Source organism: Chionomys nivalis, chromosome 7, assembly GCF_950005125.1.
Source record: "Chionomys nivalis chromosome 7, mChiNiv1.1, whole genome shotgun sequence".
In the NCBI taxonomy this organism is placed as follows: domain Eukaryota; kingdom Metazoa; phylum Chordata; class Mammalia; order Rodentia; family Cricetidae; genus Chionomys; species Chionomys nivalis.
In genome coordinates, this window is record NC_080092.1 from 87,461,865 (window position 1) to 87,705,657 (window position 243,793).

The 243,793-nt window shown below is 44.8% G+C and overlaps 4 protein-coding genes and 1 non-coding gene across 18 annotated transcripts in view; 2 read left to right on the forward strand and 3 right to left on the reverse strand.

The window, feature by feature from the left end:
* The window catches only part of Smurf2 (SMAD specific E3 ubiquitin protein ligase 2), a 104,715-nt gene extending 97,475 nt beyond the window's left edge, over window positions 1-7,240 (reverse strand). Inside the window, exon 1 of the mRNA XM_057775267.1 lies at window positions 7,113-7,240. Within this exon, the coding sequence (XP_057631250.1) occupies window positions 7,113-7,164 (52 nt within the window). The 5' untranslated portion in view covers window positions 7,165-7,240. The remainder of the gene's footprint in view (window positions 1-7,112) is intronic.
* Window positions 7,241-77,524: 70,284 nt separating this feature from the next.
* Kpna2 (karyopherin subunit alpha 2) lies at window positions 77,525-87,944 on the reverse strand. Its single transcript, XM_057775194.1, has 11 exons — window positions 87,811-87,944; window positions 86,285-86,400; window positions 85,596-85,733; window positions 81,463-81,551; window positions 80,759-81,027; window positions 80,311-80,405; window positions 79,952-80,215; window positions 79,543-79,776; window positions 79,047-79,229; window positions 78,321-78,470; window positions 77,525-77,844 (listed from the first exon to the last, which is right to left on the reverse strand). The coding sequence occupies exons 2-11, from the start codon at window positions 86,357-86,359 to the stop codon at window positions 77,752-77,754; spliced, it is 1,590 nt and encodes a 529-aa protein (XP_057631177.1). The 5' UTR covers window positions 86,360-86,400; window positions 87,811-87,944; the 3' UTR covers window positions 77,525-77,751.
* Window positions 87,945-105,441: 17,497 nt separating this feature from the next.
* Window positions 105,442-105,514, forward strand: Trnar-ccg (transfer RNA arginine (anticodon CCG)). Its single transcript has one exon. It is a non-coding gene; the product is annotated as a tRNA-Arg (tRNA).
* Window positions 105,515-122,277: 16,763 nt separating this feature from the next.
* On the forward strand, window positions 122,278-127,893 carry C7H17orf58 (chromosome 7 C17orf58 homolog). Of its 2 annotated transcripts, XM_057776543.1 has the most exons (6): window positions 122,278-122,297; window positions 122,712-122,847; window positions 122,975-123,073; window positions 124,925-125,383; window positions 125,475-125,669; window positions 126,998-127,893. In XM_057776543.1, the coding sequence occupies exons 3-6, from the start codon at window positions 122,998-123,000 to the stop codon at window positions 127,186-127,188; spliced, it is 921 nt and encodes a 306-aa protein (XP_057632526.1). In that variant the 5' UTR covers window positions 122,278-122,297; window positions 122,712-122,847; window positions 122,975-122,997; the 3' UTR covers window positions 127,189-127,893. The 2 variants fall into 2 exon arrangements, with proteins under 2 accessions (XP_057632526.1, XP_057632527.1); XM_057776544.1 differs by lacking the exon at window positions 122,278-122,297 and having other exon boundaries at window positions 122,648-122,847; window positions 125,478-125,669.
* A 1,783-nt stretch (window positions 127,894-129,676) lies between these two features.
* Bptf (bromodomain PHD finger transcription factor) lies at window positions 129,677-243,272 on the reverse strand. 13 transcript variants are annotated; one of them, XM_057776735.1, is made up of 33 exons: window positions 242,423-243,272; window positions 220,660-221,482; window positions 202,255-202,478; window positions 198,585-198,794; window positions 197,869-198,057; window positions 192,098-192,274; window positions 187,876-188,063; window positions 185,819-186,174; window positions 185,361-185,492; window positions 179,124-179,253; window positions 178,515-178,653; window positions 176,904-177,083; window positions 172,130-174,419; window positions 168,087-168,211; window positions 166,867-166,995; window positions 162,927-163,077; window positions 162,582-162,624; window positions 159,419-159,665; window positions 158,946-159,107; window positions 158,605-158,756; window positions 156,650-156,758; window positions 154,804-155,021; window positions 150,296-150,536; window positions 149,660-149,745; window positions 148,865-149,443; window positions 147,626-147,708; window positions 147,190-147,415; window positions 144,035-144,366; window positions 141,715-141,888; window positions 140,819-141,011; window positions 139,747-139,831; window positions 137,328-137,514; window positions 129,677-132,680 (listed from the first exon to the last, which is right to left on the reverse strand). In XM_057776735.1, the coding sequence occupies exons 1-33, from the start codon at window positions 243,075-243,077 to the stop codon at window positions 132,644-132,646; spliced, it is 9,252 nt and encodes a 3,083-aa protein (XP_057632718.1). In that variant the 5' UTR covers window positions 243,078-243,272; the 3' UTR covers window positions 129,677-132,643. The 13 variants fall into 13 exon arrangements, with proteins under 13 accessions (XP_057632718.1, XP_057632712.1, XP_057632711.1 ...); XM_057776729.1 differs by having other exon boundaries at window positions 148,865-149,745; window positions 192,098-192,271; XM_057776728.1 differs by having other exon boundaries at window positions 148,865-149,745.
* Window positions 243,273-243,793: the final 521 nt, after the last annotated feature.

The following is a 243,793-nucleotide window of genomic DNA, read 5'->3' on the forward strand; positions in this document are numbered from 1 at the left end:
CTACATAAAGAATTCACAAGGCCAGCTTGGGTAATGACTTTCAAAACCATAAACAAATAAATAAGGGGGGTCAAATTTATCTATACCAAGATGCTTACAGCAATTATTTGTGGTAATAAAATTTGGAAATAAGTGTTCAAATAGCATAAAGAAACCTGAAAATGAATGCTATCAAATTTTCCAAACTGGTTCTCCTAAAAACCAGTCTTTATAGCTTCAATTACAGTCTAATTACAGTCTATCTTCCATATTACTGCTAGGCTACTTTTTTTTTTTTTTGGATTTTTGAGAATAGCAAATGTAATAAAGTTTAAAATATTTCAATGGCTCCCATCACCTTAAAACAATATCAAACTTTCTGGCAAATATAGCAAGGTCCTAAATGGAGCAGTCTCTGTCTCTTGTCAATTCATACCCAATGCCTGTGGGACTATATAGAACTATGTATAAGTCTCCAGCATTCATTTAGTAAAGTGTCCAAGCTCCCAATTTATGTTGACACAGGGACCTTGTCTTCAGGGAATTTACAGCACAGAAACAAGTCCCAATCAGAGTTAGATCCTATACTAGACTAGAGAAAGGGTCTCTTAGCAGCATAAAGGAAAGACCAATTCAGGTCAGGGAAAGTTCTACAGATAACAGTAATCTCTGACTGAACAGTAATCTGACTGAGCCTTAAAAAAACAAATAAACAAACTAGGATTACAAAGTGTAAGAATAACTCCAAATGACTATCTTTCCACAGAACACTCATAAGACTTTAACATCTCTAGATAGGTAACTTGCGTTCTGAAATGTACTTAACTTCCTACTTCATGTAGCTGTTGTACAAACAAAAAATGACAACAGCTGAAAACTTGACAGTGTCTATTTTTTAATTTATCTGTGTCTGTGTGTGTGCACACCATGTATACAATACGTCAGGTCATAAAGTGTGGAATCAGAGAATAACTTTCTACAGGTAGTCCCTACTTCTATCATATGAGTCTCAGTGACCGAACTCAGGCCATCAGGTTTAGAGACAATCTTTACTTGCTGAGTCACCTCGTTAGCTCCAGTGTTCAGTACTTAATACATGTCAATTATACAAAACACGTAATGATGCTGATTACCATAAGGATTAGCGTCAGACACCTATAATCCAGAACAGAAGAGGTAAAAGCAAGAGAATCACTACAAATTCAAGGTCAGTATGATCTCCAGAGAAAGACTCTTCTGTCCCACAAACAAAACATAACAAAAAAAGCTGATTATGAGGTTGGAGAGATGGCTCAGCTGTTAAGAGCATTTGTTGATCTTGTAAAGGGCCCAGAATTGGTTTCAAGCACCAACATGGTTATTCACAATGATCTATAACCCAGTTCCAAGAAATCTGATGTTCTCTTCTGACCTCAGAGGGCACCATAAACACACATTCAGGCAAAACGTAACACACAAAATAAATATTTTAAAATGCTAATTAGAATAGTATATTTCAAGGATTCGGGTTTTTTTTTCCCCTTAATAAGGTCTCAATGTATAGCCCTTGCTGGCCTGAAACTCACTATATAGACCAGGCACACTTCAAACTCAAGAGACCCACCTGTCTGTGCCTCCCAAGTGCTGTGATTAAAGGTATTCACCACCAGGCCTACTGGTATTAGCATTCTTAAATATGAAAGTAACAGTGGCCAAAAATGAGGGTCAATGGAAAAAAATACAAGAACAAAGTCAACAATCCATAATTTATCCAGGGACAAACAGTTCTCTCTACAGACCATGTCATTTTAAACCCTACACATTACAATACAGTAACTGACATTCAAAATTATAATAAATCATAAACAGACTTTACGTTCTGTTAAATATGATCTATTTTAAAAGAATAAGACATATTAAGGCCAGACACATAGCTCAATGGTAGAGTGCTTGCTTGGCATGTACAAGGCGCTAGGTTCAATCCACACAAAATTAATTAATTAAAAACATTGCCTGATCCTTTGCTTTACCTTGAAAATTGAATTATTCCAGGAATAGCAGCACACACTGTGATTCCAGGAGTAGGGAAATGGAGGCAAAAAGATCTGAATTTCAAGGTCATCCTCAAATACACAATGAGCTTGAAATCAGTAAACTACATAATCTGCCTAAAAAGAAAACTATGAGCCAAGTGTGGTAGAGCCGTTACACAAATAACAGCTCAAAAGACAAAGGAAAAAAATTGAGTTATATGCTAAATGTGCTAAATTACATGCTAAATAATGTTATGTTGTCTTAATCAGGGTTACTCTGGCTATGATAAAACACCATGATCAAAAGCAAGCTGGGAAGGGAAGGATTTATTTGGCTTACATTTCCACACCACTACAGTCCACCATAGAAGTAAGTCAAGACAGGAACTCAAGCAGGCCAGGAACTCCAACAAGACAGAAACCTAAGGGCAGGAGCTGCTGCAAAGGCCATGGAGAGGAGCTGCTCATTGGCTTGCTCCTCATGGTTTCCTCACCATGCTTTCTTGTAGAACCCAGGACCACCAACCAGCCCAGGAGTGGCACCACCCACAACAGGCTGGGCCCTCAAACATTAATCATTAAGAAAAATGCCCTACAGGTTGGCCTACAGCCAGATTGTACAGCAGCATTTTCTCAATTGAGGCTTCCTCCTCTCTGATAACTCTAGCTTGTGTTGAGTTGACATAAACTAGGCAGCACACATTATTATAAAAATAGATAAAACAACATGAAAAAGGCAGAAACCATGATTAAACACACATTCCTCAAGAAAACCAAACTACTACCTGTCTGAAGAAAATCAGCATACAAGAGAGCATTTAAGAAAAGGAGCTATGGGCTGGAGAGATGGCTCAGTGGTTAAGAGCATTGCCTGCTCCTCCAAAGGTCCTGAGTTCAATTCCCAGCATCCACATGGTGGCTCACAACCATCTGTAATGATGTATGGTGCCCTCTTCTGGCCTGTAGGCATACATGCAGAAAGAATATTGTATACATAATAAATAAATAAATATTAAAAAAAAAAAAAAAAAGAAAAGGAGCTATGACATTTTGGTTTCCTTCTCAGAAACCAATAAAATGAATTAGCTGCATTCAAATAGCAATAGACCTCAAGAAGTCATTACATACAAAGGCACATTCATGCTTAGAAACCCAAAAAATACAATGAAGCTTAAAGTTTTAAATAAAGCATACAGTGAAATAACATTAAAATACAAATATATTTAAAGTGAGATTTTAAAATTAATTTTCCTTACATATAGGTCAACTTAACATCTCTACTGTCAAGTTTTTTTGTTTTTTGTTTTTTTTTTTGGTTTTTCGAGACAGGGTTTCTTGTGGTTTTGGAGCCTGTCCTGGAACTAGCTCTTGTAGACCAGGCTGGTCTCGAACTCACAGAGATTCGCCTGCCTCTACCTTCCAAGTGCTGGGATTAAAGGCGTGTGCCACCACCACCCGGCTGTCAAGGATTTTTAAAATAAGAAACAGCATACAAAAACACTGTATTTACAAAAGGTCTAAAATAAAGGTTCTGGATAAGTAATCTATTGCTCCATACCAAAGAATTTAAAATATTAGAAACTACACTAAACTGCTTTTTCCAACCTTTGATTTTCAAAAACAATATGGGTATAAGAACTTACCACATTTTTTTAACTATAACCAAATATATAGAATATTTTCAACCCAAACCATTTCTTTCTTTCTTTTTTTTTTTCTTTTTCGAGACAGAGTTTCTCTGTGTAGCCCTGGCCGTCCTGGAATTCACTCTGTAGACCAGGCTGGTCTCACACTCAGAGATTTGTCTGCCTCTGCCTCCCAATGTGTGTTACCACTGCAGGGCTGGCCAAACCGTTTCTTACTGTTATAAGGAAAGCCTGTATTAGATATGTGTCACACTACAAACTACACAATAAATAATCAATCCATTCTCCACTCTACAAATACAAACTGAAACTGATAGTGTTCTGAGACAGCCCATTTTAATGATCAACTGTCAATGTGTCATAAAAACTAGAAGTAACTTGATAGAACATTCCATATATTCATCAATGGCCTAAGGAATCTCAAATTTGAGACTGAATTAGGTCCACTTCTTAGCAGCAACAATATCTCAGTTAACTAATGGATGGATTTTAGGAACAGTCTGTAGAAAATATCCACTGTGGGCAGAGATTTCATAGAGCGGGGTCTGAGAGACAAACAGGCAGAGACTGGCTATGAAAGAACTGTTAACACCCTTTCAGCAATGGGCAATTCTCCATTAAGAATATAATTAACTACAGTTCATAAAGTACCTTGGAATCAAAGGTACTCCATAAATGTAAATTTTTAAATGGCTTTAACTTAGAGCAAAGAACAGTAATCTTAAAACATCCTACAACCCAAGTGTATTATAAACCAAATAAAAGTTCACTGTGGAATTTTTTTTAAGTGAGTTTTTTCCTCTATTAGGGAACCCAGACCTAAATGAACTGTTAAACACTTAATCTAAAGGTATGCCAAACATTTCTTAAGGTCTTAACAAAGAATCAACTTTTTTTTAAACAAAAAGAGGCCTAGGTTAAATATTTTATTTGGCTTCTCAAGATGGACTGAGAAGTTGGGCACCAGCTCCAGACCAATTCCTGGACACACATCAAACACAGCCCTGTCATTTATCCAGTCAGTCAAAACAATCTTTTCCATCTAACCCTTTTATGTTTGTGTCCTAAAAAGCTGCTAATTGAATCCAGCTCTTGAGATCTATTTGTTAAAATCTATAGTATTTAATTTGTAAATGATGAACAAAAATGAAAAAATATAAGTTAATGCTCCTTGCAAAACAGAGATTTCACCACATGTAATCAAATGGAAAACAATGTTTTTAATATTTGTCAGACTTTGAGAAAACTATTCACAGGCAAATTCCCAATGGCTTTAAGAAACTGAGAGCAGTTCAACTGTTCAAACTGTTTTTACAATTAAGAGGAAAGGACAGTATTTAAAATTCTTCAGAAAAAACTAAGTATACAAAATCACTCTATAAATTTAGTCTAATGTATCCTCTTGCTCAAAAACTAAGTGTGATCTTTTCCCTCTCATGGGAGGTTTCTGTAGAGCGGTAGTTATCACATTAGCCGAACACACTTCAGTCGTGAATTTTTGGAAAATATCATATGCAGCAAAGAAATGATGGATAAATATAAGATCTCCTAAATCACAGTAGCCCTCAAAACACTGAGATGGCTAAAGGGGCGAAGGCAGTTTCTCTGAAGCCTGACAACCTAAGTTTGATTGGCAGGACTCACAAGGTAGGAGGAGAGTGACCTCCACATGTGCTCCATGGTCATGATACCCCCCCCACAGACAGACACAGACACACACACACAAGTAATGAAAAGCTAAAACTCATTTTATTCAAAAAAAATCAAAATCCCTCTTTCCTCTCCCATGTATATATCCTAGAAGGAAATAAATAACAGCCTATTTCTGACCGTTTGCACACCCACACTCACTATTTCTTTCTATAATTATTGACACAGCCCTGCCTAATAAGAACAGTAATAGATAAACTAAAGCAACAAAGATCCTTTATAACTGTGTTCCACTGACTCCCCCCAGATAAAGACAAAAAGATGGAAAGAAAAGCATTCCCAAATATAGCTTTTCCATTAAGAAACAGTTAATTTTCCCTAGAGGGAAGAACACTTTCAGTGTCAGCAATATGAATATATTTTTAATTACTGGGGGTAGGGGTGGTATGTGTACATGAGTGAAGGTGCCTGTGGGAGGTCAGGTGCATCAAATCCCTCGGGAGTTACAGGTGGTAGTGAGCAAAGGACTGGGATGGAGGTGCTGGGAATAGAACTCAGGTCCTCTTCAAGAACAGGATACACTCTTAACCACCGGGCCATCTCTCCAGCCCCAAAAGTAAAGTATTTTTAAGCTGTAGCCAACAGACATTCAAGCTAAATTCTCAAACACCAAATCCACTGCAAGTTATCCAGAAAGCACAGCCCATGGACTGGCATTTAACACACAAGCACCCAACTACAAAATTCGTCCATACAAATTTCAAAGTTTAGTGTGGGCACAAATGCATACGAAGCCCCTGCGAAATGCGCGCTCTCTCATCACCCCTCTGAATATAATAAATGTGGACAGTTTACTTCCGATAATAACGAGACTAGCATAGGGGCAGTAGCTTCAATTACACTCTTCAAACTAAAAACAATTTTTCCTGAAAATGAGGGTGCTGCAGCCACGGAAGACGATCAGAAGTGGCAGCGTAAGCAAATTACACCTGTAGCGTGTTAACAAGTCGATGCACCGGGGAACATCGACAGCTTTGCCTCCTCTTTAACAAATCCCTGGGAGCATTCTTTCCCGGTTAGAAAAGGGTGCGGAGCGTGGCGAGAACCGGAGAAAGTTCGCGTCGAAGTTTGCATGAGCCCAGGCTTTCAGATGCATCCCAAGCCCAGCGTTTCGAAACCAGGTCTGGAGTTACAGACGTGAGCCACCAGTCCTGCGGCCTACAAGGAACAACCCCAAACACGCTACCCTGCAATCAAACAACTTCCAAAACACAGAGGGTACAATGAGCCGGGAGTCGTGGGATCAGGCAGACACACCGGAAAAGCCAACCACAGTCTCAGTCCCTCCCAGAGACGTGCGTTGAAGGTGTGTGGCGCTGGCCACAGAGGCTGGCAGCTGGAGAGTAAAGGTTTCACACCCGGGCATAGGTGGGGGTCACGTTAACAACCGGGGAACACACACACACACACACACACACATTCTCTCGCTCCCCCGGTAAGCACTCCATATTTAAGGAGTGTTTACTGCCCGCAGCCAGCGACCGGATTTGGTAATCCCCTTCCCTACCCCACCTGGGCAGAAGCCCAGACGCTGCGCCTGTGACCCGGGGAAACAAGACGTCGGGACCTCAAACCCGCCCTCCCCGGGAGCCCCACGGGCCCCACTCGGCGTTCTGAAGAATTTCCCGAGCCCGCTTAAGTGCTTCTCCAATGCCTCCCCGAACTAGGCCTTCCCACGCCCGCATTCCCCTCCAACGCACCACCGAGAGCGACCCCGGCCCTCGGCCCGGCCACGGGCGCCTCCGCAGCCGCCCGCCCTGCTCACCTGTCAGGCGCAGCTTGACGGGCCCGTTCCTCCGGCCTCCGGGGTTAGACATGTCCCCGGCGGCGGGGGAGGCGGCGGCGGCGGTGGTGGTGGCGGCGAGCGAGCGGGCTGGGCTGGGACGACGGCGAGACGCGGAGGAGTCACCACAGCGGCCGGGGCCGGGGCCCGAACAGCCCGCGCCGCGGCCGCCAGGGCCGGAGAGTCCCGGATGTGCCGAGCGCCGTCGCCATGAGCCGCGGAGGGAGCGGGACGCAGAGCTCCCCCCTCCTCCCACTTCTGCTTCCTCGGCCCGGGCCGCGCACAACAAAGCGGCAGCCGCGGCCGGCCGCGCCGCCTCCGCCCCGCGCCCCCGCCGCCTCCTCTCCTCGCGGCCCGCCTTGGCTTTTCCTTCTCGGTGCCGCAAGGCCCGGGAGCCGACGGCGCGAAGTCTGCTGAGGCGGGCGGGTGCTCGGTCGCTTCCTCCTCCACCCGCCCTCTTGTCTGAGGGAACCGGGTCCTGGGGCCGCAGCCGCCGCCACTCGTCGGCTCCTGGGGGCGGGGAGGAGACGGGGGCGGGGCCGCCGGCGGGGCGGGGCCAAGGTGGGCGGGGCGATGGCGGGGGCGGGGTTGTGGGCGAGGTCTCCTGCGCCCGGGGCTCCGGAGGAAGGCCGGACTGGGCACGGGCCGCAGGGAGCGCGTGCGCCGCGGCCCAGACCCAGCTCCGAACTCCACCGCCCCGGCGCCAGCTCTGTGGCACCAGGAGGGGTCTGCTGACCAGCTCACTAAAAGAGAGCCTGTGTCCCTACAGGGCAGACTGCCCATATTAGACGCCCACTGCGCGTCTTGAGAGGCTGGCGAGAGTAAAGTTAGACCCGAGTTAGAAGAATTAATTCGACGCTACCCCCCCCCACACACACACACCGAACGTTCCAGCAAATTCCCGGGAGTGCTTAGCTCTCAGTATTGTAATTGCCACCTCCACAGACTCACCTGGTGGACCAGATCTGGTTACCTACCTGCCCGGGCTCTTCTCTTTCCAGCAGCAGGCCAAGCATAGGGAGATGATACGAACACCATCAAGGATTGTGAACAAGATAGGTGGGCACTGTGAAAAGCACATGCAATACTGTATTTTGCTATCCCAGGAGGAAAAAAGAAAATAAGTGTGAACAACACACTGACTCTGTAACTATACTAATATGAACTTATTCTTGACAAATAATACAAGTATTTTTAATTTTTTTCCAAGGTTGATACAGCCTAATAGTGAATCCCACACTTATTTTATTTTATTTTATTTTTGGAGACGGGATTTCTCTGTGAAAGTCCTGGCTGTCCTAGAACTCACTCTGTAGACCATGCTAGCCTCAAACTCACAGAGATACACCTGCCTCTGCCTACCAAGTGCTGGGATTAAAGACATATGCCACCACCACCCAGCTGCCACACATTTTTTTAAAAAGATGTATTTATGTGCATTTGTGTTTTGCCTGTGTGTATGTCTATATGAGGGTGTCAGACCTTCTGGAACTGGAGTTACAGACAGGTGTGAGCTGTTATGTGGATGCTGGGAATTGAATCGGGGTTCTATGTAAGAACAGCCATTGCTCTTAATCGTTGACTCATCTCTCTAGCCCCGGGTACATATTTTTTGCAACCATCTAAATGGCAATTGTGGTTACATGTAACATGGGAGACTTTAAATGTAACGCAGGGTTTAAACTGAGAATACAAATCACATGTGCACACAAGAGTAACAATGAAAACTCAAGATAAGAACATGGATTTGTATCCATGTTAGTTTTGCTTAAGGCTGTTATAACATTAAAACAGTTTAAACTGTTCATTGAAGTCTAATACATTTTAAATCCTAAACTTTGTAAATGGTTGCTTTCAATCTATCAGTTAAGTCATTTCATTCTCCAGATGAAATCCGAAAGCGTTTCCTAGGTCTGAATACACTCCTACGGATTAAAGTGATCCCAAAATCATAAGTTCTAGCAGTAAGACTTAAAATACAAGGGACAGCTGTAGAAATTCAATCAAGAGATGAAGAGTGCTTATTATTCACAAAGCAATGAACAGGGCCCTAAGAAATACTTCTTTGTGCTATGTAAGATCTGAAGGCCCAGGAAACAATCCCCGCAGTAGTTACTATAGCAAGAGAACAATAGCTACATCACTATTTCAGAAGCTGGGTTGTGACAATAACTGAGCAAGCTGAGGTATTCATTCACATTTGTCTGCTTCTTGCGACACACACTTTGTTCCCAACCACCCACTGGCATAATCTCTAGCTTTGTATTGGGAGATGGAAGTTAAGATATCAAAAAATGGTGGGGAACCCGGCAGGGGATTGGGGGGTGGAGGGGGCAGCCTGACTTGTGAATTTGAAGCAATACCTCCAAATACGTGGCAGCTCAGGAGAATTGGTATAGGCATAATGTTCCAATCATTTTGTTTCGACTTCCCTAAATATAATGCTTTAAAGCCATTTGGTGTGGGCTGGAGAGATGACTTGGTGGTTATGAGAATTTGCTCTTGCAGATGATCTTAGTTCCCAGCACCCACATGGTAGCTCACAACCATCTGTAACTCCAGTTCCAGGGGATACGACCCCATCTTCTAATCTCCATGGGCATCAAGCACAGAGCATCTGATGCACACAGGCACATGAAGGCAAAACACAAATATACATCAATAAATTGTTTTCAAGAGCACTCGGATCCACCTCGTCTATCAGCCACAGGTCTTGAACGTGAGCAGCATCACCTGGATAACTTGTTAAACACAGACCGCTGCATCCTCCACCTGGAGGTGGGGCTGAGGGGGGCAATCTAAAGCGGAACTCTGGTATTTATTTATTCTTTCATTGTTAGTGTGTAGGGGGGAGGCAGGAGAGTGCGTGCGTGTGTGCATGCTCGTGCACGAGCATGCATGTGCGTGAAGGGATAACTTTGTAGAGTCAGTTCTCTCCTTCCACCTGTACATCAAACTCAGTTCAGCAGGCTTACAAGGCCTGTCTCCAGAGGCCCTGTCATTTCCTCCCTTCTCCCTTGCCCACCCCCACTAGAGATGGAACCCAGGGCCCTTGTCTGCCAGGCAGGCACTCTGCCACTGAATTATACACAGCCGTGGTTTGGGGTTTCCTTGAGACAGGCTTCACTATGTACTAGGAACTCACAGCAGCCCAGGCCGACTTCAAACTCACTGCAATCCTCCTGCCCCAGCCACCAGACTGCTGGGTTTGCGGATGTGAGCCACCTCACGCAGGTAATACAGTTGCCCGGGTGATGCAGTTCTGCCCAACAGGGTGTCATGCTTTGAGAACACCTGCCCCATCTAAATTATACTGCTAGGAGAAACTTGAGTCTCATCAGATTCAAGGTCAACGTTAGATGCGCCCCATGCTTCATTGCAGCAACAATTTAGACACCGTTTTGAGGGCGAACAAAGGAAGAAGAATAATTTTTGAGGAAATCATGCTTTGCTTTCTCCCTGAAGTTGAAACCCATTTCCAATGTAAATTGTGCGAGCACATGCCTTTGATACGTATGGGAATTGCAGAAAGCTTTTCAAAGCCATTTTGTTCCCTTGTGGCTTCTAATATGCTCTCTGCAGGATTGTATTGTGAACCTTCTATGGAATCATTGGTTTAAGCATTCATCTCAAGTATACTAACACCGCCAATTTCATACCAATAAAATCAGAGGCAAGGAGACGGCTCAGAGGCTAAAGTTCATAGCACCCAAGTGTGAGGACCAGAATTTGAATTCCCAGAGCCCATATAAAAGCCAGGAAGGAATAGTGCAAACCTGTAGGCACAGAGCGCAGGTGGCAGAGACAGGGAATCCCCAGGGCAAACTGGCTAACTAGACTACCAAATCCAGCAAGCTCTGGGTTCATCAGAAAGACAGCCACCATCCATTTCTGCTTCCACAACACACGCATGCACACCTGCGTATATACACATGTACATACATATACACACGCATGCATACCATAGATAGACATATGGAAAAATACTTTTCCCATAAGTACCACTTAACAAAAATTCCAATAAAAATGCTGTAACTTGGATGAGAGAGTGAGATTAGCAGGTAATAGCACTTGTTCGTACACCTTGGGACCTGAGTTTGCACCCTGGGCCCTAACCAACAGAAAGAGGAGCAGAAAGTTATCCTCTGGCATGCACCTACCCACACATATACAAAAATACACAGTGAATAAATAAAATTTTAAATATGAATATACTATAACAGCATATGCAAAACCATTTTAACCAAAAGATTTATACATTTTGTTACGTATTTTACTAATCGCTTAGCATCCTTTATTATCCTTTATAATGATATCCTAGACCAGTGGGTGAAAATCTACACACAAGTTATAAGAATTTTTAAATCCTTTTTTTTAAAAAAAAAAAAAAGTGTTTCGGGCCGGGCGGTGGTGGCGCACGCCTTTAATCCCAGCACTTGGGAGGCAGAGGCAGGCGGATCTCTGTGAGTTCGAGGCCAGTCTGGTCTACAAGAGCTAGTTCCAGGACAGGCTCCAAAACCACAGAGAAACCCTGTCTTGAAAAAACCAAAAAAAAAAAAACAAACAAACAAACAAAAAAAAACATGTTTCAGTTTTCCTGGGCTAATGTTAAATTTAATGTGACGCGATGGTGGCGCACGCCTTTAATCCCAGCACTTGGGAGGCAGAGGCAGGCGGATCTCTGTGAGTTCAAGACCAGCCTGGTCTACAGAGCTAGTTCCAGGACAGGCTCCAAAGCCACAGAGAAACCCTGTCTCTAAAAACCAAAAAAAAAAAAAAAAAAAAAAAAAGTGACTTTTGCAAGAAAATGCTTGCTCTCTGGACTTGGTATTTCTTTTGTTCCAGCCATAAATATATTCTTAGATGGAAGTAGTGTCTTTATCCCTAAAAAAAATGTGTCTGAAGGAAGGTTATGTTAATAATGGCACTCCTGAAAAGCTATTTTGATAGCGTGAATTTCTAATTTCATACAGCGTATGTCCCATGGAAAAAGAAAGCATCAGGTACTCAGTTTAAACCACCTTCTAAAAGTCAACCTTTTTATTTCTTAAATGTTGTGAATTCAACTTAACACTATGTTGTCACCGAACGAGATAATGCCTGCCAACGTAGAGGATTACCTCAAGTTCAAGACCAACCTGGATCGTTTAGTGAATTCCAGGCTGGTCTAGCTGCTTCCAGATTCACTCCTCACTGATAAAACAGCCCCCAGGAAGTTACTGTTGTCGGTGTGAGCCTCCCTCTCCCACCACCGGTCATTCTTCTGCCTTTGTCCTCATAGGAGCATGACTGACTAGTCCTGTTCCAACAGGGATTATGGGTAAGCCACATTCTGAGATGTTCTGTGGCCTCTGTTCACAGAGGATCCGGGCTCCAAGATGGAAACTAGAGTCCCGTCTCCTTCCCCTGTCTCTCCAGATCTGTGTGCCTCCAACCCCCAGGCATTTGTTTCTTTTTGTTTTGTTTTTTTTTTTGTTTTTGTTTTTTCGAGACAGGGTTTCTCTGTGGTTTTGGAGCCTGTCCTGGAACTAGCTCTTGTAGACCAGGGCTGGTCTCGAACTCACAGAGATCCACCTGCCTCTGCCTCCCAAGTGCTGGGATTAAAGGCGTGCGCCACCACCGCCCGGCCAGGCATTTGTTTCTTATTCTCTATCTTGGTATGCTAAACTGACGTTCCTGGTTCATGGCTCTAAGATGGTACCTTGAGCTCCACTCTAGAGGTAATAATTAGTCATTGGTCTGGGACCATGGATTTGCATGGAAAAATCCTGGGTAGCCATATTTACAGTCAGTGGGTGTGGCGGCAGCTGATTTGGAGATGGCTAACCAAGAAGCCAATCCGATTTTCTGCACTCGGAATGTTAGCTGGGGATACTGGTAGACTGGCTGTGGGGAGCTGAGCTGAAAGATCATAGGGTTGGTAGCAGAAGCCTGTTGTAAAACCATCCACCTTTCTGTAGAAGCAGACCGGCCGGGCAGACAGGGAGGAGCCGTCGGACTTCTAAACTCTCATTGAAGGAAATGGAGATAGTGACAGATTCCCTGCCAGTACGTCTAACCAGGTGTGTGTGCTTGTATTTCATCCCCAGAAGCTCTGACTTGGTTAGTTTTTGTCAGCTTGACATGACATAGAGCCACCTGGGAAGGGAGAACGGCAATTAAAGAATTGCCGCCACCAGAGGGGTCTGTAGGAAAGCCTGTGAATTCATCTTGGTTGATGAATCCTGTGGGCGGCTCAGACCGCTGTGGGCGGGCTTAGACCACCGTGGGCGGGGTCAGACCACTGTGGGCAGCACTATCCCTAGACAGGCAGGAGGAGGATGTATAAAGCCTAGGTGGGGGGCTCAAGAGATGGCTTGGATGGTGAAAAGTGGTTACTGCTCTTGCAGAGAACCTGGGTTCCTGGAATCCAATGGGCTCACGACTGCATTTGACTCCAGTGGATCCAATAGCCTCTTTTGACCTCTGATGCGTGTGCTACATATAATACATAGTCTCTCTCTCTCTCTCTCTCTCTCTCTCTCTCTCTCTCTCTCTCTCTCTCACACACACACACACACACACACACACAATCATACATATAAATAGTAAAGGAAGAAAGGAGGGGGGAAGGAAGGAAGAAGTAAAAAAAGAAGGAAGAAAGGGAGGGAGGCAGGGAGGGAGGGAGGAAAGAAGAGAAAACGAAACGAAGAAAGAGAAAAAAGCAAGCTAGCTGAGCATGAGCCAGGAAGCAGTTCCTCTGTGGTTTTTGCTTCGAATCCTGTCCTGACTTTCCTCAATAATGGACTATGACCTGGACATGTAAACTGAAATAAACCCTTTGCTCCCTGTGTTGCTTTTGCCCACGTTTATCAAAGCCACAGAAAAACAAACTAGAACAGGATCTACCAAAGGAACAAACATCCTCCCCTTCCCTTAGGAAGGTTTAAATGGACTACCTCACTGTCTATCTGGAAGCCCTTTTCCTCTTGAGATATGACCTAAGCTCATTCCCAAAGACTATTTTTATTTTATTTTTTATTTTCTATGTAGTCTGAACTGGCCTCAAACTCTCAGTCCTTCTGCTTCGGCCTCTGGAGTCCCAAAGGCCTCTAATTGTCCCCAGAACTGGCAGCCCATGGCTTGGACCCTCCCAAGCACAGGTGCTCCAGCCAGACTCTGCAGCAACCGCTTGCCCGTGGATGCTGTGCCCATGGCTTGTGTGATGCTGCAGTGCGTGTTGGACTCAGCAAAGGAGGACAAGTCAAAATATTTTACTTAATATTTCTATAACTATAACTTTAAATAATATTTTGGATATGCTGAGTTAAAATATAGAATTCAAGTTCTTTTATTAACTTTTTTATTTGCTTATTTGGGATGGTTTTTTGGTGGGGGGGGTGGTTTTTTTTCAAGCTAGGGTTTCTCTGTAGCTTTGGAGCCTATCCTGGAACTAGCTCTTGTAGACCAGGCTGTTATTTTTTTTTTAAATATTTATTTATTATGTATACAATATTCTGTCTGTGTGTATGTCTTCAGGCCAGAAGAGGACACCAGACCTCATTACAGATGGTTGTGAGCCACCATGTGGTTGCCGGGAATTGAACTCAGGACCTTTGGAAGAGCAGGCAGTGCTCTAAACCACTGAGCCATTTCTCCAGCCCCGACCAGGCTGTTATTAAATTTTTAAAATGTTTACTAAATTTTGAAAAAGAGACCAACAAGATGGGTCAGTGAGTAAGGGCACCTGTCCCAAAGTCTGACGGCCTAAAATTGATCTCCAGCACTCACGTGGTGAAGGGAGAAAACGGCTCCTGCAAGTTGTTCTCTGACATCCACTTCCCTGTATGCACACACACGCGCACGCGTGCACACACGCACACACACACATACACGCGCGCACACGCGTGCGCACACACACACACATGCACGCACACACTGAAAAAATACCTCAAAAGTCTCTAAAATAACAAAAGTCGCTTGCGTTATGCGCATGTTGGACTGAGGGATCAGGGGTGATAACCAGGTACCATTGACTTCCAAAATGTTCCTCATCCTCTAGCTTCTGCCCAACATCCAATTTTGCCTGTATAACCTTTTAGAAGACTGGGCCTGATTCAACCAGTTCTCCAACCTCTTTCTGCAGCTGGGTTAATTCAGCTCTAACTACATCACCTTAGAACAGAAGAAACTTGCACAAGAACCCACTACCAATCCCATCGTGCCTACATCGTTTTGCCTTAAATTGACCATCATACTCTCCAACAAAGTGTTAAAACTGAGATTTCAAAGTTGTGTCCAAGAGACAGCTCTGTGAGTTCAAGGCCAGGCTGATCTACAAGAGCTAGTTCCAGGACATGCACCAAAAAAAAGACATTAATTGGAAATTTAATTCATTAATGATTAAATTAAATAATTAAATATTAAATTAAATGTTAATTAATGATTAAAAACAATAAATAAAACAATAATTGTCCAAGACTAAATGGGGGAGGAAAATATTTATTTGAGCTTACACTTCCAAGTCAAAGTTCATCACTGAGGAGAGTCAGGACAGGGTTTGAAGTAGAAACAACAGAGAAACACTGCTTAGTAGCAACTTGCTTTCAGGCCCGTGTTTGTGTTTTATTACCATCATTCTACCTCCAGGTCCACTGGCCTACGGATGATCGCATCTGTAGCGTGCTGGCCCACCTGCAGTAATTGGCTCCCCAGCCATTGCCAATCTGATGTAGGCAAATGCCTCAATGGAGGGCTCTCTTAGGTGTGTAACAACCAAGCTTAGCCATCAAAGAACTCCTTGACTTTGTGCTTTCTGCCTTCAGAACTGTGGGAGTTGACTCATGTGCTCAGGCCCTGGGGGACTGGGGGGCAGCGGGAGACAGAACTGTGGGGGAATAAATTCCAGTTATTTTGGGGTCATCCAATTTGGAATACTTTTTCGTGGACGCTCTGAGAAACACCAAGTTCCAAGTCCTTTCTGTACCGTCTCAGATACAGGTGACAAGGCACAGGGGCACATCGCACAGCTGATTGCCGTGATTCCTGGCTTTCGCACTACGACACTTGCATGTGTGCGGTGTATGCGCGTGTGGTGTATGCGTGTGTGGTGTACATGTGTGCACTCGCCTGTGCATGTGCCGGTAGAAGTTAGATGTCAAATCGGCTGTCTTCCTCTGCGGCTCTCTCTTTTGAGATAAGGCCTCTCGCTGGGTGCTGGGCGTAGACCTCACCTTCTCAGATAGCCCAGCTTTCCAGCTAGCTGCTGAGATCTGCCTGTTTTCACCTCCGTAGTGAGGAGTTTACAGCCCAGCAAGTGCTACCTGGATGTGAGTGTTCAAGAGCACTGGGGATCTGAACTCGCGTCCTCATGCTTGCGTAGCGAGCACTTTACCCACGGAGCCATCTCCCCAGTCCCAATAATGTGCCTTTCCGTTTTGTTTTGCTTTGTTTCCCAAACAGAGATTCATGAAACCCAAGGTCATTTTGGGTACCCATTTTTCAAATGTCTAAAGTACAAACTAGCTCGTTAGACTGAGTTCTGAAGCTGAAAGAAAATGTAATTTGAAGAGATTGCATATTTTCCAAAGCCAATTCGGTGATTTCAGCATGGAAGTATTACAATGAAATGTTTGCAGACTTATCTGTGCGTGCTGTGCTGTAAGCCGATACCGTGAAGCAACACATCTTTTGGAGATGAGGTAGCAGTCTCCGCCCCCAGGGAAAGGGAGCGAGGCATCAGTCCGAGGCAACTACTTTGGACAACCGCGCTACATGAGCAGACCAAAAGGAAGTCGTTTCCAATCAGCTTCAAAATCCACCCTGTAGTAGCAACAACATGATTCTCCAAGGGCAGGGGAGGAGATGGGGAAATATTTGTGTCATGCAGTCTTTATGGGTAGTGCAGAGACTATGGGCCAGAATGAGATCAACGTGACTCCTAAGCCATGTGTCAATGTCAAACCCCTGCTTTAATTACAACAAAAAATTCTCAATGGCTGTTCTTGCCTTTTGGATCCAACCCAAACTGCTCTGAGTGGCGTTCCTGGCATTACCTTGCCTCTGGCTGCCTCTTCAGCTTCGCTTCCTTCTCCTCAGCTCCACCCAAAGACTCCCATCTTCCAGATTCCTGGTTCATTTCTCTCCCCACCTTCAGGGATAAGTCTTCCAGTCTGCCTGCCATGCCAAAGCAGAAGACAGGCAAATCTTGGGCATCTTTTACATAATGTAATTGACAACATGATAGATGACAATATTTCAGTGTGAATTCATCTGCTGTTGTATTTCTTAGAGGTATGTCGTTTTGGTTAATCGTAGGTAGTTGAGATAACTGGAGTTCATCTTCTAACTTCATTCCTCTAGATTTAAAAAATAGGCAGATGGTATCTGTGTATGTGTGTGCACGCACACACATGCACGCGTGCCCTCATGCCTCTGTGTGTGCGTGTCTATGTGTGCATGTCTGTGTCCTGTATATGTAGGCTGGAAGTCAGTCTCAGGTGTATTCCTCAATTACTTTTCACCTTATTTTGAGACACGTTTTCTCACTGAACCTGGAGCCAGATTGCTAGCCCAGGCCTCAGACGCACAGACATTCACCTGCCTTTGTCTCCTGAGAGTTGGAATTAAAGGTGTGAACCACCATACCCAGGCTTCCTGCCTGACTTTTTTACACACCTTCTGGGGAGACTGAACTTGGGTCTTCATGCTTGTTCCGCAGGCGCTTTCACTGAGTCATAGCCCGGCACTTGTCATCTTAAAAGACAGTCCTAGCTTGGTGTCACGATGCGTCCTTGCAACCCCAACATTCGGAAGACTGAGACAATAGGATGGTGAGTTCCAGGTCAGCATGTGCTACATACTGAAACCTCGTTCTTCAAGGCAGCACCCTTAAGATGTCCAAGCCGCACTCAAGAGGCACAGATTAGCAATCTCTGAGTTAGAGGCCAGCCTGGTCTACAGAGCAAGTTCCAGGACATCCAGGGTTACACAGAGAAACCCTGTCTCAAAAAAACAAAGGAAAAAAAAAACCACACACAATTAATAGAACGTAATTTTAAAAAATGTCTGACCAGAAGTTTAGGCTTCTCTTTAAGGTAGGGCTCCATTACAGCCATACGTCCACCACGGAAGGTTGTCCTAGCAAGACAGACAACAGGGAAAATCTACCCAGAGGGCAGATGTCCTGAAGGCCTCTGGAAGCCAGGGAAGCAAAATTCCTTAGTGGGGGACATCAAACACACTGACAGCCATTGAATTTGAATCAAAGAGCCGTATTGAAAACAGATTGAATGACTTTTAATATCATTACAAAACAATATCATCTTGTCTTTTCCTAAGGATGACAGAGGAAAATGCTAGAATGTATCCACTTCTTGAAACAGTGGACAGTGTGGCTATGGAACTATTTCCTTACCTCAGAGAGACATTAAGACCCTAGAACATGCCAACTACAGTGGCATGTGCCTGCAGCCGCACTGCTGGGGAGGTTGAGGCAGGAATTCAAGGCTAGCACAGTAAGGGTACACCTCAGGGAGGAGGGAGGAGAGAGACTAGAACTAAGATGTCTCCCTTTGGTTGGTCTGTTGGTTTTTGGTTTGGGCTTGTTTGTTTGGGTTTTGTTTTTGTTTGTTTGGTCCAGGCGCTTTGTGGGGAGGGGTGTTTTGCCTGTTTATTTTAGAGACAGGGTCTCATGTTGTAGCCCAGGCTGGCTCACTGCTCACTACATACCCATGTACATACATACACGGTGGCCTGAACAGTCCTCCTGCTTTAGCCTCCCTTGCCGGGACTCCAGGCATGACGCACCACACCCAGTTTCGAATTTTTCAAGAATAGTTTTCAGTATTAGAGGCTCAGTGGCTGTTCCTTTTTTATGGCTTGTTCTTGTGGCTTTAAAATCCTACCCACTGAATTGGTTTGGACCTTATTGAAAAAGGAATCTACAAATAGATATCAAAACACACGTTCTACCTTGTAATTCCACTCTAGGAACCTAAGTCTAGGAAACAATAGGGAGATGTATGAAACCTACCCGAGATTATTCAGCCCGATGCTACATAGGAGAATGAGTTGAAAAAAAATCATAAAAATGTACAAAAAGAGATTGGTTTAAAAATAATTGGTATAGTCATATGATAAACTGTTATGCAACCATGGAAAATCGTGTTCCCAAAGCTTTTATTTTTTTTTCTTCAGATGTTTTTATATTTAAAAAACATGAAAATTCCCCCTCCCTCCTTCTCATCTTTCCCTGGGGGAAAACAGCCACTGTGAACTTGGCTTGCAATCTTCCCGTGCAGGTTTTCATGTTTCATGTTATTCAGTGACAGAAAAAGGAATGCATTCATAATATGAATATGTGAAAAAAAATGTTAAGGAAGAATAGAATGTGTGAGGAATAATCCCAAGCCCCACCATAGAGCAAATACACTTTTCTGTTCGTGCATTCAAAACGCTATTTACAAAGAATGCGAGATTCTCACCGCTATTCCCAGAGCGTGTAATCAGTCGAGGAGGTAAAAATAACCAAAAAGGATGCCAAGGAAGCACATTGTTTGTATCGCTCAATGATCTTGTGTGAGACTACGCACATGAGCCCAGGTGCTTGCGAAGGCCAAAGGCATCAGATCCCCCTTCAGCTGGAGTGATAAGCAGTGTGAGCCACCTGAGTCCTCTGGGAGAGCAGTATGTGCTCTTCCACTGAGCCATCTCTCTGGGCCTTTATGCATCTTTTATAAACAGTGTACAAAGGACCAGATGGAGTGAGGCCCGCTTGTGATCTCTGAGTTCTGGAAGTAGAGGCAGGAGGAGCAGAAGTTCAAGGCCATCCTTAGCTAGCAAGTCAGAGGCTTGCCTAGGCTGCCTAAGATCCTGTCTCAAGACCAAAGCAAACATGGCGCAACACGGGGGTAAGGGTAAGAAGAGAGCTGCCTATCGATTCTTAGAATGACCGTTTAATGCCTCAGGTACCTTTCAAAATGATTCTCCGGCTTCACCGAAAATGGTCAAACAGAGATCTTTCTTGAAGTTCTTTCCCACTGGATACAAACTAGGACATCGGGCCTTGTTGGGTCCTGTGTGTTAGGGTCCTCAGTGGCAGATGTCTGAGGTGAGCGTCGACAATACAAAGTGTGATGGTTCGAATGGGAACTTTCCACCATAGTCTAGGGCGTTTGAGTACTTGGCCCCTGATTCATGGCACGGTTTGGGGTGTTTAGGAGGCGTGGTCTTGTTGGAGAAAATGTGTCCCTGGAGGTAGGCTTTGAGAGTTAAAAGACTTGAGATAGTTTGTTCTCTCTGTTTCACGCTTGCTGTTCAAAATGTGAGGGGCACCTTCTGCCCCAGCCACCATGCCTGCTGTCTATACCATCTGCTCCACCATCACGGATTCTAACCCTCTGGAGCCGTAACTACAAGTAAACTCTCTCTTCTCGAAGTTGTCTTGGTCATGGTGCTTTATCACAGCAATAGGAAATTAGCTAACATGGGCTTGAGAGATGGCTCAGGGGGTTAGAGCACTTGATGCTGCTGCAGAGGACTCAAATCCAAGTTCCTGAACCCACATGGTGGCTCACAGTCATCCATAGCTCCAGTTCCAGGGCATCTGGAGTCCTAATCTGGCCTCTAACGGGCACCAGGCACACACACGGTACATAGACATACATATAAAGCAAAACACCCATACATATAAAATGTTAAAAAAAAATTAAAGTAGGGGCTGGAGAGATGGCTCAGAGGTTAAGAGCATTGACTGTTCTTCCAAAGGTCCTGAGTTCAATTCCCAGCAACCACATGGTGGCTCACAACCATCTGTAATGGGGTCTGGTGCACTCTTCTGGCCTGCAGTCATACACACAGACAGAATATTGTATACATAATAAATAAATAAATATTAAAAAGTTTTTAAAAAATTATATTAAAAAGTTAAAGTAATTTTAAAAAGAAGAAAATCCAAAAGATGGAGAGAGTAAAAACTGGCCCCCATTATCCCATGTAAGGCCCTACACTGGGCCATTCTTAAACCTACCACAAGGTATGGGTCAGGTTTTAAGTCACCTACTCACAGCATCCTGATTGTATCCAGGAAAGCGCAGTCTACCTGGTAGACACTGCCATCTGCACCAGTCAGTAGGTCCCAGATGAATCATCATTGAGGAGGTGAAGTGTTGGCTCCGGAGCAAGCAAGGTTTGTAAACTCTTGCTGCAAAAAGCCAGGTGATAAACGTTTTATTGTGAGAGCCATAAACATCTCTATAGAACTTGCTCAATGCAAAATGCGGGCCATGAGATGACTCAGTAGCAAAAAGAAACAACCCGAGTTCAACCTCCAGACATAAAAAAAAAAACAGAAGCAATGGTGTGCACCTGTAATCCCTGTGTGTCTACGGCAAAATGGGAGGTAGGTTGAGACAGGAGAATCACCTAGAATCTTGCTGGCTGGCGAGTTTGGAGTACACAGCATGGCAGAAACAAGGGCGGTGGTGGCGCAGGCCTTTAATCCCAGCACTTGGGAGGCAGAGGCAGGCAGGCGGATCTCTGGGAGTTCGAGACCAGCCTGGTCTACAAGAGCTAGTTCCAGGACAGGCTCCAAAACCACAGAGAAACCCTGTCTCGAAAAACCAAAAAAAAAAAAAAAAAAAAAAAAAAAAGAGAGAGACCCTGCCCTAAAACAAGGAGTAAGAAAACTAATCTCCCCAAAATGTCCCTTGACCGCTACGCACATATTGTGATCCACAAACACAGAAAAATAATAAATTTAAATTTTTTTAAATGCTAAAGTAGTTGTATGAATGGGTGTTGTTGTATGCTAATGAGGTTTTTTTTTTTTCTTTTTTCTTTTTTTAAGAGACAAGGGATAGGGCTGGAGAGATGGCTCAGAGGTTAAGAGCATTGGCTGCTCTTCCCAGAGGTCCTGGGTTCAATTCCCAGCAACTACATGATTGCTTGCAACCATCTATAATGAGACTTGGTACCCTACCACTAAAATACATCCGTAGCCCACTGATAAAACTGTTCACACAAGCAAACAATAGACAATTGGCTCCCTGGGTATCATGTCAGCCCTGCACAAGGAAAACACAGGCACCAATACAGAGAGGATCAATAAGGTTTGGTTAATCATTTTCCCTCAACACCTGCAAAATCAGAAACCAGTTAATAGTTGAAGAAAAGAATTCAATATAATTATTAAAGAAACCAGTATTTATTGAGGGCTTACTGTGCTAGATACTATTATCTAAGAGATAGATAATTTAGTGCTGGGCATATAGCCAGGGAGTAGAGAACCCACCTAGCACAGCTGAAGTTCTAGCTTCCATCCCCAGCAGCACATAAAGAAGGCATGGTGGTGCACACCTACACTCTCAGCATTTGGGATATGGAAGCAAGAGGATCAGAAATCAAAGGTCATTCTTGACTATAGCAAAGCCCAGGATAGAAAAGACCTAAGGAGACAGCAGTCAGGGGAGGGAGAAGGGAAAAGAAGAGAAGGGAGCCAAGGTGTGGAAGACGAAATAGATTTATCATCTTATACAACTCAATGGTTTTAGACAGGGGTTTCCCATGACTGGCATTTCAGTAGTTCAGAAGTTCATTCAAGCACTTGGGTTCACAGGTTTGTTCATTCTTAAGCTTCTATCTCCCTTTGGGGCTTTGCTCGCCCGCCTGCTCCCCCAAACTCTCTCCATGACCACAGGCTTGTGGCTCAAGCGCCAAACCTCACATCCCAACCACCATTCTCAGAAGGAACATAGCCCCATCTCTGCTGTCTATTTTTTATTGTTTTGTTTTGCAGGGGGTTATTCAGCCTTGTTTGGGGACAGGGACTCATTGCAGGCTAGCCTTAAACAAACTTGCTATGTACCAGGGATGGCCTTGAAATTCCGACCCCTACCAGAAGCATCTTCCCATCAGCAAGTTTCCTTTCACTAGTACTTGATATGTCCTGTCTTAAACTAAGCACTAGAAAGGGTGAGGGAGGGCGTGGAGAAGTGTCTCCATTGGGATTCTGCTTGCCTAGCATGCAAGAGGCGCCAGGTTCCATAACCAGGGTTGACTGATACAGATATGGATAATTTACATTGGTATGAGTTTTGCTTTGTTGATATAAATTTAAGGTAAATTTTGTTATATGTATATATATGTATGTATGTATTTCTGATCTTGATTAAGGTATTGTGATTGTGTAGTTCATGTAAAAATGTAATGTATATAGGTTGTTAATGGATAATTATCAATAATAGTCAAGCTTGTAGTCATGTTAGTTAGATTTTCTAGATGTACATAGATATATTTTAGATAGGCATTCTTCATATCTTTCAAAGATTATAAAATATGGCATTTTAAGTGTTTTAATAACTTAGGGTTTTTCTGACAATGAGACACATCTGCTCCTGGCAGCACCAATCTACTTCAAGAAGAAGATGGGCATCGAAGAGGATCCTTATGGAGTTTGATAGCCATTTGGGCAAGAAACTGTTCTTGCCTGGACTATTGCATAAACTGGACACAGAGAACCCTCAGAGAGAGGACTACTGAACTTTCCTAAAGGTGAGATGATATTTCGGGGTTCCTGATTCATGAAGGAGTCTGCGAGACATTCTGCAGGACACAACAGATAGTGACTGAACTGACTTTGAAATTTCCTGCTTCATGGAAATGTCTCTGGATACTATGGGCCTGTAAGCCTAAGATGGATGCCCCAACGGTACAGAGAAACTTTGGGTGACTGTCCAGGCAGCGAGATGTCTCTGTCATTTCTAGAGTTTGGAAATTGCTTATTTCTTGTTTGCTTAGGTAATATTATATCCTTCTGGAGTCTTTGATGGAGTTGAAGAATGGTTAGTTATAATTATAGTTTTCCTTTGTTATAGTAAAAGATAAAGTAGATATAAATATTGTAACTGTAATTTTTACTTGATAACTGTTTTGTTATATGTAATTTTGCTATGTTAAAGTTAAAGCCTTCCTTTTTTTGTTTAAACAGAAAAAGGGGAAATGATGGAGGAAGGTCATTGGTTAAAAAATAAAGAAACTGCTTGGCCCTCATAGGTTAGAACATAGGTGAGTGGAGTAAACAGAACAGAATGCTGGGAGGAAGAGGAAGTGAGCTCAGACTTGATAGCTCTCCTCTCTGGGGCAGATACAATGAAGCTCTGACCCAGGATGGATGTAGGCTAGAATCTTCCCGGTAAGCGCACCTTGGGGTGCTACACACATTATTAGAAATGGGCTAGTCCAGGTGCGAGAGTTAGCCGAGAAGAGGCTAAATATAATGGGCCAAGCAGTGTTTAAAAGAATACAGTTTGTGTGTTGTTATTTCGGGGCATAAGCTAGCCAGGCAACCAGGAGCTGGGGCAGCAGGAACACAGCCCGTAGCTCCTACTACAGTTGACAGTGGGCTTGACAGTGACGTAGCACTTGGAGACAGAGGCAGGACAATCAGAACACTTAGAAAGGCAAAGTTATCTTTAAGGTTAACCTGGGATACGTGAGATTTCATGTCCAAGTGAATGAATGAATGAATAAATAAATAATAAACAAATAAATAACCCTCTCTAAATATGACCAGGGGTAGGGGTTGGGTTGAGTTTCTCAGATTAACTGACATGTTGATGCATGAATATCTGAATGAAATCAGAGTCTGTTAGGAAGAAGGGGACCTAAGAATGGATACTGGATAAGTTATTTCAAATGATATTAGTCTCCACATTTCACAGTGAGCAAATGAAATTTGGAAAAGGGGAAATGATTTTCCCAGAGTCACCCACTAGCACATGGAGGAGACTGGATGCGGGCTCAGTTCTGTGACTATACAGCCCAAGACCTAGGTCACTGCATTAATGTAGTGTCTATAATGGGGTAGCAGAGACTGTTTAGAAAAAAGGAGGTACTCCAAACTTGCCTTGACATCAAGTCAAATGAAGCCAGTCAAATGTGAACTGATCTCTGCAACAGGGCATACCACTGAGCTTAGCTTTGCAATAAACACACCCATAATTCGGTGAGTAAAGCCACAGCCATTTATTTAGCTTGCAATTAGATGGGTCAGCGACTTGGGCCGAGCTTCCCATCTCAGCGGGACACACTCAGATCGTTCTGGTCAACTGAAAGGTCAAGTGGGGACTACCTGGCCTAAGAGGGACTCAATTGCAATGGTCTGCCTGTTGTTCTAAGAAGTCCCTCTTCCTCTAACAGGCCAGCCTGGGCTTGCTCACATGCAGGCTGGGCAGGATACCAAGACTAGAGGGGGAAAATACACATGACCTCTTGATACCTAGCTAGGATCTATGAAGAATGACTTTTTGAATAAGAATTCAACTAAATGAGGACTCTTGTCCTTTCCCCTCCCTCCGAGAAAGACTCATGCCCTGATGCACTAATGTGCAGTAAAGCGCCTGCCTGCTCCCTTGGTGGCTAGGAAGACATCTCAGTGACTAAAAGTGTTTGTCACATGAGCGTGAAGACCAGAATTCAGATCCCCAGCAATCATACAAAAAGTTGGGTGGGTGTGGTGTCCCACCTTTACCCCAACACTGGGAAGACGGAGACACCAGATCCCCAGGCCAAGCTGATGAAGCCATCAGTGAGCTTCCAGGTTCAGGGGGAGACCCTACTTCAACAAATAGAGAGATATCCGGGAAGGTATCTGAAGCCAACCTTTGGCATGTATGTGCACACCCACACATATGCCTACATATGTACAACGTTATACACACTTGCACACACTACACATGAATTAAAAAAGAAGAAAACAAAACATTCCTATGTATGCAGTTTAAGGGTTATTCATTGGGCCAAATCTAATTCACGGTCAATATCACCTCGGCTCCTCCTTGAGGACAAGGTCAGTTAGCCAGAGCTGCCGATGAGACCAAGCTGTGGTAGGGTATGGATTCAATTCGGAGATTTACAAAAACAGCACCATGACCAACAGATTGTGGCTGGGACAAGGCCACCAGAGGAGAGCATCTAAAAGCCAAATATTTAGGACCAAAGACAAAATTCCACCCACTCTATTTGTGCCCTGGCTCAAAACATACTCCATATGGCAACCAATCAGGACCATCCTTCCTGCTCTGCTGGCAAAATAAACACAAGGTCTATATTCACTCAACAAACAGTTATTGGCCAAACCCCATAGACTTCAAAGAAATGGAATTCCCTCTAAATTATCAAGTTGGTCTCTGTTAGAATGCCCTTCAGTGGGGCCTGGGGATGAAGCTCGGTTAGTGGACGGCCCGCCTAAGATGCAGGAAGACTTGGGTTTGATTCCTATTACTGTGGACACTGAGCATCATGGTACAGTCGGGTTGGTTGAGTGCTTGCCTAGCGTGCTTGAAGCCCTGAGTTTTGTCCCCAGTACTAACCACAGGGATTGTAATTACACCTGTAATCCCATCCCTCCAGAGGATAAAGGAGGATCATGAGTTCAAGGCCATCTTCAGCTATGTACTGAATTGAGCTGCGTGAGAACCTACCTCGGAAAAAGAAGTGTGTGTTGCCAGGTGTGATGGCACACCTTTTCAATCCCATTACTCGGGAGGCAAGGCAGGCAGACCTCTGTGAGCTTGAGGCCAGCCTGGTCTACAGAGTGAGTTTCAGGACAGAAAGGGCTGTTACACAGAGAAACCCTGTCTCAAAACCAAAAAAAAAAGAAAAGAAAAGAAAAAAGGGGTGTGTGTGTTTGTACATGTGTCTGTGTATATGTGTGTGTGTCTGTGTGTGAGTCTGTACATGTGTCTGTGTATCTGTGTGTGTGTCTGTGTGAGTCTGCACATGTGTCTGTGTATCTGTGTGTGTGTCTGTGTGTGAGTCTGTGTGTGTCTGTGTCTATGTGTGTGTCTGTGTGTAAGTCTGTGTGTGTCTGTGTCTATGTGTGTGTCTGTGTGTGAGTCTGTGTGCGTGTCTGTGTGTGTATGTGTCTGTATGTGCATCTGTATGTGTGTCTATGACCCTGTGTATGTGTCTATGTGTGTCTGTGTGTGTATGTGTCTGTGTGTCTGTGTCTCTGTGTGTGTCTATATGTGTCTCTGTGTGTGTCTGTATGTGCATCTGTATGTGTGTCTGTGTCTCTTTGTGTCTATGTGTGTCTATGTATATATGTATCTATGTGTGTATGTGTCTGTATATGTGTGTGTGTCTGTGTGAGCATGTGTGTATGTCTATGTCTGTGTGTGTGTTTGTATCTGTGTGTCTGTGTGTGTATGTGTGTGTGTCTGTGTATGTGTCTGTGTCTCCGTGTGTCTCTGTGTGTGCCCTTGCTCCTGTGCTCTCATGCGTGCTGAAGAGAGAACTCAATAGTTCAAGAGTAGGCACTGCTCTCGGAGAAGACCCATATTTGGTTCCCAGTGCCCACCCTGGGCAGATCAAAACAGTCTGTAACTCCAGCCCTAGGGAAATCTGATGACCTCTTCTGGTCTCCAAGGGTACAGCACTCATGTGCACAAACCCACATACAAGCACACACATAGCTAAAAATAAAAATAAAGCCAGAACTCTGAGGCAAAGGCAGGTGGATATCTGTCAGTTTGAGAACAGCCTGGTCTACACAGTGAGGTCCAGACCATCCAGGGCTTCATAGTTAGACCCTATTCAAAATATAAATCAATTAATAAAATAAATAAAATCTTTTAAAATTATATGTATTCTAATAAATCTGAAGAAAAAAAAACTGGTCAGTCTTTCCCCTGAATCCGTCTGAGCTCATCAGAGCTCTCACTCACGCTTTACATCTCTTTATTTAGATGCTTAAAACACTCTGGAGCCGATGTCTGAGGAAAGGCAACGAGTGCAACTGGGCCGCATCCCCTCCGCCGAGCCCATTCAGAAATTTACCAACCCGTGGAGCCAAGCTTGCACCGTGGAGCCTGGCCCCTCATTTCTGAACGTGGCATCTGGTTCCTGTGAAGTCTCATAACAGATGAGGGCTGCCAACATAAGCAGCTCCTTCCAAATACAGGTGAAATAATAGTCTTGCTGAGCAAACCCTCATCACAGGAAACATACAGAGTCAGTTCACCCAGCGCTCTCAAAGAGCACGCTCTGTAGGACCAAAGCCACAGAAAGTCATCCAGCCAGTCAAGAATGCGGAGGGAGCTCCCCTCCCGCTGAGCTGAGCAGGGACCCCGTGTTTCTGAATAAACTAAAGTGACTGCTCACCCCCAGGGCTGAGTACCCAAAGAAGGAGAGGTTCTTAAGTTTCCCTTGGCTTGCTCTCGGGAAGAGGCATGTGTGAAGAATATGCAAGGCTATGAATGCAGAAAATACACAGAATGTAGAAACTGGAGAGATGGCTCAGCAGTTAAGAGCAGCTACGTGACAACTGACAGCTGGTTCTAGGGCATCAGACACCGTCTTCTGGCCTGTGCAGGGACCAGGCATGCAGGAGGTGCACAGACATACATGCAGGGGAAACACCCACACACACATACATATATATATATACGTACATACATACATGAAATAATACAACATAAAATGAGGAACTATCAGCTGCATTGTTTAGTGCTCACTGTGAATTCTTTTGTTGAAAAGAACAGTATCTAATATGCTGTCTAAGCTGGGTAGTGGTGGCGCACGCCTTTAATCCCAGCACTCGGGAGGCAGAGACAGGTGGATCTCTGTGAGTTCGAGGCCAGTCTGATCTACAGAATGAGTTCCAGGAAGGCTCTAAAGCTACAGAGAAACTCTATCTTGAAAAACAAACAACAAAAAAGTACTAATATGCCAATATGCCATCTATGATGACATTACAATTAAGTAATCTCTAATATATTTATTTACAGACTGTCATGGGGCTACTAAAAATGCCATGCAAATGAACTATTAATTAGTATTAGTGGGCTGCAGACATGCTCACTGAGTCTGCTGCCCAAGACCTGAACTAAAATTTCCAGCACCCACGTCAAGTGCTAGGTACAGTGGCACACATCTGTAATGGTTGGATTGGAGGATGTTGGAGACACATCGGTTCCTAGAGCTCACTGGCCAGCCAGACCAGCCAGTCAGTGAGCACCAGGTTCCAAACAATTAGGTCAAGCAACTAAGAAAGATACCTGAGATGAACCTCTGGTCTCCATATACAAGTGTACACAACTATACACACCCTTTCGAACAGTTACAGATAGCACACATGGAAAAAGATTAATACCAAGGGCTGGGGATAGAGTTCAGCTGGTAAAGGGCTTGCCTAACATGCCTTTCTATTCCCAGGCATCATGATGCACACCTATAATCCCAGCACTCAGGAGGCAGAAGCAGGAGGATCAGGAATTTGTGATACATAGTCAAGTCCAAAACTAGTCTGAGCAGCATGAGACCCTGTTAAAAAAAAAAAAAAATAACATTGTCATCCCAGAATGGGCTTGGGAGGTTTACATGGGAGGACTGGGAGTTTAGGTCATCCTCAAATTTATAGCAAGTTCAAGGCCAACCGGGGCAATATAAACCCAGAGACAGAGAGCAGAAATGGATGAAGGGCCGTCAAGGAGTACATGCAGTCAAGGGCATATAGCCGGTGCTCGAGGTGAGAACCTGCTCCCCCATCTTCCACGTCCTGAGGGCTGTAATCACACACATGCACCTCAAGCCTGGCTTACATGATGCTGGAGAAAATGGAACTCAGGACTTCAGATGTGCTAGGCCAAGCAGTCTGCTAACACGGCTATCACCTCTGCTGCCTAGCATGCCCAGGGCCATGAGTTAGATGCCCAGTACGAGGAGGGGACTAACTGAAAAGAAAAGCTGTGTTATTCACATTATCATCAGTTTCTATAGATTTTTTTTTCTTAAAAAAAAAAAAAGAAAGAAAGAAAAGGGAAGTTGCCAGGGGCAGGCCTCTAAATGAAGCAGAGAAAAGTATGGTTTACAAATTCCGTGCCACCTTCCTACAAGGTCCAAATGGTGAAAAGATCCCTAACGTCAGCGACACCAGCCCCCTCCTGTGCCTCTCGGTGAGTCAGGGAAATCCTCCCTCCCGGGCCCCCCACCGTGGCAAATTGAGAGAGCCAGATCAACAGGGTCCAGAAAGTCTGCTGCTTGGGGAGAAGTTGAGGGAGACATGAGTCAACAGCAGCCGCAGTGGAAATGACTTCAGGCGGTTAGGTGACAGTGGGCTTGAGTCTGAATCATTCCAGTGGCGTGGGCTCCTGGCTGAAATCAGAGTATTCCATGGAGGATAAAGGACGTGACAGCACCCAGCTATTCACGTGTTCTATACGGAATCAACCCAGGACAGCATCAGTCCAAGCAAGACAAAAACCCTTTCAGGTCTGGGTGCTGTAAAAGAGAGCTGGAGAGGAATCAGAATGCTGAGGGACTTAAGTCCCAGGTACTATGAGGGAGTCTGGAGATGCTGGGAAGGAGCACTTGGAAGCCTGGAGACAGTCCACCCCTCCTCCATCCCAGTACCTGGGAGGAGGCAGGAGGATCTTGGAGTCAAGGTTATCCTCATTGTTAGCTACAAGGCAAGTTCCAGACGAGATGAAACCTTGGATTAAAAAAGAATGGAGGGATATAAACAAACTGAAAAATAAAAACCACATAATCAGCTCATTAGATACTGAAAAAGCTTTTGACAAAATATAATATCCCTTCATGATAACGGTCTTGGAGAGAGCAGGGATACAAGGAACATACCTAAACATAATTAAGGCAGTATACAGCAAGCCAACAGCCAACATCAAACTAAACGGAGAGAAACTCCCAGCGATCCCACTGAAATCAGGAGCAAGACAAGGTTATCCACTCTCTCCATATCTATTCAATACAGTTCTTGAGGTCCTAGCTAGAGCAATGAGACACAAAAGGAGATCGAGGGGATACAAATCAGAAGAGAAGAAGTCAAACTCTCACTATTTGCTGATGATATGATAGTTTACATAAGTGACCCCAAAAATTCTACCAAGGAACTTCTACAACTCATAAACATGTTCAGTAATGTAACAGGATACAAGATTAACTAAAAAAAAAAAATCAGTAGCCCTCCTTTACACAGATGATAAATGGGCTGAGAAAAAAATTAGAGAAACATCAGCCTTCACAAAAGCCACAAATAGCCTAAAATATCTTGGAGTAGCTCTAACCAAACAAGTGGAAGACTTGTATGACAAGAACTTTAAATCTTTGAAGAAAGAAATTGAAGAAGACACCAGAAAGTGGAAAGATCTCCCATACTCTTAGGTAGGTAGAATTAACATAGTAAAAATGGCAATCTTACCCAAATCAATCTACAGATTCAAAGCAATGTCCATCAAAATCCCAGCAAAATTCTTCACAGAACTCAAAAAACCAGTACTCAACTTCATATGGAAAATCAAAAAACCCAGGATAGCTGTAGGGGAAGCTCAGCCCAAGGGGGCGTGTTCGCCTCGGGCTAATGTTTACGTATAAATCTGGCCGGTCCCTTTTGTACTTCCTGTTCATCACTGGATCCCTGGTGTTCTAAGCTATTCCCTCATTAAAGTTTAATATTTCATATTAAGCCAGCCTGGTTATTACGCCGCATCAGATAGCCAAAACAATGCTGTACAATAAAAGAACTTCTAGAGGCATCACAATCCCTTACTTCAAACTCTACTACAGAGCTACAGTACTGAAAACATCCTGGCATTGACATAAAAACAGACAAGAGGACCAATGGAACTGAATTGAAGACCTGGATATTAATTAATCCACACACCTATGAACACCTGATTTTTGACAAAGAAGCAAAAAATATAAAATGGAAAAAAGAAAGCATATTTAACAAATAGTGCTGACATAACTGATTATCAACATGTAGAAGAATGAAAATAGATCCATATCTATCACCATGCACAAAACTCAAGTCCAAATGGATCAAAGACCTCAACATAAAGCCAGCCACACTGAACTTCAAAAAGAGAAAGTAGAAAGTACACTTGAACACATTGGCACAGGGAACCACTTCCTAAATATAACCCCAGTAGCAAAGGACACAGTCAACAAGACAAAACAGCAGCCAACAGAATGGTAAAAGATCTTCCCCAACCCACATCAGACAGAGGTCTGATCTCCAAAATATACAAAGAACTCAAGAAATTGGCCATCAAAAGAACAAACAATCCAATAAAAAAAAAATGGAGTACAGACCTAAACAGAGAACTCTCAACAGAGGAATCTAAAATGACTGAAAACACTTAAGGAAATGTTCAACATCCTTAGTCATCAGAGAAACACAAATCAAAACGACTCTGAGATTCCATCTTACACCTGTAAGAATGGCCAAGACCAAAAACACTGATGACAGCTCATGCTGAACAGGTTGTGGGGAAAAGGGAACACTCCTCCATTGCTGGTGGGAGTGCAAGCTGGTACAGCCCCTTTGGATATCATTATGGTGATATCTCAGAAAATTAGGAAACAACCTTTCTCAAGACCCAGCAATATCACTTTTGGGTATATATCCAAAGGATGCTCAACTGTGCCACAAGGACATGTGTTCAACTATGCTGATAGAAGCATTGTTTGTCATAGCCAGAGACTGGAAACAACCTAAATGCCCCTCGACCAAAGAATGGATAAGGAAAATGTGGTACATTTACACAATGGAGTATTACACAGCAGAAAAAAATGACATCTTGAAATTTGCAGGCAAATAGATGGAGCTAGAAAACATCATATTGAGTGAGGTAACCCAGACCCAGAAAGACAATTATCGCATGTACTCACTCGTAAGTGGTTTTTAAACATAAAGCAGAGAAAACCAGCCTACAAACCATGATTCCAGAGAACTTAGACAACATTGAGGAGCCTAAGAGAGACACGCATGGATCTAATCTACATGGGAAGTAGGAAAAGACAAGATCTTCTGAGTAGACCTTGAGGGAGGGCTGAAGGGAGGAGGGAAGAGAGAGGGAGGGAAACAGAAAAATGTATAGCTCAATAAAATCAATTTAAAAAAAAAGAATAGAAGAGCCAAGTGGTGGTGGCGCACACCTTTAATCCCAGCACTTGGGAGGCAGAAGCAGGTGGATCTCTGTGAGTTTGAGGCTGGCCTGGTCTATAAGAGCTAGTTCCAGGACAGGCTCCAAAGCTACAGAGAAAACCCTGACTCAAAAAACAAAAAACAACAAAAACAGAGTGGAAGGGCAGAAGAACTGGCTCACTGGGTTAGAGTACTTGCTGCCTTTGCACAGAATGGAAGCTGGTTCCCAGCACTCACATCGGGTGGCTCGCGGCCAATGTAACTTCAGCTCCGAAGAGCGACATCGTCTTCCGCCTTCTGGAAGGGAAACCCCTACACATGTGGCATAGGCACACAGACTCGGACACATAAAGGAAAAGGTTGGAGGCTAAGAAGATTGCTGAGTCAGGAAAGCCAGAGGACCTGAGTACAACCCCAGTTCCCATGCAAACATGGAGGGAGATGGACACGTGTCATCCCAGGGCCAGGGTATCTGCGGCTTATTCGCTGGCCATCCTAGACTAATTGGAAAGCTCCTGATGAAAAACACTAAAAAAAAAACCTTCATTATTTATAAATTAAAAAGTAATAATACTAATTTAAAAATCAAGTGTCATTTAGCTTATGGAGATTGCTTCTGTGAATGTTTATCATAAAGTCGAGCTGGTGGAGGTAAAGCACGCCTTTAATCCCAGCATCCCATGGCAGAGAGACAGGTAGATCTCTGTGAGTTCAAGACCAGCCTGGCCTATACAACAAATTTCAGATCAATCAGAGCTACACAGTAAGACCCTGTCTCGAAAATAAAACAAAAGCAAATAAAGTAGTAATTGTTTATTACAAAATTAGAAAGTGAGGGCAAGAGAGATGGCTCAGCCATCAAGAGCGCTGACTGCTCTTCCAGAGGACCTGGCTCCAGTTTCCCAGCAATCAACATGGTGGTTCACAACTGTCTGTAATTTAATTTCCTGGGGATCCCATGCCCTCTTCTGACCCCTGTGGGCATGTTTTACACATGCATACATGCAGGCAAGACACCCATACACATAAAATAGATAAATCTAAAGAACAAAAACGTATCAAAAATGTATTTTCTGCTGGGTGGTGGTGGCACATACCTTCAATCCCAGCACTCGGGAGGCAGAGGCAGGCAGATCTCTGTGAGTTTGAGATCAGAGTTCTGGTCTACAGAGTGAGTTCCAGGACATCCAGGACTACACAGAGAAACCCTGTCTCCAAAAAAAAAAAAAAAGTATTTTCTACCATTCTCTATGAATTCTTATGGTTTTACACATTTCCTTTTGAACCTTATGTTATGCAAACTTTTATCTTTTAAGTAATATTTTTCTAATTAATGAGTAATACATGTCTGACTTAGAAAATCTGGGAAATCAGAAGAGAACAAAAGAAAAAATTTGAGATGCTCAAATACAACCACTGTTATATATGCTCTCTATCCAATTTGCTTTGATGGTGCATGTAAAAGTTACGCCATTTGTGATTATCCTGTAAAATGCGTCTAATACCCAGGTTTTTCCATTTAGCACAGGACTGTTTCCTATCATTAAATAGTATTCAGATGTAAATGAGGCATGTATCCTATCTTAGTCTATAAATGTGCATCCTATCTAGGATCCTGTTTAAATTGCTCCTAAGTTTTCACCGGCATATGTCTGTAACGATTATTCCTGCTCAGAGCCATCGGTCGCTTGTCAGACTGAGCACTGGGACTGGGGTTCCCTGAGGTCAAGGACATGAACTCTGTACAACCTTCTCGGAAGGAGGATCCTTCCTCAGTGCATGCCCTCTACCCTTCCCAGGGCCCATCCTGAAGCCAACAGAACAGAACGGAAGATTCTCCAGATACAGATTTTTCCTGCAATTAATTGTTCAAAAGACACTTTCAGTTTCTCCACTCATGTGTATGTGTACAAACATTGGTAATTTAGATTTTCCCAGATACATTTTTCATTTCTTCAGGAAGTTTCTATTCTTAAAAGAAATCTGCAATTCACTAGAAGAGAATTTATTTTTGATGCTGTTAGTTTATATTCATTCATTTGTTTTAAGACAAACTCTCACTACATTGCCCAGGTTTGCCTTGGATCCCTGGACTCAAGCAATCTCCCTCCTCAGTTCTCTCATATTTCACAGAACTAATTACCTTTTATTTAAAAAGAAAAAGTAATGGTTTTATTGAGATCTATTCCACACATCATCAAACATTGTTTCGAAAGTGTACAATTCAGGGCTGCAAGTGTGACTGAATGGTACAGGGCTTGTTTGTCACGTGTGAGAAATCATAGATTCAATTCCAGGCAGCAGGAAAATAATGAATAGTGCCAGCAAGATGGCTAAGCGGGTGGAATAAATGCCACACAGGTCTGAGGACCTGAGTTCAATACAGGGAGCCCATGGCGAGGGAAGAGAACTGGAACTTGCCCTCCGACCTACACACGGGTACTGTGGCACGTTTGTCACCTCCCATTTATCATCCATATCCACACAATAAACAAACACAGCAGACAAGCGTTAAAGAGATGACTTAGCAGGTAAGAGCACTGGCTGCTTTTCCAGAGGACACAGGTTCAACTCCCAGTTACAACCGGGTGTGACTCCAGTTCCAGGTGAGCTGATGCCTTCTTCTGGCTGACATGGGTATTAAGGTCAAACATAGTCCACAGATATACATCAGGCAAAACACCCATACATAGAAAATAAGTTAAAATGTACAAAATTTCACAGTTGTAGTATTTGCGATTAAACAGCCACATCACTCTCTAATTTTATATGTATTTATTTGCTTGTTTATTTTGAGACAGACTCTCATTCTGTAACTCTGGCTGGCATGGAACTTGATCTTTAGACCAGGAACGGTGTTATGATAGAGCATGTGTGAGAGCCTAGGGTGAATCCCCGGTACTCCTTCCTCCCCCACACACATACAAGAAGAACATTTTAGCCTTTTATGTACAGCTTTGTCAAGGGCTGCAATCACAATTCATCTATTTATTCAGTTCTTCCACACGAAACCATGCACACGATGTTCATAGCAGCGTTATTTGAAATAGCTAAAGATCAAAACAAACTCACAGATTCACCAGCTGATGAGTCAATAAACAAAATGTGCCAGCTACATTAGAATGCTAGAGAACGTTCTTCTTGGCCCTAAGACGTGGGGAAATACTGATGGATTCAACTACAGTGTGGAAGGACCTTGAAAACATGATGCTAAATGCAAGAAGCCACGCATAGAAGCCCACACTTGGCTGCATGCGGTGATGCAGGCCTGTAATCTCAGCATTTAGGAAGCTGAGGCAGAGGGATTGCAAGTTCTAGGCCAGGGTGAGGTACATTACAACAATGTGTCTTCAGACAAGACAGCGATATGTTACATGATCCCACTTATGTAAATTGTTCAGAATCAGCAAATCCATAGATCACTGGTTCTCAGCCTTCCTCATGCTGGGATCCTTTGACACAGTTCCTCATGTTGTGGTGACCCCCAACCACAAATTTTTTTTTGTTGCTACTTCATAACTGCAATTTCACTACTGTTATGAATCATAATGTAAAGGTTTTTGGAGATAGAGGTTTACCCATGTCGCGACCCCCATGTTGGGAAGCACTGCCGTAGAGGTGGAAGGGAGATGAGAGACTACAGCTAGGTTGGGGGATGAGTGATTTTCCAATTGATGGAAAGGCTCTTTTAGGGTTGATAAAAATCTAAAATTAGAAGCTGTGGTATGGTGGGCACACATCTTTAATCTCAGCACTCAGAAGGCCGAGGCAGGTGAATCTTACGAGTTGTAGGTTGTTTGTGTTATTGGGAATCGAGCCCAGGACCTCTTACTACCAACTCTCGTATATGTACACACACACACACACAACACACATACACAACACACACACACGCACACAGAGTTTTGTTTTTATTTTATTTCTATGTGTATGGATGTTTTGCCTGCATATATAAATATGCCTGTGCACCAAATGTGTGCCTGGTGCCCATAGTGCCCAGAAGAGAGCATCAGCCCCCTTTGGGGCTGGAATTTCAGCCAGTTGTGAGCCACCATGTGGGCGCTGGAAGTCAAACTCAGGTCCTCTGGAAGAGCAGCCAGTGCTCTTTACCAGAAATTACTCAAAAACAGCTTGACCCATCTCTCTAGTCCCTGGGGCTTTTGTTTTTGAGACAAGGTCTCTGGCCCAGGATGTCCCTAATCTCATGACATACCCGAGGTTGACTGTCAGCTTCTTATCTTCCTGGCACCTGCCAAACGCTGCAACTATGGGCATCCAGCCCCACATCCAATTTCTTTCAAGCGTCATGTTTTTTTTTTTAACTCCATCATCCCATTTCTCAAAGTCTGACTCAAATAAATAAATAATATGTAGGAAATCATTACGCAGACACTTGCTAATCATATCACTTAAGCATCGCTTTTTTTTTTTCGGTTTCTCCATTGAAAGAGACAAAATAAAAACCAGGTTTCTTAATTATTAAAATGTCTCTAGAGGTGCCTTGCTATCTTTCTTTTCTCCAAAGGGAAAACCAGTCAGTCTCCAAAGGGGCCAGCCTGGGCGACAGTTGCCGGGTGGCTCTCCCAATAGGTCACGTTGGAAGGAGGCTGGCACGCACCTGGCCACCTCTGCTCATTTCTCCAAAAAAGGCAGGCACAGGAGGCGCACACTTGGTGCACAGGTATATACGCAGGCAGACGCTCACATTCATAAGATGAGTTTAAAATCAGTAAAAGAGCAAATGTATTAAAATAGATAAACATGCATAGTGGTATACAGAGGACAGGGTTTCTCCCACACTTACCCCAGACCCATTGTTAGGGACTAACCGGTACTGCTATAAGGAAACGGGTATACGTCATCTTCTCACTATTTCTCCTTTAGTTGTCACTCAGTATGAGTATATAGTAAGCAGAAACAATAGTTGGGATACAGGATAACTTACTTTAAAACTTTGCTTACATTTAATTCTTTGTTTGTGCGCATGCGTGAACATGCCACGGCTTGTCTGGAGGTCAGAGTCGGTTTTCTCTTTCCGCTACGTGCGTCCCAGGGATTCCTCACCCTTCTGCGGCAAGTCTCTGCACATGGAGCCATCTTGTTGGCCCCAGGATAACGTTTGGTTTTTTGTTTTGCTTTTTTTTTTTTGTTGTTGTTGTTTTAACTATGAATGACACTTTATTTGGTCCTTTTCTTTACAGTTGAAACTCTGGGAATTCAAAATTAACATCCTTCCCCTGGAACTTCTGTTTTGTTTTGTTTTCTAGACGGGGTTTCTCTATGTAGCTTTGGAGCCTATCCTGGAACTCACTCTGTAGACCAGGCTGGCCTATGAACTCTCAGAGACCCACCTGCCTCTGCCTCTGCCTCCCGAGTAGTGGTGGGATTAAAGGCTTGCACCACTGCCTCCCGGCTTGTACAGGTTTTTTTGAGTTGGCTTAAATCTTCTCGGAGCAACGAGCACTATGTGCTGCCCATTCAACTTTTCCTCCAATTCACAAACGAGCCAGGCTTGAATGTTCTGGAAAGACTTCAGCTGAGGGACCGGTGCAGAACTTGATAGCATTCTGGCCACTACCAGCTTCATTGTCCTCCGCTGCGGTGATACTGAGCCCAGCCTGAGAGAAGCCAGACCCCAAGATGCAGCGTCTCCCCACTGGGCTTCACGGTCTTGTCTTTTCGGGGCGCCTGCTTAGAAAGAAGCCCAGCTCTTGTGAGAACAGCTCACGTCCGGGTGGCCTAGTCAATCTTTCTCTTTCTTTTGCTACTTCATCCAGAATGTAATATACACTCATTACAGGACTTGACGGCGCAAGGCATGTTGAATGAAATGCCTATTCTTCACACTTGGACAGTAGGGACTCACTTTCTTAGATGTAGTAACTCACCAAAAGTATAGGAAATGGATCTGTGATTCAAAACCAGGCAAGTCTCCTAGACCCATGTCCAGACTCTTACCGCTAAAGCTGAAGCGTTTTCTATGAATTTGTTTTTGGTTTCTGACACAGGGTCTCACTATGTAGTCCTGCCTGGTTTGACATGGGGCAATCCTTCTGCTTCTGCCTCCCAGGGACTGGAATTACAGCTTTAAAGCGCTTTTTGAACGTTGTCAATCAGGCTAATATAATGTAATGGCTAACGCTGGTCAGTAATTTTCATATGAAGTGGTGAGCACGTCTTATATTTTACAGTGGTCTGTGTTTCCTTTCAGGGCTGCTCTGATATCGTCCGCCATTTCCCATTAAGTGATTGGCTCGATTCCTTATCAATTTATAGCAGCAGCCTTGTGTACATTAGTGAAATGGCTCCTTTCTGTTTTCAGAATTGAAAACTCATTTCCCCAGATTGTTTTCTGACTTCATTTACAGTGATTTCCACCATAAAGAAATTATATTCTAATGTAATCATTATTTATCCATTTTTATTTTATGGATTCTAGCCTTAGTTACACACGGATGAAATTTCCAAATACTAAATAATAAAATATCCTCTGATGAATTTTTTAAGTGTTTTTATAGGCTCCCTTTTTCTTTTCTCTTTTTTGATATCCAATTCATTTGGAATTCATGCCAAAGATAAGAATTTGAGTTTTCCCCCAGATCGTCCTACACTATTTTGTAAAATTATCAACATTTTCCATTAACTTATCATCTGTTAAATTCCACTGTCAACTTTCAAATGCTATTTCTTTACAAAAACAAAATACAGTGAATGTAGTCATTCTATTTCACTCCCTTTCCGCACTGCGTTGATGAGCCAATACCAGGAACATTTCGACTATTCAGTAAGAGAGGCCAACTGTACAATTCTGGTTAAAGTCTATTCTTGTGTTTGCCCTTGATAGATATTACACATTAAAAGCTAAGACCAGCAAGATGGTTCAACTGATAAAGGGGCTTGCGGCCAAACCTTAGGACCTGAGCTAGAGGAAGAGAGAATCCACTCCTGCAAGTTATTCTCTGACCTCCACACGGGCACACACTGCAAATAAAAAAATGCAATAAAAATTTTCAAGTTATAGTTATGAAGAATAGGTCACCAAACCATCTGGCTGCCAGACGGTGGTGGCGCACGCTTTAATCCCAGTACTCAGGAGGCAGAGGCAGGCAGATCTTTGTGAGTTTGAGGCCAGCCTGGTCTACAAGAGCTAGTTCCAGGACAGGCTCCAAAGCTCTAGAGAAACCCTGTCTTGAAAATTCTAAAAAAAAAAAAAAAAAAAAAAAAAGCAAAAACAAAGACAAAAACAAACAGCACTGGCTGCTCTTGCAGAGGACCAGGGTTCAGTTCCCAGCAGCCACGTAGTATGGTTCCTAACCATCCATAACTCCAGTTTCAAGGGATCTGACCTCCTCCATCAACAGCTAGGCACATAACACACACACATACATGTAGGCACAATACTCATTCATGTAAAATAAATAAATCTAAAAAATTTATTTAAAGAATTTGTCAAGACATGGGAGGAAAGACTTTCAGTGAAATTTGCCAAGTGAAACAGGAAGGATCTGAACTTCACGCAAACCAAGACTATGACTACATTCGGCAAACACGCACAAGGAGAGTCACGTGACCATACCCCAGAAGGCAGAGCGATTTTTCTGGAATGTGAGATGACTGATTCCTCCCACCTCCCCCCTCCCAGCTTCTCCGTGAAGTGGTGACGTCAGCATAATTTCTGAATTTTTGCTTTTTAATAACAGCATCTTGCTCATGTATGTTTTTCTTTTCTGCCTCAGGAGACTTTATGAAAATGATAATCGAGAAATAAAAGCTTGTAAACCCACAAATATTGGGGGTGGGGGCACAAAGAAAAAGATCTCATGGTTGGAAAATTCCAGAATGTTTTGGGAGGGAACGAGCGGTGGAAGAATGGCAACAGCCACCACAGAGCTGCGAAGGGAAAGGACCAGAAAGCCTAGGCGGGGTCGTGATTAAAGAGAAGTCTGTCACTTGTGGACAGGACAGGAGACTCCTCTTCTGGGAGACAGGGCTGACTCACTGTGTGTGCGCTCGGGCTGAGACACCTAAAAGTGCCCTTGCCTCTTTTCTCCAAATGGAACAAGGGCCACTCTGTTCTACATCTCAGGATTCTACTCTAGAGGCTGCCACAGAGCTGATAATTGTTTGAGAAGGTATGTGAACAGCTGGAATAAAAGACACAGCAGGCTGGAGCAGGGTAATTGCCAGTCAAGAAACCCTTTAGGGCACAGCTGCAAGTGACCCTCAGGCGTGGCCCAAATGCTCCTGTCACTGTCCCCCAAACCAGAGACATGGCTATGGAGGTAGCTCCATCTCCAACATCACACATACACACACTCACACATACGTACACACACACACATACACACTCTCTCTCACACCCATAGCCACGCCCACACACCCTCTCACACACACACTCACACATATACACACTCACACACACATACACACTCACACACACATACATACTCTCTCACACACATACACTCACTCTCTCTCACACACACATGCACACACTCACACACACATACACACTCACACACATATATACTCACACACATACACACTCTCTCACACCCACACCCACAGACATACACTCTCTCACACACTCACTCACACACATACACACTCTCACACACTCACACAAATACACACTCACACACATACACACTCTCACACACTCACACACATACACACTCACACATTCTCTCTCTCTCTCTCTCTCACACACACACACACACACACACACACACACAGCTTTTAACTGGAGCAGTAGTGGCCCACCATGTAAACAGGGTCAAGGTCAGACTCCCAGAATCCCAGGTAGGTATCTATCTGGGCAGCTACTTCCTCTAAAAGCTGATGATGTGGCCTCCTTGGTCCCTAACACTAACTCCATCTTTCCTAGTTCTGAAGCCTTATCTTAAGTGCTCACCCAGTGTCCCTCCCTAATCCACTTGTCCCTACATGTGAAGTCCAGCTGCTACAGAAAAGGAGCTCTAAGCCAGGTGGTGGTGGTGCACAATTTTAATTCCAGCACTAGGGAGGCAGAGGCAGGTAATCTCTGAGTTTGAGGCCAGCCTGGTCTATAAGAGCTAGTTCCAATACAGGCTCCAAAGATACAGAGAAACCCTGTTGCAAAAAGAAGAAGGAGAAGGAAGAGGAGGAGGAGGAGGAGGAGGAGAAGGAGGAGGAGGAGGAGGAGGAGGAGGAGGAGGAGGAGGAGGAGAAGAAGAAGAAGAAGAAGAAGAAGAAGAAGAAGAAGAAGAAGAAGAAGAAGAAGAAGAAGAAGGAAGACGAAGACGAAGACGAAGACGAAGACGAAGACGAAGACGAAGACGAAGAAGAAGAAGAAGAAGAAGAAGAAGAAGAAGAAGAAGAAGAAGAAGAAGAAGAAGAAGAAGAAAAGGAAGAAGGGAGCTCCTTAGCTTGCGTGAATGAACTAAAGAGCATTTCAAAATACAGAGCTGTGGGTCATTCCACAGTTACACCGGTTGGGTGTTCTCCAACAACTGACTTTCAGATTTGACTTAGTTTTTTGAGACCAAGTTTCATGTAGTCTAGTCTGGCCTCAGACTCGTAATGTAGCTGAGGATAACCCTTAATTTCTGATCCTCCAGTCTCTACATCTCAAGTCCTGGGATGACAGGTGTGCACCACCACACCCCATGTATGCAGATCTCTGTGTGTGCTTGGCCACCATTCCATGCACTGCGCTGAAACCTCAGGCCTCGACTTCACACATTTTGTTCTAGTAATGGAGGGAGGTGGTCACTAGTTTACAGTGTTCTTGTTGTTTGTAGGACTGGACCATGAACCCATGGACTCACATGTGGTAGGTAAACACTCTACCACTGAACTACATTCCCAGTCCTCTTTTTATTGTTATATAATTTTATTTGTTGTTTGCTTTTTTAAAAAAATGTTATGTTTGTTTATATTTTGCTATGTCTTAATATATATACACACACATACATATATACATATATTTGCTATATATTTGTAGGAATTCAGGAAGAGCTGTATGTACCATTATGTAAATGTGGAGGTCAGGAAATCAACTTTGGGAAATTGGCTCACTCCTCCACCATTTGGGTCCTGGGGATCAAATTCAGATCACCAGGCTTGGCAGGAAGCCATGTTACCCACTGAGCCATCTCACTTGCCCTCATTTATTGTTTTTGGGGACAGGACCTCACTACATAGCTTAAACTGGTCTGGAGCTCGCTATGTAGCTGAGAATGGCTTCAAACACGTGATCCCCCTGCCTCAGCCTCCCAAGTGCTAAGATTACAGGCGTGCACCACCACAGCTGGCCAGACACAGTGGTATCCTCTCTCCACCCTTGTGTTTTCACACATCCCACGTTTCCACCTATCAGCAGATCCTGTTACCCTCCAATCTGCTGCCTGTCACCCCAGTTACCACTGTCTGCCCAAGCCACCATCTCTCCCTAGACACTAGCGTCTCCTCCTAAGTGGTCTCCAGGTTTTCTCCACATCCTCTCTTCAGGTAACTGTCACTCTAGCTCCCCAGAATTCCCTTAAAGACATAAATCCTATCCTTCCTATGAAGAGCCAGTGGCTTCCTGTGTCATGTGGAGTAAAAGCCCAGGTCCGTACTACGGTGTAGAAGGCTCTGGTTTGAGTGCCTGAAGCTCTCCCCTCTTCAGTCAGCTCTACCCCAGCCTGCTACCCTTTCCCTTGGTCATCTCCCTGTCCACATATGAACATTTGCAACCTCAAGACCTTTGCATCTACTCTTCCCTTTACCCAGAAGGCTCTTAGCCTCCCCTACCCAGTCCCGAATGTCCCCTTTGGCATTTAATAATTTACACTTCTCCTGGACCCAGAATTCATATTTGCTTTCCCAGTTTTGATTTTTCTGCTTAGCATTCACCACTATCTTGCATGCTCTAATGTTTTACATTCATATCTAGGTTGCCCATTGTCCCTCCCGGGGGAACATAATTGCCGCGAGGACTCCATGTCAAAGCTTTGTTTACATAGCCCAGCATCTTGACCAGGGCTTGGCACATAGTAGGCATTCAGTAAATATTTATTAAATCAATGAATGAATGGACCCTTGCCCCAGATCTTGTCCTGATTATCCATGCCCAAGAAGCCAATGATCGATAACGGTTGCTAAGCAGCTGCCAAAGGTCAGAGCTGCAGATGGAATTACGTTCCTCTGTGTTCTCTGCCCTGCTGGCATGCAGGGACCTGGGAAAAGCACAGAATTGTGATGGCTATCTCTGACAGGGAAGGAAGATGGGATCCAACACTAGGAATAAGAGGAAGGATGTCTCCGCCCGTCTGCTCAGAGGCAGAGCTCTGCCTGGCGCGCTGCCTGCTCCCAGAAACAGGAAGTATCCAGAAGGGAAGTGACTGCAGACATAGAGAGGGATAAAATGCCCTGTGCCTGAGACAGAACACTTGAAGCTAGTCATTCTGGAGCCTTCCAAGAGTCCATTCCTGGGGGATGAGTAAAATCCTCTCCGCAGTGCCTCCATGACTCATTTTGGATGGCGGGCAAACAGCAGCTTCAAGTCAGGGCGAGCAGGTGTTTCCTCTTCTGGGGTTCCCAGCCGGGGTGACTGGCGGCTGAATGGGGCTGAGTGGGAGAGGTGGGTGGTACCACTGCCCTGCTTCTGTGCCTGCCTCTCCCAGAGTGGAAATTGTGCCCCCTGACAGGCCAGCACAGCTTCAAGAAACAGTTCTGCAAGAAAGCATACCTGAGATTGAGATCTAAGGACGGTCAAAGGCGGACAGGCAGCTCTGAGGCAAGTCATCTTACCAACGCTGTCTTTCTTGAGACCAGAGACAAACAACTTACAAAGCCATTGCCTGAAGGTCCCTTTGAAAACCTATCTTCTATGTTCAGCTGTGTTTTGAGACAAGCTCTTATTCTGAAGCATGAATTCCCTTGCCTTGGGCTCTGAAATGTTGGGGTCACCAGACATGTGGTACCATACTCTTCTGGTATCTTTGTTTCATTACCTGCCAGTATGGTAAAACACCTGGATAAAAGTGACTTAGGAGAGAAAGGGTTCTTTTTAGCTCACAGCTCTGGGTTAGAGTCCACCATAGCAGGGAAGCCAGAGCCGAGGGAGTTCGGGAAAACCTGTCACATATCTGTAATCAGAAGAAAATGGTAAAGGCAGGCATGCATACACTCAGTTCTCTCTCTCCTTCCTCCACTTCCGGATCCCTGTCTAGTGAATGGTTCTGTTCACATTGGGTCTCTCTCCTCACCTCAACATAACCAAGGGGCTGGAGAATCGACTCAGCCGTTAAGAGAACTCGTTGCTCTTGAAGAGGACCCGGATTCTGTTCCTAGCACCCACACAGTGAGTGACTCTCTACTCCAGGGGATCTGCTGTAGCTCTGCTCCTTAGCCAAAGAGCGGGAAGATCATAAAACACATACCAGGAAGCCCGTGATGAAGAAGAAGTGGGCCGTTTAAGGACAGAGCTCCAAACACAGAGCTCAGACATCAATTCATTTCCAGAAGAGCAGAAAAACCACCCAGAGTAACCACAGTGATCTAGTTACAGACAAGCCCTGGGCTTTGTGCTTACGATGAAGCGCAGTGGGCAGCTCAAAGCCGAGGATGTCCTTATGAGCATTTTACAGCATGCTAATAAAAGCTGCAGTGGTCTTTAATCCCTCCCTGGAAAGCAAAGCAGGCCGTCTTTGAGCCTGCCCTTTGATAAGAGGTTAAAGATTGCTGGAGGTGTCGTTCTCACCTGTGGCTTCTCACTGGCTCTTTTACAGAGCAGAGCTCATGTGCTAAGAATGTCAAAGAGTTTTTCAGTCTGTTCTTTGTTTTGTTTTGTTTTTGCCTAAGCGTTTGGTGTTGGACATCTTTCCAGTGGTCAATGTATCTGTCTCTACGTATTCTGGATGCTCTTGTCAGGCAATTAGGGGCTCCTTTGCGATGGAAGTGGCCCAGAGACGGGTGTGGCCATAGAGACCCCTTTATCTGCTCTTCATCCTCCAGATGTCGCTGAGCAGGCCTGTCATAACCAGCTTCATTTCATTGTCAGCACAAACTGATCCATCTTAGAGTCACAGAAGCCCACTTCTAGAGACCTGGGAAGATAGCTCAGTCGGTAGAGGGCTCGCCCAGCACGCATGAGGCCCTGGGTTAAATCCCCAACACCGCATAAGCCAGATGTGGTGGTGCACACCTGTAATCCCAGCCTTTAATAGGTAGAGGTGGGAAGATGAGTTCAAAGTCATCTTCGGCTACATAGTGAATTTGGAGTCCAGACCATGTCTCGAGGGAGGAAAGCAGAGACACCCAGAAAAGGAGGGGAAGGAGCAATGATTCTCGGCTGCCTGGAGCTCCCCCAGCGACTCCGGTTCCTCCTCATATATCCTACAATTCCCATTTTACTTTCCGGAAGCTGGAGACATTCTCCCTCAGAGCGTCAACAACACTCCCTATTTGCCTGGGACTAATGGTTTTTCCAGGAGGGAGACTTGAAGTTTGAAAATCAGGTCAGGACACTGTAGGAAACCTGAAGAGTTGTTTCCTCTATGCCCCCAAAGGGAAGGACAGTCAATCCTCACTGGGTTGCTGGCTATCCCTTCTTCTTAGTGTCACCGTGGTCAGATTGGAAATGTCTATAATGCCTACCTTAGAGACTCCCAGTGACTGAGCCTACTTAAATCTCATGCTCACTCCAGAGGCAACTACCCCAACAGGGGATGGCAGCTGAGAGGCAGGTGAGACCCATCCACCTGGAAAACAGCCAGCTGAGAACAGCAAGCACCCCCCACACTGCAAACCCATCCCAAACCCCAGAGCAGCCACAGCCTCTCCCAGCTTTCTCTGGTTCGTCCTCTGCTGTGGGATGTCTTTCTGTACACTGTGAATATGTGTTGCTCTTATTGGTTGATAAATAAAGCTGCTTCAGCAAGGCGGGATAGAGGGAGGTAGAAAATCCAGGCAGAGATACGAGAGAAGAAAGGCAGAGTCTGGGAAATGCCAGCCAGCTTCTGAGAAAGCAAGACAGGCAGGAAATGAGGTAACAAGACATGAACCACGTGGCAGAGCATAAACACAAAATATTGGTTAATTTAAATGTAAGAGCTACTTAGTAATAAGCCCGAGCCATCAATCAAACACTTATAATTAATATGAACCTCTGAGTGATTATTTTAAAAACAGCTGCAGAATGAGCAGGACAGAAAAAAGCCTCCATTGACAATCCTCAAAAGATGTTCCCAGGTCTTTCTCATCTTTAGAGTGGGGGAGGGGAATCACTTTCACTCCCACCTGAGGGTCAGAATCCTCAGGGGACAGACCTGGAAAAAAAGACAGCCACGCAGAGAAAAGCCCTGGCTGATGCCCAGGCTGACTGAGACAAAAGCCACTACTGCGGGAGCCAGCAGCGAGGCGCCTAAGACCCAGCCAACTGGGACCAGCACTCGCTGAGCAACAACACCCCAGTGACCTCTCCACATACTTGGCTCCAGGGACCGAGACATGGCACAGACTGCTCTCCTAGAAGCACCCACGTTCTGCTTCCAGCACACACATCGGGCAGTTCACAAGCACCTGTAACTGCAGCTTCGGGAATCCAGCTTCTAGGGTCTCTAAGAGCACAGGCACACACAAGCTCACGCCTCAAGCCGTTCTTAAAGATTTATCTATTTTTAGTTTCTATGCATGGGTGATTGTCTATATATATGCCTGTGCACCAACTGTGTGCCCGGTGCCTTCTAGGGTCAGAAGAGGATGTTGGACCCCTGGAACTGGAGTTACAGATGGTTGTGAGCCACCATGTGGTTGCTAGGTCCTCTGCAGGAGCGGCCAGTGCTCTCAACCACTGAGTCATCTCTCCAGCTCCCAACCGTATAAATACTGAGAAAACAAGTGGTTGAGGGCCTGGGGGTGTCATTCAATGGTAGAGTGCTTGGGATGCACGAGGTTGGACGCCAAGTTTCTACAAACGACATTGAACAAATAAGAACTGGAAGGCAGAGGCTAGAGCTCTTCTGAGGAATTCTGAGCAATGTCCACACGTGTTCCTCTCAGAGCAGGTTGTCCAGTGGAGAAACCTGCCAAATGCCATGTTAGCAGCTAATTTAGAGAGGGACAGACTAGCAAGATGACTCAGCAGATAAAGGTACTTGCCACCAAGCCTGGTGACCTGAGTCCCTTCCCCAGAATCCACATGGTGGGGGGAGAGAGCTGACTCCCACAAGATGTAGCCTCTCTCTCTCTCTCTCTCTCTCTCTCTCTCTTTCTTTTCTTTCTTTCTTTTTTTTTTTTTTTTGCTTTACAGTAAAATTTATTTATTATGTACACAGTGTTCAGCCTCCATGCATGCCTGCAGGTCAGAAGAGGACACCAGATCTCATTACAGATGGTTGTGAGCCACCATGTGGTTGCTGGGGGTTGAACTCAGAACTTCTGGAAGAGCTGCCAGGGCTCTTAACCACTGAGCCATCTCTCCAGCCCTCTCTCTCTCTCTCTTTCTCTCACTCTCTGTCTCTCTGTCTCTGTCTCTCTCTCTCTCTCTCTCAGAGAGAGAGAGAAAGAGAGCTTGTCCCCTGTGTATTCTAGGGGCAGTCACTTGAACCTCACCAAGCCTCAGTTTTTCCATCTGTGAGAAGGCTGCAACGCAGTGCCATTTCTCAGACCTCGGTAACAGTGAGTGCTAGCCAAATCTCCCATGGCATTTGAGAGAGCTGGCATGAAGGACGAAACAGCCCAGCCAGCAGAAGGAATCTGTGGTCATACCCTCCTCCCTCCCCCACTCGTGTCCATCAGCCCGTCATTCAATCGCTGCTAAAAGCAATTTCAAGGGCCTTTCAGACCCTCTTGGTCAGCTTGATTTTGTTAGCTTTCTGCAACCCAGAGGGCACACTCTCTAGAACACAATGTTCGTATCAGCGCCTCTAACCGCAAACCCCAAGAGTCTGAACACTGAGACACTCAGGAAGTCTAAGGGTCCTCTCGTCTTCAGAGGCCCCGCCCGGCACACATAGCATGGGAATTGCATGCATCAAAGGCAGGAAGTCCCTGACAAGCCTGTCCCATAAGCCACCAGACACTGGTTACCTTCATGTGGCTGAGCAAGAGGTCGTTCTCAGGGTGGGGCGAGGTGGTCTGGGGCCTTCACAGCCAGGGTGGAGCCCAAGCCTGGGAAACTAGACCTGAGGAGCCAGGCCTGAGCTCTCCACCCCAGGAAGCCTGGCTCCCAGTGAGGCTCGCAGTTTGGGTCATGGCTCCCTCGTGGGATAAGTGGTATTTGAATTCCTGTTTCCTTTTCTGTTTTTCTTCTTTCCTATACATTCCTCCAAGGAAATATTAAGTCTGTACTGCAAATCCTAAGGATAAGATCCTAGAGAAACATCGAGAAGCGTGGGTGGCCTTCCCCGAAGATCCCATTTATCAAAGGGCTGGACAGTCCTGGCTCGCTCAGTGGCCCAGGGTGCCAGCTCCCTATCCTGGAGAGAGGGGGACGGTAAAGGAAGATAGGGTGGCACACGGAAGGGCTAGCCTGGCAGGTCACAGAAGCCTGACATAGCCTGTTAGAGATGTCCTTGCAGCCGCTGGCCACAAAGAAGAGGATTGTTGGGGGCCAAAGAAAGTTTTGTGGGGAAGAGGAAGGAGAGTAAAACCCCATGGAGCCCTGGTAGCCTCCTAACGGCAGCTGTATATTACAAACCCCTAAAGTCACACAGGGCGTGCTTAAAGGGGCAGCAGAGTAGAAAGCGAAAGTAAAGGACGTGATGGGGGGAAGGGAGGGGGAAGGACACGGGGACAGTGGAGCAGAGGGAGATGGCCTGCCTGCTCCTGTTGGCCAGGCCAGGTTGTGGGCTACTAAACCCTTCAGCATGGTTAAGATAGGATGTTCCCTTGCATGCTTGCGACCTTCCACAGCAAAGGAAGCCCACAGCCCACCCTAGCTCATCACTGTACACCAGAACCCGGGCCCAGGGCAGCCCGATCCAACCCGCAAGCTTTTTTGTTTTCTAGCTTTATTTTATCTGTATTTAAGGTGCATGGTGGTTTGCCTGTATGCATGTCTGCGCACCACACGCATGCAGTGCCCTCAGAGGGTGTCAGAACTGGGTTTACAAACAGCTGGGAGCTTCCGTTTACGAGCTGGGGGATAAGTGCTCAGGTCCTCAAGAGTCGCTAGTTAGTGCTCTAACCACTGGGCTATCTCTCCAGCCCCAACATATAAATTTGTGGGTTTGGTTTGGGTTTTCAAGACAGGGTTTTTCTGTGTAGCCCTGCTGTCCTGGAACTCACTATGTAGATGAGGCTGACCTCTAAGTCAGAGGTCTACCCACCTCTACCTCTTGGGTGCTCGGCCCACCACCTGGTCAACATGCAAGGTTTTTTGGAGGGGGAAGGGGGTTGGTTTTTTTCGAGGCAGGGTTTCTCTGTGTAACAGTTCTAGCTGTCCTGGAACTAGCTCTTGTAGTCCAGATTGGCCTCGAACTCCCAGAGATCCGCCTGCCTCTGCCTCCCCAGTGCTGGAACTAAAGGTGTGCACCACCCCACCACCGCAAGTTTTAAAGCAACTCTGTATATAATTCACCAGCCATTGCCACACAGAACCACAGGCTGCCCGCCCTGGGCCACGTGTGACCATAACTGGTGTTTTTCTTTCTTTTTTGTTTTTTTATTTGCATCTTTACAAGGGTGTGTGTGTGTGTGTGTGTGTGTGTGTGTGGTGTGTGTGTGTGTGGTGTGTGTGTCTCGCTATCTGCACATCTAGAATCCAGATGATAATCTCATCTTTCATCCCTCGGGCATTGTCTACTTTGTTTTTTGTTTTTTTTTTAAGACAGGATCTCTCAATGTCCTAGAATAGAGTGGCCCCGGCTAGCCAGACAGCAAGCCCCAGGCTGGTCCCTGCCTCCCATCCTTAAAATTTCACTCAGTCTCCCCCTCCCCCACTTCTCCTCTCCCTGCCCCACTGTGTTTATGAATGGGTTCTGAGGCTCAAACTCAAGACCTCAGCCTTGCAAGGCAAGCACCCTACCCACTGAGCTACTGAGCTGCTATCCAGCCCTTCCTTTTTGGACGGGGTCTCAGGCTCACTGGAGAGATAAAGGTGACCTTGAACTCCCCCAGCTTCTACCCCTACAGGCTAGCATTACAGGTATGTGCACTCACACCCAGATTTTTGCCTATAATTTTCAAAATTATTGTGCAGTTGGGTATGGTAGCATATACCTATGGTCTTAGCACTGCAGAGGCTGAGGCTGGAGGATTGTGAGTTGGGGGCCAACCTTGACCACAAGACCCTGTCTCGTAGGGCTAAAAAGTCATGTAAAATCATGTTTAAGAAGTCTGGAGATGGGGCTGGAGAGATGGCTCAGAGGTTAAGAGCATTGCCTGCTCTTCCAAAGGCCCTGAGTTCAATTCCCAGCAACCACATGGTGGCTCACAACCATCTGTAATGGGGTCTGGCGCCCTCTTCTGGCCTGCAGGCATACACACAGACGGAATATTGTAAACATAATAAATAAATAAATAAATAAGAAGTCTGGAGATGACTCAGTGTTTAAGAGCACTGACTGTTTTATCAGAGGACCGAGATTCAGTACCCAGCATCAACATGGTAGTTCATAACTGTAACTCTACTTCCAGGGGACCCAGTGCCCTCTGGAACTCACATGATACACAGACATACAAGCAGACAATAGCACACATAAAATAAAATGAATACTTTTTTTTTTCAAGACAGTGTTTCTCTGAGTAATAGACCTGGCTGTCCTGGAACTAGCTCTTGTACTCACAAAGATCCACCTGCCTCTGCCTTCCAAGTGCTGGGATTAAAGGTGTGCGCCACAATGGCCCAGCCAAAATAATGTTTTAAGAAATAAAGTGAGGGGCTGGAGAGATGGCTCAGCAGTTAAGAGTACTGGCTGCTCTTGTACATGGACCTGGGTTCAATTCCCAGCACCCGCATGGCAGCTCACAATTGTCTATGCTGGCACACACCTGTAATCCCAACGCTTTGGAGGTGGAAACAGGAGGATCAAAAGTTCAAGGTCATCCTTGGTTATATAAAGAGTTTGAAGCCAGCCTGGGCTTCATAACACCTTGTCATTAAATAATAATAATAGTAATAATAATAATAATGGATTAGGGAGTGCTGTCAAGGCCAAGAAAATTAGAACTATCTCTCTCTCTCTCCCCTTTAAAAACAATAAAATAGCTGGACAGTGGTAGCACACACCTTTAATCCCAGCACTCGGGAGGTAGAGACAGGAGGATCTCTGTGTGAGTTCGAGGCCAGCCTGGTCTACAGAATGAGTTCCGGGACAGACTCCAAAAGTTTCACAAGATGCAGTTCCCTAGTACTGCTTTGAGGACTTCAGCCAAATATTTGCAGGGCTGGGGATGTAGGTCAGTGGGCAGAGTGCTTGCCTGTCATGCATCGGGTGTTGGGCTGATCCCCAGCACTGTACCAACCAGGAGTGGTGGCACTTGGGAGTAGAAGCCAGAGGATCAGAAGTTCAAGGAAAACAAACTTGAGGCCATCCTGGAGTACATAAGGCCCTGTCTCAATAGTCCACCCCTCTTAGCCACCACTGGATAATTCAAACAGCACTAACTCTAGCCAGTGAACACAGTGTGGTATTTTTGTTGTTGTTGTTGTTGTTATTGTTGTTGGTTTTATTTTTTGTTTTTGGTGTGTGTGTGGGGGGGTGTTGCTTCTTTGTTTGTTATTGTTTTTCTTGTTTGGAGTTTTTGGGGGCTTTTGTTTTATTTTTGAGACAGGGTTTTCCTGTGTGGTCCCGGCTGTCCTGGAACTTGATCTGCAGACCAGGCTGGCCTTGTACTCAGAGATCTACCTGCCTCTGCCTCCTGAGCGCTGGGATTAAAGATGTGCACTGCCACCACCCAGCTAGACACATCGTTTTTGTTTCGTTTTGGTCAAAGTTTTACCCAGCTCATGCTGATCTCTAATTCACTATGCTGCCAAAGAGGTCCCTACCCTATCTCCTGAGTACAGGGGTACACCACAACACTGTTTTACACGATGCTGGAAGACTGAACCCAGTCCCTCGCAAGCACTCTACCAGCTAAACCATTCCCAGGCCTGGGACTCCAACTTCTCAAGTCAGCTCTACCCAGTCAAGACAAGAGGTCGGAAGGAGGTAGGGTATAAGAAACCGATGAGGGCGGCTCAGATAGCAGCTGTGACCTGAGGATGACCCGTCACCACCGCTCAGTCTAGAGCATCACAGCTCTCTCCTCTGGCTTGAACAAAGGACACTGGCGATGACTAATGTTTTAGGATTCAACAGAAAGTGGCAGAATGCACGTTACCATGCAACAATGTAACGTGAGCCTCAGTGGTCCCTCTCACCAAGTTATGCACCTTCAGGGGTTGAGGGAAGCTTGTCTGCTGATAGACAAGTGTCTCCTTGGGTTTCACTTCTCACCCTTCCCAGCGCCCCACCCCCCTCAACTGTGTCACCGCATGGAGAGACTGTGCAACCAAAACAAAGGGGGCTTTTTGCCTCTAGGCCCCAGTAGTAAAAATACAGTACTCACAAGAGACAGGAGAGGAAATTTATAAGGCTCATTCCCTTTTCCCATCCCGGCAAAGTCCCCACAGTTTAGGCTCATTTCTTAACTAAATGGCCCACCAAGGAGCTTCTCCAAGCCTAGATCCCAGTGAGAGCCCTTCCTCACTCTTCCCAGTCTGTGGGTGGGAGGGGATCCCTGATGTTACTAACCCTGGGATACTCTACCATGGTCCACACCCTTGTAACTGAGCCCTTTATAATCCCAGAGACCCCATTTGAGCCCCATCTGTTCCCTGGGAGGGTCTTAACACATGACTCTACAGTCATTGTGCTAAGTGAAACAAACCAGACATAAGGCCATGTCTAGGAGTTCATGTGTGTATATGAAACGTCCAGGTAGATAAATCTATAGGAAGAGCAGTAGAGAGGGAATGATTGACTGTGGATGGGGAAGAAGGGAACAAGTGACTTCTAATGGGTACAGAGTCTGTGTGTATGTGTGTTTGAGTATGTACATATTCATATACATAGTCACATATGCACATATGGCATATGAAGGCCAGAGGTCAACATTGTGTGTCTTGCTTTATTTCTTTCATATATGACACACGTGTGTGGGCGTCCACAGAAGCCAGAAGAGGGTGTCGAAGCTCCTGAAGTGAGTTATAGATGGTTATGAGCTGCCTGATGTGGATACTGGAATGTAAACCCAGGTCCTCTGCAAGGAACAGCAAGCGTTCTTAACCACTGAGCCATCTCTCCAGTCTCCCACTTCTTTTTGGAATAGGATCTCTCGCTGAACCTGGAGCTCTCCATTTTGACTAGATTGGCTGGCTCGTGAGCATTCTTCCCTTGCCCCACAGTTTCTTGGCAGTGACTAAACGCTCTGAACTTACATGGTCATGGTAGCTGCAAAACTGTGCATTTACTGAAGGTATGTGTGACCTATATGCTTCTATGGGGTCTACTTTGTGATCCCTGAATTAAATATCTCAATTCAAAAACCTTGAAGACCCAAGTTGTGATGGTGCACGCTTTTAATCCTACCACCCAGGAGGAGGCAGATAGATCTCTGAAGTCAAGGCCAGCCTGGTCTACAAAGCGAGTTCCAGGACAGCCAGGATTGTTGTTACACAGAGAAACCCCGTTTTGAAAAACCAAAATCGATAAATAAAACCTTGAAGAGCCTGCATTAGAGTTCGTGGCCTGCTCTGCTCATCCTCACCCTTTCTCCATGACTCACCCATGGGAGGAGATTCAGGGCAGCATCGTAGGGAGCCTGGAAGCTAAACCATTCCCTCCCACAAAGACACGAAGGAAATGAGGCCGGAGTCCTATGCTGAAAACCCAGTTTTTATAGGCTGCAGCTCAGTCATCAAAGGTGTCAACACCTCTTCCTGGAACCAAGCAAACTGGAGGAAAGAAATGACCTCTAAGCAAATGACGGCTTAAAACGGGGCTCCATGCCTTAGACCTGCATCAGGTGCACAGTCTATCCAACCCACAGAACCCCCTGATGGCCAGGCACTATCTCACTGTGACAAGGGGAACATGACAGAATTTGCTGGGAGGACAATGGTCCTTGCAATCACAGATGGCACTAGGGAAGCCGGGACTTTAAACACTGAGCGTTATCTTTTCAAGGGAAGAGATATCTGTCTTCTGCCCAGAAGCCTGGGACTGGAGGTAGCTAACAGCCTAAGTGATCTTCGCACTATCTGCAGGGCCAGGCCATACCTGTCCCCACCATCCCCATTTCCCAACCCCCCACCCCACCACTACCCCCACGCTCCCACAACCAGGACTGGATGGAGGTGGCTAAAAATCCAGATGACCTCTGTGCTAGCTGCAGGACAGAGACCACACCAGATCCTGCAGCTGGGCCCTTAAGATAACACGTGTTAGCCTAGCCTGTCATTAGAATCCATCTTCGTGGAAGAGGTGACGTGCCCTTTGAGAAGAGTTCCAACGTAATTACGCCTCCTTGTGCACAGGGGGTTGTGTTACACCAGGAAACTGTTTTCCAAATTGTGCTGTACTTAAATATGCCTACAATAAACCGCCTGGAGTCAGACTCTGGGAGTTTGATCCAGTCCCAGCTACTGAGGTCAGGCTGAACCAGGCTTTCTTCTCGCCCCACGGGGATCATTAACTCTGCTGGCCATGGCATGCAGAGACCGCCCCCACAGAAATAGACTTACTCAGATGGAGAGCCAAGGAGACCAAAAATGAACAGGGGGCAAACAAGGACCAGGAAAGGTGTTTACACTATACTGACAAGTGAATCAGGATAACCTCTAAGGACAGCATTTCTCAACCTGTGGGTCATGATCCCATTGAGAGTCAAACAACCCTTTCACGGAGGTCACCTACGACCATCGGAAAACACAGAGATTTACATCACAATTCACTGCAGTACAATTCACTGCAGTTATGAAGTATCAACGAAAATAATCTTATGGCGGGGGGTCACCACAGCATGAGAAACTGTGTGAAAGGGTTGCAGTGTTAGGAAGGTTGAGAGCCACTGCTCTAGGACATCGATGGGAAGCTTTTTTTTTTTTTTTTAAGACAGGGTTTCTCTGTGGTTTTGGAGCCTGTCCTGGAACTAGCTCTTGTAGACCAGGCTGGTCTTGAACTCACAGAGATCCGCCTGCCTCTGCCTCCCGAGTGCTGGGATTAAAGGCGTGTGCCACCACCGCCCGGCCTTTAAGTCATTTTTTATATTGATTTGTTTGAGGGGGGTTGTGCGCATGCACGCACACGCGCATCCACACAAGCCACAGTGTACACGTGGAGGTCAGAGGACAGCTTGTGGGAGTTAGTTCTCTCCTTCCACCAAGTGGGTACTGGAAACCGAGCTCAGTTCATCAGGCTCTACAGCGATCTTTACCTGCTGAGCCATCTTGCCAGCCTTTTTGGTGGTTTTTTTTTTTTTTTTTTTTTTTGAGACAGGATTTCATGTAGCCCAGGGAGGCTGAGAACTCATTTTGTAGCAGAGGATGGCCTTGAACTCTTGATAATGGTACTGGGATTTGTCTCTACTGCATGTACTGGCTTTTTGGGATCCTAGTCTATTTGGATGCATACCTTCCTAAGCCTGGATGGAGGGGGAGGGCCTTGGACTTCCCATCCATAGGGCAGGATGCCATGCCCTCTCTTAGAACTGTAGGGGGGTGGGGGCGGGGGCAGGGGAGAGCAGGAGGGAAATGGGAGGAGGGGAGAAAGTGGGAGTTTTGATAGGTATTATTTATTTAAAAAAAAAGAAAAGAAAAGAAAAAAAAGGGTGAGCAAGATGGCTCCGCAGGTAAAAATGCTTTACACAGAATCCTCAAAAACTGAGTTGGATCCCAAGACTCACATTAAGAGAGACAGATGCGGTGGCTCACAGTTATTACTGCAGCCTACATGTGCTGAGCCGTGGTGATGGAAGGACTGGCAGTTAGCGCATCGGTTAGCGTGTGCGCTACAGCAGCAGAAACAACAAGAGAGACCCTGCCTCAAAAACCAGGAGGAAGCAGAAAGCTGACTCCTGAGAAGTCCTCAGACCTCCACACACCTGGTGGGTCTGCAAAAACACATACTCGTACAAAATTAATTAAACAAATTTTTTTCCAAGTAGAAAGGGCTCAGCAGGTATCTGCACGTCCTTGTCTGTGGCCGCACTTTTCCCAACAGCTGAAGGTGGAATCAACCTAAATGTCACCCAACAGATGACTAGATAAACAAGATGGGGGTCAAGACATGCGCTGGAATACTATTTAACTTTCATAAAGAGGGAGCTTTATTTGTATATATATGCGTGTGCATATGAAATGGCTGAATTATGGCTTGTGCACAGTTGTGTGTACGGCTGTGCACATCCATGGACGTGAGGCCAGAGGAGGCCATCAGGTGTCTCCTCCGTCACTCTCCATCTTATCAATTGTCACGTGAATGACATTTTAAAATTACTAATAAGATTTTTTTACTTCATTTTTCTTTCCATGCCAAGTTGTCAAAATACAAAGTGTATTTTTGTTTTGTTTTTTCTAGACAGGGTTTCTCTGTGTAATAGCTCTGGCTTTGTAGACCACACTGGCCTCAAACTCAAAGAGGTCCTCCTGCCTCTGCCTCCAATTGCTGGGATTAAAGGCATGCGCCACCACTACCCAGCCCGGCTGTGCATTTTTTAAAGATTGATGCTATTGCTGTTTATGTGTGTCTGTGTGGGTATGTGCACATGGGTGCAGATACCCTCAGAGGGCAGAAGAAAGCATCAGAGCCCCAGGAGTTGCAGTTATAGCAGCTGTGAACGTGGGTGCTGGGAACTGAACTTGAGTCCCCTGCAAGAGCAATGCATACTCTTAACTCCTGAGCCTTCTCTCCACCTCCCCAAAGGGTAACTTGAACTTACAGAACATCCAGTTTGGACCCACCACATCTCATGTGCACACATAACTGTGACTAGTGACCTGCACACGGACACCTTCCAGGTAGAACAAGGGGCAAGTTGTGGAGCCAGTGCTCCGTTTCCTCGCTTCCAGACCTCAGTGGAAAATGATTTAATATGTTGAATTTATCTCCTAGTCTTGGAAAGTTCTAATAAAGCAGTGTTCATAGTCCACTTGCTTATGCTGTGGAGTTGTTGGAAGACTTAAATGAACTTATGTGAAACTGGGACCAGAGGGATGGCTCAGTGGTGAAGAGCACTGACTGCTCTTCCAGAGGACCCGGGTTCGATTCCCAGCACCCACATGGCAGCTCACACGTGTCTGTAACTTGAGTTCCAGTGGATCCGACTCCCTCATACAGACATGCATGCAGATCAAACACCAATGCGCATGAAATAAAAACAAATAACATTTTTTAAAAATTATGTGAACCAGGCAGTGGTGGCACATGCTTTTAATATCAGCACTCAGGAGGCAGAGGCAGGCGGATCTCTGGGAGTTCGAGGCCAGCCTGGTCTACAAGAGCTAGTTCCAGGACGGGCACCAAAGCTACAGAGAAACCCAGTCTTGAAAAAAAATTATGTAAAACTATAGGGCTTGTACCACGGTGATATCCGCTGACCCTATTTACCAACATGGATATAATACATTTAAAAATATATAATGTTAAAACTGAGGCAGTAGCTTCATTGGTAGGGGGCTAGCATGCTTGAAGTCCTGAATTCAATCACCAGTGCTGCAAAAAACTGGACATGGTGACATATGCCTGTAACCCCAGCACTGGGGAGGTGGAGGAAGGAGGATCAGAAGCTCAAGGTCATTACAGCTACATAGTAAGTTCAAGCGCTGACCTTGTTGCAGAAAAAACAACCACAATCTATAATGTTAGATATTAATAGATGAATAAATGAAGGGTGCATGGCAGACCTTCATAATCCCAGCTCTCAGAAGTAGGAAGATTGTGAGATCCAGGCCAATCTGAGATACATATATATACACACATATATACATATGTATGTATTGTGTATGTGTATATATGTATGTATATACATATATATAGCAAGATTCTATCTTAAACAAATCAACAGTAACAACAATAACCAAAAGCAAGGCTAAATCAGTTTTGTAGGCTCGGGATGCTGTAGCCCCATAATAGAGTACTTGTTTATGAGGCCCAGGGCACAATTCTAACACTCTCAAAAATAAACAGATAAACAAATGGAAAAGAACATTTGTGCACATGCTAAGTTTGGGTGAGAAAGAGGCCACAATACCATTACGTATGCAAGCATCTACAAAAAACCCCGTAGTGGCTGCAGGGATGGCTCAGTGGCTAAGAGCACTGGCTGATCTTGCAGATAACCCCAGCGCTGGTTCTCCATAGCCACATGGCAGCTCACAACCATCTTTAACTCCAGTTCCGTGGGCTCCAGTGCTCTCTTCTGGCCTCTGAGGGCATCAAACACGCCTGCAGTGCACACACCAAGGAGCAAGCAAAACGCTCATACACACAGATGAACCTTAAAAAAACAGCAGCAACAAACCTACAGTAGTCTTCTCCAGGTGAACACCCCAACATCACATGCCCCCAATACAGCTGCAGGAGCCTGAAGGACACACGGTCACCATCACTCTGCATACAGTCTTATTCCAGGCTATCAGATGCTAGTTCTCAGAGAAAGAAGCATGGAGCTATCTTGCTTATGAATTTAGTTTTCAGGGGTGGGGCCGTTAAAGAGCTTGGACTGTTTCCTGGCGGTGCACACTGAGCCAGCCTGGAAGCCTCAGGCCCCAGCCCGGCTGACCAGGAGCCAGAGTCAGCTTCGTCCCACGCTTCCTGTCGAGTCCAAGCAGCCTGAGTTTCCTGGTGACCCTTCCCTGCACCCAGCTGATTGAAAGGCCTGGCAGGACCTGGTGCCAACCTGAAAATCAGCTGTGACATGTGCAAGGGAAAACTAAACATGTGAGGGACAAGGAGGGGCAGCTCCTTCCAGGTCACATAGCAGATGACGCTCCATCTTAAGTGAGCTGACTTCACCAAAATTCATCAAAACAGAAAACAAACAAACAAAAAAAAAAAAGGCAAGCGGTGGGAATGAAAAATGGTGCAACCATCGTCTGTCCGTGCCTTGTTTGTTGAGATAGGGTCTCATGGAGCCCAGGCTAGCCCCAAGGTTGTTATATAATGACCTTGAATTTCTAATCCTCTTGCCTCAGCCTCCCAAGTGCTGTGATTTCAAGCCAGTGCCACCACACCCAGTACACAGCCCTCCTAGAAAAGAGTTCGATGGTTTCTTATACGGTTAAGCATACACTTCCCATTAATGACATTCCTGGGTATTTATGTCACAGGATAAAAACATGTTCATTTAGAAAAACTTAGCCAGGTATGGTGGTGGCATGGACTCGTAGCTCGCTCTCCTAGGAAGGCTGAGGAGAAGGGGATCCACTGAGCCCACAAGCTTGAAATCAACCTGGACAACACAGTGAAACCCTGTCTCAAAACTATAAAATACAGAGCTGGAGAGCTGGCTCAGTAGTTAAGGGCACTTCTTGTTGTTGTGAAAGACCTGGGTTAGATTCTCACCTACCACGGGGAGGCTCACCACCTCCTCAGACACCAAGCACACATGCGGTGCACAGATGTAAACAAATAAAAAATAAATCTTAAAAAATGTTTCAATTATTTTTCAGTATACGTACATGCATTTTATTTTACATGTATATTGTATGTATATAGCTGTTTCAAATATTTTTCAGTATACATGCATGTATATTCATTTTACATGTATATTGTATGTATATAGCTGAGTTTGACGATAATCCCAGAACGTTGAACGCTGAGGCAGGATTCCTGTGGGACCGCGGTGAGCCTGAGGCACGACAGGCTTGGGAGGGGACTGTGACTAACGAGTGACAGGAGTCTCTCGGTGGTGGTGGTTGCTTGAATCTATGCCTGTGACAGTTTCACAGCATGTCACCGCCCCGACAACAATGACAAAGAGTGGCGGTTTGGTGAGCACTGGTAAACTACACACGTAGCTCCCCCTGCCCAGCTCCAGGAACTGAACCGCGGGCCTGAGGATGCTGGCTCTGCCACTGAGCTACACTACTCCAGGGCAGCTCTTCACATGTGATACCCCAGCCTCATCAGTTTTTACTGTCAACTACACAGCCTAGAGTCACCTGGAAGAGGGACCCTCTATCGAGGAACTGCTCATATCAGATTGGACTATATCTGTGTCTGTAAAAGACTGTCTTTTTTTTTTTAAGACAGGGTTTCTCTGTATAGCCCTGGCTGTCCTGGAACTCACTCTGTAGACCAGGCTGGCCTCAAAGCCAGAGCTCCCCCTTCCTCTGCCTCCCAAGTGCTGGGATTGAAGGTGTGCGCCACCACTGCCTGGCTGGGATTCAAGGCGTGCGCCACCACTGCCTGGCCCAAGTTGCTTTTTGTAAGCAACAGCAGCAGAAAGCAGCACACACATCACACGTGATATTGACACTAGTCTTGTGAATACACAATTCTAGCCCCATTTTCTAGACAATGAAATGTTCAGAGAATATAAGTAGACACAGTTGGACACACCGCGGTAAGCGCTGAAGCTGGGACTTCAGCTAAACCGGTCTGACCCCAGGGATTCTGACCCTTTCTCACCCCACCTTCTACTCCAGTCTCAGACTGCAAAGACCGGAGACTCCATGCTTCCTGTGAGAGATCACCAGTGGCCCTGATGTCACCTCATACCACAGCCAAGCCTTCCCCACTTCTCCTCCCACCATGCCCGGACCAAATAGCAGCTGCCCAGGGCCCAAGATAAACACAAAGATCTGGTCTTGGAAGAGATGCTAAGAACTAACAGAAGGGTGAGAATTAACAGGTGTGGTGGTGCACATCTGTAACCCCAGCACTTGGGAGGGAGAAGTAGGCCATTGGGAGTTCAAGGCCATCTGCTATAGAATACCCACCCTGGTATGTGCGAGAGCCTGTCTCGAAAAGATTGGGGAGCAAGAGAGTGAGTTCCAGCTCAGCCAGGGTTACATAGCAAGAGACCTTGTCTCAAAAAATAAACAGGAAAAAAAAAAAAGATGAAGAGGGAATGGGGACTGGAGATGTGGCTCAACAGTGAAGAGCCTGTACCATTCGGTCCCCGGCACCCGTGTTGGTCAGCTCACGACTACCTGTACCTCCAGCTTCAGGGATCCGATGCCTCTAGTCTCCATGGGCACCAGCACTCATGTGCACATAGACTCACACACATGTACATAATCTGAAATACTAAAAATAGAAAGTGGGGGCTGGGATGTAATTCAGTGGAGTGCTTGCCTGGCATGCGCCAGGTCCTGAACTGACCTCTTGTACAGGACAAAAAAGAAAAAAGGGTTGGAGAACAGATGAGGCATTGAAGAAGAAATGACAGACAGGCTCAGTTAGGACCAAAAGTCCCTTTTGAAGAACCTGAGACAGAGTTTGGGACCATTCTTCCTCGTTCCCATGGTAGCAGAGCCGGCTTTCTCATGGCCTGCCTGTAGAGTGCGAGAGTCAACTATAAACTCAATCTGGAGTCGATCTGGAGCCTAGAAGTCGGTCAGGGAAGAGGCTTAATGTTTGTTGAATGAATAACTATTCCTCAAGTTGTAGGTTCAAACACTGTAAAATGTCAGGCAGACAGCAGCGAAGAGGACTCCAGCAGAATGAGCACCTATGTCCGAGCTAAGGGGACAGCCGCTGGTCAACTCCGGCCATGAGAAAGCGGATCACTTATTGCTACATCTGATTTTTCCAGAGAAGCCAAAATCTGGATTTTTTAATGAGGCGCTCTTGATTTTTTTCACGTTGTGAACTAATTTTTAAAAGTTCTTTTAATTAAGTGAGGGCCAAATGAAACGCACATGCTGGCTGAATGCGGCTGGAGGACAAGGCTCAGAACTTCAACTTCGAAACTGCAGGATGGTCCCAAGTTTCAGATGCTTCCGGAATAGTGGGGTTTGTTTTTACCTGCTAGGCAGAGAAATCCTCAACCACTGAAGGAGACCCAGGTTCTCCAGCAGCCATGAGCCAGCTCCATCTGGATGTCTCCTTACCAGAGATCTCATCCAGTGATGTCTAAGGAGCAGCCAGGAAGTCTGAAGGCTGGAGCCACGGGCCAGGTTGGTGATGTGACTTACAGAAATCGGGAAAAATGTGTCTCTTTTTGAATGATCAGATTACTGTCATGCTGGTGCTAGAGGCACGAAGTCCAGACAACCCGTAACGGGCAAAAGACGGTCCTACCACCAGCCACATTGCTAGGCTTACTGAAGCCCCGATGCTGAGGAAAGAGTCTCCACCTCTCACCCTCCAATCAGCACCGGCGACCTTTCATCCCTCCCTGGATACCACGTTGTCTGTCTCCATCTGAAGAAATCGGCGTAAAGCTCAGAGTGGCCCAGGTTCAAATCTAACCCCTCCCATGGCTGTGTGACCTCAATCAGATGCCAGCTCTGGAATCCCACGTTCCCTGGCATCAAACAGGGCTAATAAATGCAATTGTGCAATGAGGCGGGGAATTCATCCCAGTCCTGACCCGAGAATCTGCTTTCCCAGTCTAATCGCGAGAAGACACGAAAAGAAAAGAAAGGCATTCTCACTGACTCGGAGGAGACCTGGCCACTCGATAAAACACGGTGACTGGGACCTGGCCCGATCCCGGAGTGGGAAAGGAGGACGCTGGGGACTCAAGCGGGGTCTGAGATGTACTGTACACATTGTGGGGAGCCAGCCTGCATCACTCAGCTGTAACCCAGAGCTTGAGAAGTGGAGGCAGGGGGATCTGGAGTTCAAGATGACTCTTGGCTACACAATAAGCTTGAGTCAGTCTGGGGGTCGGGGAGAAAGATGGAGAAAGACGGGAGACGGGGAGAGACGGGGAAAATGGAACCAGAGTTCACAAAATAATCCAGGTTCAGAAAGACAAATAACACTTTTTCTCACACATTCAGAATCTAGATTTAAAAGCAAAGGGATGGGTCGGGCGGTGGTGGCGCACGCCTTTAATCCCAGCACTCGGGAGGCAGAGGCAGGCGGATCTCTGTGAGTTCGAGACCAGCCTGGTCTACAGAGCTAGTTCCAGGACAGGCTCCAAAGCCACAGAGAAACCCTGTCTCGAAAAACCAAAAAAAAGAGCAAAGGGATGGAGGGAGGGGGGAAGGGATGAAGTGAAGGAGTAGAGAGGAAAAGGGTAATTGGCAAGTTTATATGATCAAAATTCATTATTTATGGGAAACTGAAGAGCCTGGCAACCTGGGTTCGATGTGTGGAGCCCACGGTAGAGGGAAAGAACTGGCTTGTCTCAAAAGCTGTCCTCTGAGCCTGGCATAGTGGCACACCTTTAACCCCAGCACTCGGGATGATGGAGAAAGGTCATTGGTTAAATAATAAAGAAACTGCCTAGGTCCATTTATAGGCCAGCCCTTAGGTGGGTGGAGTAAACAGACAGAATGCTGGGAGAAAGAAGCCGAGTCAGGAGTCGCCATGATTCTCCCACTCCAGACAGACGCAGGTTAAGATCTTTCCTGGTAAGCCAGCTCGTGGTACTACACAGAATATTAGAAATGGGTTAGATCAATATGTAAGAGCTAGCCAATAAGAGGCTGGAACTAATGGGCCAGGCAGTGATTAAAAGAATACAGGTTCTGTGTAATTATTTCTGGGCATAAGCTAAGCCATGCGGGCGGCCGGGTGCCGGGGACGCAGCCCTGCCGCTTTTATTACAACAGAGTGGCACCCAACGTAAAACTGCGCCCATGTTCCCAAATATGGTTTATAAATGTTCTTTTACATTTAAAGGGGGATATGATATAGATATAAATAATTTGCATTGGTGTGGATTTGAAGGTCAATTTTGTTATATGTATATGCATATTTCTAATCTTGATTAAGGTATTGTGATTGTATAGTTCATTTAAAAATGTAATGTATATAGGTTGTTAATGGATAATCATTGATAATTGTCAAGCTTTTAGTCATGTTAGATTTTCTAGATATGCATAGATATATTTCAGATAGGCATTCTTCATATCTTTCAAAGGCTACAGAATATGGCATTTAAGTGTTTTAATAATTTAGGGCTTTTTATGACAATGAGACACATCTGCTCCTGACAGCACCAATCTACTTCAAGAGGAAGATGGGCATCGAAGAGGCTCCTTATGGAGTTTGATAGCCATTTGGGCAAGAAACTGCTCTTGCCTGGACTGATGCATAAACTGAATGCAAAGAACCCGCAGAGAGAGGACTGCTGAACTTGCCTAAAGGTGAGATGGTCTTTCGGGGTTCCTGACTCATAAAAGAGTCTACAAGACATTCTGCAGGACACAGCAGATAGTGACTAAACTGTCTTTGGAATTTCCTGCTTGATGAAAATGTCTGCTGGAAACTATGGGCCTGAAGGCTGAAGATGGATGCCCCAATGGTACAAAAGAACTTTGGGTGACTGTCCAGGCAGCGAGATGTCTCTGTCATTTCTAGAGTTTGAAGTATCTTACTTCTTGTTTACTTAGGTAATATTATATCCTTCTGGAGTCTTTGATGGAGTTGAAGAATGGTTAGTTATAGTTATAGTTTTCCTTAGTTATGATAAAAGATAAAATAGATATAAATATTGTAACTGTAATTCTTGCTTGATAACTGTTTTGCTATATGTAATCTTACTATGTTAAAATGAAAGCCTTTTTTGTTTAAACAGAAAAAGGGGAAATGATGGAGAAAGGTCATTGGTTAAATAATAAAGAAACTGCCTAGGTCCATTTATAGGCCAGCCCTTAGGTGGGTGGAGTAAACAGACAAAATGCTGGGAGAAAGAAGCCGAGTCAGGAGTCGCCATGATTCTCCCACTCCAGACAGACGCAGGTTAAGATCTTTCCTGGTAAGCCAGCTCGTGGTACTACACAGAATATTAGAAATGGGTTAGATCAATATGTAAGAGCTAGCCAATAAGAGGCTGGAACTAATGGGCCAGGCAGTGATTAAAAGAATACAGTTTCCGTGTAATTATTTCTGGGCATAAGCTAAGCCATGCGGGCGGCCGGGTGCCGGGGACGCAGCCCTGCCGCTCTTATTACAACACTCGGGAGGCAGAAGCAGGCAGATCTCTGTGAGTTTGAGGCTAGCCTGGTCTACAGAGTGAGTTCCAGAGAAACCCAGTCTCCAAAATAAAAAGAAAAAAGAAAAAAGTTATCCTTTAATCTCCATGTTCACATCATGTCATGCTATACACACACACACACACACACACACACAAATATATCTACTCCATCTTTTGACGTTAGAATTTGAACTCAGGGCCTTTTAAATGCTAAGCGTGCACTCTACCACTAAGGGCCCCCTGGCTCTCCCCACAATTTTCTTTTTTGAGGTAGAATCTTGCTAAGTTGCCCATCCTAATCTTGAACTTGCAATTCTGCTTCAGCCTCCTGAGTTTCTGGGAATATAGATATGCACCCCTGCAAATAATATCTACTATCAATCATCCACCTATCTACCCACCTACCTATCATCTCTATCACCTATCTACCTACTATTCACCTATTTCTCTATCTACCTACGTCTGTCTCTGTCCTTGATTTTTTTTTTTTTTTATGTGCATTGGTGTTTTGCCTGCACGTTGTCTGTTTGAGAGTGTTGGATCCTGGAGTTACAGACACTTGTGAGCTGCCATGTGGGTGCTGGGAATTGAACCCTGGTCCTCTGGAAGAGCAGTCAGTGCTCTTAACCACTGGGCCATCTCTCCAGCCTTGCCCTTGGTTTTTTAAGCTGAAATTCTCTATTCCTTTTCAGCTGTTTTTGAGATGTATTTGTTCTTATCTTATGGGTGTAGATACTTTGCCTGTTTGTGCATCTGGTGTACTATGTGTGTGCCTGATGCCAAGGAGGCCAGAAGAAGGCGTCAGAGCTCCTGAAACTAGAGTCACACACGGTTGAAAGCCACCATGTGGGTGCTGGGAATGAAGCAGTAAGTGTTCTTAGCCACGGAGCAGGGTCTCGCTATATAACCCCAGCTAGCCTGACCCCAGCGAGGCAGACCGAACTGATTGCACAGAGATCTTCCTGCCTCTGTCAAACCCTGTGATTACAGGCTATTGCCAGCGTGCCTGGTTTTATATTTAATTTTTCTTTGTTTGTTTTTGTTTTTCCAGCAGGGTTTCTCTGTGTAGCTCTGGCTGTCCTGGAACTCACTCTGTAGACCAGGCTGGGCTTGAACTCACAGAGATCTGCCTGCCTCTGCCTCCCTGAGTGCTGGAATTAAACATATACACCACCATCTCCCAGCTCAATTTTTTTTTTTAAGAGTCTCTATATGTAGCCTTGCTGGCCTGGAATTCTCAATATAGACAAGGCTGACATCAAACTCATGGCAATCCTCCAGACTCAGCCTCCTGGGATTACCAGTGTGACCCATAACCCCCCACTTCTCCCTAGAACTGTGAAAAACAAAACAGCAATACAGGTATGAAGGCCTGTGCACACGCGCATGCGTCCACACCTCTGTCGGCTCTGGCCCGGGCTGCTGGGGACAGGTGGCAGTTCATCTCAACAGCCGTGAGCACATTCTGCCACCGGGATTGACTTCCAAACACCATTTTTACCAAACAGAACCAGGGTCCTTGGAGAGAACTGGTTGATTCCGTGGCCAGGACAGGAAAAAGATGGAGTAGCCTGGAACAACTTGAAGTAGAAAAGTCCAGGAATGATAGGTCATGGCAAAATTGGCCTAGCAACCAGCTTGAACAGGTTTCCACTGGCCAAAACGGGAAGAACTCGGTTGCTGAAGTAAACAGTGAGAGTAACGGGGTTATAGCCCCATGGAATCCACGGGGCCCCTCAGACTTCAGTCTCCCGCTCAAGAGCACAGGGTGAGGTGGAGCCGCGAGTGACAGCAACTCGTCTTCGTTCTGCGCTGGGGTCTTCATTTATTCTCTTAAGATGTCATTAGTGGAAAGGACATGACACATGGACCAAGCTAGTGTCCCAAAAGTTCCTAGACAGAGCATCTAGGACTTTGGACCTTTGTCCAGTGTCTTTTCTAGCTTCTTCCCCACAGGGGAGATGCAGAGGTGTCTGTGAGCACCGGCTGTGAGCTTGAAGCGGACAGAGGGCTAGGGGAGGCTGGCCAGCCACCGCTGCCCCCCCCCCATGAGCTGTGGCCGGCACTGGGGGCCTCCTCCAGAGAGAGGTGCCCCACATCTGGTTCACATTGCGGGGTAAAAACAAAACAGGTGTGTCCGCTGGAAAAGGCCCAGTGGACTTGGCCAAGCCGTGCAGCTCGGACACCAGGGCACAGCGTCACCCCTTCCACGGGTCACCAGGCCTGGCTGGCTCCCAAGGGTTTTGCAGAGGGAATGCAATTGAAAAAGAGACGGCTTTTCTGCATAGAACTTCATTCTCTGGACCCAGCTCCGCCTAACGTACAAAACAGCTTCGTGTGTCATCTGCCCAGACAGGCTGGTTCTTTGACTGGCGGGTGACTCATTTCGGCATGAGGCTGGGGCTACACACACAGCCCATCCACTGTTGTCTACCCAGAGGGCCTCATCTGGTGTGGCAAGGCAGCTCATTGCTGGGGAGGCTGAGGTAGCTGTCTAAATGTCTCTGAGCCCATTTCCCCAGCAATTAAGAAGCATAATTCCTTCTTTATGGGGCCGTGGGAAGTCTGTTTAAGCGACTGAACAAAAGGCACAGCTATGCATCAGAAAGTTCTTAGGCCTGTCTGCCATCCCTACCAGTCGCTCGGGCTCCAGACCTGTGTCTCCTATAGGCTCTGAAAACTTTTAGGAAGTAACACACACACACACATACACACACACAAAGACCTTTTCTTCCAAGCTTTCTACCCTGGCAGCAGTCAGCACCATTCCTGGCAGAACTGGGTAGGGGGTGGACAGGTCCAGCTCACCTTGCCAGTCTTGCTGTGTGATTGTAGGAGGCTTTGTTAATCTCTCTGGGCCTGTCTCTTCTTGCTCCTCCCCCGCCCCCAGGTGTTCATGGGAATTGAGAGGAAGTATAAACCAGAGAGTGGCACCGTTTGGGGTGAATACTATTCTCCTACCCAGCCTTATATTGAAGACCCAGAGAAAGCTGTCGTAAAGGGAAGCGCATTGGGACTGTACCCTAAAACCAGCCTAGGCCCTTTAGTAAATCAGGAGCAGACAGACACAAGCTAGGCTGACTGTGGGTTCCCGCCTGTCAGCTCCCCTCGGTGGCCTTACACTCCCAGTCCTCCCTCTCCTTTTGCTGTCATTAGATCTAAAGCAGTACCACTACCCTCTGGCCAGATGAAACCAGCTCATACCCCCTGGGCTCTGCAGAGTACTGGGGAGGGGGGCTGTTCATGCGGGGATACGAATCCTTTATCGAAAGTCAAAAACTAGGAACCCCTTATGGATAAGATCCAGGACACTGCGTCGCTGGGGATTTGAGAATATCAGAAAGCTTGCTATTCTTCAGCAAAACATCTGGTCTCATAATGATCTGGGGTGTGTAAGTGTGTGTGTGTGTGTGGAAAAAGTATCTTGTGTGTGTATACATTGGATACATGTACAGGTATGTTCTGGTCGTGCGTGATACATGTGTGGTGGTCAGAGAACAGTCAGCGAAAGCCCTCACCTTCTACTTGTTTGGTGAAAGGTCTCATTTCCCCATGGGTGCTCTGGGATTACAGCTGTGTGATGCTACACACAGCTTTACCTGGGTTCTGGGGATTCAAACTCGGTTCCTTAAGCTTGCATGGCAAGCACTTTATCCACTGACTAGTCTCCCCAACCCTTCCCAACCCTCCCCACACCTCCATCTTTATCTGTTGAAACATTTCCCATCTACGCCTCCCCAGTGCTGGGATTACAGAGGCATACTGTCGCATCCAGGTTGTTCATTTGGTGTGTGGGGGTTCGTGTATGTTTAGACACGTGGGTACAGGTGTACCTATGTGCCGCTCTCCATGCCCCCAGTCTGCGCTCTGTGCACTAGAATCCAGCTCGCGAGCTTCGGGCAAGGGGCTGGAGGTTGAGGAAACACACTCAGAGACAGACCGACACACGGACCTCTAATCGCTAGTACAAAGCCCCTCTTTAATAGCACCATGGAGGCTTAAATACCCTGTAGTCGATGGCCAACAGATGAAAAATCCCATCCTCTGATCCTCTAGGCAAAGCACAGCTTTTAGTCACTTCACTTAGAAGACTCTAGACAGGGAAGAGCAGCTGAAGGCCAGGACTCATTAGTCCCAACACCTATGCACAGCCAGGGGCCAGAGGAAGATCCCTCAGAACTGGAGTTACAGGGATTTGCAGACACTCAGTGGGTGCTGCGATCTCAATTTAGGTCCTCAGGATCCAGCCGCTAGCGCTCTTAACCACCAAGTTGTCTCTAGCCCCCCCCATTTTTCACATGGGTGTTAGGGGTCCAACCCAGGTCCTCATGTTTGCAAATCCAGCACTTTACCCGCTGAGCCCTCTCCCTGCCCCTACCTTGGTTCTCTCACCTGAAGGAGGGCTGTTTGACATCACTCACTCTACAGCGTTGCTTGAAGCAACATGCTTCCCCAGAGGTTGTGCAAAAGGCCTGCGCAGAACAGCGTCCAGAACAAGAGGGAGGGAGGCTGGTATGTTCTCAGTGGTGTGATGCCGGCAAATGTCTTCATCTCTCTGGCCATAGAAATCCCTGCTGATGCTGAGAGTTCAAGGTCATCCTCAGCTCAGTAGGGAGTCTGAGGAGCCTAAGCTCCCCGGTCTCAGAAAAACAAAGTAAGTGGGCCCCTCACTGCCTACACCAATATGCTTTTCTGAATGAACAAGACAGTACACCTGAACCACACTCAAATGTGGTTAAATCAAATTCCTCCCACCTGACCTCCCAGCTCCCAACACATACACAATGTTCCTGCTCAAAACAGATTGTATCAAGCCAGGTAAGTGTGGTGATACACACCTTTGCAATCTCAGTACCCAGGAGGCAGAGGCAGGTAGATCTCTGGAGGTTCCAGGCTAGCTATAGTGAGACCTTGTCTCAAGTCATTCACAACCTCTGTGACAGCAGTTTCAGGGAATCTAATGCCCTTTCCTGGCATCCACAGGCATCAAGCATGCACGGGGGGGGGGGGGCATAGATATACAAGCAAACCAACGTTTATGCATGTAAAATTTTCTTTAAAAAAAACATTCTTTAGAGAGGGTCTCCTTATGTAGACCAGGCTGACCTCAGATTAATAAAGATTTGCCTGACTATGCCTTCTGAATTCTGGAATTAAAGGTGTGGCTAACCAAGTAAATATATATATATTTAAAACTGTATGGAAAAGGTAAACATCTCTTTCTGCCATCTGGGAACAGAAGTTCTAAAGACAAATGTGTCTGGAAGGCCGTGATGCAAGGCCATTTCTGTAAACAAATCCCTAGAACCAAAGGAAGCACGACTCCTCAAAACTGAAGGTATTCGTGCCCAAGCCGAAACCAAATCTTAGTTGGACAAAAGATGCGCTTATATGTCTGAAGCAAAAAATAGCAGCTGGAGAGATGCCGCAGTTAAGAGCGTTTACTGTCCTTGCAGACAACCTGAGCGAGGTTCCCAGCAGCCACGTGGGGTGCTGTACCTCAGGTCTGCTGCCTCTGACCTCCCCTGGCCCCTGCCATGCGCACATGCTCACACACAAGCATACGTTTTTTTTTGTTGTTGTTGTTGTTTTTTTTTTTGGTTTTTTTTTTTTTGGTTTTTCGAGACAGGGTTTCTCTGTGGTTTTGGAGCCTGTCCTGGAACTAGCTCTTGTAGACCAGGCTGGTCTCGAACTCACAGAGATCCGTCTGCCTCTGCCTCCCAAGTGCTGGGATTAAAGGCGTGCGCCACCACCGCCCGGCGCAGTATGTTTTTTCTAAGACAGGGTTTCTCTGTGTAGCCCTGGCTGTCTGAGAACTCACTCTGTAGACCAGGCTGGCCTCAAGCTCACAGAGATCCTCCTGCCTTTGCCTCCTGAGTGCTGGGATTAAAGGCGTGCGCCACCGCTACCCAACATAAAAATAAATCTTCTAAAAGAAAACCCAGAGTGACTCCCTGTGACAAACTGGACAGAGCCAGCACTCATATGGTGACATAAAACAATCTGTGAGTCCAGGTCAGGGGACTCTGGCACCACCTTCTGGCCTCTGTGGGCAAGGGGCACAGTACACACACATGCATATGGTACACATACTATATGCAGGTAAGCACTCAAGAGTGGTGGTACATATCTGTACTCCAACATCCAGAGGCAGAGACAGGTGGACCTCTGTGAGTTCAAGGGCAGCTTACAATCAGGAGAAAGGTAATAAGTCTAGGGAAGCAAGGTCTGGGTCAAATTCCTGCAAAACCTCTCTACAAAGTCCACTGGACACAGAATCTATGTGATAATGCACCCCAGCGCATTTAAGCTAATAGAAATATATTTGTTGAGAGAGAGAAAAGGAAAGGAAGAATGGAAGGAAGGAAGGAAGGAAGGAGGGAGGGAGGGAGGGAGGGAGGGAGGGAGGAAGGGAGGGAAGGAAGGGAAAAAGAAAGAAAGAAAAAGGCACTAACACATTGTGTACACCTGTAACCCCAGTACTTTGGAGGTGGAAGCAGGAAAGTCAGGAATCCAATGTTATTCTCAGCTACATAGTGAGGTCAAATTCAAGTTGTCGCCCCCACCCCCACCCCATGACTTTTTTTTTAAACCTAACACTAATTGAGAGCTGGTGTTGCTTATGCCCTCATTAGGAAGAGGGTAAGAGTTTTATCTCTAGCTTGCAGAGCTGTGGTGCACAGAGCAGTTAAACAACTTGCTGAAGGCCACACAGCGGTCAGGTGTCCAGCCTGAACTGCAACGTGAAAGCAACGCAAGAGTCGGGCTCTGACGCCCTAGACTCTACCGCCACCCTGTGGTGATTTTTCTAGTTGCAAGGGAACACAGCGGCTTTTAAACCCCTCCCTAGCTGAGACCACGTAGGTTACATGGACAGACAAAACGAATGAGTAAATAAAGAAATGAATCTCTAGGCGCTGTGTTCCCCGGCGGCTGACTCTCGGCTTAGCCTGGGGTACCTCGAGCGACAGGAAATGAGGTAGCTCTCGAATCCCTGGCCTCACACCTGTAACCCCAGCACTTGGGAAGCTGAGGCAGGAGGATCACTGTGATTTCCTGACCTGGCTGGGCTACAGAGTCACTCCACAATGAACAGCAACACAGAGCTTGTAACACCCAAGCTATTGACATTTCTAGGCTGGACAGCTCTTTACTGGGGGCTAATACGTGCATTATGGATGTTTAGTGGCCCTGCCCTACATGTGATAACCAAAAATATCTCTGTACTGTGGCATGTCCCCTGGGGGAGAAGGAATTTCAAAATCTGCCTTTAGAACCAACCCTTTAGATGATTATTCTTTGTTTGTTTTTCCTTCTGCCGTCATCTGGAAGCTTGCACCAACGCTTCAGTGACCCAGTTAGAAACGCCAGTCATCTGAGGTCCACTGAAGGCTGGAGCAACGGAGGAGGTGATTGATTGCCTAACTCACGTCCTCCCTGCAACGGCTTTGGGCCTCGGGCTTCCCATCTGGCCACAGTCTGAACTGCTGTTGTGCAGGGTGGCCAGTCTATCTCAGAGCTGGCCGTCTTTCATTAATCCAGGCTTAATTAGCTCGGATCTGTAAGGTTCCTTAGGAAGCCAGGATACAGTGGAAGTCTGAGATACCAGGGTTCTCACAACCACACTCTGAAAATTAACATCCCCACATAAAGGAGCTGACTATAGAGAGGGGTTGTGTGTGTGAATGGTGAAGGGCCCTTGTGTTTGAGTTCAGAGAGAGAGAGAGAATGGCAGAGAAAGACACAGAATCAAAGACAGAGAGACACAGAGATTCCCTCCTTCCCAGTCCTCTGAAACTCCACCCCCACCCCTGCTCCTAGTCCCTGCAGCAGGAAATTATTTAAAGTATTTCCTGAACAGCTGAAGTACGCTAGAACCTGCCAGCTCTCCACATTAGCTCCAGGAAATGGATGTTGAATCATTTCTATGCACAAAGAACTGTCTGAGTCCTATCCCCCATTTTACCTGAAGGGTACAGAACAGATCGTCACTTGTAGGAAATACCCAGGATGACATGAATCTCAGGCTGGCTTCTTGTTAGTAGTCAAGAATGACCTTGAACTTCTGATCTCTTCTCTCACCACCAGGGACAGAGGCAGGTGGATCTCTGCGAGTTCGCGGCTACCCTGGTCTACATAGTGAGTCCAGGCCAACCAGAGCCATTCTGTTTTAGGCAGAATTCTAGAACATGTCACAAGAAGAAACTTCGGCCCCATCCTATCTGTAGAGATTCGTTCTCTCCGGGCCTGCCTATATATCTCTCAGTGTGGGGGTTAGCAAGCACTGTGGCCCAGCAAGTGTGAACCCCTCAAACAAACCTGTACTGGGGTGTTGTTGGGAGCCACCTGGGAGCCAGCTGTAACCTTAGCTAGAAAATTCCCCCAGTCTGATTACCACAGCAGAGGCGAGTGAGGGGCCAGAGCAGGCCAGGAAAGCAGGGAACTCCTCCCGAGAGGGGCAGCTCCTAGCCCAGGCTGGTGCTGCAGTTCCCACACAGAAATCTTTTTCTCCCAGGCAGTGGGGTTTGAGTAACTCTGAGAAAGGGTACAGCTGCCTCCGAGGGACCTGACTGTCAGCGGGAGGATGAGGAACCAGATGCTCATTCCAGTGAGCTTCCCACCCGCTGGGACCTACACAAGATGGTGGTGGAAGTGTGGGGGGGTGCTGAACCTGAAGCCAATCCCTACACCTCCTCTTTCTGGGGAGACAAAGGCAGCTCAGAGCTTTATTGTTTCATCATGCTTTTGGAATGAATGCCAGTTGTCACTCTGACAAAATAACCGAGGGGATTACATTGTACAGAGTTTGTTTTGGCTCATGGTTTGGGGCCTCTGGTAGGGATATTGGATCATAATGGAAGGGGTTGTGATGTGGGGTTCCCCTCTGTATGCTGTGAATACCATTGGTTAATGAATAAAGCTGCTTTGGCCTACAGCAAAGCAGAATTGAGTAAGGGGAGAATTCGAAGCAGACAGGAGGAAAGAAGGCAATCAGGGAGACCCCGTGTGCTGCTGGAGGAGGAAATCCCTGTGCACCAGTACTGGTAAACCACCAGCCTCGTGGTAAAATATAAAATAATAGGTATCAGTTAATTTTTTTTTTTTCGAGACAGGGTTTCTCTGTGGTTTTGGAGCCTGTCCTGGAACTAGCTCTTGTAGACCAGGCTGGTCTCGAACTCACAGAGATCCGCCTGCCTCTGCCTCCCGAGTGCTGGGATTAAAGGCGTGCGCCACCACCGCCCGGCAAGGTTTTTTTTTCAAGACACGATTTACTTTGTAGCTTTGAAGCCTGTCCTGGAACTAGCTTTTGTAGACCAGGCTGGTCTTGAACTCACAGAGATCCGCCTGCCTCTGCCTCCCAAGTGCTGGGATTAAAGGTGTGTACCACCAGCAACCAGCTAGAAGAGTTAATTGAAAATATAAGAGCTAGCCAATAAGAAGCCTGAGCTAGTAGGCCAAGCAGTGTTGTAATAATACAGTTTCTGTATGGTTATTAAGGATCTGGGTGGCTGGGAAACAAACGAGCAGCCTCCACCTACAAAATGGCACTCAAACAACTGGGGTTAACCCATGTGTCCAGACACACACTTCTGGCCCAGGTGCTTGCATGCCCACTCTGGGTTAGGGATGAAGTAGCTGAACACTCCTGCCACTCAGCACCCTGGCCTGGGAAAATGGTTGGATCAGGTCTGCTAGGCGTGCACAGGCAGGAGAGCATGGTGGATTCCCACCACCATTATACAGAGATATTTCCAGGCCATGCATGCAGTACACCGCAAGGCAGATTTAGCTTTTACTCAGATAAAATGGGTTTAAGTGCTGCATGGTGCTACCCAGAGTTGAGGTGGTGAGCACAGCTCCCTCCTGGTGGTTCCAGAGCTGGCAGTGACCCCTGCCATGTTAAAAGGCTGAGAGAGGCAGAGTCAACATCCAGGGCCACGGTGACCACACTGCTTAACAATTTTAAAATGCATTTTGTCAGAAAAGGATTTCAGATACACAATAGGACACATTCAGACATTTTTTTCTAAAGCCTCTAAACAAGACACAGTGTATTTTTAAAATGTACTTAGGCTTGAGAGAGAAAGAAAAAGAAAAAAAGAGTATAGTTATAAAAAGAAATAAGTTGTGGCTGGGTGGTGGTGGCTCACACCTTTAATCCCAACACTCAGAAGGCAGAGGACATCTGTGGACATCTGAGGAAATGCCAAAGCTACAGAGAAACCCTGTCTCAAAAAAACAAAACAAAACAAAACAGAAACAAAAATAAAAAACACTGGCTGCTATTCTGAGTTCAATTCCTAGCAACTATTTAGTGGCTCATAACCATCTATAATGGGATCTGATGCCCTCTTCTACAGAGCAATGTATTTTAGGTATCTGCTATCTCCTGTCCATTACCTGTCTCTGCAGTTATGCCTGTAACACAGACCTCACATTTTCAACATGCCTGCTACATTCACTCCTCTAAAGTCAGTAAGAGCCCACCTTAAAGACAAAACAGTGTCAAGACTTCCTTGTACATTTCCCCAAAGTGAGGACTTTTGGACCCAAGAGTTGAGACAAGGTAGAGGAGGACAGGCGTAGATGGGAAAGCCATCTTCAGTTTTGCTGCACCCCGCTTCCCCACCTCCAGGCCTCTACACAGGCTTAGTGACTCAGGGCCCAAAGCAAAGTGCCCTTGGCTTAGGCCCTGCCCCTTTACAGATGGTTGTGAGCCACCATGTGGTTGCTGGGAATTGAACTCAGGACCTTTGGAAGAGCAGGCAATGCTCTTAACCTCTGAGCCATCTCTCCAGCCCTAACTGCAACTCCTAACTGCAGATCAGGGATCTGACTCCCTCTTCTGGCCTCAGGTAGCACCAGAGGTTAGTATACATGAACACAAAATACCAACATACAGAAAACAAGATCTTTAAGAAATGGGCTAGGTTCAGAACTGTAATAAGGCACACTTGGCCTTTCGCAAAGGACACTGGTTTCTGCTTTTCTTGTCCAAGAGGAACATACTTGTGGCTGGAGCAGGGCAGTAATCCATACTGTACAGTCTCCTGAAAGACACAACTCTTTTCCTAATCACTCTTATCACAGTACTTCAGGTAGCATACCCAGGGGTGAAACTGTAGCCAGGCTCCACTTGAATCCAGAGATTCATGATTAAATTTAGGTTTTTATCAGAACTCCACTAGCCAGAGACAGATGGTACTGGCTGCCAGTACTATGGGGGATGTGAGGGCTGTTCCAGCCAGCCCTGATGCTCACTATGTATTCTAGGGACAACAACCTCACATCAAAGTGTCTGCAAGCAGGGCCACCTCTGGTCATCCACTGCAGAAAACGTAGGTCAACCTTCATTTCCAGTAGTAATGGCCTAAAGTAAGAAAACAGCAAGGCACAGAGTAAAGGAGTGGAACCTAATCTTTATTTACAGGACACTGTAGGATACGAAATTCCACATAGAAATAAGAAACGCAGAGGACAGCTTCATATAGTATGTACAGTTTACAACTGTTCAAGTATAGTTTTTGTAAAAAGTGCTACAATAACAAACCACATTTAAAAAGAGTTCTTAGAGAAAACAGTAAGACAAATTTATGAGAAACACAGCACATATTAACAACTTTGTGCCTCAGCTGGACATTAGAAGTTAAAAGTCCCGGGAGCCCCATCCTGAACTTGAAAGGCAAAGCCTTCAGAGGTAGCTTCTGGCACCACGTTTTGATCTTCCTCTTCCTGGAAAAATAAGACAAGATATAACCATTAAGTGTGGAACATCTCGAGCAGTAATCCTATCTCAAAACCTGTACACAGTAGTAACCTTGAAGAGAAGGGAGAACAGGACTGGCTACAAAAGTTTAGCCGAATCATTAGCACCCGGGACAAGGCTCTGTATACTCAACTATCAGTCTAGCCATCACTGTACAACAGGAGACCTATCGAGTAAAATAAGGCCCTGGGGTTGGTCTACTTCTACATAAACCCCCACCACAAGACCCATAAACATCAATCTCAGAACAGTCTGAGATGTCAAAGCCAATACCTGAGGAGCAAATACACATACAAAGCAAGTCCTGGCTGCACTGATGCCATTCTATGTAAGGGCACTGGCTAATATAAAAAAAACCATACGCAAAGGATCAAAATCTAATGGGCTTGGGGATACTTGTGAATTCTTGTATACTTTCTAAGTTAACATGGCCATTACTCACCTCCACTGAGAAATACTTCTCAATCAAGCTCAACGAGGCTTTGTATACAGACTCATTTTCATGGCTCTGTAGTGCTTCAATTTTGTCCAAGCCCCCACACTCTTCAATCATCATACTGAGTTTCTCTGTCTCACCTAGTTTCTCAGCAGCCTTAAAACGAAACACAATTCAACGTAACTACCATAACTCCGTTTTTATAAGAACATCTACAAGCGTTAATATCTACCAGACAAGGGAGGCTGGAGTAATGGCTCAGCAGTTAAAAGCACTGGTTACTCTTCCAGAGAGCCCAGCTTAACCTCCTCATGTAGCTGAAGACATCCTTGAATTTCTGATTCTACTGCCGCCACCTCAGATGTTTTTTTTTTTTTTTTTTTTTTTTGGTTTTTCGAGACAGAGTTTCTCTGTAGCTTTGGAGCCTGTCCTGGAACTCCCTTTGTAGACCAGGCTGGTCTCGAACTCACAGAGATCCGCCTGCCTCTGCCTCCCAAGTGCTGGGATTAAAGGCGTGCGCCACCACAGCCCGGCTCACCTCAGATGTTTTTTTTTGTTTTTTGTTTTGTTTTGAGGGGGATAGGAGTTCAAGACAGATCCTTGGCTGCTGTCCTGAACGAGCTCTGTAGACCAGGATGGCCTCAAACTCACAGGGATCCACTGTCCTCTCCCCTAAATAGTAACCATCAACCCCAAATTTAAACAAACATAGCCTGGTTAACATAGACTTACCTGAAAGATATTTGAAATGGCATCAAGAATAACCAAAATAATTTTGGTATCTTTTGCACTTAAGAGGTTCGTCAAAGGTTCTATTATGCCACAATGAACAAGATACACAATCTGTTCAACTGTTCCACCACTGGTGTAGTTGGTTACAGCCCACACAGCTTCCTTCTGTGTCTTAAAGTCGGCCTTAGAAACAAGAGGAAAATGCGTTTAGTTCAGCAGTCCAAAAGGTGGTATTCACAGACACCAACTAAACTACTTGTAGATTCTAGCCAACATTGGAGGTACTATCTGTGTCTAACAAAGGGCTGTTCTTTAGACTCTTCAGTAGTTATTGTTGGGTTCTGAGACAAAATCTCTCTATGTAGTCCTGCCTATCCTAAAGCTTGCTGTGTAGATTCCGAGATTTCCTCCTGCCTCTGACCCCCACACCCATGGATTAAAGACATATACGTTGTCATAAATATGAACAACCTGGCAAATCCTACACTCTCATTACCTTAGAGAGGACACCAACAAGAAATGGGACTAAGCCATGATTCACAACTTGCTGTATCTGGTCCTGGCGTCCAGCTGTGATGTTTGACATTGTCCACGTGGCTTCCTTTTGAATGTTAGTTTTGGGGTTTGTCAGCAGGCTGGGAAAGACTACAAGTGCTCCTGCGTCTATCACAATTTGAGTCTGTTCGTCTGTCCCAGTGACAATATTCCCTATGGCTCTCAGTGCAGGAGTCTAAAACAGGAAAAAAAATGTTGATGCACTATTAGTTATGTTGCATTTTTTCCATTACTGCTAAAACATTCCCTGTTCTAAAAATTCTGCAAAAGTCATAGACAGTATCTCAATATTACCAACTGATTATGCTTCAGGACTGTTAAAGCTCATAAACACAAAGGTCAGCACCTACCACAATTGGCAATTCAGTAGCTCCCAGAAGCTTCACAAGTTGGGGCACAACTCCTGTCTTCACAACCATTTCAATGCGCTCGTTTGGGCCATCAGTCAAATAGGAGATAGCCCAGCAGGAATCTGCTAGCACTTCTGGATCATTGTGATGTAGCAGGCGAACTAAAGTAGGAAGAATCTGCTCAACTGCATCTAAGGGGGGTGCAGGATTCTTGTTTCGACAAAGGTTTGAAAGTGTCCAGGTAAGATTACGCAGGTAACCGCACTAAGGAAAAGAAAAAGTAATTAGAAGGTTCGCCTTTGAGTAGATGGAAAATAAGAACAGAATCCTATGTGACTTTATTTATAGTACTAACTTACTGCCAAGGAAGACAGGTCAGGAATTGCAAGAAGTGCCAACAGTGGGTCAACTGCACCATATTTGATAACTAGGTCTCGGAAAACTGAACCATCACCTGAAATAGAAAGCAAGATTAGCTGGGCATGATGGCAAACATCTTTAATCCCGGGATCTATTTCTGTGAGTTCCAAGCTAGCCTTGTCTACGTCCAGTAGTACATACGCAATGAGACCCAGTTTCAAAAACTAAAAAAGCAAGATGAATGAATCTAGTACACCAATGTTCAGCTACTGAACACACTTGTCAGACATGCAAACGTCTCTCCAGTAGCATTGTTAGACCGCTTCCATTCCTAATAAGGGACTAAAGCAAGCTCAAAGCTTGACACAGAAGTTATTAGGACTTCTAACATGGTCCTTTTCAATCACACTGGATACATTCAGTTCAAAGAATTTTAAGTGCAAGTACCTGCAATGTTTCCAAGAGCCCACACAGCTTGCTCGCTGATATGAGCATGGGGGGATGCCAAGAGAGAGATGAATGCTGGGATAGCACCTCCATCCACCACGGCCTTGGTCTGTTCAGATGTTCCAGACGCAATGTTAGTAAGCGCCCAAGCAGATTCAAACTGAATGGGACTACAATCAGTTTTGCCCAAGAAGGACACAAATTTGGGGATCAAACCAGCCCGGATAATGTTGTCTATAGGAGGCTGTTTTTCCCTAGAAAGCAGTTTCCTAAGGAGAAATCAAAAGAAAATCAAAAGTTAAAGTTGATTTCCAGGGTGCCTTGAAAGGTTCTAAAAATCTGTACATAGCAGTTGACACATGTATAATCTCAATATGGGAAGGCTGAGGCAAAAGGAGTGTGTGCTTAAGATCAGCCTAAATTACATGAGACTCTGTTTCACATCTTTAAAGTGGGGAAGGGGACAGTGAGATGGTCTAAGTGAATAAAAGTACTTGCCACCAAGCCCGACAACTATGTTCAATCCCCAGGATTCCTTCAAGCTGTCCTCTGATTCCCACAAAAATAAAGTAAAAATAGACCTAAAAAAAATTCTCATGGAAAGCAGACTGGGTGGCTTTTCTTTATTCACCCCATTCTCACTGCCCCATCTGAAAGGGTTAATTTCTGAGGTTAGCCACGCATGTCAGAGCCTGCAGACATACCGAGCAGCTTGAGTAGCTTGGAGCTGGCTTTCCAAATTGGTGCTGTTTATGCCTTTAACAATGTCCTCAACAGACCAATTTACAGTACCCTAAAAGAAATGCAGTATTTTATAAATTATTATTATTAAATACAAGTAATATACTTTATACCTGCTGTTTTTGTTGTCAGCTTGACAAAACCTAGTCTACCAGAAAACATAGAATCAACATGAACTGCTTTGGTCAGATTAACCTGTGACCATGTCTGAAGTAATCTTGATGATTGATGTGGGAGATTCCCGCCTCCTGTGGACAGCACCACTCCCAGGTAGGTGGGTCTAGGTTGTAGTCAGTAAACAAACACACTACCCACTGCCTCATGGTTTCTGTTGAGTTCCTTCCTGATTTCCCTCATTAAGGAATTATAATCGGCAGGTATAAAACAATAAACCTATCCATGCTACTACTACATTGCTTCTCAGTCAACAGAAAAAAACTAATAGACAAGACATTGCAAATGTCTTTTTATGTATAGTCTGTTACATTTAATTTGGCCTACTAAACACTTTCATAGTTCTCCAACTTCTTGGTACCACGACACTGGATTCTCAAGTCAGAGCACTTAAGCAATTGTCACTAAAAACAGAGTAACTTAAAAACCATTTCAAGAACAGTTTAGGGCAAACTGAAGGTTGCTCTTACACTAGTCACAATCACTTTAACTCCAGCATACTTTTAAGAAAGATATATGGGTTCTGGCAGTGCTCTATCACAAGCAACAGAGAAAGCTAACTAAAGAACTCGTGCTCATCACAATTTGAACTACCTTTAGAAGATTAGGTCATTTAATACTTGATGGAGGAAAGGCCCATAAGACCCCACCCCTTCCCGGGGAAAGGCTGAGAGCTGAGGAGATGCATCAGCTTCCTACAGAATTATAGCTATTAGCCGGGCGGTGGTGGCGCACGCCTTTAATCCCAGCACTCGGGAGGCAGAGGCAGGCGGATCTCTGTGAGTTCGAGGCCAGCCTGGTCTACAAAGGGAGTTCCAGGACAGGCTCCAAAGCTACAGAGAAACCCTGTCTCGAAAAACCAAAAAAAAAAAAAAAAAAAAAAAAAAAGAATTATAGCTATTGACAAGCTATGCATGCTCCTCCAGTAAACAAGCTCCTACCCATCCCTAAGCGGGCACCACAAACAAGCTCAGTGGGTCACAGATAAACAAACACAAAGAAAGAGGAAGACTTGTTTGGAAAAAGGGTGAAGAAAAGGACTAAAATTCATTATATACATATATAAACATTCAAAGAGTAAAAACTAAGTTTGGAGCCATACTTTTAATTCCAGCACTCAGGAGGCAGAGACAGGCATATCTCTGTGAACTAGAGATTAAAACTAAAGAAAAAAATTATAATAAGCAGGAAAGTCTAAGATATAGAATGGTAAAAGAAGTCAAATGTTAAAGAAAAGGGAAAAAAACGCTAGTAGGCATCCAGCACTGCCTCACTCCTCCTGTAAGGTCCTCATTGGGAGGCTGAGACAATGTTGTAAATTAGATGCTAGCCTGGACATCTTGCTTCAAAAGACAGGATTAGAAAGTCTAAGGTAAGTTCAATTTATGGGAAGGCCATTATGGAGCAGACTTTGAGCAGGAGAACATGGCATTAGCTGTCACTCAACACAAAATACAGTTTAAGAAATGCGTCTCATGAACTTTTGTTGTAGGAAGTTTTAGGTGCCTAGGCTATATAATACAAACCCATTCCGTTTCCTGGGCTACAGAGCTATGGAACATGCTATACTGAATGCTGCAGGCAGTCCTAACACAGTGGGAAGTGTATGTGTAGTCAAATGTGTAAACGTAGAAAAAAGTACATTAAAGGATAGCACAGAAGATAAAAATGGCATATAAAACCAAGCACTGGGCACTTTCCATTAATGGAGCTTTAGGACCAGAAGCTGCTCTGGGTCTAAGTCATTACCTTACACTTTATACTTGTGGTTCTTAACCTGGGGGGTGGGTCGATGGCCCTTTCACAGGGGTTATCAGAAAACATTTACATTATGACTCGTAACAGTAGCAAAACTACAGTTATGAAGTAGCAATAGAAATATTTTTATGGTTGGGGAATCACCATAACATGAGAACTGTATTAAAGGGTTGAAGCATTAAGAAGGATGAAAACCACTGCTTTATACTGTATAGCCTGGCATAGTACCTGCTACACACCTGAACTGAGTTCCAGACCAGGACAGGCTATAGAGGAAGTATCAGACCAGCTAGGGTTAGACAGCAAGACACTGTCTCGGGGCTGGAGAGATGGTTCAGTGGTTAAGAGCATTTGCCTGCTCTTCCAGAGGTCCTGAGTTCAATTCCTGGCAACCACATGGTGGCTCACAACAATCTGTAATGAGGTCTGGTGCCCTCTTCTGGCCAGCAGACATACACACAGACAGAATATGATATACATAATAAATAAATAAATAATTAAAAAAAAAAAAAAAGACACTGTCTCACAAAAATAAAAAAGGAGCTAGCAGGGCTGGAGAGATGGCTCAGTGGTTAAGAGCACTGTCTGCTCTTCCAGAGGTCCTGAGTTCAATTCCCAGCAACCACATGGTGGCTCCAAACCATCTGTAATGAGATCTGGCGCCCTCCTCTGGTGTGTGGGTATACATGGAGCCAGAAAGTTGTATTCATAATAAATGTCTTAAAAAAAAAAAAAGGAGCTAGCGATATAGGTCATTGGTAGAGTACATGTCTATTAAACACAAGACCCTGGTGTGATTCTAGTTCCCTAGTTATCAAACAAAAACTTTCTCAATTGGAACTGACACGTCAAAGTAGTTTGCCAGTAGCTAGAAATGCAGGCAGTCTGAGGGAAGATCAAAACTAAAAACACTTTTGGACTAGAGTATAATAGCTCTAGGGAAAAGCTTGTTCAGAATATGTGTGTGAAGGTCCTGGTCTTGATCTGTAGCACTTCCCAAAAAATAAAAAATGTGGCTGACTGAAGATAGAGGACGCAGGTTCAATAGGCAGCACCCATATGGCAGGCAGTTCATAACTGTCTGTAACTCTATCTCTAGGAGACCCAACACCCTCACACAGACATACGTTCGGGCAAACCACCAACACACATAAAATTAAATAACTCACTAAAAAATAATAGTAATAACAAACTGGACTGGAAAGATGACTCAGCAGGTAAAGGTACTTGCCACCCAAGTCTGGGGCTGAGTTTGAGCCCTGGAACCCATACAAAGGTGGAGAAGGAGAGAACCCACTTCACAAGTTGTCCTCTGACATCTACACACATTTGCATGTGTACCCAGACACATATACTCAACACTAGCAGCCAGGTATGGTGGCATACATCTTTAATCCCAGAGAAAGGCTGATTACCATGAGTTTCAGGCTACTTAGAGCTACACAGTGAAAACCTTTTTTAAATTAAAAAGTTAAAAAAATTAAAAACCTTTGAATCAGCTTCAGTGTTAAGAGAGTAGCTAAGAAAATTCAAAGCTTTAAAAAAAAAAATTCACCATGGCTTAAGAGATGGCTGAGCACTGATCCTACCTAGAGGACCCACGTTAGTCCACAGCACCTGCATTAGGTGGCTCGTGACAGCCTCTAACTCCAGTTTAGGGGACACGACCTCTCCCTCTGGCCTCCTGCACACACCAATACACTTCTTCAAAAAAAAAAAAAAAACAAAAAAAAAAAACTACAAATCTTAAAAAAACAATTTTCATATATTCGATAGTCAAAAGTAGATTACCAGGTATGTCCAAGAATGTTTAAATTTAACCAGCTGTGGTGGCACACACCTTTAATCCCAGCACTGAGGCAGAGGAAGATGGATCTGAGCTCAAAGCCAGCCTGGTCTACAAGAGTAATTTCTAGGACAGCCAAGGTCCCAGAGAAATCCTGTCTCAAACCCCACCCCCAAATTCAAATTTCTAAGAAACATTTATCCTCGTGGGGTAGGGAGGTGGCGCACACCTTTAATCCCAGTACCCGGGAGGCAAAGGCAGGCAGATCTCTCCAGGCTAGCATGGTCTACATAGTGATTTCCAGGACAGCCAGGGAAGTTACACAGAATTAAAAACAACAACAAAAACCCATTCATAGGTGAACTCAAATCTATTTACCTGATTGTTGCGGTTTTCCTGCAAGGGAGAAGTAGCATCATCGGGGAATGAGCTGACGTTCCTCCTTTTCAGCATCTGGTCATCTTTCTTCGCTTTCCTCAGTTCCACATTAACTTCTATTCGGCGACGCCGCATTTCCTGAAAAAAAGACAACACCTCATTTTACCTATTTCCTCAGTTTTTAATGACAAAGGCCGGCAAGAGATGGCTCATGCAGGAAAGGAACCTGCCACCAAGTCCGAGGACTTCAATCCTTCAGAGCCAAGTAGAGGAGGGAACCACTGCCTCCAGGTGGTCCTCTCACCTCTGCATCTGCACCAGGTGCATGCAAAAAATTTACACACACACACACAATTTTAAGAGTTTTAAAAATACCTAAGACATAGAAAAAAAGCCCACCTACCATGAGTGAGGCACTGGACTTGATCCCCAGTACCTCAGAAATGTGTTCTATAGCCGGGCGGTGGCACACGCCTTTAATCCCAGCACTCGGGAGGCAGAGGCAGGCGGATCTCTGTGAGTTCGGCCTGGTCTACAAGAACTAGTTCCAGGACAGGCTTCAAAACCACAGAGAAACCCTGTCTCGAAAAAACAAAAACCAAAAAAAAACAAAAAGAAATGTTTTCTATAATTGCCCCCTTTTATTTCCACTGGAAAGTATACACAGGGAAGCAACAGAAGGTACTCACTGTACTGTCTTTTCCCTTGTTCTTGAATCTGTTAAGCCGGGCAGCTGGTGAATTAGCATTCTCATTGGTCGACATGTTTGTAGGAATAAAGGAGTAAGCTAGTAGACAAGGGAAGGCTAGAAAGAAAAAAAAAACTTAGTAAGAATACAGCAGAAGTCAGTCATAGTAACATACACCTTAAATCATAGCACACAGGAGACACAGAAAGGCATATCTCTGTGAGTTTGAGGCCAGCCTGGCTTGCATAGAGTTCCAGGCCAGCTAGGGCTATATACCTTAAAAAAAATTCAATAAAATGCAAAGATCGACTATATACTTACTCCATCTCTATGCTAGAAAAAACAAAAACAAAACAACAACAACCAGAAACCCCACAAGATTTCAATATTATGGCTACAGCATTAAGTCGAGGGATGGACAACTGCCCCTTCTGGCTCCGGAACTGTCAATCAGAAACATTTTTAAACAAACATAATTTAAGTTTTCCACTAACTCGCATTTTTAAAAGGCTAAAAAGAAGCAACTAAAATTTTAGGACTTTTACCCAAAATAGCTAAAATATTTCCATGTCAGGATGTCACCAACACAGAAAAGTTAACATGTCTTACTGTCGTAATACACCTTCAAAATCCTATGTGTAGTTTAAGCATGCACAGCATCTCATTTCAGATTAACGGCTTTCCAAATCTCAAAGGCCTTAAGCCTCTGGCCAGCACGGTATTAAGGCAGGGCGCTACATTCTAGACTCCACTAGTTCATAGAACACCGTCTAGGGGAACCCCGGCCGCCTTAGAGTTAACATCGACATCCTTAAGGCAGCGATGCAGTTCTGCTTTCTGCTGACTGATGGCCAAAATCAATCCATAGTGGTATCTTCTATCAAGGTCCACAAAGATTCTCCTCGCCACATTGTAGAACCTTTCCTAACCATCGCTGTCAGCAAAAGTGACATTAGCACCGCATTTCTAGCACTCGGCACCTCGCACACACGGATTTCCAGCGAATGCACACAAGCAGGATGACATCAGCTGTGAACATCGATATTTCACACGTGTGATCGCCGCAAAGTGACAGGAATCAAAAGTCCTCTGACAATCTGCTAGCTTTCACCGCTTTATGTTCGTCCTCGACACTGACACGGGTGACCCGGCTCGAGCATTTAACCCGAGGTGTCTTTAACTGCCACCTCCATCTCCGGCTCAGAGCCCCGTCCCACACCCCAGGCAGAAGCAGCAGGGAAGCAGGGGGACAGCTCGGCGCGCTCCTCTGCGAGCCGGTCTCCCCGCCCCCGCCGACCGTCGGGACTGCGCCGCGCCCTATCCCGGGCTCGCCGCCCTCCGCAGCGACCGGGGACGCCAGGGCAGAGCCCGGTGTGGCGAAACCAAGCCGCTGGGTCAACCACCCCGCCCCGAGGCCTCGTCTGGGCACGGAGGCCGAGCACACTCCCCGGCGCGGCCTGCTCCCGCTCCCCGCCCGCTCAGCACTCCGGCCGGCCGTTCCCGCCCAGGCCCCGGCTCGGCTCCCACCTGCACAGCGGGCTCAGGCGTCCACGAAAGGCGGTGTGGGGCTCGGAGACTACAGAGTCGACGGCCCTCGAAACGTCCGCGGTTCCTCAGCCCTCAGACTTTGTGCCTCGTGCTGCCGGCCGGCGCGATTTAAATTTCCCGGTGACGCCGCGTTCCGATTGGCCGGTTTGAGCCTAAGCTGCGCGTTCATTGGTGGATTTGAAAAACACGTTGGGGGGGCGTACGGAAGCCGGGCCTGGGGGGAAAAAGGTGGGGGCGGAGTGGTAAGGAGGGTAGCCTCGCGAGAAGAGGGAGCGGCCGGGCAATCCCAGAATGCCTTGCGCGATTCTCATCTCCTCGGAGCTCCCCACGCAATGCTTACGGGTGTGTGCTGTCTCTGCCTACCCGGAGCGCTTGGCGCTACCCTGTTAGCTTTCTCTGTGACCTGTTCTTAAGCAAATACACGAAATTATTATTAGACGCATTATCTTAAAAAAAAAAAAAAGTTTAGCCTGGCGTAATTGACGTAGGCTTTTTTGTTTTTTCCTGCTCTTTCGAGACTGGGTTACTCTGTAGGTTTGGTTCCTGTGGTGGAACTCTCTGTAGACCAGGCTGGCCTCAAACTCTCAGAGACCCCCCCACACTCCCCGTCTCTGCCTCCCGAGTGCTGGGATTAAAGGCGTGCACCAGCACCACCGCCCGGCCCTAGTGTAGGCTTTTAATCCCAGCACTTGTGCGGCAGAGGCAGGAGGATTGCTATGAGTTCAAGCGAGCTTGATCTATATTCTGAGGCCAGCCAGAGCTACATAGTGAGACCTCCCTCCCTCCTCTCAAAAAAAGCCACCAAAATATAATAAAAGAGTTTAACACAGATACATTGATTTGCAGTTTTTTTCACGTCAAAACGAATTTTAGTAGGGATTGGTCACTGGCAGGAAGTGGTAAAGCAGATCTGTGTATCTTTTCTTAAAAATAGAAAAAAATTGTATTTCCTTGGAAGCATACAAAATATCAACAAAACAGCTACAATTTTGTTATTGTTGTTGCAATTCCCAAATGGTATTCGGTTAACAGAACAATTACCTTCGTATAAGCTGCATCAGAAACAACTGAAGATGGAAAAAAAAATCAAAACCAAAACAAGAAAACCAACCGTCCCCATATTTAACTAAGTTGTGCTGTGCACCAAGAAGTACCTGCTTTAAATATCCACGCCAATTCAGAGCCCCCAGACTGTACCAGGCAAGGTTAGCAGCTTGAAATACCACCAGGATAGGGGCTATGTCAAGATATATTCGGTGCTATGTTAACTATACAAAAAACAAAAAAATACTGTACAGTTTAAAAACAAATCTTACATTCCGGGACAGGCATCAAAGCTACTGAGAAACCCTGTCTCGAAAAACCAAAAACAAACAAACAAACAAACAAAAACAAACAAACAAAAAAAAAAAACAAATCTTACACAACGTTACATTTCAATTTTTTTTTAGCACACCTTTAATCCCCTGCACTTGGGAGACAGGGGCAGGCAGATCTCTGTGAGTTCGAGGCCAGCCTGGTCCTGGTCTACAAGAGCTAGTTCCAGGACAGGCTCCAAAGCTACAGAGAAACCCTGTCTCAAAAAACCAAAAAAAAAAAAAAAAAATTAAGTTGTGAGTTGTGTATGGGAGGTTAAAAGCTTTATAAACAAGAAAAAAACTGCTCTGGAACCAACTTATTCATCATCATCTTCTTCCTCATCTTCATCTTCCTCCTCTTCTTCATCCTCACACTTTTTTAAACTTCATTGATTCTGAAATACAGAATCTCAAGCCTTTACCTAGACTTGCCAAATGGTAGCATTTTTGTCCCATTTTTCTTTCTAAGTAATACAGGTGTACCAATGTGGGGGTTTTGTTTGTTTGTTTTTGTTTTGTTTTGTTTTTTTCGAGACAAGGTTTCTCTGTAGCTTTGGTGCCTGTCCTGACAGCTGGCCTCACACTCACAGAGATCTGCCTGCCTCTATCTCCCGAGTGCTGGGATTAAAGGCGTGCGCCACCACCGCCTGGCTCACAAACATGGTTTTTTTATATATTAGTTTTTTAGTCTTTTGATAGCTTCAAAACTATCTCTTTAGCCCTAAATATCCCAAAGTATATCTGCTAAGAAAAAAAAATGTTTTCAAGCCAGGCAGTAGTGGCACACGCCTTTAATCCCAGCACTTGAGAAGCAGAAGCAGGTAGTTCTCTGTGAGTTCGAGGCCAGCCTGGTCTACTAAGTGGTGCGTTGCAGGACAGCCAGGGCTACAAAGAGAATCCCTGTATCAGGGGAGAAAAAAAAACAAAACAAACAAACACCACTCTCTTGACTCAGAGCTAAGAGTACTTACTGCTTTTCAGAGGACTCTGGTTCAATTCCCAGCACCCACCTGGCAGGTCACAGGTGTCTGTAACTCTAGTTCCAGGAGATCCTACACCCTCTCACAGACATACAGACAATCAAAACACCAATGTACATTAAATAAAATAAATAAAAACAAATATTTTTCACAAGAGATTCTCTTGGGTAAACACACAGCAAACGGTCAAAATAAAGATTCAACTTCCATATTCATGCTTTGTGGTCTAATTATTTCCAAGATGTTTAAGAGCATCAGGACCATGAGCCATTTTTTGTATTTTACCTGCAATTTTTCTGGGTGCTTTAGGGGGGTATTTTAGGAGTTTTAGTGGTTTACTTTGTACAAATAGATGCAGGCATTCAGTACGTTTCGTCTGTTCTCGCAAGCATCAAGCCTCTCTCTCTCTCTCTCTCTCTCTCTCTCTCTCTCTCTCTCTCTCTCTCTCTCTCTCTTTCTCTCTCTCACAGGCAGTTGCTCCCAGTCTGACCCGCTAAATGCGAGAATGTGGAAGGAAGTCATTCTCAACCAATCGCCACCAGGCATTCTCTTGGCTCCTGTGAATGGCTCAGGAGCAGGCACATGACCTAAATTCATCCATTTGGGGAGGTGTTCTTTGTTTAGTAGTTGGGGTAGGAACAACTTCTGAAGGGAGATTCAGTCTTAAGAACGAATAGGCAGTTTGTAGAAACCCTTTGAGGATTCTGATCAACAGCAACCTGCCCGACTTCTCCAAGCTGATGCTGTCTCCCTGAGTTCCCACTTAGTGATCCGCCTGTTACAGGCATTGTGAAACTGAGCTTTCTTTCCCTAAGAACAATGAATACTGTGTTCCCCCAGTGTTGTGGTGCTATGCGTGTATTAATTGTCACAGATAGGATAGTACCATAAATACTTAAGTGATTGTCCCAGGTTTACAGAGAAAACAAATGATAGGTGGGAGTCAAGTCTCACTGTCTAGCACTTGAAAAGAAACTGAAAGCCAAGTATAAACTCAAAAGCTGCCTAGAAGATCAAGTGTGGTGGAGCAATTAATCCTAGCAATCTAGAGGCAGAGAAAAGGGGCTCTCTGCAGCCGGGCGGTGGTGGCGCACGCCTTTAATCCCAGCACTCGGGAGGCAGAGGCAGGCGGATCTCTGTGAGTTCGAGACCAGCCTGGTCTACAAGAGCTAGTTCCAGGACAGGCTCCAAAACCACAGAGAAACCCTGTCTCGAAAAACAAAAAAACAAAAAAACAAAAAAAAAAAAAAAGGGGGCTCTCTGTGAGTTCAAGGCCAGCCTGATCAGTGAGACCCTGTAGAAGAGCTGGAGAGATGGCTCAGCAGTTAAGAAAACTGCTGCTTGCCGGCATGTGGTGGTGGTGGTGGTGGTGGCGGCCTTTTATCCCAGCAAAGGCAGGAGAATCTCTGTGAGTTCAAACCAGCCTGATCTACAAAGCGAGTTCAGTCAGAACTACACAGTGAAACCTTGTCTCAAAAACAAAAAAAAAAAAAAAAAAAGAAAGAAATCCATCTGATTGGTGGTGACTCCCACCTTTAATCCTAGCACTAGGTAGTGGGTAGAGGAGAGGCAGACGGATCTCTGAATTTGAGGCCAACCTGGCCTACAGAGGGAATTCCAGGTCAGCCAGGGCTACACAGAGAAACCCTGTCTTAAAAAAAAAAGAATTGGTGATGCTTCCTTCTGATGCCGAAAGACTCTGCATGTGACATGTTGTCCCTCCCATAGACACGGAAATAAAAATAATCCTTCCCCCCAAAATAATATTTTTATTAATTATTTGGGAATTTCAGCAATGGGCAGTGGTAGCACGCCTTTAATCCTGGCACTTGGGAGGCAGAAGCAGACAGATCTCAGTGAGTTTGAGGCCAGCCTGGTCTACAAAGAGAGTCCCAGACAGCCAGAGCTGTTACACAGAAACTCTGTCTCAAAAAAAAAAAAAAAAAAAAAAGCCGGGCGGTGGGGGTGCACGCCTTTAATCCCAGCACTTGGGAGGCAGAGGCAGGCGGATCTCTGTGAGTTTGAGACCAGCCTGGTCTACAAGAGCTAGTTCCAGGACAGGCTCCAAAACCACAGAGAAACCCTGTCTCGAAAAACCAAAAAAGAAAAAAAAAGAAAAAGAAAAAAGAAGAAAAAGAAAGGAAGGAAGGAAGGAAGGAAGGAAGGAAGGAAGGAAGGAAGAGGAAAAAGAGAAAAAAGAGAGAGAAAAATTATTTGGGAATTTTGTGCGATGCACCCTGATCACACTTGTTTCCATTCCTCCCAGGGACACTCTCCCACCTTTGTGATCTCCTGTCCTCACCCCACACCCAAAAATACACCAAGTCCAATTTGGAGCATGGTCAAACTCCCAGGGGCTAGACCCTTAAAGGTAACTGATTCCTGCCCCGCCCTCCTGCCAGACGCTGTCAACTGTAAAGAACCACACTTCAGCATCTTTATAACAGTGTTTTAAATTTTTATTTCTTTTTTCTCTTTCTTTCTTTCTTTCTTTCTTTCTTTCTTTCTTTCTTTCTTTCTTTCTTTTTGTTGTTGTTGTTGTTGTTGTTGTTGTTTTTCAAGACATGGTTTCTCTGTGTAGCCCTGGCTGTCTTGGAACTCACTCTGTAGACCAGGCTGCCTCAATTTTGTAGAGCTCCTCCTGCCTCTGCCTCCCACATGCTGGCATTAAGGTGTGTGCTACCACCACCTGGGCTTTTCATGGTTTTTAAGGACTCTCTTCAATAGCTTCCTGCATGAACCGTTTCTTTTGGAGGGGGTTGTTACAGAAGCCTTCAATATTTTTCATTCTTGATTATAGTCTGCAATCATCAATACCACTGCAAAAGAAACTTCCTTGCCCATAGTAGCTAGTGGCAGCTCAGATGGTGGACATCAACCTGGTGCCTGGTAGTAGCACAGACCCCAGCAGATGTTAACACAGCCTGTGGCAGCAGCATGGAGCAGGGGCATCAGCATGTCCTCGAGCAGCAGGGTAACATAGAGCCCGGCATGAGTTTAGTTCTCAGCACCTGCATCGAGAGGTTCAAAACCACCACCTGTAATTCCAGCTCCAAGAACTGGTGCCCCCTTCTGACATGAGAGGGAACCGGTATGCTTCCGGCATATGTGACCCCCACTAGACACGTAGATAAAATAAATAAAAATAAATATTTTTTCTTTTTCTTTCTTTTTTTAAATCTGATTGGGGCGGTGATAGCACACGCCTTTAATTCTTCTCTAGAGGCAAAGATAGGAGGATCCCTGTGAGTTTGAGGCCAGCCTGATCTAAAGAGCTAGTTCTGGACGCCTTTAATCCCAGCAGAGGCAGAGGCAGGTGGATCTCTATAAATCCAAAGTCAGCCTGGTCTACAAGAGCTAGTTTTAGGACAGACTCCAAAGCTACACAGGGAAACCCTGTCTTGAAAAAACAGAAAAGAAGAAGGAGAAGAAGGAGGAGGAGAAGAGGAAGAAGAAGAAGAAGAAGAAGAAGAAGAAGAAGAAGAAGAAGAAGAAGAAGAAGAAGAAGAAGAAGAAGAAGAAGAAGCCAAGAAACCATGTCTCCAGAGGTAAAAAAAAAAAAAATCCTGACTGCACTTGACAAATGGTTTACTGGTTAGGGGTACTTACTGAAGAATTGGGTCCAGTTCCAGCACCCACATCATAGCTCACAACTCACAATTATCTGTAACTCTAGTTCCGGGGGGCCAGAAGGCCTCTTCTAGGGTTCTTCTGGTACCAGGCATGATTATGGTACACAGACAAACATGTAGGCAAAACACATAAATAGATATATAAAACCAAATAAGTTCATCTTGACGGGAGCCTGTAATCTCAGCACTCTGGCAAGTTCCAGGCCAAACAACTAGGTCTACATAATGAGACTCTGTTTTGTTTATGTCACTAATAAAAAAAAAAAAATGAGGTTGGGGTAGCTAGGTGAGGCCCCAGGTTCAGTTCTTAGCTCTGAAAAACAAAACAAAGTTGCCTTGAAAGATACAATGTCCCTACAGGGAAGACACACTTCTACCCTCCGCTCCCCCTAGACAGGATCTTATTCCGTGGCTCTGTAGACCAGGCAGGCCCCCACTTCAGAGATCTGCCTGCCTCTGCCTCCCAAGTGTGTGCCATGACACCCAGCTGCCTCTCCCACTCTTAACCATCGTAGTCCATGTATTTGGTCTTTAGCTTTTGTTTGACAAGGTCTCAAACCAAGCCCAGCCTGACTTTAAACTCCTAATCCTCCTGCCTCTTTTCCGCACTAGATGGGGGTGGAGGAAGGCCTTCTTGGTACATCCCATTCTGTGAGTGCCAGAGGAAGAGATCTGTTTGGTGGGTGCTCCGGTGTAAATGTGTTGACCATAAGAGTCGGGGCTGGCAGCCAGCGTGGCAGTGTCCAGAGGCGACAGAATCTAATTGGGGGAGAAGAGTTACAGGAGGCTTGCCTTTGTTTGTTTGTTTTTGTTTTTGTTTTGTCTTGTTGTTTTGAGACAGGGTTAGCTGTCCTGGAACTCGCTATGTAGAGCAGCCTGGTCTCGAATCACAGAGATCCACCTGTCTCTGCCTCCCAAGTACTGAGATTAAAGGCGTGTGCCACCACCATCCAGCAAGGCTTGCCTTCTAAAGGGAGTGGTGTAGTTTATATGAGACCTTGGCTAGATCCTGAGAGGGGGCTATTAGGGCAAACTTGGTGCCTGAATGTTTTTTTCCATTGTCACCCAACCATGTAACACCGTTTGAAAATCGCTCCTATGCTGACACCATCTACCTTGTTACAATGTAGCCCAGCAGGTCCTCACCAGGGCAGAACAGTTGGCAGCCCCGTGGTCTTTGAACCTCCAGAACTGTTAGCCACATAAAGCTCTCTCTTTTTTTTTTTTTTTTTTTTTTTTTTTTTTTTTTTTTTTTTTGGTTTTTCGAGACGGTTTCTCTGTGGTTTTGGAGCCTGTCCTGGAACTAGCTCTTGTAGACCAGGCTGGTCTCGAACTCACAGAGATCCGCCTGCCTCTGCCTCCCGAGTGCTGAGATTAAAGGCGTGCGCCACCACCGCCCGGCTTCTCTCTCTCTTTTTTAAAAATCAGGTATGTGTCATAGACACAAAATGGACTGAGATCATAGCAAAGACATTAGGGTGCAAAGAACTGCTTGCTGGGGCTTCAGGTATGAGATGCCCTTTTCTTCCACCAGACCGTGCTGTCAGATGTGAGCTTGGGAAGGAGCAACCCCAGAGAAACAAAAGGAGAAGGTGGGTCCTGATGAACTGCTTAAGACAGCTCAAGCCCAAGGCTCTGACGACAGCTTCATAAATCCTCTTATTTCTGAAGCATAGTCGGGTTAGGTATCAAGTCCCTGGGACTGGAAAGGTTCTTCATTGTGGGATATTTGTACACTGTGTGAAAATGTATTCCTGTGATTGGCATAATAAAAAGCTGAGGGGCTGGAGAGGTGGCTCAGTAGTTAAGAGCATTGACTGCTCTTCCAGAGAACCAGGGTTCAATTCCCAGCACCCACATGGCAGCTCACAACTGTCTGTAACTCCAAGATCTGACACCCTCACACAGACATATCTGCAGGCAAAACATCAATGCACATAAAATAAAAATAATTAATTAATTAAAAAAATAAAAAGCTGAATGGCCTGAAAAAGCTAAGGAAAGTCTGGACAGGGAGCCAAATGTGACTTCCTAGTCCTACGGTCTCTCACACAGGCCATTGCTCAGTGGAGTGCAGACTCACGGCTACTGGCCAGATCTAGCTGCGAGGGCCATGTGCCAGCACCATGCACTAAGTTGAACCCATGCAGCAGCTTACATGGCAGTTTAAAATTTATCTCACACGATCAGAGAACGATGCAGGTGCTTATTAAGGTCAGGTCCAGACACAGAAAACCTCTAAGAAGGTACAGTATGTTTTAAAATGTGCTAGATTCTAAAGAAAGAAAAGAAAATGGGTGAGGACAGTCATAGGCAAAAAAAAAAAAAAAAGAATAGCTTAAAATAATAAAGTCTTTAAAGAGAGAATAAAGTGCCCGGGCGGTGGTGGCGCACGCCTTTAATCCCAGCACTTGGGAGGCAGAGGCAGGCGGATCTCTGTGAGTTCGAGACCAGCCTGGTCTACAGAGCTAGTTCCAGGACAGGCTCCAAAACCACAGAGAAACCCTGTCTCGAAAAACCAAAAAAAAAAAAAAAAAAAAAAAAAGAGAGAGAGAGAGAGAATAAAGTAATATAAAAAGAATAAGCCTCATAAAGATAGGAAATACACAGTCAGGGTGTCTGGATCCTGTATGGTCCTTTGTTGACTTTAAATGCACAAAAAAATAGCTGTGGAGAGACATTGGATATGGAAACCGCTAAATTAAACCAACTTTTGTATTTTAAGAATGTCTTATCTTCAAAATGGAAGTCAGAAAGTCTGTTGATTTGGGAGAGAAGTTATGCTTTTTTCCCCTTCACAGGAAACAAAAAATTGTGGTTCTCTTCAAAATTAATGAAGATCAGATTTGATTAGGGGAGACTTCCTGAAAATCTTGCCTGCAGATAAGAAAGAAAGAAAGAAAGAAAGAAAGAAAGAAAGAAAGAAAGAAAGAAAGAAAGAAAGAAAGAAAGACTACAGAACAGGTAATGCAGAAGATTCCTCTATGATAGGAACAGCTATAGAGACTAGATGAGACATGATAAATCTTGTTGATTACAAAATCCTCATGACTTATTACATGCCATCCTTTCCTATGGCATGAATAGAGCTTTTGTTATACAGTATAAAAAACTCTAACAGGGCTGGAGAGATGGCTCAGTGATTGAGACCACTGGCTGCTCTTCCAGAGGTCCTGAGTTCAATTCCCAGCAACCACATGGTGACTCACAGCCATCTATAATGAGACCTGGTGCCCCCTTCTGGCATGCGGGCACACATGGAAAGAATGGTGTACATATAATAAATAAATAAATCTTAAAAAAACTCTTTTTTTTTTGTTTTGTTTTTTGTTTTATGAGACAGGGTTTCTCTGTGGTTTTGGAGCCTGTCCTGGAACTAGCTCTGTAGACCAGGCTGGTCTCGAACTCACAGAGATCCACCTGCCTCTGCCTCCCAAGTGCTGGGATTAAAGGCGTGCGCCACCACCGCCCAGCTTAAAAAAACTCTTAAACAAATTTGATAGATGCCTTTTACCTGCTCAAGCAGAAAACAGAAAATCATCTTTAGCTGACTTATACACACTACATATTTCATACTTGTGTAAATGCAGTTATATGTGTTATCTTTAAACATTTAAATGTTTTCAGAACAAAAGGACCAGACACCATTGAAGACAAGTAGCCTGGGTGATCCAGCCTCTCAGAATGCGTCTGTTGCAGTTTCCACAAAATTCTGCATCCAGAACAACTTCAAAGCTGCTAGTTGAAGTGGTCCAGCCTCATGAACTACTTCAGACGGGACCTCAGGTACGCCCTACACTTTCCCATCACACAGAGACTGGACAACAAATGGTACAGCTAGCTCTCCCAAGATTTGACCATTATCTCAATTTTCAGGATCTCCTGGAGATTCCATCACTCCCAGAGAACAGGAAGAAGTCTAGAAAATATGACACACACATTGCCAAGAGGTGGGGTGGGTGTGTTTTGGTCATTCAGAGGATTGTGGGTGTTTGTCATCATTTAGGTGGGTTGGGTGCGAGTTATTGGTCATAGCCAGGGAGGAAAGTTAATCAAAGGAGATTTGATTCAGGGATCTCATTCTAAAAAGAAAAAGGGGATATAGAGATGATAGGATAAAGGATAGATTATTGAATCTACTTTTAAATTAAAAACTACTACTAGTCTCCAATATTTTACGTTGGTTTGGACTTGTGTACATTGATACAAATTTAAAGTTTTTTTTAGAACATACTCTATATATGTTTTTACTCTTATTTAAGATGTCTTTGTGTATTGATACAAATTTAAGAATATTTTGTTATACTCTCTATGTATTTCTACTCTTGTTTAAGGTGTTGTACCTATGCAGCTCATTTAAAAATGTAATGCAGGGCTGGAGAGATGGCTCAGTGGTTAAGAGCACTGACTGCTCTTCCAGAGGTCCTGAGTTCAATTCCCAGCAACTACATGGTGGCTCATAACCATCTGTAGTGAGTGAGATCTGTTGTCCCCTGCTGGTGTGCTGGGAATGCAGTGTATATACTATATACTTTAAATAAATAAATAAACATTAAAAAAATTTTAAAAAGAAATATATTTTAGATAGACAGATGGTCTCGAAACACTTCAGAAACCTACAGAATATAACATTTAGGATGTTTTAGTAACAGAAGGGTTTCTACGACAGTGAGACACGTCTGCTCCTGGCAGCACCAGTTTACTTCAAAAAAGGATGGTGGGCATTGAAGAACCTCCACATGGAATCGCTTTTATTGTGGCAAAGTCAGCCACTGGGCAAGAAACTGCCCTTACCTCAGCTGCTGACAATGCGCTGTCCAAATTGGACAAGCAGGACACTAAGGAAGGTAACTACTGACCTTTGCCAAGACAAAGTAGGACAGTCCTTTGAAAACTTCCTGCTTCACAAAACATCTGTCAGACATGCTAGGTCTGTAGGCCAAAGATGGATGCCGCAGTGCCGCAGAGAAACCTTGGGTCACTGTCCACGCAGCCAGCTGTTTCTGTCATTTCTTTTACTCTTTCTTTTTTTTTTTTTTGTTTGTTTGTTTGTTTTTGAGACAGGGTTTCTCTGTAGTTTTGGAACCTGTCCTGGAACTAGCTCTTGCAGACCAGGCTGGCCTTGAACTCACAGAAATCCTCCTGCCTGTGCCTTCCAAATGCTGGGATTGTGCGCCACCACTGCCTGGTCAATAACTGTTTTTATTGTACATAATTTTACTGTATTGGAATTAAAACCTTTCCTTTTTATTTAGACAAAGGGGGGAAATGTTGTGGGATGGTTGTGCACTGTGTGTACATGTATTGCTGTGACTGATGTAATGAAAACCCAAACAGTCAATAGATAGGCAAGAAGTATAGGTGGGACTTCTGGGTAGAGAGAGAACTCTGGGAAGAAGGCAGAGTCACTAGCCAGACACAGAGGAAGCAGCATGGGCAGTAAGGAGAGACGAGGTAACAAGCCTTGTGGCAGAACTTTCATAATTGTCGGGCAGTGGTGGCGCACGCCTTTAATCCCAGCACTTGGGAGGCAGAGGCAGGCGGATCTCTTGTAAGTTCGAGACCAGCCTGGTCTACAAGAGCTAGTTCCAGGACAGGTTCCAAAACCACAGAGAAACCCTGTCTCGAAAAACCAAAAAAAAAAAAAAAAAAGAACTTTCATAATTAATAAGAGGTCTCTGTGTCATTATTTGTGGGCTGGTGGCTGACGAGGAGCTACTACTCTAGTGTGTTAGCTAGGTCTCTTTGTTTTGTCATTTAAAATGGAAAATCAGGGTTGGAGAGATGGCTCAGTGGTTAAGAGCATTGCCTGCTCTTCCAAAGGTCCTGAGTTCAATTCCCAGCAACCACATGGTGGCTCACAACCATCTGTAAAGAGGTCTGGCGCCCTCTTCTGGCCTTCAGGCATACACACAGATAGAATATTGTATACATAATAAATAAATATTTAAAAAAAATTAAAAAAAATAAAATGGAAAATCATCTTTACTGATAGATTAGGGTTATAATAGAGAGCCCCACAAAACAAAACAACAACTCCTTCAAAGTCAGCTCTGAGACAGTGAGGTTGTAGCACGTGGGCAATCATCATCGTCTCCTTCGGCAGCATCTGCTCGATCTTCGTAATCCTCTGGGCTCTCAGAAAAGTCTCCTTCCTCCACGTCTTCGTCCATATACAAATGCAAAATGGCACACTTGGCATGCATCATGTCAAACTTGTGGTCTGGGAGAGCTAAGGCCTGAGCAGTGGCGCTGTTGTGCTCAGGTCTCTGTACCGTGGCCAAGCCTCCACCAGGTACCACAGTGCAAGGATGATACCAACCTTGAAACCAATGGGACCCCGGTCCACAGAGTCGATGCTATGCTTGGCCTTGAAGGTAGCCATGACAGCAGCAGCAGCAGCATCTTTGGCCATGACCACACCACAGCCCTACAGTCCAATAGGCACAGGCCTAGTTATTGGCAGTATCACCCTTGTTTGTGATAAGCTGCACGGGTGGAAGAGTGGGTGGTGGGTACCACTGCAAACTTTATCAGTCACTTTGGGCTCCATGTCTACAAACACTACCCTGGGGAGATGTTAAAGGCGCGAGTCATCTCCCTCCCCAAATCGTCTTGTCATTTGGCAATAGGTTGTCAGGCTGAGTGACGGGTTCCGGAAAATGAACTCCTTGTATCTGCGCCATTGTGGATACCGATGGAGTTGCCCTAATGGATGTGTGGTCCTTGAAGAGCATCTGAGGAAACCAGGGGAGGATAAGCACCTCTCCTACTCAGGGTCACTGAGGCCTCTGGGTAGGAAACAGAAGAAAGGGGGACAAACTTGCAAAGTCTTCTAGGTTCTCCCACTGTGACAACTCACCCTCGGAACTCACTTAAAGCTCATCACCTCCCAAAGGGTTGGCCTTCAAAGGTCACACAGGCAGCTAGGGCTTCAGCCTGGGGACTCGTGGGGAGAATACAAACATTTAATCCATAACACCCATTCCTATTCTAAGTTGGAAACTGGACTTGAGCAGAGATGGAGAAGAAAGGGTTCATCCAAGGATGCTCTTGAACTTCTACTCCCTTGCCCCCACCTCTAGTGCTGGGACAGGCATTTGCACCCACCTAATTTATCAGAAATAAGGTCGGGTTTTATTTATTTTGTGGTTAGCAGCCCAACCTCTCAAACTGAATGAACACTTGGCGTTGGGACTTAGGAGCTGGCGGTAGACTCCAAGGGAAACGGCAAACTGTTGAGGTCAGCAGCTGAGATGAAGCGAGAGGCAGGGTGGTTTTATTCACTGTGTCACAGGTGGGAGCATTCCGTGGAATTCACTTGATGCAAATGAACAGGTGGAGGGACCCAGTGGGATGGAGCAAGTCCAGCAGTGGAAGGATTTACAGGGCAAAGGGAAAGCTGGCTCAAAGCGGGTGTTGTGAGCTCTGCTACGGGAAGCTACTCATAGTAGGCCTTCTGAGCCAGGATGACTGCCGTGTGTATGTACCCAAAGGGAAGTGGGTGCAGGGCTAAGATATCAGCTTGGTTTGGAATTCTCTCAGGTCAACATTCAAGGCTCTATCAGCTGTATGTATGCCTTAGAATGGCCTCAGGAGTGACAGATTAAGTCATGTGAATGTTTACCCAAAGGCCTCCATGGTGGCATAGGCTCTTAACGTTCAGGTGGCTGTGGTGACCTCCTTGGTGGATGTTCATCATCCTCATCATCCTCTTGCGTAACAGGACCTGGCCGTGGTGGCAGAGACAGAGGCTAAACATCAACTCTGCAGTATGCATTCCCTGCCACTGGGGCAGACTGGCTGCCTCTCCTGCTGGATGCCCAACTACTGTTGACCTGGTACCTTGAGAGGGACATTCAATTATCAGGACACTAATTTTGGACTCTTACCACTATGGGGGAGACAAAAAGAGATACTGAATCTAGGTTGGGACACACTCTGCCGCTCTGCTACCAACACTGCCGTCTTCACATTCCAAAAAGCATGGCGTTTTAAGGATTTTATTTTAATCTAGGCAGGGGTGGCACAAGTCTTTAATCTCAGCACTTGGGAGGCAGAGGCAGGTGGATCTTTAAGTTTGAGGCCAGCCTGGTCTACAGAGGGAGTTCCAGGACAGCCAAGACTACCAGAGAAATCTTGTCTCAGAAAAAAAAAAAAAATTAAAATTTGGCTCAGTGGTTAAGAGCACTTGTTGCTCTTAGAGAATAGTTGGGTTCAGTTCCTAGTACCCAGATGTTTCAGCTCACAACCGTCCCTAAACTCTGGTGATGTCTTCTCACTTCCATGGGTACCAGGCACCCCCATGGTGCACACACATTTGTGGAACTAAAACACTCATGCACAGAAAAGAAGTACATCCTAAACGTTATTTACTCACTTGTGTGTGTGTGTGTGAGTGAATTGAGTGTGTGAGTGTGTGTGTGTGTGTGTGTGTATACATGTAGTCCCATGAGTGGGAGCCAGAAGAGGGTGTTGGGTGTTCTCTTTCATCTCTCTGCTTATCCTTTGAGACACGGTCTCTTTTTGATCCTGGGGCTCACGTTTTCTCAGCAAGGCTGGAAGCCTGCAAGTCCCAGCAATCCTCCTGTCTCCACAGTTATAGGCATCTTCAAGGATGTTCTGCTGTTATTTGGTTCTTGGATTTAAACTCTAAAACTCACATGCAGCAAGGGCTCCTAACTGCTGAAGCATCTCTCTCCACTTAAGCACGGCATGTTGAAGGCAGTGAAAATTTTCTGTGTGATGCTGCAAATAGAGACTACATAATAATGTACATTTGTACCAACCATAGAATATACAGAGAAAACCCTAATGTCAACTACGAACTTTAGTTAACAATGTATCGATGTGAGTTCATCAATCATAACAAATGTACCACTTAATGCAAATGGTTCATGGGAGAATTCCAGAAGGTGAGAATGTGTTTGAGGATTCTATACTCTTCCCTCAATTTTTTACTTTATTTATTTATGTATTTAAGTTTTGTTTTTTGAGACAGAGTTTCTCTAAAAGTCCTGGCTGTCTTGGAACTTGCTCTGTAGACCAGGTTGGCCTCAAACTTACAGAGATCCACTTGCCTCTGTCATCCAAGAGCTGGCATTAAAGGTGTGTGCCGCCACTGCCAGGCTACCTCAGGTTTTTAAAAAGGTCTGTATGTTCCACAGAAAGAAAGCCTGTGCCTAGTGCTTGCAGAGGTCAGAGAGGGGGTCAGATCTCTTGACAATGGAGTTATTGATGGTTGAGAGTCATCATGTGGATGCTAGGCATCAAATCCAGTTTGTCTGCAAGAGCAGCAAGTGACATAGACACTTAGCCACTTTGGTTTGAGGTAGAAGCAATTGATGCATCCTTCCCAGTTTATCAAAATACTAAAGATATGTTCTCAAAGTCAAGACTTAGGCAGGGAATACTCTAGCACTCTAGCCCAACTAGTCTATCAAAAAAAAAAAAAAAAAAAGCAACAGGCTGAGCTGTGGTGGCACAAGCCTTTAATCCCAGCACTTAGGATACAGAGGATGATCTCTGTGTGTTCGAGGCCAGCCTAGTCTACAGTGTAAGTTCCAGGACAAGCTCCAAAGCTACACAGAGGGGAAAAAAAGAAGCGAAATAAAGAGCTGAGACTTAGCCAGGTGTGATGTTACAGGCTTAAAATCTAAGCACTGAGAAGCAGAATAGGATTGTTGTGTTTGAAGCCAGTTTGAAGCTAGCCTGGTCTACATAAGGATCCCCAGGACCTGTAGGATTGCATAGAAGAAGAGGAAGAAAAAAAGCCCCAAGGCATTAAGTGAAGCCATGTCTTTCCGTGTGGGGAAGAGGGTTACCACTGTAACTGGGAGGCAGTTTCAATCACTGCTGCTTACACCATCAAGGCAAATTACAACCACTAAATAATAACTTGGAGCTTAAGAATAGTGTTTCCCAGAGGCACAGGGGCTCACAGGCTACAAGTAACCAAACAGTAAATGACATATCATTCAACGAACTGTGGAAGGCACACAGGCACTCCGTTAACAAACTCCAAGTGGTAAACTTAGCAGCACTTTTAATTTTCTATTTGATATCTTATTTACTTTTCCTGTCGTTGCCCAAAATACTAGGAGAAAAGTGATTTAAGGGAGGAAGGATTTATTTTAGCTGACAGTTCAAGGTACAGTCAGTCCATCACGTGTGTGTGTGTGTGTGTATGTGTGTATGTGTGTGTTTAGCTCACAGTTCAAGGTACAGCCAGTTCATCATGGGTGTGTGTGTGTGTGTGTGTGTGTGTGTATGTTTAGCTCACAGTTCAAGGTACAGCCAGTCCATCACGGGTGTGTGTGTGTGTGTGTATGTGTGTATGTGTGTGTTTAGCTCACAGTTCAAGGTACAGCCAGTTCATCATGGGTGTGTGTGTGTGTGTGTATGTTTAGCTCACAGTTCAAGGTACAGTCAGTCCATCACGGGTGTGTGTGTGTGTATGTGTGTATGTGTGTGTTTAGCTCACAGTTCAAGGTACAGCCAGTTCATCATGGGTGTGTGTGTGTGTGTGTGTGTATGTTTAGCTCACAGTTCAAGGTACAGCCAGTCCATCACGGGTGTGTGTGTGACCGCAGCAGGAACTTGAAGCAGCTGATCAACCGCAATCAGTAACTAGAGATAGTGCACACGCCGACCGCTCCATTTTCGAGCCCCTTACCGAGTTTGTTCCTGACAGGGACCTGAGAGTCTTCCCAGGCAGATTTAGGTAATAAAGATAATCCCCCTAGACATTCTCAGAGGCCCGTCTCCCAGGTGATTCTAACCTGAGTGGACAACACTAACCAATACATTTGAATTACTCATATACACGTATTATTACATTGCAAAAAAGGGGGATTACCTTTATTATCCATATATCCATGAAGGGGGAAGCTCTGAAAATGTTTTAAAAACCTACAATGCAGCATTTTACACGCAGTAAACAAATTACATGAAACCAGAAAGTCAGTTGTTATCCGATATCTACCTTTAGGGAAAAAAATAAAAAGTATTAGTTTGTATTTAGAAACCGTGTTCACGTCCCTTTAATGTAGGTGGGAAGGGGGGGGTGTAGTCAAGTGGACGTTGGGAAAGAGGGCCGATTACAAGTTTCGTTGGGCTGGAAAAGCCTGTTCACCCTGGAATCTGCCAAGTCCGCAGCACATAATAGGTTACCAAATCAATGTTTGCTGATAAAAAGCACGAAAGAATGGGGAAACGGGGATGGAAAGCCCAGGGAGTTTAAGGAGGGTGAGACAGAAAGGGACTTTTGGGAAAGGCGGCTGCTGCGGCCCGCCCGAGGCCAGCGACTACGAATGCAGAGCACAGCAGGGGCTGTTTAAAGTTTCTAGGAGGAGCCTAACAAAGTCAATATCAAGAGTTTTCCCCCCAAAAAAGCCCTCTGAGGAGGCCGGACACACGCTCTCCCTTGCCTTCCAGCGCCAAGGATGGTCCAAAATCAGGCGGCCCCGCCGGACCGCAAACCTGGGCTGCGGCGCAGGCGCACTGGAGGTTTCTGCGGTGCAGTAGTGAGTGCGCAAGCGCACTCGGCAATCGCACACTGGCCTACAGGAGATCTTAGCGGGTGTGACCGCGATGATTACATCACATAAGGAGAAGGAGTGAGAACCCGGATCTTGTGGTGACCCAGTGGCCTAATGGATAAGGCATCAGCCTCCGGAGCTGGGGATTGTGGGTTCGAGTCCCATCTGGGTCGTACCAATAGTTTTTTTTGTTGGAAGAAAAAAAGACGAACAATATAAAAGTCGATTGTTTCTCGTGCTGCTGAGTATTTTAAAAATTACGCAGAACTTTCAAGTAAAAGGTTTGTCCTTTAATCGTACGTCTGTTCTTTTAAAACATTTTTGTTTAATATTGCTAAAGTATAATGAACAAAAACTATGTATTTAAAGAGACTTTACTCTTTCTTTGTTTTTCTTCTCAATACCGATTTTTAGTTTTGTCTTTTTTTTCTTTTTGAGGCTTGAATTTATTTCTGAGGCTTTAATGAAAAATAAACTTGGCGTGATGGTGCATACCCTTCATTCCAGCACTCAGGGAGGCAGAGGCAGGCGCGCGCGCGCGTACACACACACACACACACACACACACATACACACGATCTATCACAAACTGGCAAGTAGACCTTTTCACTTATGGTTTCCTATAGGCATCATAACGCTCCCTTCCCATCCTGACCCAAAGGAAAGCAGCAATAGCAGCACACAAATGTAATAAACATAATTTAAAGTTCTATCCTCGGAGTACTATGAATAATGAAATGTTGTGGGTTTTTGTTTGTTTGTTTTGAGAAAGGATCTTATGTAGCCCAGGCTGACCCAGGAACACCTGTCCCTTCTAAGCCTGGGACTGCTGGTGTGTGTCACCCTGTCAGACTTTGGATTTGAATCTAAGAACAGAAAAAGGTTGTTAGAGTAGAAAACAACGGAACTGAAAACAAGACGCAGTTATTTTCTCATCACGTACGAGGTTGATTTCTTGGTCATGACGTAGGATCGAGGTGTGAGGTGGAAATCACGTTCTGTGCCATCTTTGCGACTTGCCATGTGTCTGTAATCATTCCAGATTTAAAACAAAACAAAACAAAAACAAAAACAACAACAAAAAACTGTACAGCCCAGGGAGATGACCCAGATGTTAGGAATTAGTACTGCTCTTTTTTGTTCCTTCGTTTGTTTTTGTTTGAGAAAGGGCTTCTCTTTGTAGTTCTGATCGTCCTGGCATTCACTCCCTAGACCAGGCTGGTCTTGAACTCACAGAGACACGCCTGCCGCTGTCTCCAGAGTGCTGGGATTGCAGTAGGAACTTTCAAAACAAAACAAAACTGGGGCCTGGCCGGGCGGTGGTGGCGCACGCCTTTAATCCCAGCACTCGGGAGGCAGAGGCAGGCGGATCTCTGTGAGTTCGAGACCAGCCTGGTCTACAAGAGCTAGTTCCAGGACAGGCTCCAAAACCACAGAGAAACCCTGTCTCGAAAAACCAAAAAAAAAAAAAAAAAAAAAAAAAAAAAAAAAAAAAAACTGGGGCCTGGAGAGATGGTTTAATGGTCAGGAGCACTTGCTGCTATTCCAGGGGACCAGAGTTCAGTTCCCAACACCCAAGGGGCAGTTTACAAACTTCAGGCAATCTGGCGCCCTCTTCTGGCTTCCATAGGCATATGTATGCGCATACATATCCTCATAAAAAAGAGTAACAATGAGTATTAAAAAGAATAAACTGTGATGTTTCTTTCATGCCTGCTACTGGTGGATGGCACTGGGAACAACAGTGATACTGTTTCCTAGTCAACCAAACGCAACAAGGTTTCGTTCAGGAATGACAGGTGCGGGGATTCCTCAGACACTCTGTCTTACTGGGTGTCTTCACGGAACTCACCCCATCTTACCACCTCATTCCTCTCCTTGAACTCCTTACCCCAGCTCTTCTCTGGCAGATGTTTCTCAGCTTGCTCGCCACAGCTCATTCAGCTAAAGTCAGCAGACTTCGCGGAGTGTCTGTGAGTACCCCAGCTTGTGGTTCTGAGTGCCAAGCTGCCACGTTTCTCTTCCCCTCACCTCCACCACCTCCAATCCTCCCTTCCCGTCTCAGGGCAGAGAGTGTTTTTCTGATTTACTGTCAGGCCTTTGTGATGGACTTGTCCCTTTTCCTCGGGAAACCTGACCAGCACTTAGCGATCGGTCCCTTTAATTTCCCCTCATGCCTGTGTCTCGAGCTGGCCCCTCAGCTGACTCTTTACTCGGAACCCCGAAACTTTTACCGGCATCTCCAGTCCCAAAGAACTCTTTCCTGGCTCTGTGGCAGCATTTGTGAACTTTGCTGGTGCTCTCTCTATGTAGCCAGGCTGGCCCAGGCTGCCCAGGCTGGCCCAGGATGCCCTCGCATCCAGCGCAATCTCTGTGCACCACTCACCTCCTTGTCACCTGACTCCTTTCCTCAACCATGATCTCTCACATGGCATCATTTTGTCTGAACTTATAAGCATGTTTCCTCTTCTTCCCCAATACAAGAGACGCTAACGCAATTTTACTTCAAATTTCTCCTCCTTGGCTTTTAGTTGGCTTTCAAATTCGTAATTGTTCAAACTTAAAAACCAGTTTTGTTGGGTGTGGTGGTGCACACCTTTAATCCCAGCTCCTGGGAGGCAGACAGGCAGATCTCTGTGAGTTCGAGGCCAGTGTGGTCTACATAGTGAGCTCTAGGATATGTCCAGCGATGGTGTGTTTTTAAGCCCAGCATTTGGGAGGCAAGGGTATAAGGAGCTTGAGTTCAAGGTCATCTTCAGCTACATAGTACCTCGGAGGCCAACCTGTTCTTTATGAGACACTGTCTTCTTTTTTTGGTCATTCACAACTAGGTTTCTCCGTATTGCACTGACTGTCCTGTTACTCGCTCTGTAGACCAGGCTGGCATCAAACTCTGTGAGACCCACCCGCCTCGGCTTCCCAAGTGCTGAGATTATAGGCATGCGCCACCACCGCCCGACTCTCCTTTATATTTTAAATAAAAGTTTTTTATTATCAGTCACTCAATTTTGTTTGTCTAAGTCTATTTGAACTCTCTTTTTAAAAAAGATAATAATATATACCAGGTCTCTCTCCCTCTTTTAATTTAATTAATTAATTTATTTATTTACATGTATTTTAGATAGGAGTGCTCTGTCTGCATGTATGCCTGCAGGCCAGAAAGAGGGCATCAGATTCTATTACAGATGGTTGTGAGGCATCTTGTGGGTGCTGGGAATAGAACTCAGGACCTCTGGAAGAACAGCCAGTGCTCTTAACCTCTGAGCAACTCTCTTCAGTCAGCACTTTGCAGGTGACCAGTGGCTTCACTTAGTTTTGGCCGTTCTTTTTAAAGCTTTATTTCTTTTTATTTTATACGTATCTATGTCTGTGTGAGGATGCCCTGGAATGGGAGTTACAGACAATTGTGAGACGTCATGTGGGTGCTGGGAATTGAACCTAGTTCCACAGAGCCATCTCTCCAGACCCCTTGTTTTGTTTTGGTTTTATACATGTTCTTATGTAGACCAGGCTGGCTTCTAATTTGCTATGTAGCCAAGGACGATTTTTTTTGGGGGGGGGTGTTTCGAGACAGGGTTTCTCTGTGGTTTTGGAGCCTGTCCTGGAACTAGCTCTTGTAGACCAGGCTGGTCTCGAACTCACAGAGATCCGCCTGCCTCTGCCTCCCGAGTGCTGGGATTAAAGGCGTGCGCCACCACCGCCCGGCGCCAAGGACGATTTTGCCTCTTGAGTTCTGGGATTACAAAAGTGTGTCACCATAATAAACTAAAATAGAATACTAGTTTTCAAAATTATACCTGAAGGGGCCGAGGGGGGAGGAGTTTAGCTCAGTTGGTAGCATGCACCAAAAGCTATGTTTGAAACCTGCCCCCAGCACAGTACAACCCAGGAGACACTGTGCCAGGTGTGGTGAACATCTGTAATTTGATAGACTGAGGTCTGAAGCAGGAGGATCAAGTATAAAGCTGGGGGTTGGGATATCCATTACAAAAAAATTTAAGTGTTACAACTGATCAAAGGAAAACACCAGTTATAATCCTATTTAGAAATTAGGGACTGGAGAGATGGCTCAGCGGTTAAGAACATTGCCTGCTCTTCTCGGCAACCACATGGTGGCTCACAACCATCTGTAATGAGGTCTGGTGCCCTCTTCTGGCCTGCAGGCATACACACAGACAGACTATTGTATAAATAATAAATAAATATTTTAAAAAAAAGAAATTAGCAGTATAATATTTTGATGTATCAATTCCCAGATTCTTGTCATGCATATATAGGTGTGTATATATAAATTTATGCAAATGTAGAATGATTATAAATATACATATTTTGCTTTAAAATCCCCCCATGCCACCCCCCCCCATAACCCTGGTTGTCTTGGAACTAGCTCAGTAGACCAGACTGACTTTGAACTCACAGAAATCCACCTGCCTCTGCCTCTCGAGTGCTGGGATTGAAGGTGTGTGCCACTACTGCCCAGCTTACATTAAAATTCTTAAATATTTCTTACTCTTTAGTTTTCAATAAATACAAGAGCCCATGATCTTTCGTCATCTTTATTGTGCAGGGGATGGAGCCAAGGGCCCCGGCACTTGTAGGATTCACCCCCAACAATATACTCACTGCTTTTTCTTTGTTTTGACACAGGTTCTCTGTCTTATGAACCCAGGCTGGCCTTGAATTATTTTATTTACATTTATCTATCTTTTGGGGAGCATGCATGTGCTATGACACCCATGTGGATGCCAGAGGGAACTTTTGGGGAGTCTGCAGTCCCCTCCCACCTGGGGTTTGAACTCCGGTCTTTGGGCTTGGTGGGAAGTCCTTTCATCTCCTGAACTATCTCCGTAGCCCTGGAAAGGCTGTTCTTTAGAAGGAAATAGAGAATTCGCCCCTTTGCCCTCCCTTTCAGTCCAGAGAGCTTCCGTTAGCTGCATTTTCTAGTGCCTGCCAGGCAACTCCCTGATTTATAACTGGACCCTGACTCTCCTAGCTTGTAGCTGTTGTAATTTAAAAAGCAGGCAACAGAGCTCACGTGGGGGGAAAGGGAACGCAAAAAGGGGCAAGGGAGGGGAAGAGACTGGCCTTTGGGACAGGAGCAGCAGGAGAGAAGAGAGAGACAGAAAGAGAGAGGGGGGGAGAGACAGAGATACAGGCAGGGAAGGAGAAAGAGGGAGAGGGAGAGAGAGAGAGAGAGAGAGAGAGAGAGAGAGAGAGAGAGAGAGAGAGAGAGAGAGAGAGAGATGGGGGGGGAATGGGAGATGGGCAGGGACCATTTAAAAGGGAACGTAGTGAATGAGCACAGGAGGTGCTCTTAGTGGCTGCAGCTGAGGACTTATCCTGTCAGAAACTCAAGGGCAGGCCAGTAGCTTCTCCGTGCCAAATTAAGAAACCACAGGGCACAGGGGGCCGGACGGGACGCCTTTAATTCCAGCACTTGGGAGGCAGAGTGCTAGCCAGAGATCCTGGTTTTTGTTTTTGTTTTTTTAAAAAAAGGAAGGAAAGAAAAGATTATGCTCTGTCACAAGGCATAGACTCTTCTAGAAGGATTGCTGAGATGGCCGAGCAGGGAGAGCGCTATAGGCCTTGTTCAAGCTAGTCCTGGTGGGAGATGGTGGAACAGGAAGACGTTTGTAAAGTGCCCATTTGATGGGCGAGTTTGAGAAGTATGTAGCTACCCTGGGCATGGAGGTGTACCCCTCCTGTTCTATGCCAACAAAGGACCTATCAAGTACAATATGTGGGGCCCAACTTGTAGGCCCATATTTCATACGAGATATTTACAGCCAGGTTCTCTGGCCATGCTTAGTTTCCAAGGGCAGCTGCTAGCCTCTGCCAGACACCTGTAGCCACCTAACAAAAGACTCAGGATGGACTGCTCCCTGTCTTTGTTACTATGTAGATCGCCTGGGAAGAGGTGTGGATTCCAAGCTGGTGACTAAGTTGCCGGTGTGACGGTACTCCTGCCTCCCCTGGAAAGAGAATATTAATGAGTTTCCACCTTGGTTTACCTGGGGGGAATAAAAGGTTTGAAGGATAAACGTGGGTAGATCTTCAGGAATGAATGAAGCCTGAGATGCCCTTCCGATATTGCTGTGTGAACTGTGTCTCATTATTTCCTGCGCCTCCGTACAGTTAGGGAAAAGTAGTTTTTATGTTGGGGCTTCGGACCCTGACACCAACCGGCATGGAGAAGTTCGGGGGCCTGTGTGATGGCTACCACATCCAAGCCCAACACCCCTAACTGGCACAGAGATCTGGCGCCTGTGTGAAAATATCCTCATTGTGCTGTGGCTACAAAGTGACCATCAAGGGTAGGAAAGGGAAGGCAAAAATCCAGTCTTCCACCAGATGTAACTGCAGCCTCGAGAAGCCTTTCCTGTGGCTTCCCAGAAAGCTCGCTGGAGATCCTAACTTGGAGTTTGCTGCCCTGCCGGCTCTTGGCCCACTGGAGGTGCTCCTGGACTCAGCGTTGACGGCACAGTAGGAACATGATTTAGAGGTTTGCTCAAACAACCACTCTCCCAAATGATGACCCAAGAGAAAGGGAAGCCGGAGCCCTGCGTGAGAAGTCTAATTTTGGGAGCTGGAGAGATGGTTCAGTGGTTAAGAGCATTGCCTGCTCTTCCAAAGGTCCTGAGTTCAATTCCCAGCAACCACATGGTGGCTCACAACCATCTGTAATGAGGTCTGGTGCCCTCTTCTGGCCTGCAGGCATACATGCAGACAGAATATTATATACATAATAAATAAATAAATTTAAAAAAAAAAGAAGTCTAATTTTACAGGCAATCATCCCGTGGTGTGTGCGGTACGGGATGGGTACCGTCGTATGCTGAGCAGGACTCTGCTTCATCTTTGGGATGCCGGCAGAGATGAATGGCTTCATGGTGAACATGGCAGTAAAAACATACCTTTGGCTAGGCTGTGGTGGTGCATGCCTTTAATCCCAGCACTTGGGATTTTACAAAGTAAGATCCAGGACAGCCAGGGCTGTTAGACAGAAACCCTATCTCAAACAAACAAGCAAGCAAACAAACAAAAACATACCTCATCCTTCCTTTGGGGGGTGGGCGACTCGCATAGTTAGCTACTCGAAACACAGTGTCCCTTTACTGGATTTCAAAGCTGAGCATGCTACAGTGGTCCATGATACTCAGAGATGGGATCTTCCTACTTTCATAAGGTTCCTTGACCTTCCTGATGCTGGGATCCTTTAATACAGTTCCTCATGTTATGGTGAGCCCCCCAACCACAAAATTATTTTGTTGCTACTTCACACTTGTAATTTGCTACGGTTATGAATTGTAATGTAAATATTTGATGTGGGACCTGGGGGGGGGGGCGGGTCGCCACCCACAGGTTGAGAACGGCTGCTCTGTGCTGAGGTTCTAGCTTCACCCAGAGCATCAATTGTCCCCAGAGTCCTAGGTTAAGTCTAGATGTGACTCTCAGGTTTCCAATATGTCAGGTCCAGCCACTCGCACCAGAGATAACAAACAATGGTGAACAGATTATAATCAACACAGCAACACCCGGAAGACAGAGGACGCAAGCAGACCATATTCCACAGACTGATGTGAGTTTTTAACATCTTTTTTCTATTTATTTATTTATTTATTTATTTATTTATTTATTTATTTATATATTTTGAGGCAGGATTTCTCTATGCAGTCCTGGCTGTCCTGGAACTCACTCTGTATAGCAGGCTGTCCTCAAACTCAGGGATCTGCTTGTCTCTTCCCAAGTGCTGGCATTAAAGGTGAGCACCACCCTACCCCTATGCCTGGTTCTTTGACTTTTTTTTTTTTTTTTTTTTGGTTTTTCGAGACAGGGTTTCTCTGTGGTTTTGGAGCCTGTCCTGGAACTAGCTCTTGTAGACCAGGCTGGCCTCGAACTCCCAGAGATCTGCCTGCCTCTACCTCCCGAGTGCTGGGATTAAAGGCGTGTGCCACCATAGCCCGGCTACTTTGACTTTTTTAAAAAACAACATTGTGTACAACTTTACTGCTAGCACTTGGGGGGCAGAGACAAGTAGATTTTCTATGCGTTTGAAGCCATCCTGGTCTACATTGTGAGTTCCAGGACAGTTAGAGCTGTGTAATGCGATCCTGTCTCAAAAATATTTTTATTAATTCTTTGAGAATTTCAAACCTGCATACAGTGAATTTTGGGATCTGCCCTCCCCACTCCCCTAACTCCTCCCAGGTCCATCCTCCACTCCTCATCCCTCTTCCTACTTCTTTCCCAGATGTTTTTCTTGAGACAGCATTTCACGTAGCCCAGCTGGCCTCAGACTCACTGTACACAAGATGACCTCCAGCTCTCAGCCCCGCTGCTGTCTTCTGAGTGCTGGGATTAGGGGCATGGCCCATCACTCTGTGTTGTGTAGAGTGCTGGGGATTGAACCCAGGGCCTTGTGCATGCTAGACGTACACTCTCCCAGCTGAAGGACACCCCTAGACAGGGCTGCCGAGTTTCTATCCTGCTACCTCCAGGGGCTGAGTGGGAAGAATTTTTTTTTTCTTTTCTTTTTTCTTTTAAACAAGGGTTCACTATATAGACCTGGCTGGCTCAAACTCACAGAGAAACCCCTGCCTCTGCCTCCCAGGGGCTGAGATCAAAGGTGTGCACCACTAGGCCTGAGTAGCAAAATCAGTTTCTGAGTACTGACCTCACGATTAGCTTAGCGTTGGAGAAGCTTCACTGAACTTCTAGAGTTCAGAGATTGTGTTGCGGTTCCCCTTTGGAGGCGTGACTAATGAACCCCCTGGCCATGTGACCAAACTTAATCTCCAGTGCACTTCTTTCTCCTCCTTAGAGATTATGCGGGTGACTCAAGTCCCATTCTTCAGATGCTGTGATTTTTTCTGGTGACTCAGCCTCATCCTGAAGCTATGGGGGTATGTGGGGACCCTCCAAGGGCTGTTCTGCCTCTTTACGGTAAGTGCAGGTGTGACCCACAAAGTTCAGGAAACCAAGACATTTCTATGTCTAGGCAAATTCCAGAACATAATACATGTTCGACAAATATTTGCCAAGCAGAAGGTACACTCAAACACCAGACATTGTCAGGGGGAAGGGAAACAGGCCCTGGGGTTCTTCCAGCGGACCCGAATACAGAGTATCAGTACCCAGGTGAACACATTCCAAGCACGGGAGCGACTCCGTGCTCTGGGGTCTATTACGAAACAGCTTGAGGGTAAACAATGGAAAGGAAAAGTATTTTCTTTTCTTTAGAAACAGGGTCTCATTACACATTCCAAGGTTCCCTTGAATTTATTATGCAGCCCCAGCTCGCCATGAACGTGGGCCATTCCTTCCTCAACCTCCGGGTGCTGGGGCTTGACTCGTTCCCCGAGCAGGACTTATTTCTAGACAGGAATCCACTCGGGTCACTTTCTCACTATAAACGAAGAAGCCGATATTGGGAGCTGGGTAGATGGGTTAGCAGGTAGGTGCACCTACTGCTCTTCCAGAGGATCAAAGTTCAAATCCCAGCACCTAGAGGGCGCAGCTCATCACTGGAACCGGAGTTCCTGAGGGCTCCAACACCCTCTTCTGGCCTCCACAGGCATCAGGCATGCACGTGGTGTCGCGTGCAGGCAACACCTGTTAGTATTCAGGCATCTGTACTGGCCTGCCCTTAGGGTCCTGACAGCTACGTCCTCAGCTGCAGCCACTAAGAGCACCTTCTGTGCACCATTTGCTACGTTCCCTTTTAAAAGGTGGGCCCTGCTCACCTATTTCCCCCATCCTCACCCCTCTCCTCTCCTCTTCCTATAACCCTCATATGTGAGCTTTGTTGCATGGCGTGACTTCTCTTAACAGCATATTGTTGTTGTTGTTTTGCTCTGTTTTGTTTTTTGAGACAGGGTCTCTCTGTGCAGCTTTGGGGCCTGTCCTGGAACTCGTTCTGTAGACCAGGGTGGCCTCGAATTCGGAGATCCACCTGCTTCTTCTTCCCCAGTGCTGGGATTAAAGGTGTGTGCCACCACTGCCAGGCCTTTTCACAGCATTTTGGTTTGTTTGTTTGCTTAGTTTTGTTTTTGTTTTTTTTTGAGACAGTGTTTCTCTGTAGGTTTTGGAGCCAGTCCTGGTTGGCCCCAAACTAACAGAGATCCTCCTGCCTCTGCCTCCTGAGTGCTGGGATTAAAGGCATGTGCCACCACTGCCTGGGTTTTTGCAGCATTTTTAAATAACGGCATTGGTTCCCTGACCAGGAAAAGCTCTCCTGGTGTTTCTTTCTGCCCGCAGGCAGTCTGAGGCAAGCTGGGACACTGGAACCCGGTCCACAAATGACCTTGCCTTTCCAGCTAACAGACCACAAGGCCCTTCCACCTAACACGGGCACTATATAGGTGAGCTCTCTCTTCTCACCTCCGGCCGTTTTCTACCAGTGAGGACTCTCTGTGGTCTCTCGCCTTTCGGCCTCGTTATGCCCTGGCAACCACGGTCTCTGGGTTGAGAGCTCTTGGTCCCTGCTCTTTGACGAATCACTGGGGCAGCCTGTGCCTTCTCCAAATCAACCCTCTCTGAATTCCTGGGACGCTAGGAACTACAGACTCTTGGGTCTCACTTATCTGCCTCACTCATGGGAGCTTTGACATCATCTATACCTCTAACTTTTGCACCTAGTGCTTGGTTTCAGGACTTCTAAACTCGCTTTGCGGTTAGATCTGGCCCAATATCCCTTAGATATTGCTTTCTGATCTGCTGTCTTCCACCTGTAACAAATATGCTTTCTCGTTCGCTGATGGCTTTGCCTTCCATTCTCTGGCAGGGTTCTCCACCTCTGCCCGTTCGTTCCCCTGGGTGTGAGGCTTCCTCTCTCAAGCACAGTCTTCTCCTTGCCTTCTGGCTTTCCTCAAAGTCCTGGTAGCAGGTGACTGTGTCTCTCTTGGGCTCAGAGCCCGTGGTGTCTGCTCTTGAGTGACGATGTACGATGTACTGAAACAGCTTGTGCCCACTCTGTCTGATCCCCCTGAGTCCCTGGGATGCCAGTGTATTCAGGCCTTGGATCTTCTTTCTCTGTCTTCCTCTGCCTGATCCTCGGGAACTGTCCTACACCTCCTTGCTCCCATTGGGATGTCTTTTGGAGACCCACTGACCACTCCTTTTAAAGAAAATCTGGCCTCAGAATACCTTGGACTAGACAGTCAGGAAACAGAGAAGGAATTCTCCATTTTCTTCTTCATTGCTTTAAAACCTGCTTTCTCCTGGATTGGGAACCCCTATGAAAATGGATGCTTTCCTTCCTGACCCTTCTCCTTGTTTTTCTGTCTTTAACAATCACACCCTACTTGGGAGGCAGAGGCAGGCGGATCTCTGTGAGTTAGAGACCAACCTGGTCTACAAGAGCTAGTTCCAGGACAGGCTCCAAAACCACAGAGAAACCCTGTCTCGAAAAAAAAAAAAAAAAAGAAAGAAAGAAAGAAAAAAAAAAACCAAAAAAACAATCACACCCTGCTTTGTCAGTTTCTTCTCTATGTATCTTCAACGATATATTCAAAAATCTCTGATCAAACAACTAATCAGCTATCGTTACAGGCAGGACTAGCAACTGTTAGCCACAGAGCTGGAGGTGCAAGACCACCAAACATGTCCAGGTGGTGAGAACCAGCAGCACCCCAAAGGTATCCATGTCCCCCAGATTCAGAAAAGAGTACTTACAGAACAGATTCTAATGTAACTCTTTACATTACATATTTTATTTTATTTACATTACATTTCATTTATTTAAAAGGTACCAACTCTACAATGACTGCCCTCAGTAACCAGCCACCTGTGTCTCCTGGCAAATTGGCTAGAAAGAGGGTGTCCAGGTGATGCCGCGGTGATGGGAAAGGATCAAGTGCCTTCAGATCCAGGCCGTGGCCTTGGACCCACCTCAAACAGCATTTTGCCAGGTCCAAGCAGCGCCTGTCAGTTCCAGAGCCTGGACAGTGGAATGAAACAGCCTGCTACCCCAGGACATGGTCAGCGCCCCAGCTTTCACAGGACCACCCCCCCAAAGATTGTGTCACCCTCAGGTCAGCATCTCGAGAACACGTCATCCCCACCTCACTTGTTACCCCGTTCTTTCTTTTCTTTTCTTTTTTTTAAAGATTTATTTATTTATTATGTACACAGTGTTCAGCCTCCATGTATGCCTGCAAGCCAGAAGAGGGCACCAGATCTCATTACAGATGGTTGTGAGCCACCATGTGGTTGCTGGGAATTGAACTCAGGACCTCCGGAAGAGCAATCAGTGCTCTTAACCTCTGAGCCATCTCTCCAGCCCTTGTTACCCGTTTCTAATGCCTAACCTTTTTATAGTAAAAGAGAGAAATGTTAATATTCAGGCATCTGTACTGGTCTGCCCTTGGGGTCCTGACAGGATAGGTCCTCAGCTGCTCCTTCTCTACCTTCCTGTTTAAAAGGGCCTTGCCCACCTCCCATCTCTTCCTCTTTTTTGTCTCTCTCTCCCTCCCTCCCCCTCTCTTCAGCTACTCTTGTCCCCAGGAAGTAGTCTCTGCACCCCCTGCTCTGCCCCCTTCTCTCTCCTCTTCCTATAAATCTTCCATGTGAGCCCTGTTGCATGGTGAGACTTCTCTTACTGGCGTTTTGATTTTTTTTTTAATTACAACAACACCCATATACATAAAATAAAATAAAAATAGAAGTTCATAGATATTCTAAGTAGATCAACCCATTTGAACTATTTGTCTCCAACCATTAGTGGATTTATCCTCCTCCCCCCTGCTCCTCCTCCTCCTCCTCTTCCTCCTCTTCCTTCTCTCTTAATTATTCTTTTGAGATAGGATCTTACCACATAGCCTTGACTGGTGGCTGGTCTGGAATTTGCTATGTAAACCAGGCTGTCCTTGAACCTATGACAATTCCATTACCTCTGCTTGCAGTGCTAGGATTATAGGCATGGTCCACCATGACTAGCAAGAACTTTTTTGTGATATTGGGTATCGAACCCAGGGCCTTACTGATGCCAGGCAAGTGCTCTACCACTGAGATCCCTCCCTAGCCCTAGTTGGCTTACGAGGCTACAAACCCGACACTGCCTATTTTAGTTTGATTTCTGTTGTGTTTTTGATAAAACACTGACCAAAAAACAACAGAGGGTGAAAAGAATTGGTTTCCTCTTACACCTTCAGGTAACAGTCCATGGTGAAGTCAGGCAGAAACCTTGATGCAGAAACTGAAGCAGGGGATATGGAGAACAGTGCTTTGTAGAAGGAAATTTCTGTCCTGCCTGGTCCTGCAGTGGCTCAGTCCCAAAGAAACACACAGAGACTTTTATTAATTAAAACTGTTTGACCTATTAGCTCAGGCTTATTATCAACTAGCTTTTACACTTAAAGTTGATGCATTTTCCTTATTTATGCTCTGCCATGTGGCAGTACCTTTTCTCAGTATGGCATACCCACCTTGCTTCCTCTGCATCTGGCTGGTGACCGTTGTCACTGCCTCTCTTCTTCCCAGAATTCTCTTAGTCTGATTGTCCCACCCACACTTCCTGCCTGGTTACTGGCCAATCAGTGCTTTATTAAACCAATACGAGCGATAAATCTTTACAGTGTACAAAAGCATTGTCCCACCAGGCTCAGTCCATGGAGAATGGGACTCTTAACCTCAGCGTCATGGGTTAGAGCCCTACGTACTGCTTGGTAGCCGGCTCCCCAAAGTTTGCTCAGCTTGCTTTCTTAGACAGCTTGGACACCTGCCCGGGGAAGCACGCCCTCCCCAGTGAGCTGGGTCCTCCCATATCGATTGTTTTTTTTTTTTTTTTTTTTTTTTTAAATATTTATTTTATTTATTTATTATGTATACAATATTCTGTCTGTGTGTATGTCTACAGGACAGAAGAGGGCGCCAGACATCATTACAGATGGTTGTGAGCCACCATGTGGTTGCCGGGAATTGAACTCAGGACCTTTGGAAGAGCAGGCAATGCTCTTAACCACTGAGCCATCTCTCCAGCCCTCCCATATCGATTGTTAAATCAAGAATATGACCCAGGGGCTGGAGAGATGGCTCAGAGGTTAAGAGCATTGCCTGCTCTTCCAAAGGTCCTGAGTTCAATTCCCAGCAACCACATAGTGGCTCATAACCATCTGTAAAGGGGTCTGGTGCCCTCTTCTGGCCAGCAGGCATACACACAGACAGAATATTGTATACATAATAAATAAATAAATATTTAAAAAAAATAATATGACCCATAGATTCCCACAGGTCAATCTGATGGAGACAATGCCCTTAATTGAGACTGTCTTCCTAGGTGTCTCTAGCTTGTCTAATCAGCACACTGGCCAAAAGCTGGCACTGGATTCTGGAAAGTTCTCTCAGTTGGTGCCATCGTGGGTGGCTCTAGGAACCCTGGGGGATACCTTGACATACTCTGTATCTCTGGGTGTAAACTGTGGGTATTCCCATGTCTGACAGAGAATTCCAGAAACACCTCAAACCGGATCTGGGTAACTTGAATGTAGTCTCAGGAAGGCATGTCTAAGATGTGGTTGTAACTGAGAAACCTTAAGCCTAATTCTTCTTGGCATGGAAAAAAAAAAAAAAAAAAAAAAAACCAAACACATGAGAGAATTAGGTCAGCTCACATTTAGAATCCCAGCACCCAGAACTGGAAACCAAAGGTGGTTGCCTGGCTGTGTCCTGAGTTGGCATGAACACAAGGCTGGTGTGACTGGAGAGGCTGTTTTTTTTTTTTTCTTTTTTAAAATTGTGTGTACAAGTTTTGCTCCCATGTCTGTGTACCATGTGCAGTCAGTACCAGCAGCAGCCAGAAGATGGCGTCAGATCCCCTGGAACTGGAGTTACACATGGCGTGAGCCCACAAGTGAATGCTGGGATCCAAGTGATCTTAATCACTGAGTCATATTTCCAACATTTCCAGTTCTCTTTTCTATTCGTTTTTATTTTGTTTTGTTTTCGAGACGTAACCCTGTGTAACCCTGGCTGTCCTGGAACTCACTCGGTAGACCAGACTGGCCTTGAACTCACAGAGGTTCACCTGTCTCTGCTTCCTCTGGGGTGTGAGGATTAAAGGTGTGTGCCGCCACTGCCTGGCTGTTGACTCTTGTTTCTGTTAGCTCTTTCTATATGTTGTCATGCGTGTTAGACAGCGCTCATGATTAAACTGTCCCCCTCCCGCCCCTTCGCCTCTCTGCAGCCCTCAGAACACTGTCGACCCATTTTTGGATCCTGTTCTACAGTTTCCCTCTTCAGGTCTTTCTGGCCAGTGCCGCTTTCACCCAAACAACCAGCAGCTCACACTTACAAACCCTCCATGCTGTCTGCAGTCTGATTTCTATATTTTGTTTAGTGTTGTAAGAGGCTGCTTGTTTGTTCCTGGCTGCTCAGTCCCGAAATAATCACTCAGAAACCATACTATTTGAAATACTGTTTGGCCAATAACTTAAGCATATTTCTGGCTAACTCATAAATTAACCCATCTTCATTCATCTGTGTGTCGCCATGAGGCTGCCGCTTACTGGGTAAAGTTCCAGCCTCTGTGGGGTGGGGGGCTACATGACTTCTCTCTGACTCCGCCTACTCTCTTTATACAGCCTGGCTACATTCTGTTAAGCCATTGGCCGAAAGCAGCTTCTTTATTCATTGACCAATAAAAGCAACACATAGGCAGAAGGACTTCCCACACCAGTTTAGAGTTTTAAAATATTCACTTGCTGAGTGGTGGTGGCGGCGGCGGCGCATGCCTTTAATCCCAGTACTTGGAGGCAGAGGCAGGTGGATCCCTGTGAGTTCAAGGCCAGCCTGGTCTACAAGAGCTAGTTCCAGGACAGTTAGGGCTGTTACACACAGAGAAACCCTATCTTGAAAAACCAAAAAAGGAAAAAAACAATATTTTTTTAAGTTTTTGTGTAAGTGCGCGTGCCTGAGTGTGGAGTTTGCAAGTGCAATACACAGAAGCCCAAGAAGGTCAGAAGAAGGTCAGAAGAAGGTCAGAAGAAGGTCAGGTCCCCTGGAACTGGAACTGACAGCTGTGAGTCAGTTGCCTTGTGGGTGATGGGAACTGAAATGGCAAGAGCAGTAACTACTCAACCCATGAGCCATTTCTCCAGTCCTAGTTTTGTTTTTTTGTTTTTTTTTAATGGCCTGCTTCTTTGGGGACACTAGCTGTGAATACTTTTGAGACAAGGTCTTTTGTATCCCAGGCTGGTCTTGAACTCCCTCCCTGCACAACTGAGGATGTCCTTAAACCCCTAATCATCCTGCCTCTGGCTCAGCGTGTCGCGGTTATGGGCATGCGCTCTACCACAGCTGCTTCATAAAGAGCACGCAGTCCAACCTAGTGCTTCGTGCATGCTAGGTGATCGTTTTACAAACTGAGCTACATCCCCTAGAATATTCCTTTGGAAACTAAAGTTGAGCCAGTAGCTCCAGAACTCCTGCCTTCTAGAATGTAACCGACAGGTCGGCCACAAGCTGCCTCTCCTTAGGTCATTCAAAAGAACTCAAACACGATGAAGCCCTTGCTCTCTCTGCACCGGTGTTCCGACTCTAGCTTCTCCGTGCCATTTCCGAGATCAGGGCCTCAGCGTCTGCTACCCAGGGCACCAGCACTGTGTTTTCTGGCCCCCGGATGCCAGTGCCACAGAACTCTGAGCCTTCCTTCTGTAACCTTGGGTACCTCACACATTCATCTTCATCTCAGAGCATTCCTGCTTCCGGTTAGGTTTGAAGTGAACTGAGATGTAGTCCCCGAGGCTTCGGACTTGCTCTGGGGATGTGATCCCCGCATGCTTCCCTTGGCAAATGCTGGTTTTATTTCATCCAAGAGAAAGGGGCCTTTCTTAACTCCTGATCGATCGAGGTGAGATGCTGTGTCAGGAAGTTGGACATAAGCAGGAAAAGAATTTGCTTTTCTTAGAAATAAAACCTCGGCCTTTTCTCAAGCCGTGAGATGCCCCTAGAATCGGAAAGGTGGGTTGCCGATCTTTACGCATTCAATATACACTTGCATCTGGTCAAATGAATACCAGGCAGCAATGGTTGGATGGAGGAAAGAGAGGGAGAAGAGAGAGGAGGAGGAGGAGGAAGAGGAGGAGGACAGGGCTGGCAAGAAAAACATTTTCAAGGTCCCCCGCCCCCCGTTTCTGGTTCTAGAATATCAAGATTGCACATACAGTCAAACAGCTTTGCTAAACTTGGTTTGTCTGGCAATTGCCTCACGCGTTCTGGAATGCGTTTTTTGTCATCTGGAGTCCCCTCCCCTCCACAAGCCCAAGCTATTCTAAGCCCTGATTTATTTGTTGTTGACTTCATCACTCACTTTCCTTCATCCCGTCCCTTCAGCTCCCTCAAAACCCTCACTCTCCCCTCGCCCTGTCACCTCAGGCCAAGCACACCACCCATCCAAAGCCAGAGCTCAAGGCCGTGGTGTTCTTCGGGCCCACAGATCCCAGTCCGGACCACACATCCGACCCTCCTCGGGAAGAGGGCGAGATCCCCGCCGCTCGGTTTTGTTTCAATGGTCTGTGCAGCCAGAGATGCCCGTTTCCCCAAAGGCTGCCCCTCATTAGCATGAACGGGGGTGGGGGGGGTGTGGAGAAGGGGTGGGGGGAGAGGAAGCGAGCCAAAGCCCTCGCTGCGTTTTCCAGCCCTGGGAACCCTGTCTACAAAAATGACAGCTCGAGCCCTCTGGCTTCTCTGTTTGATCATCGGATGGTCCCCCGAAGCCCCGGTGGCGGAAAGAAAAGGTGAGGTCGCTGAAACGCAGCGCCCCAGGGACCGGGAAAAGGGCGCGATGCAGGGCGGGACGAGCCAAGGGTCAGAGCCTGCGGGACTGGCGACTCCGGGTCTGCGTGCGTGCCAGCGAGCAGCGGCAAGGGTCTCCCAAGATTTCATGTTCCTTGGCAGCCCTTTCGAAAGCAAAGACGCGGGTTCAGCTGCTGAAATGATCGCGTGCGAGCCAGGCAGGCTGGAGAAAACTTTGCATGTTAAATAGCTGCATCCCAGAGGAGGGAAAGTGTCAAAAGGGGTCGCGACTCGTTGTGGACAGGCTCTTAGGCTAGTCATGGTGACACAGGCCACCGATGGTGCGATAGCCCGGGCATCCCGCATCCCGCCCCTCTCCAGCAGCTCCGGTTTAGCCTCTGGTGTACCTGAACCTGTGGTCTCGGTCTCTCTCTCTCTTTCTCTCTCTCTCTCTCTCTCTCTCTCTCTCTCTCTCTCTCTCACACACACACACACACACACACACACACCACACACTTAGGCACTCATCACTCACACACAGGCACAAATCAGGAGTCTCGGCGAGGTGATGATTTGTTTTGCTTTTGTTAGGATGTTTTGTTCATTTCACTATGCCTGGGAAAAACAGCTTCTACATCTCACGGAGCAATTTATTTTAGTTTTTTTTTTTCTCCATATGGAAATTGAAGGACTTCAGTGGCATTTAACCCGAATATCAAACCATCTTCCCCATGACAACACAACAGATGGTAATATCAGTGGGGAAGCAGTTGGGGTCAACAGTTGACAGTCAGGAGTTGGATAGCTACCAGAACTTTATTTGGCTGTGCACAATGTGCCGGTTTAATGTAGGAAGTTAGAATCAATGGCTTTGCAAAAACACAAACTGTATAACTAGCCATTCCTACTGGGAGAAAGTCGATTTTTCAAGTTTGTTTTTTTTTTTTTTTTTTTTTTTTTTTAACTGGCAAGACACGTTGTCAAAGCAGCAAGGGGCAGACCAAGCTCTTTAATGCAAACGGAGAGAAAAGTAGGCTGTGGGCTGTGCTTGGCTGGAGGGGCACTGGGACGTGATATTGTGTAACTGTGCATGGAAAGTTGCCCAGATTTCAAGCTGGCTGAAGTTTGTGCACCAACCTGTATGCAGAGCTGGGGAAAATCATTAATAACTTAAAAAAAGGTGTCTTCATGATATTTGGGAGATTTTCTAATGGGGAGGGGTAATAGAGCTAATGTATGCTTTTATACTTACCCAGGGGTCTTTGCCTCCCAGCCAAGCTTTAAAAACCCGTTCTAAGCTGTTGTTTACTAGTAAGTGGTGTCCAAGAAGCCAGCTAAAAATCCACTCAAATGCTTGATGCTGCGGGAGAGGAAGGTGACAGTGTAAACACGGATGGGAAAACCAAATAGCTGTTGTCAGGGGCGCTTAAACAATTAGGAGAAACCTGTAACTCGAGACGTTTCTCCTTGGGGCTTGCTCTTGTTACTTTCTCAACAAACTGGTAAATAGCAAAAAGGTGTGTGTGTGTGTGTGTGTGTGTGTTGTATTGAAGGGTAAAGACAGAAGTTTAATCAATGTTACCCGAAGTATTTAGCTCTATAAATAGAATACTGTAATTTGAAAAGATTTGGCAAAGTTCCTTAGCTCCATTCTTGGATTTACTTGTTTATTCTTATGATCGTTTGACACCGTAGCTCAGGTTGACCTCGAACCTGCTGCCAGCCTCCTGCCGAGGCCTGGTGCTGCTGCAGGCGGTGGTCCGGCCGTGCGGGGCTCCTGCAGGTGCTCGCTCCGAGCTTCCTCTGCTCCCGTCGCGCCTCCCTCGGGCTCACCGCCTCGCTCTCTCCCACAGCGCCGCCGCCGCACCGAAAGCCAGGCGCCCGGGAGACGCCGGGGCCGCGCGCGCAGCCGCTGCCCGAGTTCGCGCGCCGGTCGCGAGCCGCGGACACTGGGCCGCGCGCCTGGCCCGACCCCCGGCGCCGGAAGCCCGCGCCGCCCGCTGACAACCGCGCCGGCTTCCGGGACGCGGCGCGCGCGCCCGCAGGGCTCCCTGGCCCGCGCCTCGTTCAGGCGGAGAACCGCGCGTCCCCACCCGAGGACGCCCCGCGGCGCGCGCGCTCTCGGGCCCAGCGGCCCCAGGCCTCGCGCGCCGCCGGCCACGCCCACCCGAACCGGCCGCGCGCCGCCGCGCAGCCCTCCGGGACCCCGCAGGCGCTGCCGCCCGGGGACGCCGAGCTGGAGACCCAGTCCTGCGCGCGCGCCTGCAGCGCGGACGCGGACGAGCACGAGGCCTTCTGCACCAGCGAGTTTGGTGAGCGCATCCACCCTGCCGGGAACCCGCGTGCCCCTTCCCACCCTGGCGCTAGTTATAATGCTTTTCTCCAAATCCCGTTTCCCCAAAGTAGCCGTGAATGGAATCGTGCACGACGTGGACGTGCTGGGCGCGGGCCTGCGGCTGGTGACTCTACTGGTGGACCCCGACGGGCTGTACAAGTTGAGCCGCCTCTACATCACTCCCGACGGCTTTTTCTTCCGCGTGCACATACTAGCCCTGGACTCTTCCAGTTGCCATAAGCCGTGTCCAGAATTTAAGCCTGGTATCGAAACTGACCCAAAAGACCAGCCCATACATGTCCTTTATTTAGTTTTTCGAGATAGGGTTTCTCTGTAGCCCTGTCCGTCCTGGAACTCACTTTGTAGACCAGGCTGGCCTCGAGATCCACCTGCCTCTGCCCCCCCCCCCCCCCCAATGCTGGGATTAAAGGTGTCCTTTGTACTGCTGTTGGGGACCTAAATGCTGCAGCGCCGCTTTTCTTGGCCACCACTCCCTCTAAGCGCCCCCCCCCCCAAAAAAAAGACTAGGAATTGAGCAGGGCCTCACACATGCCAGGCAAGATTGTCTGAGACAGCCTGTTGATATGGAGCCCAGGCTGGCCTCAAACTCATGGCAATCCTCCTGCTTCAATACATGCTGGGTTACTGGTGGGCTCAATCCCAGCTTTGTGGGACAGTAGTGCAGCCAACAGAATTCAGATTACAGCACATTTCAGCTCTCCCATAAAAACGAGAAGAGCGATTGGCACAAAACAGGCCAGGATAGGTGGTGTACACCTGCAACTCCAGCACCCAGGAGGGATTTGGAGGCAGGAGGATCAGAACTTCAAGGTCATCCCACATATTCAAAGCCAGCTTTGGCTAATATAACTCTTCAAAAGGAAGGGGAAAAAAAAACTCACCAAAAAACAATAAATGGTGGTGCCTGCCTTGAGTCTCAGCACTCGGGAGGCAGAGGCATGTGAATCTACAGAAGTTCAAAGCCAGCTTGGTACCAGGACAGCCAAGACTACACAGATAAACACTACCTCGAAAAATCAACTGGGAACAAACCAAAACAAAAAAACCCAAAACGTCCCAAACACTGATATGTTAACACATAGATTCCTGACAAAACACCATTTTCAAAAGTGACTAAGGGGTTCTACTGCACAGCACTGAGTTGAGAAAGGCTTTTTTGGGGTTGGTGGCTGTGTTGGGGATACCTCTTCTTCATCTCTTCCTAGAGATGTTCTGGGCTTTCTTCTTGTACTGTTGGCTGTCTGCAGGTTATCTTTTCTATAGATTTTCCACTTGTTGCCTATAGGTTAGATAAGTTGCCATATGCATAGAGTCAAGCTCAGGGGCTGGAGTGATGGCTCAGTGGTTAAGAACACTGACTGCTCTTCCAGAGGACCTGGGTTCAATCCCCAGCACCCACATGGCAGCTCACACCTGTCTGTAACTTCAGTTCCAGGGGACCTGTCACAACACAGACACACCTGCAGACAAAACACCAATGAACATAAAATAAAAATAAAAAATCAAGCTCAGATTTCACCGTTTCTTGGCATTTAAATGACCTCGTTTCTCCTCGGGTTCTTTTGTTCAGGAAGCCGGTATATTGTGATGGGCCACATCTACCATAAGAGACGGCAGCTCCCTACTGCTCTGCTCCAGGTCCTGAGAGGACGCCTGCGTCCAGGAGACGGACTGCTCAGGGGTAGCAGCAGCTATGTGAAAAGATTTAACCGAAAGAGGGAGTGGCAAGTTCGAGATGCCAGCCACACTCGGTGCATTTGAACAGATCAACTTGACATCTGTGCCACCCCAAGAGCCTTGGAACTCGGCAGTAAGACGGAAGGTCGGTCTGCACATAGTGGGGGTTCTGCTACTTGAAACTGGGCCCACGGCTAGCTACCTTAAAAACTACATGTGCAGCTTAGCTCTGAAGCTGTCACTTTATTGACAGAATGCTGACAAGGTATGCTCCCCAGCACAGTGGTAAAGTTACAGCAGTGACAGACAGTGACACACACAGCTCAGACCTGACTTGACCTGCCAGGTCAACAGATCACACCACTTCGTGTTGTTTTTAAGTTATTTTAATTTAATACATTTTTCCCAGTAGAAATAGTTCACAAACATTTCTTCAATTTAAATATACAGCTTTGAATAGTATCTATCATGTGTCAAGCCAGATTTCATATTTAAAGCACCGAGTTTTGAATTCCACATGAGAGTAAACATCCCCATCAGAACTCATTTACATAGGAAGTGTCAGAGCCCAGGCTAAGTATGAAAATTATACATCTCAAGGGCCAATTCAAGCAAAACATCATTCAAAGTGTGTTCTTGATGTACCCCTGTGTACTGTCATGCCTCCTTGCTCCCAATAGTCTGTTTTGTGTCAAACAGCATGTTTTCTGGTGTATCTGATGTCATTTTTCTGTTAAGACCCAGTATCACCATTGTGTTTGTAAAGCAGTAAATCTCACCTTGAAATGAGATCTTGGATGCACCTGGCTTTTTTTTCCCCCTCAGTGATCCTAAACATTGAGAAAAAGCCTTTCTAAACTTCCTTCCCAAACCCTGGAAGCAGTGCTCACTACTGACGGTTCAAAGGCCAGCGTAGGAGCCATTTGTTTGTTTGCTTGAGTAAATCACTTTATACGCGAGTCCACAAGGACATACTATACTGCCTCTCCTTTCAGATGACCAGGCTGTATTTCAGTTAATCTCAGAATAAACGCCAAGAATGCACGAATCGCTGGGCAGTGGAGGCAGAGACAGGCAGATCTCTGTGAGTTCGAGGTCAGACAGGCTCAAAAGCTACATGAAACCCGGTCCCAAAAAAGGACATAATGCTTGGGGAGGTGGTGCATGCCTTTAATCTCAGCACCAGAGAAGCAGAGGCAGTGATGTCTGTGAGTCTGAGAACAGCCTGGTCTACAGAGTGAGTTCCAGGACAGCAAGGATGACCTGTTGAGGGAAAGAAAACAGCCATGTGCAGCTATGGTAACAAGGGAAACATTACTAAAATAAAGCTGAGAGGGTCTACTTCATGGCCAAGTGTTACCAAGGGACTTCTTTTGTTGTTGTTGTTGCACATGCGGCCTTGGCTGGAGCTGCTAGAGGCCAGATTAGCCCTATACTTAAGGTCACGGGACAAAGGGCATCGCAGGCTCCTTGCATCTAACTCTATTACAAACGTCCAGCTCAAGGTCTTTTAGAGAAATTTCCAAAGATGAGACGTGTCTAAATTCATTAAAATCTGTTTTGTTTTTGAATGCTAAGTATGGTAGAGTAAGCCTGTAATGCCAGCCTGGGCTACAGGAGGCTCTGTCCCAGAAAGAGGCAGTGGGAGCTTGAGATTGCACAGATCCTCAGAGGACTGGAGCCCAGCTCCCAGCATTGCTATCAAGTGGCTCTCAATTCCCTACACCTCTGGCGCTAAGGCATCTCGCGCCCTCTGCTGGCCTCCTTGCGCACCTGCGCGCACACGTCCCTACATACGCCAGTGTCAGACTCCGAGGTTCAGTGTACTTGGAGGTCAGGGTTACTGCAGAAATGCAGGCCGCTTGTAGAGGCTGCCTGAATAGTCACTCAAGGCTGGGTCGGCAGGGCAAGGCTAGCAAGGCTCAGCTGCGGTCAGTGGTGGGGCTGGAGACTGGGAAAGGAGGTGGAAAGGAACCCTGGAGATCCCAGGCTAGCAAAAAGGTTGAAGAATCACTTTTTTAACATTCACACAGGACCTTGATTGCAATTCCTAATTTTATAGAAAAATTTAATGAGCAAATCATTGTTGTCTCATTGATAATAATCCTTTTGTCCCATTGATAGAGTCCACCCCCCCCCCCCTCTCAGTACATGGGTCCCTGCTCTAAAGATGAAAGGGCCATTGTGTTTATGTCCCTCAGCAATAAAGAATTCAGTTGCCTTCAAGACTAATTCAATAGTGTCTGTCTTTCAAAGTAAGCTGTTACTTCAAGGATTCGTGGAGGGGGGAAGGACAGTCTCCCCCCCCCCCTCCTGCCTTTTGGTGTGTGTGATACTAAGTTTTAAATATCACATGGCATCGTGCAGTTCTCTTCTGAACTCATTTAAGGTAACCAAGGGGAGGCATGTGCACTTGCCTGCAGCTGGCAAGGCGTTCTCTCGGCTGCTGTGTGGTCTCTTCCAGTCCGGAGAGACGGTATTTTGCTAGGTGAAATCTGGCGGATCAAGGGGTGTCCTAATCTCACAAATGTCTTCCTCAAGCGACACCAGATGACCCCCCCCCCCCCCAGCATTCTTGTCCCCGCTCTCCATGGACCTATTAGCCAGTACTTTGCTCCGGGGAGAATAAGGCTTCCAAGTTCAAGACCCTGCTGGAATCTGCCTCTGCTGGGATGAGAGTGAATCCCGGGGGCCGGAGAGATGGCTCAGCAGTTAAAACCACTGGCCGCTCTTGCAGAGGACCTGGGTTCAGTTCCCAGCACCCACTTGGTGGCTTAGGACCTTAGTAAACTCTAGTCCCAGGGGATCCAATATCCTCTTCTGCCCCCTATGGACATCTGGTGCACATACACATACATGCAGGCAAAATATTCATACACATAAAAACATACACACACATCTCCACCACACACACACACACACACACACACAGAGTGAATGCCGTCGATCTGAGTGTGCAACCACCAGGTTTGGCTCTTACAGTGTGACACAAATGGACAGAGACAGGGCAAGAAGTTTTATTTGCAGATCTCAGGAGGAGGCTACAAACAGCAACACATCGTCAGGGCTCCTACACAGCACTCCAGGCCACTCTGACTGTAGAGACATCTCCAAACCATCACAATTTGGCTGACCTACTGTACGACAGCTAAACACAAACCCTGAAGAATTTGCACAGGAGAAAAAAAATCTTGCAGACATTATGAAAATATCTCTTATGAAATGGTCTCAAATTGTGAATTTGGAGATGAAGCACAGGAAATGCTAAAAATACTTTTAGCCAGAGAAATCTATCAAAGCCAAGAACATACAGGTTATAGGTGCGAAGCCCAGGCAGAATGCATCACCAACGCACATCGGAGCGCTCTGGCTGCCCAAGCCAACAGTTAACGTTTTATTCAGTAGCAGAAGTTCCTCAAATCAGATTCGTAGAAAAGCAGCTTTTGAAATAAGAATGTACGATTTTTTCAAAAATTCCTTTTGAAAGACTAAAGCTCTATAGTCTGATAAAATTATAAAATGTCTTTATATGGTGATAGAAATTGCAAAAGTCTTTATACCATTAAGTACACAATATGAAATTAACATCTTCCCGGTCTCAGAAATTCACAACCCACCCCCCTTCTGTACAACTTGGCAATGCCAACAGCTACAGAAAACATATCAAACAACAAACCAACAGACCATTGTTTCATTAGAAACTGCACAGAATCCAATGTCAAAAACATTATTTTTTATTTTTTTAGGATGAAATGTCCTATTACGTACAAAAAGAATTATTTAGAATTTGCTACAATTTGTAAAAACATAGCAATCTATTGCCTACAGGTAGGAAAGCTCTTGGGGCAACAAGCATAAGTGATTGAGCCCATTTATACCTAGATGTATGACTGGATGGGACAGGAGTACTGTGATGTGGCTAGATGCAGAATCACTTTATCTCAGGAAAATGTAGAATTCTTGCATCAGCACAGTGCTTACAACATGGAACATTTTCTTTTTGTAAACTAAAAGGATAAAATAGCTTGTATTTAACTACTTCCACCTAATAGTTTAAGCAAAAACTGTTACCACATTGAGCATTTAGTCGCTTTAGCTGTAAGCATAGGCCAAAGCGACATCTTTATGTACAGAGGGAGTGGGCTTCCACAGAGCATGTGAACCCCGAACCTGTACACCTGAGCCTGTAAGGAGAAAGAACTGCCAACTGCTGCCACAGTTTCCTTTTGAGAAACTAAGGGCTGGGGAAGGCTTTGCATAGCAGGGCGACACCAAACAGAGAAGACTTAAAAAAACAAAAACTAGGTAGATTCTAGAACTCAGCAGGACAAGGCTAATATGGACTAGTGCAAAGTCTAGAACGCCTGCACAGCTGCACAGCCCAGCTCCGCTGATTTCACGACACGGCGAGCAGCACGAGGGAAGGAGCCCAGCCAAGGTCATCTACACAACCTTCACCCCACAGACAGGGAGCTGCCTAGGATCACAGAAGGTGGGGTTGAAGTTGGCTTGTACTGTGTCACGTTCCTGTTCTTAGAGGGATGACCAACTGACACACTAGAGATTTTCTCTGATGTGATGACAAAGGGTGGGACTTATGAAGAGAAGGGCTTCTGCTCTACTGGGATTTCTGGTGGCTCTCCCTCTCCCCGCAAGGGCTTACAAGTAATCATTAGCGCACATTCAAAGAGACCTCCATCTGTGGGAGAAAAATTATCTCCATTTATTTCGATTCATATACATCCATAGTTGAATTTTAATACAAAAAGAAAAAAATTAGAATCTGACAAATGTTTACAAACAAGATACCTTCAAATAGATTTTGCTCACTTAGCCTGGTGCAGTGAATGACAGTTTGTACTGGTGTATTCAAGGCAACGAAGTCTGTAGTCCAGGACCACTTACTTATCCCAGCCTTTTTGTGTCTACCATGAACAATAAACTCATTGTTGATTCCCAGTTGTGTGCACATGTGTACATTAGCAGCTCCTTTCATAGAAAGAAAAGACATCTAGAGGTCGCCTTGTACGTCACCTACAGGAATCATGATAAGATAGAGGATGATACACGAACCAGGGCTGGATTTTATAAGAAAAAATAATTAGCTGGCAAATGAGGGAGCAATAAAAAAGCGTCTTTTTTTTTTTTTGCAACAATAAATAAATACAGTCAAAAAGTTTTCTGTGAGACTCTAAACAGCTTCTTCACTGAAGAGCAGACGTGGCATTTCCACGGAGTTACACTTGACCCCATAGTATCTTTTTTTTCTTGCTTTTTCTTTTTTTTTCAATAAACAAAAGTTTCCTGCTTCTGCACAACAGTAAAGCCCTCTGCTCCCACAAGGCAACGGTGCCGTTGACTCTGCTTTTCCTTTGTCCGTTGGACAAAACTGGCCAAGAATACAACTGGACTGTTGTGACCAACAGGAGCGAGTCATGGTCAAGTCCTGTCGGGACAGCCTGACCGAAAGCATCTGGCGCTTTAATTTAAACAGTGCAGACCACCAGACTCTGTGTCTCGCTTAGGTGACACGCTGAGCTTAGGGAGCTGTAGACTGCAGCTTGTTGTTATGAGACCTACAGAATACAGAAAAGCGGACAATTAAGCACCCTTGGTTTCTGAGACAGTGACACTTGATATGGAGGCCAAGGTGGCCCGGGGAACAGCCATGCTCTTTCACTCGTCCTTGGCAAGCAAAGCTGAGAAAACTGACAATTTAGAAATCTGTAAGCTATAGTAATAAAACTTTTCACTGTACAGTAAACATGGTAGCTCACTGGAAAAGCCAATGTTTAAAAATATATATATATATATATAAGTGAATATATACTGTTTATTAAGATTACACCATTTTTAACAAATGGGACAGAGACATTTACAGAACATCACTGCAGTAAAAGGTATGTGCCTGTCTATTTACAATGACGCAGGAAATGAAAGGTTGTATTAGACAAGTAGCAGTATTATCACATTTTCCAACTCAAGTCCACAAAGTCCTCCTCTTTTCACAGTTTCATTCACAACGTCTGCTAGGAACCACGTTACTGTACAGGAAGCAGGGCTAACTCACAGCGCTTTAGACTGCAATAGCAGGTGAGTACAGCATCCCGAGCAGTCACAATTCTTTAAACACGTTGTCCAACATGGCTGCCAGAATAAAGTTTTTACGTATCTACACATCTGTATTTAACATTAAAAAATTATATTAACTAGTTTCAACTTTTGGGAGGGGAATTTCGAATTAGGTAATCACGTGGTACAATAAACAGTGACCCCAACATCCAGTTCTGATTCCAGTTAAAAATTCAGACTAAAGATATCACAATCTGTAAGAAAAGAAAGAACATGGATGGTATAAATGAACCAGAACAAAGAAATGAGAATAATGTGCACACAATCTTGGGAGATCACAAATTAAAAACAGAGGGTATGGCCAGGGGAACAGTAAAAACAGAGGAGGGCTTGAGGACCGCCTGCCCTGCACCTGCTTAAACTGGGAGAACAGCAGCCCGGAGAGGAGACAGCGGCAATGCAACAGCGCTGCCTCTGCCTCTGCACACTCTTTATGGTGAATGCTTTCGGACAGAATTGAGCCAACTTCTTTTTTTTTTTTGTTTTTTGGTTTTGTTTTGTTTTTTCGAGACAGGGTTTCTCTGTGGCTTTGAAGCCTGTCCTGGAACTAGCTCTGTAGACCAGGCTGGTCTCGAACTCACAGACATCCGCCTGCCTGTGCCTCCTGAGTGCTGGGATTAATTGAGCCAATTTCTAAATTCAGTTCTGGTGTTCTTTTTTTTGTTGTTGTTTTGTTTTTTTCGAGACAGGGTTTCTCTGTAGCTTTGGTGCCCGTCCCGGAACTAGCTCTTGTAGACCAGGCTGGCCTCGAACTCCCAGAGATCCGCCTGCCTCTGCCTCCCGAGTGCTGGGATTAAAGGCGTGCGCCACCACCGCCCGGCAGTTCTAGTGTTCTTAAGTGCACACCAATACTTCACTATACAGAAAGCCAAAGAAGCAACTTGGTGGCAAGATGTCATAGTGGTCCCTTAGACCTGAGGGTGCAAGTCAGTTTTACCATGTGTACTTAATGAAACCCTGGGTTTGATAACACACACACACACACACACCCCACACGACACCTAGTAGGTTGCTAAGCCTCTTTCTATCTTCTTCAAATCCTTTTGTTTTGCTACAAGGCCCAGGACTACCAAGCCTTTCCTCCTCCTTCACCCTCCCCTCTGCTCTGCTGGGATTAAAGGCATCCTCCATTTGGTAGCTGCACTTCTCATCCCTTCCAACTTTATTTGCTTTGGCAAATGAGAAGTGTGCTCACCTAGCCACTCTCCCAGCTCGCTCTTCAAGCCCATTCTATCTTCCAATAATACCTCCTTAGGCTGGCTCTGGAGCTTTCTCTGCAGCACCGAGACGTTCTAGGAGCATTTTCTGCCCCCCCCCCCGCCATGTTTAAGTTTAGTGTTAAGCTTTCTGAATTTGAACTAGTTATCTCGTGTCCAAACTCTTTGCTCTCCCTAGACATTCCTATCTTGGGCATATTCCATTGTGGTCTACTGATCTGAACACTTGCCAACACATACTGGCCATAAAAATGTCACTGTAGGTTCCAGGCATTCTTGGTTGGTTGCTGGGATCCCTTGTTTCTTGGACTCAATGCCTGTTTTTTTTTTTTTTCTTTTTTCCCCTTTGCTTTTTGAGACAAGGTCTCACTCTGTACGTAGCTGCTGAGATTAAAGACATGTGCCACCAAGGTGGGAGTCACCACGCCAGGCACTAAAGGTCCTTTCTCTTTCTCTCTTTTGATTTTTCAAGAGAGGGTTTCTCTGTGTGGCTCTGGCTATCCTGGAACTCACTCTATTATCAGGCTGGTCTCGAACTCAGATCCACCTGTCTCTCTCTCTGCCTCCGAGTGCTGGGATTGAAGGCATGCGCCACCACTGCCTGGCTAGATCTTCTTCCTTGTGTGTTTATCTCTGCTAGAACACACACCTGGCAGTAGTAACCTGGGAGGCCCTTTTCACACACCATTAACAAGGACCCTGCTTTCACTATGTCCCATCAACCCATCTGAACACATGCAAACTGACCACATTTCCTGAGAAGCTGGGATTTCACCTCCCCTTCCATGAAGACTATCGGCAGGCTAATCCTGCCCTGCTCTGGCATTTAGAAGCTTTACTGCGCTCTTCCGCATGTCCTCCCGCCCTGGCATACTAGCTAGCAGTCTCCTCTGTCTAGATTTCTCACTGAGTTTCAGGCACAGCAACATTTTTATTTCATAATTCTCCTGATGTGAGCTTTCAGCACTTACAATTTTGTCTTCCTAATTTTACTATCTTAGATTTGCTTACTCCCAATAATCTGTTTTCTAGGATCAAAGTGCAGCGTGCTTGACACAGAGGTGTGTTCTGTCTGTAAAAAGTTGTTGTTCTTTCTGGACTATATTTTTCTTCTCCACTGTGGACTTTTGCTTCACTAATACAGGCTTTTCTTGCATGTCTGGCTGTTCTTGGGTGTCTGCTAATCTTCAAGAGTATCACCTGATGGGCAGTTATTTCTCTGCTATTTGAGACAGGAACTTGCTAGGTCTCCAACTTGTAATTCTCACTTTGCATGAAGAATGAAATTTTCAGCATTCCCCGTGACATTCTGGGGATGGTTCACTCTTTGTCATAGAGGCTGGCCTGCCCAGCAGAGTTTGGTAAGAGTTTCTCTGACTTCCATGTGCTAGATGCCAGCACTATTTCCAACACAGTTGCATGGACCTTAGACTACTTTTCTCTGTGTTTTTCTATTAAATGTTTGAAATTACACATGTGGGTTCTCTGGGCAGTATGCCAGGACCTCTCCTTAGTCCTCTACAAGAATCCAGACGAGGTCTGCACTGGATTCATGGACTGTTTTTTTCCCCCATCTGCTCACTGTTGATGAGATTTTGGTGAACTCTGCTATTAGCTGTTATAACATTCCTCTACTATACATGTTCCAACACTCTAATGTGCAGCTCTTGCTATAGGAGAAGAAAGACAAAACAGCCCCAAGACCTTCCTTCCGCAGAGGGAGACTACAAGGCAGAACACCGTATCCGTGTGTGCACCTGGGAGTGACCCCAGAATGCATGCTAGCGCTCTGTCACTGAGCTTCACCTGGGGCCCACAGCGCTGACTCTTGATACTTGGAATGGAATCTTTTAGGAATGCCTTAGATAATATATGCCCAGGCCCGACCCACCCAAGGTCTCCAGGACCTGAATGTCTGCGACTGATCCAGTGGTGGGTGGCGTGGAGAACGATGGTGTTTAAGGCCACAGAGTAGTAATAGTGATAGAGCTGCCAACACTGGAGAGGTACCAAGCCTCTATTGGAGGAAGAACTTGAGATGGGACAAAGGGCAGGAAGGTCACAGTAACAAAATTTCATGCAAATTTGCTACAGTGTTTTTATGGTTTAGAAAAATTCTGAGGGGGCTCAGCTCTTCCAGAGGCCCTGAGTTCAGTTCCCAGCAACCACTAGTGGCTCACAACCATGCATGATGAAATCTTATGCCCTCTTCTAGAGTGCAGGCAGACATGCAGGCAGGGCACTGTATATATAATAAGTAACAAACAAACAAAACTAGAAAAGAAAAGAAAAACTCTAAGAACCTAGGGTCTAGTATAATGTAGAAAAAACACTCAGAAAACCATCATTTGATGATTTCTAAGATACAGGACACATAACTCAGGGAAAGTGTGTAAAGCCCTCTTGTGGATTTTTCCTTGCGTGGCTCAACGGTGGGGGGCAGAGCCCTCCCTGTTCATCACAGGTCCTGCAGACAGACTCCCATGGACAGCATTTCACAAAGTGACTTCATTTTAATCACATAACAGACACAGGGCTTTCCCAGTAATGCCCTCCTCCCACCCTGAAGAGTAGGTCAGAATGCCATCATCAATCGTCTGTTGAGACAGGGTTTTACTATATAGCCCTATGTGGCCTTGAATTCTCTATGTAGACCACGCTGAACTCAAACTCACCAACTCCTCTGACTCCAGAGTGCAGGAATTAGAGTTGAGCATTGCCAAGCCTAGCATAATGTAGTCTTGACTTTGTAGGAATAGTATTTTATTTGAAGGAACAAACTTACCATGAAGACTCCACTGGCCAGTCCTTCACCAAGACAATACAGAGCTTGAAGAAATGATCTACATCAGAACACTGAACACCCACGCTTACCTGCTAGCCTTGAATCCTTTTAGTTTCTGTACAAAGAAGGACTCAAGGACTTCTGCACACTGGTAAAAGGGGGAGTCACTGGGATTGTAGTAACGGCAGTTATCAAAAATTTTGGTCATATCTGCCACGAACTCTGTCAGCTTTTCATAATACCGTTTTTGTATTCTTTCTTCCATGGTGGCAAGGTCTTAAAAACACAAAACATAAATATTTTCAAAGTTTTAAGGTTTTCCCAATGCGGTCGTGTCCTGCAGCTCTCATGAACTCAACATGCGTGTTTACTTCGAATCCCACATCTGGAGGATAGTTTATAATAGGCAAGGGTGCCTCATACCGCTTAACACTGGTTCTGCTTTGGGTTCTAAGACTTCATCCTGGCTGCTCCTAAGAAAGCACTTTCATTCTTAGCTTTCATTCAACTGCCCCCCCCGTTTGTTTGTTTGAGACAGGGTTTCTCTGTGTAGCCTGGCATCCTGGAACTTGCTCTGTAGACCATGCTGGCCTTGAACTCAGAGAGATCCACCTGCCTCTGCTTCCCTAGAACTGGGATTAAAGGCGTGCATCACTAACATCCAGCAGAAACTGTCTTTACCTACAGGGTTTCTGTGTAGTCCTGGCTGTTCTGGTACTCACTCTGTAGACCAGTCAAGCCTAAAACTCACAGAGATCCACCTAGAGGTGTGTGTTACCACCAGCTTATCTTTATCTTTCATAGTATAGTAAAACAGCAAACACAAACAACTTTGCATACTGACTAAGGTTAATTAAAATCCTGAGGTGTGAACACAATATAGAATTATGAATACCATCAGTAGTGGTTTTATAATCTTACATTAAGCTTAGTAACACCACACTGATTCACTGAGCTCTCAAAGCAGCCTACCATTTTAAAGTTAGTCTACATCATCTAGACATTTTTATACACCTTTATGAACTTTTAGTAAATATATAATTGCCTCTGGGAATGGTGGTACACACCAGTAATTCTGGCACCCAGAGGGCTGAGGCAGAAGATTACATGTTCCAGGGCATCCAGGACTACAGAGTGATACCCCATTTCAAAACAAAAAGGGATTAGAGATGACATGAATATGATGTTTTATTGCTTAAAACCTAGACACAGCAGCTTTTACTTCTCCCAACAATGACTTGCAGGTCTGCATTTCTTTGACATGGCTAAGAACAGATGCATATGACGCTGAGCTGACATTAACAACAGCAGAAGGAGACACTGGAAAGCACCCTGGCTCTTTAAAAGTGAATCTGAGGAGCAGTGGCTCACGTCTATCAGTCCACCACTTGGAGCTGACTGCTCTCAGTGGAAGATCAAAGCCAAGATGGCTACAGAATGAAATGTCTCAAAAATCACAAGACAAAAATAATTTTAAAAGTTGAAGTTGGCTAATAAATTAAGAACAAATCACTTTGAAAGCACCATGTGCGTGTGCTGAGCGAGGGAGCCGGATCCCCCTGTGCTACAGATGGAGTTAACCACCATGTATCTGTCTGGGTGTCCGGACTCAATCCTGGGCCTGTTGGCAGAGCAGCCAGCTGTCCTATACCCTTTGGGCCATCTCTCCAGCTTGAGTACATTCAACTGCTAAGCCACACAAAGGCATCAGAATCACTGTTCTGAAGACACCAAACAGGGAATGGGCATCACCGACTGTCCCAGGCCTCTAAGTTTGTAAGGCCAACACTCTATCTGAGCTGTTTGCTCAGCCCTCAGATGGGTTTAACGAATCTTCCTTCCCATCCGCTTCATGTTCTCCCTTCTTCTAAGGACCCAATTCTTATCAGCTAGAGGGAAAGCTTCAACGGTTTGGAAATTTTTTTGCTTTTTTAAAACTTCTTCAGCTGGCACATTATTCTGAGTCAACTGCACACAGCTGCCCCTTCTTATACGACTGTTTTCCCTCCCCTTGGCTTTCCACTGGTGGTTGTTGATCTGCCTGTCCATCAAGCCAGGTTCCCTGACTCCACCCATTCTTTGCAGAGCTGCAGAACCCTGCTCATACACGGTGTGACTCAGTGACTCCTGAACTGGCAGTTTATTGCATTTCCAGCATTATGCCAGCACAAACACTGCTGCCATGAATATGCTCTGTTCCCATGTCAGCCGCTAGCTTAAAGGTATTCACACGTAAATTTTAATAGATATTCCCAGACGGTGGTGGTGCCTTCCTGTAACCTCAGCACTTGGGAGGCGCAGGCAGGAGGAGTCAGACTCAGTCTGAACTAAGAGTGCCTAGGAAACCTAGCTTCAGAAGCTGCCTCTAGTAACCATCTAAAGTGACCGATACAGTTTACACCGTGACCTGCATGCCCAAGATATTCTCCTGATATATTAGCATCATGGATGATAAAATGCTGCCCACGACTCCTGAGAAACATGTTCCTGTTCAGCTCAAGCACTTACCCATCGGCTCTTTAATAACACCATAGTAATCTGGTGCATCATTGGGGTCTACTGGCTCAAGGAAAGGCCAAGCCATTTTATGGGCCTACAATAAAGAACAAGTGTCATCAGTGTCAGCAGAAGTACATTTTACACACACACACACACACACACAACACAACACACACATATATTTCAGCTAACTCCCGGATCAACAAAGGAAATTGTTTATACAAGGTGACTCAGATGGTAGTCACAAATTTTCTTAAATGAGCATGATTTAGTCACAGTCCTCAAAGGTGGCTCTGATCTGAGGCCCTTGGAGACAGGTATGGGACACCAGCAAGGGAGTCATGCAATCTACACTCTGGCTCCTACATGATGAACTGCCAGCTGAGGAACGCTGGCACAGCAATCCCTTCAGTAACTGGGGTGGACAGGTCTGAAGTGTGCATGATGACCACTGCTGGTAATGAGGTGGCAGGCATAGCTGTTAAGCAGCCAGGAACGGGGACTGACTTGCCAGTTCTGACTCTGTGACCATGGTTCTGCAGAGATTTATCCAATGTCCTTTTTTTTTTTTTTTTAAATATTTATTTATTTATTATGTATACAATATTCTGTCTGTGTGTATGCCTGCAGGCCAGAAGAGGGCACCAGACCCCATTAGAGATGGTTGTGAGCCACCATGTGGTTGCCGGGAATTGAACTCAGGACCTTTGGAAGAGCAGGCAATGCTCTTAACCTCTGAGCCATCTCTCCAGCCCCCAATGTCCTGTTTTGACTAATCTCTAATACTCCCAATTTTCCCTATTCTTTCATTTCAGTGAGAGAATAACCAGACTTGAATCAAACTGTTTTCCCGTCTATGCCCTCCGACTCTCTAGCGTTAGACAAGCACCAGCAGAGATGGGGCATTCAGGATCTTCATGTCACTGAACGCACAAAAGTGCACTTTGTCTAGCCCTTCACCGAGTGCTGGGAGACAGGCAGGTGTGCGCACTGGAGAATGACAAGTTCAGTCCCTAGGCATGTCTTCACAGTCTGGTGGGTTTAGTTTCATCTTTGGATGCCACCCTCGGCAGCCTCTCACCTGTAAGGAGCGCAGCACCCTCTTCAAGCCCTCATAATCTTTCTCTGTCAGTGGTGTGAGCACTGTCATGGCATCCTCTGTTGACTGGCACTGTGGACAGACATACTCATCAATGAGCTCTGCCTCACTCTGCAAGATGCCAACACAGCGCCCGTGGTACCAATTCTGACATCGATCACAGCCAATATAAAATCTGCAAGATCCAAAATGGAAATGTGAGGCCAGAAAGAACGGGCTACTTCTGCTTAGAATTTACCTCTAAATACCACCATGCAATGAAAACTGGCTAACCCCTGGGGTATAAAATAACTTCAGTATTATGATGTTTTACTACTCTTGAGACTGACATTCCAATGTGCTAACCAAGTACTTTAGATGTTAAGAACAATAGCAAACATGTATTAAGTACTAAGTAATACTAAAGAACCAATTTGAGGAAAAATGTAAAACATTTTATTGATTTTAAGCTTAAAATAGGGCAAAAAAAATTATCTTTCAACTAGTCCCGTATCAAATAAGAGTTAAAAACTCCGTGACCTAGTAGCAGCCACAGCTCATCCCAAAGGGTGCTTCTCTAGCCTGTAAGCGAGCACCACTTCAGACAAGGGGAGTCCCACAGTCAGGCTGTTTTCATTACATTACTTTCTATACATACTGAAGAATCAGAATCAAATCTACTGTTATAACCACATTTCCCCCAATGCAACTCAATCATTCACTAGGAAGCAACATACATTTTGAAGGAGAGAGAAAGAAGGAAAGAGAAAAAACTGGAAAGTCTTTGTAGATAGGTGTATAACACACACAGCAGAGGCCCTGCTTTTCATTTTCAGATTAAGGACCAGTTGAGCAATGCGGCTTCCTGAATTGTCAAACAGATGCTCTTATCAACTCACTGTGACTCATCATAAGGTGTCCTGCAGATACAGTACAATTCCTCACTGCTGCCCTCTTGTGCCCGCTTACAATCATTACAGATGTACACATCCATTTTCTTAGCCTCCTTTTCTGTGATGCCAACACATTCTCCATGATACCAGTTAGTACAAAGATCACAGCCAATATAGAACCTAAAAGTATTCACAATGAAATGACAATGTAGTTGTCATTTTGAGCTGCATGGCATGTAAATCTGTCTTCCCTACCCTGATTCACTTTCTTAAAGGGTCATTTCTGCAATGAGTCAGCTACACCCTCTGAATTCAACCATTCTAGTGGCAAACTACAGCATCTGACACTGTACCAAGGGTGGCCACGTAATCACTCACATCCATTTCAACAAACACACTGTTTAGTGAAATATGGGTCTTTAAAACATACTGTAATTTGAAGAAAAAAAATTAACAACACACCAATGGTAATGGCTTCCTCTTAATGAATGTGTGTGAAATTGTAACAGGCACAAAACCAAAGCCAAAGAATCAAAGACTTACATCTGTCAAACCTATTCTACAGACGCCATTTCAATATCAGGGCTATTTCTTAGATAGGTTTGAAAATGTATCTCACAGTTTACAATTGGAAATGAAGCAAAGCGCAAACACAAGGAGAAGTTACAGTAAAGGAACATGCAGGCCAGCCAGGTGGGGAGGACGAATGGTCAAACGTGATGTGAAGAGAGTCAGGAGAGGTCCATGTATGCAGTCATCCCTGTTTCCCGAGTTTGGCGGGGGGAGTGTGTGTGAAGGGGGAGGGAAAGGAGCCCAGGTGCTGTGCAGGGCTGCATTCGCTCTCAGGCTACCAGGCTGGCCTGGCTACCACTGGTAGGTACCCTTCCACTCTACCAAGTTAACCGAGAGGAACGCCTCAGACTGTGCAGAGTAACACACAGTGAGATGCCAGCAGATTCCCAGGGACCCTTGCTTCTGAACCACGACTCCCACATGCCCTGCCTCAGATGTGGACCTTCTGAAGCCCTGTAAATATCGCCTCTTTAGGTACTATGTGCTCTGGAAGGAACTTCAGGACCTGAGTTTCAATTTTTAGTAATCCTCCCTTAGAAGCTCGTGACTCAATGCTCAAACCAGGCTGGTTTGGACCGAGAACACAAAGCACTGATAAAATACCAGTTACTCCAACTGTGACAGGGAGTGAATGGATCTGCTATGTTGAAATGTCAATGGCAAACTAAAAAAAAAGTGAAATAGCCACAAAATAATGTGCAGTCTCAACTGAACGAGTACATGTACATGTGTACCTCATTTTAAGCAACATCAGTATCCCAAGAAGTTACTTCAAAATGTTCTTCTGTGGACTAAAGACTTTTGTCAGCTCAAAGCTGATTTAAATAAAGTTCCCTATCCTCAGCGTGCTTCAGGACGCCCCTAGTATATTTACTTAAAGTGAGGCACACGTACGTGTACTCCATTACAGTGGGAAATTAGTTCCCAGGTGCCACTCTACATGATGAACAATCACCAATGAGGGACACACAGGAAGTGAGACGTTTACACTCTGCTGCACTCAACAGGCAGCGTGGCCCCCAGCAGAGTCTCCCCAGACACGTGCAACTGATGGGACTTCAGCTGCGCCACTGGAGCAGATTCCCCGTCACCACACACAGACACTAAGAATTTCTAATGCTAAATCTGTTTTTTAAAGCACAGTTAAACTTTTGGTACTGTAAAATACCGACTTATATTTTGCATGTTCCAGACAGAATTTTAAAAAAAGGGAACAGGAAAATATATTTATGGACTAATCTCTAAAATCTCATTTATGTCACCAAAAACAAGCCATAACTGTCAAAAACAGCTTACAATTGCTGTGCTCATAAATTTTGAATGTCAAACTCACAAAGTGCTTAAAAGGAACACTTTATTTATGTTTTTCGTTTTTCTTTCCAGTAAGAGTGGAAACAGACAAATATATATATTTAATAAAAGGGAACTGATGTGACGCCTCTGTGCCATCTGTTTTGGGACGGACTCTGGGCTTCAGCCACCACAGATCGGAAGCCCTGAGTGCCAGTCGCAGTGCTGCGGATTAGGAGCAAGTCCATAAAGAGCTTTGGGAAAGCAAAGAGGGCCACAGCAAGCTTGTTTTTGACAGAAAAGGACATTGCTGAGGACAAGCAAGACCTACGAGCATGTGAAACAGCCCCCTTACTGCACTGTCAAGCCAAGTATCTGACGCAGAGGAAGCTCAGCCCCACACTGGCTCTCCCTTACCCAATGCTGACAAATGCTCACTCACCAGCGGGGGCGGGACACTTACTTGGACTCGTCATAGGGCGTCTTGCAGATGCAGTACAGCCTGGTGTCCTTCTTGGCCTCCTTTGAGGTGGTGGAGATCATCTTCTTTTTCTTGGACTTGGAGTCCTTCTCCTCCTCCCGCTTCCTCTTCTGGGAAGTGACAGGCAGTGGTGCTGCTGGGTGGCCTGCAGGTGGCAGACTATGTGCCAAGGGAGGCGAAGGAGGAGGAGGAGCTGGAGGGGCTGCTGGTGGCGGTGCTGGTGCTGCAGGTATGGACACTGTGGCAGCACTGACCTGTACCACCTGTGCCATATCTTTCTCTTTCTTCATTTTCAGGTCTCTCTTCAGCTCCTCCTGGGGTCAAATGAAGACAGACAAGATAATCACCAGGGCTACTAGACGTAGCCAACTGGGCAGCACCTGGATATCCCCCCTCCCCTCTCCTCCCCTCCCCTCCATCCCTCCCTGTCCAGGGAAGGCTCTCCTTCCCATGAATGCAAGGATCCATCCAGCTATTGCTCAGCTGCTGGAGCGTGAGCCACAGGCTGAGATGAGGGGGTAACTGCAGTCGGTAGAGCCCCTCTTAGAGCAGTACTTAGGGTGTTTGGATTTTTTTTGAGACAGTGTGGATTAGCATTTTAAAAGAATGTCCCAGCTTAGTAGAGCCCTAAGGTCAGCCAGGGTGTGTGTGGTGTCAGTTGTGGGGTGGGTTTCTGTTCCCGCCTCTCTCATTACCTCTGTAGGAAAGCTGGCATGGCTGACCACATCTGCTCTTTTAGCTTTCTGAGCATTGAACTCAGGTCATCGGGCTTTTGTGACAAGCTGAACCATCTCACGGGCCCGGGATCCTAATTTATGGCCAAATGTGTTTAGAGAAACTAGTGTAATTTGGTGAATTTTTTTTATTTGTTATGAGATATTTTTAATTTGTTATGGGATTTGTTTTGTTTTGAGGCGAGGTCTCAAGTAGGCTAGGCTAGTCTCAAATTCACTGTGTTACAAAAGAAGTGCATTAGCTTCTGTCCTCCTGCTTCTGTCTCTTGACTGCTAGGACTGTGCACCCGGTTAGAAAATAGAGTATATTTTGTTTCTGAGGTCTCCTGTCTTAAATCTAGACAAAACAAGGACAGTCTCTCTTATTCTGTTCACTACCTGCCAGGCAGGCCATGTTTTAGGTCTTGTATTAGTTCATATGCAGACTCTCTTAGAAGGATCTACTTAAACTAGCAGTGGTGCTGCACACCTTTAATCCTAGCACTAGGAGGCAGATGTAGGCAGAACTGTGTGAGTTCAAAGCCAGCCTGGTCTGCAGAGTGAGTTCCAGGACAGCCAGGTATGCACAGAGAGAGAGAGACAGAGAGAGAGACACACACACACACACACACACACACACACACAGAGAGAGAGAGAGAGAGAGAGAGAGAGAGAGGTAGGTCTAGTGTGTGGAACTCAGGCTTCCAGGGTTGAGGACAAGCATTTTAACCTTCTGAGTGTCATCTTGTGGTCCTTCCCTGGACATGGAGGCACAGGCCATAACCCCAGTATTGAAGAGGCTAAAGCAGGAGACCCAGGAATTTGAAGCCAATACTGTGCTAAAGAGAGATCCTGCTTGAAATCAACCAAAGGCAAAGGCTTTATATAGATGCTTATAAAAAGATAAAATGAAAGAAAGAATAAAGCAATTGCAAGTCAACAGTACTTTTTTTCAGTATTTATTTTGTATGTAATTTTTTTTTTTTTTTTTTTGGTTTTTCGAGACAGGGTTTCTCTGTAGTTTTGGAGCCTGTCCTGGAACTAGGACCAGGCTGGCCTTGAACTCACAGAGATCCGCCTGCCTCTGCCTCCCAAGTGCTGGGATTAAAGGCGTGTGCCATCACTGCCCGGCTGCATTTAAAATTTATATATATAAGAGAATGACACGATTTCATTATGAAGTTCTCTCTGGCTGCCTTGTAATTCACTATGTAAAGACCAGGCTCGCCTTGAATCCTGGAATCCTTGAATCCCAAGGGCTAGGATTAGGGTTATGCAGGCCCCGAATAGTCAAATACTGTCAAGCGTGAGGCTGTAATTTAAATGTTTGATGCTCTGTGAATAGATCTCTTACCTGAACTGGACCACAGCACCATCTGTGAAGATGTATTTTAAGTTTTCTGACTCTACTGTGAAGGGGCTCTCTTCCCCAAGACACTGTGGCAACAGCTGTATTCTGCATTAGTACTAATTCTGGCAACCTTAACTCTCTTAAGAATTTTAATGTGGTTTCCTTGGGGATGTCAGTGTAATAACCGCATCACACACAGTAACAATTCTGTCTTCTTTCTTTCAGTTTGTGCTTCCTTCTCTCATCTTCCTCCAGTGAATAACCTGATTGCTGGCCCTGACTGGCTTATCTTCTGTGGGAAGACTTCCAGGCTTTTGGGTCATGTAATGTCATTTGTTGGTCTGATGGGTATTTTCTTAAAATGTGCAAGACACCTTATTTGATGCTTTCAGGAGTCTGCTTATTAATCAGAAAGCTCTGTAAACATGCATGAATGGATTAGTGGTGCCTACAGAATCACTTTCAGGCTAGGAAGAATTGTCTTTATAAAGGGGCATTTGTTTTTCTATGTTCACATTCCTCTGCATTCTTCTGAAGTGTGTGTGTTTTTTTTTTTTTTAAAAAGAATCTTTCTCATTTTACATACCAAGCCCAGTTCCCTCTCCCTTCCCTCCTCCAACGCCCTGAAATGTGTTCTTGACAAGTGATGGCACAGGCACTAAAAGCCACGCCACACCCAACACGGGGAAGAAAGCTCAGCACAAGCCCGGCAGTGGTGGTGCACACTTTAAATCCCAGCACTCTGGAGGGAGAGACAGGCAGATCTCTGTGAGTTCAAGGCCAGCCTGTTCTACAGAGTGAGTTTCAGGCCAAAAGGGCTGTTACAGACAAATCTTATCTGGAAAAACCAAAGCAAAACAAAACAAAAAGACATCACAGCCCTCTCAGCTTAGAGGAAGTTGGCTATACTATCAAAGGTCTGCCTCATTTCAAAAGCCAAGGAGCCTTTTACTCTTAGGGAGACAAACATTTGTATGTAAATCCTAGACAGTGAGCTGGAGTTTTAGGCCTAACTAAAGATGGAAGGAAAGAAGCTGTGTTCAGCTCTGGCCAGGCAAGGAGCACGCGCCTACCTGTACTTGGATCTGCAGCTCTTTGTCCAGGAGCGCCCTCTTCTTCAGGATCTCAGCTTTGAGCTGCTCCTTGTGTTTGAAGAGCAGAGCAGAGAGCTTGCTGGCATTCTGCTTGCTCCGCTTCTGCTCCACACTCTCCTCGCGCTTGCGTTTCTTAGCCGCCTGTTTCTCTTCTTTATCTATCTTATCCAGAATATACTTCATCACCTGGTTACACACAATCATTCTAGAGAAAAACACACAACCCTTGTAATTTGTAACACTGGCTGCTTCACCCTGAAAGGCAAGGCACCATTTGTCTATGACTCTAATGATGCACAAACTGACTGCAGAGTTTCAAGGCGTGACTATGAGCCACTCCGGGCATTAAACTTGGGTAAGACCAAAGCCAAACCAAACTGTGCAGACTCTCAGGTGGGCCTGTGTCTCTCCCTACCTTTGATTTTCTTCTCTTTCAGCTGGAGTCATGGTCTTTTTCTGTTTTAAATGTTCTATTACAGCATTATGCTTCATCACCACCTTGAGAACAGAACAGATCCATAAATGCACATTTTTATAAGACACAAGTCCAGTTAGCACACAGGAGGAAGCACAGCACACGCTGGCGTTTGAACTTGTAAGCACTGTCTAACTAATACAGATAGAAAGCTACTGGGTGGTCTCAGGTTCTTACCGTGCACCATGCACCGAATTACGCTAAGCACTTGACATTGCTTATTCCCCATTAACACTGAAACGCAGGTATACTTTTTTTGTCAACTAAACACCAAGACAAAGCAATCAACCAACTTGCTTGAGTTTAAATAGGAAATAACACAGCCCATAATTTCACCCAACTCTCATGCTCTGAAGGGCCTCACCCACTGTGCAACCACCAGGTTGAAGAGTACCCTGCTCTCTACAAAGATCTGGAAAATGGATACCGAGGTAACACTTGGTTTACAGATGAAATAGTACAAGAGCTGGGATTTGAACAAGTCACAGAGGACTTAAGCTCAAAGAAATATTAACTTACACCTTCACAATCATGTACATGATGGAATTTAATCCTAACAATTCCATGTGGTTGGAGAGAGACGAGTTTTAATGTAGATACAGCTCAGGGAGAAAACAGAGCTTCAGAGCTTGGTAAGATGTGAAACCTCTTGCCTAGCACTGATGGGGTCACATGGCTGCTGACAGGAGTGTCCTCAGAAAGACTGCAGGTCACCAGCTTCGTTTTGGCAGAACTCTAGCTGTCTAAAGCGACTTATTGCAACCCAGGGACTACTCCACGATGCCCCTGCTAAACATCACCACCTTACACGAAAGCTACGGACAACATCTGGGTTTAAGACATTTTTACAAAGGTGTGGCAAATAATGCAAATGAATTCAGTCTGCCCACAATTTGCTTAGTCAATAGGCAAATGAAAGAATGACACTTGCAAATCAAACGCCTTCAAATGAATTGCTACACTGTGATGGTGGCCTTACCACTTGGTTTTCTACCAGGGAAAGATGGGTTCTAATAAGCACTGGTGCCACGTGTCTATTAAGGGGTCCCAAATCAGAGCCAGCAAGTGGTCAATGACCTCGTCTCATTCAGGAAGCCTACCACAACCAAACCACTAAGTCTACCGCACAGCACAATAATTCACGCTACTGAACATGCTGCTTTGACTTAATGACTTTACCTGTTTCTGAATGATTTCACTTTGGTTAGAAGCTTGGAGGGTGTGTTCACGCTCAATTTCTATCTGCTGCTTCTTCTTTTGCTGCTGATCCCTGAGTTGCTGAACCCTCTGCAACTGCTCTTGCACACTGGCTGCCTGCACTGTGACCACACTCTGAACATGCTGAGTCTGCACAGCACTGCTTTGCTGAACTTGAATGGGTAACTGCAGTTTGATTTGCTGGGGCACAACACCTTGCTGAGCCTGTATCTGAGCCACAACCTGTGACTGGATCTGAGAGAGAACCTGGATTTGCTGGAGCTCAGGCACAGCAATGACTTGGGGCTGCAGCTGCTTTGTTTGTAGCTGAGGATAAGACGGGGATGAAATAGTAACTTGACTTAATGTTTGTCCTGGAGAAAGAGTTTGAGTTGAAGACTGTACCTGGGGCTGTGACTGTGGCTGGCCTTGGGAAGGTGTCTGCAGAGATGTGGGGGGCGGGATTGGAATCGGCTGTGAGGTTGTAGTCTGAACTTGGGGTTGCTGTCCAGGAGTCACTTGGGATGGAGTTGATGGGCGTATTCGAGTCAATGGTGGGCTCTGGACACGAACAGGAGACTGTCCTTGAACACTGTTCTGAGGCTGACACTGTTCCTGGGGTTTAGATGGCTGTGCCTGGGAGGGCTGTGCTTCAGAAGGGACATGGGACGAGACAGCTGGCTGGGTCTGGACTTCAGGCTGAGCTGGGGACTGGGGCTGGGGCTGGGGCTGTGCTGCAGGCTGAGGAGTCTGTGGCTGGGCTTCTGCGGGACTCACACTTGATGACTGAGCTGGCGCCATGGTTGTGGCTGGTTGGACCTGGGGCTGGGGTGACAATTTACTCTGTTTTTGTTCCCCTGAACCTGTTAAAAAAAAAACAAAAACAAAAAGACAAAGTGATTTTCCTGACTCTAGGATGGAAGTGTGCAGTGAGAAGACTCTGAAGGGACCCTGAAGCTCCAGTAGAGAAGAGGTGAGCCTTCCATTCAGGTGCGCTCAGATTAGGCATCTCCTGGGCTGGAGAGTGAGGTATTTCCTGCATGCCCTCTGCACGTCATCTAGGCATTCTGAGGCAGACTCTGTCAAGCTTTGCTCTTCTGCTATGGCCTGGCAACAGACAATGACAACTTGTAGGAGGCTGGCTGGTCAAGTGCTGGGCAGACTCACTCTCCCTAAGCTCATCTCCAGGGCTGGAGAAGGAAAGTAGGTACAAGGGCCACAGTATCCATTGTTCCACCCCTCCTTTCTATGATTTTGTTTCACTTTAATGGGGAAGGGTACAGGGAGTCTAGGAACAAGGCATGGAAGCACCGAAGCTGGCTGTATCAGCAGTTAAGTTGTTAAGCAGACTGGAGGCGAGTACTGGGCCCTGCTACTCCATAGCAGAGTGACAAGCGGCAACAGTGTTTCTACCTGCTGCTGTAGAAGTGGTGGTGGTGGTGGTGCTGCTGCTGCTGGTGGTGGTGGCGGCGGTCGAGGCTGTTGTAGACAGTGGGGTGAAGAGAAATCGCTGAACGGTACCATTGGGCATTGCAGCTTGCATGAGCTGCTGCCCTGGCCCAGGAAGGACGGTCATCCCCTGAGGTATCAACTGCAACTGTCCAGTGGTTTGACCCTGTCCTTGAATTACTACTGTTAAACCTTGGTTGCCGCCCTGTGGAAAAAGCAGACAACATGGAATATACAGCATTCAAATCACGAATACATAAAGGGTTTTAATGCAATCCTTTATGTTATAAAGATCCTCCCCTGCAATGGGACCAGGGAAACTGAGGTAAGTTAAAAAAAGGGAATCTGTGTGGAACAGCGACGTCAGCACCTCAGAGTTCTAGTCCAAACTCTCCAATGGGTAGCTAGCAATTAAGCCACAAGCAACATACCAGCTCCAGATCCCATTTAATTAATTAGTAAAACGAGGCACTGAGCAGGTATTAATCCCTACAATTGTGAGTCTGAGGCCACCCTGGGCTACAAAGTGAGACTATCTCAAAAATACCCCACTCTGCCAGAAACTCAGGAAAAAAACTTACTACTTCCTATGGTTGGGTAGCATAAGAACTATAATGTTCAGGTTAAAATACTTTCTGTATGTGTGTGTGTATACATAAATATTTCACGTATGTGTCCACCTTGTTTAAGAGAGGGTCTCTTGTTGGCTGCTGTAAATGCTAGCTGGCCAGTGAACTTCTGGAGATGGTCTTTGTACTACTGTGTGGCTTTGGTATGGGTTCTGGTATGAGTCCCGAAAGTCTTCAGGTTAGTGGAGCAAGAGCTTTCTTAGGGACTAAGCCTCTTCCCAGTCCTTGACCAATTCTCTGCACACTCTCGGTAGTTGAGTATATTTCTGCGGTTTCTCATTTTGCCCATACTCCTTGTATTGTGCCTGATAGGCGAGCTCAGTTCTACCTTCCTTTACTTCTCTGTAAACATTCAACTCGAGACAGTGTGAGCTGGGATGTGCTCAAACCCCCATGACACACACTCAAGCCCTCCTTTATTCTGAACTCTCACGAAGTTGCCTGTATCTTAGTCAGGCTTTAGAATGAACAGTAATCCTGCTCCAGTCCAAGCAGCAGCACTATGGCGTAGCTAGGACTCATCTTTGCTTCTGTTGTCCTAACAACTGAACCCGGTGGCTGTGTGCATCAAGTAAGGCTTGTACCAACTAAGCTACATATCCCTAGCTCTTGGGGTTTTATTTTTTTTTATTTTTATTTATTTATTTTTTTTAAATTTTATGGTTTATTTAACTTTATTTTATGTGCATTGGTGTGAAGGTGTCAGATCCCCTGGAACTGGATTTTCAGACAGTTGTGAGCTGCCATGTGGGTGCTGGGAATTGAACCCGGGTCCTTGAGAAGAGCAGTCAGTGCTCTTAACCGCTGAGCCATCTCTCCAGCCCTTGGGGTTTTATTTTTCCAAAATTCAATTTATAAATTACTTTAATTAGTTAATTAATTAATTAATTAATGGTTCTTGCAACAATTCCTTTGTGGTCCAAACCATTCTGGAACTCACAAGCTTCTTAGCTCTCCCTCTTGAGTGCTTGGTTAGCACTTTCTGTGTGTCTTAAACATAGTTATGGGGCTTGGGAAGCCTAGCTGGGAGTGCCTGCTTAAAATGTGAGAGCCTTTTGGTTTGATCCTGGCAGAGGAAGTAAGGGAGAGAAAAAGAAGGAAAGGTTAAGAAAAAGAAGGTAGTTGGAAGTAGTGGCACATGCCTTGGGAGATAGAGGCAAGCAGATCTCTATGAATTCGAGAATAGCCTGGTTTATACAGCAAGTTCCAGGACAGTCAGGGCTATACAGAGACCCTTGTCTCAAGAGACAAAAAGAAAAAGTGTTAAATACTTACAAAGATAGGGTAGTATCTTTGTAATCCCAGAATTTGGCAGGTATAGGCTGAAAGATTGTGAATTTGAGGCAGGTTTGGAGAGAGAGAGAAAGAAAGGAGTGTGCAAATGGACGGGTGGGAAGGACATCCTGATTAGCAGAGACTTTGCTGAGACGTGCAAAGCCTTAGGTGTAATCCACAGCACCTCATAAACTGGGTGTTGGCAAACACCTCTAATTCCACAATTTCACAGCTCTATCTCAGGATATACAAAACACTGTCTTAAAACAAGACAACAAAAGAAAAGAATATTGTACAAAGATAATTTTTCACCTCTTAGTTACGACTTTTGTTTCAGTGAACTGAGCATGTTTTAAATGAGGCACAAGGCACTGGTCCACCCTCAAGGTCTCCTGTGTGGGGTCAATCAGGCCAGTACCACTGATTGAAAAGCTTGTCTTTCCTCAGCAGTTTGTAAGGCTACCATCGATGTACCGATGTACCGCAAGTACCCAACAGCATGGAGGGCCACGCTGCATATTAGTGACGCACTGCAGGAAGCTTTTGCTGTTTTGTTTGTTTTGTCTTTCTTGGGAAAAGGCCCGACACAGCCCAGAACTTGCTAGGTTGTCAAGGATGATCCTCCTGTTTCTCCTTCCCAAGTGTGGGCATTATGGGCGCATGCCACCATTCCCGATTTATGCAATGAAACAGATCCGCCCAGGGCTTTGTGATGCTAAACAAGCACTCTACCAACCACGGTCTATCTCCAGTCTCTGTTGCTTCACGGGTTGTTTTAAGCACACGTGTAGCATGGTGTATGTGCTCCCTCGTGCATGCACATGGAGGTCAGAGGATGACACCGGCTATCTTCCTTATGTTTACGAGCTTGCTGGAGGATGTGTACACGAGAGGGCACTGGATCCCCTGGAGGAGGGTGTTCTGATCCACCATGTGGATGCTGGCTGGGACTAAAACTGGGTCCTCCACAAGGACCATTTCTTTAGTCTCTTCAGTCTCGTTTAAAAGACGAGAGACACAGAATGTGGCACTCTGCATGTCTGCTATACTGGCTGGCCAGTGGGCTTCCTAAGACTCACCCGTGTCCCTCCTAGCTCTCGAGCTACAAATGTGCGCCACCACAGCTGCTCTTCAATTTGTTTTAAATTGTGCCTGTGTGTATCCCCAGAGTCCAGAAGAAGGCATCAGATACCATGAAGATGGAGTCACAGGAAGTTGTAACTGACATGGAGGCTAGAAACTGAACTTGGGTCCTCTGAAAGATGCATTCTTTGCTGCTAAGTCAGCTCTCCAATCCTCACAGCTGGATTTTTCTTTTTTCTTTTTTTTAGGTGATGGGGACTGACCCCAGGTTCTCATGCTTGTGCAGCGAGCACTTAACCCAGAGTTTTGAAATCTAGTTGCACACAAGCAAATTCTTGCTCTTCAACAGCATCAGTGTTCTTGTTAATCTCTCCCTATACCATTGTAAGACTGGGGGGGGAGGGCACGCTACAAACAGCAGCTGTTGTAGAATACGAGTTGAAGATGTATTACATTTGTTTATGCTGTGGAATACTTGTTTAATGATGCAAAGATGTGTTGCATTCTTTTATGTTACATTTGTTTAACTCCGTAAAGCTGTATTATTTTGCCTGTCCAAAACACCTGATTGGTGTAATAAAGAGCTAAATGGCCAATAGCGAGGTAGGAGAGAAAGAGGTGGGCTGCCAGGCAGAGAGAATTTGAGAACTCCAGAGAAGAGCAAGGAATGAGCAAGCAAGCAGCAAGGAGAAAAGAAGGAGAGAAGGATGCTAGGCGCCAGTCACTCAGCCAGTCATGGAGTAAGAAGGAAAGAAAAATAAGTAAGATAAAAAGCCCAGAGGCAAATGCAGTTAAAGAGAAACAGGATAATTTAAGCTAGAAAAGCTGGCTAGAAACAAGCCAAGCTAAGGCCGGGCATTCATAAGTCACAATAAATCTCCATGTATGTATTTGTGAGCTGGATGGTGGGCCTTCAAACAGTAAAAAAATAGCCAACTACAGTGGGCTTTTGGGAATTTGATGGAAGACTAGACAACAATATTCAATGTTGTAGGCTATCAATTTCATGCATCCAAATTTTGCGTTTTTTTCTATGAAAATTACCCAGTGAAGTTTTGGAAATTGAAAGGCTTATCCCTTTCATTGTTACAGGTCCTAACAGAGGGACTCTAAAGAGCAGAACATTATGTTGCCAATAATAAGTATTCCTGTTTGACTCCAGGAGGCAGTCATTTCTTTTCTGTGTAATTTTAAAAGGTTTTTACTTATATATATGAGCATTTGCCTGAATGTACATCTGTGTTCTGTGTGCTTCCCTGGTGTATTCATGGAGGTCAGAAGAGGCATTAGATCCCCCTGAAACGACAGTTTTAGGTAGTTGTGGTGCTGGGAACTAACCTGGGCACTCTGCAAGGGCAGCCAGTGCTCTAACCTCTGAGTCACCTTCCCTGCCCCAAGCAGCCATTTCTAGAAAGATATATACTTCAAAACTGACCTAAGATCAAATGTAAACTTCAGCTCTCAAATGAAAGCAAAGTCACTTACGTGGCCCTGCGTTAACTGAGTGAGCTGAGCCATGGTGAGCTTCACTTGCCCTTGTTGGGGGCGAGGTGGTGGTGGGGCTGAAGGCTGCAGAGTACCAGCTGCTGTTCCTGGACTTAGGCCTTTTTGCCCAGGTGCGGAAGAAGCTGTACTTGGAGCGGAAATGGCAGTGGAAACAGGCTGTCCTCGGATGATTTGAGTCACCACTTGTTGGGGAGCACCTGTACGAACAAGATACCCTCACTGATCACACGCTCTTAGTATACTTGGAATTAAAACAGTCTGACACTTCAGATGAATGCAGTTAATTTCAATCTTCAAATAGACATTTGGTTGCCAATAACCCAAGATGAGTACACACACAGGACCACTGCCAAAGAGTCCTACTAACTTCAATAGAGTGAAGAAACAACAGTACAGGCCAGCTTTAACCCCAGCACTTGGGAGGCAGACGAATATCCGTGAGTTCTACGTCAGCCTGGCCTACAAAGTGAGTTCTAGGACAGCCAGGGATACACAGAGAAAACCGGTCTCGGAAACAAAACCAAAGGCATTTTCTTGGTCATGAGGTAAATTCTCAGCTTTGGGCTGCATCTATCTGGGTGCTTTCTTGGGAATAATGTACATAAGTCTGGTGGCCTTATGAGATGATGTTCATTACTGCTCCTCCTCCTAAGCTTCTGAGTTATTCTCATCCATTCTCTCAAGATGAGCCACAGACTTAAACTGTGATATGAGAGCTTCAGGGACCTGACCCAAGACTATGTCTTGTGCACTACAGATCAGAAACAATACACAGAAAATTACCATTTAAGATATGGGACTGTTAAACTACTACAGAAACACAGAAGAGACTGCTTCTGCAGACTGGAGAGATGTCAGCGGTTAAGAGAACCTGTTCTTGTCGAGGACCCCAGTTTAATTTCCAGCATCTACACGGCAGCTCATAACTGCCTATAACTCCATCTCCAGACACCAGCCATGAGCATAGTGCACAGGTACTCAATGAAAACACTCACACATGTAAAATGAAGTAAGTAAATCTAAAAACAGACTGGTTCTGGTCAGTAACATGAGGATCACTGAGATAATTTAATACATATATGTTCTCTTTGAAATATCATCAAACCACACATTCAAGCCACATGTCCTTAACCAAAGTCATCTCTAGGGGCTGGAGAGATGGTTCAGAGGTTAAGAGCATTGCTTCCTCTTCCAAAGGTCCTGAGTTCAATTCCCAGCAACCACATGGTGGCTCACAACCATCTGTAATGGGGTCTGATGCCCTCTTCTGGCCTGCAGCATACACACAGACAGAATATTGTATACATAATAAATAAATATTTTTTTTTTTAAAAAAAGCCATCTCTATAGGCCCTCTTTTTGGATTTTCACTGAATTTTCTATCTCCACTCCCCACCCCCACACATGCCAGGGCACAAAAAGCAGGGCCTTATATACAAAAAGCAAAAGCTCTACCATCAAACGCCAGGTCTAGGTCACAGTCTTCAACTCTTAATATCATAGCTGTATCTGTTCACAGCAATTTGTGATTGATTCAAGGTCTGACATTGCCTTTGCATTTTCCATGTACAAAAACCTTTGTTCTCTCGAATGTAATAGTCTGAATGCTATCTTTTATATCTGTCAGAGGCCTGCCTTACTCACTTTGTAAGTGAAGCTGAAAAGGAGACAGAATGGACAGCACTCTATTCGTAACCCACCATGGATTAGAAAGCTAATGTGCACTTAAGCACTAATGCAAATTGGTAGAGAGGGCCAAACAGAGGGGAGTGTTACAATTTCCTACATGTGTTGTCCACATACTAAAACAGTAATGTATGAATACCTGGCTGCACCATCACAGGGGTTCGAATAATTGCCTTGCCTAGTGTTGATTGCTGGAGGGGTGTTCTAATCACCGTCATACCAGGACGGATCTGAGGCCCCGTGAGTACCTGTGGACAAACAGAGACAATGCATTAAAATTGCGAGAGCAGGTGTGGTGGAGCACACCTTTAACCATGGCACCCGAGGCAGAGGCAGAGGGATCTCTGGTCTACAGAGTGAGTGAGTTCCAGGACAGCCAGGGCTACACAGAGAAACTGTCTCAAAAAACAAAATCAAAACAAAAAGAGAGATAAAACTGCTTCAAAATGACTAAAACAGCCGGGCGACGGTGGCGCACGCCTTTAATCCCAGCACTCGGGAGGCAGAGGCAGGCGGATCTCTGTGAGTTCGAGACCAGCCTGGTCTACAGAGCTAGTTCCAGGACAGGCTCCAAAGCCACAGAGAAACCCTGTCTTGAAAAAAAAAATGACTAAAACACACTGGACTTAGAATTCAAGTTCCTTAAACATTCTACAGAGATGGCAGAGAATAGCACTATTTTATATATATACATACACATACACACACAGCCCTGGCTGCCCTGAAACTCACTATGTAGTCCTTTGCCTCCCCACTATTACATTTGAAATTGTAGTCAGTGTTGGTATAAAGGTGGAATTTTGAAGATAGAAACTTTAATTCAAATGTAGTATGAATGTGTTGCCATTGATGACAAAAATTGCTGGGAGACTAAGAGGCAGAAGAAAGGCTCAGCTTTGTCACTACTGCTCAAGAAACCTGGAGAATATAACAAATCAACAAAAATCCAATATCCTTTCACAGTTTAAAACATGACATTAATGACCATATAACTTCAGTTTTATAACTAGAGCCAGAACATTCTGACTTTAAGTTATTTTCCATACTAGCGCCGAAGAAATGCTGTACCTCCTATGTGTACCTAAGAGCTGAGATACGGTATATGTCAATATACAGTTTATGTCAATCCACTCTTTTTTTGTTTGGTTGGTTTTCGAGACAGGGTTTCTCTGTGGCTTTGGAGCCTGTCCTGGAACTAGCTCTTGTAGACCAGGCTGGTCTCAAACTCACAGAAATCTGCCTGCCTCTGCCTCCCGAGTGCTGGGATTAAAGGCGTGTGCCACCACCGCCCGGCTTGCTTTCTTTCCTTCTTTCTTTCTTTCTTTCTTTCTTTCTTTCTTTCTTTCTTTCTTTCTTTCACTCATTTATTTTGTGTGCATTGGTGTTTTGCTCACATGTTTATTTGTGTGAGGTTGTTGGATCCCTTAGAACTAGAGTTACAGTTGCGAGCTGGCATTTGGGTGCTAGGAATCAAACCAGGGTCCTCTGGAAGAGCAGTCAGTGCTTTTAACTACTGAGCCCCCAATCTGTTCTCTTTTGACCAGAAAGAATATAGGTGAATTAAAGCAAAGGTGAGAGAACTCTTGCAAAAGGGAGGGGCTTCAAGAGAGGGTTAGGAAGTAAAGCCTGTTCCACTGCTATTCATCAAGTCATACACAATTCTCTCTAGAAAATCTTGGCAAATAATTATTATCTTTGAACAATACCAGTCAGTATGCAACTAACCAAATGCCAAAGTTAATACATCACATAATATTTTTGTTTATTACCAATATAAAAAATTGCCAAGCGGTAGTGGCACACACCTTTAAACCCAACATCCAGGAGACAGAGGCAGGTAGGTCTCTGAGTTTGAAGTCAGTCTGGTCTACAGAACAAATTCCAGGACAGCCAAGGCTACAGAGAGAAACCCTGTCTTGAGGGAGAAAACAAAACAAAAAAACCACAAATATATATTTTTCCAAACTGGCACTTTGTCACAGATTAAATCATAGTAAAGGAAGACAAATTGTACTGATGTTGAAAGAGACCACAGGAATGTTACCCTGATGTGCTCGACACCCCTCCACAGAGAAACCCTTGAGGAACACTTACCTGGGATGTGGTAGTGGTTCCTGCAGAGGCTGAGGTATTGGGCCTAATTGTTACTGTGGCAGTCCTGGGCTGGAATGAAGTAAAGGTCTGCTGACTAGGACCCGTCGTCGATGGAATGATACCCAGGACTTTCTGCTGTACCTGGACCACGCCTTAAACAGAAATGAAGAAGACATGAGGCGCTACCCTTCGAGGAAAGGTATGAGGTTCTGCTCGGCATCTGAGGAAACTACGTGTGGTGGGTTGCAGAGTGGGCTACACAGAATGTGAGACCTGACGACTGAAACCAGTGAGGAGGAGATGGAGTGATGGCGACAGCATGATCTGTGAGCTTCCCTTACCTCCTTGTGTTGCTGGCACATTTACAGCGACAATCTTGCTGTTTGCAGGAAGTGGCAGTTTGGTAATTACTTTTCCTGCCATAGTGACGGGATTGCCTGTAATTTGGAACGTCTGACCTGTGCTGGCAATGGTTGTAGCAGAGGTGGCAGCTGTGCTGGTGGCTAATGGGGTATAAGACATTTAATAAGCTTTAGATTTTAAAGAACCAGCAGTGCAGTGACTTCTAGGAAGGGCACCAATGCATGAAATGCGGCTCATCTGTATTTAATAAAATCACTCCTCTCTGCTCCAAGTGCACTATGTGGACAGTGAAGGCGAGGACCGCAGAGAGGAACTCCACAAAGAGCAACTACGACAACAGCTGCACGGCCTGCCTGCGCAAGCAGTGGAGCAATGCTCTCAAGAAATGAAGGTCAGAGATGCCCTCCTCTCCCCCACGATGACAGCAATGCTTCATTCATCCCAGCCCTACCTGAATTGGACTGGCCTTGCTTCACCCACGTGGCAAAGGTTTGATGGAAGTTCTTGTTTTGCTGGAATGTTACTGTGGCAGGAGACCCAACTTTGGTGGCTAGCACCATCTTCGTTCCAGGGGTGACTGGGCCACTTAAGGGAGCCACCATCACCTTCTGAGCTGGCGAGACGGTGCTGCTTGTGCTGTTTGTTGGGGATGTGGTAGACGCAGCAATGACCGCAGGCTTCTGTTGCTCCAAACGTTTCTGAGTCAAAGAGAGGAAATGTGAACTCAGTTCTATAAAACAAACCCCATTTTGCAGGATTTCTTGATCTTAAACTATCAAAAAGAAAGCATGCCTGTCTAATTTTTCCTTGGCTCAATCCCCAAGTCTCTACATGACTATAAATTGTCAATAAATAAATTTTTTTTTTTTTTTTTTTTTGGTTTTTCGAGACAGGGTTTCTCTGTGGTTTTGGAGCCTATCCTGGAACTAGCTCTTGTAGACCAGGCTGGTCTCGAACTCACAGAGATCCGCCTGCCTCTGCCTCCCGAGTGCTGGGATTAAAGGCGTGCGCCACCACCGCCCGGCTCCCATAAATAAAATTTAAAGGTTCAAAATGTTCTTAATAATATCTAGCTTTCAGAGTGAGAAGAAATGTGGGAAAAATCTTACTGGAGACATTAACACTTGTATGTATATCAGAGTCAGAGCAGAAGAAAGGGAGTGGGCCTGTTTCATGGCAGAAGCATAACTTAACCAATCAAAAAGAACAGTAATTTTTATCCTTACTATTCAGGTCAGCAAGCTGTGATCAAGATAAATGGGAATTATAAATAGTTTTGAGACTTTGTTATTGTTTATTCATAGACAGAGTCCATTCTGTAGACCAAACTGACCTGCAAAGAACTATATAGCTCACTGTGATCTTGAACTTGAAGCAATCCTCTTGCTTCAACTTTCTATGTACTGGGACTAATTCATGTACCAAATAATTAAAAGGAACTTTAAATGCTAGAGAAGGGAAGAATCTCATCATCAGACACCAGGGTTCCTGGGGATAGAGCTCAGTTGTTAGAGTGCTTGTCTAGCATGCATGAGGCTCTAGGTTCATTATTCAGTACTGCTAAAAATGAATAAAAAATAAAAAAAACATAGTACTGGGTGTGGGAAGCATATTTGTAATTCCAACTCTCGGGAGAATTTTCAAATTCAAGACCAGCCTAGGTTACAGAGCAGGGTCCACTCTAAAAAGTCAGGCTGGGTATGGTGATGCATGGCTTTAATCCCAATGCTCTGAGGCAGAAAGAGGCCATTCTCTGTGAGTTCAATGTCAGCTGACTCTACACACAAAGTTCCAGGTCAGCCAGGAGTACACAGAGAGACCCTGTCTCAAACAAAACAAAAAATCCAAGCAAAATAGGTGGAAAGGACAATTTGTATGTTTTTAATGAAAGACTGGTGGAATTTATCCATAGCAACAGCAAAGTCTTCCAAGAGGGAAACGTTAGGTAGGACTGATTGCACGTGGGCACCTCATTTAGCAATACTTCTCACCAAATCACAAAGCGGGCACTGCAACACTCAACATGAGGGAACTGAGGCTCAGACCGGCTGGGAAACTGGCCCAAGGACGCATGAATGGGCTGTGATTAAGTCCGTTAAGGTCCATTCAATGGTAAGGTAGGAGGCTTGTCTTGAATTTGAGGATGCTCGACATACAGAGCAACACTGTCTCAAAACCACAAACAAGAGGTGGACATTGTGGTTCATGCCTATAATTGCAGGGCATGGGAGACAGAGGCAGGAGGACTACTGTGAGTTTGAGGCCATCTTGAGTCACACATTGAGATCTGGGAAAGCCTAAGTCTCATACAGTGAGAGTCTCAAACTCTATTGAGCCCAAACCCCAGGCTTCGCCTCTGCTCTATGATCATACCCATTCTGTTTGAATTGTTTTTGCAGACAGATCATATGCTTGAAAAGAAGTTGAAGTGTTTTATACCAATGCCCATTTTTCAAAACAGAAGCACTTTAGTTTTGCATACTTAGAGATGTCATTTGATCAAATTAGTTAAAAGAAAAACAGAGCAAAGAAACAGACACATAATTAAGAGTATTTCACTGGGAGAAAATGTATTAAAAACCTAAAGTGCTACTCTAAAACAAACAAAGAAGAAGTACCACTTAAGGTTGTATGGCAGAGATGACAAAAGATACCTATAAAGGCAAGAGTAGCTTGGCGGCTGTGGTGATAGACACCTTTAATACTAGTACTAGGGAGGCAGAGGCAGGTGGATCACTGAGTTCGAGGTCAGCCTAGTCTATAGAGCAAGTTCCAGGACTACAAAGAGAAACCCTGTCTCGAAAAAACGAAAACAAAACAAAGAGCAGAACTAGCCAGTTGCTATAGTAACAGAGATGCTTGTGATTTTCTTTAAATTTCCATGGCAGAACTGAGCACATGACCCAAAAATATTATTTTTTCAAATTTTAAGTTTGGAGAAAGAGAGTAATTTGAAAGAAACAAAATATTGAAATATGTGCTTTATAAAATATGAAAAAAGAATGGCTTGAAACCTAAAAAGTAAGTTTTTTAGATATGCACAGCTGGGGCTGGAGAGATGGCTGCTGTTACAGGATCAAAGCTCATTCCCAACACCTGCACAGTAGCTCACAGTCATCCATTAACTCCAGCTCCAGGGGACCCGATGCTGTCTTCTGAATATCACAGACTCCACACATGCATGTGGTGCACAGACATACATGCAGGCAAAACACTCGCACATATAAAGCTAATATAAATGTGTAGCTATGTTGGCATGACTTCAAGTAAACACACTGTTTCACCTCTGTCCTCTAGGTGCCCTTCCCTTGATTCTCAGGTAAGAATCCTGATCACTCTGTGGGATGCCAGAAAACAACGACTGGCGTTACCACAAACTCAGGGCCTTAGTAAAGTTGACGTCTTCACAGGCTGCATTGGAGTTCAGCAGAAAAAAAATCTTTTTATAAACTACTCAAAGAATTGTAAAAATAACCAGGAGGAGAATTTAACACACTGCAGCCAGGCACACGATTTGCCTGAGTTTGGCTGAAAAGGTCAATCTGCTGTACTTTGGGGCCCTGCTGGCCGGGGAGGCCCCTTTGGGCAGTGATCCCTGCCTGCTGTCCACTGACCTTAGCCTGCTGCTCCACCGCTTGGGCCTTTTCTTTCTCCACTCTGTAGGGGGGAAAAGGAGCAACTCATCAGAAACCGTTTAATAAATGAAATCTGGTTGACTTTGGCATCATACAAAAGCATGAACTATTTCTGTTTTAAATGAACATTTAAGATATTTAAAAAGAATAATACTAACACACTAAAATTTAGAAACAAGACTTAAATAGACTACTTAGAGATAGTACACAACATCAAAAGGTAGAGAAAAGCTAATCTGAATGGACTACAGTGACAGCTGACGTGGAAATTCTCTAGCTCTGAAGTGACAGAAGCACCAGTATGACCAGGCATTAGCCGATTACCTCTCAGCAAAAGCCCTGATCTCCCAGAGTTCCAACTCCTCTTCTGCCACCCAGGTTTCAATGATAACAGGACCCGTCTGCTTGGGCATTTCAGGTCTCTTTGGCCGCAGTGCACTTGACCGAAGGCCTTTCCGCTGAGGTGTGGGTGTTTCTTGGGGAAAGAAACCAGAATGTTTTCAGCAAGACTATTTGAATGGAGTTCTGACATCTCATCTCAAGGAGCATGGCAGTGGCAAACTACATTTTGTAGTTTGAGACAGGGTCTGCTACCTAGCCCAGGATGCCACCACCAGCCAAACTTTTCCTGCAAACCCCCGAGACCAATGGTCTACATTGCAATTCTGGACCAAAGTGCCTGTGGCAGGAGAGATGGCTTAGTGGTTAAAACCACTGCTTGCTATTCCAAAGGACCTGAGTTCAATCCCCAATATCTACTCGGCAGCTCACAACTGTGCTTAACCTCAGTCTAAGGGATCCAATGCTCTTTTCACATCTCCAAGACACCAGGCACACACATGGTATACAGGCACACCTGCAGGCAAGACACCCATATACATAAATAATTCAAACAAACAAATAATGTCTGGAGGCTGAAGAGATGGCTCAGGGGTTAGGAGCACACAGAGGACCCAGGTTGAATCCTAGGACCCACACGGCAACAGTTCACAACCAGCTGTAACTCCAGTTCCAGGGGATCCGAAACCTTCATCTAGACACACATGCAGGCAAACATCAATGCACAACATGTTGAAAAAGAATCAGTGGAAAAACAAACAATGTCAAAGTTACATGCTCCTGTGTTCCAATTATTTGTAAAGCAGGCAGTCATCAAGGCTCATGGGAAATGGCTTGTGGGCCTTTACACCCCTTTCCTCTGCCTAGGACTCTATTCCTCATCCCTTCTCCAGATGTGACTAAGAGCAATTCATTGTTGAGACTCCAAAACCAATACAATCTCTTTCAAGGATTTAGCATTTCTAGGAGGAAAGCTGAGAGCTCTGACACTGGGGAAGGGGAGAGAAGGACAAATTCCTGACAATACCCACTCCAGGGCTCACTTGAGACTGCTGCTCCTTGGCCTGGTGAGACTCTGAAACAAGGGGTCAGCTTGATAAAATTTCTGTCAATGAAAAAGAGCAAGGGGAAGCCGGGCGGTGGTGGCGCACGCCTTTAATCCCAGCACTCGGGAGGCAGAGGCAGGCAGATTTCTGTGAGTTTGAGGCCAGCCTGGTCTACAAGAGCTAGTTCCAGGACAGGCTCCAAAACCACAGAGAAACCCTGTCTCAAAAAATCCAAAAAAAAAAAAAAAAAAATCCAAAAAAAAAAAGAAAAAGAAAAAGAGCAAGGGGAGTCCTGGAGAAGAGTATGGCACCCCACAGGTACACAGCAGCTGAGTATATCTTTGGCTCACCAGGAAGCAAGGCCAATAACCACAAAGGAAGGGACTTCCCTGCTGTGCTGTGTGTGTTTGTTCCCTCTTCTTCCTTACCAACACTGCCTTCCATGTAAGCTGCAGCATGGCGCATGGAACACAAGCCATACTATCTTTCTGCCTCAGACCCCTGAGTGGTGAGTCTGTGCCACTGCACTCAGATTGTGGGTCACAGCCACGCTCAACCTTTGCTGGTTTGAAAGACTAAAGCAAAGCTGGAGTCCTTCACAGCTGAGCTGCAATACTCCCCCACCCCCACCCCCGCACCGAGGAGATAGGTTACATTTGCCCAATATAAAAAGGCATCCAAAAGGATGAAGAACATATAAAAATCTCTCAGTAAGATTTAAAACACTGTACAATAAAGAGGGAGGGGCCTTGTCCAGGGCCCAGAGCAACAGTTAGATCCCAGGGAGCAGAGGGCAGTAGAACCTGGACTACAGGAAACAATGTGAGACAGTGGTGGTGACCATATTGGAGGAGCTGCAGTCAGCAATGGAGCTTCCGCATTCAGCAGTGGAGCTTAGGGAGTCCATCTCACCTGTAACACCCCAGAGGGGCAAAGACCCAGGGGAACTGTCTCCTTACTTCTGCTGTGCCTTCACCTGCTTGCTGCTATGTGTTCCTACTGTACTTGGCAAGGTGTGATTACTAAGTGAAAGAATCCCACCGTATCTAGTATAGAGTGGGAAAATCCCCCTCCTCACTGGGGAATTTATTTGCAGATCATAATGAAGATGATTTTTACAGAGCAATGCTACTTAGAGATGTGAGTGAGATTTGCCAAGGATGGAAAATGACAAGGAAAACAGTTATGTCCCAACACCCAAGGTTAGGTCCGAGTTCCTTGATTAGAATTAATCACAGGTTTTGGTGTGCACCTTGAAAAAACAAAGCTGTGGAAGGAAATTAAATGACCCTATTGTGTGCACAGAGAAAAGAAAAACAGATGGCTAGCTATATAGATAGCCATCTTGGTTGAGGCTTTGTAGAGCGGAGAGGACAGGAATCTGCTACACTGAAGCTGCCAACAGCTCCTACCAGTGCAGAAACTGGCCGAAATCTTCTCGCCTCGCTTAACACCTTGCTAATCAAGTTTTGCCCCCTTAGATAAATCTGCTGTGTGTTTAGTAGTCGCCAACTCCACACCTTCTCTCCAGTTTCTCTGGACTCTGGCTCAGGAGATGCTGGAATAAACAGATGTCTGCCAGGAGTAGATCTGTGCTCTGCCTACCGATTGTGTGCCTGGATAGCAGTGGTTGGTCACTGTGATAGTACCCTACTTTTTCCCAGGACAGAAATGACCTTATCAGTATTCTTTCAAGTGGGGGTTATCCCCTATCATTATTCACTAAAATGAACTGTGAGTTAGTATCAGTAAAGGTATACATGGTATACATTTAGGGAGAATAATTTTCAAAAAGTGTTTGTGAAGAAGACATTTTTTCTTCCCATACTTAATATTTTCTTATTTATGCATATGTGCATGTCTCTTATGACTATCTTGAGTAGTTTGCATTAGTTTTTTTTTTGTTTTGTTTGTTTTACTTTTTCAGTTTTCGAGACAGGGTTTCTCTGTTTAACATTCCTGGCTGGGGACTGGAGAGATGGCTCAGTTGTTAAGAGCACTGGCTGCTCTTCCAGAGGACCTGGGTTCAATCCCCAGCACCCACATGGCAGCTCACAAGTGTCTGTTAACTCCAGTTCCAGGGGATCCGATACCCTCACATAGACATACATGCAGGTAAAACACCAATGTACATAAAATAAGAATAAATAAATTAAAAACAGCCCTGGCTGTCCTGGAACCTGCTTTGTAGACCAGGTTGGCCTCAAAATGATAGAGATCTGCCTGCCTCTGCCTCCCGAGTGCTGGTGCATTAGTTTTAACACTAAGGATATTAAAAAAAAAAAGATTTAGTTTTATTTATATGCATATGTGTGAGCCTGCATGAATTTATTTGCAGAAGTTCATTGAGTTCAGATGAGGGCCTTAAAGCCCCCTAAACTGAAGTTGTGAGCCAACATGTAGGGCTGGGAACTGAACCTGCATCCCTGGCAAGAGAGGTAAGCACTCTTAACTGCTGAGCCATCTCTCCAGCCTCCAGTCTGTTTGTTTTTTGAAACGGGGTCCCACTCTGATGGCCTGGGACTCACAACGATCTCCTGTCTTGGCAGGTAGTCTTATTTATTTATTAATTTAGATTTTTTTCGGGACAGGGTTTCATGTGTAGCTTTGAAGCCTAATTTATCTATTTATTTATTTAGATCCACCCCACCACCCAGAGACAGGGTTTCATTTGTAGCTTTGGAGTCTGTCCTGGAACTCGCTCTTGTAGACCAGGCTGGCCTCAAGCTCACAGAGATCCGCATTCGGCACAGGTAGTCTTACGTCTCTTAACACAGGCGTAGTTTGTGGTGTAAGGTAAGCAATTAAAGAGACAATTACTAGCAAATCTCAATTAATAGAACACACAGCCAACAGGCCAGTGATGATCTATTTCTTACCTTTTGGTGTTTCTGGAACTCCAATCGGGCAAATGATCTTCCTGATACAATACTCAGAACGAATGCCGTAAGGACCCACATCACGCCTCTTAATTATCTCTGTGGTTGTGATTTCAGTTTCAGATGTTTCTATGGGAACACGATTTACACACTGTTAACAATCATCTGAAATATGAAGAAACTGAGAACATGTAGCACTCGGTACTTCTTGAAAGCTGTGGATCTGACATGTCCTTTCAGAACACCTGGGTCATGAGTAAGCACAGCAACACTGCATGACAATAGTGAGCTTCTTCCCAAAGAGGCTGTGGCGCTGCTGGTTGTTTCTGCAGCAGGTTCTGTGCTGTTCAGGCAGATCATCCCTTTCCTCCTGATACACTGCAAGGAAGGGTTCCCTCTATAGCCCAAGTTGGTATAAAACTTGATACATAAGCCCAGGCTGGCATCAAACATGTGGCAATCCTTCCACCTCAGCATGAGTGACAGGAAGAAAAAAAAATGACATAAGGTCCAAGTTAACTCCCAGAGGCAGCACCCAGTCAGAGCTGTGTGTGAGAATCCAGGAATCTCGGGTTAACTGACTCACACTCTGGAAGAATAATTATCATTTGAACATTTACATGAGTCTATGTGTGCTGACTCACCTAGAATGTGAACCTTGCTCCTTAACCTTGACTTTATGGCACTCGGAAAACTTGAGCAAGGTTAAATTCTACAAAATAAGACAAGCATTTAATAAATTCAGTAAATGGCACATGATTTGATTTGATTTGATTTTTGTGCACTGCTAGGGGTCGAGCTCAGAGCCTTGTACATGCTAGTTGAGTGTTATAGACACAGAGCCATTTTTAGTTTCTTGGTTTGTTTTGTTTGAGACAGTTGCTCTAGCTGGCCTTGAGCTAAGTAACCCAAGCAAGTCATTAATTAGGCCCTCTTGCCTCAGCCTCCTAAGTAGCTGACATTAGGAGCCTGTGCTGCCAAGTCTGGCTACCTCTTCTGCTACACGGCCCCATGTAGTCATAGGTGAGGATTACCTAGAACTTTTGATCCTCTCTCTTCTAGCTCCTCAGTGGTAAGGCTACAAGCATACCACCACAACCAGGTTATGCAGTGCTAGGAACCTAACATGGGTCCACACGTTAGTGCACAAGATATGTACTCTAGCAGCTAAACTATATCCTTAGCCTGTATCTTTTAAACTTAAAGTCCAACTCCCTTACCTGTCCGTGTAGTCCCTCCTCCTGGAGGAGCTTTGGCTGCCATGTCATCCCATCTCAAACTGGCCCATAGTAACCGTAACATCAGGCTCACTCCCGCTAGGGATTTTACCGTCTGAAGTCTATACCTGAAAGAACAACCCAGATCAACTACATATAAACATACAAACACACACTCACATACTCTCTTCCTCTCAAGGAAAGCTGAAGGACATGTTTGTGGTGCTCACTGTAACCTCAATGTCTCCAACACGGCTCTGGAAGACTGTGGCATTCATTACATGTTCTTTAAAGGAACACTTGGAGTTCCTAGGATAAAATTTAAATCATCTAGATTCATTTCCAATGCCATATAAATAGGTAAGGTTTTATCTTAAGATCAATAAGACAATAATTTAAAGATTTTTATATGAATCAACTAAAATATATGTATGAAAAACTATAATCAATAACCATGTTACTAAACATGATAGAGGAATTTTGAAGATAAAACCAAGATAAAATAGTTTTTGCTAAAACAAAAAAAATCTGAAAATGCTTATATTTTATCAAAGAGTAAAACAAAACTAAAACACTCTCAGTGCAAGAAGACCTTTTTGAACTGAAGGGAATTTTGTAGTCCACGATGGCTCTTGAAAATGAGCATTACACATACTATAAATACTAACAATGCGGTGAGTTTGGAATCCTATGAAGAAAGTCATTTCCAGAAACACACAGTCCTGCATCAGCTACTCTGACGAAGAGAAGGAATCCAGGCTCATGTTTTTCCACGAGCATGAGTATAAATTTACTAAATATGCCTTTCTTTTTAAAAATAACACTAAAGACACATATGAAAATGAATTTGCTCAATTTCAATGAAGATTTTAATCCTAAAATGAAATTCACTGTAATTCATATAAAAGCAGTCAGTGACTATCAATTCCCTATTACGACTGGCATAATTAGATTCCCCTTTGGATATTTCCATACTACACGAAGTGAATATACTGGCTGAATTCAATACAGAGGAAACCTATACAGTGGAAATCATTTCCTTCACAAACAGGCAAATGGTTCATCTTAAGAGGACAATTTTGCACTGGAAAAGCAATGCTTTTTCTGTTACTATCGTGGGAGAAATGAACAATGTCAGAAGGTAAAGCTCTAGGCAATTGTTACTGCACCTCTGCCAATTTCTGTCTCCACCTGTGACATATTTTCTTCAGGTTAACATCCCAGGAGTCCTCGACCCAGAACAGAGCCTTTAAGATGCTGACTAGTGCAGAGATATTCTGGGAGGAACAAGGCGTCTGTCACTTCAGGCACGTCCCATGGAAAGTCTTGTGCCTTGGTGTGTCAGGAAAACAAGCATTTCTTATTCTCTTTCTCCTTTGCTTGTTCTCTAGGGTCAAACAATAACTTCAAATCCTCACTTGCCGGTCTTGCCTCAAGCACCTCCACTGTCCTGATGACAGAACCCAAGGTCTTGTACTCTACCAACGCCCCATGGATTATCAGTTTGCTGTCTCACTCACTCACGCATTCAAACAATGGAGTGCTGCCAAAGGGCCAGGGCTGAACAAAGCTGGGATACAGAGAAGTCTATTAGAATCTACCTGGAAGAGCTGTAAGAGAAGCAAGTCCTTAGGTCACGGGGCACACACGAGAAGGAACAAAGTGTAAAAAGCACACACTTCTCGGACACTACATCCTGCGCAGTTATGGCTAGAGGGGTGGGTGCAAATGGCGATGGAGCTTGCATGGAGAAGAAAGCAGAAGTCAGAATGAGCTATGCCAGAGAGAAGGCTTAAAGGAAAGCAAGTAAACTAGACACCCAGGCTTCCCTTCTCTCCTAGGGTCCTCGGGTGATGCAAGCTTCCCCTCCCTTCCCTGCAGGAGAGAGCAGTCCACCAATCACTCAGAATAGACCAGGTAGAGAGCAGGACCCCTCTAAGAGCATTATGGGGAACAACTGCCAGTTTGAAATGACAGTGACACAGAGTCTTGCCAGGGAAAACAGGTATAAGGAAATGTATGTACAGAGGTCAAAAAGGTTTTACTGCACCCATGAGACAAGTGTCAACTTTCCTAAAGTGCTCAGCTTTAACATTACATTAAAAATATGTATCACACACACAGCTGGGCCTACATGTAGTCTTAACTACCTATGAAGCTGAGGTGGGAGGACAGGAGTTTGAGACCGGCCTGGGCTGCATAGCTAGACCCATAAGAACCACCCCCAACAAACAAATGTGAATAAACAAATAAATAGAGTGAGAATCACCATCAGCTCTTGGAATTCTTCTACTAAGCAGTAAACACATGAGACTCAAAGGTTAGTATAAAACTGCACTTTACATAGTTTTTGTAGTATTTTAAAAAAAGTTTTCTCAATCAAAATAACACATATTTTTACCCATGCTTCTATTAGTCAGAAGTGATAGTTATTAATTTCAACTTCAACAGATTAAGAATGTACAGTACGGTATTTCTTTCCATTAAAAAATGAGAGTGACCAACAGATATGATACATGCCAGCACATAACAAAATCCTCTAAGTCAAGGCGCCTGCACTGCAGGCACCCACCCAAGGGTTAGGATTGGGGCCTGGTTCTTTCCAGGCTCAGAGGACAGTGCTTCCCAGCCAAACTATGTTGTACTTCAGAACACTGGAGCAGAAAGAACAGCTCCCACCTGCGGGTCATCTGAGTCCAACTACTGGTGTGTAGTAACTTTTCCAGTGGGAAAGAAGTTACCTGCAGGACAGTCAAGGGTGCACTTTGGGACCGCTCTCAATGAAGAAAGCAGAAAAGTACAGAGCAATCCTACAACTCCATGAACTGCAATGAAGAGTTCCTTGATTCTCTGCAGGATTCTGCAAATCCTTCATTGCAGGCCCTGCAGAGAAAGTGCACTTTTCAGCTGTCTCTAGCGCATGTGCCATGGAGTGATGACATCTTCAAATCAACGATGAGGGATAAAAACGTGCTCATACAAACGAGGAGTGATCACCAGAGTCAATGAATTCCTTTAGGGAGAATTTGCATTTACACCGGTTTTGTGGTCTTTTCTGACACTAGCTAGCTGATTCCAATATAAAGAATGCCGGTAACTGAATCTGGAAATACTTAAGACACGCTGAAAGGAAGTCTTAAGAGAGATGATGCCCTGCTCAGTAACCAGCTGGAATGACCACTAACACTAACTGTAGCCTAGATCACGCTGCTTTCCAAGCTTGCCATTCTTAATGATTATGTTCAACCCCCTCATCCCTCTCAAAAAGGGGGAAAAGACAGAGACAGAGACATGGAAAGGGACAGAACCTGGACAAGCATGTGGAACACAAACAGCACATGAAGTGCTGGCTGGGGTCAGGAAAAGCAGGTACTGTGCTTAACCTGGCCTCTGTGGTCAAAGGAAAATTACTTATGTCCATAGGAGAAACTTCTAAGCCCCCTTCCCAGTGAAAAATGAATATGGATTAACAACTGTCAATACTATAAACTGAGGCTTGTTCCCAATCACAAGGACCCAGAGCATTCTGAATAAGACTATTTCTGTATTTTAAGACATTTCCTAGGAAATTACAGCCTATCTTTTCTTACATAAATAACAGAGATTCCAAAACATGTTTATCATGCAAATAAATTTCACTAGGAAGGTCTGATATGATGGGCTTTATGAAATTACAGGCATGTTTTTATGAGACCCAGGAAGTGAACATCCAATTCTGGGGTTGCTGTGGTGTAGAGGAAACAACATGCAGTGACTTGAAAGTCAGACCATGAAAACAAGCTTGGTGCGCTCTCGTCTCATGGAAGTAAAAATGGACATGCATATTAAAAGAATCCCTTACATTTTTGGTAAATCCGCAGCTTCTGGGTAAAGGTTAGTACCACCCGCTGGGCAGAGTTAGAAGCTTTCTGTATCTCATTTCCATCACTAACCCTGGCCATTACATATATGCTTCCCTCTCTTCTAGAAGCTCATTTTTACTTAAAAATGAGATTTAAAAGAACTTCTTTAGCCCCCCCCCCCAAATAACATATAAAAGTACATACCTCCACGTGATACCAAAGGTTGGTCTAGGAGAAGGATATGGCCATATGTCCAAGGCAGGTTTTGCATTATAATTAAAGTAAGGGACTTCCCGGATCCCGCCTCTCCTGGCCAGCTTTTTCAAGTCATCATTTGGCAACACGAAAATGCTCTTTTTGCTGCTCTTGGTAACAAACTTCCTGTAGGACGGCAGGGCTGTTCCGGAGCGGGTCTTCTTGGGTCTGGAGAACTTCATCAGTCTCACCTTGTCTCTTGTGGAGTATTCTTTGCTCACTGTCATGGATGTTACCAGCGTGCTTCCTGCAGTGGTCTGGGAGTCCGTCACTGTCGTGGTGACCACAGTTCTGCTCTGCTCCTTTACAGAGATGGTGTCAATATCACTGTCTGGGCAGGGTGTGGAGAGCTTTGTCACAGTGGTAGTGGTAGTTGTGACAGTGGATCTGGCACAATTTTCTGTGGAAGAAACCACAGTTTGCTTGTCCCCCTTTGCTACCTTAATGACAGTTTTCGATTCTGTGGCAACTGTGGATGTCATCGTGGTGACCTCTGTGATGATTGTTTTCCTTTTGGATTCTCCATTGACATTCCTGTCCTTGCTGGAGGGTAGACCATTTTCATCCATGAAGTCATTAGTAAGGTTAGAAGCAACAGGAGATGGGGTAACCTTCTTAACCTCTGAACTCTCTGTTTCCATATCTTCCTCCTGATTACGTGAGTTACGTTCTGGGCAAGGGGCTGGAGGTATGGTTACCTGGGTACTGTTTGACTCTTTGGTGGTCGGTAGGGTGTGTAGGCTGTCTTGGTGATTACCTTTGGCATCTGAAGGACTCAGTAAATGTGAGTTGGTTTCTGAACTGTTTTGTTCATTGAAATCTTCCATGCTGATGTCACCATTAACAAAGGGCTTCACAGCAGATTCTTTAACAGCCAGTGACTTGATATTTCCAGGGATCACTTTATTGACATTATTGACCTTTGGTTCAACAGTAACATTCACAGCTTTCCCTTCAGAGCCGTCCTTCGCACACTGCCCTTTCAGGAACCCCTTAACTTTACTATCTTTGCCATTTATCTGGAATTTATTTGCCTTCTGTCCTTTCTTTTCAGAATCTTGATTTTCATTATTCTTTTTGTCGGTGATATGTTTTAGGCTTACTTGGCCAACACATTTGTTAACTGATCTCTCGTCCAGCTTCTGGTGCTGCCCTATTTTTTTACCATTTGCTTCAGTTACCTTACCCTGTAGTTTATCTTCACAATTTTCAGCAGATTTAGGAACTAACTCATATGTTGACGGCTCCACACTCTCCATGCCTTGGTCTTTTGTTGTGAACTGCTCAGAGATACATTCATTGCTATTCTGAACAATCATGTCTTCTTCACTGCTATCCTGAACAGATATAGTATCAGAACTATTTTCCAAAGTGCTATTATATTCAGAGTCACAACCTGGTTTCCCATCAAAGTCCACTCCTTTTGAGGAAGACCGGGCATCTCTGTCACCGGTACTTTTAGGTACTGATACAGGTAAAGTACTCTTGGAAGAAGGCACAATAATGCTATCTTCCTGTGGGAGTGACTTTTTGTTCTTAGAGATCAAGGTACCAACGTAATCTGCACTGGCTGGTTTAGAGTTATCAATGAAAAAGTCACTTCCTTTTGTTTTAGTCTGACTTAGTTCCAGTCCCTTAGCAGTGGGCTCTGAGACCCTGGCATCAAGGTCACTTTCAACAGAGCTCTGTCTGTGACAGTTTGGCCCTGAACTCTGAACAGAGACACCATCTGACACTTGATCTTTCTGATAGAGTTGGTTTGTACTCAGACTAGTATCACTGAGGCCAAGAACTGTGGAATCACTTGGTGAGCACCCCTGCCCTGAGTCCCCAAGGCTAGCCTGGCTTGGACTGGGGCTCTGTTCCTGTCTAAGCAAGTCATTCTGACAGCCTTCACTGGCCTTCGCAGTTACTGCGGATTCAGAGGGGCTTTGCAGAGCACTTATGGGGGGCTTGCCTACTCCCTTCACCCCACTCTCCAGCTTCAACTTTTCAAGGCGTTGCTTCTCTTCCAGTGTGAACTGTCGAATACGCCTTTCCAGGAGCCCATCCAGTTTCGATGATTTTGTTTTCTTTTTGTAACTAGTCCTTAGATGGAACCCCTCACTGACATTGACCACATCCACTTGAGTATTCTCCTGACAGTTTACATGGGACTCTGTTTTCACGTTATCATCTATCTCCATTGGTTCTTCCTTGAAGCATTTGTCATTATCAGACTCCAAAACTTCTTTTACATCTGCGAATTAAAGACATCGATAAAAACGTAATTTTCACTATGAAGTTATTTTCCTCATGAGAAATTCTCATTTTCAGAAGTATCTACTATTGTTATTTTCATATGTAGAGGTAGGTCATGGACACTGCTAAACTTTAAATGGGGCTAAAAAAACACCTAACATTTCAAATACTGGATGATTCTGATTTTTGGTACCTAAGTTGATGGGATTTTATACTGGGAAAATGACTTCGCCTATGACAGGCTACTGAGCGTGTGCATTATACCTACAGCACGGTCATCACCTGTGCTAAGCTGGATGGAGGTTCGTCACCCAGCACTGGGGGAGGCAGAGGCGGGAGTAGCACGAGTTCTGAGGATATCCTAGGCCACACAGCAAACTAATTAAACCACTTTTGGCACATGTGCTATCAGGCATCTATGGGTTTAAAACTTCTATTTGTTTCTTCTGGTTTTCTTTTTCGCATTAATGAATTATTTAATTCTCCTTTCTCATCAATTAACTACTTAGTTATTTTCACGAAGGGGGGTCCTGGAACTCACTGTGTCTACTAGGCTGGGTTTGCAATGACTCTTTATCCCCAGCTTACGAAGAGCTAGAATTATAGATGACTTGTTTTTGTTTCTTTTCATTAGTTAAAAATCTCCTCCAGTTCTATTACTTATAAACAGTTCAAAATTAGTGTTTGATTTGAGCAAAAAAGTCAGATTTCTTTGGATCTGTGGAGAAACAACATGTGATCAAGGAGTCATAAGCAGTCAAGCCAGAAACTGTTTCGTGCCTCAATCTGTAGCCCCCAATATCTGTAGCCCCCAATAGTCTCAGACTCAAGTCAATCTTCTGCCCCAGTCTCCCAAGTACTAGGATTATAGGTGCAAACCACCATGCTTAGCCTATGTTTTCAGTTCATGCATGTATGTTTGCTTAGGTTCCTCTCTATGTATACATATATACAGTGGGTGTGTGTACGCATGCGTGCATGTGCATGCATTTACATTTATGTATAGGAGGCCCAAGGCTGACTTCTGGATTCTTTTTCAATATGTTTCCATTTTATTCTTTGAACCCAGAGCTCACCAATACAGCTGGTCTAGTTAGCAAGACTCTGGATTGCAGTGCTGGCATTTCCGGCAGGCCACCAGTGCCCCAGTGGCAGGTACACGGACTCTGGAATACGAGCTCCTAGTCCTCATGCTTAAGCTCTAAGCACATTTCCCAGGGTGCCATCTCCCAACGTTTTTATTTATGTATCTCACTGGTCCTAAACTTTCACAGAAGCTTAAATATGGAGTCCCCATACAATCTAGCAATTCCACTCCTTGGTACACCACTAAGAAGTGAAAACCTGAGCCGGGTGGTGGTGGCGCACACCTTTAATCCCAGCACTCGGGAAGCAGAGGCAGGCGGATCTCTGGGAGTTCGAGGCCAGCCTGGTCTACAAGAGCTAGTTCCAGGACAGGCACCAAAGCTACAGAGAAACCCTGTCTCGAAAAACAAAACAAAAAAAAAAAAAAAAAAAAAAAAAAGTGAAAACCTGTATTTACGGAAATACTTGTATATCAAGCTGGCGAGGTGGCTCACTGGGTAAAGGCTTTGTTGTCAAGCATGCGTGAGGTCCTGAGTTCGATCTCTGGGACCCACAAAACAAAATGAAACAAACAAACAAAACCCAACTAAACATTAATTAGCTGATTACGGTGGCACCTTTAATCCCAAGCATTCAGGAGGCAGAAGTAGGTGGATTCTCTGTATGTTCCAGACCAGCCTGCTCTACATAGTGAATTCCAGGCCAATCAGAGTTACACAGTGAGTTTCTTTCTCAAACAAGGAACAAATCCTAAAACTTAAAGTGTCAGTGTTTATAACAGCTGGAAACAAGAAACAGCCAATTATTCACTGATCAATGACTGCACAGATGAACTGAGGCCTAGCAATACAGTGGAGTGTTCTTTGGAATACGCTACAATGTGTATGGACCTTGAAAACATTGTGTCAGATTAAAGGAGACCAATAGACTGCCTAACTTCATTTTAAAAATGTCTAAAACAGACAACTCAACCAAGAATAGACTGATGGGTTGGGATCAGAAAGTGACTTCCTTTGGCATGATGAAATGCTGTGGAACTGTCATAGATGCTGAACAAGCCTGTGAACATACATCTACAGCATTTACAGATGGCACGGTCAATCACCCACTACATGAATTACACTCTTTTTTTTTTTTTTTTTTTGTTTTTGTTTTTTCGAGACAGGGTTTCTCCGTAGCTTTGGAGCCTGTCCTGGAACTCCCTTTGTAGACCAGGCTGGCCTCGAACTCACAGAGATCCGCCTGCCTCTGCCTCCCGAGTGCTGGGATTAAAGGCGTGCGCCACCAACACCCGGCCATGAATTACACTCTTATGAGAGGGTGCAGTATCTTGCCCGTGGGACCTGATTCTGGGCATTCTCTTCACCCTGACCCCACCATCCTGGCGCCTGCTTACCGTGGTCCTTCTTCTCAGACACCTTGGAGAGCTCCATTGCACTGTCGTCTGCTGCTGCTGCAGCTTCAGCATCTTTTGCCTCATCTTTCCCAGAATCACATTCTGTCTTAATTTTTTTTGGACTTCGTGGACTTTTCCTTTTATCTGATTCATCCTTATTATCATCTGTATTATTTTTGGCTAAAAAGAATTACATGTATGGCAACAGACAGTTGTAATATTAGAACTTTATTTTTACTTTGTTTTTGTTTTTTGAGACAGGTGTGCAGCTCTGGCTGTCCTGGAACTTATTCTATAGACCAGGCTAGCCTCAAACTCACAGAGATATGCTGGAATTAAAGGTGTGTGCCACCACAGCCCAGTTTATTTTTATTCTTGTGTGTGTGTGTGTGTGTGAGAGAGAGACTTTATGTAAATCTGTGTGCAGATGCCCTCAGGGATGAGAAGAGGAAATCAAAATCCCTTAATAGCACGGGGCTGTTAAGCTACTTACTAAATGTGGATGCTAGGAACCAAACTCTGGTTATCTATAAGCCCTCTTAACCTACGGTCTCCTAATCTAAGAACTGAATATATCCAGTTTAGATAAAAACCACCAAGTACTATGCAATAAGTATATTTCATTATTTCTAATTAAAAAAACAAAACCAGCAGGGCAATGGTGGCACATACCTTTAATTTCAGCACTTGGGAGGCAGAGGCAGGCGGATCTCTGGGAGTTCGAGGCCAGCCTGGTCTACAAGAGCTAGTTCCGGGACAGGCACTATCGCTACAGAGAAACCTTATCTCAAAAAAACCAAAAACCAAAAAAATAAATAAATAATAAAAAAACAAAACAAAACAAACAAACAAACTAAACCAAACCAAATGGAGTACTACACACAACATAAACAGAAGGGAGACATTTTTTTGAGCTCTATAACTCAGAATACTGGTGCCTGTCATGGCGTCCCTATTCACTTCCCTTCTAGGTTTATATGTGTCATAGTACTCAAAATGTCAACTAGTACTGACTATAAAGTCTTGGGGTAGGTAGATCCCCCCCCCAAAAAATCCCTATTTTGAATATAATAATTACATGACTATTTTTAAAAATTACTTTCTCTTGTTTTTCTGTAACTAAAACCTTATAAATAAAGGTTATTTAAAAACCTTTAGTTTACAGGGCTGGAGAGGGCTCTGCTGTCAACAGCACTTGTGGTTTGTGCAGAGGACCTAGGTTCAGTTCCCAGCACCCACATGGTGGCCAAAAGTCATCTCTTAACTCCAAGTCCAGGGAATTGAATGTCCTCTTTGTGGGTTCTGTGGGCAACAGGCATGAACATATGCTGCACATAGACACATGAAGGTAAAACACTCATAAGCATAAAATATAAATAATCTTAAATAAGAAAACTTTAGAACTTGTAAATTAGTAAATCCCAACAGTATTGTCCACATGCTATTAAATTTTTCATAAGGATACATTTATCTGAAATAAAGTCAGTAAACTATGAACTTCTAAGAAATACTTCTGGTTAGAAGTGGTCCTACAAACAAAAGACAACCAGCAGCAGGGAAACAGTGAAGATTTCCTATTAGCTCTAGCTACTGAAACAGTCCACTACTCACCTCCTTCAAAGGGCTTCCTGTAGTTCACATTGGTGTTGCCTGGTAATTTGGGAAGGAACCTATAAACATGTGTTTTACTAATCCAGCTCCAGCCGCCATACCCTGTCACTCTGTATTCCTCTCCTTTTTGTTTCCAAACCTGGTAGAAATGAAAACCCAATGGTTAAAGAAGCATCTGCCAAACACAGGCCAAGAATCAGGCAAACTGAGCCAGAGATATGGCAGAGTGGACAAGGATACACAAGGCGAAAACAGGAGAACCAGCTCCTGCCAATTATCCTGTAACCTCTGTATGTGCGTGTGCTCTCACACTCACATAAATAGATAAAAGTATAATAATTAAAGAATCAGGCAAAATTAATTAAATTTACCAAATAATCAATTTTCAGTTGGAATCTCAAGATTTATGAAAGATTGTTAACACTGCTTTTAAATTTAACAATGCTTTTACTTTTATTACTAATTTCAACAAATTGGTATCAAATTCTAAGAGAAAAATCAAGCTTACAAAATTACAAGATGTATTCATACCACCTCATTAATTCAACAGTTACAAAGGAAAGCAGAGTGACTGCAAAGGCGTGCACTGCAGGCCACAGGCCCAGTTACCTGGTGCTTCACTGGAAACGTGTATTTTACCCACGTGGCCTGCTGCATCGTCTCCTCCTCCTCCTGTTTTTTCTCCTTTTTTTTAACTTTCTCTTTTTCTTCCCTTTCAATTGATGTCATCCTATGTAACCTAAGAATACACAGATTAAAAAAAATTAATTTTGAAAAAGGAAAAAGATATGAATGTTATACTGAAAATTAGGGAGAAAACCAGAGAGTGCTTAGTTAGAACCCTACACCCCAGACATTCCCAACAGACAAAAATAAACAGATGTGGCATTCCCTTAGAGGAGAGATCAGAACAGAAAACTAGCCATAAGAAGGAATAGCCCTTCTAAACACCTCCCCAAAGAAACACTAATGTTTTATTCTTGTACAAGCCAACACTACAAATACCTATGGAGAATCCACTCTAAATAGAACTGACACCACATGAACAACTCAGACTAGGACTTCTAACCAGCAAATACAAACACCTTTATCTTCGTAGTGTGGGGATTAAAGCGCGGGTCTTCAGTGTGCTAGGCAAACATTCTACCACTAAGTCTTCCCATATCACAACACATTTTATTTTATTATTTTTGATTTTTTGAGACAGGGTTTCACTGTGTATCCCTGGCTGTCCTCAAATTAGCTATGTAACCAGGCTGGCCTCGAACTCACAGATCCACTTGCCTCTGCCTCCTATGTGCTGGGACTAAAGTTGATGCCACCACCACCCAGTCGCACAACACAATTTTTAATTTTTTTTTTTTTCTGGTTTTTCGAGACAGGGTTTCTCTATGGTTTTGGAGCCTGTCCCGGAACTAGCTCTTGTAGACCAGGCTGGTCTCGAACTCACAGAGATCCGCCTGCCTCTGCCTCCCGGGTGCTGGGATTAAAGGCGTGCGCCACCACCGCCCAGCAACACAATTTTTTAAAATTAATTAAATTCAGTCTTGGTAGCAAAAGCCTGTCATCTCAGCACATGGGAGTCTGTGGTTATAGCAGGCAGGGACGTCCACTGAGATGCGGTCTCAAAGGAACAAGCGAGGAAGCAAGCACTCTCCCTCCCCATCTTCTTCCTCTGTACTGAGGTTTCAACATGCAGCAGCATCAGATACTGCCCGTTAGCGTGACAACTGTTGAGCAGAGTAGAAGGGGACGCCTGTTCCCTGTCTCAGAACTAGGGAGTAAAACAGCCACAGCAAGGTACAGCCTCAGGGATAGAACCAGGATGGAACTGGGCCACCATCATCAGTTTCCACAGCTTCCATGTGTATTCCTGAGGGACCAGCTCCAGTTCAGACAATGACAGCGCAGATCATGCTGCTGACAGGCACCCTTGGGCTCTTGGTTTCTGTCCACAAGCAAACAGATACAAAGGCTTCACTTTGCTTTGGTGTAGTTAGTTCATTGTAATGTGTGCTGACCCTGAGTGAAGTTGTATTGCTTGGGCCACCACCACCAAAGTCTTTATGGGGAAAGGCAGCAACACAAAGAGTTCAATCGGTAGTTCAATTCAATCGGTAGTTCAATCCTGTCTGTGAGACAGAAAGCCCTGGACACTACTGATGACCTGGAGACTTCAAAGAGCCCCATCAGGATAGGACCATGCAGCTTCAGTCGTCATTCCACACTACTGGGCGGGGTGGTGATGGTGAAGATGGTGGCAGATTTTCCTTTCTCTATAGTCACCTGAGAGCCAGACCATAAGAATGAACCGTCAGCTCCACCCGTAATCTCCAGGCAGCACCCAGGACTCTGTGCTGTGGTATTACTGCAGAGATACCATATACAACATTGTGTCTCCTTCATGCTGAACATGAGGAGTAGCCCTCCATAGTCCTCCTCAGTGACGGGATGGCAGAGACTAGAAGTTCCTGTACTTGAAATGCTGACAAAAAGAAGCAAGCACAGGCACACCTGGGCCTGTCAGTCACAAACCCAACTGCTGCCCCACACATTTGAGTTGAGTATCACACTTACAACCTGGGTGGCAAACAATCCCATCCCACTGATTTCCAACTATGGCAGAAGTCACTGTTCTGTGTCTACTAGCCCTCTACCCGTATTTCCTGCACAACGCCTGTTCAGGTCCTGTGTCTCACTTGTACCGGACTGTTAGTCCTTTTCCTTTATAGAAGGTCTTTGTCAATTGAAAACACTTTCCATTTGTGGTGCAGATATTTTCCCTCAATTTGTCATCTCTCTTTTGAGTTTAATTATGATAATGGTTTTTTAAATATATGTATTCAATTCCCTCCTCCATTGCACCTTTGTTTTAAATCTGTTTAAAAAGAAAAGTATCAGAACAATAATATAACTTAATTCATGTTTTGTCTTTCTTCTAATTAGCACTGTGGGTTTTTTTTTTATTTGCATTGATATTTTGCCTGCATATATGTCTGCGTGAGGGTGTCAGATACTGGAGTTAGAGACAGTTGTGAGTTGCCATGTGGGTGCTGGGAATTGAACCCAGGTCCTCTGGAAGAGCAGTTAGCGCTCTTACCTGCTAAGCCATCTCTCCAGTCCCTCGTTTTGTTTTTTAACCTTGATCAATTTGAGGCCTCTTCCCTGAAACATGTCCTCTTTGCTCAATGGCATGCGGTGTCCACAGCGGAGCTTCCAAGTGTCTTAGGGCTTATTTGAGAAATCCCTGAATGTACCATCCTGCTGCTTCTGACCAGAAAGTGCTCTGACAGCTTCCAATATTTTGTTATATTTTGAGAGAAGGTTCATGTATGTTATTTAGCTCAGGCTGGCCTCAATCTTAATTCTCCACCCTCTGCTATGTAAAAAACGAAATTAACGATGTGAGTACCTCAATATAATACCTATTATATTTATTTATTATATATTTATTTATTTTATTACTTATCTAATGTGTAGATGTGAGAGCCTGAATGAGTTATTTGCACCTCATGTCTGTAGGGACTCAGAGGGGCCAGAAGACCACACCAGATCCCTGGTACTGGAGTTACAGATAGTTGTTAATCACCACCTGAGTGCTAGGAACTGAACTCAGGTCTTCTGGAAGAGCAACCAGTTCTCTGAACCCCCAAATCATCTATCTCTTCGGGGGTTTTGATGTTTGTTTCCTGAAATAGGATCTAATATATCCCACGATGGCATCAAGTTCTGGGCTAAGACTGCTCTTGTATTCCCGATCTACCTGCCTCCATGTGCCAAGCGCTGAGACGGAAAGCACACGCCACATGCCTGGCTTGTTACTTCCCCGTGCTAGGATCTTACAAACTCAGGTCCTCGGGCTTGGCAGGAGCCTCGCTGCTTACAAACTCAGGTCCTCGGGCTTGGCAGGAGCCTCGCTGCACCTAAGATGTTAACCGAGTATTGTGTTCACTTGTGTATGGTGTACACAACTGTGTGTGTAGGTCGGAAGGCGGAGCTCTCAAACCTCACCAGACAAGTAGTTTTGTGCAGTGGACACTCACAGCTGACCACATCAGAGAGAGAGCAAGGGTCTGTGGATTGCTCACTCACAGTACAACATCTCTGTCACATCACTTGCCCTAAGGCTCAGGGGAAGAAGAGCGCGGAAGAAAGATCCTAAGTACCAGAGGCTGGGGAGGACCAGACTCAGTGTCTTCTAGACACAGCAGGACCACAGCAGTGATGACAACTTACATTTCAGCATGGAGACTTTCTGGCCTTCTCCCCTGAGCCATGATCCCCAAGCCCCACAGGGTCTTACAATGTAGCCGTAATTGGCTTGGACCTTGCTGTGTAGATCAGGATAGTCTCAAATTCACAGAACTCTGTCTACCTCCACCTCATAAGCATGGAGAATGCCCAGCTCAGCTTATCCTTCTTTTTTTTTTCAAATGTGTAGCCCAGGCTGGCCTCAAACTCATGATCCTCCTGCCTCTGCCTCCTTCAGCAAATCCTACCGGCGTGCGCCACCACAACTGGCTCAGCTTGTCCTTCTAATTCAGAGTTTTACTAATATTATTTCTAAATAAATCTTAATTATCTTACCAAATTCTACCCCCAAAAATCCAACCACACATAAATGAAATTTCATAGTGACAGGACAAAACCTGACATCACAGAGAGATTTATTCTTGTTTTTTTTTTTTTTTTTTTCTTCGAGACAGGGTTTCTCTGTAGCTTTTTTGGTTCCTGTCCTGGAACTAGCTCTTGTAGACTAGACCAGGCTGGCCTTGAACTCACAGAGATCTGCCTGCCTCTGCCTCCTGAGTGCTGGGATTAAAGGCGTGCGCCACCACCGCCCGGCTATTCTTCTTGGTTTGTTTTTATGTTTCTGCTTTTTTTTTTTTTTATGTGTCAGGGGAAGGGTTCCAAGGCAGGGTTTCTCTGTGTAGCCCTGGCTGTCCTCAAACTCAGAGATCTACCTGCCTTCGCCACCCAAGCACTCCATGACATTTGGCTTAAATTGTTTGGTTTGGGGACAGTCTTGTTCTGTACCTCAGACCCTGTGGCCTACACTTCCTCAAGTGCTACCAGTACAGATGTGAGCCACCACATCATTATAAAATAAAACATGCTTAAAGGGCTGGAAAATACATTTCCATTGTAAAAAGTTAGGGGGTTACACCACTCAAGTGACCCAGTAGGAGGGCAGACAGACTGACTCTTGGTGCTTTAAACTGTTAAAAAGTGTAACACCTTTGCAACAATGATTCTTGATAGTTTATCTTTTTGTTTAGATGAGATCCTGCAACTTGTGATTCTCTTACCTCAGCCTCAGTGCTAGAATTAAGGGAATGTACAACCACATCTGACATAGCTACACACACACACACACACACACACACGTTTGTTTATTTAGCTTAAAATTCTAGGATAAAAATCAACGTCTTGTGTGTATAGTTTGGTCCTCACAATAATTTTTAAATTTTTTATTCTTATTTTCTAAAGTGTGTTTGCTTCTGCGGACACAGGTGTGCTTGGGAATGCACATGCAGCTGGAGGCCAGAGGTGGACATCTAACACCTTATTAATATATTTATTAAGGACAGGGCCTCTCAATGAACCACTGTTCCAGCTAGACTGACTGGTCAGAGAGCCTTCATGATGTGTCTATTTCCCAAATATCTGATCCCTAGCAATGGGCTTACAGGTGTGTGTATGTTGGGAAGTGAACCCGATCCTGTGGAAGGGCAGCAAATGCTCTCATTCTTACTTCTAGTGCTTGCTCAAGTACACAGCTGAGTCTACCTGGTAGCTATATGATCTTTGGCCAGACATTCAAGTCTACAAAGAGAAATAAAGCCTGACCTTTAGCATAGTTTTGGGAACATTTTAGGATAAATGCATAAATGTGACTTCTTAGGGTTAGAGATGGCAGTACTTAATACAAGGCTGCTCTTGCAGAGACTCTGGTTTGGTTTCCAGAACCCACTCAGCTAACAAAAGTCTGTAAATCCAACTTCAGGGTGTTCTAATACCTTCTTCTGGTCTCTGCAGACACCAGAAATAAACATGATGAACAAACATACATGTAAGCAAGCAGACACCGGATACAGACACACACTCTTTCATCTTGTCAAAAATGCTTTTCACTTGTAATATCTTTTAATATGTACGTTGGACTGGCAAGTTGGCTCAAGGAGCAGAATCACCTGTCAAGAATAAACTTCTCAGGGGCTGGAGAGATGGCTCAGAGGTTAAGAGCATTGCCTGCTCCTCCAAAGGTCCTGAGTTCAATTCCCAGCAACCACATGGTGGCTCACAACCATCTGTAATGGGGTCTGGTGCCCTCTTCTGGCCTGCAGGCATACACACAGACAGAATATTGTATACATAATAAATAAATAAATGAATGAATGAATGAATGAATGAATGAACGAACTTCTCTCCATCTATTCATACCCATGGCATGCACAAGTCCACACACACATATACACATAAAAGATAAAAATTTAGGCCGGGCGGTGGTGGCGCACGCTTTTAATCCCAGCACTCGGAAGGCAGAGGCAGGCGGATCTCTGGGAGTTCGAGGCCAGCCTGTTCTACAAGAGCTAGTTCCGGGACAGGCACCAAAGCTACAGAGAAACCCTGTCTCAAAAAAAAAAAAAAAAAAAAAAAAAAAAAGATAAAAATTTAATATATTTCTCGTTTCATCTTCATCACGGTCTTGCATCCTGGGAATTAATGGAGACTGGCAAGAGATAGTCTTTACTGTGACCTCTTGGGCTATTCCATAATTATTAATGATCTAGCATTTCAGAAATAGCCAATACTCATCAATCCCAAAGCTCAGACTTCACTCACCTTGTGTGTCCTAAAGACTCCCGCCATATTGGCAACATCACAACAGGTTTAACTGCACACTCCAAAATTGCAAGAGCCAACGCAAACTCTCTGGGTTTGCTACACATCTGAACGGCCTTGATCCAGTTAGCCCTGCATTTCAGAAGAAAGAAAACATTTCACTCCATTGTTCTTAACTGAATAACACAATACTCACAGTCTACCACGACTCAGATGAGAAAGGGTTCTATGTGGCAGGAGTACACACACAGGACACCGAGGGGGCTTAGCTCAGAGCACTGGAGATTTTATACACAGGAGCAACTCCAGGCATCATCCAGGCCCCTCAATTCCTTGACGCACAATATTCTTTAGCTCTGGTCTCCATTTGACTCCTTCTGATACTTAAAGTTATCCAAGGATCAATTTTTAGGTAATTAGCATATTTACAGCAATATATGAACTTTAGTTTCCTTTACCTGTGTGAAGCCCAATTGGGATGAAGAAAGGACGAAGGGATGTTGCTTTCCAGCTGTGTGATGGTTAGTCTCAATGTAGATATGGTAAGGACTTTGGACCCGTGGACAGATCCATTCCATTTGAACTCCCCAGCTGGAGTGAGACAGAACTTATGCGCAAGGTGCCTCCTCTTGTCGTGGTCTTCCCTGTGTTGGTGTTTATTCAGGGCAAAGGAATTGGTAGAGTACTGATTGTGGTAGACACGATACTTCCCTTCCTGTCCCAGCTTAAAATAATTGTTGATATTCCCTTTCATGACCACCTCCTTTTTGGTGCTCAACCGTGAAACTTCTCCTTGGGAGTTAACTACCAGTACCTGATGAGGAAAATCAAAATATCATTATTCATGTCAAAGATGCAAATTTTGTCTGACCAATTGTCTTTCAACAATTGTAATCAATTGTTCCAAACATGAGACATCTTATGACTAAGAGTTTAAAAGTAAACTTATGACTAAGTTTAAAAGGAAAAAAAAGGGGGGGGGGATCTAAAAAAATTGAAAAGAAGCTAAAGTGAGGTTGAAGCTAGGCTGGGTGTCTTATGCCTGTAGCGCCAACATTCAGTAGGCTGAGGCGGGAAGACCATGAATTCAAGTCTTAGCTAGGGCTAGCTACATAGCAAGACTGTCTCAGGGCACAGGACAGTTGGTAAAGATACTTGTCACACAAGTCTGGTAACCCATTTTAAGCCACGGATACCACAAAAGCGTGGAATAAGAGAATTAACTTCACAAAGTTGTCTTTTGACACCCCCTCATTAACCTGGAGGCTTGTGCGCGCAACACCTATTTCTGGTCTATAAAGGGTCAGAGAAACCCTGTCTCGAAAAACAAAAAAACTAACTAACTAAAGGTGAAAGTTGGTAATTTATAGTTAAATAAGGAAGATATAACTGCAGAAAGAAAGGAGAGTGAATAGACACCACTGAGCACGTTCATGAATCTCAGACACACACTATCAGTCTACCAAACTCTAGCACATAGTTTATCCAAATAGGAGAGCACTACACACACTACGCCCCCGCCCCCTCTCCCCGCAAATGGCTAAAAATCCTCTACTGCTGCTCTTTTCATTTTTCCAACTTTAGTTGCTCTAGGCCCTGGGGTCTTTAAAATAGTGTTTCCACAGAGCTGGGCTCAATCTTTCGGTGGACTATCAAAATCAATACTGGTTGTTTACTTTTCTCCCCTGATGTAGGACGTCAGGGGTTTAGACAGGGCCTGAGTTGGCCAGGCTTGCCTCAGACTGGCTGTATTCTTCCCTGCTTCAGCCTCCTCAGTGGTTCAGTCCTGTTGGACTCCCCAGGAAATCATCAGAGACACAGCTGTCATCATTCTGCGGGTGCAGCTAGGCGAGCTGAGCTCGTGGTGTCAGGTCTAATCATCTGCTCTAGTAGAGCTACAAGTGACAACCGTTCTTCTAGTGGTCACGGGAAATGGGGTTGTGGTGGTGCAAGTCTTTAATCCCAGCACTGGGAAGGTAGAGGCAAGTAGAACTCTGCCTGAATTTGAGGCCACCTTGGTCTACGTACCAAATTCCAGGTCAGTCAGAGCTACACAGTTAAGATACTACCTTCTAAAAACAAAACAAAAAAACCTAACAGAATTGTACTTGATTAGCTGATTCTAACATCATCTGCTCACTGAATTCTAATAAATGGACTAAATTTGTGTGTATAAATTTCTTTGCCACAAACTTATAGTTTTGTTCTTGGTACTCACTACATTAAAGAAAACACAATTCAAAACTAGGTTTATAAATTTCCTGTCCTTTTTTCTTTTTAAAATAAGATTTTACGGTAATCCAATTCTAAATATTTAATGTGTGTCTGACTGTGGGTGTTGGCATACTAGTGCAGGTGCCCTTGGAGGCCACAGATGCAGCCCTTGGAGCTGGTGTTACCAGTTGGGATGTGACCATTAGAAGAGCAGCCAGTGCTCTTAACCTCTGAGCCATCTCTCCTGTTTACGATCCTAATTATTCACAGTACACAGAGTTTTGTTTTAAACAGAACACACCTCTTTGCCCTCCTTAAACAATTTGTTTGCTTCATGGGCCGCAGCTGCCACCTGCTGGCTCTTGAGCTGACTGAGTTTGCTATCTGGGTTCCGCAATCTGGTGATGATGCGAGTGGACCCAGACGTTCCTCTCCCAGCTCCAGGGGACTCGGCGATTTCTCCGTTAGACTTCTCCAATCTGAAATCCCCTGTTAGCAAATGAAAATGCCACAAAGTGATTGCTGACAGGAAGTAAATAACTAAGAATGCCTTATTTATCCAACCCTTACATGCCATATATATTTAAAGTCCAAGAGAAATAAGCAGAATAAGTCCTTTCATAGGCAAAGCATGTCATCAATCCTTAAATGTTTTTGTCAACAGCAAACATCAAAAAGCAAAAATACTGTGTGCCATTCATTATTTTGCAGAAAACAGTGTTACCTGTTTTGAAACTCATTTACTGGAGAGGAGGGGTCTCCAAAAACGTGCAAATAACAAACATAACAACTCGAATGCATACAAAATGTTGTCTTGTATATCTAATGTGCATTTGTATATTAAAAGGCTGGAGTTAATTTCAGAAAGATTTTCCACTTAAGTAGTAATAGTCTTGAACTTTAGAAATGCCAACTGAATTTTTCCCTAGAGTACATAATTATCTGTGAAAACCCACTACAATTATTTTAACATAATAAAGATTTCTTAACATCTCCTTTATAACTTCATTTTTGACGGTGACAGTCTGAATGGCCAGATACAATTTCTGCTTTCTATATGCACAAATTTCACACTGGATAGTGAACACACACACCCAGCCATTCATCACTGTACATTTCCCATTGTTCAGAAAATTGAGTAAGACCTGATTTTTAATTTAAAGTTTAAAAAAAGAAATTAAGCAGTGTAGCATTGGTAAATCCAAGGATGGGAATTTCGTATTACATATATGGTGGCATTTTAGGCAAGTAGAGACAGATGCAAATGGGCAGGCTATCTGTTCATTTCAGGGGATTGTTTGATATGTTGGCTCAATTCGTTCCCTACCTGTCCTTCCCTCTGGAGGGAGATGTTCTGCCCACTTTAATTGTGTAACAGAAATAGGGTTATGGATCAAAGGTCCTGCCTTTGGAAGCAACTATAGCACCCAGAGAGAACTGGACAGAAGACCCCACCATCCCACTAGGCAGCTTTTCCAGCCAGTTGTCACCCTGTTCCATTTTGAGCTTTTAAGTATGGCTTCTCTTCTCTGTTTTGTTCTCTTCTCTGGGACTGAACTGCATGTACTGGACAGAACCCTCACCTTACTATTCTGGTTTTTCTATTAGTGAGCAGGAAGGGTATGAATTAGAGGCTCTAACTTGTACCTCTATGGTAGAAAGACTGTTACTTGCAAGGAGCAAGCCCCGCCCCCAATACTCCAGAGCAGACATGAGAAGAGCAAATGTTGAGGAAGCTGACAACCTGGCTTAGCTTCCTAAACCTGACAGTACACCCGAGGCTTTCACCAGCCCTAGATGCTCCTGTTGAGGCCACTAATAAAATGTCATTTCTGTTTTTAAGCGAGGTAGATTTCTGCCAATAGGAGTTAGTCCTAAATAATCCAGCAAGTATTTTAAGACTTAGTCTACAAAATATGCCACTGAGCAAATTGGGCAGGCTGGAGAGCCAGTGATCCTGAATACTGCTATCTTCTCTTAGACTCTCCATGCACTGGAGATTTAACCCAAGGCTCTCAACTCTTATGACCATTTATTAACATCCTGCAATATACTTTATAGATGCTCTCTTGGTTTTAGGTCTCACTTGTTGAAAGAAGAGAAGGAATAGAAAGAGCTTTCTGAAAGAAGCCCCCCAGTGCGCAGCTAGAATTCAATGCTGCTCGGAATTAACCCTCTGCATTTGCTAGTTCAGCAAAAATAAAGCGAAGAACAACCTTATCTGTAAGCATCACAGCTGAAGACATGGCGAGGATAGATCCTCATGGAACACAGGCTACCCAAGTCCACACTGCTGCCATTAAGAAGTCAACCTCTACAGGCAGCCTGTTGGCAAAATAGTCATCTGCTCTAAACCAGCCCCTCTGGCAAGCATAAGCAAAGGGCAAAAACTACTGGCCCACCAAACATAATGAGGAAGCAGAAGGGCTCCTGTCCAAGAAGCCTGAGGCAAGTTACTAAGTACTAGGTACAAGTGGGAATCCCTACAAATCTACAAGGGAATGCTGTTATACTGACATGGGGAGTGAGGGCGGGACTCTCCAACGCTGCCAAGTTACTGTGTAATTCCCAACAACCCATACTGTGCAATAGCTAGCAAACCTAGGCTACCACAATGAAATGGCCCCCAGAAGAACCTCTTGCATGCACCTCACTTCTCATACATTGTCACCATATCAAATCTACCTAAGTAAGCCCTCCATTGTCAGTACAATAAAGTGAACAACAGCTAAATTCAGAATTTCATATGGGTTATAAATTTAAGATAAGACATACCCAAACCTGTCAAACAATGCATAGCACAGAGAAATCTTAAATGGAGCTTAAGATATAATTATATACAACTACTGGGCGCAATTGTGGACCAAAGGATTTTAGACATTTTCAGGTGAGGGTCAGACAGAGGCACTGTGAACTGACGGACGGGAACAAACACGAGTGACCTAAGACGCAACCAGAGCTCTCTGTGTGGTCCTATCTTTGAAACAGCCCTTGTTCTTAGAAATTCATTCCTACCCATTTCGATCATATACTTTTGTTGGAGCCATCGATAATACCTTGCCTGCCCTGGCCACAGGTGTGGAACAATATGATCCAAGATAAGCCACTCAAATTCCTTCCTCAAAGACTTTTGATTTGGAGCAGGAGTAGGGGCTTTGGGCCACAGACCTTGGAAAGACATGAGAACAAATTGCTGGTGCCATCTTACCTGCAACTTGGAAAAAGCCTGTCTGTTTTAGGAGAGAATTAAATTATCACACAAATTTAAGTTGATTGAAAATGGAGGGGGGAGAATAGAGCAGTGGTTGTACCACTGGGTCCACTTATGCTTCAGGAGAACATGAACTTTCCCAGTCATACAAGCTAATTATATTCCCTCTACAGTTGTCATTTACAATTGGAAAAGTCCTAAGTAAAAGACATCTCCAACCTTATGTCATATCTGAAATTATACTCAAGATAAATTTAAAACAATGCTACAGACTTATGAAAAATTACTGTAAATATTTATTTTCATGAGATCATCTTCCTTTAAAAAAATATAACACACAGGGAAAACCTGCAGAAAGAGATGAAATTTAACAACATAAAAATTAAGCACAAGAAAGTAATAAGCACAAATATGAAGCAGATATTAATGACTATAATATATAAGGCAATTCAAAAACTTATGAAAAATATTAAAATTCTATAGAAAAAACAAGCAAAAACAGGAATCATCAAAACACAGAATATTAAACACATGAAAAGAAGCAACCACATTCATAAGTGGAAATAAGCAATATTTTCCATTAAATACATTCTTAAGACTGTCATAAAAGATAAATGATGTTAAATTTAGGTGTGGAAATAGGGAAACATACAAGTATGGAAATTAGTAGAGCTGTCCTTCTGGGTGATGAACTAAGCAGTAGCCACTATTATCTGTAAAGGGTACCTACCATTTGACCAGTCAGTCATTTCATTCAGTTTCCTACACTGCCAGAAACACTTGCAGAACACAGAGACATGTGTGGTGACAGGTAGAAAGCACCACCATGGTGATGGCCAAACACCACGCAGCAGCTAAGAACAATGCATTTGACTCTAACATGAGGAGTCCCTACCATGTGTCACTATGTGAGAAAATAAAGAAAAAAAAAAAACCATAGACACACACAAAAAAAACCAAGATGCAGAATAACACATGCAGAATGATCCAATTAATGTATTAAAAAAAAGGAAACAAAAAAAATTTGTAAGCATACAGATATGAACGAAATGAAAAATACAAAAAACTGATGGTGCTTATACTTCAGGAGAATGAAAAGGTTTCTACTTTTCTCCTCTTGTAGGATTTTTTTGTAAAGCAAAAACAGTGAGCTCATGATAATGGGAGAAAAAAAAAACAAAAAACCCAAAACCAAAAACACAACAAGAGACACTGATTCTTTCCAACCCACTAAACTTTTATTTAAAAAATTGAAAATGTTTAAAAAAAAAAACAAAACACCTCTCCCCTGAATGGCTGAGTGTGCTCTTACCTATCTCTTCCTGAGCAGAGACAGGTGTGTGGGAGTCGCTCTCCCCAGCGCCAGGGTCATCAGCTGCCTTAGCAGAATCGCTCTGGGAAGAGCTGAGTTCACTGCTCTCCAGATTAGGCTGGATGGAGGTAGTGGTAGCACTAGTGTTACTGCTGTCACATGTCTTGTTAGAGTCTTCTAGAAAAATAAAATATCTGATTTTTACATTGAAAAAATCACAACAAAATCTAAATGTCAGAAAAGCACTTAATGGTTGTAGGACTTCACTGCGATGCTGACCAGTAGAAAGCAAAGCCAACCATGGAGGAATGTGATGTCCTCTGTGTGAGAGAAAGCTGGTAAGCACTGCCCCCGTACAAGTCCTATAAAAGCTTTCCGACCACTGACAAACAGTCTCTCTATCATCATCCAGCACAAGCAGATAACTTTCAACAGTCCAGAGTCAAAGAAAAAGCAGCCAACACAACCACCGCACACAACTCAGGGCACATCAGATAGGAAGAAGTGGTTTTGCAGAGAAAAACACTCAAAGCAAGAAGCTTATATTCTCACTTTTCAAGAATTTTCAAAGATCTCGTTTAGAAACAGAATTGAAGAGGATTCTTTACTTGTAAGGGTTTCTAAGTGTGGTTACCTTTCCTGGGTAACTTCACAGCATCACTAGCAGTTCAGTTCCTAACCAATACAGGAATTAGTACCAGGAAAAAAATGAACGCCATGGGAGCTCAAAACTAAGTCTGTTTGCATTCCTCTTTGTCAACAACAAGGTACTCTCTCTATCACTAAGTAAAAACAACTGACATTAGGTCACACCAACTACATAAAATATAGTGCCAAATGAGGAAAGGCATTAGATCTCTGACTGCACCCAATATGAGGGTTACCATAGCATAAAGAATAGAGAACACAGGAATAATCACAAAGGAATGAAAGTTGCCTTTAAACACGTGGAAATATGACCACTTCATTCAACCCAAGAGAATGCAAACTGAAGCCACAGGGAAAGTTAGGCCCTGTGCTCACACCTGTAATCCCTAGGCTGAGACAGGAAGACTGTATGAGTGTGAGGCTGACTTAGGCTCAAACAAACAACTAAACAGAAAAGAAAAGGCAGTCAGGAGGTGGTGTCACAGGCCTTTAATTGCAGCACTTAGGGAGGCAGAGGCAGGCAGATAGAGCTCTGCGAGTTTGAGGCCAGCCTGGCCTATAGAGTGAGTTCCAGGGCAGCAAGAGCTACACAGAGAGACCCTGTCTCAACACCCCCCTACAAAAAACAAAAAACGAACAAACAAAAAAAAACCCAAAAACCAACTCAAAACCTTAACAGAAAAGAGCCGTACAGAAATGATGTCAGTACATCTGCAACTGATACTTGCGAATTCCAGACACTGAACCCAGATGCACACGGTAAATAAAAATAATGCTGTCTTTCAACCTAACACCACCCAACTTCCGAGTCTAGCCTTCCTTCATCTTAGTCACAGGAAACATTACAGATCTCTGACTACACCGTAGGATGGTTACTAAGGCATCTGTCTACTTTATATTCGGATCCTTTGTTTTTTTGGCTACATCTGTTACTTTTCCTTTTACTGAACTCCCTAAAAGTGATACTGCTCTCTGTTGGGATGTTACATAAAGGTAAATCTTGAAAATGGATGCTTGTCTAGATTTTAAATCTTCTTATTAAGGCCTGGCAAGATGGCTCAGCTCATAAAGGCACTTTCTGTCAAGCCGGACTATGTGAGTCGCATCCCCAGGAACCACATGGTAAACAAACTTTCACAAGCCATACTATGCAGTTCTCTGAGCTCTACCAACATGCCTTGGTACACCTTAGCCCACAGTAAATAAATAAATGTTCATGTTACAACGTTTCTGCTCTTAGGGGCTGCAGACACAGCTCAGAGGCTTGGAACACTCAGTGCTCTTGCAGAGGACCTGACTCTAGTTCCCAGCACCTACATCAGCTGGTTCACAACTGCCTCTAACGCTGGCTCCAGAGGATGTGATGCCCTCTTCTGGTCTCCATGGGCACCTGCACTCACATCAACTCTCACTCATTCAAAAGAAAAACTTCAAGCCAGGCAGCACGCCTTTAATTCCAGCACTTGGGAGGCAGAAGCAGGTGGATCTCTGTGAGTTCGAGGCCAAACTGGTCTACAAGAGCTAGTTCCAGGAAAGGCTCCAAAGCTACAGAGAAATCCTGTCTCGGAAAAACAAAAACAAAACAAAACAAAACAAAAAACTTCAAAAAAAAAACAACAACTTTTCTACTATAGAGTGTAAATGCCAATCCGAAGGTAGTATAGCTTGGAAATATTATTAAATGTAATGCACATTTCAAAATAATTAAGATACTAATTTAAAAGAAAATATAAAATTTGGATGCTCCTGGTAAAAATGAACTGAAAAAAACCTGAGAGGCTGAGGGTAGCTGAGCACTTGCCTAGCATGCTAAGCTATGGGACTCGATCCCTGGTACCACAAACAAGTCAGAAAGTCACTCTCAAAGCAAACAGCTGCAAATAATTTTAAACATCTTACAATGGAGGAGGAAAGAGACTTGCATTAGAACAACACAATTTAAAATTTTGACTTAACTGTCTTATGTTGTACCCAACAACAAATGTGTGTGTTTTCATCAAGCACAAATCAGACATTTATCAATGTCAAACTCACACTGGGGATATAACTCAGTGCTTGTCTCTTGACCACAGGCCCTGAGTCCCACACCCATCACCACCCAAAATGAATTAACTGCAGTCATGCAGAGGGAAACTGAAGTGCTGAGAGCAAGCACAGGAGGGCATCACAGCCTTGACTTTCAGAAGCTGGGCAATCAGAGATGAAAAAAGCAAAGAAAAGAAAGCAAAGAAATAAGAAAGATCAGAGGCTAATTAGTCAGAGAAAAGCGTGTGATAGCTGCATGGAGTCAGTTCTCTCCTTTATTTTACTTCAGTTCTGGAGAATGAACTCACATGGTCAGCTTTACCCAGCAAGAGCTATGGAACCATCTTTGCCTGCTAACATGATCTCTGAACTAGTTACTCACTGGTCTGGGATTCTGTGAGTAGGCTAGACTCCCTGGCCAGTCTTCCCAGCACTGAGATTATCTGTTATCATGCCTGACTTTAAAGATTCTGGGGCAAGAACTCAGGTCCTTTCAATGCCTGAACTATGTCTTCAGCTCAAGGTGACTACCATTGGTAAAGTGTATTTATTATTAGTGGGGAGGGAGCAGGCATGTATATAACGCAGGACACATGTTGAGTTCAGATGACAACTGTCAGGAGCTGGTTATTGCTTTCTACCATACGTTCCTGGTAAGTGCTTTTACACACACTGAGCCATCTCACCACCTCATCCACTGACCAGAGGGGGCATCAACAGTGACAACAGGGATTGGCTGGGGGCTTCACAAAGCACACAGCACCCTCCCAAGAACAGTAACACAATTACTTGCTGGACAAGAAAGAACAAAGAGAAGCAGAAGGCACAGGAGACAGCAGCGCGCCCTCCCTGGAGGCTAGAGCAGCACTCCCAGGTCTACTGCTGCCCAGCAGGACGCAGTCATCAAGGATTCCATTCTACTTTGTCATGTATTCCCATCAGACTACAGAGTCTGAAACTTACTGTAATATCAACTACTTGATACAAGTACAAAATAAAAGCTGACAAGATGGCTCAAAAGGTAAAGGTGCTTGCTGCCAAGCCTGACAAACTGTGTTCAATCCCCAGGAAGGAGAAACTGTCTCCAGCAGGTTGTCCTTGGATCTGTATATCTGCCATTACGTGGGCATGTGCATGCATGTGCACGTGTTCATCCACATTAGCACACACAAAATAAATAAACAAACAAACAAACAAATAAATAAATAAATGTAAAATAATCTAAAACAGCACACAAAGACTAGAATCAACCAAATTTGGTTTAAAAACATATCAGTTAGATTAAACCTGAAGCCCTAGTACATCTAAGATTTACATTAAATACTGATCAATCTATAGGGACAAAGATTATAATTAAAAAGTAACAAGCAGGCTGGAGAGATGGCTCAGAGGTTAAGAGCACTGGCTATTCTTCCAGAGGTCCTGAGTTCAATTCTCAGCAACCACATGATGGCTCACAACCATCTGTAATGAGATCTGCAGGCATACATGCAGACAGAACACTGTATACATACATAATAAATAAATAAAGCTTTAAAATAAATTTTTTTTAAAAAGTAACAAGCATGGAAGTTGTTTTTCCCACATTACTTTAGCAATAGTACTCAATATTTAAAACTTTTAACCCTGAATATGTGGAAATGAGAATAAAACTGACTAAAACCTAGAAGTACTTAGTTGTTGAAACAAATTATAAACCTGTGTTCCTTCAGCCCCTGAGGAAACACTCCTGGGAAACGCCACCTTTCTCACTGACAGTTCTATTTTCTAAACAGTTCTAATTTTAAGAAAGTTCTTAATAGTCAATCAGAATATTCTCTTCTAGTTTCTACTTTTATGACGTCACATTTCAGAAAGTCTGATCCTTACTGGCTCCCCAGTTCAGTGCCCCAAATACTACACGAATATTAGTTTTTCAACTGCCAAACCTGTAGTGTTCTGGGTCTAAATGATTTTTTTTTTAAACTTTTTGTGTTTTGATGCAGGGTCTCACTTCATTAACCCCAACTAGCCCTGAGTGCCTGCTTGCCTGCCTGCCTCACTAGCACTGAGACTACAGACTGCACACCACACCCAGGCAGCTCTCTCTGCTTCATTGGCGTATAGGTTCCAGATTAATGAGCCCAGTCTCCCCACTATCAACTGTGTCAGATGCTCTGCTGACAGCTGGGGTTCACGTGGAGCCTGTATGCAACCTAAGCTTTCATTGGGGTTTTCAACTAGCTGCCAAAATCCTTCACAATCCAATCAAAAATCTAGAGGCTCTTAAAGGGGTGGATGGCACTGACTTATGGGCAGAAGACCTAGAACGCACACCTTTTAAACAGCAGTGTGTCAGCTGGCACATCCCAGCACAACTAACACAAAGCAATACTTTCATAGTCACAGAAAAGGACCTCTAAGGATTTCTTCCAACTATGACTTTTTTTTTTTTGGTGATATTATTGATGCTTACTTTTTTATTTTAGTCATCTGACTTATATATGTGAGTATATATACATATACACATGCACACACACATATACACACACAAGCTGTAATAAAAACACCTTTGGATTTCTTGAAAAGCAAAAAGGTCATAATTATACATTCTCAGTATGATAACTTACTCCAATGAGGTTTAAAAAGGTTAAAGTTAGAATTACTGGTTAACATATCAATGCACCTTGCAGAAATGTTGGTGATAATGGGTTCTCTGGTAATATTATGATCTGACATGTAGCACTACATGAGCACATGCAAACAGAAAATTAATGTGTTAGTATATACAGAGCCAGAAGGGCCATGTCACTCAACAAGGAAACAGACATTACTATGTAAGTAACTCAAATCAAATCTCGGCCAGGATGGTCTGGTGACCAAGCATACAATTCCATCTAAGAAATACAAGCATGGGGACTAAGAGGGAGTTCCAGGCACTAACTGCAAGACCATCTGCCAAACATCAATGTTAGGTGACAGTTTAGCAATCAGGAATGGCACTGTGAGCAAGCAGCATGGATGAATACAGACTTTCTGGTTCTAGGTGACATGCAGCTTTTACTGCAAAGGGAAGGGTTCCCCCCATTACAGAGGCATTGGTACACTGCCCTCTGTACCTGGCACATCCGGGGGGAGCTCAGATGCCACCTTCTTCTCTGTCATGTTGCTGCTATCATAGGTTTCTGAGAGACAGCCCTCGGGGCTCCTCCCTTCACAGGGACTAGTCTCTTCTGAAGAAGCATTAGCTGTGTTGTCGCCAAGATTTGCTGGCACAGAGTTACCTCTATCCCCAACTTCTGTTGGCTCTACAGCAAAATGCACAACAAAACTTTAAAGATATGCTTTTAAATTGCTTTGGGACAAGTGGCCACATTCAGTCAACTATGAAAAATCATCAATCACCAAAAAACCTGCTTCTCTTTGATGGTCATTTTAAAGCAATTCAGACTCTGGGATAGCTTTGCAATGAGCCATCCAAAGACAAAGATATTAAAATATTAAGGAGGTTTTAGAGTTAATTTTTTAAGAACACATTTTTAAATCACATACCAAAGTATATTCTGGTATAAAAATAGTTATTTTTCATCAACAAATTTCAAGGGATGCCAACTTCTTAGGGAATATACATATAACATTATAGCAAATCCAACAGTACATAAAACTCATTTCAATGGTTGTAATATCACAAAGGAGAGACTCTCTTAAATATCTTTAGAAATCAAAAATAGCTGTCAGCTGTAAAAATTTCCATTTCCATTTTCCAAGTAAAATTGGAGGTTTCAAACAAATGGCATTAATAAAATATTTCTTTTAAACCAAGTAATTCTTTTACCCTCAGGTTTTCCTTGCCCAGGCTCTTCACCCAAGGCTTTGTCGTCACTGTCCTTCTCCAGGGACTGGTCTTCCGAGTCCTCCCTGTTCTTCTCAGCATCTCTGCTACTATCACTCTCGACCTCATTCTTGTCTTTTTCTGTTTCTTCTGGGCTCTGATCACAGTCAATATCTTCCCCTCTTTTGATTCTTAATGAGTCCAAAATTTCTTCTATAATGAAAAATAGATGTAATTGTTTTCTTCTCGTAGTCAAATTTACTAACAAATGACACTTAGGAATTTTAATGTTTGTTAGGCTTGGTGGTGCACACCTTTAATCCAAGCACTCAGGGTTCAAATGCAGGTAGATCGAGTACAAAGCCAGCTTGATCTATACAGCATATTCCAGGTTAGGATAGCCAAGGCTAAATAGTGAGAACTTGATTTAAAAAAAAAAAAAAAAAGTTTACTGTTTAATATTTTTATGTCTTTAAACCAGTTAGAAGACCTGAGCTTGAATCCCCAGCCTCCACATAAAGCTGGGTGCAATAGCTCACTTTGAGGGTGTGAAGGAAATCCCTGCAGTTTGTTGGCTACTCAGCCTAGGAAATCAACGAGTGCCAGGCTAAAGGAGATTGTGTCTCAAATAATCAAGGGCTGGAGAGATACAGCTCAATGACTAAAGCACTTGCTGCTCTTGCAGAGGACCCAAGTTCAGGTCCTAGCACTGATGTCAATCAAGAGGCTCAGACCTGCCTGTACCTCTAGCTCTACTCTGGTCTCCTGGGACACCCACACATAAATAATATTTTTAAGAAGATCTTTAAGGTTACATATGATGGTGCACACCTTTAATTTCTGGACTCAGGAGGGAGAGATAAGTGAATCTCTACGAGTTTGAGGGTAGCTTGATCTATACACTGAGTTCCAGGACAGCCAGGGCTACACAGTGAGACCCAGCCTTTAAAAAAAAAAAAAAAAAAAAAAAAAAAAAAAAAAGTGTGGAGGGGACAAAATAAAACAACCCATATTTACAAAGCTTAATTAGAGCAGGGCACCTCATTTTTAGAAAATAAATCCTAGAATCCTACCTATAAAATTAACTATCTTTGTAAAGATGAGATGGCAAAGGCAGAAGACAGTGAAGCACACCTGGACTACAGAGAAAACAGTCTGACTCTTAAAACTGAGACCTTGGGGGCTGGAGAGATGGCTCAGTGGTTAGGAGCACTGGCGGCTCTTCCAGAAGATCAGGTTCAATTCCTAGCTCAGGAGAGTTCCTCAGGATCTGACACCTTCACACCAATGCACATAAAGTTAAACAAACTATTTTAAAACAAACAAACAAAAAACAAAGTCTACAACAAGAGCTAGTTCTAGGACAGGTTCCAAAGCTACAGAGAAACCCTGTCTCGAAAAACAAAAACAAAACAAAACAAACAACAACAAAAAAACCAAAGTGAGACTTGATGTCCATCGTCACACGCCCTGCCATGAGACAGACTCAGGCTACGCAGCACAGTGCAATGAGGAAAGCAGACCTGGAAGCAGTGTAGAGCTGAGGTGACTGCTCCCTGAGCCTAAAGCAGGCTTCCTGGATCTGCAGACCCTGCCTCCTCCAGGGTAAAACGAGCAGAAAGGCCCACATGGAAACAATTTCTAACTCGGTGAGGGTGATACCATGGCACAGCACCAGCATAAGGAAAATCAGTGTGGACACATGGACACTAGACAGACTCACTGTATTATGGTAAATGCATCCTCTGAGATGAATTATTATAAGTCCCAGGCTATCTGATATTTACAATCCTACTGCCTCAGCAACCCGAGTAGCTACGATATGCTATCACATCCACCAAGTTAAGTACCTTTTCTTGTTAGTTTGTCTGTTTGGTTGCTTGAGGCAAATGTTATGAGGCTCAGACTGGACGCAAATTCAGTATGTCTGAGGTTGGCCTTGAACTTTTTTTTTAAATTCATTTTAGAGGTGATGGTGCATGCCTTTGGGAGGCAGAGGCAGGTGGATCTCTAAATTTGAGGCCAGTTTCATCTATAGAGCATGTTCAGGACAGCCAGGAATACAAAAAGAAAGCCTGCCTCGAAAAAACAAGAACAACAAAAATTTATTCATTTTGCTTTAAGTGTGGCTGTGTTTTGCCTGCATGTATGTATGTATACCATGTGTACTTGGTGCTCTCAGAGGTCAGAAGAAGGCATCAGAACTGCAGTTGTGAATGACTGTGAACCACCATGAGGATTCTGGAACTGAACCTGGGTCCTCTGCAACAACAGGCACTCCTAAGGGCTCCAGCCCCTGGCCTGACCTCCTCTCACCTTTATCCATCAAATGCTAGAATTGCAGGCATGTGCCATCACTCCACTCTCTAAATATCACTAACTTCCAACATTCAAAAATTTCCAGGTGCCCTTTATTCTTCCTGCCCATGCTGTATATATAATCGACCATATGTCTTAGGAATCTTGTTTCTTTTTTTCCCCTAAAAGACAGAGTCTCACTATGCAATTCTGACATTCATGGAACTCACTCGTAGACCAGGATAGTCTTGAACTCACAAAGATTTACTTGCCTCTGTATCCCAAGTGCTGGAATTAAGGCATGTGTCACTATACCCAAATCTTAGTTCTTTTTATGATTAGAAAATGTTTAGAAGCCATACAATCTGGGTCCTATAACAACAGGAAATGTCTGCACCTAATAAATATACATATGATTCCTGTATCTACCCATATGTAGGTGGGCGTGTCTTGGGTTCACTGTACCACTACTTCCATGCTTATTTTGTAGTTTCTCAGTGAGAAACTGGCTACGTTCTTCACAGAGAACCCAGTGGTTGGTTAAGGATGGCCATGGCAAAGCAGTTTCAGAATTACGAAACCAAATTCTCCTGGGAAACGAGCTCCCCACTGCAGTGCAAAGTTTACAAACACAAACAAATGCTCCTCTGGGGTCCACAGTCCTTGTTTCTATCTCCTTCCTTCAGTGTTCTCCACCTTCATTTTGTTCTTATTTCTTAAACTATAGTTATTGAGACCATTTTCCACAACTAGAAAATCTCTGCAAGGGACTGAGAGTGAACCTCAGTAACAGAGTATGTTTCTAGCCTATGATCCCTAGCACTAACAAGATAAAACAACTCAGGATAGTTGTCTAAAAAAATTATAAACTGAGAGCTGAGGACACAGAAACAGGAAGTGCATCCATTTGATTTTGTGTGCGGGTGAGAGTCATATGGCTGAAATAAATAAAATGTTCTATAAAGTTGTCTGCAGTATGGAAAGAATAGAGTGAGGAGGAGGATACAAATGACAGGAAAGGTGGAACACCCCCCACAGTTCCAATATTCTAAGCAGGAGGATCATGAGTTCAAGGCCAATCTGGGCTATATAATGAATTGAACCCGGACTGAGTTACAAACAAGAAACAATTGATTTGTGGGGATAGGAGGTACAATCAGCGACCAAGGCAAGAAACAAAACACTAAAATGTACAGCACCATAAACTGCGTGAGCATGGATAGGAACATTGTAGAAAAAAAAAAAAAACATTATCGAGTCAAAGCAAAGCATATGTAAGTTGGACATCTTTACATGTTTTCTAAGTTTTAGAATATTTTACACAATAGTTTATCTCAAATTTAACAACAAAAATCAAGTAAGAAGGCCCCCTCACCATTAGCTGCCGCTAGAAAGGACTTGTTGCTGCCCCGGGCTTTGTTGGTCAGGTCTTCTGTTATGTCCATGTGCTGGTGCATTTCTTCTCGCGTCTCCTCTAGAATTCTGCACAGTTCTGCTTCCCAGTAGTCTTTGTCTAGACAGTCTATTAATTCTGCAAGCTGGACCTTTGTACTGTAGTACCAAACTTTCTTTTCCTTTTCATTTTCTGTGTCTTCTTCTCTGTTGTGAAAACAGCGAGGGGAAAGCATTAGACACAACAGCACTTACCAACTAACATCTACCCAGCAAGTTCAAGTGTGTAACGTGAAGGCCACATGCTGAAGCTCCATCTCTCGTTTTATCTAAACAGTCTCTAATTACTTGGATTTCTGAGCTCTCACTCCTTGGAACAAACAACTTTCAGTATTAGTGAGTAGAGTGGTCACTTGCAAACACGGACATGTAACAGAAACATGACTTTAGCATTCAGAGTCATGCTCCGAGGGTTTGGCAAAGGACCACCCAGACCTCGGGCAACTCTACTGCAGCAGCCTGCTGAAAATCCCAACCTGGGTCTTCAGAAGCCTCAAAGATTGGGAAACCACAAGAGCGAGCACATTCACACTGTTACTGGCCTAGAAACACAGTCACCACAATGGCAGGTTTACTAAGGTCAAGGCCTTGTAGGAATCATCCCAGATTCAGCAGTGGTGAAGCATCTATCTCCTTCTTTTTCCTTTTTGGGAAGATTTTATTTTTATGTGTGTGTTGCCTGTGTGTGTATGGTAGTTTGAATGTAATTGGCCCCCATAATCCCATAGAGAGTGGCACTATTAGGAGGTGTGGCTTTGTTGGAGTGGGTATAGCCTTTTTGGAGCAAGTATGTCACTGTAGGGGCGGGCTTTGAGGCTTCATATACTCAGGATACTGCCCAGTGTGTCAGTTAATTTCCTGTTGCCTGGTGAGTTCGAGATCAGCCTGGTCTACAAGAGCTAGTTCCAGGACAGGTTCCAAAAATCCACAGAGAAACCCTGTCTCGAAAAAGACCAAAAAAAAAAAAAAAAAAATCTCCTGTTGCCTGTAAGATGTAGTAGTCTCAACTCCAGCACCAACTCTGCCCGCATGCTGCCATGTTCCCTTGCCAGGATGGACTGAATCTCTGAAACTGTAGGTGAGCCCCCTTGAGTAAATGTTTTCTTCCTAAGAGTTGCTATGGTCACGGTGTCTCTTCATAGCAATAAAAATCCAAATTAAGACAGTGAGAAACTGTACTACATACATGCAGTATCCAGAGAAGCTAGAAGAGACTACTGGCTCCCCTGGAACTGGAGCTACAGATGGTTGTGAGCTGCCATATGGATGCTGGGAACTGAACCTGGGTCCTCTGAAAGAGCAGCAAGTGCTCTTAACTGCTGACCCAGTTAAGAGCCCAACTTATTTTTAAAACAGGGTCACACTGTGCATTCCTGATTGACCTGGAATTTGCCAGCTAGAACAGGATGCCCTTGAACTCACTGCCTCTGGCTCCCAGTGCTGAAATTGAAGATGTGTAGGATGGACCACCTGGCCTTTCTCTCTTCTTAAAGACAATAAAGCTCAAACAGGAGGAGACATCTTCCTTTCCTGCCAACTCTCGTGAGGTTCCTTCACATTTAAGGGAACTGGAAACTTCATTGGAGATGGTCACTAACTGTAAAAAAAGGCAGATTACCAACTCCTTGAGCAAGGCTTCAAGAGTGCATCGCATAATCCTGGCAGTGGTGGGACACACCTGTTAGACCAGCACTTGGGGGGAGTCAGCTTTAATACACAAGTTTGAGGCCAGTCTGGGCTATATGAGACTGTCACAAAAAACTAAAAGCAAACAAAACACCCAAGAAACAAACACCCTGACACCTCCCCGCCCAAAAAAAGAACTACACCTCATGAAGTGCCTTCCCTCATTCAAAAGGAACTCAGGAGTATACATGAGGTACACAAGAATCTGTCTGTGTGCTCAATGGGAAAGTGATGGACCTGAAAGAACTGAGCTCTATGAATGGACCTGGGGGTGGCGAGGTGGATTAGTGGTTTCAGGACCTGAATCCCAAACCAGAGAGTTTCCATGGATATGCTGACCTACCTGTAACTCTAGCTCCCAAAGTGAAAGGTGGACACAAGGATCCTTGACACCAACTGGCTACAGAGACTAGACGCTAGCTATCACTGACCTCTGACCTGACTGAGACGGCACTTCATGAATAAAGCAGACAGAGATCCACGAGCATGTGTACACACTACACAGTCTGAGATTTAGGCCGGGTGGGGTGGGTATGGAGCCTCTTGGCTTGAGGAAGGAGGTGTGGGGATGTGTGGAGAGAAATGGATACCGAGGGCTTGCTAGCCAGCCCATCCGACTATCAGCAAGCTCCAAACTCAGTGAGAGATCAAATCTCAAAAAATAAAATAAAATAAAATAAAAAACAAGGTAGAGAGCAACAGAGGAGGACATCCTACATTGACCTCTAGTCAAACATCAACACAAGCATGTGCACACACACACAGATCTGGGTCTATGAATGTAAATCAGTGTAGATAGCTCAAGGCTTGAGTTCTAGCCTCAACGTCACTAACTATGAAAAGATCTGGTTCAGAATGGGCTCAGTCCTCTGAGATAGATGGCATGTCAATGATAAACTCCCTCCAAGCCACTTACGTACCTTACTTATATGATCAGCTGCTGCCACCAGACCATTGTAGGACTTGAAGGTATTAAACAGAGCATTTATCACAGTGACTGGGAACATCACTAGTGATCAACAGACGCAAAATTTTATTATTATTATTAGGGCAGAGGAAATTTAGAGGAATTACAGAAATGGATTATTCGATAATTCTAAAGGGAATATATTAATCATGCCAATTTCCAAAAAATTTAAAGAAAAAAATGCCATGATTTTCCCTTCTTTTGGCATATGTACAAACATGGGTGCAAGTGTGCATCCCGTGTGTACAGAGGCCCCAGGTAAATGACAGACACTCTGCTCTACATGCTCCACCTTACCTGCTGAGACAGGAGCTTGCAACTGAACCTGGAGCCCCAGTGACTTTCTTGTCACTGCCCACAGTGCACAGGTCACAGCACAAGACCCAAGTATGGCTCTTGGGTGCTGAGGTCTGAACTCACAACAGGCCCTCAGGGTTAGGCAAGTATTTCATATTGAGCCACTGCACCAGCTCCTACCTACACTTTTTTTCCTTTTGAGTTTTTTTTTTTTCTTTTTAAAAATTTATTTATTTATAGCCGGGCGGTGGTGGCGCACATCTTTAATCCCAGCACTTGGGAGGCAGAGGCAGGCGGATCTCTGTGAGTTCGAGACCAGCCTGGTCTACAGAGCTAGTTCCAGGACAGACTCCAAAACCACAGAGAAACCCTGTCTCGAAAAACCAAAAAAAAAAAAAAAAAAAAAATTTATTTATTTATTATGTATACAGCATTCTCCCTGCATGCCAGAAGAGGACACCAGATCTCATTACAGATGGTTGTGAGGCACTACGTGGGTGCTGGGGTTGAACTCAGGGCCTCTGGAAGCACAGCCAGTATGCTCTTACCTGCTGAGCCATCTCTCCGGCCCTTTGGTTTTTATTTGTCACAAATACAAAACTCTCTACCTTCCAAGTGCTGGACTCAAGGCATGTGGTCACCATGCCTTGTTTTGTTTTGTTTTTAATGAGCTCTGGCAAATTTTCATTAAAGAAAAGCTTTTCTGGTTGACTTTTCACCAATCAGAATCACCTGGGTAGATGATAAATCGCGTGCACACTCTGCAATACTTCCCACATGCTATGCTCAATTCAATGTCATTGCCACTGGAGTGACAGACACCAGTTTTGGCTAACATGGTATAGCGTTCTCTACTTCAGATCTCCTCAAAACTGGGCAGTTGACAGCAAGGATAATCAACTTCGCTTTTGTTCTGTCTGATCAGCTTCAGAGTCTATTTGTACCAGCATGCTCTTTCCAGTTTTCGTAGCGAATTGAAGCCTAGACTGATTGACTCCAGAGGTTTTCATCTTTGGGGCTACCATCTTCCTCCCTTAGATGCAGGACAGACCTCAACCAAGAGCAGCTGCCAAGATGACCAGGGAGTGAGTGAGTCTCCTGAGTTTTTACAACTAGTATGACAATGATCTTAATCTAATTTCCTAGGTTAATGACATCAGCCTTCTCAGCAGGAAGATTTATTTTAAAAGCTCTTAAACATGCCAGGCAGTGGTGGTGCACGCCTTTAATCCCAGCACTCGGTAGGTGGAGGCCAGCCCAGTCTACAGAGTGAGTTTCAGGACAATTAAGACTACACAGAGACCCTGTTTCAAGAAGGAAAAAAGCTCTTAAACACAACGCCGTGTAAAAAACTGATACGTCCAAGTGCTTAATGAACTCCAATCTAAGCTCTGACTGCCTAAAGTTATAGATAATCCTATCTTTTATTTTCTAAATTTTCAATCTTAAGGCTTTCTCATGAAGGTAGGCGATACACATCCCCCACCCCATATCTCTATCTCCCCATTTCCTGTCATGTAACCTACATAACCTGGCTGACTTTAAATTGTTTCCACCTCCTGAGCACTGGAATTACAATTGTGCACCATGTGCCTGGGAGAGAACCCCAGGCTTCACACATGACAGACATGTTCTCTACCAAATGGGCTATACCCTGAATCCTTACAGTTACTTCTTTAAGTGTTTATTCTTCTTTATTCAGAAACACAATCATAGACCACATGATGGCACTTCAAGTGCACTGATGGAACAGAGACAATGGAGAACCTATACAAGTGTGTGCCCAGTGACATCATCTTACGGAGTGCATTCTACTGACATTCACACCAATGAAGACAACTTACCTGTGATGCTTTTCTTAAAACATGTTCCCATTGACAAGGCATACGTGGCTTGTATCTACATGTTGCAGTGAGCAAGAAAAAGATTCTACATAAAAACCATTTTAAGGGGCAATTAAGAGCATGTACTGCTTATGCAGAGGGAACGAGACCTGAGTTTTGTTCCTAGCACTTACATCAACTGGCTCACAATTACCTGGTCCTCCTCTAGTTTCAGGAGGTCTGATGCCCTCTTCTGGCTTCCATGGGCACTGAACTCTTGTGCATATACCCACACATAGATACACATAAACGCATAATTAAAAATAAAAAGGAAGAGGCAGTTAGATGACCTAGGTTAAAGACACCTGTCCTCAAGCATGATGACCAGAGTTCAATCTCCTGAATCCACATGTTGAAAGGAGAAGAAACTCTCCCAAGTTATCTTCTGAATGCACAGACAGATGCACAAATGGGGGTGAGGGGTGGGAGACAGGGAGAGAAACATACACATATAAAAAATAAATAAAAGTAAATTTAAAGAATTAAAAGTTTGGGGGGCTGGAGAGATGGCTCAGCAGTTAAGAGCACTGGTGGTTCTTCCAGAGGACCTGGGTTCAATTCCCAGCACCCACATGGCAGCTCACAACTGTCTGTGACTCTGGCCTCCAGGGGCGCCGACACCCTTGCACAGACATACATGCAGACAAAATACTAATGCACATCAAGTAAAAATAAATACATTATTAAAAAAAACAAAAAACAAACAAAAATAATTAAAAGTTTGGCATATAGGTAAGCACACTTGTGGGGGGCATAAAGCTCATTATGTGTCAGAACACAGTCCAAGAATGGAGTCTTGCGAGGGGAATTCTGAGTGCTTGTGAGAAAACTCCAAGAAAACAAGACGAGTCTTGTGACCTCAGTTTCTTCAAAAATACAGAACTGTTCTTGGATGTGCTTCTGTGCCCTCCTAGGTGTATCGAGTAGGAGTGAGATTACTTCAGATTATTAATTACAGCTGGCTATTGTTTTTTGTTTATAAGCCTCTTTGGGAAAACATGATTTGCCACGTGCGGCTTACACACCTTGTGATTGGATACTGTACTCGTGCGGCTCCTTACTCATGTGGCCCTCAGAGTATAAACTGTCTAATTCTCTGAAGAAAGAGGCTACAGCATGAGGCTTTAGTCCGCCCATTTTTAGCTCCACTTTCCCAGGTTCATACTGCCAACTAGAGTGGTAAACAATTATGAAAATAAGATAGTACAACAGGAAAAAAATTCAACTAAGTGGACATTCTGTTTCTTAAATTTTATTGTGTGTGTGAGAGAGAGAGTAAACCTGTGAAGGCCGAATGACTGCATCACTTTCCTTGGAGCCGGAGTTACAGGAGGCTGAGTACCTGGAGACAAGAAGCAAACTTGGTCCCTCTGTTAGAAGGGCAGCAAGTTCTCTTAACCACTGTACACCGCTTCAGCTGCCATTCTGTCAACTTCCTCAAGCAAGCCACACACTACTGAGTGGATTCCTAACAACTAACATGTGGACTCTATTCTGGTCTCTACAGAATTTCCCCTCAACAACAAACTCATGGCTTCAGACAGACATTTTGGTTTTTTGTTTTTTTCGAGACAGGGTTTCTCTGTGTAGTTCTTGCTGTCTAGGAACTTGCTATGTAAACCAAGTTGGCCTTGAACTCAGAGATAGGCCTGCGTCTGCCTCCTGGGAGCTAGGATTAAAGGGGTGTACAAGTACTTTTAAGTAAGTTTTTACCTATAATGAAATTACTCAAACCTGTAGTAATTCCACCAATTAGCTCTGAGGCTGTCTGCCAGCAGTGTGTGAAATGTATCTAACACCTCCTCCGCACCAAGCCTTCAAACCACTCAGCTTTGATACTTTTACTCCACTCTCTTCTCAAATACCTCCCCACTCCTCATCCTCACTCCCTTGAACATGTCTCCAGGAGAATAATCTGTTAACACCTCTCTAAAAACGGGTTGCTGGCAAATATCTTTTATTCTGCTCATCAAAAATACATAATATTCACACTGACTTAGCTTTTTTTTCTGGAAGCAGAATAAATTAATTACAAACGTAGCAGTAAAATGCTATAACATGATATTGTCAAAGCCAAGGTGTCTGTTCCCATGGATGCTCTGGGGTGACTGAGTTTATCTAATCAAACCCGTGTCCTCACTACCTCTTCCCCTATAAATACGCTGATCTGCTATGAGTCCTCACTACCTCTTCCCCTATAAATACGCTGATCTGCTATGAGTCCTCACTGCCTCTTCCCCTATAAATACGCTGATCTGCTATGAGTCCATCTGTCCCCCCAAGGCCAGTAAGTCCCCCCAAGTCACTAGGACTGGTCTGGCTACCCCAGGGTGTTCACTGTTCAGTGTCCCCACCACTTCACAAGGTGGCAGAAGAAGACAGGGTGGGAAGAAAAAAAATCCTGCCTAAGTAAAACCATGAGCAAATATATATATTTCAGGCATGTTTTACAGCTTGACTTTTCCCTGGACTACACAGTAAGTGGCACTGACTTACGAAGCTCAACAGTAAGTCTGAAGGTGATTCACCGGTTAGTTTCAAGTTTCTTCTCTCAACAAATCCATAGAAGAGTAAGAAACCCTGCTGAATTCTAGCCCAAGTTCAGGTCCACCTAAAATCTCAGAGTGACCTTGTTTGGAAAATCTATTCACCTATAGGTTTTGAGATAAAATCACCCTACACTCTAGTGACTAGTGACTCTTCAAGAGGAAAGGAGGTGATGAAGACAACAGACAGTGGAGAGTGACAGGTCTGCCCAAGGTTAGAGGGGCACAAGGCAGTCTCCGAGAGCCTTCAGAAGGAGCCAGGTCTGGATTCCCGGGTTTCAGGCTTCGGGGTGCAGGCCCCCGGGCACTCAATAAGGCCTATTGATAGTGTTTGTACAGCAGCTCCAGCAGATGCCCAAACCCTAGTATCAGGAAGTAGAGTGCTACTGGAAGACACCCAAAAATACGAGGCTTCAGAACTGACTACGGGGGAAGAGCTAAAGAAGTCTTGGGCTTGACAGAAAAAAGGAAGTACCACCTGGGGCTGGAAGCTGGGAAGGCTGAGAAAGGATTCTCAGTCCCAGAGCGTGGTTGACAGCTTGAGATCTGACCTCTGGCCTTCAGAGCTGACTCCAATCCCACTGGGGTTGTCACAGCGCCCTCCAGTCAGACCATCTAGAATCCCATCCTGACTCGACCACAAGCTGTGTGATCTGAAGTAAGAACAACAGTTCTTGCAACAACACCCTGACCTGGAAAGATGACTCACAATTAAAAGAGCATTCTATCTTTGCAAAGGGTCTGAGTTTGGCTCCCAGCACCCATGCTGGATGGCTCACAACTGCCCAGCTCCAGGCATCCAGACACCTCTGATCTCTATGGACACCCGCAGCCACAAACACAAAACCTTAAAATAATACAAAATAAGAGGCTGGAGAGATGGCTCAGGGTCAAAAGCACTGACTGCTTTTGCAGAGAACCCCAGTTCCATCTCCAGCATTCACATGGTGGCTCACAATCACCTGAAACTCTGGTTCTAGAGGATCCGACACCCTCTTCGGATCTCCGCAGGCATCAAGCACACACAAAGTGCACTTTCACAAATCTAGGCAAAGCACCCATACACATAAAATAATGAGGTCCTTAAAAATAATACATAAGGGGCTGGAGAAATGGCTCAGTGCACTGACTACTCTTCCAGAGGACCCGAGTTCAATTCCCAGCACCCACATGGCAGCTCACAACTGTCTGTAATTACAGTTCCAGGGAACCTAACACCATGGCAAAACACCTATACCCATGAAAATAAAAAATAAATTAAGAACAAAAAAATTGCCTCGGTTCGGTGTGATGAGAATAGTATATAAAATAATACGAAACAGCTCTCATTAAAAAAAAAAAAAAAAAAAAAAAGGCTGGGTGGAGGCTTACGATTTTGATCTCAGCACTTGGGAGGTGGAGGCAGAGGCAGGCAGATTTCTGTGAGTACAAAGCCAGCCTGGTCTACAGAGCAATTTCCAGGACAGTTAGTGTTACACAGAGAAACAACTGTGTCCAAAAACAAACAACAACAAAAAGGATCAGTTCTAGGTAATCTTCAGCCTTATACATAATTCAAAGCCAGCCTTTATTACCAGAGACACTATCTCAAAGGGGCTAGGAGTACTTCAGCACCGTGAGGTGATGGTGGACAAGCAGATCTCTGAGTATGAGACCAGTCTGGTCTACAGAGTGAGATCCAGGGTGCCAAGGCTACACAAGAGAGAAACCCTATCTCAAAAACAAACAAACAGAAGACTACTTCAGCTAATAAGCAGGAACAGAATTGGGAGGGAGGTCAGGAGAGCTTCCGAGGGTCTAGTCTGGACATGGCATCTGCTGGTGTACATTCATACAGAATTGCTCTCGCTGCATGCCTCACTAACCTACACAATTTATTTTAATGCTCACTAAGTAAATTCAATGATGAGAAAACTTTTATGAATGGCTGAAACTATAATTAAAATGCTGCTCACTGACAGGCTTTGTTTCAGAGAACTTCATCTACTGTGAACATCAGGGCCTCTCAGATTCAACATTTTAAATTTCTGGGCTTCCAGGGGAAAAACATACCTAAGCTCCACTTACAGTAAACTGACTGAATAGTTTCATAGCTCTGAACCCTTCCCAACCTTCTACATACATTCCGCTACAAGGGACACTTAACCTGACAGCATTTTAATAGTACTTTCATAAATGACGCAAAAATCTTCTAGATTTACTTCTAATTATTGACACAAATATCTAGTATCACTATAACATTTAAAGATTCCTCACTGATGTTATACAGAAAATACTCAAATCATACGAGCATTAAAAACATTGTTAGTCAGATAGGTGGCTCACACCTTTGATCCTGGCACTCGAAGGCAGAGGCAGGCGGATCTCTGTGAGCAACATGGTCTACCTAGGAAACTCCCATTTCAAAAATACAAAACAAGAGCTAAAAAGACCCTGCAGTAGCTTAAGAGCACTGATGGCTCTTACAGAGACCCAGGTTCCCATCCTCACCATCCACACAGCAGCTAACTCCAGCACCAGGCATCTGATGCCTTTTTCTGGCCAATTCCATCATCAGGCACACATGATATATATACATACAGGCAAACACCCATACACATAAATAAATAATCTAATTCTTTTCTTCAAATTAAAAAAACAGGGCTGGAGCTCCCAAGGTCCCAATGAGGAGCAGAAGGAGGGAGAACATGAGCAAGGAAGTCAGGACGACGAGGAGTGCACCCACCCACTGAGACAGAGGGACTGATCTATTGGGAGCTCACCAAGGCCAGCTGGACTGGAACTGAAAAAGCATGGGATAAAACCGGACTCTCTGAACACGGCGGACAATGAGGGCTGATGAGAAGCCAAGGACAATGGCACTGGGTTTTGATCCTACTTCATGTTCTGGCTTTGTGGGAGCCTAACCAGTTGGGATGCTCACCTTCCTAGACCTAGATGGAGGGGGGAGGACCTTGGACTTTCCACAGTGTAGGGAACCCTGACTGCTCTTCGGACTGGAGAGGGAGAGGGAAAGGAGTGGGGGGAGGGGGAGAGGAGTGGGAGGAGGGGGAGGGAAATGGGAGGCTGGGAGGAGGTGGAAATTTTTTTTCAATAAAAAATAAAAATAAAAAATAACAACAAAAAAAACAGGGCTGGAAGCCGGGCGGTGGTGGCGCACGCCTTTAATCCCAGCACTCGGGAGGCAGAGGCAGGCAGATCTCTGTGAGTTCGAGGCCAGCCTGCTCTACAAGAGCTAGTTCCAGGACAGGAACCAAAAGCTACGGAGAAACCCTGTCTCAAAAAAAAAACAAAACAAAAACAAAAAACCTTCCAGAGTTCAATTCCCAGCAACCACATGGTAGCTCACAACCATCTGTAATGAGATCTGGTGCCCTCTTCTGGCATGTAGGCACACATGCAGCCAGAACACTGTATACATAATAAATAAATCTTTAAAAAAAAAAAGAGAGAATGATGCATATTTGGGTACTCATTAAATTCTGTGCACTTTCCTACGCACCAAGAAAGTAAACCTGAAACATGAGAGCTTATAAACCACCGTTTAAATACAATGTCATAAACCATTATTTACAAACCAAAGTTGAAAGACTAAATTTGCTGTTCCACTAGGAGACTATTTAACTTCATCAATAATGTGTGACTGGTTAATTCTCAAGTACTTCAAAGTGTAACCTAAGTCCTTCAGGCCGGTTTCCAAAGCTCACACATAATCACTTTCAAATCGGCGAGTCTTTTCCTTTCTTAAGTCTTACTTTATCTGCTTTATCTGAGCGTATCTGCTTACATTACTAAGTAAAAGCAATAATGTTAAAATTTAGTTGGTGTTTTCTAAAAGCACCTTTATTTCTAAATGTAAAAGCTCTTGGACACACTCTGTGTACACAGAACAAAAACCAGTTATGTGCTTTCAATTTGTTTTGTTTTTTAAATTTTTTACAAAATGAGTATCGATGGGTGCATGCTGTGCCTAAAGAGGCCAGAAGAGGGCATCAGACCCCTTGGAACTGGAGCTACAGGCAGGGTGCTGGTCCTCTCAAGAGCAGTCAGTGCTGGTACCTTAACTCCTAAACCATCCATCTCTTCCCATGGCACTGACTTTAAAAGATAAAATAACTCAGATTCAATACAATGCCCACCAAAATTCCAGAAAAATTCTCCAAAGACCTTGAAAGATCAGTACTCAACTTCATATGGAAAAGCAAAAAACCCAGGATAGCCCAAACAATCCTGTACAATAAAAGAACTTCTGGAGGCATCACAATCCCTGACTTCAAACTCTACTACAGAGCTACAGTACTGAAAACAGCCTGGGAACATTTCTGCATTGCTGGTGGGAGTACAAACTGGTACAACCCCTTTGGATGTCAGTGTGGCGATTTCTCAGAAAATTAGGAAACAACCTTCCTCAAGACCCAGTAATACCACTTTTAGGTATATATCCAAAGGATGCTCCATCGTACCACAAGGACATGTGCTCAACTATGTACACAGCAGCATTGTTTGTCATAGCCAGAACCTGGAAACAACCTAAATGCCCCTCGATCAAAGAATGGATAAGGAAAATGTGGTACATTTACACAATGGAGTACTACACAGCAGAAAAAAATGACATCTTGAATTTTGCAGACAAATGGATGGAGCTAGAAACATTATTTTGAGTGAGGTAACCCAGACACAGAAAGACAATTATCACATGTACTCGCTCATAGGTGGTTTTTAAATATAAAGCAAAGAAAGCCAGCCTACAAACCACAATCCCAGAGAACTTAGACAACAATGAGGACACTAAGAGAGACTTACATAGATTTAATCTACATGGGAAGTACAAAGTAGAAAAAGACAAGATCTCCTGAGTAAATTGGGAGCATGGGGACCTTGGGGGAGGGTTAAAGGGGGGAGAGGAGAGGCAGGGAGGGGAGCAGAGAAAAACGTAGAGCTCAATAAATATCAATAAAAAAAGAAACAAAACAAAAGCTAAAATAACTCAAGTTGCAACCTTTTCAAAGTGATTGTTTAGAAGCTGGATTACAGCATACAATACAGTCAGAAAATCCTTTTCAAAAATACATTTGTTTTTATTAGTTTTCATTCTCTCTCTCCCTCTCTTTTTCTTGTGTGTGTGTGTGTGTGTGTGTGTGTGTGTATTCGTGTTCAATACCTGCAGAGACCAGAGGCATCCTTGGAGCTGGAGTTACAGGTAACTGTGAGCTGCCAACATGAGTATACTCTAACCAATATTAGACACATTCTTATAAACAACTTCAGGTCCCACCTGCTAACAGCTATAGTGTTGCGGGCAAGTTACTTAATCTCCCTTGGTTTTATTTTCACCATCAGGAGGTCACAAGCAGGTATAGACCTATATTATGGCACTGTTGTAAAGTTTAATTTAAGAACTGTATATAAAATGCTCAGGACACCCAATGTGAAGTACACATTGGGTGCTCAATAACGTGGCTTTGGAATATTTTTATCTAAGTAATTAGCTACTATTCGCAGTTTTTAAAATTAAAGAAGCTCTTGACCACTGATTATCAGTCTCAAAGATATCAAGCTGCACTTACACACGAATGGGGCAGAAAAGGTAGCTCAAGAAAAGACAGAGGCTGTGAAAGCCAACATCTAAAAGGCCCAGGGAGGGGCTGGCATGAGGCTCAGTGGGTAAAGGTGCTTGCCCCCAACTCTGACAACCTTAATTCAATTCTTAGAACCCAAAGGTAGGCATAAAGAACCACCCCCCAAATATGTCCTCTAACCTCCACACAGGTACGGTGTGGCATACATGCTGCCTGCCTCTACACAAATAAATGTCAAAAGAACTTAGGAAAAACTATGCCAAACAACACCTGGCAAGTTGGCTCACAACCCCACCATTCATGAGGCTGAGGCAGGTGAATCTCAACTTCCAGTCAGCCTGCCACAAACAGCAATAGCTTGTTTCAAAACAACAAAACAACCAAAAAGAACCTCTTCAAAAAGACCTAAAACTCAGGATTGGGGAAAACAATTTAAAAAGATGAAAGGTGAGGTGATGTGGGATTTCCCTCTGTATACTGTGAATACCATTGGTGAATAAAGAAACTGCCTTAGCCTGTTGATAGGGTAGAACTTAGGTTGGTGGGGGAAAACCTAACTGAATGCTGGGAGAAAGGAGGCCGAGTAGGGAGAAGCCATGTAGCCCTACTGGAGACAGCCACTGGAACTTCAGCTGGTAAGCCACAGGCACGTGGCGATACACAGGTTAATAGAAATGGGTTAAATTACGCTGGGCGGTGGTGGTGCACGCCTTTAACCCCAGCACTTGGGAAGCAGAGGCAGGCGGATCTCTGTGAGTTCGAGACCAGCCTGGTCTACAAGAGTTCCAGGACAGGCTCCAAAACCCACAGAGAAACCCTGTCTCGAAAAACCAAAAAAAAAAAAGAAATGGGTTAAATTAATATGTAAGAGTTAGCCAATAAGAAGCTAGAGCTAATGGGCCAAGCAGTGATTTAATTAGTACAGTTTCTGTGTGATTATTTTGGGGCTAAGCGGCAGGGAATGAAACAAGCGGCCTTCCTACTACAGAAAATAAATGATCACGTGACAGCTAAGAAAGTCCAGTCCCAAAGAATCAACAATCCATACTCCAAAGACATGGGTGCGGGCATGGCTGCAGGTATGGTTTCGGGCAAGGGTTGAGGTGGGGCAACTCTGAAACACAACTGGCAGGAGGCTGTTTCAGCAAACCCCTAAAGACCACCTCTCCTCTTCAAGCCACCAAAGGTTTGGTCACTGGAGAATACAATAGAGCTGAAGTTCTCTGGATCCAAGCCTCCAGGCGTGGCGTGAACAAATTCAGAGAGCTGAGACGTTCAGTGACACAAGAAATACTGTAGGTGCGGTGCATGTAGCCTGCTTCAAAATGCAGGACAACAGAAAAAGGCCCCTTCAGGCCCAATAACCAGCTGCAGCAGACTGGGCTAAGGAGGGATACAGGTAGCAGGGACTACCTAACACACTGTGACTCTCACCCCCGGTCGAGCTTGAAATCGATGTCCACCCACCAGAGTTCCCAATCAACTGGTAGTTCTACAGTATTAGCCACTTAAAACTAAGACATCAGGCCAGGCCGTGGTGGCGCACGCCTTTAATCCCAGCACTCGGAAGGTCGAGGTAGGCAAATCTCTGTGAGTTCGAGGCCAGCCTGGTCTACAAGACAAACAAAAAACCCTAAGACATAGAGGAAAAAGACCAAAACAAACAAGGGCAGACACATTTTAGAAAAAGTTAAATCATGTTACAATGGGGGAAGGAAACCATTATAAACATCATACTCAGCACCGGGCCTGGCAGCACACACCTGTAATCCCAGCATGCTGGAGGCTGAGCCAGTCTAGACTTTACTAAACCAGTTCAAAAACCAAACAACTGCTAGGTATGGTGACTCATCTTATAATCCCAGCATTTGAGAGGTTAAATTTGAGAATTTAAGGACAACCTGTGCCACAAAGACCCTATCTCAAGAAGACATAACAAAATATTAAAAACCTATAATCATAAAATGGAATCAGGATTTTGTCATTATTTTTTAAAAGATTCAAGGTTGTTATTTTAGTAATAGAACAAGCAAACTCTTAAAAATAAAAAATAGGGGGCTGGGGAGATGGCTTAGAGGTTAAGAGCACTGTCTGCTCGTCCAGAGGATCTGGGTTCAATTCCCAGCACCTACATGGCAGCTCACAACTGTCTGTTCCTCCATTCTAGGGATCTGGCTCACTCGAATGAACATTCCTGCAGGCAAAACAACAATGCATGTGAAATAATGATAAATAAATTATAAAAAAATGAAAATAAAAACAAGAGGCTAGAGAAGAGAGACGGCCTAACACTGTTTTTAGAAGATTTGGGGGGCTTTTGTTTTGTTTTGTTTTCTACACAGGGTTTCTCTTTCTATCCTGTAACTCGCTCTGTAGACCAGGCTGGTCTCAAACTCATAGAGACCTGATTCTACCAAGTGCTGGGATTAAAAGCACATGACACCACTGCCTGGCTTAATTTTTATTGTTTTTTAAAGACAGAAACTCTATGTAGTCCAGGCTGACCTTTAACCTCACTTGGCCTTTATTTCTTGGGGCGGTGGTGATATACTCTCCTTGCAGAGGTCCTGGGTTCAATTCCCAGCACCATACAACAGCTCACAACTATCTGTGAAGTTCAGTTTGAGGGAAATCCAGTGCCCTCTTCTGGCTTCTGTGGGCACCAGGCACACATATAATGCAGACAAACACTTTAAAAACATAGAGGGAGGGAGGGAGGGAGGGAGGGAGGGAGGGAGGGAGGGAGGGAGGGAGGGAGGGAGGGAGGGAGGGAAGAAAGGATAGATAACGAAAAGTCAAAGTATGGAGACTGTTCTCTTTTTCCCTTTAATATTTTTTTTTTTTTTTTTTTTTTTTTTTTTTGGTTATTAAGAGACAGGGTTTCTCTGTGTAGCTCTGGTTGTCCTGGAAGTCTATGTAAAACAGGTTGGCCTTGAACTCAGAGATCCGCCTGCCCCTGCCTCCTGCGTGCTGGCATTAAAGGCCTGTGCCACCAACGTCTGGCTGTTTTTGAAGAGGACCCAGGACTGGTTCCTAACAACCACAAGGAGACTCACACCTTCTGTAACTCCAGTTACAGAAATCCCCTCTTCTGGCCTCTGTAGGCACTGCAAGTTGGTGCAGACAAGAATGCAGGCACAACATTCATACACATTAAGTTCTTTAAAAAGTAAATACATGGGGCTGGAGTAAGTTCTTTAAAAAGTAAATACATGGGGCTCAGTGGTTAAGAGCATTGCCTGCTCTTCCAAAGGTCCTGAGTTCAATTCCCGGCAACCACATGGTGGCTCACAACCATCTGTAATGAGGTCTGGTGCCCTCTTCTGGCTTGCAGAATATTGTATACATAACAAATAAATAAATATTTAAAAAAAAAAAGTAAATACATGGTAGCAGCTAAGAAAAAGTAAATCAGGCAGGGCGGTGGTGGCGCACGCCTTTAATCCCAGCACTTGGGAGGCAGAGGCAGGTAGATCTCTGTGAGTTCGAGGCCAGCCTGGTCTACAAGAGCTAATTCCAGGACAGGCTCCAAAGCTACAGAAAAACTCTGTCTTGAAAAACCAAAAAAAAAAGGCCGGGCGGTGGTGGTGCACGCCTTTAATCCCAGCACTTGGGAGGCAGAGGCAGGCGGATCTCTGTGAGTTCGAGACCAGCCTGGTCTACAAGAGCTAGTTCCAGGACAGGCTCCAAAACCACAGAGAAACCCTGTCTCGAAAAACCAAAAAAAAAAAAAAAAAAAAAAAAAAAAGAAAGAAAGAAAGAAAGAAAAAGAAAATCAGGGGCTGGAGAGATGGCTCAGTGGTTAAGAGCTTTGCCTGCTCTTCCAAAGGTCCTGAGTTCAAATCCCAACAACCACATATGCTCACAACCATCTGTGATGAAATCTGGTCCCCTCTTCTGTCCTGCAGAGATACATTAACACTGAATACATAATAAATAAATCTTAGAAAAAAATAAAAAGTAAATCATAGGATTTAGAGATCAATAGTTAAAAAAAAAAATCTAACGGAGGCACTGGCTTTTGGATCTCTGTGAATCTGAAGCCACCCTTTTCTACACAGTAAATTCCAGGCCAGCCAGGACTAACTAAATAAGAGTGTCCAAATAAAACTCTCTCTCTCCCCCTCTCTCTTTCCCTCCCTCTCTCTCTCTCTCTCCCTCTCTCTCTCTCTCTTACACACACACACACACCTCAAAGGGGAAAAGTGGAGAGGAAAGACAAGAAAAATCAAAGACAAAATGGCCCACTGTTCAATCAAGCGCTGGCGCAGGACAAGTACAGCAGGTCTCTGGAGAGGAGGTCGTCACTGTCAGGACCTCAGGACCCACCCCCATGATGAATGCCAACCAACCAAATACTCAACAGTAACAACAGAGCCACACAAGTGCCTATCACTGTACACCCACACAAACTAGAGACTGACAATTCCACAGGCTTTCAGCAAAGTCAATCAATCAATCCCACAATAAATCAAGTGTCAGGTCTCAGAGAACACCACTCTCCCTTTACACAACACCCTCATCTCACCAGTTTCCTTTTGACCCAATTCTCAGAACTTAAGAAAGCCTCAAAACTATAAAAGCTCAAAATGCCAAGTGGTCCATGCCCTCTACCAGGTTTCTAAGGATACTCAATATGCAGGCCAGAATTTAACACTGCCTGGCATGCAGCCAGGCTCACAAAGCACAGTGCTCCATGACCCGACCTGCCCCCAGATGCCAGAAGCTTCTTTGGCACTGTTCACCTCTGTGGTCCTGGGACTAAACACAGGGCCTCACAAATGCTGGGCACACACGCTCCACTGAGCTACATCCTCAGCCTCTTCTTACTTTTATTTTGAGACAGGGTCTTGTTAAATTGCTCAGGCTAGCCCTGAATGGATTCTGGAGAGCAAAGCAAGCCTTGAATTTTTGATTCTCCTGCCCCACAGGCCTAACTCCAAATTGTTTCTTGAAACCACATGACTCAGACTGTGACCACCACGCTCCATGTTTTAGGATCTCCTGGGGGACTGCAACCAATAATGAATGAATGAACACCAAAGAGGAAGTTGCAGTCCTAACTCCAAGTAAAGGGTGAAACTTTCAGAGGGCTGCAGGAAGGTTCACAGAGTTACTCCCGGGAAGCTGTCTCCTTCTGTGCAAGCCGAAATGAATGGTGTGCAGTCTGCAGCTCTCACGAACGCATCTCGATGCCCAAATTTTAAGATACTATGTTAATGCCTATAACTCATTCCACCTCTAAAAGTCTTTAACTACAATTCATTATTAAATTACAAGTTTTGCACACCAACAACTCTATCATATCAATCATGAAGGAAAACGTGTTCCCTCTAAATAGGTACAAAAATTGTGGCCAGGTTTACTCACATTATGAGTCTTCGGTTTAAGAACCAGTATTTCCTCCGGCTTCTGTCATATCCAATAGGTTCATGTCGAACATATGGTTTATTCTTTTGGACTTCAGCAACACAGTCAGTCACTCCAGGCACCTTGTGTGCTACACAGACTTCACACTGCCACTCATCCTCTGGCACTTCTTCAAGAGGTGGCTTCACACATTCTAAATGATACACAGCTGAGCACGTCTCACAGCACAGTAAGTCTCCCAGTTTGTGACAGACCCTACAGTGGTCATCGTACTGGATCACCCCTTCAGACATCAGCTCCTCACGAGCAATATTGGTCGTAAGGAACTGATCGACTAGAAACTGCAGAACTTTGATTTTGTTCTCCACTGGTCCGTAGGGATAGTCCTCTGCCTCCTGGTAAGGAAGAACATGGTGGTATTCCTTATCGCTCTCACAATACACCCGCAGGACCTCCGGCCACGTCATGCCGTCGATGAAATACAGTGTGGAATTCACACTGTCCTTCAGGTCTGCAGGGCCAAAGGTGGTGTTAGATGTGTCCTCTTCGCGCAGAACTGCTTTCAGAAGTGCCACATGCATCTCTGCCATGAGTGTGCACTGCTCTTGGCTCACCAGAGCTGCACAGAAGTCCTCAAAGCAAAAAGGGGACAACCTTAAAACATTGCCAAAGTTCCGCACGACCTCATAAATGGCAATGACATTCATTATATGCTCATTAGGCACCATTAAATCCTCAGAGGACTTCGGAAATTCAAGGGGTGGGATGTCCTTTTCTTCTAATATTGGAGAGCGAGGCCGATGTACTCTTGGTTTTCGCCTACCTGTAAATAAAGACATGATATCATTACAGGTTAATATGGCAGCTTGTCCCTACAAACATACCATATGCCAGATTTCTACAACACTCAAGTTAAACTAATCCCAAAATCAGAGGTTAAAGGGTATAGCTCAGTGGGAGGGAATTTGCCATGCATAGACTTTGGGCTCATCCCCAGAATTTCTCTTTGGTTTGTTTTTATTTTGTTTTGTTTTTTGAAACAGGGTTTCTTTGTGTAACTGCCCTGGCTGTTCTAGAACTCACAGAGATTCACCTTCCTCTGCCTCCTAAGTGCTGGGATTAAAGGAGTGTGCCATCACCAGCCAGCTCATCCCTAGTAAAAACAACATTATCCTAGTACAAGGGCACATGCTGCCTTTAACCCCAGTACTCAGGAGGCAGAGGAAGGTGAATCTCTGTGAGTTCCAGGACAACCTTGTCTAAATAGTGAGAAACAGTTTCAACTGTAACAACAACAACAATAAATAAAGCTCAATGACTTAGTTGCTTAATTTTTATGGCAAACCTACTCTGTAGTTAGGCTGGAGCTACAGTCCATTCATAGCTGGAATTACAAGTGTAAGCCATCATACCTAACACAATGATTTAGTTCTGATTGTTAAATTAAAAAAAAAATCTAAATCCAAAGTTTCCCATTTGATTCTATTATCTACTTTTTTTTATTTTATCCTCCCCCTCCCCCCCCCAAGACAAACCAGGTTTCTCAGTGTAGCTCTGGCTGTCCTGGAACTGGGATAAAGGTGTGTGTCACCACTCCTGACTTCCTATTCAATTCTAAACCAGAAGTAAAAAATTTTTAAAGTATACTCAATTACCTCAGAAGTAACAATAAGTAACTGGTCTTATTTAATGTGTTGGTAAGAATTTGACAAAATATAAATGAAAGAAATAGCTACCTTCATATAAAGTGACCAACACGGGGTGGGGGGGAGTAAGGTGTAGCAGATCTCATATTGAATCAGTCAGACACCTTACAACCAACAAAAAATTCCTAGTCCCCCCCCCTCCGTGACAGAGTACTGCCTGCAGGGAGCTAGTGAAGTACAGGCTCAGCTCAGGGCAAGAGGAGGGAAAACCACAGAAAAGTCCCAGCACCAAAGAGGAGAAAGGTTTCTTGGCTGGGAAAACAACAAAGGCCTGGAATTTTTAACCAACCAATTAAGTGCACACAGGTCACAAATCCATCCATCCATGTATCTACACACATGCACAGACCATGCACTAATCTGTCTGCCTGTCTATCTATATACACACACAAATTCTGTGTGCACATACACACTGGGTATATACATACACACACATTCTGTGTACTTAGCACACATACACACAAATACACCAAGAACTTAGTCTGTAATGTTTACATATAGCATTTAACCTTTTAAATAAATCTGAGGTATGACGGTCAGTCCTACTTTGTAAATAAACAGTACAAGCGATAGAGGGTTCAGACACATGCCAAACAGAGTCTGAAGAAAATTCCAAAGTAATCCTACGACCTCAAAGTGTACACTGTGGCATGCCCTGCCCCCAATTATACACAAATACATATAATAATTTGTCTCGAAAAACCAAAAAAAAAAAAAAAAAAAAAAGAAAGAAATACCTGCTAAACCAGGCAGTGGTCTAGTTAATCCTAGCAGAGGCAAGTGGCTCTCTGTGAGTTTAAGGCCAGCCTGGTCTACAAGAGTGAGTTCCAGGATAGCCAAGGCTACAAAGAAAAACCTTGTCTCAAAAAAGCAAAAAAAAAAAAAAAAAATCAAAACAAAAAAGGGAACAAGTTCTAGACTGTTTCTATTACTCTAATTACACTTAATTTCTAATTACACTGGTATCTGTGGAATGGTTAATAATGTTTCTAATTTTCAAAAGTAACGTTAATGGGATCAATTAAATTCATTTTTGTATGACTAAGTTTTATCAACATGAAAGTGAGTTGCTTGTAACTGCTCCCCAGCAGCTTCCCTGGGTTTCTTCCTGCAAATGTAACTGGTACAAGGTACTAGAGGAAAGGAAGCACCAAAGAATACAAGCAGAAAAGACTCTTAATGTATACAATGTAACACCCCAACCTTCAAGAGTCTGGAGAACAGATTTTTTAGATAAGAACAGAGCCAATTATTTTCTGTGAAAGAAAATCTGGTCATTGTTGGCCAGACAAGGTTGCAGGACATAAAGGCAGTTCCCCTACTCCAACACACCTAGTGAGGATGACGACTAGGAGGACAGAAACCCAAGTGTCACTAAAGCTGCAATTCAGACAAGCATCAGGATGGGTTATTCTGTCACCTCTTCAGCACGTGACTTAGGACTCAACTGCTTCCATGTAAGTTAGCAAATCAAAAGAATGGCTTCTGGAGTGCCTTTCTATGTTCCTCAGCCTCTTACTGAACTGTTAGAAAGTCCCTCAAGGGGCTGGAGAGATGGCTCAGCAGTTAAGAACAATGACTGCTCTTCCAGAGGACCTGAGTTCAATTCCTACATGGTAGCTCACAACCATCTGTACCTCCAGTTCCAAAAGATCTGACACTCTCCTGGACTCTGTGGGCACCAGGCATGGTGCAATACATACATGCAAACATTCATATGCATAAAATGATAAATAAATAAATATCAATAATAATAATAAAATCAGAAAGAAGATATAAAGTGCTGAGGCACTTAAGTCTGATAACCCGAGTTCAATTCCCAGGACTCACGTGGAGGGACTTTCCCAAGTTTTCCTCTGCTCTTCATATGGTGTACACAACAGGTAGATATCTAGACAGGAAATTAAAAATGTTTTCTTCAAGTCCCCAAAGCTAAAGTCTAGTCTAGAGCAGTGATCAATCAGCGGAGCAGGGAAAGGGTAGGACAGGAGAAAAGATATTCCAGAAAGAATGACTCTTGACAATTAACTTTTTTCACTTGCAAAATTCTTGGGAAGGCAGGAATCTGCTTCTTAAAGTGCAATTCCAATTCCAAAGACAAGACAGCAAAAGCAACTCTACCCCTATTAAAGGAGTGGACCCAGGGACAAAGAACTCTGCCAGCAAGGGTATGGGGGTGGGGTCTTCCTTCTCACACTCCCTTCTTTTCTCTTTCAAAATGAAGAGCCTATTTTACTCAGAAGAGATTTAAATAAACCTTTTAGGAGATGGTGTGGAACCCAGTTCCCTCCCCCACCCAGGAAAAAACAATCACCCCAACCCGCAGGTACATTTACATCCTGCCCTGCCTTTGTCTCCTGGCTTTCTCTACAGATTCTGAATGGGCTACTAGTACTGCACATTTCTTCCCCTCCTCCATTTGGCTAAAACTGTAAAAACACTTCCTTAGGTTTTGTCCCTCGGCTTCTTTAGAATATAGGGTAACCGAGACGGTAGATTTATACTTTAATCGCCCAAATAAAAATACTCCGTTGGTTTTAGAAGTAAAGCAAGAGGGCCTCAATACTCCCCATGGTCTAGTTGGAAGCACAAACTCTGTACACACATTAGAGCACATATGGTTGGAGACAGGGTCTCTCTTGAGGTAGACCAGGCTGGCCTGGAACTCAGAGATCCACCTGCCTCTGCTGGGATTAAAGGCGTGCACCACCACACCAGACTGGGTTCAGTTTTCTTCAAAGAAGAAGATCAAGAATTCTCTTTGCCTCCTGAATCTATTGTACAGATGGATGGATATACTCACACACAATGGAGGGCAAAACACTTCTTTCAACAGAGTTTGTGATTTGTACTTTTTTTTTAAACTTCAATATCTATCAATAGTTCAGTCAAATATCAACTAGCTGGAAATGTTGCTCGGTAATGGAGCGTGTGCCTGGCAAAAGGCACCAGGTGCAAACGGCAGCACTAGAAGAAAAAAAAAGGATCAAAAATAACATCTTTCCCTTTGTTAGTACTGGGGATGGAACTCAGGGCCTCACGCTGCTTCCTTCACTTTAGACTGTTGATGGGAGGAAATAGCCTTTGCTACAGAACAATGAGCAGAACTGGAATAAACAAGAGGGATCGAGCCGTGCCCTGAAGGTCAGGGGCATCTTTTAAAAGGAGTCACTTCTGGGGAGAGTGGGGGGGGGGGGGGGGATTGGAAAATGATGACAGGTTTTTTTTTAACACTTTTATACTTTGAGAGAGACCTCATACACTTTTGTTTTGTTTTTCAAAGAAAGAAATGCTGAGTGTGTCAGCTCACAGGGAACCCAAGCACTTGGAAGGGTGGGTTGGAAGATTGCTGAAGCCCTTTTGAGTCCTGCCTTTTCTCAAAAAAAGAAGGGGTAGGAAGCAGCAAGGGAAATGAGTCAGGTAAAGTTGCTGCTAATGACTAAGGGTGAGCTTATGTAAATGCAAATAAAAGTTTATGCCAAATTCAAAGATTCAAATGCAGTGGTGGTACACACCTATAATCTCAGAACTAGGAAGACTTGAAGCCGGCTGGAAAAACAGAGTACCCAGCGTGGGAGCACACACCTTTAATCCCAGCATTTATTTGGGAAGCAGAGGCAGATCTCTGTGAGTTTGAGGCCAGCCTAGCCTACACAGAGTTCCAGGACAGCCTAGGCTACAGACAGAGACCCTGCCTCAAAACGAAACAAAATAAATGTAGCTGGCATCTGTGGTGTGTCAGGCTCACAATGTCACCTCCACCTAGGAAGCTAGGGTTCCACCCTTGCCATTCGAAAAGCTGCCTTCAAACATTCCTTCCTAAAACTGTGGGAGATACAACAAAATCACCCAGACAGCCTGGGTTAAAGTGCAGGACCCTGTCTCAAAAAAGAAAAAAAAGTTGCCAAATGCAGTCCAGGTGCCTGGAATCCCAGAGGTATCTGTATTTTACCCTTCTGCTCAATTCATTCTGAGGTGCAGCTAAAGTCTGAGAAATAAGCAGAACGGAGGGCAGGAAACTAAGGAAGAAAAGTAAAAGGCAGCATCGCTGGAGCAGAGCGTGTGTAGGAAGCTGAAGCTTGGACAAAGCCCACAGAAGGAAAAGTGTGCAGACGGATGACACTCCGGGTCCCTGCCCTAAGGAAGAAACTGCACCGAGAGAGGCGCTGATCACTCCAGCAGGTGTCCTGCCAGGAGGCTCTGCTGCAGTCTTCCACATGCCTGAGTTTTAGAAATTTGCAACACGGTCACAATCTTAATTCTCATTTTTAATAATAAAAAAAGTCACCCTACACTTTAAATTACTGCTGCTTACTTTGCTGACAAGTTTGAGAAATCAGAAACATTTTCCAGGATGGCACTCAAATGTTATGTTGCAACTTCTGAGCAGTGCCTGACGCTGCCCACCCTCGTTATGGCGTGCTCACCTTTACTGTATGTATACTGAATGTATAGTCCTGTCTCATTTGTAAGTTCCCATAGTGAGGAGATCTTTGTGAGTTCTAGGCCATCCTGGTCTACAAAGCAAGTTCCTGGACAATCAGAGCTACACAATGAAACCCTGTCTCAAAAAATAAATAAATAAATAAATAGGATAAAAACCAAAACAAAAATTATGAAACAAACTCAAGTATTTACAAGGCCTCACCACCAGATCTGGAACAGCGTCTCAATCCAATATGGGGCTAGTACTCGTAGGCTATGTGCAAGTACATTCCACTTGCCCCATTCACTGGCTCTCCCTGCCAGGAGTAATATAAAAGCGGCAGTTAACTTTCAGAGTACTTTCAGGGCACTTTTTAACCCATTATTCACACTCAATGAGGAGTTACTGTTATTACTGCCTTTTAAAGATGCTCACGGGGGTGAGATGCTTTATCCAAGGGACCAGTCAGCACCAGAGCTATGCTGACACCCAACCGCTGCACCTTCTGAATTTTAGCTCTTTGCTACACAGAAGTTCCTCCTCTACTGTCAAACCTACCACCTGAGTTCATCTGAAAATGAACTTGCCTTTGAGACATAGCACAGAGGATTAAGAAACCGTGCAGTGGTTACGGCACGCCTTTAGTCCCAGCACTAGGTAGGTAGGGGCAAGTCAATCTCTGTGAGTTCAAGGTCAGCCTGGCCTCCTGAATGAGTTCTAGGACAGCAACGACAAAATGTCAAGAGCTATCATTTCAAGTTTGTAAGAGCTGCATTTGGGTAATGGCTACCATTTTAGACAATACATACAGAACATTCCCTACCATCACCACAACTGTCAATTGGAAAGTTCTGATCTAGAAATACATCTGAATCACTGTACAGTAACTGAAGTTCAACTACAACCCCTCTATGTTCTCAAAACAAGGCTAAAATTTATTCTGTGCACCTTAAAAACAACAACAAAAACCAGAACCTACACTACATAACTACCACAGCCAGCCCTAACTCAGTACACCTCTTTGAAATAGTTGTGAAACACAGATATATACCGAATGGATTTCCAGTAATAATTAAAACATCTGTTAAAACTGACATGAAGACTATAATCATCAGACCTTAACAACACATACACACACTGAGAGAATGTGTTATGTGCATTAAGAAAAAACTGGAACTCCCCTACTGAGGTTCACTGAAGTGAATGAAGGAACATGAAATATCAACACAGATTCCAAACACTAAATGAAGGCTAGGTATGCTGATGCATCCTTTCATCTCATCCCAGTGCTTGGGAGGCTGAGGTAGGTGATTTCTGAGTCCCAGGCCAATCAGAGTTACACAGTGAGACCCTTTCTCAAATAAATATGCTGCTTGGGGGAGGGGTCCAAGCATGTGCGTAGTATGTAAAAGAGGTCGTGTGTTCCAATCCCCAGCATGCAGGGCAAGGAACTAAATAAATCAGGTCGGGTCTATTAACATGATAATTAACAATTTTTTTCTTCTTTTAACTTTATTTTTTAAATGTATACGGTGTTCTGCCTGCATGTATGCCTGCACACCAGAAGAGGGCACCAGATCTCATTATAGATGGTTGTGATGTGGTTGCTGGGAATTAAACTCAGTATCTCTGGAAGAGCAGCCAGTGCTCTTAATCTCTTGACCCATCTCTCCAGCCTCTATTTTTCTAAAAGCTGAAAAAAGTTAAATATCAATACAATAGACCATCGGTGCTAATAGAAAAGCATAAAACCCTCATATACAAACATACATTAGCACAAGTCTAAAAATAAGGATGGGAATAATACATGGAAACCTCACAGGACTTTTTTACCTCAAGAGAAGGAGAGATCAACAATCTGTAACTTTCAGCCGGGTGATGGTGGCACACGCCTTTAATCCCAGCACTCGGGAGGCAGAGGCAGGCGGATCTCTGGGAGTTCGAGACCAGCCTGGTCTACAGAGCTAGTTCCAGGACAGGCTCCAAAGCCACAGAGAAACCCTGTCTCGAAAAACCAAAAAAAAAAAAAAAACAAAAACAAAAAAAAACAAAACAACAACAAAAAAAAACTGTAACTTTCATCATCTTTAAAGGTAAACAGAGATCTGAAGCAAATACCCTGAAATGTCAGTATTTACTAGATTTAGGTGCTGAAGCCAGGTGTGTGGGCACAAGCTTGTAGTACCAGAGGCAGAGACAGAAAGACCCTGAGTTTAAAGTCAGCCTGAGCTGTAAGATGACAAGACCTAAGAAACTAAACCCAGCAGGAGAGTGCCAGCACAGCAAACACAGGCCCCTGCTCTATCCCCAGCACCAGGAAAATGAGTGCGAGTGTGTGGGGTGGGGGGCAAGAATTTAACTCAGATGATCAGGCTTTTATGTAGTGAACCATCTCTTGGACTCCCTCAGAATCGCTTTTGAAAAAGACAACTAAATAGCAATAGCAAATACAATCATGATTAATAAAGATAAAAAGTGCTTCCTGTCTTCATATACATTCAAGGACCACATGCAGTTTATGATCCTGACTCCTGGCTCCACTGTTAGGATGCCCAAGACAGGGCAGAATCACAACTCAAGCTATTCCTGCCATAATGGACAAGATGCCAAAAAGGAAAAAAGACAAACTCCTAAGGTTACCAAGGGTCACCTGGAAATGCTGAATCAACATCCTAATGCATATCTGAAATTACAGCAAATATACTTTTGAAATGTGTTATTTTGGGCTGGCCAGACAGCTCAGTGGGTGAAGGTACTTGCCACCAAGTCTGACGAGCTCAGGCAGAGGCCTAGCTAGAACACAGAGGGTAGGAGAGGGCCGAGGTTGACATGCCGGCATGTGTGCGACTTCCAGCTTTATTTTATCGGGACTTGATAAATTTGTGTCAGGTTTTCTAACATTGTTAACTGGTTCCCTCTTTTCTAACCAAGAACCATTAATATTTTGTAAGTATCCTAAAAATGACCCCAAAATCTTACTGTAAGAGATACAACACCAAGTTAGAGAGATGGCTCCGAGGTTAAGAGCACTGGTTGCTCTCCCAGAGGATCCAGGTTCAATTCCCAGCACCCACATGACAACTCACAAATGTCTGTAACTCCAGTTCCAGGGGATCTGACACCCTCACACAAATATATGTGCAGACATACAAGCAGGCAAAACACTAATATATATGAAATAAAAATAAATAGATTAAAAAAGATACAACACCATCATCTCATATAAACAATGCTTAGCCAACAGCCTCTGTTCATAGCCAGACTACTAAAGCTACTCAGGCAGCATAGGATTAGGGCAAACAAAAGGCCAAAGAAAGAGGTGTGAGGTAAACCGTCACTGACCCAACAGAGGCAGGGAGCCCAAGAAAACTTCTTGCAATGAGTGACTGCAAATCACCCAAACGGCTGCTCATCACCTGCAATGTACCTATGGCCTCTGAGGACCTGGGGGTCCAATTTTAGGTCATTTTAATGAATTTCCATTTACACAACTATCACACTGCCATAGAGCTAAAGAAAGAAATGAACCCCTTGCATGCTAGAGGATTGAGTCAGGTACTGAAGAGATGGAGGGAACTCCTCCCAAGCCTATAGGTGGGAAAAACTGCTGGGAATTGAACTCAGGGCTTTGTAAATGTAGGATGAAGTTCAGTTCTACCAACTAAACATCATCTTGGCTCCACTAAGCTTATTTAAAAGGAAAAAAATAACCACTACTGAGGGTAGATGAAGATATGGTTCACTGGTTAAGAGTGCTTTCTGCTCTTGCAGAAGACCCAGGTTCAGTTCCCCGCATCTAATGGCAGCTCACATTCACCTCTTAACTCCAGTTCCAGGGAACCTGACATTCTCCCCTGCCTTCCACAAGCACCAGGCTACATGTACATGTAGGCAAAATATGCATACACATGTTAAAACATAAAACAAACTATTGTGCTAACTGCAGGGGACTAAGGCGTGGGCAGGTGAATAAAAGTGCTTTGCCAAGCAAGCCTGACCACCTGAGTTCAACCCCCAGGACCCTTATCGTGAGAACCAACTCCTAAGATTGTACTGTGATCTCCACACACACAATAAATAAATAACTAGCAAGAAATATTATATAAACAAATGTGATTTTTAAAAAATTTAAACTGGCCATGTGGTGGTATCACATGCCTTTAATTTCAGCACTTGGGAGGCAGAAGCAGGCAGATCTCTGAGTTTGAGGACAGATCTACAGAGTGAGTTCCAGGACAGCTGGGGGCACACAAAGAAACTATGTCTTGAAAAGAAAAAAGTAAGCTGAATTTCCAAAGGGCTAAGGATGTATCTCAGTAATAGAATGGTTGCCTAGCTACCAGACACAGAGACCTAGAGCCACTCCCACAGTGCCAGGAAAAAGCACTGACTGCCAAGGGGGTGGCTGGTACCTGCACTCTCAACACTCCACACGCTAAGACAGAGAACAGGAGTTGAAGACTATCTTGGGCTAAATGAGAGAGACCCTGTCAAAAAACAAAACAAAGACACTACAACTTAATCTGCAGGGGGACAAGAAACATTACAACATCGGGAAAAAATCATAATGACACAAGATTATGAATTCCATAATGAAGCTCTGCTTTGTATGCTGACTTAAAAAAGTAGTGACAACTTTTTGTTGTTGTTTTGTTTTGTTGAAACAGGATCTCACTATGTAGCTCTGTCTGGCTGTTCTGGAACTCACAATACAGGCAAGACTGGACTAGAGCTCACAGAGATCCACCCCTAGCTATATATACCCAAAAGAAATATGTCAGACAAACATGCATCATATAAATCCCACAGAGAATTATTTATGGAAATAATTCGAATGTCTATAGACTCATTAAATGGACAAAAGCTTGAAATACTCAGACAGAACATGCACGTGCTATAAAGCATGAGTTTTTAAAATATTATGCAAGCTAGGAGGTGGTGTCGCACGCCTTTAATCCCAGCACTCGGGAGGCAAAGGCAGGAGGATCTTTGTGAGTTCGAGGCCAGCCTGGTCTACAAGAGTTAGGTCCAGGATAGGTTTCAAAGCTACAGAGAAGAGGCTGAAGAGATGGCTCAGCGGTTAAGAGCAGTGCCTATTCTTCTAGAGGTCCTGAGTTCAATTCCTAGCAACCATCTGTAGTAAGATCTGGCACTCTCTTCTGGCCTGAAGGCGAACATGCAGACAGAATACTGTATACATAATAAATATCTTTTTTTAAAAAAAGCTACGGAGAAACCCTGTCTTGAAAAACCTAATTAAATAAATAAACATTATGTTAAACTGGTCAGTGGTGGCCTTTAATCCCGGCATTTGGGAGGCAGAGGCAAGCAGATCTTTGAGTTCGAGGTCAGTCTGGTCTACAGAATGAGTTCCAGGACAGCCAAGGCTACACAAAGAAACCCTGTCTTAAAAAAACATAATACAGGATTCCATCTTTTTGTTTTAAGATTTAAGACACTGGTTTCATTAGACAGTCCACTCTGGCCTTCAACTCACAACCCTCCTGCCTTGGTCTCCCATCCCAAACCATGCCTGGCATATGCCTCCCTTCCTTCTCTATGAAATGTTCAAAGGCAGCCTGGGCTACATCCTGAATGAAATCTTACCGGGGGAGTGGGGGAGCTGAGAGAAAACACTTACCCAGCATGCATAAAAAAGAAAACCCAAAACATTTCATCAATATTGCTTAAAATCATTCATCAAACTAGTCAAGGTTCATTAAATGTTAGCTATTATTACTATTTTGAGTATCATTAGGCAATCAAAAATATTTAAATGCTATGCAGCAAAACAACAACAAATTACATATAGACTAGCAAAGAAATCAATTAAAACATAGCTAGGGTCAGCCAGATAGCTCAGTAGATAAAGATGCTTGTTCAGTTCTCAATTTACATGGTGGATGGACAGACAGATGCCTGCAAACCGTCCTCTAACCCTAATATAAACCTGTGGCACATCTGCACCCCCCTCTATCCTATGCAAAATAAATAAATGTAAACACAATTAATCTAATAATGTATTTTCTTTCCTTCCTTTTGATATTCCTGCTTCTACCTCCCAAGTACTAGGATTAAAGGCCATCACTCCTAACTTCCTTTTATTCTTTCTTTTTAAAGAATTTCACTATGTACCCAGGCTAGCCTTCAACTCTTGATCCTCCTGCCTCAGCCTTCAAGTGCTGGGCAGGGAGTAAAGGAAACCCTAAGGAATATGTATTTTATTATGAATTCAGCCTGTAAAGGACTCCAAGGCCAACAGACCCCGGGAAACTGGCAAAGCCATCACCCATATGAACCAGGCTCAAGAGTGTTCATGAAGACTGAGCAGTGTGTATAAAGAACATGTTTACAGCCTGAGAATGCTGGCCTACAGACGCCTCCTAATGGAGACTAGTAACCCCTCTCCCCATGCTGTTCCTAATGAGCATGCTGAGGGGCCTTCCAGGTTTCAGCACTTAGAAAAACCCACCCAACCCCAGCTTCATTGTACCTGTGACTTTTCTTCATTCCCTTGTGGTCCCTGGCCAGAGAATTCTTCCTGTATGATTTCATTTCCACACTGGGTGTGGTAGCTCACACTTAGAATTCTAGCAGTAGGGAGGCTGAGATGGGCAAATTGCTGTGAGTTCCAGGTCAGAACTGGGCTACAAAATCAGACTGTCCCAAATTAATAATGGGGACCGGAGGGGTGACTCAGGAGTTACGAGTGGCTGCTCTTACAGAGGATCCAGGCTCAGTTCCCAGTATCCACATGGAGACTCATAATCATCCATTATGCCAGTTCCAGTGGATCTAATGCCTTCTTCTGACCTATTTAGGCCAAAAGCATGTACTGGGAACACACGGGGGGGGGGGGAGGAGTAAAAAACGGAAATACCTCAAATATATCTTTAAAAAAATTATAAATACCAAAGAGCAAACCAAAAACTGCCAAATAGCTGGGTGTGGTGACACACATAGCCTTTAATCCCAGCACTGGGGAGGAAGAGGCAGAGGCAGGTCCATCTCTGTACATTCAAGGCCAGCCTGGTCCACAAAGTTCCAGGATAGCCAGAGAGCTACATAGAGCTACATAGCTGAGACCTGGTCTGGGGTGGGGATGGAGGACTTAAATAACAGAATCTGCCTCCTGAGGCATCTCTTCAAAAGCATTAAAAAAACAAAACAACAACAACAATAAAACTAGAATGGGGATCAGGGCTAAACTATGAAGCTGACAGAGCTGGAGAGGTCTTGATATTTAAGAGGACCCAGGTCTCAGCACCCACATGGTGTCTCACATCTGTCTTACCAGTCTTATGGAACCTGACACCCTCTTCCAGCTTCTGAGGGCACCCAGCACTCATGTGATGAACAGACAAACATGTGGACAAAACACCCGCATAACACAACTAGTTGATCTGTTTTACTACGAAACTGCAATTTTAACTACTCTAAGCAGGTGAAGAAAATGGACCAAGACGAGCAAGAGGAATATAAACAATAAATCACAGCAAGGGGATTATGAGTTAAGTAGAGTGGACCAAGTTGTTCCCAGTCTGTCTGTCGCTGGATTACTGCTACCCTGTCAAGCTGTAATGTCCCCTAAAAGTCATAGTCACCGGGAGAACAGGATCTCAAGGGTGAGAAAAGGAGGCTCTAACAAAAGGAACCAGAGTTCCTGACTTCATCCTCCCAGATCCTACTGCACATGTTTACATGCACAGCCCCATTTCCAATGTGCCTGTGAGCCGGGCGGTGGTGGTGGCGCATGCCTTTAACTGCAGCTCTCGTGAGGCAGAGGCAGGCGGATCTCTGTGAGTTTGAGGCCAGCCTGGTCTACAGAGCAAGGTTCAGGACAGTCAGGGCTACACAGGGAAACTCTGTCTTAGAAAGAGAAAGAGAGAGAGGAAGAGAGAGGAAGGGAGGGAGGGAGGGAGGGAGGGAGGGAGGGAGGGAGGGAGGGAGGGAGGGAGGGAGGGAGGGAGGGAGGGAGGGAAAGGAAGGAAGGAAGGAAGGAAGGAAGGAAGGAAGGAAGGAAGGAAGGAAGGAAGGAAGGAAGGAAGGAAGGAAGGAAGGAAGGAAGGAAGGCAGGCCAGGGACCAGAGGAGCAGGCAAGTGTAAACCACATGTAAGCCTACTTATGACCAAGACATAGGCCATGCCTCACGCCACCCACAGAGCATGCTGCCTAACTGTACTAACTCTCCTGGTCCTCCCTTTCTTTAATTCTCAAGATGAATCTCCACAGGCACAAGACAGCTCTCAATTCATCCCTAATCATACTGCTTTCTTCCAAGGGCATATCTAGTGCTTTAATTCTCTGCACTTACAGGTCAAGGCCAGAAAACTCCTGGATTGAGCTGCTATTCAGGGCTACAAAACTCCTCCAGATCCTACCAGCTAGCTCACTCTCCTCCTAAGGATCCTGCTGAATCTTGCAGACCAGAAGTCTAGCATATTACTGAGGCCATACACTATCCCCAGATCTTCTGACTGACCCCAGGAACCAGAATGTAACAAGTAACACAGATCTGTGAGACAGAGGCTGCTTCAGGCCATCTTTCAGGCACACCTCTCAGTGCGGGGAAGAGGGCTCCTCGCCACAGGCCAGTTCAGGTGTGAACACTGGGGATGTGCTGCTGATAAGAATAGGGCACACCTGCACAGCCACTGCTATTCCAGAGGGGATCCCCAACTGCCCAATTCAACAGGCATGGGAAGCAAGAACATGGGCACAGCCTGCTTCTCTGAGGAACTGCCCAGCACAGGGTATCAAATACAGCCGCACAGCTGACTTCCTATTCGACTCCAGCTCTTGCTACACAGCTCTTGCCACAGCCCACACTTTACTATCAGTGCTGAGATCACACTGCTCCCTCCTCTGCTTCACTTCTTACAATCGACAAGCCCATCCAGGAAGCTTCTGCCCACGCCAGCCAACCACCCCTCAAACCAGGGTACTGATTCCCTCTTCCCTAAGTCTCCACTTTGTACCTCCCCTGAAGCAATCAGGAATTCTGCAGTGACACTGACGGAATAAATGCAGCCAGTGGAGGACTACACTCGCCTCTGGGGAATCTGCAGCTCACTCAGCACCTCCGCCACCCATCTCTACTGTCACAATCCTCAGAGGACATCAATCATTAAGGCTCCCAGTATACCAGGATTTTGTTTTGTAGTAAAAAAAAAAATGCTAAATTTTAAAAACATAGCTAAGTAGTCCCAAAAGTCTCACACAAGGGGCATTCTGTCTCAAGCATGAAATCAAACTCTATCAAATGTCTATTGAAAATGCACTTTCTGAGCAGGATATGATGATACACGTTTGTAATCCCAATACAGGAGGGACTGAGACAGGAGGATCACTGCAAGTTCAAGGCCAGTCTGGTCATGCAGTGAATTAGTTCTACTTTTACGCCAGTCAGGGGATACATAGTGTGATCATGTTTGAACAGGAAGAGGGAAAAATCTGGTTTGCAGTTTGGCTTGTTAATACAGAGCTACTACTTGGTAAGCTAAGGCAGGAAGATTGCCAAATTCAAGGCAACTTAACAAAGATAAAAAAGGTGCTTGGCAGTGGTGGAGCACACCCCTAAACCTGAGAGGCAGAGGCAGGTGGATCTCCGAATTCAAGGCCAGCCTGGTCTGCCTACAGATCAAGTTCTAGGACAACCAGGCCTATTCAGAGAAACCCTGTCTTGAAGAATAAACAACAAAAAAAAGATAAAAAGGCTGGGTATGTAAAACACTTGCCTACCTGGGTTCAAACCCCAGTACCACAAATCAGGTCCTCAAGGGGGTCGAGAAGTAGAACAACACAGATTTTTCTATGCGGTCTTTTTCAACGCACCAGGGAATTATGCCAACCAGATACTAATTCTATGTAGGTTGTGTGTGTATGTGTGTGTACTTAAGGTTTTTCTTTTCTATGTATGAGTGTTTCTGTCTGTATGCATGTAATGTATACCACGTGGCGCCAGATGCCCTGGGAGGTCAGAAGAGGACACTAGATTCCCTGGAACTAGAGTTGTAGGCCACCATGTTGATGCTGGGAATGGAACCTAGGACCTGGTCAAGAGCAACAAATGTTCTAAAGCACTGGGCCATATCTCCAGGCCCCTAACTCAAACTTCTACCAATAAAATTTTTTTTTTTTTTTTTTTTGGTTTTTCGAGACAGGGTTTCTCTGTGGTTTTGGAGCCTATCCTGGAACTAGCTCTTGTAGACCAGGCTGGTCTCGAACTCACAGAGATCCGCCTGCCTCTGCCTCCCGAGTGCTGGGATTAAAGGCGTGCGCCACCACCGCCCGGTCCAATAAAAAATTTTTGTTTCAGGGCTGGAGAGATGACTCAGTGGTTAAGAGCATTGCCTGCTCTTCCAAAGGTCCTGAGTTCAATTCCCAGCAACCACATGGTGGCTCACAACCATCTGTAATTATGTCTGGCGCCCTCTTCTGGCCTGCAGACATACACACAGACAGAATATTGTATACGTAATAAATAAATAAATAAATAAAATTTTTGTTTCATAAATGCTTTAGTCAAACAAATGCTTCTAACTCAAGCAAAATGAGAATATTTCAAGTTTGCATTACTAACCAAGATCTCTACAGCAATATTTGCCCTGTGAAGAAAATTTGATTTGCCCAATGAAAAGAAAGCAAACAACAGAGTGTGATGGCTCATACCTTAATCCCAGTACTTGAGAGGCTGAGGCAGGAGGATGACTATGAGTTCCAGGCTAGCCTTGAATAAGCTGTTGTCACAAAAGGAAAATTACTCCAATAAAACAAACTTTTGTTTTGTTTTGAAGACAGGGTCTCTCTGTGTACCCCTGGATGTCCTGGAACTTGCTCTATAGACCATGCTAGTCTCCAGCTTAGAGATCTGCCTGCCTCTGCCTCCTGAGTGCTGGAACCGAAGGAGTGCATTACCACTGCCCAGCTAAATAAAATAAAATTCTAAAGTCAGGCAGGCATGGTAGGGCACGCCTTTTAATTCCAGCACTCATGAGGCGGCGGGAGGCAGGTATCTCTGAGTCTGAGACCAGTCTGGTCTACAGAGCAAGTTCCAGGCGAGCCAGGGCTACAGAGAGAAACCCTCCTGTGAAATAAATAAATAATAAACTTTTAAAGTCTGTGACTTTTACTAGTATCGTGTACAGGTTAGTTTTATGTCCACCTGACACAAGCTGGAATCGTGTAAGAGGAGGGGATCTCAATTGAGAAAATGCCTCCTTAGGATCAAGCTCTGAGTCATCAAGTATGTAGGACAGTTTCTTAATCAGTGATCTACTGGGGGAGTGCGCAGCCCATTGTGGGTGGTGCCACCCCTGGCCTGGTGGTCCTGAGGTCTATAAGAAAGCAGGCTGAGCAAGTCATGGGAGAGCAAGCCAGGAAGCTGTACTCCTCCATGGCCTCTGCATCAGCTTTTGCCTCCATGTCCCTACCAGGTTTGTGTTCCTGCCTTGGCTTCCCTCAATGGACTGTGGCAAACCCTCTCTTCCCCAAGTTGCTTTTGGTTAGGGTGTTTCATCACAGCAATAGTAACCCTAATAAGACAATCATGTGCATCAACAGTTATATTACTTACACAGTACTCAATAAATAGGTCAATGAATTACTTGTTATACTAGTTACTCATTTCTTTTTATTTATTATTTTTTTTATTTATTTTTTTCGAGACAGGGTTTCTCTGTGTAACAGTTCTAGCTGTCCTGGAACTAGCTCTTGTAGACCAAGCTGGCCTTGAACTCAAAGAAATCCGCCTGCCTCTGCCTCCCAAGTGCCCAAGTGCTGGGATTAAAGGCGTGCGCCACCACCACCCGGCTCTAGGAACTCATTTCTTAAGTAATTTATTTAGTAGTATCTACCTGTATACTAGTTAGTAAGTTATGGTACTCGGTCTGATGTCAGTCAGATGTGTATGTCACTATATAGCTAAAGATGACTGTGAACTTTTGTTCCTCCTGTCTCCACCTCCAGAGAGCTGGGATACAGGCATGCACTACCAAACCCGGTACAGGTGCTGGAAACTGAAGCATGCTAAGCAAGCACTGTACCAGCGGAACCACATCCATAGCTCTTTTTACCAGGTATTTAATACTCAAGCCAGTGTTCTAACTACAAAAACTAACCAAACTAAGGCTGGGGAAATGCTAAGTGGTTAAGGGCACACTAGCTGCTGTTCCAGAGGACCTGGGTTCAATTCCTGGCACACACAAGGCAACTCACTACTATCTATAACTCGCTCCAGGAGACTAGACACCCTCACTCAGACATGCATACAGGCAAAACACCAATGTACATTAAATACAAATTATTAAAAAAAAAAAACTAAACTATTCTACATTACCTAAAGCCTCAACTACACAATATGTGTAGACTTGACAGGGTCTCTCTATGTAGTCCTGGCTGGGCTTGAGCTTGTTATGTAAATCAGACTGGACTCAAACTCATAGAGATCCTCCTGCCTCTGTCTCCAGAGTCCTAGAACTAAAGGTGTGCACTACCACACCCTTCTGGTGTATCTTATTGTTTTGTGTTTTTTGAAACAGGATTTCTCTGTGTAGCCCTGGCTGTCCCAGAGTGGCTTAAGTATACCTTAACCCAGACATACACATACACACTGAACTGAAGTCTCCTCCCAGGTGTACCAAGAATAAAACTAATGGCACAATAATGCTGCCATGGATACTCAATGCAAACAATGGACATGCTAGGAAAGTCAAAAACACAGAATGTAGCATTCTTTTATAGTCATCTGAAGAAGTAATTTTTTCAAAAGACCAAACACTCAAGTTGACTCCACAGCCAAGAGAAAAAAGGAAAAGAGCAGTTTAAAACAGTATACTCTGGCTGCAGAGATGGCTGAACCTCAGGAACACTTACTGTTCTTCCAGAACACCTGAGTTCAATTCCTCACACCCATGGCAGATGACTTGTGAACCTGAAACTCCAGCTCCAAGGGATCTGACTTGCACATACCCTCATATAGACAAACACATACACATAATTTTAAAAATAACAGGGATGGAGAGATGGCTCAGCGGTTAAGTACACTGGCTGCTCTTCCTCAGGACCTGAAAACGATTCCCAGCAACCATATGGTGGCTCACAACCATCTATAGATCTGAGGCCCTCTTCCATAATAAAGATGAGCATACATATAGAACACTCATATACATAAATAAACAAAATACTTAAAAATAAATAATAGAAACACATCTTAAACTGGGCGCTGGTGGCGCTTGCCTTTAATTCTAGCACTCGGGAGGCAGTTCGAGGCCAGCCTGGTCTACAGAGCTAGTTAGAGGGAAATCCTGTCTCAGAAAACAAACAAAACAAACAAAAAACCCCACATCTTTTTGAAAGTTTTTTGCTTTTTGTTTTTAAGTATACTCTGCTAATAAAAAGTTACTGGCTGAAGTGTTTATCAAAATCTAATTATACCAACTTTAGTTTCTTAAAACCTATTCATTTCAGTTATGGAACCTACTACAGAATTATCAAAATTCTCACCTACTAACAATAACTTATCCAATCAGTCTTTCATGCGTATCTGCCATGTGCATGTCTATTAGGAGTTGCAGAATGTTTAAGATCAAAACTGACTTCTATGAGTTATTAATTCACATAAATACAGGACAAGTATACACCAAGGAAGGCCACAAGTATCACTGGAAGAGAAATGTCTTTGAAGTTTAAGTACACAAGTTTGCCAGGCTCTTGAGAGGCAGAGTCAGGTGGATGTCTGTGACTTCGAGGCCAGCCTAGTCTATATAGCGAGTACTAAAACAGCTAGGACTATGTAGAGAGTTCCTGTAAATAAATAAATAAATAAGTCTTGAAAAGCAAACAAGTTTTACATGATTGTTTAAAAAGGACCCATAACTCCACCCTGCAATTTAATTCAGCATATGCCCAGCCATCAATTCATCAGTACTGTCTGTCAGGGCTTCAAGGAGTTCAAAGTTAGCTACAGTGCCCTGCCAAAACGCCTCAGTTCTAACTCAAAAACTAACTTCCTCCACTACTGTTATGTCAGTCTTCAGCTCAACTCTGGGGCTCTTGGTACAAAGACGCCCAACTGTTAATTTCTTAAAGTAACACCTATTACTCTAAAAGATGCACTGGACTACGTTGGCAAGAAATGAAACTTGCTAAAAGACAGTCTCGCTCCTCCAAGCCCCCTAAGCTAAGCAACTTGTTCTTAGAGTCAGGCAAATAAAACTAGCTTTTTTATTAATTTGATGCTAACACAATCTAATTTGGTTTAATTCTCATACTTGTAGCAGTTAAGAATTTAAGCAATTGTTTTTAAAAAAAAATAGAAACATTTAAATTTAATCAAGTCTACTACCCTAGTGTTCTCTGAAAGTGGTATGGCAAGCTCTCATAAGAAAGACCATCCATCATATGTCCTCATTAAATGTCCTTAAAATTATATTTTAATTTCGTTAATCCAGGTTAATAGAAATATAAAGGAATCAATCACCTGACAGTCTGGTGCTGTAGTTAAGATGCCCCCCATAACTATTAATAAATACAAATGAGCAATTGTATGTGTGCGTTTTATTTAAACAAGACACAGCCCGGGGCCAAACTCAAGAAACTATGAGAAGAAAACATGTGAGAAGTCACCATGGAGAAACCCACTACAGGTCCAGGAAGAGCTTCTTCCTCAGAAATAAAATAACAAGAAAAGGTCCTGTCGGATGCAAGCTGACATTTCTACACCGTGTGCCTTCAAAAAGTTCATCTTCGGCAATTCCGCCTGGATGATCAACTAACTACACAACTTCTGCAACAGGTGCCGCGAAACTGCATCTCCCACGCAAAGCCAAGATCAAACTGGTTAGGACACACGGCCCTTTGGTGTTATACTTTTATCTGGAACTTAACCAAAGCGATTCCGAATCGGAAGGCTTGCCAAATTTGGTTTTCTGGTTCGCTCTTTAATCAGCCATTTACCAGCAACTGTTGCACGCACCCATGAGCACTCGAAGAACACAAACAAACGCACAGGACCAGAAGAAGCTCCCTGCTCACCGCACAACAGCCCTTCCTCCACAACAGTTTTCAAACTCTATGACTCGGGGCAGGAAACGAAGCACGTCTATGTGCGTTACCACGGTATCTAAATTCTCCCTTTTAAGGAACAGGTAATTTTTCCCAGACTACAAGAAAAGGTATATAGGCACGCAACGGTTTGCAAAGCAGAAGGCTTCTTTCATCGCAAAATAAACAAACAAAATACTCATACCAAAACAAGGGGAGAAAAACGAACTCAATGGATACGTGTGTGCCAAAGTTTCAATCCTGCCTGGTGGAGACACCGCACTTGGCAGAAATTTTGAAGAGGAAAAAGAGGGGGGGGGGGAGAAGGAGAGAGAACGAGTGTGTGGCCTGCAAACTGCAACAATGCAATCTCCATTTTGAACAATGCGCCTCTTTCCTCTTGCAAATCTAGTTTTGTTTTGTCTTTTTTTTTTCTGTCACTAGACGCGCCGTGGCCTCCGCGTGGGGGGCAGGCCGGAGTGTGTGTGGGGGGAGCTGGAAAGCAGGATGCACTGCACTCGAGAGGGAGCAAGCCAAGGGGGAGGGGAGGAGGTGGGGAAGGAGTCTCCAGGCGGCCTGGGTGGGTACCTGGAGTGCTGCTGTATGTGCTATGGCTCCTGAAGCTGCTTTCCGTGCAGTAACTGGCGTCGTCGTCGTCGTCTTCCATCTCCTCCGGATAATCGGAGTCATCGTCGTCCTCCTCCATGTCATCTTCCTCGTCGTCCTCAGAATCCTGGGTCTCCTCGGCGTCGCCGTCCTCTTCCTCCTCCTCGTCCTCCTCCGAGACCATGTCCTCCTCCTCCTCGTCGTCGTCGCTCTCGTGGTCATCGTACACCACTTTGTTGACGGCGCGGCGGGCCGGGGTGGTCCGGGCCAGGTGGCCGCCCCCGCCCCCCGTCCTGCCGCCCCCGCCTCCTCGGCCCCCCCGGCCCGGGCCGCTGGCGCTGCTGCCGGAGGCCGGCGACGGTGGCGGCGGCGGCTTCCTGCGGCCGCCCCCCCTGGGCGAGCTCAGCCGCGTCTTGGGCGCCACCTCAGCCTGGGCGGCGGCCCACCTGCCCCGACTGCTGCCGCGGTGCCGCGAGCGCAGCCCCCCGATGGGTCCGGACGCGGGCGGCGGCGGCGGTGGCGGAGGCGGCGGTGGCGGCGGCGGAGGCGGCGGAGGCGGCGGCGGCGGGGCCGGGGCGCAGCGCTCCGCAGCGGGAGCCGCGGGCTGCTTGGGCGGCCTGCCCCGCCGGCCCCTCATGTCGGAGCCGCGGCTGGGGGGGGGAGCGGAAGGAGTGGGGGGGAGGGGCGCCGGGGGGCGTCGGGGCCGAGGGGGAGGGGAGGCCGCCGGGGCCCGGGCGGGAGGGGCGCGGCCCGGCAGCGGCGGGGTGGAGAGAGAAGGCTTAGTCCGAATTGCCGGGGCCCCGCTCCGGATCGCCTGCAGCCGCCATCTTGTTTCTTCCCTCTCGCTCGGTGACTGGGGGAACCGACAGCGGCCGCAGGCCCGGAGCGCGGTCACGTGAGCTGCGCCGCCCGACGAGCCTGGGACTGAGCGAGGCGGCGCGGCGGCCGCTAGGGGGAGCGCGGGAGCGGCGCGGCGGGGGCGGGGAGGCCCCGGGGCGCCCCAGCGCGGCAGGTCGGCGGCGGCGCAGGGGCGAACGGTGGCGTGGGGTGTCCCCTAGCCTGGGGTCTTCTCCTGGGATGCCCCCCGCGGCTGGAGCTGAGGGTTACCTCTACGAGCGTCTCTCCAAGCCGGGTTGCAAAACAGGGAGTTACCGTCCGAGTCACTGGTCCTTTTGGGGAAATTGATGCAGAAAGAGCGGAGAGGAGGTGTCGCGGAAGGGCGCGACCTAGAGTCGGAGGGCAGACGCCGCGCGAAGCCAGCCACGCAGGGACAGGAGCTGGAGCTAAGCCAGTCCAAACAGAAAGCTCCCAAAGGCTTGGTGCTTGAGGGTCCCTGAAGTTGTTCCAGGATTG

What these genes read in the sequence shown, in the direction of transcription:
- Bptf (XM_057776728.1), bottom strand. Translation starts at nt 243,077, where the DNA reads ATGAGGGGCCGGCGGGGCAGGCCGCCCAAGCAGCCCGCGGCTCCCGCT. An exon ending in TGTTTAAGGAGGGCAAAGAG is followed by an intron (nt 186,175 to 187,875) that starts GTGTGTTCTGTT and finishes TTTCCTCATCAG; the next exon opens with GTACTGGTAGTTAACTCCCA. An exon ending in ACACCTTATGATGAGTCACA is followed by an intron (nt 141,012 to 141,714) that starts GTGAGTTGATAA and finishes TGGATCTTGCAG; the next exon opens with ATTTTATATTGGCTGTGATC.
- Kpna2 (XM_057775194.1), bottom strand. Translation starts at nt 86,359, where the DNA reads ATGTCGACCAATGAGAATGCTAATTCACCAGCTGCCCGGCTTAACAGA. An exon ending in CTACTGAATTGCCAATTGTG is followed by an intron (nt 79,777 to 79,951) that starts GTAGGTGCTGAC and finishes TTCCTGTTTTAG; the next exon opens with ACTCCTGCACTGAGAGCCAT. An exon ending in AGAAGTATTTCTCAGTGGAG is followed by an intron (nt 77,845 to 78,320) that starts GTGAGTAATGGC and finishes TTATTTTTCCAG; the next exon opens with GAAGAGGAAGATCAAAACGT.
- C7H17orf58 (XM_057776543.1), top strand. Translation starts at nt 122,998, where the DNA reads ATGACAGCTCGAGCCCTCTGGCTTCTCTGTTTGATCATCGGATGGTCC. An exon ending in CTTCTGCACCAGCGAGTTTG is followed by an intron (nt 125,384 to 125,474) that starts GTGAGCGCATCC and finishes GTTTCCCCAAAG; the next exon opens with TAGCCGTGAATGGAATCGTG. An exon ending in GTGTCCAGAATTTAAGCCTG is followed by an intron (nt 125,670 to 126,997) that starts GTATCGAAACTG and finishes TCTTTTGTTCAG; the next exon opens with GAAGCCGGTATATTGTGATG.